Source organism: Macaca fascicularis, chromosome Y (assembly GCF_037993035.2).
Source record: "Macaca fascicularis isolate 582-1 chromosome Y, T2T-MFA8v1.1".
Taxonomy (NCBI): Eukaryota; Metazoa; Chordata; class Mammalia; order Primates; family Cercopithecidae; genus Macaca; species Macaca fascicularis.
In genome coordinates, this window is record NC_132903.1 from 47,100 (window position 1) to 292,500 (window position 245,401).

At 54.6% G+C, this 245,401-nt stretch overlaps 4 protein-coding genes, 12 long non-coding RNA genes and 1 pseudogene across 54 annotated transcripts; 6 read left to right on the top strand and 11 right to left on the bottom strand.

Annotated features, from left to right (window-relative positions):
* Positions 1 to 12,522: 12,522 nt before the first annotated feature.
* LOC141409487 (uncharacterized) lies at positions 12,523 to 22,480 on the bottom strand. Of its 2 annotated transcripts, none has more exons than XR_012430424.1 (3): positions 22,286 to 22,480; positions 18,091 to 18,217; positions 12,523 to 17,413 (listed from the first exon to the last, which is right to left on the bottom strand). It is a non-coding gene; the product is annotated as an uncharacterized lncRNA (long non-coding RNA). The 2 variants fall into 2 exon arrangements; XR_012430425.1 differs by lacking the exon at positions 22,286 to 22,480 and adding an exon at positions 22,049 to 22,145.
* A 7,185-nt stretch (positions 22,481 to 29,665) lies between these two features.
* LOC141409489 (uncharacterized) lies at positions 29,666 to 35,923 on the bottom strand. The gene is made up of 2 exons (XR_012430427.1): positions 35,251 to 35,923; positions 29,666 to 34,941 (listed from the first exon to the last, which is right to left on the bottom strand). It is a non-coding gene; the product is annotated as an uncharacterized lncRNA (long non-coding RNA).
* Positions 35,924 to 39,416: 3,493 nt separating this feature from the next.
* On the bottom strand, positions 39,417 to 46,105 carry LOC141409560 (uncharacterized). Its single transcript, XM_074030631.1, has 2 exons — positions 43,386 to 46,105; positions 39,417 to 42,147 (listed from the first exon to the last, which is right to left on the bottom strand). Exon 1 carries the CDS (start codon positions 46,103 to 46,105, stop codon positions 43,535 to 43,537), a length of 2,571 nt encoding a protein of 856 aa, XP_073886732.1. The 3' UTR covers positions 39,417 to 42,147; positions 43,386 to 43,534.
* Positions 46,106 to 49,566: 3,461 nt separating this feature from the next.
* LOC141409481 (uncharacterized) lies at positions 49,567 to 56,166 on the top strand. Its single transcript, XR_012430413.1, has 3 exons — positions 49,567 to 51,078; positions 53,529 to 54,970; positions 55,609 to 56,166. It is a non-coding gene; the product is annotated as an uncharacterized lncRNA (long non-coding RNA).
* On the bottom strand, positions 55,358 to 58,497 carry LOC141409483 (uncharacterized). Its single transcript, XR_012430415.1, has 2 exons — positions 57,480 to 58,497; positions 55,358 to 57,035 (listed from the first exon to the last, which is right to left on the bottom strand). It is a non-coding gene; the product is annotated as an uncharacterized lncRNA (long non-coding RNA).
* Positions 58,498 to 59,403: 906 nt separating this feature from the next.
* Positions 59,404 to 61,887, top strand: LOC141409488 (uncharacterized). The gene is made up of 2 exons (XR_012430426.1): positions 59,404 to 59,573; positions 61,426 to 61,887. It is a non-coding gene; the product is annotated as an uncharacterized lncRNA (long non-coding RNA).
* A 6,992-nt stretch (positions 61,888 to 68,879) lies between these two features.
* On the bottom strand, positions 68,880 to 73,239 carry LOC141409486 (uncharacterized). Its single transcript, XR_012430423.1, has 2 exons — positions 73,045 to 73,239; positions 68,880 to 69,007 (listed from the first exon to the last, which is right to left on the bottom strand). It is a non-coding gene; the product is annotated as an uncharacterized lncRNA (long non-coding RNA).
* Positions 73,240 to 73,319: 80 nt separating this feature from the next.
* Positions 73,320 to 92,937, top strand: LOC141409484 (uncharacterized). 4 transcript variants are annotated; one of them, XR_012430419.1, is made up of 7 exons: positions 73,320 to 74,115; positions 74,390 to 74,504; positions 74,850 to 74,982; positions 88,771 to 88,896; positions 89,340 to 89,498; positions 90,661 to 90,717; positions 92,365 to 92,937. It is a non-coding gene; the product is annotated as an uncharacterized lncRNA (long non-coding RNA). The 4 variants fall into 4 exon arrangements; XR_012430417.1 differs by having other exon boundaries at positions 89,280 to 89,498; positions 90,661 to 92,937; XR_012430418.1 differs by having other exon boundaries at positions 90,661 to 92,937.
* LOC141409491 (uncharacterized) lies at positions 81,964 to 88,840 on the bottom strand. The gene is made up of 2 exons (XR_012430429.1): positions 88,166 to 88,840; positions 81,964 to 87,857 (listed from the first exon to the last, which is right to left on the bottom strand). It is a non-coding gene; the product is annotated as an uncharacterized lncRNA (long non-coding RNA).
* Positions 92,333 to 96,544, bottom strand: LOC141409482 (uncharacterized). Its single transcript, XR_012430414.1, has 3 exons — positions 96,330 to 96,544; positions 94,616 to 95,057; positions 92,333 to 94,110 (listed from the first exon to the last, which is right to left on the bottom strand). It is a non-coding gene; the product is annotated as an uncharacterized lncRNA (long non-coding RNA).
* A 1,130-nt stretch (positions 96,545 to 97,674) lies between these two features.
* LOC102122539 (PI-PLC X domain-containing protein 1) lies at positions 97,675 to 156,058 on the top strand. Of its 21 annotated transcripts, none has more exons than XM_074030364.1 (14): positions 97,675 to 97,917; positions 99,838 to 100,005; positions 102,180 to 102,372; positions 103,781 to 103,875; positions 106,323 to 108,082; positions 108,693 to 108,912; positions 114,643 to 115,193; positions 133,083 to 133,230; positions 136,110 to 136,246; positions 136,989 to 137,117; positions 137,663 to 137,818; positions 138,979 to 139,162; positions 140,996 to 144,428; positions 145,287 to 156,058. In XM_074030364.1, the coding sequence occupies exons 8-13, from the start codon at positions 133,104 to 133,106 to the stop codon at positions 141,232 to 141,234; spliced, it is 972 nt and encodes a 323-aa protein (XP_073886465.1). In that variant the 5' UTR covers positions 97,675 to 97,917; positions 99,838 to 100,005; positions 102,180 to 102,372; positions 103,781 to 103,875; positions 106,323 to 108,082; positions 108,693 to 108,912; positions 114,643 to 115,193; positions 133,083 to 133,103; the 3' UTR covers positions 141,235 to 144,428; positions 145,287 to 156,058. The 21 variants fall into 21 exon arrangements, with proteins under 21 accessions (XP_073886465.1, XP_073886466.1, XP_065394331.2 ...); XM_074030365.1 differs by having other exon boundaries at positions 108,762 to 108,912; XM_065538259.2 differs by lacking the exons at positions 97,675 to 97,917; positions 99,838 to 100,005; positions 102,180 to 102,372; ... (2 more) ...; positions 108,693 to 108,912; positions 114,643 to 115,193 and adding exons at positions 117,992 to 118,030; positions 121,408 to 121,497; positions 129,882 to 129,999.
* On the bottom strand, positions 108,442 to 115,428 carry LOC141409490 (uncharacterized). Its single transcript, XR_012430428.1, has 2 exons — positions 114,967 to 115,428; positions 108,442 to 109,206 (listed from the first exon to the last, which is right to left on the bottom strand). It is a non-coding gene; the product is annotated as an uncharacterized lncRNA (long non-coding RNA).
* On the bottom strand, positions 136,241 to 137,797 carry LOC123570869 (uncharacterized). The gene is made up of 3 exons (XR_006695086.3): positions 137,674 to 137,797; positions 136,966 to 137,242; positions 136,241 to 136,786 (listed from the first exon to the last, which is right to left on the bottom strand). It is a non-coding gene; the product is annotated as an uncharacterized lncRNA (long non-coding RNA).
* On the bottom strand, positions 143,992 to 157,589 carry LOC102144817 (putative GTP-binding protein 6). Of its 6 annotated transcripts, none has more exons than XM_045383285.3 (10): positions 157,201 to 157,589; positions 155,436 to 155,573; positions 152,403 to 152,473; positions 152,081 to 152,211; positions 151,194 to 151,261; positions 149,583 to 149,741; positions 147,960 to 148,168; positions 146,017 to 146,165; positions 145,641 to 145,793; positions 143,992 to 144,388 (listed from the first exon to the last, which is right to left on the bottom strand). In XM_045383285.3, exons 1-10 carry the CDS (start codon positions 157,547 to 157,549, stop codon positions 144,265 to 144,267), a joined length of 1,551 nt encoding a protein of 516 aa, XP_045239220.3. In that variant the 5' UTR covers positions 157,550 to 157,589; the 3' UTR covers positions 143,992 to 144,264. The 6 variants fall into 6 exon arrangements, with proteins under 6 accessions (XP_045239220.3, XP_073886439.1, XP_065394330.2 ...); XM_074030338.1 differs by having other exon boundaries at positions 151,194 to 151,456; XM_065538258.2 differs by lacking the exon at positions 157,201 to 157,589 and adding an exon at positions 155,970 to 156,713.
* Positions 157,590 to 170,029: 12,440 nt separating this feature from the next.
* LOC102144074 (serine/threonine-protein phosphatase 2A regulatory subunit B'' subunit beta) lies at positions 170,030 to 208,458 on the bottom strand. Of its 8 annotated transcripts, none has more exons than XM_074030352.1 (14): positions 207,899 to 208,092; positions 191,980 to 192,057; positions 191,030 to 191,215; positions 178,677 to 178,780; positions 178,341 to 178,443; positions 178,110 to 178,184; positions 177,614 to 177,700; positions 177,059 to 177,215; positions 175,584 to 175,632; positions 175,041 to 175,130; positions 174,336 to 174,511; positions 172,658 to 172,776; positions 172,480 to 172,586; positions 170,030 to 170,308 (listed from the first exon to the last, which is right to left on the bottom strand). In XM_074030352.1, exons 3-14 carry the CDS (start codon positions 191,054 to 191,056, stop codon positions 170,158 to 170,160), a joined length of 1,245 nt encoding a protein of 414 aa, XP_073886453.1. In that variant the 5' UTR covers positions 191,057 to 191,215; positions 191,980 to 192,057; positions 207,899 to 208,092; the 3' UTR covers positions 170,030 to 170,157. The 8 variants fall into 8 exon arrangements, with proteins under 8 accessions (XP_073886453.1, XP_073886447.1, XP_073886449.1 ...); XM_074030346.1 differs by having other exon boundaries at positions 191,949 to 192,057; XM_074030348.1 differs by lacking the exon at positions 191,980 to 192,057 and adding an exon at positions 205,715 to 205,925.
* A 36-nt stretch (positions 208,459 to 208,494) lies between these two features.
* LOC141409485 (uncharacterized) lies at positions 208,495 to 220,942 on the top strand. 3 transcript variants are annotated; one of them, XR_012430420.1, is made up of 2 exons: positions 208,495 to 208,857; positions 220,863 to 220,942. It is a non-coding gene; the product is annotated as an uncharacterized lncRNA (long non-coding RNA). The 3 variants fall into 3 exon arrangements; XR_012430421.1 differs by lacking the exon at positions 220,863 to 220,942 and adding an exon at positions 209,931 to 210,171; XR_012430422.1 differs by lacking the exon at positions 220,863 to 220,942 and adding an exon at positions 209,931 to 210,171 and having other exon boundaries at positions 208,495 to 208,808.
* Positions 220,943 to 224,484: 3,542 nt separating this feature from the next.
* LOC141409480 (putative uncharacterized protein encoded by LINC00596) lies at positions 224,485 to 227,150 on the top strand (annotated as a pseudogene).
* Positions 227,151 to 245,401: the final 18,251 nt, after the last annotated feature.

A 245,401-nucleotide genomic window follows, 5' to 3' on the forward strand; every position in this document is an offset into this window, starting at 1 on the left:
GACTGTAGTTTTCTTCAGACTGTAAAAACCTTGGTGTGTGACAATACTGAACATTGCCTGAGCCCTGTGATACTGCAAAACAGTGATGGTTAAGACATTCCCCTTCCCCACAACTGCGCCCCCACTTTTACTGCAAGAAGCCCCTTCCCATGTGGCTTAGGCTGACTGGCGGGATGACCATTTACCGAGGACAAGACCAGGTACAGGCCTTCAAACCCCCCTTCTCTGCCTTATAAGTGATTAGCTAAACTGCCTGTTCCCACTGATCAATCTCTTCCCACCTTGAAATGGTTCTTCGTGGTGCAGTTGCGCCTAGGGGGATGGACTTGTCTTTGACTGTCGCCTTCCACAGAAGACAGTTAGGGTTGGCAGGAAAGAATTCTCTGCTACAGGTCTGCATTCCAGGCTGTTTCCAGAAGTGGGAATTCTGGTGCCCTGGAGTGTGGGAATGGATTTCTAGTGTCCCAGCTTCAGGTGGAGTTGAAATTGAGTGAGGCAACCCACCACACCCATCTGGAGCCAGGGACTAGAGCCATTTTTAAAGTGGCAGTTTCTCCATAAGAATACCCAAAAAATGCGCTCAGCACGTTTCTTTCTTTCTCATATGCATTTGGCCATCTAAAATGGGAATGGTGTTTTTTTGAAGCATGGATGTAGTTTTAAATTTTGAGTATTGTAAACCTTAATGTAGCTTCTTAAAATGTTTGCCTGATTCTCTGGAGATTTACTAAACCTTTGGAGTGGTAATAATGAGTTGATCTATATGACTTTGCTTTCTATGATGCAATGAAAGTACTCTAATTAAAACCTCTGCAGTTGGGTCAGCAGGCAATTGGCCAAAACAAATTCTGCTTTTTGGGTTTCTTTAACCAAACAAGGGAGTAGAGTGTAGGCTGAAGTGGCAAATTCATTTCAGAGCACGCCAGAGCCCTCAGTGATTGAGCAGCCTTCTCAGGTGAACGTGTAACGTGCCGTGAGTCTTGGCAAGCCTGGCTACTGATGTGTGCACCTGACACCATGGAGCCACACCTAGGAAGATGTGGTTTCTGTAAGAAGCTTTGGAAAACCAAAGTTCAACTTAATTATCCAACTTTGTTACAGAAACTGCTTTGACCAGATGGCCAAGGACCTGATTGTCTCATGGTTGAGACATGGTTATAAAATTGCCCTTACTTGGTGCCAATCAGTGTTGGTCCACAGTGATACTCCTCCAACCTCACTGAATAGTTTGGAGACTGATATGAGACTGTGAAAATCTCCTTAAGGTGAAAAGGGCTCTGGGGCACCCGGGAATATCCGCACACCTGTGGCCATTCCCCTATAAGGTGGAAAGGACGGCTGGGTCACGCGGGAGCATCAGCACACCCGTGGCCATCCTCTTTAAGACGGAAAGGGCTGCTGGGGTGCCCCACAATAGCTGCACACCCGCGGCCATTGTGGCTGTCCCCCTTTCTGCTCAGTCACCTCTGTGTTCCCACATTCAGGCTTTGGGACACTCATGAGCAGCTCGTCTCCTGGGCTGGTGAGGAAGGAGTGGGAGGTTGTTCTGAGGTTCTGTCACTGTCTGCCCTGTCATGAGCTGGGCAAGGCAGTGGCAGTGACCCTGGAGGAATCTGGTCAGTGAGGGCTCCGGCAGGAAGTGCTGAGGCTTGAGGTGACTCTGCCAGTCGTAACCAAATGTCTTCCCTCTTATTTCCATGATTCCTTCTAGTTCTGCACCTTGCACTGCAGAGTCTCTGTGTATCTATAAATACACATGAGTTATGATACAGGTGTCTCTTTCCCCTCTGTCTGCGGCTGGGCCCAGGGAGTGAAGTGCAAGACCCCCTTACTGCTGGATGCCCACCAGCACGAGGCACTGCCTGCCCTGCTGACGAATGCCTACAGCGAGTCCTGGAAGCCTCCTTCTGAGCACCTGGCCTGTTGACGGTGTATACGGGAGACAACGGAGCTCCCCTTGCCCCACCCTGAGCAGAGACTGGGGAGGCGGCGGCAGCACTGCCCCCGTGGTGCATCCTTGGTGCATGGAGGAAAGTCTGTTTAGCCGGGCGAGGTGGCGGGCGCCTGTAGTCCCAGCTACTCGGGAGGCTGAGGCAGGAGAATGGCGTAAGCCCGGGAGGCGGAGCTTGCAGTGAGCTGAGATCCGGCCACTGCACTCCAGCCTGGGCGACAGAGTGAGACTCTGTCTCAAAAAAAAAAAAAAAAAAAAAAAAAAAGAAAAAAAAAAAAAAAAAAACACAGCCCATCCTCTCAAAAGCAGGGTGACAACCACATTTACTTCTGGAATTATAAAAAAGGGCCTGTCTCTTTGAGAGAAGAACGTGGCATGTATGTGTGTACCTCCTTTTTTTTTTTTTTTTTGAGACAGTTTCCCTCTGTCACCCAGGCTGGAGTGCGGTGGTGAGATCTCAGCTCACTGCAAGCTCTGCCTCCCGGGTTCATGCAATTCTCCAGCCTCAGCCTCCCAAGTAGCTGGGACTACAGGCACCCGCCACCACGCCTGGCTAATTGTTTGTATTTTTAGTAGAGACGGGGTTTCACCGTGTTGGCCAGGATGATCTCGGTTTCCTGATCTCGTGATCTGTCCACTTCGGCCTCCCAAAGTGCTGGGATCATAGGTGTGAGCCACCGCGCTGGGCCGTATGTGTATACCTCTTTACAAGTCTTGCCCGATCTTTGCATTGAAAAATTATTGAAAACCTTAAGGATGTAACTGACAAGAACTTTATAGGTTTCTCCAAGTAAAAATTTGGAAAAGTTAAGTGAACCCATAATGTGTTTCATTTCTGAGTCCCACACTTGGATTTTTAAATGTGGGCAAAACATCTGTATGTTCTTCAGCCTGATTTCCGTGGAATCGTGAATGAAACGTGCTGAAGTTGCCGTGCGGATTTTGTTATGTGGCGGTGACAAGTGGGGCTGGTCATTAAACAACTGGAGGAACCCTGTCCTTTCTGTGCTCCTGTTGGACACTAGGCACGTGCTTGGGTGTTTTCTGTGTGTGTGGACAAGATGAGGACAGAATTTCCAGATTCACACGGTGGTATCTTCTCCCTTTTCTGTTAAAACGTGTCTTCTGCTGCTTCTACATAGACCAAGTGTTTCTTTCTCTCGCCTGTCTACATAAACGCTGTTTAACAAAAACCGTATTGTAGACATGTGAAGCTGAATTCCACATGATCAAGCAGATAGAGATGACTGAGTATACTGTTTTGTGGAAGGAAGGTTTAAAATGATTTTTAGCTTTTTCCCTGAAATAGGGAATATTTTTAACTTTTTCCCTGAGATAGGGAATAATGAAATGGGAAAATAATTAAATTTTCCCATATAATTGTTAGATTATATTTAATTATTAGATTATTCATGTATTGCAAGGGAAAAAGGAACTAGATCACCCCATGTACCCAAATGAAAATTTAAAGGGTATGGGCGAGTTCATTTGAACTCCTTTAATTTGTTTTTGTTTGTTTTTGACAGTCTCACTCTGTTTCTCAGGCTGGGTGCAGTAGTGCAGTGACAGCTCACTGCAACCCCAACCTTCTAGGCTCAAGTGATTCTCCTGCCTCAGCCTCCCCAACTGCTGGGATTTACAGGCGTTAACCACCACACACAGCTTATCACCTCTTGGAGACTAGATATGAGTTTGGGCATTCACTGAACTATATTTTGGTTAATTCTCAAAGTTTGTCACTGTTTATCTTTAATTTGCTAAAAATCTACATGTATTGTAAAATGCGTTACATTTCCTTAACATTCACAGATTCCCTGTTAGTGGGGCAGAGACGCAGAAGGGCAGAAGGCATTCGGACATCATCAGGTTTGCAGTTGAGTGCTTTCCCCGAACATACTGGAGCTCTGGGCTCTGTGGCCCCACGGGGTTCCTCTGTCCACTGAGGGGGCCAGGTTACCTGGAAGGTCCCTCCAGCCTCTGCAATTTTTCTCTTTTCAGGTTAACATCTCATTGTTGTCCTGGACAGCACTGCCTTTTGTTCACTGACCCACGAGTGAACAGCTGATCAGTGGCCAGTGCTGCTTCCTTCAGCTGGGAGGTGGTGATGTGATAACACTTCCGTGGAAATTGGTTCTTGGTGTATTAAGGGTTCAGTTGTATGTTTCTTTTTAATCTGCACCTCTGAATTGGTCTTTTGATTGCAAAGAGATTGCTTACTGGATTTGTTTCTGAATATTTGGTGGATAACAGGAGAACCTTGCTTATCTGTGTGTTCATTTAATGTGTTTTTGCCAGGCATTTATATGGGTGTGTTAGCCCTTAGCCCACTTTCTGTGTGTGGTGGAGTCATTGAAATCATTTATGTGAAGTCTCTCTTCTATTAAGGCCAGAGGACGTGGGGTGGTGTCTCCCTAAATGAGGGGGAAATGGCATTGTTCTGCCCTCCTCCCTGGGAACGCTGGTGTTTCCAGGTCTCTGAACTTGGCTCCCACACTGGGAGAGTGGCTGTGGCTTCTGGAGCCCATTTTGTGCGGGACTGACTTCTTCACTTGCTTTATTCCCCACCGTCTTTGTTGCTTTGTGACGCAGGGATGAGGGAGTTGGGCCCGGGGGCCTTGCCTGTGCCTGAAGGGCCCGATGCAGAAAACTCCTGGTGGGAAGGATGTTCCTTGAGGGCAGCTTTTGGAGTCTTTTCCTACTTTTAACTAAGAAGCATCACATGGTTCTATTCTGCTGGTGTGTTTCAAAATAATTGGTGTAGAGTTGCGAAGATGTCCGAGACACACATGATTCACTCCGGGCCAGTGCTGGGCATTGTGCTCAGATGCCTTCAGACCACATTCACATGCCAAAGATTCTTGCTTGGTTATTCTCAAACTTATGAGAATCTAAAACGCGAGCCACGGTATGGATTTTCTCTTGAGCCCCCATGACTTTGCCTTGTATTTTGGGCATGAATGACTTCATCAAGGGGAAAGAATTTGAGGAAGGAGCCTCTGAGGCTAGGAGGGGGTGGGAAGGGGTGGGGGGAAGAGGAGGGAAAAGGAGCTGTAGAGGGAGGAACCAGGCTGGGGCTGGGGCGTCTCCCCATGATGCTCCCCCACCCCTGGCGCGAGGCCCCAGGGACTGACTGATTTTCCCACAGGAAATGTGTATGATTGCCTGTCTGTTTTGTGGGCTGGCCATTTGGATTGAGGGAATGTCTGTGTTGTGATTCCTTATTGATTCGAAGGTTGGAAAGGTTTGTGCTCAATGCAGGGGTCTCTTGGTGCGATGGGAAATGTGATCGCAGCTGCCTTCTGGGTGGGGAGAGCCCTCGAGGCCCTCAGTGGTGGCCGGTGTCGGCCTTCGCCTCCCTGGGTGAGCTGCCCTCAGGGTGGGAAGGGAGGTCCTCGGTGGTGGCCGCTGTTGGCCTTCGCCTCCCTGGGTGAGTGCTGCTCCATCCCCGGCTCTCCGACTCCTTGCCTGGCACCTTCCTCGTTGGAGGCCGTGATCCATCAACTTTGTCCACGCGTGTCCTGCAGACTAGTGCTGACTGCAGGTTCAGGAGTGGTCAGAAGAGGCCAGAGGAGGCCCTCGTGATGCGAAGCTAAACGTTTAATGATGGCGCTGCTGAGTGCATGAGCCACGTCAGCCCAAGAGTCTGAGTAAGAGGAAACCGCGGGGTGGAGGGAAGACTGGACAGATGGGTGCTTTCCTCGGCCCCTGGAAGCACGGCCATGTCCACGCTCAGACCTCCTGGTTTCTCCCATATTTCCATCAATAGCAAGGGAAGGATATGGGGCACCCAGGGACCTCAGGGCTATAAGCTGTGTCCTCGCGTGGCCCCAGCTGTGGCCAGTGACGTTATTCTCTTTAACCTCAGGCTTATTTTCTATAAAAACACAAAGGGACAGAAGTAGTTCAAGGGCCTGTAAAGACTTACGTAATTGTTATAGGCCTACTTTTATGCTTTCTTATGTATTAAGAGCAAATCATGATACAAACTCATTTCTGTTTGAAGAAATCTTTACTGCTCTCATTTTTGTGGCAAGCAACATTGATTCTTTGCTTAGTGAGCGTTAGTGCCCTCCTGCCCAGTGCTGCTGCCTGGCGTGTCCTCGCACACACCTCTGTCCATTGGTCTCCGTTCACCTTTCCGCCTAGAATTGTAGGAGGGGCGCTGGGATCTTAGGGCTAGAAAGAAACCCTGAAGACCACTTTTAGGGGCGACTTTTAGTCAGGGCTTCCAGAGAGACAACCAGCCAGGTGTGCGTGTGTCTCCAGGGCGAGGCTTGCTGCAGGGGCTACAGAGTCCAAGAAGCCCCAGGACCCACAGCCTGCAAGCTATAGTCCTGAGAGGGTGTGGCTTGAAGACTTGAGAAGCGGAGGGTGCGGATCCCACCGTGGTCTGAGGAGCTGAGACCCAGAAGCACGGGCTGCAGAAGACAGATGTCACTGGCCCATCAGCCAGACAGGTGGAGTGAACCCAGTTTTCCCCGCCTTGCTGTTTTACTCGGGCCCTGGGTGGATAGGGTGGTGCCCCCCATGCCGGCGAGGATGGGTCTCCACTCAGTCCGGAGACAAACATGCATCTCACACAGAAATAATGCAGAACCAGCCATCTGGGCACCCCGGGCATGCTCAGGTTGATGCACAAAACCAATGCCGCGTGTGGCCCTGACATCTGCGTGTTCGCATCACTCCACACACATTGCTCAGTCATCACCTCGGTGAGTTTGTAAGCTCGTTGTGTGGTTCTGGGGCTCTTTGTCCCTGGTGATGACAGGCTCCCCACTGTCCCAGCTCAGGTATGGAAGGTGATGACACCAGCGGCTCCTTGTTTCTCAGACACCTGAGTGGGTGCTCTGTGCAGCCAGTTCAACCTGCAGCAGCATCTGTTTCCTATGCCGATTCCATTTGGAGTGTGTGCCTCCCTTCTGTTGAGGGTGCAGCCTTCTTGAAGGGAAGAACTGTGTCCTGTTCGCCTATATCTCTTGTGGTGTATCTCATGGCTGAATAAGTAGCTATAGGATACCTCGGTGGCTGAATTATAGGTTCATTGGAAGGAAAATTTTATACTTAGTTTTTCTTTCTCGGATGGAGTTTCACACTCAACGCCCAGGCTGAAGTGCAATGGCACGATCTTGGTTCATTGCAAACTCTCCCTCCCAGGTTCAAGTGATTCTCCTCCCTCAGCCTCCCAAGTAACTGGGGCTACAGGCGTCTGCCACCATGCCTGGCTAATTTTCGTATTTTCGTTAGAGAAGGGGTTTCACCATGTTGGCCAGGCTGGTCTTAAACTCTTGACCTCAGGTGATGCACCCACCTCGGCCACCCAAAGTGCTGGGATTACGGCCATGAGCCACCACACCCAAGAACTTAATACCATTTTTTTTTTTTAATCATAATGGGCTTGTTAAATGCTTACGTTAATGTTTATTTTTAAAAATGTTATCTGTGACCTTTCAGCTTTTCATAGCACTTCTCGTGTGAATATTTTAAAAAGGCCCTTTAGTCGTGGGGGAGAAGAGGTTATCCCTTTCAGCAGAGGGAGATGGAAGAACAGGCCCTGGTGGGTCTGAGCACAGGCAGTCACCCCAGCCTTGGTGCTTGCTTAGATCTATTCTCCGTTCACCGTAGCCGCATCCACTCTCATTGTCAGCTTAAAAATAAGCTTTTTCCTCTTTCTAATCGCAACAGTTAGTTTGTTAACCATCACGTTAAGGTACCGAGAATGATGGCTTTCAGGCCTCAGATATGACACAAGTAATAAATGCAGCTGACCCTGAACAACATGGGTTTTGAGCTTCGAAGGATCACTTATGTTAATTTTTTTTCCAACCAAACCCTTACTGAAAAAGCCTGGCTTTGTGGAGGGCCGACGTTTCCTACATGTGGTTCCATAGGGTGGCCGCGGAGTCCTGTGGATACGTAGATTTGGGTAAACTCGGGGGGTGTTCTGGAATCCATGTCCCTGTGTATACAGAGGGACAATTGCAGCTTTTTAGAAGTTTGTGTCCTGCCTTGTCCTAAAAAGGCTCCAAGGTGGATGCAAAATTATTTCATTCCTTTGGTTTTCTTGGTGGGATATTGATGTTTATTCTTTAGTGTCTAAAATCCTGAGTGAACAGAGTTACCGCTTCAGGAACAAAGCCAGTCTGGAAACACATATTGAGATATCCACCTTTTCTTCATGGTTTCACAAAAGGCCGTGATCATATTTTATTCAGTTGAACTGTAGGAAATTGCCAATATTTGCTGGTTTTGGCCTACAAAATGGCAAGTTCGTACGATATTAAAAACAAAGGCTTCCTGGATGGGGAAAATAGGAATCGGTAAGAACCTGAAGTTCTCTGTCATGGCCTCTGAGTCACAGGTAAATAAACCTGCGTGAGGGGGAGTTGGCTGTACAGTATTTTCCTTCTGTTTTGAGACTGTCAGAAAAAGGTAAGTTCCATTGCGTTGGGTCCCTTTGCCTCACCTTTGCTGCATAGGGGACTTGCCATTATACCTCTTGTTTCCAGTGCCCAGGAGGCTGATGCCACACAGAAGACCTGCAGGTCGGTGGATGTGAAACAGGCATCGGACACGCTGTGCACCTTGGGACGCATCTGAGAAGTACTTGCTTGCGGCAGGTCTGAGGTGAAGGCGTGTTCCATCTCCTCTCCCTTCTCTGGCTTTACAGGCATTTGAAGTTGGTCCTGGAAAGTGAAATTAGTTAATGCTGATTTAAGCTCCAGGTCAAAGCCGGGGGGCTGAAGAGACCCGCCCTTCACTAGGGGTGTGAAGCATTGGGCCCTCCCATCAGGAGGCAGCAGGGACTCGAGAAAGCCCCAAATGCCCTCCAGTTCCCTTATGTTGAAATTTTTGGTACTCGGCCATGCCGGGTTATTTTGGGAGGTAAGTGGGGGGTTCACATGGGGGTGTGCAGTATTCTTAGGTGTCAGGTGTGACAGTTGAATTTGTAGAAGCTGTGCAGATAGGAAAGGGTCTGGCAGGGAGTGCTGTTTACAGGGAGCAGATTTAACGCGAGGTCTGTGCTCTGCCTGGGTCTGTGTCTGACTGCTGTCTCCCAGTCTGCAACAGGACATTGACGTGACTTGGCGCCATCGTCCCACTCTGTGTAGACGTCTGAGGATCTGTGCACGGCTGCTCTATGAGAATGAGTTGTGATAATGAACTGAGAAACAGTGAACAAACCCTGAATTGGTTAGCACTGGTTCCACGGCCACTTCTGCCGTGGTTGGAGTCATTCATAATAAAGTGTGCTGGACTCCTATGCAGAGCTCTGAATTTCAGAGGCCCTTTAACTCGGCAGCTAACCAGCTGCTTCCTTCAGAAGACACTTGAGTCCTCTTTACCTGCCAGGGTGACCCTGGGAGTTTGAAGATGAGTGAGACAAGCCCTCCCTGTCTTATGGATTTTACTGTCCAGAGGGGAGACAGATGTGGATGGTGAAGGAGGCCCTATCAGAGGTCAGCGCACGTCAGTTTTGTTTCTTCAGCACTTGCTATGTTCAGGCGGTGCCCCGGGCCATGTGCAGAGCATCTGGGGACCCTGCCCATGGCATCCCAGGCACAGCTAGCATCTGCGCCATCTTCATACTTGGCCTGAGTTTTGGGGAAGTACCGAGGACGGCTTCTGCCTTTGCTGGAGAGAGTTGGAAGTCAGGGCAGCCCTCCACAAGGAGATGATCGCCAGCTGATTCCTCAAGAAAGGGAGGTGGTCTCCACATGGGCAGAGCAGGGCAGCATGCACAGACCTGGGTGTGGGTCTGGGGCATGTGCATCTGAGTGGGGTCTGCTGGGAGACAGCAGCGGTGAGGTGTGAAGGCAGTGGGAATTGACAGGATAAATTATCACTAAGGCGATGCTGGGAAAACATTAAATTGGGATTCTCTGGGGTAAACGTGGACTTAGGGTGACCCTGGCCGTGGGTGTTTTCAGGCTCTGAAGGCAGAGATTTAGGAAATTGGGGCAGAGCTGAGCCCCAGACGAGGATGAAGACCACCCTTGGGATGTTAAATGAGACAGGGGTGGAAACCCAGTGAATGTCGTGGGGTCAGTCCAGCAGGAAGGCAGCAGAGGAGACCGGTGTCCTCAAAGGCCCCGTGGGGCCTGCCTCTCAAAGTGCTGGGATTACAGGCATGAGCCACTGCTCCCTGCCGATACTTTTCAAATTTCTAAGTACTCTCTCTCATACCCAATCCCATAATTTTTTTTTAACCAGGTTTATGGCTATATTTTTTCCAAGGGAATCAGTTACCTGTTTGAATTGCAAATAACACCGTGTATAAAAACCGAAACTGCCAATTTGCATAGAAGTTTCCAAATATCCAGTTGGTTTGAGCCTTGCATTGCAGTGTCACTACCTGCTCTTAAATTTCTACACCATGTATAGATAGCGAGGCAGGGACGGCTCGCACATCTTCAGGTTTCGATTCTACTAACTTGGGCTATATTTTCATTTATTTTGGCACACCTGTGGGTGTGGCAAGCAATGCCTGGGCACTTATTTTGAAGCTTGTCCAATAACAGTTGGGAAGATTTTCATATTTTTGGAATTTTTATAGTAATTGTTATAATTTACAAAGAATTTAAAATTGTGTAGTCATTATTTTGCTTTTTTCTAGATATGCCCCGAAACAGGGCTGCTAACTATCATTCTACATCACAGGATTCAGAACAGTACCCTTTTGGAGCAGATGCCTGTAATCGAGGAATTCTGCCTAGTCAGTTCACTTGAAGTGTGTTTATAAGGTTTTCTTCATCCTAGTTGGCACCTGTGGCTATAGTTTGTTTTCACTGCTGAGGAATATTCCATGATGGAAACCGTAATTCATCTGTTTTTCATATCGGTGGACATTTGGATTATTTTGGGAGGGTGTGTATGTCTATTCAGCCTTCATTTTTTCAGGATTTTTTGTAGAAGATAATGTAACAGTGTAACATCCTCTGGTACGGAGCCAACACGAACCCTGATTACAGCCACACAGACTCACACACAGACTCTCAGGCCCATGCCGCCACTCCCGGCTACTTTTTGTCTTTTTAGTAGAGACGGGATTTCACCATGTTGGTCAGGCTGGTCTCAAACTCCTGACCTCCTGATCTGCCTGCCTCAGCCTCCCAAAGTGCTGGGATTACAGGCGTGAGCCACTGTGCCCAGCCCATTGTAATGGGTTCTATTTTGATTAATAAAGATGTGTTGCAGCCTAGTTATACAAATTTAAAATTCATGGTCCAAAACCACAATTACTTTTGCACCAACCTAATAATTTAAAATTAAAGAGGCCTTTATATTAGAGAACCCATGGATGATAAAATCATAAAGAATATTACAATCTCCATAACCCAGAAACTTGGTAACTTAGACCAACTGGATGAATTAAAAGACACAATCTATTAATACTAAAACACAGGACAAATAGGTAATCTATATATATTGATATCTATTAATAAAATGGAATCATTACCTAATAACCTTACAGAAAACTTATACCATAAATCTGACATTCTGTCATATTATTCTAACTGGTGGGATTCGGGGATTTCCATTTTGATAAGAACATAGGTGAGTCGCACACACCTAATTTTGGTGCTCATTGTTCAGAAAAGCCATGTCCACTATAGCATACTGCAGAGCAATGCGTTATGGAGAATTTAGGCAAGATAATATGATTTTCAGAGTTAAAGAAAGACAACCTGATTTATGTACAGTAATTCCTCATAATATCGTAGGGGATACCATATTTAAACTTTGGGGTATCCCCAGATATAATTCTTATTTGAGCCACATGAATTTCAGACACGGAGGCTTCCCAACTTTGGTGGCTTTCTATAAATGTGGAAGTTAATTCACAATCTATTTTGTGGAGGCATAAAATTCAATGAGCACTCATTTAACCTTTTATTTTAAATATTATTTTTGTAAACTTTGCATTTCCAATTAGTTGAAATTGTAAACCGGTTTCAGTTCTTATCCACTTTTTTTTTTTTTTTTTTCCCTGAGACGGAGTCTTGCCCTGTCACCCAGGCTGGAGTGCAGTGGCATTGTCTCGACTCACTGCAACCTCCGCCTCCCAGGTTCAAGCGATTCTCCTGTCTCAGCCTCCCAAGTAGCTGGGATTACAGGTGCCTGCCACCATGCCCGGCTAATTTTTGTATTTGTAGTAGAGATGGGGCTACCCCATGTTAGCCAGGCTGGTCTTAAACCCCTGACCTTGTGATCTGCCCACCTCAGCCTCCCAAAGTGCTCGGATTACAGGCTTGAGGCACCGCACCCGGTCTCTCCACTCTTTTTAGGTGGAGGGGAGTAAGGGTTTCTTGGAATTAGGAGGAACCCCCATGTACCCAACCCATTTGGGTAAATTTCTTCCTTCAGAGTTTTTCACATCAGCATCACCATTGTTAAAGGCCTCCCACATGGTAATAATTGTGCTATAGGGTTTTATAAACGTGAAGTTTATGTTTGGCTGAATGAACCTCCTTGCTGTGGCACAAGGGGGCCATAGGTGTTTTCACCAATTATGGAGCAGGTTCACTGTGCAATGGCTACCAACTTTTCTGAGTACAATGAGGCCAAATACATTCATAGATAAATTCCATGAAGTGAATTTATTACTTACAAATAGCAAACAAAAGACAACAGAAGTCTAGGATTCAATATGAACCACTACCACAAGATCAGGAAGGCTACCCAGAGCAGATGGATGCAGTTTTGACTATAAATGCTTCACTCGCACTACAACTGAGGGACCCCAGAAAGCAGCCCACATTGGGTTTTCTCCCAGGATGTGGTTTGCTGGACACAAGTGTTAAAGGCCATTCTGTTTCGAGCAGGGCCTATAACAGAGCCTGGGCTGTTCTGACCAATGTCACTTGATTATCAGGATATTGCCTTCCCAGCATATCATACAGTGATCTTGAGAACTACCAGTAAGAAGGGGAAGAAAATGGCCCTGCACCCTTAAAACTGAAGGATCAGGATATTTGCTGTGACAGAGGCACAGACAGTAGCGACAGTGTTCTTGTGAGCCATCTACTAGTTCTCTTAACCGGAGCGTGGCACCAGACCGCTTTTCTATTTCCTTTCAATGGAAACTATTTCGGAATATTTTGAATTTCTACATCTATAGAGTTGTGGCACATGATCACTGGCAGTGTGGACTCTCTGCATGGTTAAAGGAAAGAGTTCAGAAGCCCATCAACCCACATTGGAGGAGACCACCTAATCCTCCAGAGAGTGCCACTCCATCTTCCTGGGGTTAGCTCCACATGCAGTAAGGCCACTATAACTAAGGCCGTCAAGACTTGCAGTCCGAAGATGAGACTTTTGACATGCTGATAAGCAGCAGTGATAAGAAAAGCCCACACACTGGCCAGGAATTTTTCAATGAAAGCAGCCGAGACGCTTCTTCATATGCTTCGGTAGGGGCTAATATCAAACTATTTCTTCCCATTTTCTTTACTCAGCAGTGCCTGAACCATGAGGCACCATAGATGTATACCTCATCAGGAGGGTGTATGGTACAGCAGGAAGGGGAGCAGCAGCACAAGAAGCAAACAAGGCCACTACTTCTGCTTACATAATAACTATTGTCTTGGAGTATAAAATAGTTAATAATGTTCACATGGCTGCCCTCAGCATACAGAGATGGTGACCAGAGCAGATGCAGGGACTACAGAGATACAGCCTGATTCTTGCTAATTAGGACTTAAGTGCTGGCTTATGTGCTGTGCTTTTGTGTATTCATAAGCCAGGGCCTCAAAACTGCCTGCTCAGCACAGGCCAAAGGTCATGCTGGGGTGCAGTTAAACATTGATGTCTAGGAGATGAGAGCATTTTAGTGTGGGAGAAGATGACAACACCTGAAGACCACAAAACACTGTGCAGACCAAAGGGAACGCCCATCGTCAGCTCACGGTTCTGACCCAGGTGACTGCTGATGTGTTACGGAACAGTCAGCCCACAGCAGGTAGGTCAAGTTGAGCAGGTGTCCTGCATGAGGGCTGATCCATTCCATTCGTGTTGCCAATTGTTTCAATAGCATCTCATGCACCCCACTGGTGAGGAAGGAATTAGCACCCTACGTTTACTGGCACCGTTAAACACATAACATCTATTACTAAACAGATAAACCAGACATCAGTTATTAATTACATAGAGGAGAATGGTGTAAGCTCCCACAGGCTCAAACAGGGATTAACTTGAGCGCAGAGAGTGGTATAGCATTAAAAAAGTGAGGATATTCCTTTTCTTTTTTTTTTTTTTTTTTTGACACAGAATCTCGCTCTGTCACCCTTGGTGGAGTACAGTGGTATGATCTTGGCGCACTGCAAGCTCCGTCTCCCGGGTAAATTGTATGTATTTAGGAATTAATACCAACTCCTTATTAGCAAAAAATATCTTTACATCAAGAGTAGTTTTTCATTTAATAAATAGGTGGAATGTGTATAACGGACAAGGGATAATCAAAATTTGCCAAATGAGGCTAGTAAGATAATCCCAAGAATTCACAACCATTATTCACTGGTCCATTAATCACAGGACAATACATACAAATGAAACTTACCTGGCCGGGCGCAGTGGCTCATACCTGTAATCCCAGCACTTTGGGAGGCCGAGGCGGGCAAATCATGAGGTCAGGAGTTCAAGACCAGCCTAGCCAACATGGTGAAACCCTGCCTCTACTAAAAATACAAAGAATTAGCTGGATGTAGTGGCGGTCACCTGTAGTCCCAGCTACTGGGGAGGCTGAGGCAGGAGAATCGCTTAAACCCAGGGGGCGGAGGTTGCGGTGAGCCAAGATCCCACCACTGCACTCCAGCCTGGGCAACAGAGAGAGACTCCATCTCAAAAAGAAATAATAATGAAATAAAAAAATTAAACTTACCTACATATTAGAAAAACATCCAAATTCAACCATGAATCCAGCACATTATCAAATGAATGGACAAAAATTCTACCAACAAGCTGAAGAAAATATCTATGAAATTCAAGTACTACTGCTTAAAGAGCGTTTACAGAACTCTCACCTCAAGGTTTCCCTGCAAAACAAGGTGAAATGCATACTAGAGACTCTTTATGAATGGGCCACTGATAAAAACAATATACTTGTAACTTGTGTAACATTTCCTAGACTTTTTTCAAGCACTGCACGATAATTAATTTTCATCAGGCTTTCCAAATTAGAAAAGCTTCACTTATAGAACTTTTTTTTTTTTTTTTTTTTTTTTTTGAGACAGAGTCTTGCTCTGTCGCCCAGGCTGGAGCGCAGTGGCCGGATCTCGGCTCACTGCAAGCTCCGCCTCCCGGGTTTACGCCATTCTCCTGCCTCAGCCTCCCGAGTAGCTGGGACTACAGGCGCCCGCCACCTCGCCCGGCTAGTTTTTTGTATTTTTTAGTAGAGACGGGGTTTCACCGTGTTAGCCAGGATGGTCTCGATCTCCTGACCTCGTGATCCGCCCGTCTCGGCCTCCCAAAGTGCTGGGATTACAGGCTTGAGCCACCGCGCCCGGCCAGAACTTCTTTCCAGTGGGAGTTTTCACACAACTTTTCAAGTAAACGTTAAAACTGAAAATATTCTTGCAGTTTCTAAACTGTTAGAGTTTTAATCCTGTGTACGTTCTTGTATTTACAAGGTCCAGCCAGCTACAGTGTGCATTTTCATATGTCCTTGAGTGGGTATGAGAGAAATGAAACACTCAAACATTCTGGACATTCATAGGGTTTTTCTCAGGAATGAGCTGATGTCTTCAAATGGAACTAATACAACCGAAGGCCTTACCACAAATTTAAATTCAAAAGTCTTTTCTCCACTCTGAGCCCTCCCACATCTTCAGGAAAATCTGAAGGCTTGACCACATTTCCTACATTCTTAAGGTTTCTCTGCAGTGTGAGCTCTTTCATGTTTATGAGGGAATGGGAAAGAGTAAATGTTTGACCACATTCCTTATATTCAAGGGGCTTTATTTTTGAGATGGAGTCTCACTCTGTCGCCAGGCTGGAGTGCAGTGGCACAATCTCGGCTCCCTGCAACCTCCGCCTCCTGGGTTCAAGTGATTGTCCTGCCTCAGCCTCCTGAGTGGCTGGGATTACAAGCATATGCTACCACACCCAGCTATTTTTGTATTTTTAGTAGAGACGAGGTTTCACCATGTTGGCCAGGATGGTCTCCATCTCCTGACCTCGTGATCCGCATGCACAGGGGTTCCCCCAACCCCCCGTGGCCTTTTATGTCCTTGAAAAAGAACTAAGACAACTGAAATGTGCCGCCATGCCCAGCTAATTGTTTTCTTTGTTTTTGTTTTGAGACGGAGTCTGCCTCTGTCGCCCAAGCTGGAGCACAGTGCTGCGATCTCGGCTCACTGCAAGCTCCGCCTCCCGAGTTCACGCCATTCTCCTGCCTCAGCCTCCCAAGTAGCTGGCGTGAGCCACCGGGCCCGGCATTATTTTATTTTTTGTAGAGACAGGGTTTCACCACGATGCCCAAGTGGTTTCACATTCTTTTAATCCAGGCTGGTTATGAACTCCTGAACTCCTGGGCTCAAGCAATACACACACATTGGCCTCCCAAAGTGCTGGGATTATAGGCTGAGTCACTACACCCAACCTCTATATCATGACTTCTTTAGTGGCGAGTATCGTAAGTGGAACAAGTGTAGGCTTTACCGCATGTCTTACATTCATAGGGTTTTTCTCCAGTATGAATTCTTTCGTGGAGGTGAAGGGAACTGAGGTGACGGAAGGCTTGGTCACATTGTTTACATTCATAGGGTTTCTCTCCAGTATGAGTACTTCTATGGTTACAAAGGGAACTCAAACGACTAAAGGCTTTGCCACATTGTTTACATTCATAGGGTCTCTCTCCAGTATGAATGCTTCCATGGTCATGAAGGGAAGTGGAACAGCTGAAGGCTCTATCACATTTGGTACATCTTTCTCCAGTATGAGTCCTTTCATGCATCTTAAAAGAACAAGAAAATCTGTTTTCCCACATTCCTTACATTCGTAGGGTTTCTCTCCAGTGTGAGTTCGTCCATGTATTAGACAAGAACCGGAAACAGTGAATGCTTTACCACATTGTTTACATTTATAGGATTTTTCTCCTGTGTGAGTTCTCTGATGTCTTTCAACTGACTTGAGAAAATGAAAAGCTTTCCCACATATCGTACATTTATAACTGGATTTCCACTGTGCATTATCCTGTGTCTTCTAACACCCAGAACAGAAACGAAGAGTTTCCCACACTGTTCACATTTATATTGCTTCTCTCCATATGGTTTGTATCCTGAGTGAGCTAGGATGTGCCTGTTAAGGAGGGAATGATGTACAAAGACTTTTCCACAAATACTGCATTCACATTGTTTTAATCCAGTAGAAATGTTCTCATTCAGATCAAGATTTGGAATGAGGCTGACAACTTGTCCATACTGACTACCTTCTTTGCTTTCACGCAGTCTCTGTACCATATGATTTCTGTAAAAAAAAAATGACAAGTACATTATTGGTTGGTTTAATAACTTTCTACTCATTCATAAGTCTTCGACTTACACTGTTACCAATACCAGGGAAAATGCATTTTTGTTTTTTTTGTTTTTGTTTTTGTGCCATGACTGAATTACTTGAAAGTAAATGGGCTACTACTGAAAACACAGCTACCACCTGCATGGCTATGACCAAAATAGTAACATTCATATACACAATTTTGTAGTACTATTTTCATGTAAACTGTTTTCCAAACACTGACTGCTACACTGACGTACGTTACATTTTGGGTGAAATTTTTCTAAAAGGAAATGAATTTCAAGTGACTCTTATTTGCTTTGGTTGCTTGTTTTTAAATTCATGACATGCTAAGATTCCTTCAGAGGACTTTATTTCCTCTTCTCAGTGCAAATTATCTTGTATCTTTCCCATGTTTTTTGAAGTGATCTTCAATATTCTGGTCTTTCCGTTTTTTCCTAAAATGCAGATGCACAAAATTATGAATTATTTCAAAGTATAGAAACATTACTAGATTTCATGTTCATTGTACACAGTGCCCATGCCTGATTTATTCACCAAATCATTCACTTGCCCCATTCCCGATCACAAATAGCACTGATGATAGGGAAATACTTCTGTAATTAAGTGAAATGTGTTGTCATTCTCACCTACAGAAGCCAGGTTCCTGTAGGTTTCCTGCATCACTTCTCTGTAGAGATTCTTCTGAGAAGAATCTAGCAAAGCCCATTCCTACTGGGTAAAGTTCACAGCCACATCCTCAAAAGCCACGGAGTCCTAGAACATTCCACACATGTGGATAGAAGGAAGAGTGAGACTAAGAGCACTGGGAATCTATACTCAATCCATAAGCTGTTTACATGATTCTCAAATTTCCAAGCACTTATTTTATGACTTGATTTTCACAACTCTTACTCTGTTCACACATACTCCCTCCCACACAGCAGTACTAATGCTAGAATTAAACTATTCAAAAAGGCAACAGCAAAGTAGAAACACCCATCTCATTAGAGAATCCAGGGAGTAAGATGTGCTGCTAGGAGCTACCTTTTAACTTCACTTTGTACATTTCTAGTATCTGTCATACTAAAGTCCTACCTGATGTGCATAAGTGAGTTAATATTATCGGTCCTGAGACTACTTATTCTTAAAAATGCCTGCCCACAAAGTTCAATCTTTGTATTAGGAACTTACATTTTGGAAGGGATTCCACCAATCCAAGTAATAAGAATGACTCACTGCATCTAAATGGCTTATGCAATATATTTGCCCAAACTACTTCTGCTGAAGGCCTATTATTTTGTGTCACTGCAGTGGTGCTTAGGGAACCGGAAACAAAAAGAGTCTGAACACTAAGTGTTCAATGAGTTTCCTTGGTAGACAATATTTTACATGTGCTGTCACTTGTTAACAGGGAAGGTGAGCCCATTCCATGTGATTACACCAAGAGAATAGGCTTATTAAATTTAATTGAGTAGCAAATAAAACAATAACTGATATTTAACAATACTAATACAACAATTTCTCAAATTTCTATTGCACAATGTCAAGGCAGAAAAGAAAAGGAAATACCACACATGTTTTTTAAAATGACATGAATGTCACCACTTCCAGATGCCATTCCTATGAAAACACAAATTCCCAAATCAGGTGGTTTTAGGCAAGAAAAACTACTCTTTCATACATAGTAAAAATGACAACTCTGTAATGATTTTTAGTCATCTAAAAGAGTGATGGCTTGTCTAACTTCTAAGATTTTCAAACAAAAATATTCAGGACAGCACAGTGTTAGCAGACAGATGAGCAAGCAGACCAAGGGGAAAAGTCTTAATGACCCAGCATTTATATGGAAAGTTGAGGAATGATAGAGTAGGCACTGTAGAATAGAAAAAGAAATTACATGCACTTTAAAATATGAGGCAAACCAGGCTGGCATCTACTTGGGAAAATGCATTGCATTCTTCTCTATTCCATGAACAATAATCTTATTATATATTCAAATACAAAAGATAAAACTAGAACACTTTCAGAAGTCACAGGAAGATTTTTTTTTTGCGAAGGATTAGGCAGAATTTTTTTTATGTAAGAAAAAAGTGATAAAGGAACAAATATATTAAAATTTAGGGAATAAAAAGAAAATAGAGTGGGCCAGGCGTGGTGGCTCACGCCTGTAATCCCAGCACCTTGGGAGGCTGAGGCGGGGGATCACCTGAGGTCAGGAGGTTGAGACCAGCCTGGCCAACGTGGCAAAAATCCCATCTTTTTGTTGTTTGTTTTTGTTTATTGAGTCGGAGTCTCACATTGTCCCTTGGGCTGGGGTGCAGTGGCAAGATCTTGGCTCATTGCAACCTCCACCTCCCAGGTTCAAGCAATTCGCTTGCCTCAGCCTCCCAAGTAGTTGGGATTACAGGTGCCTGCCACCACGCTCAGCTAAGTTTTTTGTATTTTTTAGTAGAGACAGGGTTTCACCATGTGGGCCAGGCTGCTCTGGAACTCCTGACCTCGTGATCCGACCACCGTGACCTCCCAAAGGGCTGGGATTACAGGCATAAGCCACCGTGCCAGGCCTAAAACCCCCTGTTTACTAAAAATATGAAAATTAGCTGGGTGTGGTGGTGGGCACCTATAATCTCAGTTACTCGGGAGGCTGACACAGGAGAATCACTTGAACTCGGGAGGCGGAGGTTGCAGTAAGCAGAGATGGCGCCACTGCACTCCAGCCGGGCTACAGAGCAAGACAGCATCTCCAAAAAACAAAAAACAACACTCAGACACCCAGATAAGAGGATACACATGTGGCCACTGTCATAAATTCTTCACCAAGCTACAAGAGGGGAACTGACATTTTGGTGAATCTTTATAAATCATCAATTTATCTATCACACTTTTATTTCACCAGTAGCATTTACAAAGCTAAGTCCTACAATTCCATTTGAAATTACCCTTAAAAAGAACAGACCTTTAAAACTTACTACACTCACTCCGGGGAAGAAATAAATACGAATTTTTAGCAAATGAAATACATCATTTTACCTAGCCTCTTTGGAAATAGTATTTTTATCTTTCAAGCTGTACTGACAAAATGTATCATACAGTCAGTGAAAACCTGAAACTCAAATAAGCGGACAAGCCTTTTCAAGGTAACAAACTCAGGGAGAGGCAGTGCTGACTCCAACGCAGACCTTTCTAAGTGTCACGGCAGGCCATTCCATCCCTCAGGACACCCATCTTGTTCAGTACTCAATGACCACCTAGGAGGCACTGGCACTGCTCTTTGTCCTCCTGTGTGCCTTAAGTGCATTTTAATATTCAGGTTCTTGCACATCCTCTCTGGGGTGGGTTTTCCTTGTCCTTTGGGACGGTTTTTCTCTCTTCACAAGTCTGAGACAAGCTAGAGCGCAGAAATCATTTCTGCCTTTTCCTCTCAATATCAGCATCCAATTGGCAAACCATCAATGTGTCTTCGAGGAATAAAAACTCAGCCTGGAGGAATAATTTTAATGACCTAACATTGTAGGTCATGACATTACATTGTATTGTCCATTAATTTTAATGTCCTAAAATTTTAATGACCCTAAGGGGTCACCATTTTAGATGAAACTATACCAGGAGATTCCTCTAAGGCCAAGAGCATCCAGCTGCTCCCCTGAGAGACTCTACCCCCTACCTCAGGCTGTCCTTGGGGATGAGATGACCCCGGGGCTGATACTCACTAGACCCTCCAATACACATGGCCACTGTGGGTATCCTGGGTCATCCCCAGACAGTTCTAAAATGCCAGGACTAGGAAAAGACAGGCGAGTGGCTGAGGACACAACACCCTGTCAGGTTTTCACGGGGGGACCTCAACCTAAAGACATTTTGGTAATATGTCCACTTACGAAAGATGAAAAGAAGAGAGGCACAAAGATTTTTTTTACAGTAGAGTGTCATGATTTATTCTCCGCTTTCCTCTCATGTAAAATGTTTGGAAACAGAAAAATATTTTGGCCAAGGTGCCTCACGCCTGTAATCCCGGCGCTTTAGGAGGCCGAGGAGTGTGATCAGTTAAGGTCAGGAGTTCGAAACCAACCTAGCCAACATGGCGAAACCCTGTCTCTACTAAACATACAAAAATTAGCTGGACGTGGTGGCGCATATAAGCCCAGCTACTTGGGAGGCTGAGGCAGGAGAATCGCTTGAACCCGGGAGTCAGAGGTTGCAGTGAGCTGAGACTGCATCATTGCACTCCAGCCTGGCGACAGGGTGAGACTCCGTCTCAAAAAAAAAGAAAAAAGGAAAAATATATATATATATGTGGATATATGTGGATATATATGTATATATGTGTGTGTATATATATGTATGGTTTGCTTCCTCATTCACCTTATCAAAGACTCTCATTTACGCCCCTCCCCTGGACCCCAAACCACAAACCATGACTGCGGTACCCGTTTATGAATCGCGTTTGCTCAAACGCGCCGTTTAACGTTTTAACAAAGCCTCAGGTTAATTTTAGGGGGAGAAAGGTGGGACCGGAAGCTCCATGAACCACAGCCCCTCCCACGCTGGAATCCCGCACACCGAGTCGGGATCTCCCGGATCACCCTCCCGTGCTCACCGCACTACCTGGGTGGGGGAGGCGCGGGGTTCCCGAGAGGGCTCCGGCCGGCGGAAGTGGCGCCCGCAGGTACAGACAGGACGCAGGGGTCCCGCTGCCCGCGCCGCCCGGCCCTGCACAGAAGGGGACTGAGGTCCCGCTGCGCCCGGCGACTCGGTCCGCAGGTTCCGCAGCCGATGGCTGGTTCCAGCAGGTTTCAACCAGCCCTCTTCCCCACTTCCGGAAGCCAGGCGCAGTCCACTCACCGTTCCTCGGCTTCCCGGGTGTCCCGGCGTCAGCTAGGGATGTCCCAACACCCGCAGGTCACAGGGTGGCAGAGGCTGCTGCAGAGCCACCGGGGCTCCCAGAGCCAGGAAGTAGCAGCGGAGACTCACAGGAAGAGTCTACGGTGGCGAAGGCGAGACAAAGCGCCCGCCAGCCGGATCCCGGAAGCCGCCCTCTCCTTTCCGGCGGCGCGCCTGATTGACGGGCCCCCACTCCAGCGTCCCTGATTGTCTGGGGCTTCAGGCCCCGCCCCTTCAGGCCCTGAGTGACAGGAGATTGCGATCTCACGTGAGGCTGGATGAGGCCAGAATGACCGTTTTGGCCTAGCGGTTTATAGGGGGTGCGTCCTTCCTGCGCTGGGATCTGACCACTCAAGGAGCACATTCGCATTTAACCTTGTATACAAGATTATACCTATTTTGCGTAATAAGATATAAAATTGCAAGCAATATAATGGCAATTCTGTAACTGCCCAGTGGGTTCACCTTGCCCGCTACCTAGACAGAGCCGGTTTCTCAAGACGGGGGAATAGCAATAGAGAAGGAGTAATTCACGCAGAGTCGGCTGTGCGGGAGACCGGAGATTTGATTTTTATTTTATTTTATTTCATTTCATTTCATTTTATTATTTCTGAAACAGAGTCTTGCTCTGTCGCCCAGGCTGGAGTGCAGCCTCGGAGTTTTATGATTATTCAAATCAGTCTCCCTGAGCATTTGGGGAAAAGAGTATTTAGAAAGTTTATTTTGCCAAGGTTGGGGATGCTTGTGCATGACACAGCCTCAGGATGTCCTGATGACAGTTGCCCAAGGTGGTCAGAGCACAGCTTGGTTTTGTTGGAGATAAATGCTCAGAGACGCAAAGTGAAACCAGCACTTAAGCAAAAGTTTTCTCAGCAACGCAATTTACCTCTGCGGAAGCGTGCTGCTCGCATCAATCACAATCGCAAGAGCACACGGAACAAAGGAAAGCAGGGGTTTTTATTCCTAATGCAATCCCTACCTCTGGCATGGGCGGGGGCCAGACCTCAAGATCTAAACTGACCCAGTTGGCTATTTGTGAATACTTTCCCAAATAAGGAAGGAGGAAGGGAATCATGAGTTACAGGTGGGACGTGTGGTTTGAAAGGGAGAAATGGGTGCAGAGCAGGTAACCAAGGGAACAGATGTGAGTTATTGATTAGAACTGACGGGGGGAAGGTTGTTTACAGTAACTAAGGGCAAGGAGACATGGAGAACAAGAAAGTTGAGTTCGAGAACAAAACACAAGAATGTTAACTTGTCGAACCTCGGAAGAGAAACTGACTGTATCTGACGGTTTTACACATTTTAGGGAGACAGGAGACATCAATCAACATATGTAAGATGAACACTGGTTTGATCCGGTACAACCTGAAGCAAAAGTGGGTCAACTCGAAGCCAGGAAGGGGCTTCCAGGTCACAGGCAGGTGAGAGAGGAACGGTTGCATTCTTCTGAGTTTCTGATGAGCCTTTCCAAAGGAGGCAATAAGATATGCATTCTTCTTAGCCAGCAGCGGATGACTTTGAATAGAATGGGAGGCAGGTTTGCCCTAAGCAGTTCCCAGATTGATTTTTCCCTTTATCTTAGTGATTTGCGGGGCCCAAAATATTTTCCTTTCCAATTTCCCCCTTTTGTTTTAAAAATATTTTGGAGAAAGCATTTTAGAAGAAAATCAGTCTTTGGTGGCAGGTTTTGTCTGACTTCTCATGGAGTAACTGAGATTACAGGCGAGTGACACCACACCTAGCTATTTTTTTTTTTTTTTGGTAGAAACGGGGGTCTCCCTCGGTTGCCCAGGCTGTCTCTGGTGCCCAACGCAGGGTTCCCCATAATCTCTACAAATAATCCAGTGAAGGAACACCAGAGCGTGGAAAGCTGAGGACGACCGACAAAGGACTCTCGAGTAGGTTTTCACTTCAAGCTCTAGGGTAAGGAGGGCGCTCGGGGAATTCCAGGGAAACCTCGGGAAAATGTGGGTGGAGCTGAGAGTAAGTTCGCTAATTACTTACGCCTTGTGCAGCAGTTACTGCGCCGCGGAGGGGTAATTGTCAGTACCCAAAAATCTCACATCTTTGTTCCGTCTGGTAGACAAGTATTCTCCTTGGTTCCCGGAATATGGAATCATGAATGTAGAAGATTGGGACAAGGTGGGATCAGACTTAAAACGAGCACAACAAGAGGGCCGCGATATTCCCGTCTCTGCTTGGTCTGTGTGGTCTGCAATTAAAACAGCCCTGGAGCCCTTCCACACTGAGGAGGAGAAGGAGGATTTTCAGGATGACATAGCAAAGTTGAATAATCAGGAGTCTAATTATCAGCTAAGTGAACCATGACAGTCTCGTTTAAAAAAGGGCGAGAAACGGGAAGGCATGTATGCTAATCTCCAGAGACTTATAAAAGAAACTGTGCCACCTACTGCACCTTTAGGGGAAGGTCTGGAATGGCCACCCCCAGGCCAGCCTCGTGAATATTTGAAAGGGGAGCAATATCACAGGGTGGGTGTACACCCCGTGTGTTTTTGGAAGCAATGTCATTCTCTCTTCTTCTAGGTTTTCGGATTCATATCACAGGCAGGGTGTACACCCCTTGTTGTATTGGAGGGAGTCTCATCCTCTTTCAACCTGCATCTTTAGAACAATATCCCATGGGGGCTGTCCATCCCTTCAATATTGGTACTAATACCATCTTCTCCTTTCCTGGATATAAGAAACAGTATCACAGGAGGCGTGTACACCCCTTGCAATATTGGTAGTAATATCACCTCTCCTTTGTGGTTATTAAGGACAAAATCCCAGGGTGACTGAACGGTTCCTACTTTATTGGGAATAATATCCACTCACCTCCTGGATATCAGGAACCATATCACTGAAGAAGTGTCCACCCACTTCGATATTGTTAGCCATGTCATCTTCTTCCCGCCTGGATATTAGGAACGATACCCCGGGTTTGGGGGCTGTGTACACCCACTGTGATATCGAAAGTAAAATCAGCCTCTTTCCTGCTGGATATTAGGAACTCTATCACAGGTGTGTGTGCACCTTCTGGGATATTGGGAGTACTATGAGCCTCCACCCCACTGCATATTAGGAACAATATACAGGGGGCAGGGTGGTTACAGCCCCTGCGATATTGAGAGCAATATTCTTCTCTTTCCCCTGTACATTAGGGTCTACATCACCGGGGTCTGTACACCTTCTGCGATATTGGGATTAATGTTGTCCTCTCCCCTATTGAATGTCAAAAACAGTATCATAGAAGGGTGTACACCCCCTGCGATATGGCCAGTAATATCATCGTCTCTACCTTTGGATACTAGGAACAACATCACAGAGGGTGTGTACACTCCCCTGCGATATTGAGCGTAATGTTATCCTCTTTTCCCCTAGATATTAGGACTGATATCCCTGGTGGTGGGAGGTGGAGTACATTAAGAACAATATCACTGGGTGGGTGTACACACCCTGAGATATTGGGTGTAGTATCCTCCTCTCTTCCCTAGGATATTAAGAACAATATCACAGGAGGGGTGTACCTCTGCAGCCCCTGTGTTATTGGGAGCAATAGCATCTTCTCCCCCTCTCGATATAAGGAAAAATATCCCAAGGTGGGTGTACATCCCCTGCGATATTGGGCGTAATGTCTTCGTCTTCCAACGTGGATATTGGGCATAGTGTCATGGGGGGTGTAAGCTTTCTTCGATATTTGGAGCAATATCACCCTCTCCCCTCAGGATTGTAGGCAAAATATTGAAGTGGTTTTACAACTCGTGTGATATGGGCAGTAATATCATCCTCTCCCCACCTAGATGTTAGGAACTATATCACAGGCAGCTGTACACTTCTTTTTTTTTTTTTTTTTTTTGAGTCGGAGTCTAGCTCTGTTGCCCAGGCTGGAGTGCAGTGGTGGGATCTCGGCTCACTGCAAGCTCCGCCTCCCGGGTTTACGCCATTCTCCTGCCTCAGCCTCCCGAGTAGCTGGGACTACAGGCGCCCACCACCTCGCCCAGCTAGTTTTTTGTATTTTTTAGTAGAGACGCGGTTTCACCATGTTAGCCAGGATGGTCTCAATCTCCTGACCTCGTGATCCGCCCGTCTTGGCCTCCCAAAGTGCTGGGATGAGAGGCGTGAGCCACCGCGCCTGGCCTCGGCTGTACACTTCTTGTGATATTGGGAGTCATATCATCCTCTCCCATCATGGATATTCAGAACAATATTACAAAGGAGGTGTACACCCCCTGCCATATTGAGAGTAATATTATGCTCTCCCCTTCGGGATACTAAGAACAATACCGCAGGAGGTGTGTACAACCCCTGTAATATTGAGAGTAATATCATCCTCTCCCCCTGAATATAAGAAACAATATCACAGGAGGATGTACACCTCCTGTGATATTGGGAGTCATATCATTTTCTCTTTCTCTGGATATTCGGAACAATATCACAGTGGGTGTGTACACCCCCTACGATATTGCCACTAGTATCATCGTCTCCCTTCCAGGATATAAGGTATACACCCCTTCGTGATATTGGGGGTAATATCTTCCTCTCCCCCACTGGCTATTAGGAACAATGTCACAGAAGGGTGTACACCCCCTGCTCTATTGGGAGTGATATAGTCCTCTCCGTCCCTGGATATTAAGAACAATATCACTAGGGAGTGTACACCTCCTGCAATATTGAAACTAATATCATCCTCTCGCCTCCTGGATATTAGGAACCATATCACAGGGGTGGTGTACACCCCCTGCAAAATTGGAAGAAATGTCATCCTTTCCACCTTTGGATGTTAGGGACAATATCACGGGGGAGGACTACACCCTCTGTGATATTTGGAGTCCTATCATCCTCTCCCACTCAGGATATAAGGAACGAGATGACCGAAGGGTTGTACACCCACTGCGATAGTTTCAATAATGTCATCCTCTATCCCCTGGCTATTAGGAATAACATCATAGAGGGGTGTATACTTTCTTCGATATTGGGAGTAATATCCTCTCCCCACCGGATATCAGGAACAAGTCTATTAATTATTAATATTAATAAATATAAGAAAAATTAAGAGTAATCATCGATGTTAATAATCACAATAAAGATAGTAAAAATTAATACTGGTTAAAAATGTTAACGATTAGTATTAATAATTAATAGTAATATCACTGTTAATAATAAAATAATGATATCAGCAATAATGTTACTTAAATCAATACTAAGTGATGCTGGTAATAAAATAATAATTAATATTAAGAACTAATAATATTGTTAAACGTGATTAATGTTAATAATTAATTTTAAGTATGCATAATCATATATTTAAAATAATTATCCATAATTAATAAATGGATTACTATTAATTAATAGTATCATTGATAATTATTAAAATCGATCATTGATGTTTAATAATTAATTATATTATTACTCCTAATACCGCACGGGGTGTACACCTACCTGTGATGCTGTTCCTAATATCCAGGGACGGAGAGCATGATTTTAGTTTTAATATTGCAGTAGGTGTACACTCACCACGTGACACTGATCCTAATATAAACGGGGGTAGAGTATGACATGACTCCAAACATAGCAATGAATGGACAGCCACCCGGTGATACTGCTCCTAATATTCATGGAAAGTGTGTATTATATTACTCCCAATATCACAGGGAGGGCACAGCTCTTCTGCGATATTGTTCCTAGTATCCGGAGGGGGAGAGGATGATAATAATTCGCAGGCTGTGTTCACCCGCCCAGTGATATTGTAATTAATATCCTGGGAGGGAGAGGATGATATTACTCCCCGTCGAGCAGGAGGTGTACACCCAGCCTGGGATACTGTTCCAAATATCCATGGAGGGGAGCGGTTGATATTACTCCAAATATGGCAGGGGATGTACATCCACCCTGTGACATTCTTCTCAATATCTCAAGGCCGAGAGGCTGATATTACTCCCAGTATTGCAGACACTGTACACCCCCGTGTGATACTCTTCCTGATATCCCGAAGGGGAGAAGACAGTATTAATCCCCATATTGCAGGAGGTGAACACTCACTCTGTGATATCTTTCCGAATTTGCATGGGTAGAGAGGATAATATTCCCAATATTGCAGAAGATGTACACACCCCTTCCCCCTGTGATATTATCCTGAATATTCCAAGGCACAGAAGATGATGTTACTCCCAATATCGCAGAAAGTGTACACCCCCCAGGGATGTTGTTCCCATGATCCAAGAGGGGAGAGGATGATACGACTTTCAATATCGCAGGGGTGTACACGCCCCTGGTGATGCTGTTCCTAATTTCTACCTGGGAGAGGATGATATTACTCCCAATATCGCAGGGGTCATAAACACTCCTTTGATATTGTTCCTAATATTCAGGCGGGGAGAGGATGATATTCCTCCCTATATTGCAGAGGGTGTACACCCGTCTTTGATACTGTTCGTAATGTCTAGACGGGGAGATGATATTACTCTCAGAATCGTAAACACACTGTGTGTCCACCGTGGATCCTAATATCCAGGGAGGGAAATTACTCCCCAAGACGTGGGGGGTGTCCACCCCGCCTGTCACATTGTTTCCTATACCCAGGGAGGAGAGGATGATATCGCTACCAATATCGAAGAAGTGTACACGCCCCCTGTGATATGGTTCCTAATATCTTCGTTGGGAGAGGATGATATTACTCTCAATATCACAGGGGTTGTCCATCCCGCCTGAGATATTGTTCCTACTATCCAGAATAAGAGAGAATGATATTACTTCCAATAGTGCACGGCGTGTCCCCCGCCATGTGATATTGTTCTCAAGAGCTAAAGGAAGAGAAAAGAATATTATTCTTTGTACTGCAGGGGGTGTACAACCAACTGTGATATTGTGAGGCACGCCTTGTGAAAACAAGAAAAACTGGAATTTGATGAGACTCCAGTACCACCTGGGCAGCTCTGCCTTCCCCCACAGTCTCTCCAGCTCCCTTTTCTGTCCCGTGGGTGTAGGAGAACAGCTCTCCGCAGCAGGGTCCCACCCAGGGCTTCAGAGGACTTGATGGATTCACTCTTTCCTTCTGTTAGCAACACCAGGCACGGCTCTCTGCTGCGGATACTAACAAAACATTTTCTCTGTTTAATTTCTGAAAGGAATTTCTCTGGGATTTCCTGAACCATCAGGAGGGTCCCCGCATAAGAGATCATTTAAGCCACGGGGAGATCAACTTACATGAATTTTCAAAAGAAACAACTAATCAGTTGCTTGCATTTTCTGTTGTACTGTTACTCAGATCTGTTGATGAAGGTCTACTATCAGTTTTTAAGGTAATTTACAGGGAAGAAAATCATTAATTAGATTAACTCATTCAGCTATGAAAGGATATAGTTTATTTTTCAAATGTAATTAACTATTAATCATCTTTTAGTATATCTGAGTTACGGTATCCTCCATCAGAAAAAAAAGTGACTGGATTACACATAAGTTTATATTCTCTATCACAGATCAATCAATATTAATCTTAGCTAAAATAATTTAACTTGTTTCTTAAAAACACATTTGCTTTTGTATGTAACAGCAGCTAAGTATTGAAAATCAAAGAGCAAATTATAAAACAGGATTAACCAAATATTAGGAAATTTTTACAGATGTTTGCTGCATCGATGGGGTAGGATATTTGCATCATCAATAAACTAATTCTTTTATTATTTCAAAGTAAATAATTTAGGTTAGAATATTTGTTATTGACATTTTAATCTTTTTTCAGATTATACATTTGACAGTTATTTTTAAAATGTTTAAATGTTCAAAGAAAAATTACTAGAAATAGAAAAACTAAAGTGAAAAGTAACAGCCCTCAAGAATTCCATCTCCCAGAAATAACTACTGTTAATAATTAGGTAGTGTTGCTCATTTTTGCTATGAGTGTACCAAAGTGAGTTCGTAGGAAGGTACGTTGTGTTTCATAGCTAGCATTTTTCATTAACAGTGTGTTTTGGGCATCTTTGTTCTGCCTTATTCTTTTTGTCAGCTGTTTGATATTCCATTTTATCAATATGTTATTATTTACCTAAGCAGTCCTTCATTGATGGATGAGTTGTAATGTTCCTGATGTAGAAAATTCCTAATTATTATGCTGAAATGAACATCTTTGTTCATTTGGGCACTTATGTAAATACTCTTAAAAAGTAAAGTTCTAAGACAAAAGATATCAATAAGGTTTTTTAAATTCTTTTCTTTTATTTATTTATTTATTTTTTTTTTATGAGACAGGGTCTCGCTCTGTCGCCCAGGCTAGAGTGCAGTGGTGCAGTCATGGCTGATGATAGCCTCGACCTCCTGGGCTCAAGCCATCCTCTTGCCTCAGCCTCCCGAGTAGCTGGGACCACAGGCACGAGCTATCATATCCAGCCAAGATTATGTTTTTATTTTCATTCTTTTTTTATGTTTACTAGATGTTTACAATTATTTCATTAATTGCCTATTAATGTATTTTCTCCATTTATTTCAGTTTCATTTTTCCCACTGGTTCATTAGCCTTATTTGTATACATATTGCTTTGTTATTTGTTCATAGGTTTTGATTTTTCTTTTCTCTGGCTTCACATTTGGAGTCATTCTGAAAAGAATCTTTGCTTTTCAAAATTAAAAATATAAGTATACATTTTCTCTGGTACTTCTATTTTTTCTTTTTTCTTTTTTTTTTTTTTTTTTTTTTTGAGACAAAGTCTCACTCTCTCACCCAGGCTGGAGTGCAGTAGCACAATCTCAGCTCACTGCAACCTCTGCCTCCTGGGTTCGAGCAGTTCTCTGCCTCAGCCTCCCGAGTAGCTGGGATTACAGGTGCCTGCAACCACGCCCGGCTAGTTTTTTTGTATTTTTAATAGAGGTGGGGTATCATCATGTTGGTCAGACTGGTCTTGAACTCCTGACCTTATGATCCACCCGCCTCAGCCTCCCAAAGTGCTGGGATTACAGGCATGAGCCAACGTGCCCTACCTATTTTTTCTTTATTTTCCATTTACGTCTTTGGATCCAACTGGAATTTATTTCATCTTGAGAGTAAGGTACAGAGTCTAGCTTTACTTTAAAAAAAATTAATAGTTATTATTCTGTGTAAACTTGGACAAACATAAAACCCCAAAAACAAATAAGAACACCTCATGGATTGAGTTAGGGATAATTGACATTTTTCACAATATTGAAGCTTATTCAGGGACACAGTGTCTCCCTATCTTCATTCCTCAAGTCCTTCCATCTACGTGGCACCTCCAGCCTCCCAGGTGGCTGCTCAGGTTGGAAGCCTCAGATTCCTCTCCTCTCTTCATACTACGTCCTTGGAACAGGTTTTAGAAATATGTTCCACAGTCCGGGCACGGTGGCTCATGCCTGTAATCCCAGAATTTTGGGAGGTCAAGGCAGGTGGATCACCTGAGGTCAGAAGTTCGAGACCAGCCTGGCCAACATGGTGAAACCCTGTCTCTAATAAAAATACAAAAACTAGCTGGGCATGGTGGTGGGTGCCTGTAGTCTTGAGAATAGCTTGAACACGGAAAGCAGATGTTATAGTGAACCGAGATTGTGCCACTGCTTTCCAGCCTGAATGACAGAGCAAGACTCCGTCTCAAAAAATGTAAAAGAAAAAAAAAAAGAAATATGTTCCACATCTGCTTCTTCCTGTCCCTCCTGTGCCACCACCTGGCCATACCGCCTTGGTCCCTCCCTGGAATGTCGCTGGCACTGACTGGTCTGCCCACCGACTTCTGCGAGCCCTTCCCCTTGTCATAACACAGCAGCCAGACTGATCCTTCCCCAACATGTCATCCTCTCCTCAGAAGCCCTCAGATGGGTTCACGTCTTGGAACAGAAGCCAGGTGCTCTGCAGTGGCACACATACGCCGCTCTGCAGTGGGATATATATGCTGCTCTGCAGTGGCACACATACACTGCTCTGCAGTGGGATACGTAGGCTGCTCTGCAGTGGCACACATACGCCACTCTGCAGTGGGATACATACGCTGCTCTGCAGTGGCACACATATGCTGCGTGTGGGTCTGCCCTGTGGGGACATCACCCGTGCAGGCACATGTGTGTGCCTCCCGTGTTCCGCCCAGCACACTCCCTGGTGCACTCCAGGCTCTCACACATCTGAGTGAAGGGAAGGCCAGCACATTTCTTCCGAAGTTAACATCTAGCTACTTGAGTTGTTTGTTTTGTGCTTTTAAGAATTGTAGGTAGCAGGCCAAGTGCAATGGCTAACACCTGTAATCCCAGCACTTTGGGAGGCCGAGGCAGGTGGTTCACCTGAGGTCAGGAGTTCAAGACCAGTGTGGCCAAACGTGGTGAAACCCCGTCTCTAACAAAAATACAAAAAAAATAGCCAGACGTGGTGGTGGGTGCCTGTAATCCCAGCTACTCAGGAGGCTGAAGCTGCAGAATCACTTGAACCTGGGAGGCAGAGGTTGCAGTGAGCTGAGATCGCACACCAGTGCACTCCAGCCTGGGCAAAAAGAGTAAGACTCTGTCTCAAAAAAAAAAAAGAAAAAAAAAGAAAAAAGAAAAAAGAATTGTAGGTAGTTACAGATTTTTAAATTTGTCAACTATCAATTCACTGACTTTGTTTCTCATAGGTTTTAGTTGACTGACTTGGATTTTTAAGTTATGTGGTTATATCAGCTTCAAATAATGTAATTTTTATGCTTGTAAAAATATGTATGTGCTTAGCAATTAAATGATTATGTGATTTTTCTTTAGTTGTATTGTTTTTTAGTGTTTAAGTAACTATTTCCTAGTTAAATTTCCAATTGTTTGGAATCCTTTTTTTCTTATTCATCTCCAGTTTTGTGCACAGAGGGTGGGTGTGGCATTTGTGATCTATTATTGTTAATGGTATCCATTTAAAATCATTTTGTTGGCTGTGATTTCCTTGCGATGTGAAACCTATTTTAATGCAGCGTTTGCTTTTCTAGCTGCAAAAAATTGTTTGAAGAAAGATAATGAGAAATGGGGACTCGAATTGGCCTACAGTTCGATAGAAGAAAACTAAGTCTACCCAAACACGATAGTAGCCACTGTTTTCTCTAAACTAGGAAAAAGCAGCAGTAGAATTGTTGATTAGTCTTGAAGAAGGCTATAGTTCTCGCTGCTATCCGGTTTTTCAGCCTAAAAAACAGGTATGCCGAATGCAGGGTGCTGGGAGGGCTGTGTACGTCTCTGAAACCACCTGTCTTTTGCAGAGATGCTGGAAGGGTGCAGTTTGCCTGCTGAGTCAGACTTTGAGTTGGGCAGATCCAGCTTTCTATCCGGCGTGGCGTTTGCTGTGGCCCTGGCCTGGTTGCTCAGTCTTCTGAGCCTCAAGTTCCGTGTCTCGCAGTTGAAAGTAATGCAGTGCTGATGGCACTGAGGTTTTTAGTGTTAAATGGATGAGCACTGGGAAGTGTTTTTGCTGAATCCCCTGGCAGGCTTTTATTGCTGTAGGCAGTAACGCAGAGCTGGGAGCAGTTTTTATTTGTCAGTGGTGAGTAATGTCAGTTTTTCTTCTCCTACACGGACTAGCTTTTGTTAACTTACTGAAACAAACAATTTTTTAAGCATTTCTGCCAGGAAGTTCCAGTTTGGCAATCAGCGAAGGTGTTTTATTCTACATACGGGAGGATACAAGGGTAGTGCAAGGGGATGAAAAAGACAGTCCCCAAGAATATAAGCATCGTGACAGCTGTGCAGGTGAAAATTCATAAATGAGACTACCTTTAAAAGGAAGCTGTAAAATCAACACACAGCGGGTCAGGAGAGATTTGCAAAGGTGCTTTAAAGAAATGGTGCCTTGAGAAGTCGGAGGCCCCCTTGAGAATGCCTTCAGGAAAATACTGTCAGAAGGGGGTTGTCAGCAGTGAAGTTGGGAAAACAGCCTCCTGGAGGTGTGGCTTGGAGGCAGAGCATCGGGCTGCACTGGTCGGATGCCATTCCCCGTTGGCGCCGCAGATCAGCTTTACCAGTGGGGATGGCTGTGCTTTCCAAGTGCAAGCCCTTAGGAAGGTAGAGGTGGGCAGGTAGGGAGGAGGGAAGATTTAGGAAGGAAGAGGAGCTTCAAGAAGGCAGCCTTTGTCTTCCAACCAGAGCTGCTGAGGCTCCAGACCATCCTCTCCTGCGCCCCACGGTGGCTATTTGGGTCCTTACCACTTCCTGTCCCCCTCCTGGCATCTCACAGGTATTCAGGCAGCTTTGCATCCTGGGCTTCGGTTATTCCTGCTGTTGAGACCACTCACGCTCCGTGGTGTCAGCAGCCACGTTTGACTTGCTCATGTGCTAGTGGGTTAGAAATGGGGAGCATCTGCCGAGGGATCTGTCCTGTGGCCTGGCCTGGGTGTGGACGGCTGTGGTCCCCCAGGGCTTCGTGGATGTTGCGCCTGAGAAGACTGGAAGTTGGCCAGAGGCCTCATGGGGGTCCTGCAGGGACAGTCTCAAGGTGACAGCGGCTGCACCCTGAGCGCGGCCTGAACTGGAAAGGCACCTGCCCCTCTGACATGGCTTTGCATAACGTGCAGGATCTTCACACGTGCTGTGTTCTGCTGGTTCCAGGCCAGTCACCAGAGCTCGTGCAGATTTGGTGGGGTCCTCCCTCTCAATGGCAGGTGTCGAAAGAACCTGTGAATATGGTCATAGCCACCCCAGACGTTCACTCCCTACCAATCCCCTGGTGGTTTCCCCAGCCTTCCCCCATCTGTACTGAAGAACTGACACCCGCCCTCTGGTTTTAAAATGTTTAGAATTTGTCATAATTTTATAGATACGTATTTTCTAGAGAGTGATGTAACATCCATAACAATCTAAAAACAGATTTTCTAGGAAGTTACCGTGAAATCTACAAAGTCAATAAAACATTTCATCCCAGGTGCTAAGCTGTGAGGAGAGTATCAGGGTTTGGGCTCTGCTGCCTTTCCCCAAAGAACTCACTTGGGAAGCAGTCAGGTACGTGGCATCCTGGGGCCTGGCTGACCTCAAGCTTGTCTGGTACTGTTAGTTTCAGCAGCATTTCTTCTTTAGCGAGGCTGTTGGAAGATAAAAGGGGAAGGAGGAATTTCTGGGCCTTGGTGGCTGTGAGGAGCTGCAAGTGATGCTGAACGCGATCTTCCAGCTGGCCTGGGGCCCTGGTGGAGACTGAACATGGAACGAGAGGCAGGTTTTGTGGGTAGACAATGGCGTCCATGAGAACTACTGAGTAGGCAGAAAGAAAGATGGGTCTGAAGCTCAGGAGAGAAGTGGGGATGGAGGCATGCATTCTGGAATCGTAGACAACAGCAGACATACTTGTTCAGCAGGAGGAATATGCAGGTGGTTCATCGTCTCGTCATCAGACATCATTGGACTTTGCTTTTGGCATAGGGCATCGTTTCTTTCTCCACTGTCCCGTGATGGTGGCTTTTTACATTTTATATTTGGGGAAACTAAGATTCACAGTCAGGTTGCTGCTCAGTGAACCATTAACCATTATTGTGCATGGGCACTAATGTGGGCATTTTAATTGTCATGTATCTTTAAATATTTTCTATTTTTCAGATTAGAAGATAATTCTGAAACAAATGCCAGCCACTCTTTAATTACAAAAATGACGGATGAGCTGTATCACCATGTGCCTGAGAATCATTGTGTTCTAAAGGACTTGGATCATCTTCCTACTGAGACGTAAGTTCCAGGACATCCTGACAACTGTTGAAACATTGATTCTGCAGATTAGCATAGCAAACTTAGACATTTTCTATGTTTTAGATTTTATAAAGTAGTCTTAGAATCCCACTGTTACTACTCCAAGAGGAATTATGAGATCAGTTTTGACAATCTCTGTGCAAGCGTGGCACATCTGATGAGGCTGTGAATGTCACATTCTGTTTGCCACAATTCAGTGTATTTAATTAACACTTGCCGTATGTCACGGTTGTCCCTGCAGACCCACCAGTGATACGCAGCTAGTTCTGGCTCCCAGAAAGCCGCAGCCTTGCAGGTACAGAAGGAGAGTGAGGTACAGGTGAGGATCACAATGCCTGCTCCAAGTCTGGCTCTGTTTGCAGGTGGCCCCAGCTGCTCCGTGAGCTCTGCAGCACACGCTTTCCTACCCTCTTCTGTCCCAGGATTGTGCTGGAAGTGCTGGTTGTGCTCCAAAGCATCAGCAAGCAGTGTCACCACGTGTCTGGTCAGGTCACCATTGCCTCGGAGCTGAGACACAGGCAGTGGGTGGAGAGGATGCTGCGGTCTCGCCAGCGGCAGAACTACCTGCGTATGTGGAGTAGGTATGCGCTCACTTTCCTGTTTTGGAGGGGCACTGTGGGGCAGGAAGTTGTCACAGATGCAGTTCCAGTCCCCACTGAAGTCACACACAGTAGGCCCCTCACTGAACCCATCGACAGGTGTTGATATACTTGGAGTTCACAACTGAGAGTATGAACCCAACGTATCTGAGACAGGTCTCAATCCTTTTAGAAAGTTTACTTTCCCAGGGTTAAGGACGTGCTGTGACAGCCTCAGGAGATCCTGACAGCATGTGCCCCAGGTACTTGGGGCGCAGCTTGCTTTTATACATTTTTGTACATTTTAAGGAGACATAAGACATCAGTCAGTAGGTGTAAGGTGTACAACGGTTCCATCTGGAAAGGCAGGAAAACACAAAGGTGGGGGCCTTCCAGGTTATAGGTGGACAAGAGACAAAGGATTGCATTGTTTTGAGTCTTTTTTTTTTTTTTTTTTTTTTTGAGACGCAGTCTCTCCGGCCTCAGCCTTCTGAGTAGCTGGGACTACAGGCGCCCGCCACCGCGCCCGGCTAATTTTTTTGTATTTTTAGTAGAGGCGGGGTTTCACCGTGGTCTCGATCTCCTGACCTTGTGATCCGCCCGCCTCGGCCTCCCAAAGTGCTGGGATTACAAGCGTGAGCCACCGCGCCCGGCCTTGTTTTGAGTCTTTCATAAGCCTTTCGGTGAATACACAATTGACTTGTGAGTGGGGGTAGAGGAATAGTGACTTACTCCTTAGTGTGGCTCAGTGAAGCTGCATTTTACACAGGGCAGAGGAAGCAATCATATAGGTGTTTGTCTCAGGTGAGCTGAGGGATGACGCCCTGTCCCACCCCTAACCCTAACCCTGACCCAGACCCTGACCCTGGCCCTGACCCTGACCCTGACCCCGACCCCGACCCTGGCCCTGACCCTGACCCCAACCCTAACCCAACCCCCATCCTGACCCTAGCAACCCTAACCCCGACCCTGACCCTAACCCCGACCCTGACCATAACCCCTAACCCCGACCCTGACCGTAACCCCTAACCCCGATCCTGACCCTGACCCTAACTTCGACCCTGACCCTTAACCCCGACCCTAACCCTTAACCCCTGACCCCGACCCTGACCGTAACCCCTAACCCCGATCCTGACCCTGACCCTGACCCTAACCCAACACAACAGGAGCTCAAGATAGGAGGCAGAGGAGCCACACACGCCAAAGCACGATGGCCACAGCCGGTGAGTGAGCCCATCTCGGGCCCTGCCTCCGACGTTCTGCCCCCAGCCCTCCCTCCAGCAGCCTCCGCCCTGCAGCCACCTCCTGCCCAAAACAACGGGCTCCAGCCATCCACAGGCAGGCCCCACACCTGGACCAGGAAGAGCTGCCTCCTTCCGGATCCTCCCCCAGGGTCCCACCCAGCCTTCTGCTCAGAGCCCAGTCCTGTGAGGACACCTGGGTGGGAGGAGTAGGGAGAGGGAATCTGAGATGGGTGTGAGGCTCCTCAACCCCCAGGAAGTTCTGATCTTGTGGGAAGAGAAGGAGGATGTGTGGCTTAAGTAACAGAAGCTGCTATCACATGTGGGGCTTTAGGGACCCGGGACAGCCCCCTACGTGAGTTTCTGGTCTGAAACCCAGTTCCCCTGTGGGGATTTGGGGACCTGCATCTTCTATCTTTGAGATCTGCTGTCTCTGGGTCACACAAGTCCTTGTTCCAGTGCCTTGAGCTGCTCTGCTGATTGCCTTTTTGTACTGTTATTTATCTTATTGTTTTCATTGTTAGGTCCTGGTGCCAACATTTTGTAGACAAAGGTCTTTCTCAGCTAGGGAGTCCCGTCTCTGTCGCCCTGGTCCCTGTTGACCCAGTGCCTGGCAGGAGCCCCTTCTGTATCTTGAGATCTCACCACTCACCGTCCATCCAGCCCCAGCTCTGCCTGCAGCCCACCCACCCCTAGGACTCAGGCCTCCCCTCTCCACCAGTCTGCTCACCAGGCCGGGGGCACGTGGGAGGAGATATCATGGCAAAGTGAGCAGTCGTACCCCCAAAATCTGTGGTTGGTTTGCCATCACCACAGACACCCCAGGGTGGGGCTGTAGTTTGGGGATGGAGCTGAGCCCCGTCATGAGAGACCTTTCCCCAGCTATGGGTTCTCGGGCCACTGTGCCCTGAGTGCCTGGAAACTGGGTCTATGGCGACAGGGGGCTGGGGGCTGTGTCTGAGGCTGCCCCACCTGACTGGGGTATGCTCCTGGGCAGGTCGCCACCCCCACCCAAATGTTCAACTACAACGCTGGCTCCAGGAGGAACAATCGGGAGGCCAGGGCTGGAGAGGGAAGGGCTGTCACGGGACAGGAGGGGTGGCTGAGAGGCTCAGTCGGGGCAGTAGCTTGGAGACCTCATTGTTACCTGCCTGCAGCCCAGAAGCAGAGCGGGGGTTTGCGAAGTCAGTGTGCAGTGCCCGAGGCCACCAGAGGGGCTGGGCAGGGCAGACGGGTGCCCCGCTCTGCTCCTCCTCCTGCCTGTCCTCTCCTGCAAGTCAGTCCTTCCCACAGAACGAAGACCAGGCCCTACGCAGACAAGCGTGTCTGCAAAGCAAGGGCCAGTCAGGGGCGGAGAAAGAGGAGTTGGCCGTACACCACGTGGGCTCAGGGCATCAGGGCAAACCCGGGCATGGAGGCCACACTCAGCTTAAGCCTGTTCGGGTGCAGTTTGGGGTCTCCTGGCGTGGGGGCCCCGCGGTGCACACGGCCCATTCAGGACCATTCAGGCCGTGACAGCTGCGTGTGACAGGGGCCTGGGCCCAGGGCTGCGAGTGCTTTGTGTCTCATGGCTGTGATTGTCCTTCCAAATATGATATGATGACCAATGTCTTTTATTCTGTCGTTCAGAGTGAGTGAGTGATGTCGAGTTCACACAGAAAAAACAACAACAAAAACCAAGAGAACCTAGAACTGAAAATGCATCACAGCAACGAGTGAAGTAGGTAACACGCTTCATCATTTGCAGAAAGACTTAGAGTTGCAAACCTGCCTTTTGCGTTCTTCTGTAAAAAGCAGTGACATTCGCCCCTGAAGAAGCATCTTGGCCTTTTGGATGTACTCAGAGTGCTGGTGAAGAACTTAAAGATTGCTGGGAAGTGTTCTAGGTAACAGGGTTACAGGGTGTAAAGAACATACAGGAAAACCTGGTGGTTACAGTGGACACGTTCCAGGAAGCCCTTACTTGAGGTTTTCGAAGCTGTGGAATTGTTTGAGATTGGAGGAGGCGACGGAGGCTACAACGAGGTGGCTCCGGATACTAAGCTCTGAGCCAGTCTTGGCTCTGATTCTGACCGTGGCCTCTTTTGCCTCCCCCCAACCCTAAAACTGACACTAACCCTATTCCCTAACCCCTGCCTGGTACTCCTACCCACACCCTAAAAACCCCAAACCGAAAACCTATAAACCATGTGTCTTAGTCCATTTTCTGTTGCTGTAACAGAACACCACAGAGCAGATCATAAACCAAACGTATTTCTTCCAGTTCTAGCGGCTGGGAAGGACCAGAGCATCCCAGTCCCGTGAGGGCGGCACATGGTGGTGGGGGTGGGACGGCGTGTCCACTCATGGCACAGGAGGGGAGGGCGAGAGTGTGCGGGCGGGGAAGGGGAGGGAGAGCGTGTCCACTCATGGCGGGGGAGGGGAGGGCGACAGTGTGTGTGTCCACTCCAGTCTCTCTTCCTTGTCTCATAAAGCCACCAGTCCCAATACTGGGGACCCACCCTAATGACCGTATGTAATCCTAAGTATCTCCCAAAGGCCACATCTCCAATCAGCACGTGAATTTGGGGATTAAGTTGCCAACACATGGCCAGGCCCGGTGGCTCGTCCCTTTAATCCCAGCACTTTGAGAGACCGAGGGGGGGTGATCACCTGAGGTCAGGAGTTCAAGACCAGCCTGGCCAACATGGTGAAACCCCATCTCCACTAAAAATACAAAAATAAATAAATAGCCAGGAATGAGGCTGGTGCCTGTAATCCTCAGGAAGGAGACCACCAGTTCTCCTGCTGCCCTGCCCTTCCCCACCCCCACTTTCCTAGTTTATAAAACAAGGAAAAAGGGAGAAAGCAAAACGTTTAAAAAAAAATACAGAAGTAAGATAAATAGCTAAACGAACATGAGGCCACCACCCAGCCCTGGTGGTTGAAAATAATAATAATAATATTAACCCCTGACCTAACCTACTTGTGTTATCTGTAAATTCCAGACATCATATGAGGAAGCACCGTAAAACTCTCTGGTCTGTTATCTGATGCATGCAGCCCCCCGTCACGTTCCCCGCACTTGCTTAAGCTATCACAATGCTTTCACGTGAACCCCTTAGAGTCGTAAGCCCTTAAAAGCACCAGGAATTTCCTTTTTGGGGAGCTCAGCTCTTAAGATGCAAGTCTGTCGGTGCTCCTGGCCGAATACAGCCCTTCCTTCTTTAACCTGGTGTCTGAGGAATTTTGTCTCTGGCTTGTCCTGCTACAATGCCAGCCACTGGGAGGCTGAGGTACGAGAATGGCTTGAACCTGGGAGGCAGAGGCTGCAGTGAGCCGAGATCACGCTATTGCACTCCAGCCTGGGTGACAGATGCCAGGGCGAGACACCATCTCAAAAAAAAAAAAAGAACACAAAATTGCCAACACATGAAATCTGGAGAACACATTCCAACAACAGCACCGTACACATCTGTACGTACCTCACAAACCCTGTAAACATGTCGCATCTCACCGGAGACCAACCCCCGACCACAAAACCCAGACCTGGAATTTTCCCAGGACCAAACCCATCTATATTCTATAACCCCAAACCTCAAAGCCTAACCCTAACCCCAACCCCTACAGTTCAGGGCCCCCCGTCCCTGTGGTTCCAGCTAAAGACAACCTGCCCCCCTGTGGGTTTGCAGGCCCTTTGGTGGGGGTGGGAGCTGGGGGCCACACACAGCTCTCTGAGCCTGAGCCATTTGTTTACTTCCTTCCTTCCTTCCTCCCTCCCTCCCTCCCTCCCCTCCTTCCCTTCTTTTTTTTTTTTCAGCGTCTTGCTCTGTCACCCAGGCTGCAGTACACTGGCACGATCACAGCTAACTGCAGCCTCAGCCTCCCAAGCTCGTGATCTTCCCACCTCATCCTCCAGAGAAGGTGGGACCACAGGAGTGTGCCATCGCACCCAGCTGATTTTTCCATTTTTATTTTGTAGAGATAAGGCCTCCCGATATTGTCCAGGCTTTAAAGTATTTCTTGAAATTGAAGAGGATCTAGAAGTTCTGGCCTCCCGTCAATATCCCTTTCCAAGATGAAACGGAAAATCCTCTAATCAACCCCAGGACACCTTTTCCAGCTCTATTACCATTTCCTTTCGGCAGGCTAGAGTGAAGCTAGGCGAAGAACGGACCTACGTCTGCGCACGGGTGGCTTTGAACTCACTGAAATCTGTAAGAGACTTTTTAAAAATTTCCCACAATGAAAACGAAGTTCCCTCCAGTGAGCCTCGAGCACAGCCAGGGAAGGCAGCTCCTGGGCCACGCCAATGGCCAGGGATGGGAGAGTCTGAGGTGTCCATTCTCCTGTGGATGGGGTCACACGTCAGAACCGCACCACGAACCCCTTTTCTGCCCCTCGGGACCAGGCCGCCACGCCTTCCTTCCCCTCACCTTGACCCTCCCATTATGCCCCACCTGTCCGGATCACGAGGACAGATGGGAAACGGACCAAAAACAGAAACAGCCCTGTCCCTCTCATAAGTACCAGCCCCAGACCCCCTGCTCCACCCTCCGGACCACAGGGAGACCCCATGCAAAGCACACCCAGACCCCCGCTCCTCCGCTCGGGACCATCCCCAGACCCCCGCTCCTCTGCTCGGGGCCACCCCCAGACCCCCGCTCCTCCCCTCGGGACCACCCCCAGACCCCCGCTCCTCCCCTCGGGACCACCCCCAGACCCCCGCTTCTCCCCTCGGGACCACCCCCAGACCCCCGGCTCCTCCCCTCGGGACCACCCCCAGACCCCCGGCTCCTCCCCTCGGGACCACCCCCAGATCCCCGCTTCTCCCCTCGGGACCACCCCCAGACCCCCAGCTCCTCCCCTCGGGACCACCCCCAGACCCCCGGCTCCTCCCCTCGGGACCACCCCCAGACTCCCTGCTCCTCCCCTCGGGACCACCCCCAGACCCCCGCTTCTCCCCTCGGGACCACCCCCAGACCCCCGGCTCCTCCCCTCGGGACCACCCCCAGACCCCCCGCTTCTCCCCTCGGGACCACCCCCAGACCTCCAGCTCCTCCCCTCGGGACCACCCCCAGACCCCCCTCTTCTCCCCTCGGGACCACCCCCAGACCCCCAGCTCCTCCCCTCGGGACCACCCCCAGACCCCCGCTCCTCCCCACGGGACCACCCCCAGATCCCCGCTTCTCCCCTCGGGACCACCCCCAGACCCCCAGCTCCTCCCCTCGGGACCACCCCCAGATCCCCAGCTCCTCCCCTCGGGACCACCCCCAGACCCCCGGCTCCTCCCCTCGGGACCACCCCCAGACCCCCAGCTCCTCCCCTCGGGACCACCCCCAGACCCCCGGCTCCTCCCCTCGGGACCACCCCCAGACCCCCGGCTCCTCCCCTCGGGACCACCCCCAGATCCCCGCTTCTCCCCTCGGGACCACCCCCAGACTCCCAGCTCCTCCCCTCGGGACCACCCCCAGACCCCCGGCTCCTCCCCTCGGGACCACCCCCAGACCCCCGGCTCCTCCCCTCGGGACCACCCCCAGACCCCCGCTCCTCCCCACGGGACCACCCCCAGACCCCCGCTCCTCACCATCCGTCAGGCCGGGTAGCGGGGAGAGGCGTCTCGGGAGGGCTCAGGCCACTCTCCCAGAAGCGAAGGGAGGAAGACAGAGTCACGGGCCAAGCAGAAATCACCCGGGACTCACAGAGACAGCAGCACCGGAGAGGGACGGAGAAGGGCTACAGCAGGCAAAGGCCATGAGGCTTTCTGCAGCCGGCGTGCGGGGAAGGGAGCAGCCGGAGAGTGACGGAGAACGACGGAGAGTGACGAAGGTAGACGATGCCTGACGGAGAGTGACGGAGAGCGACGGAGAGTGACGAAGGTAGACGATGCCTGACGGAGAGTGACGGAGAGCGACGGAGAGCGACGGAGAGCGACGGAGAGTGGGGGAGTGACGAAGTTAGACGATGCCTGACGAAGAGTGACGGAGAGTGACGGAGAGTGACGGAGAGTGACGAAGTTAGACCATGCCTGACGAAGAGTGACGGAGAATGAACGGGGAGCGACGGAGAGTGACGGAGAGTGACAGAGAATGAACGGAGAGTGACGGAGAGTGACGAAGGTAGACGATGCCTGACGGAGAGTGACGGAGAATGAACGGGAAGCGACGGAGAGCGAAGGGGGGCGACGGAGAGTGACGGAGAGCGACGAAGGTAGACGATGCCTGAGGGAGAGTGACGGAGAGTGACGGAGAATGAACGGAGAGCGTCGGGGAGCGACGGGGAGCGAAGGGGAGCGACGCGGAGTGCCTGACAGAGAGTGACGGAGAGTGACGGGGAGCGACGGAGAGTGACGGAGAGTGACGGAGGTAGACGATGCCTGACGGAGAGTGACGGAGAATGAACGGAGAGCGACGGGGAGCTACGAGGAGTGAAGGGGAGCGACGGGGAGCGAGGGAGAGTGACGGGGAGTGACGAAGGTAGACGATGCCTGACGGAGAGTGACGGAGAATGAACGGGGAGCGAGGGAGAGTGACGGAGAGTGACGGAGGTAGACGATGCCTGATGAAGAGTGACGCAGAGTGACGGAGAATGAACGGGGAGCGAGGGAGAGTGACGGGGAGTGACGAAGGTAGACGATGCCTGACGGAGAGTGACGGAGAGTGACGGGGAGCGACGGAGAGCGACGGAGAGTGACGGAGGTAGACGATGCCTGACGGAGAGTGACGGAGAATGAACGGGGAGCGAAGGGGAGCGACGGAGAGTGACGGGGAGTGACGAAGGTAGACGATGCCTGATGAAGAGTGACGCAGAGTGACGGAGAATGAACGGGGAGCGACGGGGAGCAAAGGGGAGCGACGGAGAGTGACGGGGAGTGACGAAGGTAGACGATGCCTGACGGAGAGTGACGGAGAGTGACGGAGAGTGACGGGGAGTGACGGGGAGCGACGGGGAACGACGGAGAGTGACTAAGGTAGACGATGCCTGACGGAGAGTGACGCAGAATGGACGGGGAGCGACGGGGAGCGACGAAGGTAGACGATGCCTGACGGAGAGTGACGGAGAGTGACGGGGAGCGACGGAGAGCGACGGAGAGTGACGGAGGTAGACGATGCCTGATGAAGAGTGACGCAGAGTGACGGAGAATGAACGGGGAGCGACGGGGAGCGAAGGGGAGCGACGGAGAGTGACGGGGAGTGACGAAGGTAGACGATGCCTGACGGAGAGTGACGCAGAGTGACGGAGAATGAACGGGGAGCGACGGGGAGCGACGGAAAGCGACGAAGGTAGACGATGCCTGACGGAGAAGAGCCGAGCGGAGCTGAAGGGCGGCGGAGAGCGACGGAAAGTGGCGAGAATGGACGGACAGGGACCGGGACTGACGGATACTGACGAAGAGTCACGGAAATGATCCGAGGGCGACAAAGAGGAAGGCGAACTGGCGAGCTGAAGCAGGCCGAGCCTAATCGGAGATGACGGAAAGTGACGAAGAGGAACGAGGAGTAAAGAGGGGTGACGAAAAGAGCCGAAGCGGTTGAAGGCGAAGAGCTGAGTGAGGGAAGACCGCAGAGGTGAGCTGGCGCCCTGCGGCGGCCCGTCCCCGACTCGGCGGGACCCCGCGGAGTTCCCAGCCGGGCAGGACGCGAGCGAGGGAGGGCGTGGAGGGCCGTGGGTCCGCCTACCCTGAGGCCGCAGGGCTGGCACCGAGGTGACCGGGTGGGAGGCGCACCGCGGCCCCCTGGCGGCCTCTGCGCGGGGCCCAAGCCCGTGTTCTGCGTCCCTCTGCGGGCCTCGGCGCCCAGCCCGGCCCCTGACGCGCACCTGCGGCTCCAGCCAGCGCCCGGGCCCGCCAGGCTGAGGAGCGGCGGAGGCTCGCGGCCCCCGGACCCCAGGCCGCGTCCCCGGAGCCCGGCCGAGCCCGAGTGGGGCCCTCGTGCGGACCGAGAGGGCGGCGGAGGGGCCCACGGAGCCCGGCCCAGCCCGCACCGCGCCTGCTGCTGCCACCCGCGGCTGCCTTGGCCCAACCCCGTTCCCGCAGCGGCCCAGCCCCGGGGGGAGCCGGCCCGGGGACACCCGACCCTGCGCGAGCTGCGGGGCCTGGACGGGGCTGCGCGGCGGGGCGGGGCTGGCGCGCTCGCTCCTCTCCCTCCCTCTCTCCCGACGGCTCTGTTCCCTCCTGTGGCGCAGTGTACAGAACACGGAGTTGGCCATGCTGGCCTTCTTCAGGGCGCAGGTCGGTGGGACTCTGAGCACATTGGCGTGGTGCGCCCGGCACCACCGTCGGTCTGCAGAACGTTCGCATCTTTCCATGAACAGCTCTCCACTCCGCCTCCCCCAGCCCGTGACAACCTCCCTTCCACGTTTCGTCTCTCAGTTTGACCTGCTAGGTACTGAGATCTCCTAGGTACTGAGACTTCCTCGGTGCTGAGGTCTCCTCAGTGCTGAGATCTCCTAGGTACTGAGACTTCCTCGGTGCTGAGGTCTCCTCAGTGCTGAGACCTCCTAGGTACTGAGGTCTCGTAGGCACTGAGGTCTCCTAGGTCCTGAGACCTCCTCGGTACTGAGGTCGCCTTGGTGCTGGGACCTCCTAGGTCCTGAGCCCTCCTAGGTACTGAGACCTCCTAGGCACTGCGATCTCCTAGGTACTAAGACCTCGTCGGTACTGAGGTCGCCTCGGTGCTCAGACCTCCTAGGCACTGAGATCTCCTAGGTACTGAGACCTCCTCGGTGCTGAGGTCGCCTCGGTGCTAACACCTCCTAGGCACTGAGATCTCCTAGGTACTAAGACCTCCTCGGTGCTGAGGTTGCCTCAGTGCTGAGACCTCCTAGGTCCCGAGACCTTCTCGGTGCTGAGGTCGCCTTGGTGCTGAGACCTCCGAGGTACTGAGACCTCGTTGATACTGAGGTCGCCTCGGTGCTGAGACCTCCTAGGTACTGAGGTCTCGTAGGCACTGAGATCTCCTAGGTACTGAGACCTCCTCGGTGCTGAGGTCTCGTAGGCACTGAGATCTCCTAGGTGCTGAGACCTCCTAGGTACTGAGGTCTCGTAGGCACTGAGATCTCCTAGGTACTGAGACCTCCTCGGTGCTGAGGTCGCCTCGGTGCTGAGACCTAGGTACTGAGGTCTCCTAGGCACGGAGATCTCTTAGGTACTGAGACCTCGTTGATACTGAGGTCTCCTCAGTGCTGAGACCTCCTAGGCACTGAGATCTCCTAGGTACTGAGACCTCCTCCGTGTTGTGACCTCCTCGGTACTGAGGTCTCCTAGGTCCTGAGACCTTCTAGGTACTGAGACCTCCTCGGTGCTGAGGTCGCCTCGGTGTTGTGACCTCTTCGGTACTGAGGTCTCCTAGGTACTGAGACCTCGTCGGTGTTGTGACCTCCTCGGTACTGAGGTCTCCTAGGTCCTGAGACCTTCTAGGTACTGAGACCTCCTCGGTGCTGAGGTCGCCTCGGTGTTGTGACCTCCTAGGTACTGAGGTCTCCTAGGCAAGGAGATCTCTTAGGCACTGAGACCTCGTGGATACTGAGGTCGCCTCGGTACTGAGACTTTCCAGGTACTGAGGTCTCCTAGGCACTGAGGCCTTCCCCTGTCGGAGGTGGGAAACTACTGGGAGGTAGAGCAGAACCAACACCTTCCCCTGAGGGTGGTGGGCTGAGCCGTGTCTTCCTTTCTAGGGGTCTTCTATTCTGCCATCCATGAGAGACCCCCGTACTCTTCTGACGCATTCCCATGTTGCTGAAGACTCAGTGTCGTCTTTGTTACTGTGACGTTGTGTGTTCGCGGTGTGCTGCAGTATTCTGTTTTTCCAGCGTATCCAAGGAGACGTGTAGTGCCTAAGAGCGTGAGTGCTACAAAAAGGGTGGTTTGTTCCAACCCAAGCTTGACCATGACTGGTTCTCTCATATGGGTCAAGTTCCCTAAACTTCTCTGTGCCTCAGTTTCCTTGGCAGAAGAACAGGGACCGCCGGGCGCGGTGGCTCAAGCCTGTAATCCCAGCACTTTGGGAGGCCAAGACGGGCGGATCACGAGGTCAGGAGATCGAGACCATCCTGGCTAACACGGTGAAACCCCGTCTCTACTAAAAAATACAAAAAACTAGCCGGGCGAGGTGGCGGCGCCTGTAGTCCCAGCTACTCGGGAGGCTGAGGCAGGAGAATGGCGTAAACCGGGAGACGGAGCTTGCAGTGAGCTGAGATCGCGCCACTGCACTCCAGCCTGGGCCACAGAGCGAGACTCCGTCTCAAAAAAAAAAAAAAAAAAAAAAAGAATAGGGACAGTAAATGTACCCGTCTGTGTGAGTGTTCAGGGCTGGGCTTCACTGAAAACTACCTTCCCACAGTCCTGGAGGCTGAGGTCTGAGAACAAGGTGTCCTCAATCGGGCTGGTTCCTCCCGAAGCCCCTCTCCTCGGCTTGCGGACGCCATCTGGCCTGTGCTTATAGGGTCTTTTCACTGTGCCCAAGTATCCCTGGCATCTCTTCCCTCTCACGAGAACAGCAGGTTGCTTTAGGGCACACTCTGACAGCCTCGTGCTAACACTATGAGGCCAAGTACACTCACATTCTGAGGCACTGGGGTTAGGGCTTCAACATCTACTTCCGAGGCTGGGAGATGATAAATTCCTGTTGACGTACCCACCCGGCTTCTGGGCACTGGTTACAGAGCCCCAGGAAACCAGCCCACAGACACAGTGGTCCCTCCACTTGGCTCTGATCCAGAGTGAAGCCAGTGTGGACTGCCAGCCTTTGGGGAATATGAATGCCCGATGGGAAGGAATTCTTTGTACCGTATCGTTGCCTTCATGTAACTCTGAAGTTGTGTCAAAATAAACATTAATGAAAATTCTCAGCAAAAGTCATACATATTCTTGCCAGGGCGAGACACTAGCTCATGACTGTGTCGCTTCCTTTGTTTTGGGCTCAGTGTTATGAACTGGGTACAGGAACGCCTGCCGTTTACCTCGGGCCTCTCAAAAGCCCAGACAAGCACAGGCAACAAAAGCAAAAACAGACAGATGGTCCAACATTGAGGTTAAACATTTCTGCACGTGAAACAACAGTGTAAAAGAGGAAGGCCTCTTTGCCAGTGGAGACACAGGAAGGCCTCGGTCTCCTGCTGGTCCCTGGGCAATGGACCGTCTTGGTGTAAAACCCGATTGTATGTTCTATTTACTGCGATAGGAGAAAACCGCCTTAGGGCTGGAGGTGAGCTGTGCGTGCTAGTGGCAATGCTGCTCTTTAATGCACGAAAATGTTTGTGGGATGTTTGTATTTGCACATCAAAGCACAGCACCTTTCGTTAAACTTATTGATGACACAGAGATCTCTGTTCGCATGTTTTCCTGCTGACCCTCTCCCCACTGTTACCCTATTGTCCTGCCACATCCCCCTCTCCCCTCTCCGAGATGGTAAAGAGATAATGATCAATAAATACTGAGGCAACTCAGAGACCAGTGCGTCCTCCGTATGCTGAGCGCCCGTCCCCTGGGCCCACTTTTCTTTCTCTATACGTTGTCTCTGTGTCTCTTTCTTTTCTCAATCCCATCCCACCTGACGAGAAACGCCCACAGGTGTGGAGGGGCAGGCCACCCCTTCACATATAATGAAATAGGAATCAGCCCTAAAAAGGAAGGAATGGTGAGACAGGCTACCACACGGACTCACCTGCGGGTAACGAGATAAGCCAGACACAAAAGCGCTGTGTGACCCCACTCCTACGAGGTCTCTGGAGGACTCAAATCCATAGACACAGACAGTAGAATGGTGAGTGCCAGGGGCTGGGGGAGGGGGAATGGGGCGCCCTTGTTCGATGAGGACGGAGTTTCTGTTTCGTAAGATGAAGAAGTTGTAAATATGTGTTATACAACAATGCGTATATGATTAACACTGCTGAATTGTATCTTTAAAAATAGTTTAAAGGGGCCGGGCGCGGTGGCTTACGCCTGTCATCCCAGCACTTTGGGAGGCCGAGGCAGGTGGATCACAAGGTCAGGAGATCCAGACCGTCTTGGCCAACATGGTGAAACCCCGTCTCTACTAAAATACAAGAAAATTAGCCAGGCGTGGTGGCCTACGCCTGTAATCCCAGCTACTCGGGAGGCTGAGGCAGGGGAATCGCTTGAACCCGGGAGGCGGAGGTGGCAGTGAGCTGAGATCGCACCACTGCACTCCAGCCTGGGCAACAGAGCAAGACTCTGTCTAAAAAAAAAAAACAAACAAAAAACAAAAAAGTAGTCGGAAAGGTTAACTTTATATTATCTGGTTTTTACCTCCATTAAACAAAATAAAAGCTGAGTGTGGTAGCTTATCCCTGTAATCCCAGCACTTTGGGAGGCCAAAGCAGGATTACTCGAGCTCAGAAGTTTGAGACCAGCCTGGACAACATGGTGAGACCCCATCTCTTCTTAAAAAAAAAAAAAAAAAAAAAAAAATTATTTAATTAGCTGAGTGTGATGGTGTGCACCTATAATCCCCAGATACTCAGGAGGCTGAGGCAAGAGGATTGCTTGAGCCTAGGAGGTAGAGGCTGTGGTGAGCCCCGATGGCACCACCGCACTCCAGCCTGGGTGACGGAGTGAGACCCTGCCTCAAAAAAAGAAGATTAAATGAAGTAAAATTAAAATAAAAAGGCCAGGCTAATGATTTTTTTTATTAATAAATGTGGGAAGCTTAATTTAACATGATGTCAATAAACGTGATTATGGTTCCAAATTCGGGGTCCCTGGTGAGAGAAAAAGAATAAGATGGGGTCGGCCGCAGTGGCTCACGCCTGTCATCCCAGCACTGTGGGAGGCCAAGGTGGGCGGATCTCCTGACGTTGGGAGTTCGAGGCCAACCTGACCCACATGGAGAAACCCTGTCTCTAAAAATACAAAAAATTAGCTGGGCGTGGTGATGGGAGCCTATAATCCCAGCAACTGGGGAGGCTGAGGCAGGACAATAGCTTGAACCCGGGAGGAGGTGCTTGCAGTGAGCTGAGATCGCACCACTGCACTCCAGCCTGGGCAACAAGAGTGAAATGCCATGTCAAATAATAATAATAATAATAATAATAATAATAATAATAAATAAGGTAAAGTGCCTCAGGGTGAAGAATCTGGATACCGCTTGACTGAGGGCCACGTGGGGCCACTTCAGCTCTAGTTTCTGTGGTTTATGGCCTGTGGTGTCTTCCCTTCCCCGGCAGTTCTCGTGGGTGCTGTACTGAAACATTACAACGAGACGGCGTCCCTGCGAGGCTCCCGAGGGAGGGAGCAGGAAGATCCAGGCGGCATCTTGAAGGTACAGCGTGTTCACAAATCTCCCAGGCCACAAGCAAGGAGCCAGCCGGCTCTGAATTCTCCAGCACAGTCAGGGCGCAAGTCAAAGGGCTTCCGATCAGACCTAAAGAGATCCCGCAGGAAGTCCTGACGTTCACAGCAAGCAGGGCTCTGTGCGGGCCAACACGCCGCCCATGGGTGCTCTGGAAAATCACGTGAAGATGGTGCAACGGGGAGAGTTAGAGAGCCCTAAAAGCAAGTCTCAGGCCAGATTCTGCCACGTGCCTCGTTTGCAAACAAGCCCTAAAGATATCCCCAAAAGATATAGGACGTTATTTGGAAACAGGATACTTGCAGATGTAATCAAGCTGAGATGAGGTCATCCAGGAGTAGGGTAGGCTATAAATCCAATGCGTGGTGTCCTTACCGGAGAAGGGGAAAGACAGAAAACGCACAGAGAGCAGGCCACGTGGAGACAGAGGCAGGGACTGGAGGGAGGCAGCCACACGCCCAGGGACGCCTGGAGCCCCCAAGGAGCTGGGAGAGGCGGGAAGGAGCCTTCCCTAGAGCCTCGAGAGGGAGCACGGCCCTCTGACTTCTGCCCCCAGCACCGTGAGGATAAATATCTTTTAAGCCCTGTTTGCTGGAGCGGCCCCAGAAAATACACACACCCTTAGAGACCAGACTGGCAACATTTAGAGTCTGCATCGGGACCCCCGAAATCCTCAATCAGTGTGTGGTCCGAGGACGGCTGGAGAGCCACGTCTGGACCATCCCTGTGGCCGTGGCCTGAGCGCCCTGCACCTGAGCGCCGGCCTGCCCCGGGTCTGAAGCTTTCCAGCCTGTGCCTGCGGGGGTGGGAGGGGCTGGTGTCTCTCAGACAACCTCCTGATACTGGTGTAAACCAAACATAGAATTCTAAGCCCCTCAGCTGACTGAATGGACCCCCTTTCTGGCCAAGGGGATCCCAAAGGAACCTGAAAAGGTAGCTCAGGCTGTGACAGGAAGAGGGAGTCAGACAGGCCTCGTGATACCATCCTCCCTTTGGAACTCAGGCACAACTGACCAGCATTCGTGTGAAAACAGAGATCGTAACGTGGGCACAACGGACTCGCTGTAGCAATAAGATATCAAATTCCAACCGGACTCTAGTATTATAGAATGAGACCACCACTTCTCCTGTTGTCCTTCCCAGCTTTTCCCTGTCTCCCCTTTTCCCTACTTTATAAGACAGGAGAAGGGGGAGAAAGCAAAAAGTTGGAAAGAAACAGAAGATAGGCCGGGCGCAGTGGCTCAAGCCTGTAATCCCAGCACTTTGGGAGGCCGAGACGGGTGGATCACGAGGTCAGGAGTTCGAGACCATCCTGGCTAACATGGTGAAATTCTGTCTCTACTAAAAATACAAAAAACTAGCCGGGCGAGGTGGCGGGCACCTGTAGTCCCAGCTACTCGAGAGGCTGAGGCAGGAGAATGGCGTAAACCCGGGAGGTGGAGCTTGCAGTGAGCTGAGATCCGGCCACTGCACTCCAGTTTGGGCGACAGAGCGAGACTCCGTGTTAAAAAAAAAAAAAAAAAAAAAAAAGAAACAGAAAATAAATAGTTAGACGACCTTGGCGCCACCATCTGGCCCTGGCGGTTAAAATAATAATAATAATATTAACCCCTGACCAAAACTACTAGTGTTATCTGTAAATTCCCGACATTGTATGAGAAAGCACTGGAAAACTTTCTGTTCTGTTAGCTGATGCATGTATCCCCCGTCACATTTTCAATGCTTGCTTGATTTATCATGACCCTTTTACATGGATCCCTTAAAGTTGTAAGCCTTTAAAACGGCCACGTATTTCTTCTTCAGGGAGCTCGGCTCTTAAGACGCGAGTCTGCCGACGCTCCCGGCCGAATAAAAAAGCTCTTCCTTCTTTAATCCGGTGTCTGAGGAGTTTTGTCTGTGGCTCGTCCGGCTACAGTATAGCATCGCATGACAGACAGCAGGCGTTAAAATACGTCAAAGTCTTTCACCCCGAAACGTATTTCTTTCACGTACTTCAAAATGGCCCTCGAAGCCGTCTGTTGTGGGGGAAGTTTGCTTTCTAAAACTCCTCATCTAAACTCAAGCACTTCTTCATGCTGACGTCAAGTTTTCAGGCAAAGCTTAACTCTTTCAGCCAATTGCCAATTAGGGTGTCTTTAAAATCCACCGATGACTTAGAAGTCTCCACTTTGAGAGACGTCGTCTCGGGGCAGAACCAATATGCACCTTCCCTACACTAGTTTATGCCTCTGCTTATAACTTCTGTCTCCCCAGAACGTATAAAATCAGGCTGGAACCCAGCCAACCCGGGCACGTGTTCTCAGACCCTCCTGAGGCTCCCGAGGTTACTTCTACATTTGTCACGGGCCAGGGTCACTTGTACATTTGGCTCGGAGAAAACCTATTCAAATATTTTACAGTTTGGTTTTTTTTGTCAACAGTGGAGACTCCAATGTCACCATTCATGTTGCTCATTAAGAAGCCACGACTTACACCGTGAAAACCTGTCAGAGGCGTTGGAACAAGAGCGACTCCATCTTGAACGGGCCTGAGGGACTCCATCATGAACGGGGCCTGAGCGACTCCGTGATGAACGGGGCCCGGGGACTCCATCATGAACGGGGCCTGAGCGACTCCATCTTGAACGGGGCCTGAGTGACTCCATGATGAACAGGGCCCGAGCGACTCCATGATGAATGGGGCCTGAGTGACTCCATGATGAACGGGGCCTCAGCGACTCCATGATGAACGGGGCCCGGGCGACTCCATGATGAACGGGGCCTGAGTGACTCCATGATGAACGAGGCCTCAGCGACTCCATGATGAACGGGGCCCGGGCGACTCCATCTTGAACGTGGCCCGGGGACTCCATCTTGAACGGGTCCCGGGCGACTCCATGATGAACGGGGCCCGGGGACTCCATCTTGAACGGGGCCTGAGTGACTCCATCTTGAACGAGGCCTGAGTGACTCCATGATGAACAGGGCCCGGGCGACTCCATCTTGAACGGGGCCCGAGCGACTCCATCTTGAACGGGGCCTGAGTGACTCCATGATGAACGGGGCCTGAGTGACTCCATGATGAACGGCGCCTGAGCGACTCCATCTTGAATGGGGCTTGAGTGACTCCATGTTGACCGGGGCCTGCAGAGGGGACGTGCACGGACTGGGAGCCTCAGGGCCCGGCTCTGCAGCTCTGCAAAGTGCCCAACTGAGTGCCTTTCTGTGCAGCACAGTGTGGTGTAACCCGTGCCTGTATCTCGTTCCAGGATGTTCTCGTCGCCTCCACTGGATCCTCTGCTTTTTGCTTTTTTCTTTCTTTCTTTTTTTTGATCCCCTAGGCTGGAGTGCAGCAGTGTGATCTCAGCTCACTGCAGCCTCCCCCTCCTGGGTTCAAGCAATTCTCCTGCCTCAGTCTCCCGAGTAGCTGGGACGACAGGTGTGCACCACCACGCCTCCATAATTTTGTTTTTTTTTTTAAGTAGAAATGAGGTTTTGCCATGTCGGCCAGGCTGGTCTGGAACTCCTGACCTCAAGTGATCCGCCCTCCTCGGCCTCCCAAAGTGCTGGGATGACACGTGTGAGCCCCCGCGCCTGGCCAGGATCCCCTGCTTTTATGGGCTTCTGCCACGCCCCGTCTCCAGCCCCAGGCGAGCAGTGTCCTGTGCCCTGTGTGTAGCGACTCGTCCGTTCTGGACGTCTCGTGGCAACACAATCGCAGCACAGGTGGCTGTTGGTGTTTGGCGTCTCTCGCTGCCGTGGTGTCTACGAAGCCCCTCTGTGCTGTGGCAGGCCTCCGAGTTTCACACCTGACTATGGATGAAGCCTCTTCTCTGGTGTGGACAACTGCGTTTACTTGGTCCATGACTCCACTGCTGGCCCAGGTACCCTCCCGCGTGCGCCCTCCTGCGTTCGCCCTCCCGTGTGTCCTCCCGCGTGCCCTCCTGTGTGCATCCTCCTGTGTTCACCCTCCTGGGAGTGCCTCCTCCCGTGTGCACCCTCCCATGTGCGTCCTCCCGTGTGGATCCTCCCATGTGCGCCTGCCAAGTGTGCGTTCCCCCCATGTTCACCCTCCCAGGAGTGCGTCCTCCTGTGTGCCTCCTCCCGTGTGCGCCCTCCCGAGTGTGCGAGTGTGCGAGTGTGCGTCCTCCCGTGTTCACCCTCCCATGTGTGTTTCCCGTGCCGTGTGTGTCCTCATGCGTGCCCCGGGTGTGTTGGGGTCGGTGCCGGGGGTCGTGGAGAATGAAAGAACACACAAAAGATAAAGACACACAGAGAACATGGCGGCCGTCCTCAGAGCCTCCGCCTCACTTTATTTATATTTTATAAACTCCACGTCAGTAGAAGGAATGCAGTGCAAAACAAACTTTCTTTTCTCACATGTAACCTTTTACTCAGTTTTTTTGTTTTTATGCTCTTTTTTATCTGCCCGCCTTCTTGGCGCCTACGGGAGTTTATTAAAAGTTTAATTGGAGATACTGTCCTTAAGCCCTATCTATTTTTTAGTATACTGTTTTCAAAGGCCCCTGCACGGATGTTCTGAATTTGTTCATCTGTTCATCTCCTGGGGAGCTCCCGGTTGCTTCTGCAGCTCTGCTTGGATGATGCACCCGGCTGGTGTCCCGGGAACCGCCGCGGAGGTCCTGGAACGTCCCGCGTGGTGCCCACCGCTGAGGAACCTCGTTTGGTCTCCTGGGAGGGCTGCCTCTTCCCAGACTCTCGGCAGCACGGCTCTGCGGCAGGTCAGAGTTCAGCTGTGGAAAACGCTGGAGTTCTGTGCTGGGGCGGGGGATGTTGCAGGCAGGTGTCCTGTGAGCAGAGTGGGGGCCGCCAGGTCTCTGAGCAGCACCTGCTCCCCTGAGTGCCCCTGCCCTGAGCTTCCCGCTGGCCATGCCTGGTCTGGGGACACGAGGGTCCCAGGGTTCTCCCTGCAGACCTCCACCACTTCTCCCCAGAAGCCAGGGCCAGCCAGAGCATTCGAGGCTCCCTTTAGCCAGGGTCTCCTAGGGGCTCTGGGGATGGAATTTTGGCTGACCCTGTCTCAAAAAATAATAATAATAAAAATAAAAGTGAAACCTTGCATGAAGGAAGCTACTGTATCTCACCAACCAGAAGCCATGCATAGGTTTGTGGATCCATAAATGCGCCCTTGGAGGAAGCGTGTAGCTGGCGTGTTCACCCTACACATATGATAATTCCTACACCCGGGGTCAGCTGGGGTCAGCCCAGAGCAGCTACTGCCAGGTGCCCAGTGAGTGGCCCAGGTCCCCAGCCCCACGGCCTATCTGGAGACCAAGGTGGCTCCATCTGACAAGACATTTCCCACAGAAAATACCAAGATACACGAAGGCCAAACACATTTAAGAAATGACACCAGGCCGGGCGCGGTGGCTCAAGCCTGTCATCCCAGCACTTTGGGAGGCCGAGACGGGCGGATCACGAGGTCAGGAGATCGAGACCATCCTGGCGAACACGGTGAAACCCCGTCTCTACTAAAAAATACAAAAAACTAGCCGGGCGAGGAGGCGGGCGCCTGTAGTCCCAGCTACTCGGGAGGCTGAGGCAGGAGAATGGCGTAGACCCGGGAGGTGGAGCTTGCAGTGAGCTGAGATCCGGCCACTGCACTCCAGCCTGGGTGACAGAGCGAGACTCCGTCTCAAAAAAAAAAAAAAAAAAAAAAAAAAAAAAAAAAAATGACACCATCGGGGCATTCGGAACTGGGAGGGAGTACACTTCTGCTGTTTTAAGCTCTCGGTTTGCCGTTATCTGTTACAGCAGCCCGGGGACAAAGGCTGGTCTCCAACTCCTGACCTCGTGGGCCTTGACTGGGCCCATCTCTGAGGACCAGGAGGCGTCTGCACAGCGTCAGTGTCTGCAGCTCGGGCCGCCCAAGCGCCTGGGACCCTCCTTCTGGGTCCCCAATCTCAAAGCCTCTGCGACACCTGCAGCCTAGTATCCCGGCCCGCGGGATAGTCGAAGCAGGCCCTGGAGGAGGGGGTGGGAATTTGGGGAACAAGAGATATGAGAAATGGAGACAAGACAGTGCTCTGATGAAGTCTCTTTTAATGGCGGTAATGCAGTGCCTTATATACACTTGGAGGGAAAGGGGTTGGGCCAAGGCGAAAATGATCTCATAGTGGAGGCGTGGCCAGATAGGTATTGGTTTCTCTGGTCGAACGTCATGTTGCACCTGCGCTGTCAGGTAGTAATTTTCGCGGGCGCGGGAAAAATGGGTGAAGAAGAAGCAGGAAGAGCGCCATCTTTTATGAGGTATTAATACAGGGAAAAAAGGCAAAGATAGGGAGAAGGTGTGGGGTGGAAATGAATATAGCTCAGGTGTTTCCAATCGTCAGCCATCACTCGCCATGGCCGGGGCGTGCAGCTCCGGACAGCCTAGGACCCTCGGTCCCTCCACGCCTCCCTCGGGGCCCTCGACCCCAGGCAGCTCCCCAGGCAGCTCAACCACCAGACCCACACGCCACGGAGCCTCGGTCCCTCCATGCCCTGTGGAGCCTCGTAAAGCCACACACACTTGGGGAGCCTGTGTCTCCCCCACCCTACAGGACCTGGGTCCCATTACCCCCATGCCCCATGGAGCCTCTTCCACTCCTGTCCTACCCGCGGCCCACAGACTCTCTCTTCCACCCCTCACCCCCCACCCCCTTGCCCCACCGAGTCTCTGTTCCCCTCCATGGCCCACTGAGCTTGCATTGCCACACCTCCCATGCGCCACAGATCCTGTGTCCCCCGCCTACACCCCACAGACCCTGTTCCCCTCCATGCCCCCTGGAGCCTGCATTCCAAAGTGCTGGGCTTACAGGCGTGAGCCATCGCCAGGCTACTTTTTGGATTTTCAGTAGAGACGAGGTTTCGCCACGTGGGCCAGGCTGCTCTTGAACTCCTGACCTCAGGTGACCCACCTGTCTCCATCCCCTGAGGCGGGCAGGTGGACAGGAGGGTGGGGAGTCCCGGAGCTGGGATGCAGGAACCACAGGAGGCCCCGGCTGCTCGCTGCTGCCACCATGAGGCCAACGCCAGGTTATTGTATGAATCGAGCTGCTTTCGTCTGCTGTGAGATTTACCACAAGACAAAGCTTTAAAAAATACTTTGGCCGGGCGCGGTGGCTCACGCCTGTCATCCCAGAACTTTGGGAGGCCGAGGCGGGCGGATCACGAGGTCAGGAGATCGAGACCATCCTGGCGAACACGGTGAAACCCCATCTCTACTAAAAATAGAAAAAAACTAGCCGGGCGAGGTGGCGGGCGCCTGTAGTCCCAGCTACTCGGGAGGCTGAGGCCGGAGAATGGCGGGAACCCGGGAGGCGGAGCTTGCAGTGAGCTGAGATCCGGCCACTGCACTCCAGCCTGGGCGACAGAGCGAGACTCCGTCTCAAAAAAAAAAAAAAAAAAAAAATTAGCCGGGTGTGGCGGCAGGTGCCTGTCATCCCAGCTACTCCGGAGGCTGAGGCAGGAGAATCGCTTGAACCCGGGAGGCGGAAGCCGCAGTGAACTGAGATCGCACCACTGCACTCCAGTCCGAGAGACAGAATGAGACTAGGTCTCAAAAAAAAAAAAAAAAAAAAAAAATGAACAATAGGGTCTCGAGCCGCAGCTCATAAAGTCCAGGGATGGGCTTTGGGGTGACACTGTGTGTGGGTTTCCAAGCAGTTTTCTGGGGCACAGAACGTCTTGGGAATCAACAGGGAAAATGGTTCTGGGCAAGCTCCGGCCGTGATGTGGACCTGGGGTTCCGGGGGCCCTGTCTTCTGGGCCGGCCGGGCCCCTTGGCACCTGTGCCCTCTGGCGATGGACGTGCCCCGGCCTTGGCAAGGCGTCTCCGTTCTTCCCACCGCCGGCACGTGGAGCGCGGCCTGTGCCTGGGACGAGGACGCTGGAGGCTTCTGTGGAATCTGAGCCGCTCCCTTCCAAGGCCGGCACCTGCTGTCCTTTGACCTTGGGGTTCCTGCCCGAGCCACGGCTGTGACCTGGTGCCCCTCGGAGCTGGGTTTCCTTTATCCTCCTTGGTCTCCCTGTCACAGCCCCAGGGGCTCCCCTCTCGCCGGCTGCGTAGACAGAGGGATTTCTCACCACCACAGAGCTGCTATTGCAGCCGGCGTGTCCTTATTCCTCACCGGAGGGGAGTTTTCCGGGACAATTTGGTGGGTTAGGGGGTCAGAAAGTGGGCAGGGCTGATCGCCTGGGTCAGAGATGAGGTCACAGGGACTCAAAGCTGAGTCAGTTCCTGGGTGGCGGCCACAGACCAGAGGAGCCGGTTGGTCGTCTGCGTGGTACCAGCTGCCCCGTCCAGCGCGGGGACATATCTCAGCACGACCGTCGGTTTCACAAGACGGATGTCTCCCCAGGAGCAATTCGAGGACGGCCAGAGTCTTGGAGCCTTCAGCGGCCTGAGTCCGAATCCATCGTTTCCAATCCAGCGGCTAATTTGTTAGTCCTGTAAACACAGTCTCGTCCCCGGGCAAGAAGCAGGTTTGCTTTGGGAAAGGGACTATGATCGTCTTTGTTTCCAAGCTAAACGACTATAAAGCAAGTTCCTCCCAAAGACACTGTGGCCGACACCCTGGAGGGAGGAAGGACAGCTGGGAGGTTCGAAGCAAGACGGACTCAGTGAGGTTCAGACCCCTTCACTGTCCGGATGTGCTCACGTACGATTTTGGCGGGCCGGGCGCAGGGGCTCACGCCTGTCATCCCACCACTTCTGGGAGGCTGAGGGGGGTGGATCACAAGGTCAGGAGTTCAAGACCAGCCTAGCCAATGTGGCGAAAGCCCGTCTCTACTAAAAATACCAAAACTAGCCGAGGGTGATGGCAGGTGCCTGTGGTCCGAGCCACCCAGGAGGCTGAGACAGCAGAATGGCTTGAACCCGGGAGGCGGAGGTTGCAGTGAGCCGAGATCGCGCCACCGCACTCCAGCCTGGGGGACAGAACGAGACTCAGTCTCAAAAAAAATTGTTTTTGGCCTGGCGCGGTGGCTCAAGCCTGTAATCCCAGCACTTTGGGAGGCCGAGGCGGGCGGATCACGAGGTCAGGAGATCGAGACCATCCTGGCTAACACGGTGAAACCCCGTCTCTACTAAAAATACAAAATATTAGCCGGGCGTGGTGGCGGCGCCTGTAGTCCCAGCTACTCGGGAGGCTGAGGCAGGAGAATGGCGTGAACCCGGGAGGCGGAGCTTGCAGTGAGCTGAGATCCGGCCACTGCACTCCAGCCCGGGCTACAGAGCAAGACTCCGTCTCAAAAAAAAAAAAAAAAAAAAAAAAATTGTTTTTGCAAAAGCAGTTTCAAGCCCAGGGAGAACAGTCTTTTCCTGTGGGACCTGCCTGGACCGGCTCGCCAGCTCCCTCCCTGCAGGATGCCGGGGGGGGGGGGTCTCTGGGGGTTACCATGCAGGCCCCACCTGTTCCTGGGGGCTGCCTAGAGGGCCCCCACTCAGGGGCAGCCGAGGGCCTCAAAGGGGCAGCCGAGACGCCAGTTCCTGCTGGGGTCCGTTGAGGTTATCCGTAGTTAATTGTTATCTAAAAGGTGATGCAAGCTTGTTTTCAAAACGCAAACAGGCCGGTGAAGTGGCTCACGCCTGTCATCCCAGCACCTGGGGAGGCCGAGGTGTGGGGATGGCTTGAGCCCAGATTTAGAGACCAGCCCGGGCAACACAGCCAGGTCCCGTCTCTCCAACAAATAATCATTATAAATACATAAAAATAAAAACGCCCCAGTAAAGATGTTTATAAAGTAAAAAAAAAAAAAAAAAAAAAGGAAAAGAATCTCTTTTTTTTTTTTTTTTTTTTTTGAGACGGAGTCTCGCTCTGTGGCCCAGGCTGGAGTGCAGTGGCCGAATCTCAGCTCACTGCAAGCTCCGCCTCCCGGGTTCACGCCATTCTCCTGCCTCAGCCTCCCGAGTAGCTGGGACTACAGGCGCCCGCCACCTCACCCGGCTAGTTTTTTGTATTTTTTAGTAGAGACGGGGTTTCACCGTGTTAGCCAGGATGGTCTCGATCTCCTGACCTCGTGATCCGCCCGTCTCGGCCTCCCAAAGTGCTGGGATTACAGGCTTGAGCCACCGCGCCCGGCCAGGAAAAGAATCTCTTTTCTTACCTCCTCTATTCTTCAGAAAAGGGAACCTATTCATACCCAATACTTATTTTTAATCATTCAATTTGCAATTTAATCCCTGAATTTTGCATTCAGTTTGCATATTTAGTTTTAATCGTGCAATGTGAAATTATATAATGTCAACTTACCCGTTTCAAAGTGTGCACTGGAGTGGCGTTTAGCGCAATCACAATTTGGCAGGATTTTTATTTTTATTTTTATTCTTTTTTAGATAGCCTCTCTCTGTAACTCCATCACCCAGGCTGGAGTGCGGTGGTGCGATCTCGGCTCACCACAACCTCCACCTCCTGGATTCAAGCGATTCTGCTGCCTCAGCCTCCGGAGTAGCTGGGACTACAGGCGCCGCCACTACGCCCGGCTGATTTTTGTATTTTTAGTAGAGACAGGGTTTCACCATGTTGGCCAGGCTGGTCTCGAACTCCTGACCTCGTGATCCACCCGCCTCGGCCTCCCAAAGTGCTGGGATGACAGGTGTGAGCCCCCGCGCCTGGCCCTGCAACCTGTTTTATCAGCAGGATCTTTGGGACCTGTATCCGTGTCAACCTCTTATGTGGTCCTATGACTGGGAAGCCCAGGAAAGTAGCCCAAGAAGGAGCGGCTCCGGTTTGAACGCCTCTGACATTAGCAGCTACTGTTTGCACAAGCAAAAAAATAAAAGCAGCAGATTCTTTCATCAGGGTCCCGTTTGAAGTTTCTCTCTGGGTTATTGTAACTTCCTTTTCTTTTTTTTCTTTTCAGACAGTCTGGCTCTGTCACCCAGGCTGGAGTGCAATGGCGCGATCTCGGCTCACGGCAACCTCTGCCTCCCAGGTTCCCGCTATTCTCCTGCCTCAGCCTCCCGAGTACCTTGGACTACAGGTGCACGCTGCCTCGCCCAGTTTTTTTTTTTTTTTTTTTTTGTATTTTAGTACAGACGGGGTTTCACCATGTTGCCCAGGCTGGTCTCCAACTCCTGAACTAGGCTCAGTCCCAAAGTGCTGGGATTGCAGGCGTGAGCCACTGTGCCCAGCCCATTGTAATGGGTTCTATTTTGATTAATAAAGATGTGTTGCAGCCTAGTTATACAAATTTAAAATTCATGGTCCAAAACCACAATTACTTTTGCACCAACCTAATAATTTAAAATTAAAGAGGCCTTTATATTAGAGAACCCATGGATGATAAAATCATAAAGAATATTACAATCTCCATAACCCAGAAACTTGGTAACTTAGACCAACTGGATGAATTAAAAGACACAATCTATTAATACTAAAACACAGGACAAATAGGTAATCTATATATATATATATCTATTAATAAAATGGAATCATTACCTAATAACCTTACAGAAAACTTATACCATAAATCTGACATTCTGTCATGTTATTCTAACTGGTGGGATTCGGGGATTTCCATTTTGATAAGAACATAGGTGAGTCGCACACACTTAATTTTGGTGCTCATTGTTCAGAAAAGCCATGTCCACTATAGCATACTGCAGAGCAATGCGTTATGGAGAATTTAGGCAAGATAATATGATTTTCAGAGTTAAAGAAAGACAACCTGATTTATGTACAGTAATTCCTCATAATATCATAGGGGATACCATATTTAAACTTTGGGGTATCCCCAGATATAATTCTTATTTGAGCCACATGAATTTCAGACACGGAGGCTTCCCAACTTTGGTGGCTTTCTATAAATGTGGAAGTTAATTCACAATCTATTTTGTGGAGGCATAAAATTCAATGAGCACTCATTTAACCTTTTATTTTAAATATTATTTTTGTAAACTTTGCATTTCCAATTAGTTGAAATTGTAAACCGGTTTCAGTTCTTATCCACTTTTTTTTTTTTTTTTTTTTTTTTTTTTTTTTTTTTCCCTGAGACGGAGTCTTGCCCTGTCACCCAGGCTGGAGTGCAGTGGCATTGTCTCGACTCACTGCAACCTTCGCCTCCCAGGTTCAAGCGATTCTCCTGTCTCAGCCTCCCAAGTAGCTGGGATTACAGGTGCCTGCCACCATGCCCGGCTAATTTTTGTATTTGTAGTAGAGATGGGGCTACCCCATGTTAGCCAGGCTGGTCTTAAACCCCTGACCTTGTGATCTGCCCACCTCAGCCTCCCAAAGTGCTTGGATTACAGGCTTGAGGCACCGCACCCGGTCTCTCCACTCTTTTTAGGTGGAAGTGAGTAAGGGTTTCTTGGAATTAGGAGGAACTCCCATGTACCCAATCCATTTGGGTAAATTTCTTCCTTCAGAGTTTTTCACATCAGCATCACCATTGTTAAAGGCCTCCCACATGGTAATAATTGTGCTACAGGGTTTTACAAACATGAAGTCTATGTTTGGCTGAATGAACCTCCTTGCTGTGGCACAAGGGGGCCATAGGTGTTTTCACCAATTATGAAGCGGGTTCACTGTGCAATGGCTACCAACTTTTCTGAGTACAATGAGGCCAAATACATTCATAGATAAATTCCATGAAGTGAATTTATTACTTACAAATAGCAAACAAAAGACAACAGAAGTCTAGGATTCAATATGAACCACTACCACAAGATCAGGAAGGCTACCCAGAGCAGATGGATGCAGTTTTGACTATAAATGCTTCACTCGCACTACAACTGAGGGACCACAGAAAGCAGCCCACATTGGGTTTTCTCCCAGGATGTGGTTTGCTGGACACAAGTGTTAAAGGCCATTCTGTTTCGAGCAGGGCCTATAACAGAGCCTGGGCTGTTCTGACCAATGTCACTTGATTATCAGGATATTGCCTTCCCAGCATATCATACAGTGATCTTGAGAACTACCAGTAAGAAGGGGAAGAAAATGGCCCTGCACCCTTAAAACTGAAGGATCAGGATATTTGCTGTGACAGAGGCACAGACAGTAGCGACAGAGTGTTCTTGTGAGCCATCTACTAGTTCTCTTAACCGGAGCGTGGCAACAGACCGCTTTTCTATTTCCTTTCAATGGAAACTATTTCGGAATATTTTGAATTTCTACATCTATAGAGTTGTGGCACATGATCACTGGCAGTGTAGACTCTCTGCATGGTTAAAGGAAAGAGTTCAGAAGCCCATCAACCCACATTGGAGGAGACCCCACCTAATCCTCCAGAGAGTGTCACTCCATCTTCCTGGGGTTAGCTCCACATGCAGTAAGGCCACTATAACTAAGGCCGTCAAGACTTGCAGTCCGAAGTTGAGACTTTTGACATGCTGATAAGCAGCAGTGATAAGAAAAGCCCACACACTGGCCAGGAATTTTTCAATGAAAGCAGCCGAGACGCTTCTTCATATGCTTCGGTAGGGGCTAATATCAAACCATTTCTTCCCATTTTCTTTACTCAGCAGTGCCTGAACCATGAGGCACCATAGATGTATACCTCATCAGGAGGGTGTATGGTACAGCAGGAAGGGGAGCAGCAGCACAAGAAACAAACAAGGCCACTACTTCTGCTTACATAATAACTATTGTCTTGGAGTGTAAAATAATAATGTTCACATGGCTGCCCTCAGCATACAGAGATGGTGACCAGAGCAGATGCAGGGACTACAGAGATACAGCCTGATTCTTGCTAATTAGGACTTAAGTGTTGGCTTATGTGCTGTGCTTTTGTGTATTCATAAGCCAGGGCCTCAAAACTGCCTGCTCAGCACAGGCCAAAGGTCATGCTGGGGTGCAGTTAAACATTGATGTCTAGGAGATTAGAGTATTTTAGTATGGGAGAAGATGACAACACCTGAAGACCACAAAACACTGTGCAGGCCAAAGGGAACGCCCATCGTCAGCTCACGGTTCTGACCCAGGTGACTGCTGATGTGTTACGGAACAGTCAGCCCACAGCAGGTAGGTCAAGTTGAGCAGGTGTCCTGCATGAGGGCTGATCCATTCCATTCGTGTTGCCAATTGTTTCAATAGCATCTCATGCACCCCACTGGTGAGGAAGGAATTAGCACCCTACGTTTACTGGCACCGTTAAACACATAACATCTATTACTAAACAGATAAACCAGACATCAGTTATTAATTACATAGAGGAGAATGGTGTAAGCTCCCACAGGCTTAAACAGGGATTAACTTGAGCGCAGAGAGTGGTATAGCATTAAAAAAGTGAGGATATTCCTTTTCTTTTCTTTTTTTTTTTTTTTTTTGACACAGAATCTCGCTCTGTCACCCTTGGTGGAGTACAGTGGTATGATCTTGGCGCACTGCAAGCTCCGTAAATTGTATGTATTTAGGAATTAATACCAACTCCTTATTAGCAAAAAATATCTTTACATCAAGAGTAGTTTTTCATTTAATAAATAGGTGGAATGTGTATAACAGACAAGGGATAATCAAAATTTGCCAAATGAGGCTAGTAAGATAATCCCAAGAATTCACAACCATTATTCACTGGTCCATTAATCACAGGACAATACATACAAATGAAACTCACCTGGCCGGGCGCAGTGGCTCATACCTGTAATCCCAGCACTTTGGGAGGCCGAGGCGGGCAAATCATGAGGTCAGGAGTTCAAGACCAGCCTAGCCAACATGGTGAAACCCTGCCTCTACTAAAAATACAAAGAATTAGCTGGATGTAGTGGCGGGCACGTGTAGTCCCAGCTACTGGGGAGGCTGAGGCAGGAGAATCGCTTAAACCCAGGGGGCGGAGGTTGCGGTGAGCCAAGATCCCACCACTGCACTCCAGCCTGGGCAACAGAGTGAGACTCCATCTCAAAAAGAAATAATAATGAAATAAAAAAATTAAACTTACCTACATTATTAGAAAAACATCCAAATTCAACCATGAATCCAGCACATTATCAAATGAATAGACAAAAATTCTACCAACAAACTGAAGAAAATATTATCTATGAAATTCTAGTACTACTGCTTAAAGAGCATTTACAGAACTCTCACCTCAAGGTTTCCCTGCAAAACAAGGTGAAATGCATACTAGAGACTCTTTATGAATGGGCCACTGATAAAAACAATATACTTGTAACTTGTGTAACATTTCCTAGACTTTTTTCAAGCACTGCACGATAATTAATTTTCATCAGGCTTTCCAAATTAGAAAAGCTTCACTTATACAACTTCTTTCCAGTGGGAGTTTTCACACAACTTTTCAAGTAAATGTTAAAACTGAAAATATTCTTGCAGTTTCTAAACTGTTAGAGTTTTAATCCTGTGTACGTTCTTGTATTTACAAGGTCCAGCCAGCTACAGTGTGCATTTTCATATGTCCTTGAGTGGGTATGAGAGAAATGAAACACTCAAACATTCTGGACATTCATAGGGTTTTTCTCAGGAATGAGCTGATGTCTTCAAATGGAACTAATACAACCGAAGGCCTTACCACAAATTTAAATTCAAAAGCCTTTTCTCCACTCTGAGCCCTCCCACATCTTCAGGAAAATCTGAAGGCTTGACCACATTTCCTACATTCTTAAGGTTTCTCTGCAGTGTGAGCTCTTTCATGTTATGAGGGAATGGGAAAGAGTAAATGTTTTACCACATTCCTTATATTCAAGGGGCTTTATTTTTGAGGTGGAGTCTCACTCTGTCGCCAGGCTGGAGTGCAGTGGCACAATCTCGGCTCCCTGCAACCTCCGCCTCCTGGGTTCAAGTGATTGTCCTGCCTCAGCCTCCTGAGTAGCTGGGATTGCAAGCATATGCTACCACACCCAGCTATTTTTGTATTTTTAGTAGAGACGAGGTTTCACCATGTTGGCCAGGATGGTCTCCATCTCCTGACCTCGTGATCCGCATGCACAGGGGTTCCCCCAACCCCCCGTGGCCTTTTATGTCCTTGAAAAAGAACTAAGACAACTGAAATGTGCCACCATGCCCAGTTAATTATTTTCTTTGTTTTTGTTTTGAGACGGAGTCTGCCTCTGTCGCCCAAGCTGGAGCACAGTGCTGCGATCTCGGCTCACTGCAAGCTCCGCCTCCTGAGTTCACACCATTCTCCTGCCTCAGCCTCCCAAGTAGCTGGCGTGAGCCACCGGGCCCGGCATTATTTTATTTTTTGTAGAGACAGGGTTTCACCACGATGCCCAGGTGGTTTCACATTGTTTTAATCCAGGCTGGTTATGAACTCCTGGGCTCCCAAAGTGATGGGATTATAGGCTGAGTCACTACACCCAACCTCTATATCATGACTTCTTTAGTGGCGAGTATCATAAGTGGAACAAGTGTAGGCTTTACCGCATGTCTTACATTCATAGGGTTTTTCTCCAGTATGAATTCTTTCGTGGAGGTGAAGGGAACTGAGGTGACGGAAGGCTTGGTCACATTGTTTACATTCATAGGGTTTCTCTCCAGTATGAGTACTTCTATGGTTACAAAGGGAACTCAAACGACTAAAGGCTTTGCCACATTGTTTACATTCATAGGGTCTCCCTCCAGTATGAATGCTTCCATGGTCATGAAGGGAAGTGGAACAGCTGAAGGCTCTATCACATTTGGTACATCTTTCTCCAGTATTGAGTCCTTTCATGCATCTTAAAAGAACAAAATCTGTTTTCCCACATTCCTTACATTCGTAGGGTTTCTCTCCAGTGTGAGTTTGTCCATGTATTAGACAAGAACCGGAAACAGTGAATGCTTTACCACATTGTTTACATTTATAGGATTTTTCTCCTGTGTGAGTTCTCTGATGTCTTTCAACTGACTTGAGAAAATGAAAAGCTTTCCCACATATCGTACATTTATAACTGGATTTCCACTGTGCATTATCCTGTGTCTTCTAACACCCGGTACAGAAACGAAGAGTTTGCCACACTGTTCACATTTATATTGCTTCTCTCCATATGGTTTGTATCCTGAGTGAGCTAGGATGTGCCTATTAAGGAGGGAATGATGTACAAAGACTTTTCCACAAATACTTCATTCACATTGTTTTAATCCAGGAGAAATGTTCTCATTCAGATCAAGCTTTGGAATTTGGCTGACAACTGTCCATACTGACTACCGTCTTTGCTTTCATGCAGTCTCTGTACCATATGATTTCTGTAAAAAAAAAATGACAAGTACATTATTGGTTGGTTTAATAACTTTCTACTCATTCATAAGTCTTCGACTTACACTGCTACCAATACCAGGGAAAATGCATTTTTGTTTTTTTTGTTTTTGTTTTTGTGCCATGACTGAATTACTTGAAAGTAAATGGGCTACTACTGAAAACACAGCTACCACCTGCATGGCTATGACCAAAATAGTAACATTCATATACACAATTTTGTAGTACTATTTTCAAGTAAACTGTTTTCCAAACACTGACTGCTACACTGACGTACGTTACATTTTGGGTGAAATTTTTCTAAAAGGAAATGAATTTCAAGTGACTCTTATTTGCTTTGGTTGCTTGTTTTTAAATTCATGACATGCTAAGATTCCTTCAGAGGACTTTATTTCCTCTTCTCAATGCAAATTATCCTGTATCTTTCCCATGTTTTTTGAAGTGATCTTCAATATTCTGGTGTTTCCGTTTTTTCCTAAAATGCAGATGCACAAAATTATGAATTATTTCAAAGTATAGAAACATTACTAGATTTCATGTTCATTGTACACAGTGCCCATGCCTGATTTATTCACCAAATCATTCACTTGCCCCATTCCCGATCACAAATAGCACTGATGATAGGGAAATACTTCTGTAATTAAGTGAAATGTGTTGTCATTCTCACCTACAGAAGCCAGGTTCCTGTAGGTTTCCTGCATCACTTCTCTGTAGAGATTCTTCTGAGAAGAATCTAGCAAAGGCCATTCCTGCTGGGTAAAGTTCACAGCCACATCCTCAAAAGCCATGGAGTCCTAGAACATTCCACACATGTGGATAGAAGGAAGAGTGAGACTAAGAGCACTGGGAATCTATACTCAATCCATAAGCTGTTTACATGATTCTCAAATTTCCAAGCACTTATTTTATGACTTGATTTTCACAACTCTTACTCTGTTCACACATACTCCCTCCCACACAGCAGTACTAATGCTAGAATTAAACTATTCAAAAAGGCAACAGCAAAGTAGAAACACCCATCTCATTAGAGAATCCAGGGAGTAAGATGTGCTGCTAGGAGCTACCTTTTAACTTCACTTTGTACATTTCTAGTATCTGTCATACTAAAGTCCTACCTGATGTGCATAAGTGAGTTAATATTATCGGTCCTGAGACTACTTATTCTTAAAAATGCCTGCCCACAAAGCTCAATCTTTGTATTAGGAACTTACATTTTGGAAGGGATTCCACCAATCCAAGTAATAAGAATGACTCACTGCATCTAAATGGCTTATGCAATATATTTGCCCAAACTTCTTCTGCTGAAGGCCTATTATTTTGTGTCACTGCAGTGGTGCTTAGGGAACCGGAAACAAAAACAGAGTCTGAACACTAAGTGTTCAATGAGTTTCCCTGGTAGACAATATTTTACATGTGCTGTCACTTGTTAACAGGGAAGGTGAGCCCATTCCATGTGATTACACCAAGAGAATAGGCTTATTAAATTTAATTGAGTAGCAAATAAAACAATAACTGATATTTAACAATACTAATACAACAATTTTTCAAATTTCTATTGCACAATGTCAAGGCAGAAAAGGAAATACCACACATGTTTTTTAAAATGACATGAATGTCACCACTTCCAGATGCCATTCCTATGAAAACACAAATTCCCAAATCAGGTGGTTTTAGGCAAGAAAAACTACTCTTTCATACATAGTAAAAATGACAACTCTGTAATGATTTTTAGTCATCTAAAAGAGTGATGGCTTGTCTAACTTCTAAGATTTTCAAACAAAAATATTCAGGGCAACACAGTGTTAGCAGAGAGATGAGCAAGCAGACCAAGGGGAAAAGTCTTAATGACCCAGCATTTATATGGAAAGTTGAGGAATGATAGAGTAGGCACTGTAGAATAGAAAAAGAAATTACATGCACTTTAAAATATGAGGCAAACCAGGCTGGCATCTACTTGGGAAAATGCATTGCATTCTTCTCTATTCCATGAACAATAATCTTATTATATATTCAAATACAAAAGATAAAACTAGAACACTTTCAGAAGTCACAGGAAGATTTTTTTACGAAGGATTAGGCAGAATTTTTTTTATGTAAGAAAAAAGTGATAAAGGAACAAATATATTAAAATTTAGGGAATAAAAAGAAAATAGAGTGGGCCAGGCGTGGTGGCTCACTCCTGTAATCCCAGCACCTTGGGAGGCTGAGGCGGGGGATCACCTGAGGTCAGGAGGTTGAGACCAGCCTGGCCAACGTGGCAAAAATCCCATCTTTTTGTTGTTTATTTTTGTTTATTGAGTCGGAGTCTCACATTGTCCCTTGGGCTGGGGTGCAGTGGCAAGATCTTGGCTCATTGCAACCTCCACCTTCCAGGTTCAAGCAATTCTCTTGCCTCAGCCTCCCAAGTAGCTGGGATTACAGGTGCCTGCCACCACGCTCAGCTAAGTTTTTTGTATTTTTTAGTAGAGACAGGGTTTCACCATGTGGGCCAGGCTGCTCTGGAACTCCTGACCTCGTGATCCGACCACCGTGACCTCCCAAAGGGCTGGGATTACAGGCATAAGCCACCGTGCCAGGCCTAAAACCCTGTGTTTACTAAAAATATGAAAATTAGCTGGGTGTGGTGGTGGGCACCTATAATCTCAGTTACTCGGGAGGCTGACACAGGAGAATCACTTGAACTCGGGAGGCGGAGGTTGCAGTAAGCAGAGATGGCGCCACTGCACTCCAGCCGGGCTACAGAGCAAGACAGCATCTCCAAAAAACAACACTCAGACACACAGATAAGAGGATACACATGTGTCCACTGTCATAAATTCTTCACCAAGCTACAAGAGGGGAACTGACATTTTGGTGAATCTTTATAAATCATCAATTTGTCTATCACACTTTTATTTCACCAGTAGCATTTACAAAGCTAAGTCCTACAATTCCATTTGAAATTACCCTTAAAAAGAACAGACCTTTAAAACTTACTACACTCACTCCGGGGAAGAAATAAATACAAATTTTTAGCAAATGAAATACATCATTTTACCTAGCCTCTTTGGAAATGGTATTTTTATCTTTCAAGCTGTACTGACAAAATGTATCTTACAGTCAGTGAAAACCTGAAACTCAAATAAGCGGACAAGCCTTTTCAAGGTAACAAACTCGGGGAGAGGCAGTGCTGACTCCAACGCAGACCTTTCTAAGAGTCACGGCAGGCCATTCTATCCCTTAGGACACCCATCCTGTTTAGTAAAGTACTCAGTGACCACCTAGGAGGCACTGGCACTGCTCTTTGTCCTCCTGTGTGCCTTAAGTGCATTTTAATATTCAGGTTCTTGCGCATCCTCTCTGGGGTGGGTTTTCCTTGTCCTTTGGGACGGTTTTTCTCTCTTCACAAGTCTGAGACAAGCTAGAGAGCAGAAATCATTTCTCCCTTTTCCTCTCAATATCAGCATCCAATTGGCAAACCAATGTGTCTTCGAGGAATAAAAACTCAGCCTGGAGGAATAATTTTAATGACCTAACATTGTAGGTCATGACATTACATTGTATTGTCCATTAATTTTAATGTCCTAAAATTTTAATGACCCTAAGGGGTCACCATTTTAGATGAAACTATACCAGGAGATTCCTCTAAGGCCAAGAGCATCCAGCTGCTCCCCTGAGAGACTCTACCCCCTACCTCAGGCTGTCCTTGGAGATGAGATGACCCCGGGGCTGATACTCACTAGACCCTCCAATACACATGGCCACTGTGGGTATCCTGGGTCATCCCCAGACAGTTCTAAAATGCCAGGACTAGGAAAAGACAGGAGAGTGGCTGAGGACACAACACCCTGTAAAGTTTTCACGGCGGGACCTCAATCTAAAGACATTTTGGTAATATGTACACTTAGGAAAGATGAAAAGAGAGGCACAAATATTTTTTTTTTACAGTAGAGTGTCATGATTTATTCTCCGCTTTCCTCTCATGTAAAATGTTTGGAAACAAAAATATTTTGGTCAAGGTGCCTCACGCCTGTAATCCCGTCGCTTTAGGAGGCCGAGGAGTGTGATCAGTTAAGGTCAGGAGTTCGAAACCAACCTAGCCAACATGGCGAAACCCTGTCTCTACTAAACATACAAAAATTAGCTGGACGTGGTCGCGCCTATAAGCCCAGCTACTTGGGAGGCTGAGGCAGGAGAATCGCTTGAACCCGGGAGTCAGAGGTTGCAGTGAGCTGAGACTGCACCATTGCACTCCAGCCTGGCGACAGGGTGAGACTCCATCTCAAAAAAAAAGAATATATGTGTGGATATATGTGTATATATATGTATATATATGTGTGTGTATATATATGTATGGTTTGCTTCCTCATTCACCTTATCAAAGCCTCTCATTTACGCCCCTCCCGTGGACCCCAAACCACAAACCATGACTGCGGTACCCGTTTATGAATCGCGTTTGCTCAAACGCGCCGTTTAACGTTTTAACAAAGCCTCAGGTTAATTTTAGGGGGAGAAAGGTGGGACCGGAAGCCCATGAACCAGAGCTTCTCCCACGCTGGAATCCCGCACACCGAGTCGGGCTCTCCCGGATCACCCTCCCGTGGTCACCGCACTACCTGGGTGGGGGGGCGCGGGGTTCCGGAGAGGGCTCCGGCCGGCGGAAGTGGCGCCCGCAGGTACAGACAGGACGCGGGGGTCCCGCTGCCCGCGCCGCCCGGCCCTGCACAGAAGGTGACTGAGGCCCGGCTGCGCCCGGCGACTCGGTCCGCAGGTTCCGCAGCCCATGGCTGGTTCCAGCAGGTTTCAACCAGCCCTCTTCCCCACTTCCGGAAGCCAGGCGCAGTCCACTCACCGTTCCTCGGCTTCCCGGGTGTCCCGGCGTCAGCTAGGGATGTCCCAACACCCGCAGGTCACAGGGTGGCCGAGGCTGCTGCAGAGCCACCGGGCCTCCCAGAGCCAGGAAGTAGCAGCGGAGACTCACAGGAAGAGCCTACTGTGGCGAAGGCGAGACAAAGCGCCCGCCAGCCAGATCCCGGAAGCCGCCCTCTCCTTTCCGGCGGCGCGCCTGATTGACGGGCCCCCACTCCAGCGTCCCTGATTGTATGGGGCTTTAGGCCCCGCCCCCTCAGGCCCTGAGTGACAGGAGATTGCGATCTCACGTGAGGCTGGATGAGGCCAGAATGACCGTTTTGGCCTAGCGGTTTATAGGGGGTGCGTCCTTCCTGCGCTGGGATCTGACCAGGCAAGGAGCACATTCGCATTTAACCTTGTATACAAGATTATAGCTATTTTGCGTAATAAGATATAAAATTGCAAGCAATATAATGGCAATTCTGTAACTGCCCAGTGGGTTCACCTTGCCCGCTACCTAGACAGAGCCGGTTTCTCAAGACAGGGGGGAATAGCAATAGAGAAGGAGTAATTCACGCAGAGTCGGCTGTGCGGGAGACCGGAGATTTGATTTTTATTTTATTTTATTTCATTTTATTGTATTATTTCTGAAACAGAGTCTTGCTCTGTCGCCCAGGCTGGAGTGCACCCTCGGAGTTTTATGATTATTCAAATCAGTCTCCCTGAGCATTTGGGGAAAAGAGTATTTAGAAAGTTTATTTTGCCAAGGTTGGGGATGCTTGTGCATGACACAGCCTCAGGATGTCCTGATGACAGTTGCCCAAGGTGGTCAGAGCACAGCTTGGTTTTGTTGGAGATAAATGCTCGGTGACGCAAAGTGAAACCAGCACTTAAGCAAAAGTTTTCTCAGCAACGCAATTTACCTCTGCGGAAGCGTGCTGCTCGCATCAATCACAATCGCAAGAGCACACGGAACAAAGGAAAGCAGGGGTTTTTATTCCTAATGCAATCCCTACCTCTGGCATGGGCTGGGGCCAGACCTCAAGATCTAAACTGACCCCGTTGGCTATTTGTGAATACTTTCCCAAATAAGGAAGGGGGAAGGGAGTCGTGAGTTACAGGTGGGATGTGTGGTTTGAAAGGGAGAAATGGGTGCAGAGCAGGTAACCAAGGGAACAGATGTGAGTTATTGATTAGAACTGACGGGGGGAAGGTTGTTTACAGTAACTAAGGGCAAGGAGACAAGGAGAACAAGAAAGTTGAGTTCGAGAACAAAACACAAGAACGTTAACTTGTCGAACGTCGGAAGAGAAACTGACTGTATCTGACGGTTTTACACATTTTAGGGAGACAGGAGACATCAATCAACATATGTAAGATGAACACTGGTTTGATCCGGTACAACCTGAAGCAAAAGTGGGTCAACTCGAAGCCAGGAGGGGGCTTCCAGGTCACAGGCAGGTGAGAGAGGAACGGTTGCATTCTTCTGAGTTTCTGATGAGCCTTTCCACAGGAGGCAATAAGATATGCATTCTTCTCAGCGAGCAGCGGATGACTTTGAATAGAATGGGAGGCAGGTTTGCCCTAAGCAGTTCCCAGATTGATTTTTCCCTTTATCTTAGTGATTTGCGGGGCCCAAAATATTTTCCTTTCCAATTTCCCCCTTTTGTTTTAAAAATATTTTGGAGAAAGCATTTTAGAAGAAAATCAGTCTCTGGTGGCAGGTTTTGTCTGACTTCTCATGGAGTAACTGAGATTACAGGCGAGTGACACCACACCTAGCTATTTTTTTTTTTTTTTTGGTAGAAACGGGGGTCTCCCTCGGTTGCCCAGGCTGTCTCTGGTGCCCAACGCAGGGCTCCCCGTAATCTCTACAAATAATCCAGTGAAGGAACACCAGAGCGTGGAAAGCTGAGGACGACCGACAAAGGACTCTCGAGTAGGTTTTCACTTCAAGCTCTAGGGTAAGGAGGGCGCTCGGGGAATTCCAGGGAAACCTCGGGAAAATGTGGGTGGAGCTGAGAGTAAGTTCGCTAATTACTTACGCCTTGTGCAGCAGTTACTGCGCCGCGGAGGGGTAATTGTCAGTACCCAAAAATCTCACATCTTTGTTCTGCCTGGTAGACAAGTATTCTCCTTGGTTCCCGGAGTATGGAACCATGAATGTAGAAGATTGGGACAAGGTCGGATCAGACTTAAAACCAGCACAACAAGAGGGCCGCGATATTCCCGTCTCTGCTTGGCCTGTGTGGTCTGCAATTAAAACAGCCCTGGAGCCCTTCCACGCTGAGGAGGAGAAGGAGGATTTTCAGGATGACATAGGAAAGTTGAATAATCAGGAGTCTAATTATCAGCTAAGTGAACCATGACAGTCTCATTTAAAAAAGGGTGAGAAACGGGAAGGTATGTATGCTAATCTCCAGAGACTTATAAAAGAAACTGTGCCACCTACTGCGCCTTTAGGGGAAGGTCTGGAATGGCCACCCCCAGGCCAGCCTCGTGAATATTTGGAAGGGGAGCCTGAGACTGGCCTTGCCGCTCCTATTGTTGCAGGCCCCGCCAGTAACTATGGCGAAGGGAAGCTTCAGGCTTGTCCAACAGCCAATTAGGATGAGGGAATGATCTAGGCTTGCCCACCTGTCAGTTATGGTAGAGGAGTGCTGCGAGCGGGTCCAAATACAAATATGGCACAGGGACAATCCAGGCATCCATTCGCCAGGCACAAGAAATGGGGGATTTGAATGCTTGGCAGTTTCTGGTACTTATTTCACCAGCTGAGGATGCCAGAGAACTTACTCAAGCATGCTGGGAGCCATTTCCTTTTAAAATATTAAAAGACTTAAAGCAAGCAATTGGACAATATGGGCCAAATTCCCCTTATGTTCATTCCTTGTTACAATGTGTGGCTTATAACAGACGTTGAATACGTGTGGATTGGGAGGCATTAGCCCGATCCACCCTGTCCCCCTCTGAATTTCTCCAATTGAAAACCTGGTGGACGGATGAAGCAACAAATCAGGCAGAAATGCTCAAGCCCAACGTCCCGTTAATATCACACCTGATCAATTGCTTGGAATTGGACAGGCATGGAGTACTCTAAATCAACAGATGGTAATGGGTGATGAGGCTGTTGATCAGCTCAGAACTACATGCCTAAGAGCCTGGGAAAAAATTCACGACCCTGCTACTGCTTATCCTTCTTTTCACACATTTCAACAGGGTCCAAGGGAGCCTTATCCTGATTCTATCGCCCGTTTGCAGGATGCGGCTCAAAAGGCTATTTCCAATTCTCATGCCAAGAAAGTGATCGTTCAGCTGCTTGCTCATGAAAATGCTAATACAGAATGTCAGGCAGCAATTAGAACTATTAAGGGAATGACAGATCTAAATGAGGAAAAAACTTTAAGTGAATACATTAAAGCCTGCGATGGCATTGGGGGGCACTTATATAAGGCCAGCCTCCTTATATAAGGCCAGGGGGAGAGAGGGGGATGCTATTACTCCCCATATCATGGGGGGTTTCTCACCCCCTGCGATGTGGATTGTAACAGTGAGGGGGAGAGAGAGGATCGCTATTACTCCCCTTTACGATGTGGATCTTAATAATTATTCCCCCCTGAAATGTGTGTCCATTATTAGCAGTCTCTTTTGTTCATGATATTAGGAACAATTTCACAGGTTATGTGTACACAGCCTGCGATGGGAGAAAGATTACCATCCTCTGCACCTCCCGATATTAGGAACCATATCACACAATGGGTGTACACTTTTTCGGAGATTTGGGGTAATGTCTTCCTATTTTTCCCTGAATATTCAGAGACATATCACAGGGCGGCTGTACACCCACTACTCTCTTGGCAGGAACATCATACTTTACCTACTGGAAATTAGGAACAATATCACAGACTGGGTGTGAAGCCACTGTCATACTGGAAGTAATATCATGCTCTTCCCCCAAGTTATGAGGAACAATATCACAGGGGGGTTTGTACCTTCTCTGGTAGGGGTAGTAGTATCATCATCTCTTCCTTTAGATGACAGGAACAATATCACAGGGTGGGTGTACACCCCGTGTGTTTTCGGAAGCAATGTCATTCTCTCTTCTTCTAGGTTTTCAGATTCATATCACAGGCAGGGTGTACACCCCTTGTTGTATTGGAGGGAGTCTCATCCTCTTTCAACCTGCATCTTTAGAACAATATCCCATGGGGGCTGTCCATCCCTTCAATATTGGTACTAATACCATCTTCTCCTTTCCTGGATATAAGAAACAGTATCACAGGAGGCGTGTACACCCCTTGCAATATTGGTAGTAATATCACCTCTCCCTTGTGGTTATTAAGGACAAAATCCCAGGGTGACTGAACGGTTCCTACTTTATTGGGAATAATATCCACTCACCTCCTGGATATCAGGAACCATATCACTCAAGAAGTGTCCACCCACTTCGATATTGTTAGCCATGTCATCTTCTTCCCGCCTGGATATTAGGAACGATACCCCGGGTTTGGGGGCTGTGTACACCCACCGTGATATCAAAAGTAAAACCAGCCTCTTTCCCGCTGGATATTAGGAACTCTATCACAGGTGTGTGTGCACCTTCTGGGATATTGGGAGTACTATGAGCCTCCACCCCACTGCATATTAGGAACAATATACGGGGAGCAAGGTGGTTACAGCCCCTGGGATATTGAGAGCAATATTCTTCTCTTTCCCCTGTACATTAGGGTCTACATCACCGGGGTCTGTACACCTTCTGCGATATTGGGATTAATGTTGTCCTCTCCCCTATTGAATGTCAAAAACAGTATCATAGAAGGGTGTACACCCCCTGCGATATGGCCAGTAATATCATCGTCTCTACCTTTGGATACTAGGAACAACATCACAGAGGGTGTGTACACTCCCCTGCGATATTGAGCATAATGTTATCCTCTTTTCCCCTGGATATTAGGACTGATATCCCTGGTGGTGGGAGGTGGAGTACATTAAGAACAATATCACTGGGTGGGTGTACACACCCTGAGATATTGGGTGTAGTATCCTCCTCTCTTCCCTAGGATATTAAGAACAATATCACAGGAGGGGTGTACCTCTGCAGCCCCTGTGTTATTGGGAGCAATAGCATCTTCTCCCCCTCTCGATATAAGGAACAATATCCCAAGGTGGGTGTACATCCCCTGCGATATTGGGTGTAATGTCTTCGTCTTCCAACGTGGATATTGGGCATAGTGTCATGGGGGGTGTAAGCTTTCTTCGATATTTGGAGCAATATCACCCTCTCCCCTCAGGATTGTAGGCAAAATATTGAAGTGGTTTTACAATTTGTGTGATATGGGCAGTAATATCATCCTCTCCCCACCTAGATGTTAGGAACTATATCACAGGCAGCTGTACACTTCTTTTTTTTTTTTTTTTTTTTTTTTTTTTTTTTTTTTGAGACGGAGTCTAACTCTGTCGCCCAGGCTGGAGTGCAGTGGCGGGATCTCGGCTCACTGCAAGCTCCGCCTCCTGGGTTTACGCCATTCTCCTGCCTCAGCCTCCCGAGTAGCTGGGACTACAGGCGCCCACCACCTCGCCCAGCTAGTTTTTTGTATTTTTTAGTAGAGACGCGGTTTCACCGTGTTAGCCAGGATGGTCTCGATCTCTTGACCTCGTGATCCGCCCGTCTTGGCCTCCCAAAGTGCTGGGATGAGAGGCATGAGCCACCGCGCCCGGCCTCGGCTGTACACTTCTTGTGATATTGGGAGTCATATCATCCTCTCCCATCATGGATATTCAGAACAATATTACAAAGGAGGTGTACACCCCCTGCCATATTGAGAGTAATGTTATGCTCTCCCCTTCGGGATACTAAGAACAATACCGCAGGAGGTGTGTACAACTCCTGTGATATTGAGAGTAATATCATCCTCTCCCCCTGAATATAAGAAACAATATCACAGGAGGATGTACACCTCCTGTGATATTGGGAGTCATATCATTTTCTCTTTCTCTGGATATTCGGAACAATATCACAGTGGGTGTGTACACTCCCTACGATATTGCCACTAGTATCATCGTCTCCCTTCCAGGATATAAGGTATACACCCCCTTGTGATATTGGGGGTAATATCTTCCTCTCCCCCGCTGGCTATTAGGAACAATGTCACAGAAGGTTGTACACCCCCTGCTCTATTGGGAGTGATATAGTCCTCTCCATCCCTGGATATTAAGAACAATATCACTAGGGAGTGTACACCTCCTGCAATATTGAAACTAATATCATCCTCTCGCCTCCTGGATATTAGGAACCATATCGCAGGGGTGGTGTACACCCCCTGCGAAATTGGAAGAAATGTCATCCTTTCCACCTTTGGATGTTAGGGACAATATCACGGGGGAGGACTACGCCCTCTGCGATATTTGGAGTCCTATCATCCTCTCCCACTCAGGATATAAGGAACGAGATGACCGAAGGGTTGTACACCCACTGCGATAGTTTCAATAATGTCATCCTCTACCCCCTGGCTATTAGGAATAACATCATAGAGGGGTGTATACTTTCTTCGATATTGGGAGTAATATCCTCTCCCCACCAGATATCAGGAACAAGTCTATTAATTATTAATATTAATAAATATAAGAAAAATTAAGAGTAATCATCGATGTTAATAATCACAATAAAGATAGTAAAAATTAATACTGGTTAAAAATGTTAATGATTAGTATTAATAATTAATAGTAATATCACTGTTAATAATAAAATAATGATATCAGCAATAATGTTACTTAAATCAATACTAAGTGATGCTGGTAATAAAATAATAATTAATATTAAGAACTAATAATATTGTTAAACGTGATTAATGTTAATAATTAATTTTAAGTATGCATAATCATATATTTAAAATAATTATCCATAATTAATAAATGGATTCCTATTAATTAATAGTATCATTGATAATTATTAAAATCAATCATTGATGTTTAATAATTAATTATATTATTACTCCTAATACCACAGGGGGTGTACACCTACCTGTGATGCTGTTCCTAATATCCAGGGACGGAGAGCATGATTTTAGTTTTAATATCGCAGTAGGTTTACACTCACCACGTGACACTGATCCTAATATAAACGGGGGTAGAGTATCACATGACTCCAAACATAGCAATGAATGGACAGCCACCCGGTGATACTGCTCCTAATATTCATGGAAAGTGTGTATTATATTACTCCCAATATCACAGGGAGGGCACAGCTCTTCTGCGATATTGTTCCTAGTATCCGGAGGGGGAGAGGATGATAATAATTTGCAGGCTGTGTTCACCCGCCCAGTGATATTGTAATTAATATCCTGGGAGGGAGAGGATGATATTACTCCCCGTCGAGCAGGAGGCGTACACCCAGCCTGGGATACTGTTCCAAATATCCATGGAGGGGAGCGGTTGATATTACTCCAAATATGGCAGGGGATGTACATCCACCCTGTGACATTCTTCTCAATATCTCAAGGCCGAGAGGCTGATATTACTCCCAGTATCGCAGACACTGTACACCCCTGTGTGATAGTCTTCCTGATATCCCGAAGGGGAGAAGACGGTATTAATCCCCATACTGCAGGAGGTGAACACCCACTCTGTGATATCTTTCCGAATTTGCGCGGGTAGAGAGGATAATATTCCCAATATTGCAGAAGATGTACACGCCCCCTCCCCCTGTGATATTATCCTGAATATTCCAAGGCACAGAAGATGATGTTACTCCCAATATCACAGAAAGTGTACACCCCCCAGGGATGTTGTTCCCATGATCCAAGAGGGGAGAGGATGATACGACTTTCAATATCGCAGGGGTGTACACGCCCCTGGTGATGCTGTTCCTAATTTCTACCTGGGAGAGGATGATATTACTCCCAATATCGCAGGGGTCATAAACACTCCTTTGATATTGTTCCTAATATTCAGGCGGGGAGAGGATGATATTCCTCCCTATATTGCAGAGGGTGTACACCCGTCTTTGATACTGTTCGTAATGTCTAGACGGGGAGATGATATTACTCTCAGAATCGTAAACACACTGTGTGTCCACCGTGGATCCTAATATCCAGGGAGGGAAATTACTCCCCAAGACGTGGGGGGTGTCCACCCCGCCTGTCACATTGTTTCCTATACCCAGGGAGGAGAGGATGATATCGCTACCAATATCGAAGAAGTGTACACGCCCCCTGTGATATGGTTCCTAATATCTTCGTTGGGAGAGGATGATATTACTCTCAATATCACAGGGGTTGTCCATCCCGCCTGAGATATTGTTCCTACTATCCAGAAAAAGAGAGAATGATATTACTTCCAATAGTGCACGGCGTGTCCCCCGCCATGTGATATTGTTCTCAAGAGCTAAAGGAAGAGAAGAGAATAGTATTCTTTGTACTGCAGGGAGTGTACAACCAACTGCGATATTGTGAGGCACGCCTTGTGAAAACAAGAAAGACTGGAATTTGATGAGACTCCAGTACCACCTGGGCAGCTCTGCCTTCCCCCACAGTCTCTCCAGCTCCCTTTTCTGTCCCGTGGGTGTAGGAGAACAGCTCTCCCTAGCAGGGTCCCACCCAGGGCTTCAGAGGACTTGATGGATTCATTCTTTCCTTCTGTTAGCAACACCAGGCACGGCTCTCTGCTGCGGATACTAACAAAACATTTTCTCTGTTTAATTTCTGGAAGGAATTTCTCTGGGATTTCCTGAACCATCAGGAGGGTCCCCGCATAAGAGATCATTTAAGCCACGGGGAGATCAACTTACATGAATTTTCAAAAGAAACAACTAATCAGTTGCTTGCATTTTCTGTTGTACTGTTACTCAGATCTGTTGATGAAGGTCTACTATCAGTTTTTAAGGTAATTTACAGGGAAGAAAATCATTAATTAGATTAACTCATTCAGCTATGAAAGGATATAGTTTATTTTTCAAATGTAATTAACTATTAATCATCTTTTAGTATATCTGAGTTACGGTATCCTCCATCAGAAAAAAAAGTGACTGGATTACACATAAGTTTATATTCTCTATCACAGATCAATCAATATTAATCTTAGCTAAAATAATTTAACTTGTTTCTTAAAAACACATTTGCTTTTGTATGTAACAGCAGCTAAGTATTGAAAATCAAAGAGCAAATTATAAAACAGGATTAACCAAATATTAGGAAATTTTTACAGATGTTTGCTGTATCGATGGGGTAGGATATTTGCATCATCAATAAACTAATTCTTTTATTATTTCAAAGCAAATAATTTAGGTTAGAATATTTGTTATTGACATTTTAATCTTTTTTCAGATTATACATTTGACAGTTATTTTTAAAATGTTTAAATGTTCAAAGAAAAATTACTAGAAATAGAAAAACTAAAGTGAAAAGTAACAGCCCTCAAGAATTCCATCTCCCAGAAATAACTACTGTTAATAATTAGGCAGTGTTGCTCATTTTTGCTATGAGTGTACCAAAGTGAGTTCGTAGGAAGGTACGTTGTGTTTCATAGCTAGCATTTTTCATTAACAGTGTGTTTTGGGCATCTTTGTTCTGCCTTATTCTTTTTGTCAGCTGTTTGATATTCCATTTTATCAATATGTTATTATTTACCTAAGCAGTCCTTCATTGATGGATGAGTTGTAATGTTCCTGATGTAGAAAATTCCTAATTATTATGCTGAAATGAACATCTTTGTTCATTTGGGCACTTATGTAAATACTCTTAAAGTAAAGTTCTAAGACAAAAGATATCAATAAGGTTTTTTAAATTCTTTTCTTTTATTTATTTATTTATTTTTTTTTATGAGACAGGGTCTCGCTCTGTCGCCCAGGCTAGAGTGCAGTGGTGCAGTCGTGGCTGATGATAGCCTCGACCTCCTGGGCTCAAGCCATCCTCTTGCCTCAGCCTCCCGAGTAGCTGGGACCACAGGCACGAGCTATCATATCCAGCCAAGATTATGTTTTTATTTTCATTCTTTTTTTATGTTTACTAGATGTTTACAATTATTTCATTAATTGCCTATTAATGTATTTTCTCCATTTATTTCAGTTTCATTTTTCCCACTGGTTCATTAGCCTTATTTGTATACATATTGCTTTGTTATTTGTTCATAGGTTTTGATTTTTCTTTTCTCTGGCTTCACATTTGGAGTCATTCTGAAAAGAATCTTTGCTTTTCAAAATTAAAAATATAGGTATACATTTTCTCTGGTACTTCTATTTTTTCTTTTCTTTTCTTTTTTTTTTTTTTTTTTTGAGACAAAGTCTCACTCTCTCACCCAGGCTGGAGTGCAGTAGCACAATCTCAGCTCACTGCAACCTCTGCCTCCTGGGTTCGAGCAGTTCTCTGCCTCAGCCTCCCGAGTAGCTGGGATTACAGGTGCCTGCAACCACGCCCGGCTAGTTTTTTTGTATTTTTAATAGAGGTGGGGTATCATCATGTTGGTCAGACTGGTCTTGAACTCCTGACCTTATGTTCCACCCGCCTCAGCCTCCCAAAGTGCTGGGATTACAGGCATGAGCCAACGTGTCCTACCTATTTTTTCTTTATTTTCCATTTACGTCTTTGGATCCAACTGGAATTTATTTCATCTTGAGAGTAAGGTACAGAGTCTAGCTTTACTTTAAAAAAAATTAATAGTTATTATTCTGTGTAAACTTGGACAAACATAAAACCCCAAAAACAAATAAGAACACCTCATGGATTGAGTTAGGGATAATTGACATTTTTCACAATATTGAAGCTTATTCAGGGACACAGTATCTCCCTATCTTCATTCCTCAAGTCCTTCCATCTACGTGGCACCTCCAGCCTCCCAGGTGGCTGCTCAGGTTGGAAGCCTCAGATTCCTCTCCTCTCTTCATACTACGTCCTTGGAACAGGTTTTAGAAATATGTTCCACAGTCCGGGCACGGTGGCTCATGCCTGTAATCCCAGAACTTTGGGAGGTCAAGGCAGGTGGATCACCTGAGGTCAGAAGTTCGAGACCAGCCTGGCCAACATGGTGAAACCCTGTCTCTAATAAAAATACAAAAACTAGCTGGGCATGGTGGTGGGTGCCTGTAGTCTTGAGAATAGCTTGAACACGGAAAGCAGATGTTATAGTGAACCGAGATTGTGCCACTGCTTTCCAGCCTGAATGACAGAGCAAGACTCCGTCTCAAAAAATGTAAAAGAAAAAAAAAAGAAATATGTTCCACATCTGCTTCTTCCTGTCCCTCCTGTGCCACCACCTGGCCATACCGCCTTGGTCCCTCCCTGGAATGTCGCTGGCACTGACTGGTCTGCCCACCGACTTCTGCGAGCCCTTCCCCTTGTCATAACACAGCAGCCAGACTGATCCTTCCCCAACATGTCATCCTCTCCTCAGAAGCCCTCAGATGGGTTCACGTCTTGGAACAGAAGCCAGGTGCTCTGCAGTGGCACACATACGCCGCTCTGCAGTGGGATATATACGCTGCTCTGCAGTGGCACACATACACTGCTCTGCAGTGGGATATGTAGGCTGCTCTGCAGTGGCACACATACGCCGCTCTGCAGTGGGATACATACGCTGCTCTGCAGTGGCACACATATGCTGCGTGTGGGTCTGCCCTGTGGGGACATCACCCGTGCAGGCACATGTGTGTGCCTCCCGTGTTCCGCCCAGCACACTCCCTGGTGCACTCCAGGCTCTCACACATCTGAGTGAAGGGAAGGCCAGCACATTTCTTCCGTAGTTAACATCTAGCTACTTGAGTTGTTTGTTTTGTGCTTTTAAGAATTGTAGGTAGCGGGCCGAGTGCAGTGGCTAACACCTGTAATCCCAGCACTTTTTTTTTTTTTTTTTTTTTTTTTTTTTTGAGACGGAGTCTAGCTCTGTTGCCCAGGCTGGAGTGCAGTGGCCAGATCTCAGCTCACTGCAAGCTCCGCCTCCTGGGTTTACGCCATTCTCCTGGCTCAGCCTCCCGAGTAGCTGGGACTACAGGTGCCCGCCACCTCGCCCGGCTAGTTTTTTGTATTTTTTAGTAGAGACGGGGTTTCACCGTGTTAACCAGGATGGTCTCGATCTCCTGACCTTGTGATCCGCCCGTCTCGGCCTCCCAAAGTGCTGGGATTACAGGCTTGAGCCACCGCGCCCGGCCAATCCCAGCACTTTGGGAGGCCGAGGCAGGTGGTTCACCTGAGGTCAGGAGTTCAAGACCAGTGTGGCCAAACGTGGTGAAACCCCGTCTCTAATAAAAATACAAAAAAAATAGCCAGACGTGGTGGTGGGTGCCTGTAATCCCAGCTACTCAGGAGGCTGAAGCTGCAGAATCACTTGAACCTGGGAGGCAGAGGTTGCAGTGAGCTGAGATCGCACCAGTGCACTCCAGCCTGGGCAAAAAGAGTAAGACTCTGTCTCAAAAAAAAAAAAGAAAAAAAAAGAAAAAAGAAAAAAGAATTGTAGGTAGTTACAGATTTTTAAATTTGTCAACTATCAATTCACTGACTTTGTTTCTCATAGGTTTTAGTTGACTGACTTGGATTTTTAAGTTATGTGGTTATATCAGCTTCAAATAATGTAATTTTTATGCTTGTAAAAATATGTATGTGCTTAGCAATTAAATGATTATGTGATTTTTCTTTAGTTGTATTGTTTTTTAGTGTTTAAGTAACTATTTCCTAGTTAAATTTCCAATTGTTTGGAATCCTTTTTTTCTTATTCATCTCCAGTTTTGTGCACAGAGGGTGGGTGTGGCATTTGTGATCTATTATTGTTAATGGCCTCCATTTATTTGTTTGTTTGTTTGTTTTTTTTGAGACGGAGTCTCGCTCTGTCGCCCAGGCTGGAGTGCAGTGGCGCGATCTCGGCTCACTGCAAGCTCCGCCTCCTGGGTTTACGCCATTCTCCTGCCTCAGCCTCCTGAGTAGCTGGGACTACAGGCGCCCGCCACTGCGCCCGGCTAATTTTTTGTATTTTTAGTAGAGACGTGGTTTCACCGTGGTCTCGATCTCCTGACCTTGTGATCCGCCCGCCTCGGCCTCCCAAAGTGCTGGGATTACAGGCGTGAGCCACCGCGCCCGGCCATTGGCCTCCATTTAAAATCATTTTATTTGCTGTGATTTCCTTGCCATGTGAAACCTACTTTAGTGAAGGGTTTGCTTTTCTAGCTGCAAAAAATTATTTGAAGAAAGATAATGAGAAATGGGGACTCTAATTGGCCTACAGTTCAATAGAAGAAAACTAAGTCTACCCAAACACGATAGTAGCCACTGTTTTCTCTAAACTAGGAAAAAGCAGCAGTAGAATTGTTGATTAGTCTTGAAGAAGGTTCTCGCTGCCATCCGGTTTTTCAGCCTAAAAAACAGGTATGCCGAATGCAGGGTGCTGGGAGGGATGTGTACGTCTCTGAAACCACCTGTCTTTTGCAGAGATGCTGGAAGGGTGCAGTTTGACTGCTGAGTCAGACTTTGAGTTGGGCAGATCCAGCTTTCTAGCCAGCATGGTGCTTGCTGTGGCCCTGGCCTGGTTGCTTAGTCTTCTGAGCCTCAAGTTCCGTGTCTCGCTGTTGAAAGTAATGCAGTGCTGATGGCACTGAGGTTTTTAGTGCTAAATGGATGAGCACTGGGAAGTGTTTTTGCTGAATCCCCTGCCAGGCTTTTATTGCTGTAGGCAGTAACGCAGAGCTGGGAGCAGTTTTTATTTGTCAGTGGTGAGTAATGTCAGTTTTTCTTCTCCTACACGGACTAGCTTTTGTTAACTTACTGAAACAAACAATTTTTTAAGCATTTCTGCCAGGAAGTTCCAGTTTGGCAATCAGCGAAGGTGCTTTGTTCTACATACGGGAGGATACAAGGGTAGTGCAAGGGGATGAAAAAGACCGTCACCAAGAATATAAGCATCGTGACAGCTGTGCAGGTGAAAATTCATAAATGAGACTACCTCTAAAAGGAAGCTGTAAAATCAACACACAGCGGGTCAGGAGAGATTTGCAAAGGCGCTTTAAAGAAATGGTGCCTTGAGAAGTCGGAGGCCCCCTTGAGAATGCCTTAAGGAAAATACTGTCAGAAGGGGGTTGTCAGCAGTGAAGTTGGGAAAACAGCCTCCTGGAGGTGTGGCTTGGAGGCAGAGCATCGGGCTGCACTGGCCAGATGCCATTCCCCGTTGGCGCCGCAGATCAGCTTTACCAGTGGCGATGGCCGTGCTTTCCAAGTGCAAGCCCTTAGGAAGGTAGAGGTGGGCAGGTAGGGAGGAGGGAAGATTTAGGAAGGAAGAGGAGCTTCAAGAAGGCAGCCTTTGTCTTCCAACCAGAGCTGCTGAGGCTCCAGACCATCCTCTCCTGTGCCCCACAGTGGTTATTTGGGTCCTTACCACTTCCTGTCCCCCTCCTGGCATCTCACAGGTATTCAGGCAGCTTAGCATCCTGGGCTTCGGTTATTTCTGCTGTTGAGACCACTCACGCTCCGTGGTGTCAGCAGCCATGTTTGACTTGCTCATGTGCTAGTGGGTTAGAAATGGGGAGCATCTGCCGAGGGATCTGTCCTGTGGCCTGGCCTGGGTGTGGACGGCTGTGGTCCCCCAGGGCTTCGTGGATGTTGCGCCTGAGAAGACTGGAAGTTGGCCAGAGGCCTCATGGGGGTCCTGCAGGGACAGTCTCAAGGTGACAGCAGCTGCACCCCGAGCGCGGCCTGAACTGGAAAGGCACCTGCCCCTCTGACATGGCTTTGCATAACGTGCAGGATCTTCACACGTGCTGTGTTCTGCTGGTTCCAGGCCAGTCACCAGAGCTCGTGCAGATTTGGTGGGGTCCTCCCTCTCAATGGCAGGTGTCGAAAGAACCTGTGGATATGGTCATAGCCACCCCAGACGTTCACTCCCTACCAATCCCCTGGTGGTTTCCCCAGCCTTCCCCCATCTGTACTGAAGAACTGACACCGCCCTCTGGTTTTAAAATGTTTAGAATTTGTAATAATTTTATAGATACATATTTTCTAGAGAGTGATGTAACATCCATAACAATCTAAAAACAGATTTTCTAGGAAGTTACCGTGAAATCTACAAAGTCAATAAAACATTTCATCCCAGGTGCTGAGCTGTGAGGAGAGTATCAGGGTTTGGGCTCTGCTGCCTTTCCCCGAAGAACTCACTTGGGAAGCAGTCAGGTACGTGGCATCCTGGGGCCTGGCTGACATCAAGCTTGTCTGGTACTGTTAGTTTCAGCAGCACTTCTTCTTTAGCGAGGCTGTTGGAAGATAAAAGGGGAAGGAGGAATTTCTGGGCCTTGGTGGCTGTGAGGAGCTGCAAGTGATGCTGAACGCGATCTTCCAGCTGGCCTGGGGCCCTGGTGGAGACTGAACATGGAACGAGGGGCAGGTTTTGTGGGGGTAGACAATGGCGTCCATGAGAACTACTGAGTAGGCAGAAAGAAAGATGGGTCTGAAGCTCAGGAGAGAAGTGGGGATGGAGGCATGCATTCTGGAATCGTAGACAACAGCAGACATACTTGTTCAGCAGGAGGAATACGCAGGTGGTTCGTCGTCTCGTCATCAGTCATCATTGGACTTTGCTTTTGGCATAGGGCATCGTTTCTTTCTCCACTGTCCCGTGATGGTGGCTTTTTACATTTTATATTTGGGGAAACTAAGATTCACAGTCAGGTTGCTGCTCAGTGAACCATTAACCATTATTGTGCATGGGCACTAATGTGGGCACTTTAATTGTCATGTATCTTTAAATATTTTCTATTTTTCAGATTAGAAGATAATTCTGAAACAAATGCCAGCCACTCTTTAATTACAAAAATGACGGATGAGCTGTATCACCATGTGCCTGAGAATCATTGTGTTCTAAAGGACTTGGATCATCTTCCTACTGAGACGTAAGTTCCAGGACATCCTGACAACTGTTGAAACATTGATTCTGCAGATTAGCATAGCAAACTTAGACATTTTCTATGTTTTAGATTTTATAAAGTAGTCTTAGAATCCCACTGTTACTACTCCAAGAGGAATTATGAGATCAGTTTTGACAATCTCTGTGCAAGCGTGGCACATCTGATGAGGCTGTGAATGTCACATTCTGTTTGCCACAATTCAGTGTATTTAATTAACACTTGCCGTATGTCACGGTTGTCCCTGCAGACCCACCAGTGATACGCAGCTAGTTCTGGCTCCCAGAAAGCCGCAGCCTTGCAGGTACAGAAGGAGAGTGAGGTACAGGTGAGGATCACAATGCCTGCTCCAAGTCTGGCTCTGTTTGCAGGTGGCCCCAGCTGCTCCGTGAGCTCTGCAGCACACGCTTTCCTACCCTCTTCTGTCCCAGGATTGTGCTGGAAGTGCTGGTTGTGCTCCAAAGCATCAGCAAGCAGTGTCACCACGTGTCTGGTCAGGTCACCATTGCCTCGGAGCTGAGACACAGGCAGTGGGTGGAGAGGATGCTGCGGTCTCGCCAGCGGCAGAACTACCTGCGTATGTGGAGTAGGTATGCGCTCACTTTCCTGTTTTGGAGGGGCACTGTGGGGCAGGAAGTTGTCACAGATGCAGTTCCAGTCCCCACTGAAGTCACACACAGTAGGCCCCTCACTGAACCCATCGACAGGTGTTGATATACTTGGAGTTCACAACTGAGAGTATGAACCCAACGTATCTGAGACAGGTCTCAATCCTTTTAGAAAGTTTACTTTCCCAGGGTTAAGGACGTGCTGTGACAGCCTCAGGAGATCCTGACAGCATGTGCCCCAGGTACTTGGGGCGCAGCTTGCTTTTATACATTTTTGTACATTTTAAGGAGACATAAGACATCAGTCAGTAGGTGTAAGGTGTACAACGGTTCCATCTGGAAAGGCAGGAAAACACAAAGGTGGGGGCCTTCCAGGTTATAGGTGGACAAGAGACAAAGGATTGCATTGTTTTGAGTCTTTTTTTTTTTTTTTTTTTTTTGAGACGCAGTCTCTCCGGCCTCAGCCTTCTGAGTAGCTGGGACTACAGGCGCCCGCCACCGCGCCCGGCTAATTTTTTTGTATTTTTAGTAGAGGCGGGGTTTCACCGTGGTCTCGATCTCCTGACCTTGTGATCCGCCCGCCTCGGCCTCCCAAAGTGCTGGGATTACAAGCGTGAGCCACCGCGCCCGGCCTTGTTTTGAGTCTTTCATAAGCCTTTCGGTGAATACACAATTGACTTGTGAGTGGGGGTAGAGGAATAGTGACTTACTCCTTAGTGTGGCTCAGTGAAGCTGCATTTTACACAGGGCAGAGGAAGCAATCATATAGGTGTTTGTCTCAGGTGAGCTGAGGGATGACGCCCTGTCCCACCCCTAACCCTAACCCTGACCCAGACCCTGACCCTGGCCCTGACCCTGACCCTGACCCCGACCCCGACCCTGGCCCTGACCCTGACCCCAACCCTAACCCAACCCCCATCCTGACCCTAGCAACCCTAACCCCGACCCTGACCCTAACCCCGACCCTGACCATAACCCCTAACCCCGACCCTGACCGTAACCCCTAACCCCGATCCTGACCCTGACCCTAACTTCGACCCTGACCCTTAACCCCGACCCTAACCCTTAACCCCTGACCCCGACCCTGACCGTAACCCCTAACCCCGATCCTGACCCTGACCCTGACCCTAACCCAACACAACAGGAGCTCAAGATAGGAGGCAGAGGAGCCACACACGCCAAAGCACGATGGCCACAGCCGGTGAGTGAGCCCATCTCGGGCCCTGCCTCCGACGTTCTGCCCCCAGCCCTCCCTCCAGCAGCCTCCGCCCTGCAGCCACCTCCTGCCCAAAACAACGGGCTCCAGCCATCCACAGGCAGGCCCCACACCTGGACCAGGAAGAGCTGCCTCCTTCCGGATCCTCCCCCAGGGTCCCACCCAGCCTTCTGCTCAGAGCCCAGTCCTGTGAGGACACCTGGGTGGGAGGAGTAGGGAGAGGGAATCTGAGATGGGTGTGAGGCTCCTCAACCCCCAGGAAGTTCTGATCTTGTGGGAAGAGAAGGAGGATGTGTGGCTTAAGTAACAGAAGCTGCTATCACATGTGGGGCTTTAGGGACCCGGGACAGCCCCCTACGTGAGTTTCTGGTCTGAAACCCAGTTCCCCTGTGGGGATTTGGGGACCTGCATCTTCTATCTTTGAGATCTGCTGTCTCTGGGTCACACAAGTCCTTGTTCCAGTGCCTTGAGCTGCTCTGCTGATTGCCTTTTTGTACTGTTATTTATCTTATTGTTTTCATTGTTAGGTCCTGGTGCCAACATTTTGTAGACAAAGGTCTTTCTCAGCTAGGGAGTCCCGTCTCTGTCGCCCTGGTCCCTGTTGACCCAGTGCCTGGCAGGAGCCCCTTCTGTATCTTGAGATCTCACCACTCACCGTCCATCCAGCCCCAGCTCTGCCTGCAGCCCACCCACCCCTAGGACTCAGGCCTCCCCTCTCCACCAGTCTGCTCACCAGGCCGGGGGCACGTGGGAGGAGATATCATGGCAAAGTGAGCAGTCGTACCCCCAAAATCTGTGGTTGGTTTGCCATCACCACAGACACCCCAGGGTGGGGCTGTAGTTTGGGGATGGAGCTGAGCCCCGTCATGAGAGACCTTTCCCCAGCTATGGGTTCTCGGGCCACTGTGCCCTGAGTGCCTGGAAACTGGGTCTATGGCGACAGGGGGCTGGGGGCTGTGTCTGAGGCTGCCCCACCTGACTGGGGTATGCTCCTGGGCAGGTCGCCACCCCCACCCAAATGTTCAACTACAACGCTGGCTCCAGGAGGAACAATCGGGAGGCCAGGGCTGGAGAGGGAAGGGCTGTCACGGGACAGGAGGGGTGGCTGAGAGGCTCAGTCGGGGCAGTAGCTTGGAGACCTCATTGTTACCTGCCTGCAGCCCAGAAGCAGAGCGGGGGTTTGCGAAGTCAGTGTGCAGTGCCCGAGGCCACCAGAGGGGCTGGGCAGGGCAGACGGGTGCCCCGCTCTGCTCCTCCTCCTGCCTGTCCTCTCCTGCAAGTCAGTCCTTCCCACAGAACGAAGACCAGGCCCTACGCAGACAAGCGTGTCTGCAAAGCAAGGGCCAGTCAGGGGCGGAGAAAGAGGAGTTGGCCGTACACCACGTGGGCTCAGGGCATCAGGGCAAACCCGGGCATGGAGGCCACACTCAGCTTAAGCCTGTTCGGGTGCAGTTTGGGGTCTCCTGGCGTGGGGGCCCCGCGGTGCACACGGCCCATTCAGGACCATTCAGGCCGTGACAGCTGCGTGTGACAGGGGCCTGGGCCCAGGGCTGCGAGTGCTTTGTGTCTCATGGCTGTGATTGTCCTTCCAAATATGATATGATGACCAATGTCTTTTATTCTGTCGTTCAGAGTGAGTGAGTGATGTCGAGTTCACACAGAAAAAACAACAACAAAAACCAAGAGAACCTAGAACTGAAAATGCATCACAGCAACGAGTGAAGTAGGTAACACGCTTCATCATTTGCAGAAAGACTTAGAGTTGCAAACCTGCCTTTTGCGTTCTTCTGTAAAAAGCAGTGACATTCGCCCCTGAAGAAGCATCTTGGCCTTTTGGATGTACTCAGAGTGCTGGTGAAGAACTTAAAGATTGCTGGGAAGTGTTCTAGGTAACAGGGTTACAGGGTGTAAAGAACATACAGGAAAACCTGGTGGTTACAGTGGACACGTTCCAGGAAGCCCTTACTTGAGGTTTTCGAAGCTGTGGAATTGTTTGAGATTGGAGGAGGCGACGGAGGCTACAACGAGGTGGCTCCGGATACTAAGCTCTGAGCCAGTCTTGGCTCTGATTCTGACCGTGGCCTCTTTTGCCTCCCCCCAACCCTAAAACTGACACTAACCCTATTCCCTAACCCCTGCCTGGTACTCCTACCCACACCCTAAAAACCCCAAACCGAAAACCTATAAACCATGTGTCTTAGTCCATTTTCTGTTGCTGTAACAGAACACCACAGAGCAGATCATAAACCAAACGTATTTCTTCCAGTTCTAGCGGCTGGGAAGGACCAGAGCATCCCAGTCCCGTGAGGGCGGCACATGGTGGTGGGGGTGGGACGGCGTGTCCACTCATGGCACAGGAGGGGAGGGCGAGAGTGTGCGGGCGGGGAAGGGGAGGGAGAGCGTGTCCACTCATGGCGGGGGAGGGGAGGGCGACAGTGTGTGTGTCCACTCCAGTCTCTCTTCCTTGTCTCATAAAGCCACCAGTCCCAATACTGGGGACCCACCCTAATGACCGTATGTAATCCTAAGTATCTCCCAAAGGCCACATCTCCAATCAGCACGTGAATTTGGGGATTAAGTTGCCAACACATGGCCAGGCCCGGTGGCTCGTCCCTTTAATCCCAGCACTTTGAGAGACCGAGGGGGGGTGATCACCTGAGGTCAGGAGTTCAAGACCAGCCTGGCCAACATGGTGAAACCCCATCTCCACTAAAAATACAAAAATAAATAAATAGCCAGGAATGAGGCTGGTGCCTGTAATCCTCAGGAAGGAGACCACCAGTTCTCCTGCTGCCCTGCCCTTCCCCACCCCCACTTTCCTAGTTTATAAAACAAGGAAAAAGGGAGAAAGCAAAACGTTTAAAAAAAAATACAGAAGTAAGATAAATAGCTAAACGAACATGAGGCCACCACCCAGCCCTGGTGGTTGAAAATAATAATAATAATATTAACCCCTGACCTAACCTACTTGTGTTATCTGTAAATTCCAGACATCATATGAGGAAGCACCGTAAAACTCTCTGGTCTGTTATCTGATGCATGCAGCCCCCCGTCACGTTCCCCGCACTTGCTTAAGCTATCACAATGCTTTCACGTGAACCCCTTAGAGTCGTAAGCCCTTAAAAGCACCAGGAATTTCCTTTTTGGGGAGCTCAGCTCTTAAGATGCAAGTCTGTCAGTGCTCCTGGCCGAATACAGCCCTTCCTTCTTTAACCTGGTGTCTGAGGAATTTTGTCTCTGGCTTGTCCTGCTACAATGCCAGCCACTGGGAGGCTGAGGTACGAGAATGGCTTGAACCTGGGAGGCAGAGGCTGCAGTGAGCCGAGATCACGCTATTGCACTCCAGCCTGGGTGACAGATGCCAGGGCGAGACACCATCTCAAAAAAAAAAAAAGAACACAAAATTGCCAACACATGAAATCTGGAGAACACATTCCAACAACAGCACCGTACATATCTGTACATACCTCACAAACCCTGTAAACATGTCGCATCTCACTGGAGACCAACCCCCGACCACAAAACCCAGACCTGGAATTTTCCCAGGACCAAACCCATCTATATTCTATAACCCCAAACCTCAAAGCCTAACCCTAACCCCAACCCCTACAGTTCAGGGCCCCCCGTCCCTGTGGTTCCAGCTAAAGACAACCTGCCCCCCTGTGGGTTTGCAGGCCCTTTGGTGGGGGTGGGAGCTGGGGGCCACACACAGCTCTCTGAGCCTGAGCCATTTGTTTACTTCCTTCCTTCCTCTCTCCCTCCCTCCCTCCTTCCCTTTTTTTTTTTTTTTTTTCAGCGTCTTGCTCTGTCACCCAGGCTGCAGTACACTGGCACGATCACAGCTAACTGCAGCCTCAGCCTCCCAAGCTCGTGATCTTCCCACCTCATCCTCCAGAGAAGGTGGGACCACAGGAGTGTGCCATCGCACCCAGCTGATTTTTCCATTTTTATTTTGTAGAGATAAGGCCTCCCGATATTGTCCAGGCTTTAAAGTATTTCTTGAAATTGAAGAGGATCTAGAAGTTCTGGCCTCCCGTCAATATCCCTTTCCAAGATGAAACGGAAAATCCTCTAATCAACCCCAGGACACCTTTTCCAGCTCTATTACCATTTCCTTTCGGCAGGCTAGAGTGAAGCTAGGCGAAGAACGGACCTACGTCTGCGCACGGGCGGCTTTGAACTCACTGAGATCTGTAAGAGACTTTTTAAAAATTTCCCACAATGAAAACGAAGTTCCCTCCAGTGAGCCTCGAGCACAGCCAGGGAAGGCAGCTCCTGGGCCACGCCAATGGCCAGGGATGGGAGAGTCTGAGGTGTCCATTCTCCTGTGGATGGGGTCACACGTCAGAACCGCACCACGAACCCCTTTCCTGCCCCTCGGGACCAGGCCGCCACGCCTTTCTTCCCCTCACCTTGACCCTCCCATTATGCCCCACCTGTCCGGATCACGAGGACAGATGGGAAACGGACCAAAAACAGAAACAGCCCTGTCCCTCTCATAAGTACCAGCCCCAGACACCCTGCTCCACCCTCCGGACCACAGGGAGACCCCATGCAAAGCACACCCAGACCCCCGCTCCTCCGCTCGGGACCATCCCCAGACCCCCGCTCCTCCCCTTGGGACCACCCCCAGAACCCCCAGCTCCTTCCCTCGGGACCACCCCCAGAACCCCCAGCTCCTCCCCTCGGGACCACCCCCAGATCCCCGCTTCTCCCCTCGGGACCACCCCCAGACCCCCAGCTCCTCCCCTCGGGACCACCCCCAGATCCCCGCTTCTCCCCTCGGGACCACCCCCAGACTCCCTGCTCCTCCCCTCGGGACCACCCCCAGACCCCCGCTTCTCCCCTTGGGACCACCCCCAGATCCCCAGCTCCTCCCCTCGGGACCACCCCCAGACACCTGCTTCTCCCCTCTGGACCACCCCCAGACCCCCAGCTCCTCCCCTCGGGACCACCCCCAGACCCCCCGCTTCTCCCCTCGGGACCACCCCCAGACCCCCGCTCCTCCCCTCGGGACCACCCCCAGACCCCCCAGCTCCTCCCCTCGGGTCCACCCCCAGACCCCCAGCTCCTCCCCTCGGGACCACCCCCAGACCCCCCGCTTCTCCCCTCGGGACCACCCCCAGACCCCCGCTCCTCCCCTCGGGACCACCCCCAGACCCCCAGCTCCTCCCCTCGGGACCACCCCCAGACCCCCCAGCTCCTCCCCTCGGGACCACCCCCAGACCCCCAGCTCATCCCCTCGGGACCACCCCCAGACCCCCAGCTCCTCCCCTCGGGACCACCCCCAGACCCCCAGCTCCTCCCCTCGGGACCACCCCCAGACCCCCGCTTCTCCCCTCGGGACCACCCCCAGACCCCCAGCTCCTCCCCTCGGGACCACCCCCAGACCCCCGCTCCTCCCCACGGGACCACCCCCAGACCCCCGCTTCTCCCCTAGGGACCACCCCCAGACCCCCGCTCCTCCCCTCGGGACCACCCCCAGACCCCCGCTTCTCCCCTCGGGACCACCCCCAGACCCCCAGCTCCTCCCCTCGGGACCACCCCCAGACCCCCGCTCCTCCCCACGGGACCACCCCCAGACCCCCGCTCCTCACCATCCGTCAGGCCGGGTAGCGGGGAGAGGCGTCTCGGGAGGGGTCAGGCCACTCTCCCAGAAGCGAAGGGAGGAAGACAGAGTCACGGGCCGAGCAGAAATCACCCGGGACTCACAGAGACAGCAGCACCGGAGAGGGACGGAGAAGGGCTACAGCAGGCAAAGGCCATGAGGCTTTCTGCAGCCGGCGTGCGGGGAAGGGAGCAGCCGGAGAGTGACGGAGAGCGACGGAGAGTGACGAAGGTAGACGATGCCTGACGGAGAATGACGGAGAGTGACGGAGAATGAACGGAGAGTGACGGAGAGCGACGGAGAGTGACGAAGGTAGACGATGCCTGACGGAGAGTGACGGAGAGTGACGGAGAGTGACGAAGGTAGACGATGCCTGACGGAGAGCGACGGAGAGCGACGGAGAGTGAGGGGGAGTGACGAAGTTAGACGATGCCTGACGAAGAGTGACGGAGAGTGACGGAGAATGAACGGGGAGCGACGGAGAGTGACGGAGAGTGATGAAGTTAGACGATGCCTCACGAAGAGTGACGGAGAGTGACGGAGAATGAACGGGGAGCGACGGGGAGCGACGAAGGTAGACGATGCCTGACGGAGAGTGACAGAGAATGAACGGAGAGTGACGGAGAGTGACGAAGGTAGACGATGCCTGACGGAGAGTGACGTGGAGCGACGGAGAGTGACGGAGAGTGACGAAGGTAGACGATGCCTGAGGGAGAGTGACGGAGAATGAACGGAGAGTGACGGAGAGCGACAGGGAGCGACGGAGAGTGACGGAGAGTGACGGAGAATGAACGGAGAGCGACGGGGAGCTACGAGGAGTGAAGGGGAGCGACGGGGAGTGACGAAGGTAGACGATGCCTGACAGAGAGTGACGGAGAGCGACGGAGAGCGACGAAGGTAGACGATGCCTGACGGAGAGTGACGCAGAGTGACGGAGAATGAACGGGGAGCGACGGAGAGTGACGGGGAGTGACGAAGGTAGACGATGCCTGACGGAGAGTGACGCAGAATGAACGGGGAGCGACGGGGAGCGACGAAGGTAGACGATGCCTGACGGAGAGTGACGGAGAGTGCCGGAGAATGAACGGAGAGCGACGAGGACCGAAGGGGAGCGACGGGGAGCGACGGAGAGTGACGAAGGTAGACGATGCCTGACGGAGAGTGACGGAGAGTGACGGAGAATGAACGGACAGCGACGGGGAGCGACGGAGAGTGACGAAGGTAGACGATGCCTGACGGAGAGTGACGCAGAGTGACGGAGAATGGACGGGGAGCGACGGAAAGCGACGAAGGTAGACGATGCCTGACGGAGAAGAGCCGAGCGGAGCTGAAGGGCGGCGGAGAGCGACGGAAAGTGGCGAGAATGGACGGACAGGGACCGGGACTGACGGATACTGACGAAGAGTCACGGAAATGATCCGAGGGCGACAAAGAGGAAGGCGAACTGGCGAGCTGAAGCATGCCGAGCCTAATCGGAGATGACGGAAAGTGACGAAGAGGAACGAGGAGTAAAGAGGGGTGACGAAAAGAGCCGAAGCGGTTGAAGGCGAAGAGCTGAGTGAGGGAAGACCGCAGAGGTGAGCTGGTGCCCGGCGGCGGCCCGTCCGCGACTCGGCGGGACCCCGCGGAGTTCCCAGCCGGGCAGGACGCGAGCGAGGGAGGGCGTGGAGGGCCGTGGGTCCGCCTACCCTGAGGCCGCAGGGCTGGCACCGAGGTGACCGGGTGGGAGGCGCACCGCGGCCCCCTGGCGGCCTCTGCGCGGGGCCCAAGCCCGTGTTCTGCGCCCCTCTGCGGGCCTCGGCGCCCAGCCCGGCCCCAGACGCGCACCTGCGGCTCCAGCCAGCGCCCGGGCCCGCCAGGCTGAGGAGCGGCGGAGGCTCGCGGCCCCCGGACCCCAGGCCGCGTCCCCGGAGCCCGGCCGAGCCCGAGTGGGGCCCTCGTGCGGACCGAGAGGGCGGCGGAGGGGCCCACGGAGCCCGGCCCAGCCCGCACCGCGCCTGCTGCTGCCACCCGCGGCTGCCTTGGCCCAACCCCGTTCCCGCAGCGGCCCAGCCCCGGGGGGAGCCGGCCCGGGGACACCCGACCCTGCGCGAGCTGCGGGGCCTGGACGGGGCTGCGCGGCGGGGCGGGGCTGGCGCGCTCGCTCCTCTCCCTCCCTCTCTCCCGACGGCTCTGTTCCCTCCTGTGGCGCAGTGTACAGAACACGGAGTTGGCCATGCTGGCCTTCTTCAGGGCGCAGGTCGGTGGGACTCTGAGCACATTGGCGTGGTGCGCCCGGCACCACCGTCGGTCTGCAGAACGTTCGCATCTTTCCATGAACAGCTCTCCACTCCGCCTCCCCCAGCCCGTGACAACCTCCCTTCCACGTTTCGTCTCTCAGTTTGACCTGCTAGGTACTGAGATCTCCTAGGTACTGAGACTTCCTCGGTGCTGAGGTCTCCTCAGTGCTGAGACCTCCTAGGTACTGAGACTTCCTCGGTGCTGAGGTCTCCTCAGTGCTGAGACCTCCTAGGTACTGAGGTCCCGTAGGCACTGAGGTCTCCTAGGTCCTGAGACCTCCTCAGTACTGAGGTCGCCTTGGTGCTGGAACCTCCTAGGTCCTGAGCCCTCCTAGGTACTGAGACCTCCTAGGCACTGCGATCTCCTAGGTACTAAGACCTCGTCGGTACTGAGGTCGCCTCGGTGCTCAGACCTCCTAGGCACTGAGATCTCCTAGGTACTGAGACCTCCTCGGTGCTGAGGTCGCCTCGGTGCTAACACCTCCTAGGTACTGAGGTCTCCTAGGCACTGAGATCTCCTAGGTACTAAGGCCTCCTCGGTGCTGAGGTTGCCTCAGTGCTGAGACCTCCTAGGTCCCGAGACCTTCTAGGTACTGAGACCTCCTCGGTGCTGAGGTCGCCTTGGTGCTGAGACCTCCGAGGTACTGAGACCTCGTTGATACTGAGGTCGCCTCGGTGCTGAGACCTCCTAGGTACTGAGGTCTCGTAGGCACTGAGATCTCCTAGGTACTGAGACCTCCTCGGTGCTGAGGTCGCCTCGGTGCTGAGACCTAGGTACTGAGGTCTCCTAGGCACGGAGATCTCTTAGGTACTGAGACCTCGTTGATACTGAGGTCTCCTCAGTGCTGAGACCTCCTAGGTACTGAGGTCTCCTAGGCACTGAGATCTCCTAGGTACTGAGACCTCCTCGGTGTTGTGACCTCCTCGGTACTGAGGTCTCCTAGGTCCTGAGACCTTCTAGGTACTGAGACCTCCTCGGTGCTGAGGTCGCCTCGGTGTTGTGACCTCCTAGGTACTGAGGTCTCCTAGGCAAGGAGATCTCTTAGGCACTGAGACCTCGTGGATACTGAGGTCGCCTCGGTACTGAGACTTTCCAGGTACTGAGGTCTCCTAGGCACTGAGGCCTTCCCCTGTCGGAGGTGGGAAACTACTGGGAGGTAGAGCAGAACCAACACCTTCCCCTGAGGGTGGTGGGCTGAGCCGTGTCTTCCTTTCTAGGGGTCTTCTATTCATGCCATCCATGAGAGACCCCCGTACTCTTCTGAGGCATTCCCATGTTGCTGAAGACTCAGTGTCGTCTTTGTTACTGTGACGTTGCGTGTTCGCGGTGTGCTGCAGTATTCTGTTTTTCCAGCGTATCCAAGGAGACGTGTAGTGCCTAAGAGCGTGAGTGCTACAAAAAGGGTGGTTTGTTCCAACCCAAGCTTGACCATGACTGGTTCTCTCATATGGGTCAAGTTCCCTAAACTTCTCTGTGCCTCAGTTTCCTTGGCAGAAGAACAGGGACCGCCGGGCGCGGTGGCTCAAGCCTGTAATCCCAGCACTTTGGGAGGCCGAGACGGGCGGATCACGAGGTCAGGAGATCGAGACCATCCTGGCTAACACAGTGAAACCCCGTCTCTACTAAAAAATACAAAAAACTAGCCGGGCGAGGTGGCGGGCGCCTGTAGTCCCAGCTACTCGGGAGGCTGAGGCAGGAGAATGGCGTAAACCGGGAGACGGAGCTTGCAGTGAGCTGAGATCCGGCCACTGCACTCCAGCCTGGGCGACAGAGTAAGACTCCGTCTCAAAAAAAAAAAAAAAAAAAAAAAGAACAGGGACAGTAAATGTACCCGTCTGTGTGAGTGTTCAGGGCTGGGCTTCACTGAAAACTACCTTCCCACAGTCCTGGAGGCTGAGGTCTGAGAACAAGGTGTCCTCAGTCGGGCTGGTTCCTCCCGAAGCCCCTCTCCTCGGCTTGCGGACGCCATCTGGCCTGTGCTTATAGGGTCTTTTCACTGTGCCCAAGTATCCCTGGCATCTCTTCCCTCTCACGAGAACAGCAGGTTGCTTTAGGGCACACTCTGACAGCCTCGGGCTAACACTATGAGGCCAAGTACACTCACATTCTGAGGCACTGGGGTTAGGGCTTCAACATCTACTTCCGAGGCTGGGAGATGATAAATTCCTGTTGACGTACCCACCCGGCTTCTGGGCACTGGTTACAGAGCCCCAGGAAACCAGCCCACAGACACAGTGGTCCCTCCACTTGGCTCTGATCCAGAGTGAAGCCAGTGTGGACTGCCAGCCTTTGGGGAATATGAATGCCCGATGGGAAGGAATTCTTTGTACCGTATCGTTGCCTTCATGTAACTCTGAAGTTGTGTCAAAATAAACATTAATGAAAATTCTCAGCAAAAGTCATACATATTCTTGCCAGGGCGAGACACTAGCTCATGACTGTGCCGCTTCCTTTGTTTTGGGCTCAGTGTTATGAACTGGGTACAGGAACGCCTGCCGTTTACCTCGGGCCTCTCAAAAGCCCAGACAAGCACAGGCAACAAAAGCAAAAACAGACAGATGGTCCAACATTGAGGTTAAACATTTCTGCACGTGAAACAACAGTGTAAAAGAGGAAGGCCTCTTTGCCAGTGGAGACACAGGAAGGCCTCGGTCTCCTGCTGGTCCCTGGGCAATGGACCGTCTTGGTGTAAAACCCGATTGTATGTTCTATTTACTGCGATAGGAGAAAACCGCCTTAGGGCTGTATCCCGGCCCGCGGGATAGTCGAAGCAGGCCCTGGAGGAGGGGGTGGGAATTTGGGGAACAAGAGATACGAGAAATGGAGACAAGACAGTACTCTGATCAAGTCTCTCTTAATGGCGGTAATGCAGTGCCTTATATACACTTGGAGGGGAAGGGGTTGGGCCAGAGGCGGAGATGATCTCATCGCAGAGGGCGTGACCAAGTAGGTATTGGTTTCTCTGGTCGAACGTCATGTTGCACCTGCGCTGTCAGGTAGTAATTTTCGCGGGCGCGGGAAAAATGGGTGAAGAAGCAGCAGGAAGAGCGCCATCTTCTATGAGGTATTAATACAGGGAAAAAGGTAAATCTAGGGAGGAGGTAGAAGGTGGAAATGAATAGAGCTCAGGCGTTTTTAATCATCAGTTATTATTCGCTATGGCCAGGGCGTGCAGCTCCGGACAGGGCTGGAGGTGAGCTGTGCGTGCTAGTGGCAATGCTGCTCTTTAATGCACGAAAATGTTTGTGGGATGTTTGTATTTGCACATCAAAGCACAGCACCTTTCCTTAAACTTAATTGATGACACAGAGATCTCTGTTCGCATGTTTTCCTGCTGACCCTCTCCCCACTGTTACCCTATTGTCCTGCCACATCCCCCTCTCCCCTCTCCGAGATGGTAAAGAGATAATGATCAATAAATACTGAGGCAACTCAGAGACCAGTGCGTCCTCCGTATGCTGAGCGCCCGTCCCCTGGGCCCACTTTTCTTTCTCTATACGTTGTCTCTGTGTCTCTTTCTTTTCTCAATCCCATCCCACCTGACGAGAAATGCCCACAGGTGTGGAGGGGCAGGCCACCCCTTCACATATAATGAAATAGGAATCAGCCCTAAAAAGGAAGGAATGGTGAGACAGGCTACCACACGGACTCACCTACGGGTAACGAGATAAGCCAGACACAAAAGCGCTGTGTGACCCCACTCCTACGAGGTCTCTGGAGGACTCAAATCCATAGACACAGACAGTAGAATGGTGAGTGCCAGCGGCTGGGGGAGGGGGAATGGGGCGCCCTTGTTCGATGAGGACGGAGTTTCTGTTTCGTAAGATGAAGAAGTTGTAAATATCTGTTATACAACAATGCGTATATGATTAACACTGCTGAATTGTATCTTTAAAAATAGTTTAAAGGGGCCGGGCGCGGTGGCTTACGCCTGTCATCCCAGCACTTTGGGAGGCCGAGGCAGGTGGATCACAAGGTCAGGAGATCCAGACCGTCTTGGCCAACATGGTGAAACCCCGTCTCTACTAAAATACAAGAAAATTAGCCAGGCGTGGTGGCCTACGCCTGTAATCCCAGCTACTCGGGAGGCTGAGGCAGGGGAATCGCTTGAACCCGGGATGCGGAGGTTGCAGTGAGCTGAGATCGCACCACTGCACTCCAGCCTGGGCAACAGAGCAAGACTCTGTCTTAAAAAAAAAAAAAAAAAAAGTAGTCGGAAGGGTTAACTTTATATTATCTGGTTTTTACCTCCATTAAACAAAATAAAAGCTGAGTGTGGTAGCTTATCCCTGTAATCCCAGCACTTTGGGAGGCCAAAGCAGGATTACTCGAGCTCAGAAGTTTGAGACCAGCCTGGACAACATGGTGAGACCCCATCTCTGCTAAAAAAAAAAAAAAAAAAAAAAAAATTTATTTAATTAGCTGAGTGTGATGGTGTGCACCTATAATCCCCAGATACTCAGGAGGCTGAGGCAAGAGGATTGCTTGAGCCTAGGAGGTAGAGGCTGTGGTGAGCCCCGATGGCACCACCGCACTCCAGCCTGGGTGATGGAGTGAGACCCTGCCTCAAAAAAACAAGATTAAATGAAGTAAAATTAAAATAAAAAGGCCAGGCTAATGATTTTTTTTATTAATAAATGTGGGAAGCTTAATTTAACATGATGTCAATAAACGTGTCTATGGTTCCAAATTCGGGGTCCCTGGTGAGAGAAAAAGAATAAGATGGGGTCGGCCGCAGTGGCTCACGCCTGTCATCCCAGCACTGTGGGAGGCCAAGGTGGGCGGATCTCCTGACGTTGGGAGTTCGAGGCCAACCTGACCCACATGGAGAAACCCTGTCTCTAAAAATACAAAAAATTAGCTGGGCGTGGTGATGGGAGCCTATAATCCCAGCAACTGGGGAGGCTGAGGCAGGACAATAGCTTGAACCCGGGAGGAGGTGCTTGCAGTGAGCTGAGATCGCACCACTGCACTCCAGCCTGGGCAACAAGAGTGAAATGCCATGTCAAATAATAATAATAATAATAATAATAATAATAAATAAGGTAAAGTGCCTCAGGGTGAAGAATCTGGATACCGCTTGACTGAGGGCCACGTGGGGCCACTTCAGCTCTAGTTTCTGTGGTTTATGGCCTGTGGTGTCTTTCCCTTCCCCGGCAGTTCTCGTGGGTGCTGTACTGAAACATTACAACGAGACGGCGTCCCTGCGAGGCTCCCGAGGGAGGGAGCAGGAAGATCCAGGCGGCATCTTGAAGGTACAGCGTGTTCACAAATCTCCCAGGCCACAAGCAAGGAGCCAGCCGGCTCTGAATTCTCCAGCACAGTCAGGGCGCAAGTCAAAGGGCTTCCGATCAGACCTAAAGAGATCCCGCAGGAAGTCCTGACGTTCACAGCAAGCAGGGCTCTGTGCGGGCCAACACGCCGCCCATGGGTGCTCTGGAAAATCACGTGAAGATGGTGCAACGGGGAGAGTTAGAGAGCCCTAAAAGCAAGTCTCAGGCCAGATTCTGCCACGTGCCTCGTTTGCAAACAAGCCCTAAAGATATCCCCAAAAGATATAGGACGTTATTTGGAAACAGGATACTTGCAGATGTAATCAAGCTGAGATGAGGTCATCCAGGAGTAGGGTAGGCTATAAATCCAATGCGTGGTGTCCTTACCGGAGAAGGGGAAAGACAGAAAACGCACAGAGAGCAGGCCACGTGGAGACAGAGGCAGGGACTGGAGTGAGGCAGCCACACGCCCAGGGACGCCTGGAGCCCCCAAGGAGCTGGGAGAGGCGGGAAGGAGCCTTCCCTAGAGCCTCGAGAGGGAGCACGGCCCTCTGACTTCTGCCCCCAGCACCGTGAGGATAAATATCTTTTAAGCCCTGTTTGCTGGAGCGGCCCCAGAAAATACACACACCCTTAGAGACCAGACTGGCAACATTTAGAGTCTGCATCGGGACCCCCGAAATCCTCAATCAGTGTGTGGTCCGAGGACGGCTGGAGAGCCACGTCTGGACCATCCCTGTGGCCGTGGCCTGAGCGCCCTGCACCTGAGCGCTGGCCTGCCCCGGGTCTGATGCTTTCCAGCCTGTGCCTGCGGGGGTGGGAGGGGCTGGTGTCTCTCAGACAACCTCCTGATACCGGTGTAAACCAAACATAGAATTCTAAGCCCCTCAGCTGACTGAATGGACCCCCTTTCTGGCCAAGGGGATCCCAAAGGAACCTGAAAAGGTAGCTCAGGCTGTGACAGGAAGAGGGAGTCAGACAGGCCTCGTGATACCATCCTCCCTTTGGAACTCAGGCACAACTGACCAGCATTCGTGTGAAAACAGAGATCGTAACGTGGGCACAACGGACTCGCTGTAGCAATAAGATATCAAATTCCAACCGGACTCTAGTATTATAGAATTAGACCACCACTTCTCCTGTTGTCCTTCCCAGCTTTTCCCTGTCTCCCCTTTTCCCTACTTTATAAGACAGGAGAAGGGGGAGAAAGCAAAAAGTTGGAAAGAAACAGAAGATAGGCCGGGCGCAGTGGCTCAAGCCTGTAATCCCAGCACTTTGGGAGGCCGAGACGGGTGGATCACGAGGTCAGGAGATCGAGACCATCCTGGCTAACATGGTGAAACCCCGTCTCTACTAAAAAATACAAAAAAATTAGCCGGGCGAGGTGGCAGGTGCCTGTAGTCCCAGCTACTCGAGAGGCTGAGGCAGGAGAATGGCGTAAACCCGGGAGGTGGAGCTTGCAGTGAGCTGAGATCCGGCCACTGCCCTCCAGTTTGGGCGACAGAGCGAGACTCCGTATAAAAAAAAAAAAAAAAAAAAGAAACAGAAGATAAATAGTTAGACGACCTTGGCTTCACCATCTGGCCCTGGCGTTTAAAATAATAATAATAATATTAACCCCTGACCAAAACTACTAGTGTTATCTGTAAATTCCCGACATTGTATGAGAAAGCACTGGAAAACTTTCTGTTCTGTTAGCTGATGCATGTATCCCCCGTCACATTTTCAATGCTTGCTTGATTTATCATGACCCTTTTACATGGATCCCTTAAAGTTGTAAGCCTTTAAAACGGCCACGTATTTCTTCTTCAGGGAGCTCGGCTCTTAAGACGCGAGTCTGCCGACGCTCCCGGCCGAATAAAAAAGCTCTTCCTTCTTTAATCCGGTGTCTGAGGAGTTTTGTCTGTGGCTCGTCCGGCTACAGTATAGCATCGCATGACAGACAGCAGGCGTTAAAATACGTCAAAGTCTTTCACCCCGAAACGTATTTCTTTCACGTACTTCAAAATGGCCCTCGAAGCCGTCTGTTGTGGGGGAAGTTTGCTTTCTAAAACTCCTCATCTAAACTCAAGCATTTCTTCATGCTGACGTCAAGTTTTCAGGCAAAGCTTAACTCTTTCAGCCAATTGCCAATTAGGGTGTCTTTAAAATCCACCGATGACTTAGAAGTCTCCACTTTGAGAGACGTCGTCTCGGGGCAGAACCAATATGCACCTTCCCTACACTGGTTTATGCCTCTGCTTATAACTTCTGTCTCCCCAGAACGTATAAAATCAGGCTGGAACCCAGCCAACCCGGGCACGTGTTCTCAGACCCTCCTGAGGCTCCCAAGGTTACTTCTACATTTGTCACGGGCCAGGGTCACTTGTACATTTGGCTCGGAGAAAACCTATTCAAATATTTTACAGTTTGGTTTTTTTTGTCAACAGTGGAGACTCCAATGTCACCATTCATGTTGCTCATTAAGAAGCCACGACTTACACCGTGAAAACCTGTCAGAGGCGTTGGAACAAGAGCGACTCCATCTTGAACGGGCCTGAGGGACTCCATCATGAACGGGGCCTGAGCGACTCCATGATGAACGGGGCCCGGGGACTCCATCATGAACGGGGCCTGAGCGACTCCATGATGAACGGGGCCCGGGGACTCCATCTTGAACGGGGCCTGAGTGACTCCATGATGAACAGGGCCCGGGCGACTCCATGATGAATGGGGCCTGAGTGACTCCATGATGAACGGGGCCTCAGCGACTCCATGATGAACGGGGCCCGGGCGACTCCATGATGAACGGGGCCTGAGTGACTCCATGATGAACGGGGCCTCAGCGACTCCATGATGAACGGGGCCCGGGCGACTCCATCTTGAACGGGGCCTCAGCGACTCCATGATGAACGGGGCCCGGGCGACTCCATCTTGAACGTGGCCCGGGGACTCCATCTTGAACGGGTCCCGGGCGACTCCATGATGAACGGGGCCTGAGTGACTCCATCTTGAACGAGGCCTGAGTGACTCCATGATGAACAGGGCCCGGGCGACTCCATCTTGAACGGGGCCCGAGCGACTCCATCTTGAACGGGGCCTGAGTGACTCCATGATGAACGGGGCCTGAGTGACTCCATGATGAACGGCGCCTGAGCGACTCCATCTTGAACGGGGCTTGAGTGACTCCATGTTGAACGGGGCCCGGGCGACTCCATGATGAACGGGGCCCGGGGACTCCATCTTGAACGAGGCCTGAGTGACTCCATGATGAACAGGGCCCGGGCGACTCCATCTTGAACGGGGCCCGAGCGACTCCATCTTGAACGGGGCCTGAGTGACTCCATGATGAACGGGGCCTGAGTGACTCCATGATGAACGGCGCCTGAGCGACTCCATCTTGAACGGGGCTTGAGTGACTCCATGTTGAACGGGGCCCGGGCGACTCCATGTTGACCGGGGCCTGCAGAGGGGACGTGCACGGACTGGGAGCCTCAGGGCCCGGCTCTGCAGCTCTGCAAAGTGCCCAACTGAGTGCCTTTCTGTGCAGCACAGTGTGGTGTAACCCGTGCCTGTATCTCGTTCCAGGATGTTCTAGTCGCCTCCACTGGATCCTCTGCTTTTTGCTTTTTGCTTTCTTTCTTTCTTTCTTTTTTTTGATCGCCTAGGCTGGAGTGCAGCAGTGTGATCTCAGCTCACTGCAGCCTCCCCCTCCTGGGTTCAAGCAATTCTCCTGCCTCAGTCTCCCGAGTAGCTGGGACGACAGGTGTGCACCACCACGCCTCCATAATTTTGTTTTTTTTTTAAGTAGAAATGAGGTTTTGCCATGTCGGCCAGGCTGGTCTGGAACTCCTGACCTCAAGTGATCCGCCCTCCTCGGCCTCCCAAAGTGCTGGGATGACACGTGTGAGCCCCCGCGCCTGGCCAGGATCCTCTGCTTTTATGGGCCTCTGCCACGCCCCGTCTCCAGCCCCAGGCAAGCAGTGTCCTGTGCCCTGTGTGTAACGACTCGTCCGTTCTGGACGTCTCGTGGCAACACAATCGCAGCACAGGTGGCTGTTGGTGTTTGGCGTCTCTCGCTGCCGTGGTGTCTACGAAGCTCCTCTGTGCTGTGGCAGGCCTCCGAGTTTCACACCTGACTATGGATGAAGCCTATTCTCTGCTGTGGACAACTGCGTTTACTTGGTCCATGACTCCACTGCTGGCCCAGGTACCCTCCCGCGTGCGCCCTCCTGCGTTCGCCCTCCCGTGTGTCCTCCCGCGTGCCCTCCTGTGTGCATCCTCCTGTGTTCACCCTCCTGGGAGTGCCTCCTCCCGTGTGCGTCCTCCCGTGTGGATCCTCCCATGTGTGCCTGCCAAGTGTGCGTCCCCCCCATGTTCACCCTCCCAGGAGTGCGTCCTCCTGTGTGCGCCCTCCCGAGTGTGCGAGTGTGCGAGTGTGCGTCCTCCCGTGTTCACCCTCCCATGTGTGTTTCCCATGCCGTGTGTGTCCTCATGCGTGCCCCGGGTGTGTTGGGGTCTGTGCCGGGGGTGGTGGAGAATGAAAGAACACACAAAAGATAAAGACACACAGAGAACATGGGGGCCGTCCTCAGAGCCTCCGCCTCACTTTATTTATATTTTATAAACTCCACGTCAGTAGAAAGAATGCAGTGCAAAACAAACTTTCTTTTCTCACATGTAACCTTTTACTCAGTTTTTTTGTTTTTATGCTCTTTTTTATCTGCCCGCCTTCTTGGCGCCTACGGGAGTTTATTAAAAGTTTAATTGGAGATACTGTCCTTAAGCCCTATCTATTTTTTAGTATACTGTTTTCAAAGGCCCCTGCACGGATGTTCTGAATTTGTTCATCTGTTCATCTCCTGGGGAGCTCCCGGTTGCTTCTGCAGCTCTGCTTGGATGATGCACCCGGCTGGTGTCCCGGGAACCGCCGCGGAGGTCCTGGAACGTCCGGCGTGGTGCCCACCGCTGAGGAACCTCGTTTGGTCTCCGGGGAGGGCTGCCTCTTCCCAGACTCTCGGCAGCACGGCTCTGCGGCAGGTCAGAGTTCAGCTGTGGAAAAGGCTGGAGTTCTGTGCTGGGGCGGGGGATGTTGCAGGCAGGTGTCCTGTGAGCAGAGTGGGGGCCGCCAGGTCTCTGAGCAGCACCTGCTCCCCTGAGTGCCCCTGCCCTGAGCTTCCCGCTGGCCATGCCTGGTCTGGGGACACGAGGGTCCCAGGGTTCTCCCTGCAGACCTCCACCACTTCTCCCCAGAAGCCAGGGCCAGCCAGAGCATTCGAGGCTCCCTTTAGCCAGGGTCTCCTAGGGGCTCTGGGGATGGAATTTTGGCTGACCCTGTCTCAAAAAATAATAATAATAAAAATAAAAGTGAAACCTTGCATGAAGGAAGCTACTGTATCTCACCAACCAGAAGCCATGCATAGGTTTGTGGATCCATAAATGCGCCCTTGGAGGAAGCGTGTGGCTGGCGTGTTCACCCTACACATATGATAATTCCTACACCCGGGGTCAGCTGGGGTCAGCCCAGAGCAGCTACTGCCAGGTGCCCAGTGAGTGGCCCAGGTCCCCAGCCCCACGGCCTATCTGGAGACCAAGGTGGCTCCATCTGACAAGACATTTCCCACAGAAAATACCAAGATACACGAAGGCCAAACACATTTAAGAAATGACACCCGGCCGGGCGCGGTGGCTCAAGCCTGTAATCCCAGCACTTTGGGAGGCCGAGACGGGCGGATCACGAGGTCAGGAGATCGAGACCATCCTGGCTAACACAGTGAAACCCCGTCTCTACTAAAAATACAAAAACTTAGCCGGGCGTGGTGGCGGGCGCCTGTAGTCCCAGCTACCCGGGAGGCTGAGGCAGGAGAATGGCGTGAACCTGGGAGGCGGAGCTTGCAGTGAGCTGAGATCCGGCCACTGCACTCCAGCCTGGGCAACAGAGCGAGACTCAAAAAAAAAAAAAAAAAAAAAAAAAAAAAAAAAGAAATGACACCATCGGGGCATTCGGAACTGGGAGGGAGTACACTTCTGCTGTTTTAAGCTCTCGGTTTGCCGTATCTGTTACAGCAGCCCGGGGACAAAGGCTCGTCTCCAACTCCTGACCTCGTGGGCCTTGACTGAGCCCATCTCTGAGGACCAGGAGGCGTCTGCACAGCGTCAGTGTCTGCAGCTCGGGCCGCCCAAGCGCCTGGGACCCTCCTTCTGGGTCCCCAATCTCAAAGCCTCTGCGACACCTGCAGCCTAGGACCCTCGGTCCCTCCACGCCTCCCTCGGGGCCCTCGACCCCAGGCAGCTCCCCAGGCAGCTCCCCAGGCAGCTCAACCACCAGACCCACACGCCACGGAGCCTCGGTCCCTCCATGCCCTGTGGAGCCTCGTAAAGCCACACACACTTAGGGAGCCTGTGTCTCCCCCACCCTACAGGACCTGGGTCCCCTTACCCCCATGCCCCTTGGAGCCTCTTCCACTCCTGTCCTACCCACGGCCCACAGACTCTCTCTTCCACCCCTCACCCCCCACCCCCTTGCCCCACCGAGTCTCTGTTCCCCTCCATGGCCCACTGAGCTTGCATTGCCACACCTCCCATGCGCCACAGATCCTGTGTCCCCCGCCTACACCCCACAGACCCTGTTCCCCTCCATGCCCCCTGGAGCCTGCATTCCAAAGTGCTGGGCTTACAGGCGTGAGCCATCGCCAGGCTACGTTTTGGATTTTCAGTAGAGACGAGGTTTCGCCACGTGGGCCAGGCTGCTCTTGAACTCCTGACCTCAGGTGACCCACCTGTCTCCATCCCCTGAGGCGGGCAGGTGGACAGGAGGGTGGGGAGTCCGGGAGCTCGGATGCAGGAACCACAGGAGGCCCCGGCTGCTCGCTGCTGCCACCATGAGGCCAACGCCAGGTTATTGTATGAATCGAGCTGCTTTCGTCTGCTGTGAGATTTACCACAAGACAAAGCTTTAAAAAATACTTTGGCCGGGCGCGGTGGCTCACGCCTGTCATCCCAGCACTTTGAGAGGCTGAGGTGGGCAGATCACAAGGTCAGGAGTTTGAGACCAGCCTCGGCAACCTGGTGAAACCCCATCTCTACTAAAAATACAAAAATTAGGCCGGGCGCGGTGGCTCACGCCTGTCATCCCAGCACTTTGGGAGGCCGAGGCGGGCGGATCACAAGGTCAGGAGATCGAGACCATCCTGGCTAACACGGTGAAACCCCGTCTCTACTAAAAATAGAAAAAAACTAGCCGGGCGAGGTGGCGGGCGCCTGTGGTCCCAGCTACTCGGGAGGCTGAGGCAGGAGAATGGCGTGAACCCGGGAGGCGGAGCTTGCAGTGAGCCGAGATTGCGCCACTGCACTCCAGCCTGGGTGACAGAGCGAGACTCCGTCTCAAAAAAAAAAAAAAAAAAAAATTAGCCGGGTGTGGCGGCAGGTGCCTGTCATCCCAGCTACTCCGGAGGCTGAGGCAGGAGAATGGCTTGAACCCGGGAGGCGGAAGCCGCAGTGAACTGAGATTACAACACTGCACTCCAGTCCGAGAGATAGAATGAGACTAGGTCTCAAAAAAAAAAAAAAAAAAATGAACAATAGGGTCTCGAGCCGCAGCTCATGAAGTCCAGGGATGGGCTTTGGGGTGACACTGTGTGTGCGTTTCCAAGCAGCTTTCTGGGACACAGAACGTGTTGGGAATCAACAGGGAAAATGGTTCTGGGCAAGCTCCGGCCGTGATGTGGACCTGGGGTTCCGGGGCCCTGTCTTCTGGGCCGGCCGGGCCCCTTGGCACCTGTGCCCTCTGGCGATGGACGTGCCCCGGCCTTGGCAACGCGTCTCCGTTCTTCCCACCGCCGGCACGTGGAGCACGGCCTGTGCCTGGGACGAGGACGCTGGAGGCTTCTGTGGAATCTGAGCCGCTCCCTTCCAAGGCCGGCACCTGCTGTCCTTTGACCTTGGGGTTCCTGCCCGAGCCACGGCTGTGACCTGGTGCCCCCCGGAGCTGGGTTTCCTTTATCCTCCTTGGTTTCTCCTGTCACAGCCCCAGGGGCTCCCCTCTCGCCGGCTGCGTAGACAGAGGGATTTCTCACCACCACAGAGCTGCTATTGCAGCCGGCGTGTCCTTATTCCTCACCGGAGGGGAGTTTTCCGGGACAATTTGGTGGGTTAGGGGGTCAGAAAGTGGGCAGTGCTGATCGCCTGGGTCAGAGATGAGGTCACAGGGACTCAAAGCTGAGTCAGTTCCTGGGTGGCGGCCACAGACCAGAGGAGCCGGTTGGTACCAGCTGCCCCGTCCAGCGCGGGGACATATCTCAGCACGACCGTCGGTTTCACAAGAGGGATGTCTTCCCAGGAGCAATTCCAGGACGGCCAGAGTCTTGGAGCCTTCAGCGGCCTGAGTCCGAATCCATCGTTTCCAATCCAGCGGCTAATTTGTTAGTCCTGTAAACACAGTCTCGTCCCCGGGCAAGAAGCAGGTTTGCTTTGGGAAAGGGACTATGATCGTCTTTGTTTCCAAGCTAAACGACTATAAAGCAAGTTCCTCCCAAAGACACTGTGGCCGACACCCTGGAGGGAGGAAGGACAGCTGGGAGGTTCGAAGCAAGACGGACTCAGTGAGGTTCAGACCCCTTCACTGTCCGGATGTGCTCACGTACGATTTTGGCGGACCGGGCGCAGGGGCTCACGCCTGTCATCCCACCACTTCTGGGAGGCTGAGGGGGGTGGATCACAAGGTCAGGAGTTCAAGACCAGCCTAGCCAATGTGGCGAAAGCCCGTCTCTACTAAAAATACCAAAACTAGCCGAGTGTGATGGCAGGTGCCTGTGGTCCGAGCCACCCAGGAGGCTGAGACAGCAGAATGGCTTGAACCCGGGAGGCGGAGGTTGCAGTGAGCCGAGATCGCGCCACCGCCCTCCAGCCTGGGGGACAGAACGAGACTCAGTCTCAAAAAAAATTGTTTTTGGCCTGGCGCGGTGGCTCAAGCCTGTAATCCCAGCACTTTGGGAGGCCGAGACAGGCGGATCACGAGGTCAGGAGATCGAGACCATCCTGGCTAACACGGTGAAACCCCGTCTCTACTAAAAATACAAAATATTAGCCGGGCGAGGTGGCGGGCGCCTGTAGTCCCAGCTACTCCGGAGGCTGAGGCAGGAGAATGGCGTGAACCCGGGAGGCGGAGCTTGCAGTGAGCTGAGATCCGGCCACTGCACTCCAGCCCGGGCTACAGAGCAAGACTCCGTCTCAAAAAAAAAAAAAAAAAAAAAAAAAATTGTTTTTGCAAAAGCAGTTTCAAGCCCAGGGAGAACAGTCTTTTCCTGTGGGACCTGCCTGGACCGGCTCGCCAGCTCCCTCCCTGCAGGATGCCGGGGGGGGGGTCTCTGGGGGTTACCATGCAGGCCCCACCTGTTCCTGGGGGCTGCCTAGAGGGCCCCCACTCAGGGGCAGCCGAGGGCCTCAAAGGGGCAGCCGAGACGCCAGTTCCTGCTGGGGTCCGTTGAGGTTATCCGTAGTTAATTGTTATCTAAAAGGTGATGCAAGCTTGTTTTCAAAACGCAAACAGGCCGGTGAAGTGGCTCACGCCTGTCATCCCAGCACCTGGGGAGGCCGAGGTGTGGGGATGGCTTGAGCCCAGATTTAGAGACCAGCCCGGGCAACACAGCCAGGTCCCGTCTCTCCAACAAATAATCATTATAAATACATAAAAATAAAAATGCCCCAGTAAAGATGTTTATAAAGTAAAAAAAAAAAAAAAGGAAAAGAATCTCTTTTTTTTTTTTTTTTTTTGAGACGGAGTCTCGCTGTGTGGCCCAGGCTGGAGTGCAGTGGCCGGATCTCAGCTCACTGCAAGCTCCGCCTCCCGGGTTTACGCCATTCTCCGGCCTCAGCCTCCCGAGTAGCTGGGACTACAGGCGCCCGCCACCTCGCCCGGCTAGTTTTTGTATTTTTTAGTAGAGACGGGGTTTCACCGTGTTAGCCAGGGTGGTCTCGCTCTCCTGACCTCGTGATCCGCCCGTCTCGGCCTCCCAAAGTGCTGGGATTACAGGCTTGAGCCACCGCGCCCGGCCAATACTTATTTTTAATCATTCAATTTGCAATTTAATCCCTGAATTTTGCATTCAGTTTGCATATTTAGTTTTAATCGTGCAATGTGAAATTATATAATGTCAACTTACCCGTTTCAAAGTGTGCACTGGAGTGGCGTTTAGCGCAATCACAATTTGGCAGGATTTTTATTTTTATTTTTATTCTTTTTTAGATAGCCTCTCTCTGTAACTCCATCACCCAGGCTGGAGTGCGGTGGTGCGATCTCGGCTCACCACAACCTCCACCTCCTGGATTCAAGCGATTCTCCTGCCTCAGCCTCCGGAGTAGCTGGGACCACAGGCGCCGCCACTACGCCCGGCTGATTTTTGTATTTTTAGTAGAGACGGGGTTTCACCATGTTGGCCAGGCTGGTCTCGAACTCCTGACCTCGTGATCCACCCGCCTCGGCCTCCCAAAGTGCTGGGATGACAGGTGTGAGCCCCCGCCCCTGGCCCTGCAACCTGTTTTATCAGCAGAATCTTTGGGACCTGTATCCGTGTCAACCTCTTATGTGGTCCTATGACTGGGAAGCCCAGGAAAGTAGCCCAAGAAGGAGCGGCTCCGGTTTGAACGCCTCTGACATTAGCAGCTACTGTTTGCACAAGCAAAAAAATAAAAGCAGCAGATTCTTTCATCAGGGTCCCGTTTGAAGTTTCTCTCTGGGTTATTGTAACTTCCTTTTCTTTTTTTTCTTTTCAGACAGTCTCGCTCTGTCACCCAGGCTGGAGTGCAATGGCGCGATCTCGGCTCACGGCAACCTCTGCCTCCCAGGTTCCCGCTATTCTCCTGCCTCAGCCTCCCGAGTACCTTGGACTACAGGTGCACGCTGCCTCGCCCAGTTTTTTTTTTTTTTTTGTATTTTAGTACAGACGGGGTTTCACCATGTTGCCCAGGCTGGTCTCCAACTCCTGAACTAGGCTCAGTCCCAAAGTGCTGGGATTGCAGGCGTGAGCCACCGCGCCCGGCCTGGTGACGGTTTTAAAGAAGTCACAGCTCAGAACACAGCAGCTTCGGGAATCGCACCTGCGGATGAGTTCACGTGGCCTCTGGTCTCGGCTCACGCAGCTGTGCTCTGAGCCCGTCACGGCCCGGCCTGAGGCCCCGTGAGCCGCCGGCTGCCCGGTGCTGTTGGAAACCTGTGTCCAGGGCTCCCAGGTTTGTGCCTCTGTTCCCGGCGATGACCCACAGGGACCCTCTGTTGGTCACACTGCAGCCTCCCGGAAACCCTCCCTGCTCGCTCTAAACCACCGGTGAGAATTGCCGGAAACAGGATGGGATAACGCTCTGGGCCCAGTGAAGGTGGTGGCCGCGGGTCCGTCTCTGTCTCCTGCATTCCCGACCAGGACCCCATAAATCATCCAACCTTTCTTCTCTGCCTCGGGGGCGCCTTCAGGCCGCAGACCTGGGACTGGCAAATAATCAAAGCTTTATCTCCGTCTGGTGTCTCTCCTAGCGTGGGAGGGTTGCTCCCCATCCTGAATATTCGAAACTCAACCCCGCCTCATGTGATTTTCTAGTGGAGAAGAGAATTTTCCATTCCGGGAAGCACCTGGACCAAGGGCTTCCGTGCCCGGCCTTGGGAGGGGTTTGCAAACACCCCTTGCCGGGCACAAGGGCACGGTCAACAGGGAAGTCCCAGCAATTGACAGGGGCTCACTCTGGGCCCACTTCACTCAAGCACCATTCACAACCCTCGGCTCGCAGGAAAGAGGCAGCGCCGAGGCTCGGACCCCACGTCCCTCCACCCACATGATGTCCCCACCTGGTGTCCAGCCCACAACTGGCCGCCCAGGACACAGAGGGAGGAAGGGCCGGGCCCGGTGACTGTGTGAGGAGGCGTGGAAGCCGCCCTCCTGCTCCCTGTCACACCAGGGCACAGGTCATTTTGTGGCTCTCCCAGGGCTGTGGAAGGAGGCGGAGAACAGGTGGCTGGTGTCCCCGCAGGGCCTCAGTGAAGGGAGGAGGGAGGAGGGCGAAGGGGGAAAGAGGCAGAAGGGAGGAAACAGATGGGCCAAGAGGAAGCCGCAGGGGGCTGTGGGCAGAGACGGGGAGTCTCAGTGAAGAGAGGAAGGAGGAGGGAGAGGAGGGAGGAGAGGGGAGGAGGAGCAGGGGGAGGAGGGAGGAGAGGGGAGGAGCAGGGGGAGGACCGAGGAGAGGGGAGGAGGAGCAGGGGGAGGACGGCAAAGAGCGGAGGAGGAGCAGGGGAGGAGGGAGGAGAGGGGAGGAGGAGCAGGGGGAGGACGGAGGAGAGAGGAGGAGGAGCAGGAGAGGACGGAGGAGAGCGGAGGAGGAGCAGGGGGAGGAGGGAGGAGAGGGGAGGAGGAGCAGGGGGAGGACGGAGGAGAGGGGAGGAGGAGCAGGAGAGGACGGAGGAGAGGGGAGGAGGAGCAGGGGGAGGAGGGAGGAGAGGGGAGGAGGAGCAGGGGAGGACGGAGGAGAGGGAAGGAGGAGCAGGGGAGGACGGAGGAGAGGGGAGGAGGAGCAGGGGGAGGACGGAGGAGAGGGGGGAGGACGGCGAAGAGGGGAGGAGGAGCAGGGGGAGGACGGAGGAGAGGGGAGGAGGAGCAGGGGGAGGAGGGAGCAGAGGGGAGAAGAAGCAGGGGGAGGAGGGAGGAGACGGGAGGAGGAGCAGGGGAAGGACGGAGGAGAGAGGAGGAGGAGCAGGAGAGGACGGAGGAGCAGGGGGAGGAGGGAGGAGAGGGGAGGAGGAGCAGGCAGGAGGGCGGAGTGTGGGGAGCCCCCGGGGCCTGAGGCAGGATGGAAAGAGGCAGAGAGGCCGGTGGCCTGTGGCTCGGTGGCCGATCAGATGTCCCTGTGCCAGGACAGCAGCCGCCCCGAATATTCCGTGCACTCTCTGAGGCCCTGTCCGGGCGTCCAGCTTGGGGTGGGAGACAGCGGGGTGCGTGGGGAGCACCTGCAGAGTGGACGGGAAGCAGCTGGGCGGAGGCAGGAACGGGCCCCGGACAGACCCCTGACCCGGGCTCCTGGTTAGCCCCGGGGGAGAGATCCCAGGCGTGGGCAGCGCTGGGAGAACCCACTTCCACCCACGGAGGCGTCACAGGCTGCTCAGGACCCAGACGAGGCCCACGGGGGCCGGGAGAGGTGGGAACCTGCAGGGGACGACCCCGGTGGGTTTGCTGGCCAAGGCGCCCAGAGCCTGCAGGCCTCAGTCTGCCGGTCCCGTGCCTTGTCCGCGGGGCTCAGAGGACAGCACCTGTTCACCTCGACCTGGGGGCTCCGGGGGACCCACCGTGGCTGCGGCCAGTGCCCCGAGTGGGGCCCGTCCGTCAGAACCTCCATGTCCCCTGCAAGGGCCCCTCTGAACACAGCTTGGGGACGTCCTTGCTGTCTGCAAACCCCTGACTGGGGGACTCCGGGGTCACTGTTGGGTTCCCTGGGGGGATCTTCCTGCCCCCACTCCTGGTCTGTGAGGACCGGGGCCCCTGCCCTGACCCTGGGGGACTCCGGGGACACTGCTGGGTTCCCTGGGGGGATCTTCCTGCCCCCATTCCTGGTCTGTGAGGACCGGGGCCCCTGCCCTGACCCTGGGGGACTCCGGGGACACTGCTGGGTTCCCTGGGGGGATCTTCCTGCCCCCATTCCTGGTCTGTGAGGACCGGGGCCCCTGCCCTGACCCTGGGGGACTCCGGGGACACTGCTGGGTTCCCTGGGGGACCCCGGCCCCTGCCCCCACTCCTGGTCTGTGAGGACCGGGGCCTCTGCCCTGACCCTGGGGGACTCCGGGGACACTGCTGGGTTCCCTGGGGGGATCTTCCTGCCCCCACTCCTGGTCTGTGAGGACCGGGGCCCCTGCCCTGACCCTGGGGGACTCCGGGGACACTGCTGGGTTCCCTGGGGGACCCCGGCCCCTGCGCTGACCTGGGCATTGGGGTCCCCGTGTGAGTTCGGGGCGGAGTTCACTGCCCAGCCGGGTGGGGACAGACGCGTGGCGGGGCGGGACGTCCCTCCTCCTCCGGCAGGAATGTCCGTGCCAGCCAATGGCAGCGGCCGGGGTGTGTTTTAGGGACAGTCCCCCTTAGACACCGGCGGGAGCGGCCAGGAGCTCTGAGACTCGCGCGGCTGGAAGGTGAGTGTGTCCACCCCGTGCTGCTGATGCCGGTTCCCCTGCGGGGGACGTGGGGGCGGGGGACAGCGCCCGCTGCGGGCTGGGGATCGGGAACCCGCGTTTCCATCATTCAGGTTCCTTCTCCTCCTCCTCCCGGGAGCCTTAGCCGGGGGCACGGGCCGGGGGACGGTCGCCTGGGATCCGTGGCCTGTGACCCTCGCAGGCCCGGAATTGTCTGCTGGGCCAGAGCCAGTGTGGACACGGCCCGGGACGGTCAGGGAATGAGCCTGGGGGCCACGGCTTGCAGGACCGGTCGGACGTCCTCGCTCGGCCGCCGGGGCCTGGATGGGGACAGGTCGGGGCAGCTGGGACTGTGGGGACGGTGGACTGGGGGGGTTGCTGGGATCTGAGCACGCAGGTCCTTCCGTGGATTCACCCAGCAGCTATTCGCCCCGTGCGTGCGTTCCAGGTGCGGGTCACGGCCACTCACGCCTCTGGGACGTGAGCCTCCCCGAGGACTCAGCGGGCGGGAAGGTGTAGGTGTCTCACCTGGCTGGCGGGTCACCGGGCGGCTCGGCCCGTCCGTCATCTGTGCAGTCCCACGGCGACGGCGAAGGCCGCAGGGGGGAGAGGACCGGGGTGGAGGGGACCCGGGTGGTGGGGATCGGGGTGGAGGGGACCGCGGTGGAGGGGACCGGGGTGGAGGGGACCGGGGTGGAGGGGACCGGGGTGGAGGGGACCCGGGGTGGAGGGGACCGCGGTGGAGGGGACCGGGGTGGAGGGGACCGGGGTGGAGGGGACCCGGGGTGGAGGGGACCGGGGTGGAGGGGACCGCGGTGGAGGGGACCCGGGTGGAGAGGACCCGGGTGGAGGGGACCCGGGTGGAGGGGACCGGGGTGGAGGGGACCGCGGTGGAGGGGACCGGGGTGGAGGGGACCCGGGTGGAGGGGATCGGGGTGGGGGGGACCCGGGGTGGAGAGGACCCGGGTGGAGGGGACCCGGGTGGAGGGGACCGGGGTGGAGGGGACCGCGGTGGAGGGGACCGGGGTGGAGGGGACCCGGGTGGAGGGGACCCGGGTGGAGAGGACCAGGGTGGAGAGAACATCCCCCAGGAAGGGTCAGTGCTCTGCGGGGCAGCCTCAGACCCCGCTCCCATGTGCCATCTGGACGAGATGGCAGACGTGGCTGGGACTGGGGGCCGCCCGGGGACTCCTTCCTGTTCAACTTTGTCATGTGTGGGGAGGGGTCGGGGGATGTGGGGACAGGAGGGGACGCTCCTCAGTGGTCCGGGGACCTGGGATGTCTGGGGAGGGGTCGGGGGACGTGGGGACAGGAGGGGACGCTTCTCAGTGGTCCGGGGACCTGGGATGTCTGGGGAGGGGTCGGGGGACGTGGGGACAGGAGGGGACGCCCCTCAGTGGTCCGGGGACCTGGGGTGTGAGGACGGCATCTCTGACGGGAGGGGAGGGACTGTGACGGGAGGGGAGGAGGATGACCGGGAGGGGAGGAGGATGACCGGGAGGGGAGGAGGATGACCGGGAGGGGAGGAGGATGACCGGGAGGGGAGGAGGATGACCGGGAGGGGAGGAGGATGACCGCAGCCGGAGTTGGTGGAACCGTTCATGACACAGAGGATGTGACTGTTCACCTTTGGGTCTGGCCTATCTTGGGAGACACCAGCTTCCTCGAGTCTTCTGAACCAAAAAGTATGTGAGACAGGCCTCAGGACATTTCGAAAGTGTGTTTTGCTGGCCGGGCGCGGTGGCTCACACCTGTCATCCCAGCACTTTGGGAGGCCGAGGCGGGCGGATCACCTGAGGTCAGGAGTTCTAGACCAGCCTGGCCAACATGGTGAAACCCCGTCTCTACTAAAAATACAAAAATGAGCCGGTCGTGGTGGCAGGTGCCTGTCATCCCAGCTACTCAAGATGCTGAGACTGGAGAATCGCTTGAACCCGGGAGGCGGACGTTGCAGTGAGCCGAGATCTCGCCACTGCACTCCAGCCTGGTGACAGAGCGAGACTCCGTCCTAAAAACAAAAAACAAAAAAAGTGTTTTTTGCTGAGGTTGGGAACGAGCCTGTGACCCAGTCTGAGGAGGTCCTGACGCCCTGGGCCTCAGGTGGTCGAGGACAGCTTGGTTTTATGCCTTTTAAGGAGACGGCAGACCTGAATCAGAACGTGTAAGAGGAACCTGGGCTCTGTCAAGCGTGTCCGTGAGAACAGACCACCAAACAGGCTTCGTGGGAGCCATAAAAGCTGTTTATTCACTTGGGTGCCGGTGGGCTGAGTCCGAAAAGAGAGTCAGCAAAGGGGGAGATGGGGAAGGGGTGGGTTGATAGGACTTGGGGAGGTCATGGAAAACGACAGCCAAAGGTTCGGATCTAAAGGGGCGGCCGGCCCCTCCGCACCTGTGGGGGTTTCTGTGTGTCAGGTGCTGAGAAAAGAAATAAGACACAGAGACAAAGTATAGAGAAAGGGGACCGGCGCTGAGGGACTCCAGGCAGGCACCGGTCTCTGAGTTGCCTCAGTATTTATTGATCATTATCTCTTTACCATCTCGGAGAGGGGAGAGGGGGAAGTGGCGGGACAATAGGGTAACTGTGGGGAGAGGGTCAGCAGGAAAACATGTGAACAAAGATCTCTGTGTCATCAATAAGTTTAAAGAAAGGTGCTGTGCCTTGGCCTTGCACGGATACAAACATCTATACAAACATCTATACAAACATCTCGTATGCAAACATCTGGAATGCAAACATGAAACGGCAGCATTGCCACAAGCACACACAGCTCACCTCCAGCCCTAAGGTGGTTTTCTCCTATCTCAGTAAATAGAACGTACAGTCGGGTTTTACACCCAGACATTCCATTGCCCAGGGACCAGCAGGAGACCGAGGCCTTCCTGTGTCTCAACTGCCAAGAGGCCTTCCTCTTTTATTAATCCTCCCCAGCACAGACCCTTTATGGGTGTCAGTCTCTCCCTTCCCACGAGGCCATATCTCAGACTATCCCATGGGGAGAAACCTTGGACAATACCTGGCTTTCCCGGGCAGAGGTCCCTGCGGCCGGCCTTCCGCAGTGTTTGTGTCCCTGGGTACTCGAGATTAGAGAACGGTGATGACTTTTACCAAGCAGACTGCCGTCAAGCCCTTCTTTAACAAAGCACATCCTGCATAGCCCTAAATCCATTAAACCCTGAGTCAACACAGCACACATTCCTGCAAGCACAGGGAGCACACATTCCTGCAAGCACAGGGTTGGGGCTATAGGGTTACAGATGAACAGCATCTCAAGGCAGAAGAATTTCTGTGAGGACAGAACAAAATGGAGTCTCTTAAGTCTGTAGATACGGTAACAGTCTGATCCCTCTTTCTTTTCCCCACGGTTATTTATTGTTAGCAGAGGAAGGGGTTACAAGGTGCACGGTGGACAGCTCCTAAGACTCATTGTCGAGAAGACGAACGGCACACGGTCGATGGGTCAGCTAAGGTAGGGCAGGGACGAGTCACAATAGGAAAACGTGGTAATTTCAGTTACTCAGTGAAGGCAGGCACTGGCTGTTTTACTTCTGTGTCGTTCTTTGCTTTGACTGCTCCCGACTTCTCGGCTCCTGCAGGCCTCCGGGACGTGTACGTGCAGGTCAAGGGGGTGATAATGACTGAGGTTCGGCTCAGAGGCCTGACGGGTTAAATATGTGAAGGCAGGACAGCTCGACGGGCGGTGAGGCGGACTTCCAGGTCATAACTAGATTTTAAAATTTTTCTTTTTTTTTTTTTTTTTTTGAGACGGAGTCTCACGCTGTTGCCCAGGCTGGAGTGCAGTGGCGCGATCTCAGCTCACTGCAAGCTCCGCCTCCCGGGTTCACGCCATTCTCCTGCCTCAGCCTCCCGAGTAGCTGGGACTACAGGCGCCGCCACCTCGCCCGGCTAATTTTTTGTATTTTTAGTAGAGACGGGGTTTCACAGTGGTCTCGATCTCCTGACCTTGTGATCCGCCCACCTCAGCCTCCCAAAGTGCTGGGATGACAGGCTTGAGCCACCGCGCCCGGCCGATTTTAAAATTTTTCTGACTGGCAATTGGTTGAAAGAGCTCTTATTAGGCCGGGCGCCGTGGCTCAAGCCTGTCATCCCAGCACTTTGGGAGGCCGAGGCGGGCGGATCAGCTGAACTCGGGAGTTCGAGACCAGCCTGACCAACGCGGTGAGACCCACTCGCGACTAAAAATGTGAAAAATTAGCTGGGAATGGTGGCAGGGGCCTGTAATCCCACCGGTTCTGGAGGCTGAGGCAGGAGAATCACTTGAATCCAGGAGGCGGAGGCTGCAGTGAGCTGAGATCGTGCCACTGCATTCCAGCCTGGGCAACAGAGCAAGACCCTGTCGCTCCACATACACACACACACACACACGCACACACAGAGGAGTTATTCGTAGAAAGGAATATCTGCATTAAGATAAGAGGGTGTGGGCCAGGCGCGGTGGCTCAAGCCTGTAATCCCAGCACTTTGGGAGGCCGAGATGGGTGGATCACAAGGTCAGGAGATCGAGACCATCCTGGCTAACACGGTGAAACCCCGTCTCTACTAAAAATACAAAAAACTAGCCGGGCGCGGTGGCGGCGCCTGTAGTCCCAGCTACTCGGGAGGCTGAGGCAGGAGAATGGCGTAAACCCGGGAGGCGGAGCTTGCAGTGAGCTGAGATCCGGCCACTGCACTCCAGCCCGGGCGACAGAGCGAGACTCCGTCTCAAAAAAAAAAAAAAAAAAAAAAAAAGAGGGTGTGGAGATGAAGGTTTTTTGTGTTTGGATGGGAGTCTGGCTCTATCCCCCAGGCTGGAGTGCAGTGGCACCATCTCGGCTCGCTGCAACCTCCGCCTCCCGGGTTCAAGGGATTCTTCTGCCTCAGCCTCCCGAGTGGCTGGGATGACAGGCACCTGCCACACTCCTGGTTAACTTTTGTGTTTTTAGTAGAGACGGGGTTTCACCATGTTGGCCAGGCTGGTCTCGAACTCCTGACCTCAGGTGATCCACCTGCCTCAGCCTCCCAAAGTGTTCGGGATGACAGGCCTGAGCCACTGGGCCCCACCCAGACCTGCATTTTAACCTCCCCTCCACCCTGCGGCCCTGGGACCCTGGGCATCCGGAGGTTCACAGCGGCCCTCCTGGGCTGCTCCAGGCAGATCACTGCACGGCTGCAGAGAAGGGGCCAGCACCCTCCTGGGGACCCAGAGCCACAGCACAGGTGTGGTTGCTACTCTTGAAGAAAGAGCCTGAGGCTGAGCTGATAAATAATGGGTTCCTCCTCCTGGGCCCTGCAGGCTCTGGGGACCCTCCCTCTCTCCATCCCTCCCTCCCTCCCTCCCGCCCGCCCAGTCCTGGCAGCCGGGAAGGCCTGAGCTTATCAACTTAGCTGGGTCTGGGAGGAAGGGATTTTGGGAAGATGTAAATAAAAACAAAACCTGCAGCCAACTGGGAAGCCGTGCCTGAGAGTGGACGAGAAGGCAGCACGGGCAGCCGCCAGGAGCTGCAGACCCAAAGGATCTCGTCCTTTCTTGCGGCCCAGGGAGAGACCAGGCCTTTCATTCTGGGCTCAAGATCAACAATTCGAATTCCGAAGTCCCCCTGCGCCTGGGACCCAAGGTGGGTCTGCAGCTTCCGCTGAAGTTTGTCTCCTTTTCCCCAGGAGGCCTGGGCGTCTTCCCTTCCTCTGGGTCCCGTTTCTTTTATCTTTTCTTTTTTCTTTTTTCTTTTTTTTTTTTTTTTTGAGACGGAGTCTCGCTCTGTCGCCCAGGCTGGAGTGCAGTGGCGCGATCTCGGCTCACTGCAAGCTCCGCCTCCCGGGTTCACGCCATTCTCCTGCCTCAGCCTCCCGAGTAGCTGGGACTACAGGCGCCCGCCACCTCGCCCGGCTAGTTTTTTGTATTTTTTAGTAGAGACGGGGTTTCACCGGGTTAGCCAGGATGGTCTCGATCTCCCGACCTCGTGATCCGCCCGTCTCGGCCTCCCAAAGTGCTGGGATTACAGGCTTGAGCCACCGATATATTATATTTTAAATATATATTTATATTATATTTTATAATATAAATATTTTAAATATTTATAAATATATTTTATATATAAAATATATATTTATAGTATATTTTATATATAAAATATAAATTTATATATATATAAATTTATTTATATATATAAAAATATATATATTTATATTTTATATATAAAATATATATTTATATTTATATATATATAAATAAATATTTATATATATAAATATATATAAAATATATTTATATTATATTTTATATATAAAATATATATATTATATTTTATATATAAAATATATATTATTATATTTTATATGTAATAAATAGATATTTATATTATATTTTATATGTAACAAATAGATATTTATATATTTTATATGTAATAAATAGATATTTATATTATATTTTATATGTAATAAATATATATTTATATTTTATATGTAATAAATATATATTTATATTATATTTTATATGTAATAAATATATATTTATATTATATTTTACATATAAAATATATATTTATATTATATTTTACATATAAAATAAATATATATTTATATTATATATTTATATATCCGTTTTTTTGGGGGGCAGAGTCTTGCTGTGTCGCCCAGGCTGCAGTGCAGTGGTGATAGGCGCTGGTGGTGCAGGAACACCAGGTTCTTCCTCTCCAGTGGAATTAAATAAGGCCACACGGACACACGTGCAGTGGTTTTTAAGGAGCGCAGCGTTTAATAGGCAAGAAGGGAAGGGAGGGCCGGGCAGGTGGCTCAGGCCTGGGATCCCGGCACCGCGGAGGCGGCGGGGAGCCTAGATCGCGCCATTTCACTGCAGTCTGGGCAACCAGAGCGAAATTCCGTCTCAAAAAAAAAAAAAAAAAAAAAAGGCGACAAGGGGGAAAGGAAAAGGAAGTATCTCCCCGGACGGAGGCCGAGGGACCGGGGGCTCCAAAGCGGAGGGAGGAGGGAGGAGACCAGCCCGGGTAACGCGGCGCCTGGAGGAGGCGTGGCTGATTTGCATAGCGCTCAGCGGATTGGTCTGACCAGGCCTGTCATTCACGTAGCCCGCGAAAAACGTGGCCCGCCCAGCCCAGCCCCGTCATATGCAAATACAGGCGCCATGATGTTCTACGCGCCTGGCGGTGTGTGGGGGCGGCCGGGATGTCAGGAATGTGTGGGGGCGGCCGGGATGGCGGAACGTGTGGGGGCGGCCGGGATGTCAGGAATGTGTGGGGGCGGCCGGGATGGCGGTGTGTGGGGGCGGCCGGGATGGCGGAACGTGTGGGGGCGGCCGGGAGGGCGGGAACGTGTGGGGGCGGCCGGGAGGGCGGGAACGTGTGGGGGCGGCCATGATAGCGGAACGTGTGGGGGCGGCCGAGAGGGCGGGACCAGGTGGGGGAGGCCAGGATGTCAGGAACGTGTGGGGGCGGCCGGGATGTCAGGAATGTGTGGGGGCGGCCGGGATGGCGGGAACGTGTGGGGGCGGCCATGATGGCGGGTGTGTGGGGGCGGCCGGGATGGCGGGAACGTGTGGGGGCGGCCATGATGGCGGGTGTGTGGGGGCGGCCGGGATGGCGGGAACGTGTGGGGGCGGCCGGGAGGGCGGGAACGTGTGGGGGCGGCCATGATGGCGGGTGTGTGGGGGCGGCCGGGAGGGCGGGACCAGGTGGGGGCGGCCAGGATGGCGGGAACGTGTAGGGGCGGCCATGATGGCGGGTGTGTGGGGGTGGCCGGGAGGGCGGGAACGTGTGGGGGCGGCCATGATAGCGGAACGTGTGGGGGCGGCCGGGATGTCAGGCACAGGTGGGGGCGGCCATGATGGCGGGAACGTGTGGGGGCGGCCATGATGGCGGTATGTGGGGGCGGCCATGATGGCGGGAACGTGTGGGGGCGGCCGGGAGGGCGGGAACGTGTGGGGGCGGCCATGGTGGTGGTATGTGGGGGCGGCCGGGATGTCAGGCACAGGTGGGGGCGGCCATGATGGCGGAACGTGTGGGGGCGGCCGGGAGGTCAGGCACAGGTGGGGGCGGCCATTATGGCGGTATGTGGGGGCGGCCGGGAGGTCAGGCACAGGTGGGGGCGACGGCAAGACGGCAGCGGTGGGAATTGGCCTGTTGACGGCGCCCAGCTTTAATGGCTCGCATTTGCCTATTAAGGGTTGCCCAGCGGGGTCTGAGAGCCGGGGCTTTCACGCTAGACAAGAAACGTTTTTTGGAGCTGCAAAAACACTTTCCAAGGACCCCTTTTCCTCTCTTTCCCTCCTTTTTAAATTTTTTTTGGAGATGGGGGAGCTTCACTCTTGTTGCCCAGGCTGGAGGGCAGTGACCCCATCTCTGTGCACTGCAGCCTCCGCCTCCCGAGTTCAAGCGATTCTCCTGCTTCAGCCTCCCAATTAGCTGGGGTCACAGGCATGTGGCACCACGCCTGGCTAATTTTTTGTATTTTTAGTAGAGACGGGGTTTCATCATGTTGGTCAGGCTGGTCTTGAACCCCCAACCTCAGGTGATCCACCGGCCTCGTTCTCCAAAAGTGCTGGGAGTACAGGCGTCAGCCATCGCCCCCAGCCCCCTTTTCCTCTCCATCTGTCTAAAATAATGTCTTAATAACTCTTACCACAGTGGTGATATTTCGGCCCACTGCAACCTCCGCCTCCCGGGTTCAAGTGATTCTCCTGCCTCAGCCTCCCAAGTAGCTGGGATAACAGGTGCATGCCAGCACGCCTGGTTGATTTTTGTATTTTTAGTAGACACGGGGTTTCACCATGTTGGCCAGTGTGGTCTCGAACTCCTGACCTCAGGTGGTCCACGCACCTCGGCCTCCCAAAGTGCTGGGATGACAGGAGAGGGCCACCGCGCCCGGCCGGCCCCACAGTAATTTAATATGCAGCCCAGAATGGGGCTTTTTTCCCACCTAATGTGCAAGATTCTCAAGCTCCGTTTTCCAAGTTCACCTGCATTACAGATGCAGTTTTTTCTGTTCTGTGTGTGTGCACAGAAGGCCCAGGAGTTAATTTACTCGGTTAAGGATTAAAGTTATGAAGCAGGCCGGGCACGGACGCGCTCACACCTAGAATCCCAGCACTTTGAAAGGCTGAGATGAGAGGATCTCTTGAGTCCGGGAGTTCCAGACCAGACTGGGCAACATAGCAAGACCCCATCTTCCTTCCCTCCCTTTCTTCCCTTCCTTCCTTCCTTCCTTCCTTCCTTCCTTCCTTCCTTCCTTCCTTCCTTCCTTCCTTCCTTCCTTCCTTCCTTCTTTCCTTCCTTCCCTCCCTTCCCTCCCTTCCTTCCCTTCCTTCCCTTCCTTCCTTTCCTTCTTTCTTTCTTGACAGGGTCTCACTCAGTTGCCCAGGCTGGAGTGCAGTGGTGCAATCTCCGCTCACTGTAACCTCCACCTCCCAGAGGCTCAAGTGATTCTCCTGCCTCAGCCTCCCAAGTAGCTGGGACTACAGGCTATGTCACTACTGCCCAGCTAATTTTTTTTGTATTTTTAGTAGAGACGGGGTTTCAGCATGTTGGCCAAGCTAGTCTTGAACTCCTGACCTCAAATGTTCCACGCAACTCAGCCTCCCAAAGTGCTGGGATTATAGGCGTGGGTCACCCAGCATGACCTATTTATTTCTTGAGACAGCCTCACTCTGTCACTGAGGCTGGAGTGCAGTGGCGCCGTCTCGGCTCACCGCAACCTTTGCCTCCCGAGCTCAAGTGATTCTCCCGTGTCAGTCTCCTGAGCAGCTGGGATTATAGGCGTCTGCCCTCACGCCTGGCTAATTTTTGTATTTTTAGTAGAGATGGGGTTTCACCATCTTATCCAGGCTGGTCTTGAACTCCTGACCTCGTGATCCACCCGCCTCGGCCTCCCAAAGTGCTGGGATGACAGGCGTGAGCCACCGCGTCCGGCCTAAGATCCCCTATTTTTCAGGCCATTCCTCTGAGCTGTCAGGGCTTGTGCCCTCAGCGAGTCAGACTTTGACTTGAGCGTGATGTATCCAGGCGTTCATTCCAGTATCTTTCACTGCTGAGCGGGTTCGAGAAGAACAGGGTTAGGGCTCTTCCCAGCTTGGCTTAGTGAAGGAGAGAGATGACAGTTTTCACTAACACCAGATTTCCTGGGTGAGATAAAGGTGCTTTTATTTCCTGGGGCTGCCGTTCTGGTACTTGGGTTAATTTTTGTTGGAAGTGAGCTAGAGAGGTTACATGCTTACCCAGTTGAGAGGTTTTTCTGTCTGAAAACAAATCTCTGAGCACATTGATACGTTTTATCCTCTCCCAAGTGAAAAGCTTTGGTGAAGGATTTTACGAAACTCTGGCCGGGCACGGTGGCTCTCGCCTGTCATCCCAGCACTTTGGGAGGCCGAGGCGGGCGGATCACGAGGTCAGCAGATGGAGACCATCCTGGCTAACATGATGAGACCTCATCTCTACTAAAAAACAAACAAACAAACAAAAAACCCAAAAGATTAGCCAGGCATGGTGGCGGGCGCATCTACTCCCAACTACTCGGGAGGCTGAGGTGGGAGAATCGCTTAAACCCAGGGGGTGGAGGTTGCAGTGAGCCGAGATCACACCACTGCACTCCAGCCTGGGTGACAGAGTGAGACTCCGTCTCAAAAAACAAAAACAAAAACCAAAACCTTCATTGGCTGCAGCCTGGCAAATAGAGTTTGCCATCCTGACTGGAGCCCAACAGCTGACAAGCGTACCCCTGAGAAGGGGCTTTCTCTATTTCTGTAGTGGAATACTGAGGTTTAGTTTCTTTTATGGAGTCCTCCTGGATTAGAAGGGCTGGAAGTGTGTTACTGCCTTGAGGCTTCCTTGCCTTTGATTTGGCCGCCTGATCAGCTAATCTCTTTCCTTTGGGCTACTTTGTCTGTTCCCTTTTGATGTTACAATACATCCCTGCTGTCTCTCCTGGAAGAAAAACTGAGAATAATGACCTGCTAATTTCCTGGTGAGGTTATCTATCTGTCTATCTATGTGTCTGTCTGTCTATCTATCTATCTATCTATCCATCCATCTATCTATCTGTTATCTACCTATCTCCATCATCTATCTATCTATCTGTTATCTACCTATCTCCATCATCCATCTATCTATCTGTTATCTACCTATCTCCATCATCCATCTATCTATCTGTTATCTACCTATCTCCATCATCTATCTATCTATCTGTTATCTACCTATCTCCATCATCTATCTATCTATCTGTTATCTACCTATCTCCATCATCTATCTATCTATCTGTTATCTACCTATCTCCATCATCTATCTATCTATCTGTTATCTACCTATCTCCATCATCTATCTATCTATCTGTTATCTACCTATCTCCATCATCTATCTATCTATCTGTTATCTACCTATCTCCATCATCTATCTATCTATCTGTTATCTACCTATCTCCATCATCTATCTATCTATCCATCTATCTATCTATCTATCCATCTATCTATCTATCTATCCATCTATCTATCTATCTATCTATCTATCTATCTATCCATCTATCTATCTGTTATCTACCTATCTCCATCATCTATCTATCTATCTGTTATCTACCTATCTCCATCATCTATCTATCTATCTATCTATCTATCCATCTATCTATCTATCTATCTATCTATCCATCTATCTATCTGTTATCTACCTATCTCCATCATCTATCTATCTATCTTCTCTATCATCTCTATCTATATATATCTATGTGTCTATATATATCTCTCTCTTTATCATCTCTCTCTATATCTATATCTATCTCTCTATATCTATAGCTATCTCTCTATCTCTATCTGTCTGTCTGTCTATATTTTTGAGACAGAGTTTCACTCTTCTTGCCCAGGCTGCAGTGCAGTGGTGCAATCTCAGCTCACTGCAACCTCCATCTCCTGGGTTCAAGCGATTCTCCTGCCTCAGCCTGCTGAGTAGCTGGGATGACAGGCACCCGCCACCACGCCCAGGTAACTTTTGTATTTTTACTAGACACGGGGTTTCATCCCATTGGTCAGGCTGGTCTTGAACTCCCGACCTCAGGTGATCCTCCCGCCTCGGCCTCCCGAAGTGCTGGGATGACATGCGTGAGCCACCGCGCCCTACCTTCCTGGTGATATTTTATAGGAGATCCATTCGTGGTAAGAAGATGCTTTTCCTTCTGAATGGCAGCATGAGCATGGATAATCAGGAAAGCGTTCTAGGAATCAGCATCCATGTTAGCTACGTTTCCCTGGCGTAATTTAAGTGCTGTTATAAGAGCTATCAGCTAATTGAGCTCTTGAATCTCCGGAGAGTGACTGCTTATCTTGCTTTACTGGCTGCTGGCTAAGAGCTGTCCCTAGAGGGCAGTCGTCCTGGCACATTGTGTGCAGTGGAAACAGTTATTTCCTAGGCTTAACTTGGAGGCTTTTCATGACAGTAGAGCTGGCATGACAGTGGCTTGGAAACGTATGTAAATAGGTCCTCCTAACTACCACTCAGATTGAGAAAATGATTGGATTAGAGTTTTTCCTGAGATGCCCCTTATAGGAAGTGGGGAGGCCTGGAAGAGGGAGGAGAAAGGAGAGAGGACAAAGGAGGGAGGCCGGCTCTAGTGTTTAGAAGGAGGTCTGTTTTCCTTCCATTTCCGGAATCGCCCGGGGCCGTGTGCTGTGATGGCATTTGGAGCCACTGGAGCAGGGGGTTTGCACCCACTGACCTCCCACTCTGGGAGCAGTTCTGTCCCCACTGCTTTTCACCACAGGCTGGGCAGGAGCGAGGTGACTCTGTCTTGCTGCCCGGCCATTCCTTTTTTTTTTTTTTTTTTTTTGAGGCGGAGTCTCGCTCTGTCCCCCAGGCTGGAGTGCAGGGGCGCAATCTCAGCTCACTGCAAGCTCCGCCTCCCGGGTTCCCGCCATTCTCCTGCCTCAGCCTCCTGAGTAGCTGGGACTACAGGCGCCGCCACCTTGCTCGGCTAGTTTTTTGTAGTTTTTAGTAGAGACGGGGTTTCACCGTGTTAGCCAGGATGGTCTCGATCTCCTGACCTCGTGATCCGCCCGTCTCGGCCTCCCAAAGTGCTGGGATTACAGGCTTGAGCCACCGCGCCCAGCCATTCCTTTTTTTAAAATGTCCTGGCCTGCCACACTTTTAGCAACTACCGGATGCACCTGGGGAGATCTTGGAGTTTGCAAGCCTGCCAAGCTGTTGCTAGAGGCTTTGTCCTTCTCCTGAGGTTTCTCTTTTTCTTTTGTGCCTCCTCCTGGTGCCTATTATTATTATTGTTATTTATTTTTTTGAGACGGAGTCTTGCTCTGTCAGTAGGCTGGAGTGCAGTGACGTGATCTCGGCTCACTGCCACCTCCACGTCCCGGGTTTAAGCGATTCTCCTGCCTCAGCCTCCTGAATAGCTGGGATTACAGGCGTGTGCAACCACGCCTGGCTAATTTTTGTATTTTGACTAGAGACGGGGGTTTCACCATGTCGGTGAGGCTGGTCTCGAACTTGTGACCTCGTGATCCGCCCGCCTCGGCCTCCCAAAGTGCTGCCCGGCCACGAAGAGGATTTCTGTTCCCACTAGGGGACGCTGTTGCCTTAGAAATACCATGCACTGGCCGGGTGCGGTGGCTCATGCCTGTCATCTCAGCACTCTGGGAAGCTGAGGTGGGTGGATCACCTGAGGTCGGGAGTTCGAGACCAGCCTGACGAACATGGAGAAACCCCGTCTCTACTAAAAATACAAAAATTAGCCGGGCGTGGTGGCAGGTGCCTGTCATCCCAGCTACTCTAGAGTCTGAGGCAGAAGAATCGCTTGAACCCGGGAGGCGGAGGTTGCGGTGAGCTGAGATCGCGCCACTGCACTCCAGCCTGGGCAAAAAGAGCGAAACAACGTCTCAAAAAAAAAGAAAAAAAAAAGCGCCGGGCGCGGTGGCTCAAGCCTGTAATCCCAGCACTTTGGGAGGCCAAGACGGGCGGATCACGAGGTCAGGAGTTCGAGACCATCCTGGCTAACACGGTGAAACCCCGTCTCTACTAAAAAATACAAAAAACTAGCCGGGCGAGGTGGCGGGCGCCTGTAGTCCCGGCTACTCGGGAGGCTGAGGCAGGAGAATGGCGTGAACCCGGGAGGCGGAGCTTGCAGTGAGCTGAGATCCGGCCACTGCACTCCAGCCTGGGCGACACAGCGAGACTCCGTCTCAAAAAAAAAGAAAAAAAAAGAAAAAAAAGGAAATACCATGCACCTGCTAGAGAATTAGTACCAAGTAACTTTACTTAGGGGGAAAGGAGAGAACCGTATTCCTGGAAGCCTGAGCTGTATCCCTGGTCGACAGCATTTCCTGGTGTGGCCCAACAGGATTCCTTCCCTAGGCTGTAAAAATTCCCGTGCATTCGACAGAGAGACCGCGGATAGAGAAGGAAGGGAAGAAGGAAAGCTTTGCGGTAGGATAGCTGGACGACAACCCTGAGATTAAAGGACAGATCTGAGGGTGAGATTCTTCCCATCCTCACCGCTCTTGTGAATGAATTCCCGGCCAATGCACCAAACTGCTATGGCTCCGGTGACTGGAGGGACACCCGGGTCCTTGGTCTCGCGCCAGTTTAGATGACATGGCGTGGACACACGTGGAGTGGTTTTAAGGAACGGAGAATTTATTAGGCAACAAAGAAGGAAGGGAGAAGGCCAGGAGTGATGGCTCACGCCTGTCATCCCAGCACTTTGGGAGGCCGAGGCAGGTGGATCACGAGGTGCCTCAGCCTCCCGAGTAGCTGGGACTACAGGTCCCCGCCAGTACGCCTGGCTAATTTTTGTATCTTTAGTAGAGAGGGGGTTTCACCATGTTGGCCAGACTGGTCTTGAACTCCTGAGCTCGTGATCCGCCCGCCTCAGCCTCCCAAAGTGCTGGGATGACAGGCGTGAGCCACCGTTCCCGGCCCCTCTCTCCCCTTTCTCAGGAAGTCTGATCTCCACCCCACACTCTCCACCACCCCAGCCCCTCCCAGGGGAAGCCATGACCCCTGTGTAAGCAGCACAACTTTAACCATAAAAAATCTCTCTCCTCTTCTTCTTCCTCAGGTTGCCCAGGGTTCACCTCCGATGGGCGGGCAGGTGAGCACTTCCAGCAGCTTCTCCAACCTGCGCTGCAGAAATGCGAACGAGGACTGGATGTCGGCACTGTGTCCCCAGCTCTGGGATGTGCCTCTACACCACCTCTCCATCCCAGGTGAGGGTGGGGTGGGGTGGGGCGGGGGCTGTTACCTCTGCGTTCCCCAGTGGAGATGCTGGCTGTAGGAGCAATCCTGGGTGTGGGGAAATCCTGCAAATCACACTGACGTGCATACACATATGTACATAGGCATGGACATGCGCAGACATGGACACACAGAGGCATGCACACATGTACACACGTATGCACAGGCATCTATGCACACATGCACACGTGCACATATGCACACATACACACATATGCACACATACACACATTCACACATACGCACACACATATGCACACATACACACAGACACACACACACGTGCATACTGTGTTGGTCTGTTCTCACCCTGCGAAGAAAGACATGTCTGAGACTGGGTAATTTATAAAAGAAAGAGGTTTAATGGACTCACCATTCTACCTGGCTGGGGAGGCCTCACAGTCACGGCAGAAGGTGGATGAGGAGCAAAGTCACGGGTTACCTGGTGGCAGACGAGAGCGTATGCCGGGGAGCTCCCCTTTCTGAAACCATCAGATCTCAAGAGACTTCCTGTCATCGGAACAGCATGGGAAAGACCCACCCCAAGATTCAGTGACGTCCCACCAGGTCCCTCCCATGACACCTGGGAATTGTGGGAGCTACAGTTCAAGATGAGATTTGGGTGTGGACACCGCCAAACCATATCACATACACAGATGCACATAGACACATAGGCACACGTGCATGCACACACACGCATGCACACATGTGCACACACACGGAAACATACACATGCATGCACACACAACTACATATGCACTCAGGCACGTACACTCACATTCATGCACATACATGCACACACACATGCAGATACCCACACATGCACATGGAAACACAGATGCATGCGCACACATACACATAAATGCACACACATGCATACACCTATAAACACATACATGCACACACGTATGCACACATGCACGTACCCACACATATGCACATGGAAGCACACATACACACACATGGAGGCCCATGCAGGCACATGTATACATGCACATAAGCACACACATGTACACACACCTGTATACCTGGACAGAGGCTCACACATACTCATGCACACATGTCTACATGGATGTAGGCTCACACACATATGCATGCAGATGTGCAGATGTGTCCACACATACTTATGCATATTCATGAACACACACATGCACAGGTGCACCTACACATGCACACACGTGTATATCCATATGTAACGTTGCACATATGCACACACAGGTATCCATACACATACATGCATATGCGTCCACAAACATGTACATACATGCACATAGACACATATGCATACACGTATGTATAGACGCTTGCCCCTATGCACACGCACAGGTATATGTGCATGTACACATATACCTACACATGGACACATGTAGATAAGGCACATACACATGCACAATGTATACACATTTGTACTTATGCACACATATATGCACATGCACATATACAGATGTGTGTACACATGAGGCTATGTGTATATGTGTACATGTGTGCATATGAGTACATATACATGTATATCTTTGTATATGTATATACAGCTATGTGTATATGTGTATATGTACGTGTATGTATATATGTGTATATGTATGTATATATATGCGTATATGTGTATATGCGTATATATGTGTATGTGCATATGTGTATATATGTGTATATGTGTATATATGTATGTTGTATGTGCATGTGTATATATACATGTATACGTGTATATGTGTATATGTGTATATATATGTATGTGCATATGCGTATATGTGTGTGTATGTGTATATATGTGTATGTATATATGTGCATGTGTATATATACATGTATATGTGTATATACATATATACATATACATTTTCAGTTATATATATACAGATATATACATATCTGTATACACACAATATTTACGTTGATATTTAAATGTTATATTCATAAATGTATTTGTATACATTTAAATATACGTATCTTAACAACAACTACGTGTCATAGGCAGCAAATGCAAACGTCAGCCATCAGTCAGACTCCACAAAGATCTGTGTTTGTTGCGGCTCCCATGACAAGTGACCACACGTTAGGAGACGGCAAACAACAGAAATTAACTTTCTCCCAGTTCTAGGTATAGAAATCTGAAACAAGATATGGGCAGGACCACACTTCCTCCTGAGGCTCGAGGGGAGGGTCCTTCCTCCCTCTCTCAGCTCCTGGGGGCTCCAGGCATCCCTGGGCTTGTGGCCGCATCACTCCAGTCTCTGCCTCCGTCTCCACGTGGCCTCCTCTGGGTCTGTGTCTCCTAAGGACACCTGTCATTGCATTTAGGGCCCACCACAAAGCCAAGATGATTTCATTTTGAGAGCCTTCACTCAATTGCATGTGTAAAGACCCTATTTCCAAACAGGTTCTTGGGGGGGTTAAGGACTTGAACAGCTCTTTTGGTGATCACCACTCAGGTCATTTAAATTGTGTTCAGTTCCTTCTGGAGGCTCTAGGGGAGGATCCTTCCTGCCTCTCCTAGCTCTTGGGGGCTCCAGGCATCCCCTGGGCTTGTGGCCGTATCACTCCAGTCTGTGCCTCTGTCTCCACGTGGCCTCCTCCTCTGTGTCTGTGTCTCCTCCTCTGTCTCTTACATGGACACTTGTCACTGGATTTGGGGCCTGCCCTACTCCAGGATGATCTCATTTCAACCTCACAATATCTGCAGAGACCCGGTTTCCACACAGATCCCGTTCCCAGGTTCCAGGGGACATGAGTTTTGGGGGACGGCGTCCACCCCTCCCGCCATGCCTGTGCCCGTGCTGTGGGCGGGCGGCCGAGCACCTCACAGCAGGTGGCAGGGACGGGCCCGATGGTGACATGTCCGCGTGTGCTTTGCTCTCAGGGAGCCACGACACCATGACCTACTGCCTGAACAAGAAGTCCCCCATTTCGCACGAGGAGTCCCGGCTGCTGCAGCTGCTAAACAAGGCCTTCCCCTGTATCACGCGCCCCGTGGTGCTGAAATGGTCCGTCACCCAGGTAGGGTCTGAGTGGTGCCCTGTGGGCTCAGGAGGCAGATGGTGACTGTGGCTTTGCAGCAAAACGCAGCCCCTATCCCAGCCAGGGAGACAGGATGAAAACCAAAACCTGCTGTCCACCCAGAGCCCCCTTCCCAAAGGCAGAGGAGAGGGGAACACTGTTTTATTTGCTTATTTTATTTTAGTTTTCTTGAGACGGAGTCTCGCTCTGTCGCCCAGGCTGGAGTGCAGTGGCACAATCTCGGCTCACTGCAAGCTCCGCCTCCCGGGTTCACGCCATTCTCCTGCCTCAGCCTCCCGAGTAGCTGGGACTACAGGCGCCGCCACCACGCCCGGCTAATTTTTTGTGTTTTTAGTAGAGACGGGGTTTCACCATATTGGCCAGGATGGTGTCCATCTCCTGACCTCGTGATCCGCCCGCCTCGGCCTCCCAAAGTGCTGGGATGACAGGCGTGAGCCACCGTGTGCCCGGCCTGTCTCCTTCTTTCTGCCCCAACTGCAGCCCCTTCTGGTGACAGCTGGAAAGAGGGTGACTGGGGACCTGCAGGGACGTGGGTGAGACCCGTGTCAGGGCGGGGGCAGGTGGTCCCCGTGGCCGCAGAGCTCCCAGCACCAACAAACAGCTGTTGTTTCAACGTCCCCCTGGACAGCAGGACGTGTGGGTGGACAATCCCACAGCCCGTCCCTGAGCCCCCAGGCGCGGCGCTCAGCCAGGCCGACCTGACGGCAGCCTCTGTCCACAGGCGCTGGACGTCACGGAGCAGCTGGACGCCGGGGTGCGGTACCTGGACCTGCGGATCGCTCACATGCTGGAGGGCTCGGAGAAGAACCTGCACTTCGTCCACATGGTGTACACGACGGCCCTGGTGGAGGTGCGGCCGGGCTGAGGGGGACGCAACGGGGAGAGCTGGAGGTGGCCAAGCTCCCGTGGGGACGAAACGGCCACATGCAGATCTGGACAGGAGATGCTCGGCCTTTAATGGGATGGGGACGTCACCTGCAGACCCAGACAGGAGACGCTGACCCCTGGGAGTCCGTGACGGGGATTTCTTTGTTGCTTTTTTTTTTTTTTTTTTTGAGATGGAGTCTTGCTCTGTCGTCCAGGCTGGAGGGCAGTGGCACGATCTTGGCTCACTGCAACCTCCGCCTCCCGGGTTCAAGCAATTCTCCTGCCTCGGCCTCCCGAGTAGCTGGAATGACAGGCGTGTGCCACTGTGCCCCGCTAATTTTTCTATTTTTAGTCGAGATGGGGTTTCACTGTGTTGGCCAGGCTGGTCTCGAACTCCTGACCTCAGGTGATCCGCCCGCCTCTGCCTCCGCCTCCCAAAGTGCCGGGATGACAGGTGTCAGCCACCGTGCCCGGCCTTCCCCGTGTTAGAGTCATGCAGGACTCAGTCCGGCCCCCCGCCCTCCCCAGGACACACTCACGGAAATCTCGGAGTGGCTGGAGCGGCACCCGCGTGAGGTGGTCATCCTGGCCTGCAGGAACTTCGAGGGGCTGAGCGAGGACCTGCACGAGTACCTGGTCGCCTGCATCAAGAATATTTTCGGGGACATGCTGTGTCCTCGTGGGGTGAGGAGGGGGAAGGACGTCCCCACGTCTGTCCCGGGGCAGGGGGATCGTGACCCTCAGACTCCGTCTGCCACGCCCCAGGTGTGGGTGCTGCGATGATTCCTGTAGCAGGCGAAGCTGCTGAACGGGGCTCCCGGCTCTCCCACAGTGCGGGAGGGACCCTGGTGAGAACTGCTTCCCGTGACGGGTTTGGAAATGTGTGCAGTGCCAGCCGGGCGCGGTGGCTCACACCTGTCATCCCAGCAGTTTGGGAGGCCGAGACGGGCGGATCGTGAGATCAGAAGATCGAGACCATCCTGGCTAACACGGTGAAACCCCGTCTCTACTAAAAAATACAAAAAACTAGCCGGGCGAGGTGGCAGGTACCTGTCGTCCCAGCTACTCGGGAGGCTGAGGCCGGAGAATGGCTTGAACCCGGGAGGTGGAGGTTGCAGTGAGCCGAGATCGCACCATTGCACTCCAGCCTGGGCGACAGAGGGAGACTGTCTCAAAAAAAAAAAAAAAAGTATATATATACACACACACACACATACACACAGCATCTTCCTGGCTTCATGGAGCCCCCACCCCCGGTCAGCGTCCGTGTGGTTTCCCCAGGGGCCCAGGCAGCAGCCTCAGAACGGCAGAGACACGTGCCGGCCCCGTTCTGTACGCGGGGCCCCCCGTGTGCACATCTGTTCCTGGCTACAAATGTTCCTTTTAAAACATTTGTAAAGTAAAAGAAAAAATTTTTTTGATACTGAGTCTCGCTCTGTCTCTCAGGCTGGAGTGCAGTGGCGCGATCTCAGCTCACTGCAGCCTCCGCCTCCCGGGTTCGAACGATTCTCCTCCCTCAGCCTCCCGAGTCGCTGGGATGACAGGCGTACACCACCACGCCTGGCTAGTTTTTGTATCTTTAGTAGAGACGGAGTTCCACCACATCAGCCAGGCTGGTCTCAAACTCCTAACTTCAGCTGATCCACCCGCCTCGGCCTCCCAAAGTGCTGGGATGACAGGCCTGAGCCACCGCGCCCGGCCAGAATTTCACTTTCGGTTTATACTCATGTCGGGCCGTCCTCCCTCTCCGGCGTCCACACTTCTCGGCCTTCCTCTCTCGCGGGTGCCCCCCGTATCCCCGGCTCTCCTCTCTCCCCCGCACCCTTAACTCTGGTCCCTTGCAGGAGCTGCCGACGCTGCGGCAGCTGTGGTCCCGAGGACAGCAGGTCATCGTCTCCTACGAGGACGAGAGCTCCCTGGGCCGGCACTGCGAGCTGTGGCCAGGAATCCCCTACTGGTGGGGAAACACGGCGAAGACCGAGGCCCTCATCCGCTACCTGGAGACCATGAAGAGCTGCGGCCGCCCAGGTACCAGGGCGCGCCTGCTGGGGGTGGATTCCACACAGCCTCCTGGACGCCCTGCCGGAGGCCGGGTCCACGTGGACTGAAAACAATTTAAAAGGAATCCAGGAACTGGGCGTGGTTAAGCCTGCACCTGTAATCCCGGCACTTTGGGAGGCAGAGACGGGCGGATCACAAGGTCAGGAGATCGAGACCATCCTGGCGAACACGGTGAAACCCCGTCTCTACTAAAAATACAAAAAATGAGCCGGGCGAGGTGGCGGCACCTGTAGTCCCAGCTACTCGGAGGCTGAGGCGGGAGAATGGCAGGAACCCGGGAGGCGGAGGTTGCAGTGAGCCGAGATCGCACCACTGCACTCCAGCCTGGGCGACAGAGCCAGACTCCGTCTCAAAAAAAAAAAAAGCACCCAGGGAGAAAGCAGTCCACATACATTGGTAGGAGGAGGGATCAACAAGGTGTGGTCCATCCACGCTGTGGAATATTATGCAGCCATGAAAAGGAACGAGGCTCTGATGGGCATGAACCTTGAGGACATCACGCTCAGTGAGAGAAGCCAGACACAAAAGGCCACATAGTGTGTGAATCCGTTTACACAAAATGCCCAGAACAGGCCAATGCAGAGACAGAAAGAGGATGAGTGGTTGCCGGGGGCTGGGGGAGGGGAAATGAGGATGGACTGCTTCACGGAAACTGGGTCTCCCTTTTGGGGCGATGAGAATGTTCTGAAACTAGGGAGAGGTCGGAGTTGCACAATGTGAACGCACTATTTTTTTAGTTAATTCTTTTATAGAGAAGGGGTCTCACTGTGTTGCCCAGGCTGGTCTCAAACTCCTCGTGTCAGCTGGGCGTGGTGGCCCACACCTGTGATCCCAGCACTTTGGGAGGCCGAGGCGGGTGGATCACGAGGTCAGGAGATCGAGACCATCCTGGCTAACACGGTGAAACCCCGTCTCTACGAAAAATTAGCCGGGCGCGGTGGCGGGCGCCTGTAGTCCCAACTACTCGGGAGGCTGAGGCAGGAGAATGGCAGGAACCCGGGAGGCGGAGCTTGCAGTGAGCCGAGATCGCGCCCCTGCGCTCCAGCCCGGGTGATAGAGCGAGACTCTGTCTTGGAAAAAAAAAAAAAAGGTAACTTTCTAGTATGTGAATTTCACAATTTTTGTAAGAGAGCCACCGAGGGGCTGTGAGGTGCAGGCAGCACTGGCAGGAGCCCGAGGGCTGGAGGAAGGAAGGTCCTCCCTGAGGGGATGGTGGCAGGTGCGGCCGTCTCGGTCCTGCTGCATCCCACGGGGTCAACGTAAAACCCAGCTCACCGGCCGGGCAAAGGAGCAGCTTTTGTCAACTTGGTCTCTCGCCCTCACAGGTGAACCAGATTAGACTTCAGGAATGTCTCTTTTTTTTAAACAGAGTCTTGCTCTTGTCGCCCAGGCTGGAGTGGAGTGACGCGATCTCGGCTCACTGCAACCTCCGCCTCCCAGGTCCAAGCAATTCTCCTGCCTCAGCCTCCCGAGTAGCTGGGATGACAGGCACCTGCCAACATGCCTGGCTAATTCTGTATTTTTAGTAGAGATAAGGTTTCTCCATGTTGGTCAGGCTGGTCTCAAACTCCTGACCTCAGGTGATCTGCCTGCCTCTGCCTCCTAAAGCGCTGGGATGACAGGCGTGAGCCCCCACGCCCGGCCCCACCCACCACCGAAGTTCCCCTGATTTCCTTGTTGGATGTGATGCTTTCCAACTCGAATTCCTGAGATCTGAACGTCCAACCATGTGACTAGGGGGATCAACGGGCAGGTGAGGCACCTGACGGTGTAAACCCGTCCCCCACCGCCCTGTTGCAGGAGGGTTGTTCGTGGCCGGCACCAACCTCACGGAGAACCTGCAGTACGTCCTGGCGCACCCGTCCGAGTCCCTGGAGAAGATGACGCTGCCCAACCTTCCCCGGCTGAGCGCGTGGGTCCGAGAGCAGCACCCGGGGCCGGGCTCACGGTGCACCAACGTCATCGCGGGCGACTTCATCGGAGCGGACAGCTTTGTCGGGGACGTCATCGCTCTCAACCAGAAGCTGCTTTGGTGCTGACGTGGGGGTTCAGGACGCGGGGGCTGAAGTTTCACCCCCTACTTCCAAGTACCGTGACTTTGTTGGGGCCAAATATTGGGGATCATAGGACCGATAATATGTTTTCTTTTTCTTTCTTTTTTTTTTAAAATCGAGATGGGGTGGTCGGGCGCGGTGGCTCACGCCTGATCCCAGCACTTTGGGAGGCCGAGGCGGGCGGTTCACAGGTTCAAAAGTTCAAGACCAGCCTGGCCAACATGATGAAACCCCGTCTCTACTAAAAATACAAAAATTAACCGGACATAGTGGCAGGTGCCTGTAATCCCAGCTACTCGGGAGGCTGAGGCAGGAGAATCGCTTGAACCCGGGAGGCGGAGGTTGCAGTGAGCGGACATCCTGCCATTGCACTCCAGCCTGGGTCACAGAGTGAGACTTATTTCAAAAAAAAAAAAAGAAAATAGAGATGGGCTCTCGCTCTGTTGGCCTGGTTGCTCTGGAACTCCTGGCCTCAAGTGATCCTCCCACCTCAGCCTCCCAAAGTGCTGGGAGGACAGGCAGGAACCACCACGGCAGCCCGAAATATGTTTTTTTTTATTTCTGTATTCTCCTTGCTGTGGCGTCTGGGCCCCTTACAGACCCAGGGAAACACTGACCTCTCACAGCTCACTAATTACGAACAGGACAACAACCCACTTAGGGGCCAGCCTGCCTTGTGCAAGCCAGGCAGCCCCTCGGCTGCTCTCACACCAAAGCCTAGTATATGTATGTGTGTATATGTGTGTGTGCGCATATATGTGTGTGTATATAGTGTATGTGTGTATGTGTGTGTGTATATATAGTGTGTGTATATATGTGTGTATATGTGTGCGCATGTGTATATACATATATACGTGTGTATATGTGTGTGTGTATATATGTGTGTATATATGGTGTGTGTGTATATGTGTATATACATATATGTGTGTATATATGTGTGTGTGTGTGTATATATATATTTTTGAGACAGAGTTTCGCTCTTGTTGCCCAGGCTGGAGCGCAGTGGCACCACCTTGGTTCACTGCAACCTCCGCCTCCTAGGTTCAAACGATTCTCCTGCCTCAGCCTCCCGAGTAGCTGGGATTGTAGGCACACGCCACCACACCCAGCTAATTTTTGTATTTTTAGTAGAGACGGGGTTTCACCACGTTGGCCAGGCTGGTCTCGAACTCCTGACCTCAGGTGATCCGCCCACCTCAGCTTCCCAAAGTGCTGGGATGACAGACGCAGTCCTGGGGAGCACCCAACGGCTACGTCAGCCCCACGACTCTGCTGGATCAGGGCTCGGGAAGGGCCTGCGGAGACGCCAAAGTTGCAGGGAACCTCTCTGACTTCCACTGGCCCCAAATCCCCATCGGGAAACCCTGGGGTCTGTCGGGAGCGTTCCACACCACCCCCGAATTCATACAGATCGTTTCAGTCAACGAAGACAAAGTCAAGTTTGTGTATGACTTTGGTCACCACCAGTGCAGCCAACACAGCTTTGGTGGCTTTCAGGATGGCAGGCGGGAGGCGTCTTTAGAAAATGTTCATTCAGGCCGGGCGCGGTGGCTCATGCCTGTCATCCCAGCACTGTGGGAGGCCGAGGTGGGCGGATCACAAGGTCAGGAGTTCGAGACCAGCCCGGCCAACAGGGTGAAACCCCGTCTCTACTAAAACACAAAAATTAGCCAGGCATGGTGGCAGGTGTCTGTAGTTCACAGCTACTCAGGAGGCTGAGGCAGGAGAATCACTGGAACCTGGGAGGCAGAGGTTGCGATGAGCTGAGATCGCGCCACTGCACTCCAGCCTGGGTGACAGTCCGAGACTCCAAGTCAAAACAAAAAAAAAAAAGGAAAATTAATTCATAGGGCACGTTTTTCAGGTCAGAGGTTTTAAAAAATCAAGTTGTGAGGCTGAGTATGGTGGCCGGGCGCGGTGGCTCACGCCTGTCATCCCAGTACTTTGGGAGGCCGAGGCAGGCGAATCACAAGGTCAGGAGTTCAAGACCAGCCTGGCCAACGTGGTGAAATCCTGTCTCTACTAAAAACACAAAAAACTAGCTAGGTATGGTGACGCGCACCTGTAATCCCAGCTACTCAGGAGGCTGAGGCAGGAGAATCATTGGAACTCAGGAGGCGGAGGTTGCAGTGAGCCGAGATCGCACCACTGCACTTCAGCCTGGGCGACAGTCCAAGACTCTGTCTCCAAAAAAAAAAAAATGTTAATTCAGGCCGGGCGCGGTGGTTCACGCCTGTAATTCCAGCACTTTGGGAGGCCGAGGCGGGCGGATCACAAGGTCAAGAGTTCAAGACCAGCCTGGCCAACATGGTGAAACCCCATCTCTACTAAAAATACAAAAATTAGCCAGGCGTGGTGGCGGGCACCTGTCATCCCAGCTCCTCGGGAGGCTGAGGCAGGAGAATCGCTTGAACCCGGGAGGCGGAGGTTGCAGAGACCTGAGATCACACCACTGCACTCCAGCCTGCATGCAGGTGAAATTCTCCCTGCATCTGTTAGCGGACGGTCTGTGACACACGTCCTGGTCTGGTTTGAAGTTTCTTCTTTAATAAAACTGTTTTCTTTCCCTTCTACTTTTGTGGAACAGTTCTCTGTGCCGTCGGGAAACTTGATTTTTAGTCATTGCCCCGACGCCACCATGGGACATGAGACCGTGTGTGAACACAGACGGGCGGAGGGGCCATTCGGTGCCCACCAAGGGCCACGGCTCACGACAGGTGCAGGAGGAACTGGAAACGCTGCTGACAGAAGTCAGAACACAGGTTTAATGTCCTGCTACGGAAACATTCCGAGGGGAGCCAGTTCACGGCAGGCACCGAGGGCCCGCTGGAATCGTGTGGAGTGGACGCTCGGGCGAGACCCCGTTTGGGGCGCCGTGGCCGTGACACCAGCCTGCGCGTTCATCCCAGCAAATGGCTGGGAACGAGGCGGGCCCAGAGCCAGCGAGGGGGCACCCGGCTGTACCCGACACACAGCAGCAACGCCACAGCTCCCCAGCCCTCCGCGGGGGTCCGTTCATCCTGGAAAGAGCTTCCGGAATTTGCCGTAGGCCGAGTCGCTGATGATGACCGTCACATCGGCCGCCCCGTCCTCAGGGATCACGTCCACGTCCTGAACCGTGGCCTCCTTATACAGCCAGCTGGGGACAGACGCGGGTTGTACGGAAGCAAGCAGAACCCGTAAGTATTTGCTTAGTTTCACAGTAAATAATGATGCTAAAAAGAGCTTAGCCCAAACTATTCATTCATCAGACTGTTCTGTTTCCCTTCGTTTTTTTTTGTGAGACGGAGTCTCGCTCTGTCGCCCAGGCTGGAGTGCAGTGGCCGGATCTCAGCTCACTGCAACCTCCGCCTCCCGGGTTGACGCCATTCTCCTGCCTCAGCCTCCCGAGTAGCTGGGACTACAGGCGCCCGCCACCTCGCCCGGCTAGTTTTTGTATTTTTAGTAGAGACGGGGTTTCACCGTGTTAGCCAGGATGGTCTCGATCTCCTGACCTCGTGATCCACCCGTCTCGGCCTCCCAAAGTGCTGGGATTACAGGCTTGAGCCACCGTGCTCGTTTTTTTTTTAAGATGGGGTCTTGCTCTGTAGTCCAGGCTGGAGTGCAGTGGTGCGGTCATGGCTCACTGCAGCCTCAACCTCCTGGGCTCAAGCCATCCTCCCACCTCAGCCTCCCAAGTAGGTGGGACGACAGGTGTGCGCCTCCATCAGCTGCTTTGTTTTTTTGAGACAGAGTCTCCGTCTGTCGCCCAGGCTGCAGGGCAGTGATGCAATCTCAGCTCACTGCAACCTCGGCCTTCTGGGTTCCAGCAACTCTCCTGCCTCGGCCTCCTGAGCAGCTGGGACGAAAGGCGCCCGCCACCAGGTCTGGCTAAGTTTTGTATTTTTAGTGGAGACGGGGTTTCACCTAGTGGGCCAGGCCGGTTCCTCGAACTCCTGACCTCGGGTGATCGGCCTGCGCCAGCGTCAGCCTCCCGAAGTGTTGGGATTTTACAGGCGTGAGTCACCGCGCCTGGCGTAACTGTTTATTCTCTGTAGAGATGGGATCTCACTGTGCTGCCCAGGCTGGCCTCAAACTCCTCAGCTCCAGCAATCCTCCTGCCTTGGCCTCCCAAAGTCTTGGGGTTACAGGCCTGTGGCACTGCATCCAATTCGAGCTCCCTTGCTTATCGGTAGGGAGACCTACATCCCTCGATTGTCAGCACAGGTTAGGCACCTGTTGTATGCAGTCAGCAACATCCATTTGATGCAAACCCATTCATCGCGTCTGGACATCCTAAAGCTCTCGGGGGATCCCCCAGCTCTTTTCGTACCCACCGAAAGCCCACCTCAGAGGCAGAGACGGGCACATCCACAGCACCATCCCGTCTCCTGCCCCGGCAGGCCGCTCACCTGAGCTGGGCCCCGGCGAGCCTCACGCGGAGAGTGAGGATCTGTCTCCCGGTCGCCTTCAAAACGGCCGCATCGAGCTCAGCCTTCAGCTCCTGGAGCCCGTGGCCCAGCAGGGCAGACACGGGCACGGCGTTCGGTTCCGTGGGGCTGTACCTGCCGGGGTGGGGGTGCCACAGGCCCCGCTCAGCCTCAGGGCGGCCGGACGAAGTCAGGGTCCTGCCCAGGAGTCCGCTGCCCACGGGGTACAGCCTGGGGCCAACTCCCTGTGTCTCGGCTGCCACCGCTGCGGTTCACAGGAGGAGACGGGGCATCTCCCCACCCGGCCCCAGTGCATGCAGGGGAAGGAGACGCCTGCGGGCACCAGGGCCGCACTCACCCGGGCACGAGGTCCACCTTGTTGTGAACCTCCACCATGGAGTCCAGGAGCGGGGCGGGCAGCTGCAGGCTGTGCAGTGTGGACAGAACGCTGCGTTTCTGGAGCTCCACCTCGGGGTGGCTCACGTCCCGCACGTGCACGATGAGATCCTGCGGGCCGGGCCGCGCGGTCAGAGCTGCGAAGCTCCTGGTGTCCGACCCCAAGCTTGCAGACCGGCCCGGGAGAGGGGCTGGCACGAGCTCCCCACGACAGGCTGGGAGTGGGAGGTACCCCTATGTGCAGGCCGCTCGGACACCCCGGGACCGGCCTCTTCCACGCCACAGTCAGCAGCTCTGCACCCCCAGACCCGCGCACGAGGGGGTGCCGTGTATGACGACACCACCACCCGCCCACGCGGTGGGTCTTCAAAGCTTTGGGCAGCTTCATCCCCCTGTCAGATCTTTTGTCTTTATTTATTTATTTTTTTTTGAGACGGAGTCTCGCTCTGTGCCCCAGGCTGGAGTGCAGTGGCCGGATCTCGGCTCACTGCAAGCTCCGCCTCCCGGGTTCACGCCATTCTCCTGCCTCAGCCTCCCGAGTAGCTGGGACTACAGGTGCCGCCACCTCGCCCGGCTAGTTTTTTTTTGTATTTTTTTAGTAGAGACGGGGTTTCACCGAGTTAGCCAGGATGATCTCGATCTCCTGACCTCGTGATCCGCCCGTCTCGGCCTCCCAGAGTGCTGGGATTACAGGCTTGAGCCACCGCGCCCTGCCAAGATCTTTTGTCTTTAAAGGATGCTTTTTCTCGCATTTAAAACCTCTTACGGGCAGGTTCCTGATACAAAGTATGAAAAACGCAGGGAAAAAAACAACCGTGTCCACTTCTACCACGTATACGGCCGGGGTATCCACGTCTCCTTTCTGTTTGTTTAGATGCACTTAATACAAATAACGTTTTTCCTGCAACCCCAGCACTTTGGGAGGTGGCTTGAGGCAAGGAGTTGGAGACCGGCCTGGGCAACAGAGCGAGACGGTGTCTACACGAAGTACAAACGTGAGCCGGGCCTGGTTGTGGGCGCCTGTGGTCTCAGCTAGTTGGGAGGCTGAGGTGGGAGGATCGCTGGAGCTCAGGGGGTCGAGGCTTCCTGTTTGTACACGGGCTCACGGCGGCAAAAACACGGCCCTGAGTGTGGGTGAGGCTGGGGCCACCGCTCAGCCTCTGCCCCGGGGCATGGCTGGCTTCGGGGACACTCGGTCTGAGCCCCTGGAGGCACGTGTTGTTCTGGCCCCGAGTTCTGTGGGTATCTGAGCGCCGGGTCCCTGGCTGTGTGTTTCCGAACGCCCAGCCCTTCGCTGTGTGGGTGTCCGAGTGCCCGGCCCTTGGGCCGAGTGGGTGTCTGAGCGCCCGGCCCTTCGCTGTGTGGGTGTCCGAGTGCCCGGCCCTTGGGCCGAGTGGGTGTCCGAGAGTCCAGCTCCTAGACTGACTGGGTGTCCGAGCGCCTGGCCTGTGGCTGTGTGTGTGTCCAAGTGCCCCGCCCCTGGGCCGAGTGGGTGTCCGAGCGCCCGGCCCCTAGCTGACTGGGTGTTCGAGTGCCTGGCCTGTAGCTGTGTGTGTGTCCAAGTGCCCCGCCCCTGGGCCGAGTGGGTGTCCGAGCGCCCAGCCCCTGGCTGACTGGGTGTCCAAGCGCCCGGCCTGTAGCTGTGTGGGTGTCCGAGCGCCTGGCCCCTGGGCTGAGTGGGTGTCCGAGCGCCTGGCCCCTGGGCTGAGTGGGTGTCCGAGCGCCCGGCCTGTAGCTGTGTGGGTGTCCGAGCGCCTGGCCCCTGGCTGACTGGGTATCTGAGCGCCCGGCCCCTGGGCCGAGTGGTGTCCGAGCGCCCGGCCCCTGGCTGACTGGGTGTCCGAGCGCCCAGCCCTTCACTGTGTGGGTGTCTGAGCGCCAGGCCCCTGGCGTTCCCGCACTCACCGAGTGAGCCACGTCTTCCAGGGTGGCGGAGAAGGACTCGATGAGGCCGTGCGGCAGCTGGGAGAGGAAGCCGATGGTGTCCACGTACAGGACGGTCATGCGTGAGGGCAGCGCGCCCGCGTGGGCCGTGACGTCCAGCGTGGCAAACAGCTGGTCCCGCGGCCGGATGGCGGCATCGCCCGTCAGCGCCTTGATCAGCGTGGTCTTCCCTAGGAGGGCGTGGAGGTCGGGGAGCTGCAGAGACCCTCGCGTCCCAGCTCCCGGCGCGGCACCCGGGCCCTCCGAATGGAGACCACGGCACCCTCCTGGGTGGCCGCACCCCGGGCTACACGGCCCCCGAGCCCCTCGGGCACCCCCGGGCCGGACACGACGCGTGGGACGAAGCCGCCGTCGCCGCTCTCAGGGCGACGCAGCAGGGCCGCGGTGTGGACACAGGGCAGCTGGTGGTGCAGACGGTGTGTGTGTGAAGGCGTGGATGGGCGTGGGGTCGTCTGGGTAGATCTGGCAATGGCGTAGATGGTGGGATGGTAGAGAGGGGGTGGTGCTGCTGTGGCTGGGAGGACAGTGTAGACGGAAGGGGATGCTGTGGTGTAGACAGGTAGACTGTGTAGACGGGTGGTGGTATAGACGGGGCAGTGGTGATGGTGTAGACAGGAGGATGGTGTAGACAGGGGAGGTGATGGTGTAGACAGGAGGATGGTGTAGACAGGAGGACAGTGTAGACGGAGGGAACATTGTGGTGTAGACGGGTGGACTGTGTAGATGGGTGGTGGTATAGATGGAGCAGCGGTGACTGTGTAGACAGGAGGACGGTGTAGACGGAGGGAACATTGTGGTGTAGACAGGGTGGACTGTGTAGATGGGTGGTGGTATAGATGGGGTAGTGGTGATGGTGTAGACAGGAGGACGGTGTAGACGAAGGGAACGCTGTGGTGTAGACGGGTGGACTGTGTAGATGGGTGGTGGTATAGATGAGGCAGTGGTGATGGTGTAGACAGGAGGACAGTGTAGACGGAGGGAAGTTTGTGGTGTAGACAGGGTGGTAATGCTCTGGATAGTGGGACGGGGTAGATGAAGGGGACGCTGTGGTGTAGACGGGTGGACTGTGTAGACGGGGTGGTGGTATAGACGGGGCAGGGGTGATGGTGTAGACAGGAGGACGGTGTAGACGAAGGGAACGCTGTGGTGTAGACGGGTGGACTGTGTAGATGGGTAGTGGTATAGATGAGGCAGTGGTGATGGTGTAGACAGGAGGACCGTGTAGACGGAGGGAAGTTTGTGGTGTAGACGGGGCGGTAATGCTCTGGATAGGAGGACGGGGTAGACAAAGGGAACATTGTGGTGTAGACGGGTGGACTGTGTAGACGGTGGTGGTATAGATGGGGCAGTGCTGATGGTGTAGACAGGAGGACGGTGTAGACGGAGGGAAGCCTGTGGTGTAGACGGGGCGGTAATGCTCTGGATAGGAGGACGGAGTAGACGGCGTCCTCACCACAGCCCCGGTGAACCCCTCCAGAGAGACCACGGGGCGCCCCTCTCCTGGGCAAGTTCTCACGGCCGCTGGTGCACCCCACGTGGACACCGGGGCACCCTCCCTGGGCGCGTCCTCCCTGGGGTGCTCACCGCAGTTGGTGTACCCCACCACGGAGACCACGGGGAACTCCCGCCTCGTCCGCTGCTGCCGGAGGAGCTGCCTCTTCTTACGAAGCCTGTCCAGGGCCTTCCGGATCTTGGCCTCCTTCTCTCTCAGGAGACGCTGCTGCACCTGCATGAAGGACTCTCCTAAAAGCAGCCAAGACGGGGAGGTGTGAGCCACGCAAGAGCGGGGGGTGCCGCCGAGGGTCCGCGAGGGCCCGGGGCCTGCTCCTGCTCCGGCATCTGGGGGCCCGGCCGCCTTCCCCAGCAGCGGCCCGACGCTGCCCCGTTCCGTGAGAAAGGGCCGTGCTCGGCGGAACGGGATCTCGCCTCCGGGCGCATCCACCCTGTGAGGCCCACGAGGGCTTCCCGTGACTGGGGGAGAAAGGCAAGGCCCGAGCACTACGGAGGCCTCCGACCGGGGCCCGGCCCGGGACGTCACTGGGAGTGGGGCTCAGGGACGCCCCTTCACATCCGAAGTCCCAGAACCTGGGGATGGGACCTGATACCGAAATATGCTCTTTGTAGGATCTCAAGAGGCCATCCTAGGTTAGGGTAGGCCCTAAGGCAATGACCTGTGTCCTAAGAGGCAGAGACTGGAGTGATGCGGCCACAAGCCCAGGGACGCCGGGAGCCCCCAGGAGCTGGGAGAGGCAGAAGGAGCCTCCCCTAGATCCTCCGGTGGGAACTGGATACAATTGTAGTGGACGAAACTGAGGCCGTCCTGAAAGCTCTGTCCACATCCTAATTCCCGGTGAATGGGACCTTATTTGGAAATAGGGTGTTTGTCCTAAGAGAAGGATCCAGAGATGAGATGATCCTGGATTACGGCGGGCCCTGAATGCAATGGCAGGTGTCCCTGTAAGAGACAGAAGAGGAGACACAGACACAGAGGAGGAGGCCACGTGGAGACGGAGGCAGAGACTGGAGTGATGCGGCCACAAGCCCAGGGACGCCTGGAGCCCCCAGGAGCTGGGAGAGGCAGGAAGGATCCTCCCCTAGAACCTCCGGAGGAAACTGGATACAATTGTAGTGCATGGAACTGTGGTTCTCCTAAAAGCTCTGTCCACATCCTAATTCCCAGAACCGGTGAACGGGACCTTATTCGGAAATAGGGTGTTTGTCCTAAGTGAAGGATCTAGAAATGAGATGATCCTGGATTAGGATGGGCCATAAATGCAATGACAGGTGTCCTAAGAGACAGAAGAGGAGACACAGACACAGAGGAGGAGGCCACATGCAGACGGAGGCAGAGACTGCAGTGATGCGGCCACAAGCCCAGGGACACCTGGAGCCCCCGGGAGCTGGGAGAGGCAGGAAGGAGGCTCTGGAGGGAGCGCGGCCCTGTCCTCACCCTGATCTCAGACTTCTGGTCTCCAGGATGGGAGAGTATAGGTTTCTGCTGTTTAAATCCCCGGTTTGTGACTCCCTATTTGGGCAAAACCTCAAAGAACCACCATCATCTCCTATCTCCTCAAATGCCACCAGGAGACGAGCCCCCAGCCGGCCCCCACCCTGTCGGCATCTTCCAGGGCTGAGGGTGGCTGCCGCGGACGGACGACCGCATTCCCAGGACGCCCTGGGACGCGGCCGAGTTACCTGACCCCATGATGTAGCGTGAGCCGGCTCCCCGGTGCAGGTGGGCGACGTCCCGTTTCAGGTTCGACCTGGCGTGGGAACGAGACTGCCTCGCTCTCTGCGGACGCCGTCTCCCTCCCAGCAGAGGTCGAGGCGAAGATGAAGGGGGCACTGAGCTGGGGCCTCCGGGGGAAGGGAGGGGCTGGTGCTGGGGCCCCCGCTCTGCGTGTAGCTCAGACACTGTGACTAACGTGTGTCCCAGACCGAGGGGACCTCGCCGGGAGCTGGGGTGGGCGGTCGGGGAAAGCCAGCCCATCAGGCCCCGGACAGAGTGACCCCACGGCACTTTTTTTTTTTGAGACGGAGTCTCGCTCTGTCGCCCAGTCTGGAGGGCAGGGGCGCAATCTGGGCTCACTGCAAGCCCCGCCTCCCGGGTTCACGCCATTCTCCTGCCTCAGCCTCCCGAGTAGCTGGGACTACAGGCGCCCGCAACCGCGCCCGGCTAGTTTTTTGTATTTTTTTTTTTTTTTTTTTTTTTTGAGACGGAGTCTCGCTCTGTCGCCCAGGCTGGAGTGCTGTGGCCGGATCTCAGCTCACTGCAAGCTCCGCCTCCCGGGTTTGCGCCATTCTCCTGCCTCAGCCTCCCGAGTAGCTGGGACTACAGGCGCCCGCCCCTGCGCCCGGCTAATTTTTTGTATTTTTAGTAGAGACGGGGTTTCACCGTGTTCGCCAGGCTGGTCTCGATCTCCTGACCTCGTGATCCGCCCGCCTCGGCCTCCCAAAGTGCTGGGATTACAGGCGTGAGCCACCGCGCCCGGCCCCCCATGATGCTTTTCTTCCTCACGTACCCCCAGAACGACCTACAGGTGAGTACAGAACGGAGGGGCCCGGGTACCCCGTCACGATACCTGTGCAGCGGGATCTCCGCCAGGGCCACCTGAAGCCGGGCTTCCTTCGTGCGGGCGTTGCACCGGAAAATGTGCAGGACGACTGTGAAGCGGTCAAACACCTCCACGCCCCAGGCGGCTTCCAGTTCTTTCTACAAAAGGAGAGAGCGACTGAGGAGACACAGGGGAAGGCCAGGCGCTGGTGGCCAACCGCAGAGGAAGGAGGACGTCTGTCATTAACTCCACCGTGTCCCCATCTGTCCCCCGCCCGGCGGGACACTGTGGCGTCCACGCCGTCATCACGGGGAATACGGAACAAACAGCCAGCCACGTTCTGTGGTACCTTGGTCGGGGCTGCCATCCTCTCCACGTTCAGGAAGACGCACGTGATGTCCGGAGACCCGCGGATCTTTTCTAACAGAAAGAGGGGGTCCCGTCAGAGGCCGGCCGTCCAGGTCCCTGGACTGCGGGATGAGCCCGCGATGCCCTCTGGAGTGCCCAGGTCACAGGCGTCCCCAGGAGCACGGGACCCAGGATCCAGGAAGTCGGTGTGGGAGAGGGTGTGTCTCTAGGGCTGTGTGTCTCACACACATACACAAGCAGATGGTGAAGACATCCGGGCAGGGACACACACACAGTAAACACATCCCAACAGGGACACAGACACACACAGTAAACACATCCCAACAGGGACACACACACACACAGTAAACACATCCCAACAGGGACACAGACACACACAGTAAACACATCCCAACAGGGACAGACACACACAGTAAAAACATCCCAACAGGGACACACACACACAGTAAACACATCCCAACAGGGACACACACACACACAGTAAACACATCCCAACAGGGACACACACACACAGTAAACACATCCCAACAGGGACACACACACACAGTAAACACATCCCAACAGGGACACAGACACACACAGTAAACACATCCCAACAGGGACACACACACACACACACACAGTAAACACATCCCAACAGGGACACACACACACACACACACAGTAAACACATCCCAACAGGGACACAGACACGCACAGTAAACACATCCCAACAGGGACACACACACACACACACACAGTAAACACATCCCAACAGGGACACAGACACACAGTAAACACATCCCAACAGGGACACAGACACACACGGTAAACACATCCCAACAGGGACACAGACACACACGGTAAACACATCCCAACAGGGACACAGACACACACGGTAAACACATCCCAACAGGGACACACACACACACAGTAAACACAACCCAACAGGGACACAGACACACACAGACACACACACACAGTAAACACATCCCAACAGGGACACACACACACAGTAAACACATCCCAACAGGGACACAGACACGCACAGTAAACACATCCCAACAGGGACACACACACACACACACACAGTAAACACATCCCAACAGGGACACAGACACGCACAGTAAACACATCCCAACAGGGACACACACACACACACACACAGTAAACACATCCCAACAGGGACACAGACACGCACAGTAAACACATCCCAACAGGGACACACACACACACACAGTAAACACATCCCAACAGGGACACAGACACGCACAGTAAACACATCCCAACAGGGACACACACACACACACACACAGTAAACACATCCCAACAGGGACACAGACACACACAGTAAACACATCCCAACAGGGACACACACACACAGTAAACACATCCCAACAGGGACACAGACACGCACAGTAAACACATCCCAACAGGGACACACACACACACACACACAGTAAACACATCCCAACAGGGACACAGACACGCACAGTAAACACATCCCAACAGGGACACACACACACACACACACAGTAAACACATCCCAACAGGGACACACACACACAGTAAACACATCCCAACAGGGACACACACACACAGTAAACACATCCCAACAGGGACACAGACACACACAGTAAACACATCCCAACAGGGACACACACACACAGTAAACACATCCCAACAGGGACACACACACACACACACACAGTAAACACATCCCAACAGGGACACAGACACGCACAGTAAACACATCCCAACAGGGACACACACACACAGTAAACACATCCCAACAGGGACACAGACACACACAGTAAACACATCCCAACAGGGACACACACACACACACACACAGTAAACACATCCCAACAGGGACACAGACACGCACAGTAAACACATCCCAACAGGGACACACACACACAGTAAACACATCCCAACAGGGACACACACACACAGAGACACACACACAGAGTAAATACATCCCAACAGGGACAGACACTGACACACATGCAGAGACACAGACACACACAGACACACACACAGTAAACACATCCCAATAGGGACAGACACAGACACGCACACACACAGACACACACAGTAAACACATCCCAACAGGGACACAGACACACAGACACATATACAGAGACACACGCAGTAAACACATCCTGACGGACAGACACACACACACGGTGAGCACATTCTGACAAGGACACACAGACACACATGCACAGTGGACACAGCCGGTGGAACACACAGACACAGACACACACACACAGTGTGACACATCCCGACAGGGACACACACAGACACACATGCACAGTGGACACATCCCAGTGTGGACAGACACACAGATGGTGAACACATTCTGGTGAGACACACACACAGAAGTGGTGAACACATCCCGGCCGGGATGACATGCATCCGAGTCAGGCAGGGAAGCGGACCCCCATCTGGGCAAGTGACCCAGGGAAACCGACCCCCACCTGGGCAAGTGACCCAGGGAAACCGACCCCCACCTGGGCAAGTGACCCGGGGAAACCGACCCCCACCTGGGCAAGTGACCCAGGGAAGCGGACCCCCGACCTGGGCAAGTGAGTAGCATCTTCCCTACTCTGTACTATAAGCCGGACGGTCAAAAACCTGGGAAGCACAAGGATCCCGTGCAGGACCCCGGCCTTACAGACTGCACGGGGAGCCACCCAGCAGGAGGATTTGGCTGTCGGGGCTGCAGGAGCAGGTGGGGATACAGCCGGTCCACTGCCCACCCTGTTTGTTGGACTCTATAAACCGCCCCGACCTAACCTTTAGCAGTTTAACTCTCTCCAGGGCCGGCTGTGAGTCTCGACACAGGTGCGGCCTCGGCGTCCTCCGACTCCTACTGGTGTGTGCTCCCGGCTCACCCGGGCAGCCCAAGAGGCCGTTTCCCCCCGGGCCCAGCGAGACCCCCGTCCTTCAGTGCGTCTGGCTCGAATGTTCTCGGCAGCAGCGGACAGGAAAGGAGGTTTGGGGAAGGAGCAGGTGTGGACGGACCCACCTGTCAGGTGTTGGAAGTTTCCTTTGCCGAAGACGAGCTTCCTGTCCGGTGATTTGGTGGATACGACCATTGTCTGCACCACGGACCAGCCGTCCAGCGTGTGCACCAGCGCTGTGGCCTCCGCCACCTGCCACTCGGCTGCGAGGACACAAGGGCCAGCGTGAGAGATGCTTCCCTTTGGGGTAGGCCCGGGGCCCCCGTCCACACCTGCCCAGGGAGGCCTCCCCCTGTCCTTGAGACAATGTCCCCTGAGAACGCACCCCCAGCCGGCGTTTGTCCCCAGATACGACTCCGTGCCCCGTAGGTCCTCTAAGCAGGAATCTGACGGGGGAGGGACGCCGGAGCCACAGCGGGACACGAGGGCGACCCTGCCTTACGTGGAATTTGGGCTCCAGGAGGGCGCAGCAGGGAACCGGGGAGCTGGGGGTGCTCAGGGATTACTGAAGAACCGTGGGCAGGTTTTGGGAGGAGAGAGGCAAGAGGTCTGCGCAATGTTGTGAGCAGTTTGGGGCTTCCGCTGTTCCAAGAACTGACCATTTTGGAAAACACCCGTAGAGGAAAACCATTCATCGACCACAGGGGCTTCCAAGGGGAAAAAAATCAACGTTTTTGAGACTCTGGCACATGCAACGACGTATTCATTTGCATTTCCTCCTAGGGGAGTGGAGTGGGGTGGGGGGACTGGACACAGATTGGTCCGCTGGACACCCTCCCTCCCCTGACCCCAAACACGCCGCGCCTACCTCTAACCCAGGGGCAAGAGAAACGGGTCCCATCAGTGAGAACCAGCCCAGCCCAGCCCATGGGCTCCGCCCCACGGGCTCGACCTCACCCCATCAAACCCCATGGGCTCCATCCCACGGGCTCGACCCCACCCCATCCCGCCCCACGAGCTCCTCCCCACCCCACGTGCTCCTCCCCATAAGCTCCGCCCCCTCACTTTTACCCCATAGCCCCTCCCCCCGGAGCCCCGCCCACGCACCTCCACCTATGACAGCCTCCCCTCTTCCCCATAAGTCCCGCCCTTTCACCATAGGCTCCTCCCCCGAACCCCGCCCAGGTACCTCCACCTACGAGATCGTCCCCTCAGAGCCCTGCCCCGGCATCACCATCCAGGAGCTCCTCCCTTAAGAGCCCCGCCCCTCAATGCCACGCCCTTGCGTCTCCACCTATCAGATCCTCTCCTTAGAGCTTCGCCCCCTGAAGCCCCGCCCCTACGTCCCCACCTCAGATCTTCCCCTCAGAGCCTCGTCCTGCGTCTCCTCCTGTGATTCTCCCGAGCCCGCCCCCGAATCTCCGCCTATGAAATCCTCCCTGCAGGGCCACGCCCCTGCCTCCACCTATGAGATTGTCCCCACAGAACCCCGCCCCTGAATCTCCATCTAGGAGATCGTCCCCTCAGAGCCCCGCCCCTCAATGCCACGCCCTTGCATCTCCACCCATCAGATCCTCTCCTTAGAGCCTCGCCCCCTGAAGCCACGCCCCTAAGTCGCCAGCTGAGCTCTTCCCCTCAGAGCCTCGTCCTGCGTCTCCACCTATGAATCTCCCGGGCCCCGCCCTCGAATCGCCATTTGATTCTCCCGAGCCCCGCCCCCGAATCTCCACCTATGAAATCCTCCCTGCAGAGCCACGCCTCTGCGCCTCCACCTATGAGATTCTCCCCGGAGCCCCGCCCCTGAATCTCCACCAATGAGACTCTCCCCTCAGAGCCCCGCCCCCAGATCTGCAGCTCCCGTTTCTGTCCTGGAAGCCCCGCCGCGGTCACCTCGCGTCATCTGCGGCTTTCCCGGGCCCCACTTGACGTCAGGGTGAACCAGACACACGCGCTGGGTCCCCGCCGGCAGCAGAGGCTCTCCCTGCAGCAGCTCCTCCTCCGCGTTCTCGTCCGCATCTTCCGGCTCCTCCTCGTCGTCTTCCGCGCGGCTTCGGCCGCCGTCCGCCCGCAGACCCGGCCCTCCGCCCCATGGCCCCTCCAGATTCCCGGGGCCCCTGCGGCCGACAGCGGCGAGCGCGCGCGCGGGGCAGGACGGCGCGGCTGCCCTCGGAGCCGGGAGGCCGCGGCCCACGCGGGAGAGCCGCAGTCCCCGGCGTACGGCGGCCCGCAGGGCCCACATGGCGCGTCGGGCGGCTGAGCCGTGGGGCGGGGCTGCCCACAGGCCGATCTCGTCACGTGCTCGTGATTGGCGTGCGGCCGGGGCGGGCTCACCAGCGCCTCTCCTCGGCACAGGGCGTGTTCCTCATTGGTCATCCCGCGTCACGTGCTGGTGATTGGCGTGCGGCCGGGGCGGGCTCCCCAGTTCCACCCCCCTCAACACAGGGCGTGCTCCTCATTGGTCCTCCCGCGTCACGTGCTGGTGATTGGCGTGCGGCCGGGGCGGGCTCCCCAGTGCCACGCCCCAGCACAAGGCGTGCTCCTCATTGGTCATTCCGCGTCACGTGCTGGTGATTGGCGTGCGGTCGGGGCGGGCTCTGCAGCACGGGAGGGCTCCTCATTGGTCAACCCGCATCATGTGCTGGTGATTGGCATGCATCGCGGGCGGGGGAGGCGGGGCCGGGCCGCTTATCATTAGGCGTGGGCTGCTGCTGCCAGATCCCGGGCCCGGTGCAGCCGCCGGCCGTGTAGGCGCCAGGACCCCCAGCCCCGGCGGCGCTGCCCTCACCCGCCTCGTTCCCGCTCCCGTCCTACCCCGTTCCGCGCTGGGTAGAGTCCAAGTCTGATTGCGAGGGTGCGGAACGCCGCCTCGGGGGCTTGACTTCAATCTCCGGGGATCCCGAACGCCGCTACCGGGGTCCCCACGTCTGCCTTGGGGGCTCGAGTCCAGCCCTGGGGGTCCCGGACACCGCCCGGGGGTCTCTACGTCTGCTCTGGAGCCTGGAGTGCCGCCGTGGGGGTCCCGGACGCCGCCCAGGAGTCCCCACGTCTGCCCTGGGGGCATGAGTCCAGTCCTGGGGGTCCCGGACGCCACCCAGGGAGCCCCATGTCTGCTTTGGGGGCTCGAGTGCAGCCCTGGGGGTCCCGGACGCCGCCCGGGGGTCCTCACGTCTGCCTTGGAGACTGGCGTTCCCCCGTGGGAGTCCCAGACACCGCCCAGGTGGGTCCCCACGTCTGCCTTGGGGGCTGGAGACCTGCTCTGGGGGTCCCGGACGCCGCCCAGGAGTCCCCACCTCTGTTCTGGGGGCTGGAGACCTGCTCTGGGGGTCCCGGACGCCGCCCAGGAGTCCCCACCTCTGTTCTGGGGGCTGGAGACCTGCTCTGGGGGTCCCGGACGCCGCCCAGGAGTCCCCACCTCTGTTCTGGGGGCTGGAGACCTGCTCTGGGGGTCCCGGACGCCGCCCAGGAGTCCCCACCTCTGCTCTGGGGGCTGGAGACCTGCTCTGGGGGTCCCGGACGCCGCCCAGGAGTCCCCACCTCTGCTCTGGGGGCTGGAGACCTGCTCTGGGGGTCCCGGACGCCGCCCAGGAGTCCCCACCTCTGCTCTGGGGCTGGGGACCTGCTCTGGGGGGGTCCCCGGCGCCGCCCAGGTGGGTCCCCTCGTCTGCCTTGGGGGCTTGAGTCCAGCCCTGGGGGTCCCCCACATCTAGCCTTGGGGGCTTGGGTCCAGCCCCAGGCGTCCTGGACACCGCCCAGGAGTCCCCACGTCTGGCCGGGGGGCTGGAATCCTGTCCTGGGGGTCCCGGACGCCTCCCAGGGGTCCCCATGTCTGCCTTGGGCCTCGAGTCCAGCCGTGAGGGTTCCGAATGCTGCCTTGGAGGGTGGAGGTCCAGCTCTGAGGGTCCTGAAGTCTGCTTTGGGGCCTCGAGTCCATCCCAGGGGTCTCGGAGTCTACACTGGGGGCCTGGATGGGATCCAGCGGGTCTGAGTCCAGCCTCGGGAGCCCCTGCGGTGCAGCTGTGAGTGCGGCAGGGGCCTGGGAGATGCCAGGAGGATGCGAGCGGCGCCCCCCTGGGTCCAGGGGACGGTAAGAGTCAGCCGGTCCCAGAGAAGCTCCCCCACAAACTGTGACCTGTGGTGTGCAAAGCGTCCCGGAACCCCAGCCCTCACCAGCAGTGCTTGCATTTTTCAGGAGATCAGTTGCATTTGGCATGTTCCTTAAGCGTCTGCAGGAAGCTGTGGCCTTGGGATTTCAGGAGGGTTTGCTAAACCCCCCTCATTGTAGGATGGGGGTATCCCAGCTGCTAATTCCCTTCCTAACAGCCCTGCAGGGCTTGGATTAACGGTGCGAGAGGTGACATTTTCAGCCCGAAGTCCCTAGGAAGGACAGGTGGCTGTAGCCTGCGCATTTGTGTAAATTAACCTCCCCTTTTAGTTCTGTGAAAGGAGAACTCGATTCGTTTAAAGTCACCTGCGTGAAAGGGGCCCTTGATTAGCTTAAAAATCACCTGAATTAGCTTAAAATCGTGTGATCTCAATTGGCCTCTGAATCTTTACCACCTGCCCGCGTCCTGCAAGCTCCAGGCTACGTTTTAAGGGGGAATAACGGGGCTCGCGTCTCTGCGTTACTTTATGTGACCGTAGTTGTAAAACAGAATGAGGGAGATAGTGGGGACTGGGCAGAAGTGTCACCCCCATTTATGCGTTGGGAAGGAGGCTGAGGTGGGAGGATTGCTTGAGCCCAGGAGTTTGATACCAGCATGGGCAACATGGTAAGGCCCCTTATCTACAAAAAAAGAAAAAAAGAAAAAAAAGAAAAATTAGCCAGGCGTGGTGGTGGGTGCCTGTGGTCCCGGCTACTCGGGAGGCTGAGGTGGGAGGATCACTTGAGCCCAGGAGGTGGAGGCTGCGGTGAGCTCAGATTGCAGCACTGCACTCCAGCCTGGGTGACAGAGTTAAGACCCCACATCTCAAACAAGAAGCACCAAAAGGTGTCTGAGGTCAAGCACGGTGGCTCAAGCCTGTAATTCCAGCACTTTGGGAGGCCGAGGTGGGTGGATCACCTGAGGTCAGGAGTTCGAGACCTGCCTGAGCAACACAGAGAAATACCGACTCTACTAAATATGCAAAAATTAGCTGGGTGTGGTGGCAGGTGCCTGTAGTCCCAGCTACCCCCGAGGCTGAGGTAGGAGAATCGCTTGAACGTGGGAGGTGGAGGTTGCCGTGAGCTGAGATCGCGCCACTGCACTCCAGCCTGGGCGACAGAGCGAGACTTTGACTGGGGGGCGGTCGGGGGAGGCATTTGGAACCGTCGCCAAGCTGGGGATGGACCTAGGACAGTGGTGGGGGCCTCGGCAGGTGGAATCGTGATGTGCCCGGATGCGGTAAATAGGGTTTGCTATATGTGGCCCCAAGCGGGGGACGTAGACTATTGTTTTTTAACACCGCTGAACTCAGACTCGGAACCCAGGTTTGCCAGGGCAGCGCGGGACGGAGGCCTCTCCGGGGCTCCGTCTTCCCTGTTCATAGACTGCAAGATGCAATGAGAGTGTCCCCAGGTGGTCAAGTCAGGGACGTGTGTGTGTGTGTGTGTGTGTGTGTGTGTGTGTCTGTGTCTGTCTGTCAATCTCCTGGGCTCTGTCTTCCCTGTTAATAGACTGAGAGATGGAATGAGAGCTTTGAAGGTGCTGTGGGAGGAGCTCTGGGCATCCCCAGGTTGTGAAGTCAGGACGTGTGTGTGTGTGTGTGTATAGCCGACAATCTGGGCTCCATCTGTGTGTGTGTGTGTGTGTGTGTGTGTGTGTAGCCGACAATCTGCTGGGCTCCATCTTCCCTGTTAATAGACTGAGATGGAATGAGAGCGTCCCCCGGTGGACAGCTCAGGGACGTGTGTGTGTGTGTAGCCGTCAATCTGGGGTGTGTGTGTGTGTGTGTGTGTGTGTGTGTCTGTCAATCTCCTGGGCTCTGTCTTCCCTGTTAATAGACTGAGAGATGGAATGAGAGTGTCCCCCGGTGGACAGCTCAGGGACGTGTGTGTGTGTGTAGCCGTCAATCTGGGGGGGGGGTGTGTGTGTGTGTAGCCGTCAATCTCCTGGGCTCTGTCTTCCCTGTTAATAGACTGAGACACGGAATGAGAGCTTTGAAGGTGCTGTGGGAGGAATTCTGGGCGTCCCCAGGTGGACAGCTCAGGGACGTGTGTGTGTGTGTGTAGCTGTCAATCTCCTGGGCTCTGTCTTCCCTGTTAATAGGCTGAGACGGAATGAGAGCGTCCCCAGGTGGACAGCTCAGGGGCGTGCGTGTGTGTAGCCGTCAATCTGGGCTCTGTCTGTGTGCGTGTGCGTGTGCGTGTGTGTAGCCGACAATCTCCTGGGCTCCGTCTGCCCTGTTAATAGACTGAGACGGAATGAGAGCTTCAAAGGTGCTGTGGGAGGAGCTCTGGGCACCCCGAGGTGGTGAACTCGGGGAGGTGTGTGTAGCCATCGATATCCTTTAGGACCTGCTCTCTGTGCCCTCCGAGCTATCCAAGGGCGTCAGGAGGCTGAGCAGAACGGGTGTCCGTAAGCGAGTCCACGGACCACCACGCAGGCCCAGAGCCCGGCCAGGGGTCCGTGGGAGGGTGAGCCCTGCGGTCGGGGGGTGATGGCTCTGGGGGGTCGAGCTCTGGGACGAAGGGGACGAGCAGGTCCGGGGATGAGGGCTGCGTTGCAGACAGAGCTGGCTCGGGGCCTGGGCGCCACCTGGCGTCGACTCGGGCAGCTCACGCCTGAGCTGTGGCTCTTCCTGGTCTGATTTTGGGGACAAAAAGCCACAGGTGGCCGGGCGCGGTGGCTCGGGCCTGTCCTCCCAGCACCGTCGGAGGCCAACGCAGGAGGATTGCCTGAGCCCTGGGGTTCCAGACCAGCCTGGCCAACAGCGAGACCCTCTTCTCTGTAATAATTTTTTTTTTTTTTTTTTTTTTGGAGACAGAGTCCGACTGTGTCACCAGGCTGGAGTGCGGTGGTGCGATCTCAGCTCACTACAACCTCTGCCTCCCGGGTTCAAGCCATTCTCCTGCCTCAGCCTCCCGAGTAGCTGGGATGACAGGTGCACGCCACGATGGCCCAGCTAATGTTTGTAGTTTTAATAGAGACGGGGTTTCGCTATGTTGGCCAGGCTGGTCTTGAACTCCCAACCTCAGGTGATCTGCCCGTCTCAGCCTCTCAAAGTGCTGGGATGACAGACGTGAGCCACCGCGCCCGGCCCTGAGGTGAACATTGTTAAGATTTGGTTCTGGCCGGGCGCGGTGGCTCAAGCCTGTAATCCCAGCACTTTGGGAGGCCGAGACGGGCGGATCACGAGGTCAGGAGATCGAGACCATCCTGGCTAACACGGTGAAACCCCGTCTCTACTAAAAATACAAAAAACTAGCTGGGTGCGGTGGCGGCGCCTGTAGTCCCAGCTACTCGGGAGGCTGAGGCAGGAGAATGGCGTGAACCCGGGAGGCGGAGGTTGCAGTGAGCCAGTTTGTGTCACTGGGTTTAAGTGATTCTCCTGCCTCAGCCTCCAGAGTACCTGGGATGACAGGTGCCGCCACCACACCCGGCTAATTGTTTTGTTATTTTTAGTAGAGACGGGTTTTCTCCATGTTGGCCAGGCTGGTCTCGAACTCCCGACCTCAGGTGATCCGCCCGCCTCGGCCTCCCAAAGTGCTGAGATGACAGGCGTGAGCCACCGCGCCCGGCCTGAAAACTTTTTTTTTTTTTTTTTTTTTTTTTTTTTTTTTTTTTTAAGGCAGGATTTTGCTGTGTTGCCCACACTGGAGAGCAGTGGTGTGATCTCTGCTTACTTCAGCCTCTCCCACCCGGGCTCAAGCGATCCTCCCACCTCAGCCTCCTAAGTCGCTGGGACGACAGGCGTGCACCATCACACCTGGCTACTGTGTGATTTTTTGTTGTTTATTTTTTTTTCATGGAGACAGAGTCTCAGCCTGTGTTCCCCAGGCTGGTCTCAAACTCCTGGGCTCAAGCAGGTCTCCGCACGTGGCCTCGCAAACTGCTGGATTCCAGGCCTGAGACTGCACCCGGCCTGTCTTGTGACATTTTTAACTTAAAACCTACCGTAGGCCGGGCGCAGTGGCTCAAGCCTGTAATCCCAGCACTTTGGGAGGCCGAGACGGGCGGATCACGAGGTCAGGAGATGGAGACCATCCCGGCTAACACAGTGAAACCCCGTCTCTAGTAAGAAATACAAAAAATAGCCGGGCGAGGTGGCAGCGCCTGTAGTCCCAGCTACTCGGGAGGCTGAGGCAGGAGAATGGCGGGAACCCAGGGGGCGGAGCTTGCAGTGAGCTGAGATCGCGCCACTGCACTCCAGCCTGGGCGACAGAGCGAGACTCCGTCTCAAAAAAAAAAAAAAAAAAAAAAAAAACCTACCGTACACCAAGCGCAGTGGCTCATGCCTGGAATCCCAGCGCTTTGGAAGGCCAAGTGGGGAGGACCGCTGGAGCCCGGGAGTTCCAGACCAGCCTGGGCAACGTAGTGAGATCCCATCTCTTTAAAAAAATAAAAATGGGACAGGCTCCCACACGGACACCGACCGACCTTTGCAGTTCCGGGGGCCACGTCTCTCTGGAAAGGGTCCGTGTGGGCCTGTATGTTCTGTGCAAAGAGAATCGCTCCAGCCCAGAAGGTGGAGGCTGCGGTGAGCTGAGATTGTGTCAGAAAACAGCAAAAACCAAACCAAACCATAGGCTGAACGTGCTCTGGGCAAGCACCGTGTGGGCCGCCCAGAACGGGATGAGACGCGTGTCTCCGATCGAGTTTGATCCACGCGTCCGCCGGGCTCCTGAGAGCAGGTCGGGATGTGAGTGGCACCTGGGGGCGTGGGGGGGGACTAAGTCCTGGTCACCCCTGGTGCTTTTCGTAAGGAAACTGAGTCACAGCCCAGCTGTGGTCCTGCTGGTTGGAGCAGAGGCGGATCCGTACGGTGCAGACGCGATGGGAATTTTGGTTTTCATCGTTCATGAGAAGCTTTATTTATTTATTTATTTTTCTTTTTGAGACGGAGTCTCGCTGTGTCACCCAGGCTGGGCGCAGTGGTGCGATCTCGGCTCACTGCAACCTCCGCCTCCCGGGTTCAAGCGATTCTCCTGCCTCAGCCTCCCGAGTAGCTGGGATTCCAGGCACCTGCCACCACGTCCGGGCTAATTTTTGTATTTTTAGTAGAGACGGGGATTCACCACGTTGGACAGGCTGGTCTCCATCTCCTGACCTCAGGTGATCCACCCGCCTCGGCCTCCCAAAGTGCTGGGATGACAGGCGCCCGCCCGTGAGAAGCTTTAAGTCAGTGCAGTGGCACGTGGATGGTGCCGGGCCGCAGGCTTCAGGTTCCTTTTGATTCTGCAGGGACCGCCCCGCCATTCGGGGTCAGAAATACCTGTGTGTCAGGGGCAGGTGTGAGCCGTGTCCGTGTGCGTCCCGCGGTGGCTCACACCTGGAATCCCACTGCCTTGGGAGACCGAGTGGGGATGGGAGTTCAAGACCAGCCTCGGCAACATACTGATACCCCCATCTTTTTTTTTTTTTTTTTTTTGAGGCGGAGTCTCGCTCTGTCGCCCGGGCTGGAGTGCAGTGGCCGGATCTCGGCTCACTGCAAGCTCCGCCCCCCGGGTTCCCGCCATTCTCCTGCCTCAGCCTCCCGAGTAGCTGGGACTACAGGCGCCCGCCACCGCGCCCGGCTAGTTTTTTGTATTTTTTAGTAGAGACGGGGTTTCACCGTGTTAGCCAGGATGGTCTCGATCTCCTGACCTCGTGATCCGCCCGTCTCGGCCTCCCAAAGTGCTGGGATTACAGGCTTGAGCCACCGCGCCTGGCAACCCCCATCTCTTAAAAAAAAAAAATGAGCTGGACATGGGTCCTGTAGTCCCAGCTACTCGGGAGGCTGAGGTGGGAGGATGGCCGCCCGTCTCGGCCTCCCGAGTAGCTGGGGTGACAGGTGCCGCCACCATGTCCCTCTGATTGTAATTCTTCCTAGACGCGAGGTTTCTCCATGTGGCCCAGGCTGGGCTCAGACTCCTGAGCTCAGGGGATCCCCCCACATCGGCTTCCCGAGGCGCTGGGGGTCCAGGTGTGCAGACGGTTCTTCGTCTACACGCGTCTCTGGATTTCCTGCCACGGGGATACAAATAGACGCCCGCGGTGTGGGGACCTGGCTCCGCACCTGCACCTGCGTGTTTCCTGCACGGGCCCCAGAACCCTGGGACGGGGTCCCTGTGGTGTGACGAAGTCAGTGGCCCCTCGGTGAGGCTGGGGGATGGGAGGGGGCGGCATCCAGGCTGGGCCCCGAGGCCTGGCTCCCTCACCGTGTCCCCCTCACCGTGTCCCCCTCACCGTGTCCCTGAGGTCCCACAGGCTGGTGACAGGTGGCTGAAGGCCACGTTCCAGTCAGGGCGCCGGCCTCACGTGTGACCCTGGTTCGTCCCCTCTGTCCCCTCCCCACCCCCAGTCCGTGCCCCCCATTCCCCCCACCGTCCCCCCATACCCACCACCCCTCTCTCCCCCCTCCACTCCCCTCTGCCCGCCCACCCCTCCCCTCATGTCTCCCCACCCCCCTCCTGTCTCCCCACCCCCCTCCTGTCTCCCCACCCCTCTCTCCTCTCCCCACCGCTCCCCTCCTCTCTCCACGCCCCATCTCTCCCTTGAGTCCTTGGGTTTGGTCCTGGCCACACTCCTACCTGACTGGCCCCATCCTGTCCTTCAGGGCAGGGACAGCCGATGCCCTCCACCTCCCCCATCGCTTTTGTGCCTCCGCCCCCTCCCCACGTAGGCCCGGCGTCCCGTAGGCACCACAGCCTGGGGAGTCGGGGGCACCGCGGAGCCCTAAGCATCAGGGTAAGCCGTGGTGTTAAGAAGTCAGTGTGTCTCACAGTCCCAAAAGGTTGGGGTACCCCCCGGCCCTCATGTTCAGAGCACCCTACGGTCCCACAGGGTTGGGGTGCCCCATGGCCCTCATGTTCAGCGTACCCTACGGTATTAAAGTTGGGGTACCCCACAGCCATCATGTTCAGGGCACCCCACGGCTGTCATGTTTAGGGCACCCCACAGCCCTAATGTCCAGGGCACCCCCGGATGAGGGGAGGTCAGGAGGGTCAGTGCCCGGGTGGACGTCCTGTCACCCCACCCTGTGAGGCACGGCCCGTGTCCCTGACTCCGACGTTGGGGGAGGTGAGCACGGAGCAGGTTCCCGTGGCACATTATTTATTTATTTGAGACGGAGTCTCGCTCTGTCGCCCAGGCTGGAGCGCAGTGGTTCGATCTCGGCTCACTGCAACCTCCGCCTCCCGGGTTCAAGCGATTCTCCTGCCTCAGTTTCCCACGTAGCTGGAATTACAAGTGCCTTCCACCACACCTGGCCAATTTTTGTATTTTTAGTAGAGACGGTTTCACCGTGTTGGCCAACATGGTCTCGATCTCCTGACCTCAGGTGATCCACCCGCCTCGGCCTCCCAAAGTGCTGGGATGACGGGCGTGAGCCACCGCGCCCGGCCCCCATGGCATTGCTAGAGTCGCATGTGGCAGGTATGTTTGCTCGAGTTCCGGGTCAGCACCCCCGTGTGCACAGGTCGTGTGGCTGCTGCGCTGTGCCCGGCGGCTCCCACCTGTCATCCCAGCGTTTTGGGCGGCCGGGGTGGGATCACTTAAGCCCAGGACCAGCCTGGGAAGGAGACGGGGGGCCCAGTTTTCTATTAAAGGCCGGGTGCGGTGACTCACGCGTCATCCCAGCACTTTGGGAGGTCGAGGCGGGCAGATCACGAGGTCAGGAGTTCGAGACCAGCCTGGCCAACACGGTGAAACCCCGTGTCTACTAAAAATACAAAAATGAGCCGGGCGCGGTGGCACGGCCTGTAGTTCCAGCTACTCGGGAGGCCGAGGCAGGAAAATGCCGGAAACCCGGGAGGCGGAGGTTGCGGTGAGCCGAGATCACCTCACTGCACTCCAGCCTGGGCCACAGAGCGAGACTCCGCCTCACAGCAGACAAAAGAGGAGCAGCGTGGAGCCTGCCCGTTTGGAATCGCTGTGGCCAGGCGGCCGCTCCTCTAAGCCCCGCTTCCTGCCCTTGGTCCCCGAGTGTCCTGCGGGGTTTGTGTGAGTCCCTGGGGGCCGAGGCCCTGGCGGGGAGGACGGGGGCCTCCGTGTCCCCCCCGTGTCCCCCCCGTGAGCTGCCGGCTGTAGGTACCGCTGAGGCCCGCCTTGCTTGCGGGGCAGGGGTCTGTGTGCTGGGGTTTGAGGGACGGGCCCGGGAGGCCTGTTGTGGGAGGGCTGTGGGGGGCTTGTCCGAGCGGGACCTGCTGTGCCTGCACCTCTGGGGTCTCCCTTCCCGACGGGGCCTCGCCCCCTCCTCTGGCTGCTCCCCGAGGTCAGGCCGGGCCGCGCTGGGGAAACGGGGCGGCTGTGTCCCCGCAGAGGGGCTGTTGTCTGGGGCACGGGTGGGCAGGACCCCCTCGCGGCGGCGGCCCGGGCTGCTGTGGGACCCGATGCCGGCGTGGAGAGAACTACGCCCTGGTGAGGACACGGCCGGCGAGCGGCAGCCCCCGGCGGACACGTCCTGGGGCCCGGGGTGCGGTCGGGTGCTGTCCCCGGAGACCAGAACGGCGGCTGCCCAGGCTCCGGGTGGCGTGTGTGGTGCGGAGGCCGAGCCTGGGGGAAGCTGTGGCTTCTACGGAGAGTGCCGGGGTTCGGGCATCGCTGCCCTGCCGGGGTCGGCCCGCGGGTCACGGGGAGCTGGGTTCGAGGCCTCCCTGCTCCCCCCCCAGGGCCGTGTCTCCTCCGACAACTGCTGGGCGCAGCTGGTCCGGCTCCGTCCAGTTCCTGCGTCTGATGCCCCCCGTTCTCCCCCAACGCCCCGTCTCCCTCTTCTCCGTCTCAGCTGTCCAGGCCCCGTCCCCCGCCCCAGGCTGGGCCCCTCGTTCTGGGGAGCCCCCGCGTTCCCAGGCCCGTCCCTGCCGCCCCTGGGGACGGCGCTCTGGGGGCCGCTCTGGCGCCAATGCTGGGAGCCTGGGGTGCCCCCGTGGACGCGCTGGGATCTGACACGAAGGGACCCTCCGAGGGAGGGGCCGGCTGAGTCCCTGCTGGGGGATCTCCAGGGGTGACGGCCGTCAACCGCAGGGCGCCCGGGACGGCCATTCCCGGGGGGGTGGGGATGCCACAGGCGCCCCCGCCGAGCCCTGGAACGTCCTGGCCCCTGTCCTGGAGGGACGCCGGCCGCTGGCCACTGTCAGGGTGACCCGGGTGCTTGTTTTGTGGGGACCCCCGGCCCCCCGCACGTGGGCTGTCAGGGGAACGGACCCTTAGACCAAGTGGGGGCCGGACGGCTGGGCTCTGGGTCTCCCCACCGCGCCGCTGTCCGCGGGGACCCCCACTTCCCCGGCCGAGGCTGAGCGTGCACGGCCGGCCCTGGTGTGGCCCAGGGCATCGGGGCCGTGGCTGGGGGAGGAGGGGGCGCTTGGGGGATGCGGTGAGTACGGGGGTGTCGGCGGCTGTGCGGGGGCCTCACCAGGGACGTGGGTGGGGGACGCTGTTCCTTTCACGGCCCCAGGGAGCCCTCTGATGTCTCAGCCTTGAACCCCCAGCCTTCAACCCCCCATTGGGGGCCTCCTCCCGTCAGCGTGGGAGGTGGAGGGTTCCGGTGAGAGGTGAACCCCCCGCTTTGGCCCCCTCAGTCCCATGACCATGGCCGTGGGGGGCCCTGAGAGGGTGGGGGGCGGACTTGCCCGCCCAGACGGGCTCCCCCAGGCCGTGGCTCCCGGTGCCATTTCCCTGCGGCGGCCACCGTCGGACCCTCCTGCCCGGCACCTGTCCTGTTGTTGGGGGGCCCTGACGCTTCGCAGACCCAGGTGGGGGCGTCCCCCGGGAAATCCGGGGACACCTGGAGACACTGAGGACACGTTTGGGGCAGCGGCCGTTCCCCAGGAGGTGCTGCCACGTCCCCCCCCCCGCCCCCAGCCTCCGTCGCCGTCTCTCCTCGGGGTCGCAGGGACCGCCTGTGCGTCCAGCTCCTTCACAGCCAGGGCTGCGGTGGGTGAACGGGGCGTGTGCGCAGCTCTCGGGGTGCTCCCGCCCCGCCCGCCTGTTCCCGGCCGTGTGGCCACGTCCCTGTCCGGGGGGAACATTTTGTCGTGTGCGAGGAACGGGGGTCGTCCCGTGGTCACCACCCGTGACCCTCCCTGGCCTGTGGAAGGAGCAGAGCTGGGCCTGGGCTCAGGCGTGTCGGGCGTCCCTGGAGGGCTCGTGGTCCTCCCTGCACTCAGGGTTGTGCCCGGCGGGGCCTCCGAACCCCCTGGTTCAGGCCCCGACTCGACGCCGGCTCCTTCCTTCCGGGGTCGTTGGCGGCCTTGGCTCCCGGGCTGGGAGGGACCGGCCGAGCCCGCGACTGAAAATCCTCCCAACGTTCGTTCAAAGACGCAAGCGCGATCGCCAGCAACGCTCTTGTCCATTTACACAGAACGTGCAGGCTGCGGCGGAGGCTCCTGTCCGGGGCGGGGGACGTGCCCGGGAGCCCCGGGTCACAGCTTGGACCTTTCCAGAGAGACGAGGCCCCCGGAACGGCGAGGCCGGCGGGTGTCCGTGTGGGCGCCTGTCCCAGTCCCGAGCGGCCCTCGCGTGTCCCCCGGGCGGGGTCACCAGGCCCCAGAGCCCGAGGCCGGTCCAGCCGCGAACCCACGGCGGGAATTCACAGCACATGCTTCTGTGAATAAATAAAAATTTACCATTCCGTACAAACGCACTCGCTTTCCACAACAGACAAGAGTTTTTACACAAGCCGCGGTGGCCGCGGCCCGTGCGGAGGGGCCCGAGGTGGGGTCCCCGGTCGGCCTCACAGCGGCTCCAGGTCCTCGTCCCCGCACGCGTACTCGTACAGGTCCACGGCGCCCAGGGGCGAGGGCGCCTCGAAGAACGGCCTCTGGGCCAGCGGGGACCGCAGGGCACTGAGCTTCTGCTCCACAGGGCTGAGCTCGGCCTCGAACCTGCAACGAGGGGGTGGTGAAGGCGGGGCCGGCGGCGCAGAGCCAGGCCCTGGAGACGGCGCGTGGTTTCCGGGACACGCAGGCCGCCCGGGCCCAGCCTCCAGCACCAGAACGTCCCCTGAGCCAGCAACAGGCTCCACGAACGCGCCCGGGGCGTGGCCTGCGGGGCAGGTGGAAACCCGCAGAGCGAGACTCTGTCTGAAATAAATAAAACCAGGCCCCCACGGGGTCACTGGTGAATTCTACCAGACACTGAGGGAAGACGTCACGGGTGCCGCACACAAACTCCTCCAGAAACTAAGGGGAGAGCAGACTGCCCCCCGTTCCATGCGCCAGCATCACCCTGATATCCGAGCCAGACCAAGACATCCCAGGAAAAGCCACAGGCCGGGCTCGGTGGCTCAGGCCTGCACTCCCAGCGCTGTGGGGGGGAGGCGGGAGGATCGCCCGAGGTCAGGAGTTTGAGACCAGCCCAGGCAACATAGCGAGACTCTGTCTCTAGAAAACAAAAAAATTAGCCGGGCGCTGGGAGACACTCCTGTAGTAATTAGCCGGGCGCAGGGGGACACCGCTGTAATCCGAGGTGCTCGGGAGGCCGAGGGTGGGGAAGTGCTGTGATGACAGCGCTGCCCCCGCCCCGGTGACAGAGCAAGACCGTGTCTCAAAAAAAATTTATAAACTACTCCAGATAATCCTTGCAAAGAGAGTCCAACCCTATATAAGGATAAAATGAGTAAGATCCATGCGGGGAACACACGGCTGGCTGAAGACGTCCAGGTGTCACTCACCGGACGGACGGACGGATGGACAGACAGAGGAACAGGGAGCGAAAGCCTCTGAGACACGCAGCCCCGTGTGGGAAAACCTCCGCCCACCAGGAAGAGGCCAGAGCACCCCCCAGTGACCGCCGGGGGAGGGGAGACGCCCCCAGGACCGGGCACCGGGACGCACACAAACCCGCACCGCTCAGTCAGGCTGGACGTGGTCGGCCCCGGACCCCACCCAGCAGCGTCCAGGCCGCGCAGCGGGCAAGAGAAACCAAGAGACGGCCACGCGGGGGTGAAAAGGAAGACAAGACACGGACCCACTGACGGACACGGGCCGTCCGCGCAGAAAGCCGCAGAGAACCGCCAGAGCCTTCAGATCTCCCAAGTGTGTTGCGTCAAGTTGCAAAACACAAGGTCAACCAGTCGTATTTCCAGGGCCGCCAACGAACCGGCGGAACCGGGAATCTTAAAAGTACCGTTTACACCCCCAAAGTGGGGCGGGGGACAGTGGGCTGGTCCCGCCCCGCATCCCCGCGCCCCCCTCACCTCCTCACTGTGCCCCGCGCCCCCTCACTGTGCCCCGCACCCCCTCACCACCTCACTGTGCCCCGCACCCCCTCACCTCCTCACTGTGCCCCTCACCCCCTCACCACCTCACTGTGCCCCGCGCCCCCTCACTGTGCCCCGCACCCCCTCACCACCTCACTGTGCCCCGCACCCCCTCACCTCCTCACTGTGCCCCGCGCCCCCTCACCACCTCACTGTGCCCCGCGCCCCCTCACTGTGCCCCGCACCCCCCTCACCACCTCACTGTGCCCCGCACCCCCTCACCTCCTCACTGTGCCCCGCGCCCCCTCACTGTGCCCCGCACCCCCTCACCTCCTCACTGTGCCCCGCGCCCCCTCACTGTGCCCCGCACCCCCTCACCTCCTCACTGTGCCCCGCACCCCCCCACTGTGCCCCGCGCTCCCTCACTGTCCCCCAAGTCCCCGCACCCCCCTCACTGTGCCCCGCGCCCCCTCACCTCCTCACTGTGCCCCGCGCCCCCTCACTGTGCCCCGCACCCCCTCACCTCCTCACTGTGCCCCGCGCCCCCTCACCACCTCACTGTGCCCCGCGCCCCCTCACTGTGCCCCGCACCCCCCTCACCACCTCACTGTGCCCCGCACCCCCTCACCTCCTCACTGTGCCCCGCGCCCCCGCACCTCCCTCACTGTGCCCCGCGCCCCCGCACCCCCCTCACTGTGCCCCGCGCCCCCGCACCTCCGTCACTGTGCCCCGCGCCCCCTCACCTCCTCACTGTGCCCCGTGCCCCCTCACCGTCCACCTCACTGTGCCCCGCACCCCCTCACTGTGCCCCGCGCCCCCCTCACTGTCCCCCGCGCCCCCCGGCCGCGCGCTCACCCGTCCTCCCAGGGCTCCCCCGCCGTCTCCTCGGCCACCAGGATGTCGTACTCCTCGGCCGCGTACTTCTCCCAGTCCGAGAGCTCGGGGCCGCTGCCGTCACTGTCCTGGGGGAAGCGCACGCGTCACGTCACGCACCCGCCCGGCGCGGCCCCGCCCGCGCGCCCCCCGCACTCACCCTGAGCAGCGAGATCTGCTCCTTCTGCTCGTGGTCCAGGTACTTCTCGATGTTGAAGAAGGTGTCGAAGAACACGCCGGCCAGCTTGCAGCGCTTCAGGTCCCGCAGCGTGATCCTCCCTGCGGGGAGGGGACGTGTCCCAGGCGTGAGCCCGGCCTCACCTTCGGGCCGGCTGTGGGCTGTGCGGCGCGCGCCTCGGGTCACACGCGCGTAAGGACGCGGCCCGAGGCTCCGGGCTCTCCCGCCACGGGTCTGACGGGACAGGCGGACACGCGCGTGGTTCTGGGCGGGGACTGAGGTGTGGAGGCCGCGGTGCGGAGGCGGCTCGGGCCACCTGTGCCCCGAGGACGCAGGGACGGGGACGTGGTGCAGGCGCCCCTGGATGTGAAATGACAGAGCCCGGGGCTCCCCACGCAGGCCGTGGCCAGAGGGTGTCCCAGGGACACTGAGCACCAGGAGGGCCCCAGCCAGGGAGAGGGACGGCTGCAGGGCGGTGCCCGGGCCTCGGAGCCATTTCCAAAGTGAAAGTCCCAGAGCTGGAGTCTGAGATGCAGAAGGAAGCCGAGCAGCGTGGACGCTCCCCTTTGCCTCAGTGGCCCTGGGAAACGGCCGCTCCTACTCTGAGTTGGTGACGAGGCCCAGCACCGCAGGTGTCCGGTCTCACTGCGCAAGAACCTCCTACTCAGGACCTCCCGCACCGGGGGCCGGGCCGGGAGGAGCTGGGACGATGGGTGGCAGAACAGGGTTGAGGGGAGGAGACGGGGGGTGAGAGGGGAGGAGGCAGAGGGGTGAGGGGAGGAGACGGGGGGTGAGGGGAGGAGGCAGAGGGGTGAGGGGAGGAGACGGGGGGGTTAGAGGGGAGGAGACAGGGGTGAGGGGAGGAGACAGGGGTGAGGGGAGGAGGCAGAGGGGTGAGAGGGGAGGAGACGGGGTGAGAGGGGAGGAGACGGGGTGAGAGGGGAGGAGACAGGGGTGAGAGGGGAGGAGGCAGAGGGGTGAGGGGAGGAGGCAAAGGGGTGAGAGGGGAGGAGACGGGGTGAGAGGGGAGGAGACGGGTGAGAGGGGAGGAGACAGGGGTGAGGGGAGGAGACAGAGGGGTGAGGGGAGGAGACAGGGGTGAGGGGAGGAGACAGAGGGGTGAGGGGAGGAGACAGAGGGGAGAGGAGACGGGGGGTGGTTAGAGGAGGAGACGGGTGAGTGGAGGAGACAGAGGGGTGAGGGGAGGAGACGGGGAGAGAGGGGAGGAGACAGAGGGGAGTGAGGGGAGGAAACGGGATGAGAGAAGAGGAGACAGGGGTGAGGGGAGGAGATGGGGTGAGAGCGGAGGAGACGGGGGGGGTTAGAGGAGGAGACAGGGGTGAGGGGAGGAGACGGGGAGAGAGGGTTGGACCCCACCCTGTGTGGCATCAGCACAAACGTGGCAACTGGTCCCTCAGCCGGTGCCGACGTCCCCAGTGAGCCCCGGCCTGGGTTCTCCAGGCCACCCTCGGGGGTGTCGACGCCCGAGTAGGAGGTTCTTGCGCCGTGAGACCGGACACCTGCGGTGCTGGGCCTCGTCACCAACTCAGAGTAGGAGCGGCCGTTTCCCAGGGTCCCTCACCCTGGGCCGTCCTCTCTCCCGTCTGTCCCGTCCTCTCGCCCACCCGTCCCCTCACCCTGGGCCCTCCCGGGGCGTCACCTTCGCTCCTCGGCTTGACCAGGTCCAGCATCTGGCAGAGGCAGTCCTGGAAGGGCAGGGCCTCGATGGCCATGCTGTCCAGCCTCCGGCACTGCTCCTCGTAGAAGTACTCGAGCTCGAACATGGACAGGGCGCCGTCCCCGTCCAGGTCCATGCAGCGGAACCAGTACTCGATGCTGTGGCACAGCGAGCTCTGTCGGCCCCGCCCCGGACCCTCCCAGCCCGTGCCCTGCGGCCCCGGGGGCAGCCTCCCAAACAGACGTGCACGCATCCGCCCGTGCCCTGCAGCCCCCCTGCCAGACGTGCGCGCATCCGCCCGTGCCCTGCAGCCCCCCACCAGACGTGCACGCATCTGCCCGTGCCCTGCAGCCCTCCACCAGACGTGCACGCATCCGCCCGTGCCCTGCAGCCCCCCACCAGACGTGCACGCATCCGCCCGTGCCCTGCAGCCCCCCACCAGACGTGCACGCATCTGCCCGTGCCCTGCAGCCCTCCACCAGGCGTGCACGCATCCGCCCGTGCCCTGCAGCCCTCCACCAGGCGTGCACGCATCCGCCCGTGCCCTGCAGCCCCCACCAGACGTGCGCGCATCCGCCCGTGCCCTGCAGCCCCCACCAGACGTGCGCGCATCCGCCTGGGGACACACGTCACACGGGCGGCTCCCGGCCCTGCACTGAACAAACCCGCACCGCGGCAGGAACCCACCTGGTCGGCGTTTTCTTGTCTTCCTCAGAGATCAAAAACCAGACAAAGTCTGCGTAGCTGATCTTCCCTTCCTTCTGCGCTTTTCTGCCTCTAGACCCCAGGCGAGGATGGAGAGACGAAGATGGTGTCACGGAGAGACTCCCGGGCGTGGAGCCCCTGCCCATGACCGGGGGCGAGAGGGGCCCCCGGCCCAGCCCTCCTCCTGCCCCTCCAGGGAGGACGTGGAGGCCCCGTGGCCAGAGGGCGTTCCCGAGATCCAGGTGGGGTCAGGAGTGCACCTGCACCACGGCCACGGCCGCCTGGACGCCGGCAACGTCCCCTTCCCGGGGCTCGCTCAGGCCCAGCGCCCGACGAGGACCCCTGACCTGGGGCACGGGCCGCCCCTTCCTCAGACCTCACATGACAGAGTGTCGTGCCCCCCACTAGGCTTTCGGGTGACACAGACACGTGTCCCCCTCCCCACGGCCAGTCGCTGTGGGAACTCGACAAGCTCGTGTCAGGCAAGGAGGAGCCGGGTCCTCGTGGGGCCTGAGCCGCACGTACCGCGTGACTGCTCCCGAGAAGATCCTGTCGATCATCTTGGTGGAAATGGCTGGAAAGGAAGGGGGTTGATGGGCAGCCCGCACCGCGCCTCGGCCCCGATGTCACGACCCCCCCGAGCCGAGCCTGGACGGCGCAAGGACCGAAATGCCCACAGGCGGCCCCGGGGCCCCTGCACAGGCCCCTCCCGGGTGCAGCCACCCCTGCCCTTCGAGCGGACCAGGGGCGCACGAAGCTGACCGTGGTTCATTAAAGGGCGGAACCTTCAGGCCTCACAGGTTACGCTTCCAGACGCAGAGTGAGGGAGGCCTCAGTGCCATCCCGAAAACAAACACGTTTCAGCCCAAACTCCGCTAACAAGAGGCAAGAGCGGAGGCACCGACGCCGTCAGCTCCGGCCCACGAGGTCCCGCAGCCCGGGCGGCCATCCCTGCGGTCACCCGTGTCCCCGGCACGCAGGGGGCCAAGACGCCCCCGCTTCCGGCCGCCGTGTGTGAGAAACAGCCCAGCGCGGCCGCACCTGGCATCGCCCGGCCGCACAGGCCATGCTGCCCGGAGACCCAGGGTGGGCACCAGCGCAACAGGGAAAGCCGGGGCGGGCCCGGGGTTCCCAGGGACAGCGAACGCCTGGTTCGGGGCTGATTCCCCGCGGTGAAGCGCTGGCTCGGGCCACACGGGCGGCTGTGCCGAGCTGGGCTCTCCTCGCGGCTACGTGTGGGGTCCAGGGCGCAGGTGGCTCCCTGAACCGGGCACAGGACAAATCCAGGCAATGCTACGTCTGCTCGGGGGCGCGTCCCACGCACGCAGGACGGGGGTCTACGGCGGCCGCGTGGCCCAGGAGCAGCCCCGGGAGACCCGGACGGGCGGAGCTCACATTCCGGGCACCAGGCACGCGAGTCGGCTGCGCGCAACAGATGCCACCGTCACTGGGAAATACTCTTGGCTTTTTTGGGCGGGGGGAAGCAGACTTCAAGGAACCCTTTAGAAAACTCCAGCCGCACAGGCCACAGGCAGGCTCTCGTCCCTGGAAGCTGCACGACTATTACAGGAGCCGGGTGAGGACACCGGGGAGGCGCCGCCTCCCGCGGAGGGATCTGACCGCCCTCTAAGCCCGCGCTCCACCCAGTCGGGGACTGGATGGAAACTGCTCCCGGCCTTGGGGGCTGGAACCTGGAGCTGAGGGACGCGGCTGGTCTGCACGCCCTTGCTCGGGTGTTAACAATGAAGCCGCGCGGGACTGCAGGCCCTCGGGCCGGGTGCGGCTGTCTGAGCCTCAGGACCAGCGGCCCACACGGACCCTGCAGACGCCCGGGGGAGGACGCCTGGTGCAGAGGCGCACGCAGGGACCCAGACACGCGGGGACCCAGACACGGAGCGGGGAGTGGGGGAGGAGAGGCAGCTGCAGACCCGGGACGCCCTGAGAGAAGAAGGGTCTGCTCGGTGTCCCCGCGCCGCGCCCGCCCCTCTGCCCCTGCGCACCGTGGTCATTGTGCCGCGCCAGGTCGTGCGCGTCGATGAGCAGGTCGTGGTCCGTGTCCAGCTCCCAGAACTTGCAGTAGATGACGTAGAAGTGCTCGTAGGAGAAGAATTCGGTCAGCTGGTTGATGTCCGCCTCCTCCTCCAGCAGCGCCACATTCTGCCAAAGGACCCAGGCGGCCTGAGCGCGGGGCCTCTGGGGGGACGCCCCAAGTCCGGGTGGCTGCGGGCGGGGGCAGGGAAGGCGGGGTCGCTCCGAGTGGGGGCAGCTCTGCGGTGGGGGGAGCTCCAGCGCGGGGGCGGCTCCCTAGGCGGGCGTGGGGGTGGGGGGCAGCTCTCAGGGAATGAGGGCTCGGCTCTCCCTGGTGCCCAGTACGGCCCCCCCCACTTCGCAGATCAACCATGGACCCCCAAGTGCAGGCGGCGCTCACAGGCCTGGGGGTGGGCAGGGAGCGTGGGGGAGGTGGGGATGGGGTGGGAGTGCGGGGGAGGGGAAAAGAGGGGGGAGGAAAGGAGGGGGAGGGAGGGACGGGAGGACAGGGCGGGCGCGCCGCGCACCTGCAGGAAGGAGCTCCTCCGCAGCTCGGCGCAGGTGATCCTGCCGGACCAGGACCGGTTCACGGTGTAGAAGATCCGCTGGATGACCTGCGGGGGCGCCGTCAGTGCGCTGGGTGCGCGAACCCCCGAGCCTCGCCCCGCACGGAGACCCGGCGCCGGGGAGAGGGGCGCGGCCTTGGTCTCAGCCGCACCAGGCTCGCCAGGGCCGGACGGGCGGGGCCAGCGCGGCGGGAAGGGCCCTGCGGGAGGCGCCGCCCCAGGCCAAGCAAAGCGGGGAGGGTCTGGCCGGGGACGCCCCGGAGCTACGCGGGCCCAGGACAGGTGGGAAAGGGGCGCGGCCACCCCGGAAAGCCAGAGTCCCCCCAACGCCGGGCTCCCGGGCACGGCAGACACGTTCCCAGGAAACAGCCGCCTCCTCCCGAAGCTCAAGACCCCGGACCCCGCCCGCCCCGGAACCGCCCCCGGGCTCACCCCGGCCCCTCCGCTGGGGACCCACCGTGGTGATGTAGCGCGAGTGGAACTCGGACGCCTCCTTCAGGAACGACAGCCCCGGGTGCGTGTTCACCACGTCCTGCGGGTGGGAAGAATGAGGCGTGCGGTGTAGACGCTGGCCCTCCCGCGAGGGGTGAGGCGTGCAGTGTAGACGCCGGCCCTCCCGTGGAGTGTGCGGTGTAGACACCGGCCCCCCGTGAAGGGTGAGGCGTGCCGTGTAGACACCGGCTCTCACCTGCAGGAAGGGGACGAAGTCGTCCTGCACCAGGTAGTTGCAGCCAGGGCTCATGAGCAGATGGACGAACTTGGCCGCGTCGTCGTGGCAGTTGTGGAGGATTCTGGAAGGACAGGATGACTGCGCGCCACCCTCACAGGCGGGGGGGTTTCGACCCCGCAGACACAGGGTGGAACAACAGGGCAGGCCGCCACGCACGACCCCGGCAGGCCTGCGCCCACGCGCGGGTTTCTCCTCTCACGGTGGCAGCCGTAGGGGGCACCTGTCCTGACGCCAGGGGGACCCGGGGACGCCTCCGCCCTCCCGACACGGCCCCGTGCCCGGCCCGGGACTCACTTTCTCCACATGGCGACGAACTTGTGGACGGACACGGAGCCCGTGCGCTCCCCGCCGGCGCCACAGAAGAGCGGTCCCTTCCAGTAGAGGGGGCAGCCGCAGGCCTGGGGCAGAGAGGGCAGGAGGGGGCGGTCAGCGGGGCCCGGACGCCTGCGCTCCTGCTGCGCTCCTGCTGCGCTCCTGCCGCGCTCCTGGCGCCTGACCACCGCTGCCTGGAGACCCTCTGATGCGGCCAGACGCAGCACACTCAGCCAGGCACGTCTGGGTATCTGCAAACTCAATGTGGCTTTCGCTCCGGCCTTGGAACCGAGTCAGGAGAGCTGAGCCCTGGAGTGCCGGGCACGCAGTCCCCCGACCAGAGACCACACGCGGACACTGTAACCAGAGGCGGCTGCGTCCCCAGTGTCTGCAAACCAAGCGGCGCAGACTAAGAACCAGTATGTGCGGGAAGAAATGGCCCCGTCAGCCAGGCAAGTGGTGAGTCCCACAGCGACGGAAACGTCTCATGGAACGTGTGGGACAGGCCTGCAGCAGAGCCCATGGCAGGTTAAATACAGCCTTAAATACACACGCGAGGAAGGAAAGTTTAACATCAGTCGTCTGCACTTCTACCTCAAAGTCACACACACACGGCAGACATGGAAGGAAAAACAGTCAACAGAGAAAATCAGGAAAATCAAAACTTGATGATTTGAAAGATTCTTAACAATTAATTAACCCTGCTGGGCGCGGTGGCTCAGGCCTGTCATCCCAGCAGTTTCAGAGGCTGAGGTGGGCGGATCACAAGGTCAGGAGTTCGAGACCAGCCTGGCCAAGATGGTGCAACCCCGTCTCTCCTAAAAATACAAAAATTATCTGGGCGTGGTGGTGGCGGGCGCCTGTAATCCCAGTTACTCAGGACGCTGAGGCAGGAGAATCGCGTGAACCCGGAAGGTGATAGAGACTGTCTGAAAAAAATAAAAACAAATCACACACACTGTCTACAAAGCAAACTACAGAGCACGGCGGGGTGAAATCAAAGACGACCTAAACGTGGTAACATGGACCTCACTGCACTGCTGAGTTTACAGGCTGCAATTTCTTCCAGACGATTCTGCTGACCCACAGAATCCACACAATCCCCACCCACAGAGTCCACGCAGCCCCCAGCCACAGAGTCCACGGAGCCCCCACCCACAGAGTCCACGCAGCCCCCACCCACAGAGTCCACGCAGCCCCCACCCAGGGTCCACGCAGCCCCCACCCAGGGTCCACGCAGCCCCCACCCACAGAGTCCACACAGCCCCCACCCACAGAGTCCACACAGCCCCCACCCAGGGTCCACACAGCCCCCACCCACAGAGTCCACGCAGCCCCCACCCAGGGTCCACGCAGCCCCCACCCACGGAGTCCACGCAGCCCCCACCCACGGAGTCCACGGAGCCCCCACCCACGGAGTCCACGGAGCCCCCACCCACGGAGTCCACACCCACAGAGTCCACGGAGCCCCCACCCAGGGGCCACGCAGCCCCCACCCACAGAGTCCACGCAGCCCCCACCCACAGAGTCCACGCAGCCCCCACCCAGGGTCCACGCAGCCCCCACCCAGGGTCCACGCAGCCCCCACCCACAGAGTCCACACAGCCCCCACCCACAGAGTCCACACAGCCCCCACCCACAGAGTCCACACAGCCCCCACCCAGGGTCCACACAGCCCCCACCCACAGAGTCCACGCAGCCCCCACCCAGGGTCCACGCAGCCCCCACCCACGGAGTCCACGCAGCCCCCACCCACGGAGTCCACGCAGCCCCCACCCAGGGTCCACGCAGCCCCCACCTACATGCACCAAGGGCTTGTTGTTTTGGGGTGTGCAGTATACACTGACAGGCTCGCATGAAAACTTATAAGGGAACACAAAAGAACTTCCAGGGGACCACGTTGATGGATGTAAGAGTCTCCCTCAGCCACTGGTGGGCTAAGGGAGCAAGGGAAGGAAGTGAGCTGGGACAGAGCAAACCCACTTCACACACACTGAATACCGGGGGATCCCAGCCCGAGGGTGAAAGGCCAGACAGCAGCCCTCCTGGAAGGAAACGAGAGGCTCTGCCGTGGCCAGGGTTTCTTGAACGGGGCACACGTGCACCCCCTGAAGGAAGAGAGTGGCCAGCTGCCCCGCCCCGGCTCGGGACTCCGGCTCAGCGCCCGGCACGGTGAACAGAATGACAGGAGAAGCCACCGAGAAAGAGGCCCAAACACGACAGAGCCCGGACGTGCACTGCCCTCCAGAGAGGGGCGCACGACGGCCGGCAGACAAGGGGGAGCGCGCCCGGCACTGGCGCTGGTGAGGGCAGGGTTCACGGGGCACGGAGCGGTGCCAACACGAGCACGAGACGCGGCTGAGTCAGAAAGGACTGAAGATGCCAGGTCGGGCAAGGCTGCCAGGCAGCCGGGTGTCCGCGTTGCTGGGAGAACCGGGACGCCGCACAGCTGCCGGGAAAGTTGACCACAGGGGGGCTGAGCATAAGCCCCGAGGCCCGGCCGGGGCATCCGTCTCCCAGAAGCATGAGGCCCGAGGCCCGGCCGGGGCATCCGTCCTCCCAGAAGCACACCAGCGGGAAGACGGCCGATGCCCGTGACAGCCGCACGGATGCGGACGCCGGCTGCCTGATGCACGGTGCCCCGGGGAGAGAAGCCTGATGCCAGAGCAGGGGCTGGAGGAATAAACTGACGGCAGCGTCGCCCGGACAGGTGCGGGGCGGGAGTGACCACAGGGGGCGTGGGGGGACTTGGAGGGGCTGCACGCCACAGCACGGCGCGCAGTGCGGCGACGGGAAAAGATGCTATCCGGCTGGTGCACCTGTGGATGACGCGAAGGCAGCCGTGTGGAGCGGAGGGGCCGGGCCCTGCAGGACGCACAGGCACGTGCCGGCTCCCGTGACGAGGATCCCGAGGGAGCTCAGCCCTGGCCACCTGGGAAGGGTGCTGTGGTGCAGCGGGAGGGAACGAGCTGGGTGCCGGGCACTGGGCCCTTGGGCTGGTGCTGGTCTCACGCTTCTGACCTCATCAGGCCGTTCTGGCTCACGGGCCATGCAGATTTCAGACCCCAAGCACTCAACACCCAGGAATGTGGGGATGTGTCAGCCTTCGCATTTGTGCTCCTCATGGTGTGCAAGACACACCGTAATGACCTGGTGGCACGGACGGAGCATCAGATGTATCCAGTCCTACCGGCTGGCGCCCAGTCTACCCGGTCCTACAGGCTACAGTCAGATCTACCCGGTCCTACAGGCTAGTGTCAGATCTACCCAGTCCTACAGGCTAGTGTCAGATCTACCCAGTCCTGCAGGCTACAGTCAGATCTACCCAGTCCTGCAGGCTACAGTCAGATCTACGCAGTCCTGCAGGCTAGAGTCAGATCCATGCAATCCTACAGGCTAGAGTCAGATCCATGCAATCCTACAGGTTACAGTCAGATCCATCCAGTCCTACAGGCTACAGTCAGATCTACCCAGTCCTGCAGGCTACAGTCAGATCTACCCGGTCCTGCAGGCTAGAGTCAGATCTACCCGGTCCTGCAGGCTACAGTCAGATCTACCCGGTCCTACAGGCTACAGTCGGATCTACCCGGTCCTGCAGGCTACAGTCAGATCTACCCGGTCCTGCAGGCTACAGTCGGATCTACCCGGTCCTGCAGGCTACAGTCGGATCTACCCGGTCCTGCAGGCTACAGTCAGATCTACCCGGTCCTACAGGCTAGTGTCAGATCTCCCCAGTCCTACAGGCTAGTGTCAGATCTCCCCAGTCCTGCAGGCTACAGCCAGATCTCCCCAGTCCTGCAGGCTACAGCCAGATCTACCCAGTCCTGCAGGCTACAGTCAGATCTACCCAATCCTGCAGGCTACAGTCAGATCTACCCAGTCCTGCAGGCTACAGCCAGATCTACCCAGTCCTGCAGGCTACAGCCAGATCTCCCCAGTCCTGCAGGCTACAGCCAGATCTCCCCAGTCCTGCAGGCTACAGCCAGATCTACCCAGTCCTGCAGGCTGAGTCAGATCTACCCGGTCCTGCAGGCTACAGTCAGATCTACCCGGTCCTGCAGGCTAGAGTCAGATCTACCCAGTCCTGCAGGCTACAGTCAGATCTACCCAGTCCTGCAGGCTACAGCCAGATCTACCCAGTCCTGCAGGCTACAGCCAGATCTCCCCAGTCCTGCAGGCTACAGCCAGATCTACCCAGTCCTGCAGGCTACAGCCAGATCTACCCAGTCCTGCAGGCTGAGTCAGATCTACCCGGTCCTGCAGGCTACAGTCAGATCTACCCGGTCCTGCAGGCTAGAGTCAGATCTACCCAGTCCTGCAGGCTACAGTCAGATCTACCCAGTCCTGCAGGCTACAGTCAGATCTACCCAGTCCTGCAGGCTACAGTCAGATCTACCCAGTCCTGCAGGCTACAGTCAGACCTACCCGGTCCTACAGGCTAGAGTCAGATCCATGCAATCCTACAGGCTACAGTCAGATCCATCCAGTCCTACAGGCTAGAGTCAGATCGACCCAGTCCTACAGGCTAGAGTCAGATCGACCCAGTCCTGCAGGCTACAGTCAGATCTACCCAGTCCTGCAGGCTACAGTCAGATCTACCCAGTCCTACAGGCTACAGTCAGATCTACCCGGTCCTACAGGCTACAGTCAGATCTACCCGGTCCTGCAGGCTACAGTCAGATCTACCCAGTCCTGCAGGCTACAGTCAGATCTACCCAGTCCTACAGACTAGTGTCAGATCTACCCGGTCCTGCAGGCTACAGTCAGATCTACCCGGTCCTACAGGCTACAGTCAGATCTACCCGGTCCTACAGGCTACAGTCAGATCTACCCAGTCCTACAGGCTAGCATCAGATCTACGCAGTCCTACAGGCTAGAGTCAGATCTACCCAGTCCTACAGGCTAGAGTCAGATCTACCCGGTCCTGCAGGCTACAGTCAGATCTACCCGGTCCTACAGGCTAGTGTCAGATCTACCCAGTCCTACAGGCTAGTGTCAGATCTACCCAGTCCTGCAGGCTACAGTCAGATCTCCCCAGTCCTGCAGGCTACAGCCAGATCTACCCGGTCCTGCAGGCTACAGTCAGATCTACCCGGTCCTGCAGGCTACAGTCAGATCTACCCGGTCCTACAGGCTACAGTCAGATCTACCCGGTCCTGCAGGCTACAGTCAGACCTACCCAGTCCTGCAGGCTACAGTCAGATCTACCCAGTCCTGCAGGCTGAGTCAGATCTACCCGGTCCTGCAGGCTGGCTACACGGTGATCCTTTTTTTTTTCCTGAGTCATGGTCTTGCTGTTGCCCAGGCTGGAGCGCAGTGTGTGATCCCAGCTCAGTGCAGTCTCAACCTCACGGGCTCAAGCCATCCTCCCACCCTAGCCTCCCAAGTAGCTGGGACCACAGGTGCGTGCCACCACGCGTGGCTATTTTTTTTTTTTTTGTAGAGTGAAGTCTATGTTGCCCAGGCTGGTCTGGAACCCTTGGCCTCAAGCCATCCTCCCGCCTCGGCCTCCCAAAGTGCTGGGACTGCAGGCCTGACACCACAGCCAGAGACAGCTGCATCCCCGGCGTCTGGGTGATGAGAACTGAGCATGGGAGTGAGTGCTGGGCACACAGTCCCCCCACCACACCAAACCCGAAAATTACCTCCAAACTAATTAGCTCACAATTTAAAAAAATCCCGAAGTAAATGGAGACAATCAACTCCAAAATGCAAAAGACACAAAGGAAAGGAGTTTATCCTAAATGTTACAAAATCCTTATCTGAAAGGGAGTAACACACCAGATAACCTGATTCGACTCTCAAAGTCTTTTCTCTCAAAGTCTTTTCGGGATCCACACACAGAAAGACCAACTCCGGGTGGGGCCAGGCCGAGCCGCGGCATGCCCACCGCACAGCCAGGACGGGGATCGAGGCCGCCAGCCCCGACAGTCCCTTCCGACCCTCCGCACCCCAGCGCGGCGACAGCCCCCAGGCCTCCTGCCTGGGGCTCCGGTTCACCTTTTCCAGGCCACGGCAGTAGGACCTGGAGCTTCTAGGCCTGGCTTCCCTCGCTCAGCGCCCGCGTGAAGGAGTCCGGCACGCTGCTCCGTGTGGATCGTCGGCCCGTGTACGGCTGCATCCTATTCCATTCCATTACGGCTCTGGTGATTGCACAGCAGGTCCCTAAGCACGAAGCACACCGGCCCCGAGGCCACATGATGGTGCTGCTGCGGCAGGGGCACCGCGAGGAGGACCACGACCCGGGCGTCTGCACTCGCACGGGGCACGCTGACACCGACCGACGGGTCTGAGGGGAGACAGGAGGACGCCACGGCCACGGCTCGCGAGTTCAGCACGACTTCCTCGGCCGGTGCCAGGACAAGGGGAACATGTGCAGACACGGAAAGATGCCAGCAAATGACATCGTGGAGCCGGATGAGTCCTCAGGGTCACATGAAGCCGGGCTGGACTTTGGCTCGGAGCCCCCACCCCAATCTCATGGGGCACCGCGATCCTGAGTGTTGCAGCGGGGTCTGCTGGGGGCTGACTGGGTCATGGGGGTGGACGCTCTGTCGCCCAGGCTGGAGTACAGTGGCACCATCTCGGCTCACTGCAACCGCCACCTCCCGGGTTCAAGTGAGACTCTGTCTCTCAAAAACAATCACACACACAAGAAACAGACAGCCTGTGTCTATGGAAACAATTCACGCTGTCATTAAAAACCTTCCCACAGAGAAAACTCCGTCCCAAATCCCTCACTGATGAGTTCCAGCAAACACTCACATAAAATAACACCCAGTGTAAACAAACGGCTCCAGAAAAAGTGAATTCTAAGGGACATTTCCCAAGCAGCTCCCCGAGGCCCGCATCCCCCCAGACCAAGCCATGACAAGAAAAGGAGACCACAGGCCAGGCCTTCACGAGCGCAGACACAACCCCTGCAAGGCCAGGCCATCTGCACCCAACACAGAGGAGAAGTGTGACACCGTGTGCTGGACCAGGGACCGGCGCTCTCACCCCACGACCGGGGCTCACCCCAAGACCGGGGCTCACCCAAATACCGGGACTCACCCCAAAGACCAGGGCTCACCCCAAGACCGGGGCTCACCCAAATACCAGGACTCACCCCGAAGACCAGGGCTCACCCAAATACCGGGGCTCACCCCAAAGACCAGGGCTTACCCCAAGACCAGGGCTCACCCCAAGACCGGGGCTCACCCCAAGACCGGGGCTCACCCAAATACCGGGGCTCACCCCAAAGACCAGGGCTTACCCCAAGACCAGGGCTCACCCCAAGACCGGGGCTCACCCCAAGACCGGGGCTCACCCAAATACCGGGGCTCACCCCAAAGACCAGGGCTCACCCCAAAGACCAGGGCTCACCCCAAAGACCAGGGCTCACCCCAAGACCGGGGCTCACCCAAATACCGGGACTCACCCAAATACCGGGACTCACCCAAATACCGGGGCTCACCCCAAAGATCAGGGCTCACCCCAAGACCGGGGCTCACCCCAAGACCGGGGCTCACCCAAATACCAGGTCTCACCCCAAGACCGGGGCTCACCCCAAGACCGGGGCTCACCCAAATACCGGGGCTCACCCAAATACCAGGACTCACCCCAAGACCAGGACTCACCCCAAGACCAGGGCTCACCCAAAGACCGGGACTCACCCCAAAGACCGGGGCTCACCCAAAGACCGGGACTCACCCCAAAGACCAGGGCTCACCCCAAGACCGGGGCTCACCCCAAGACCGGGGCTCACCCCAAGACCGGGGCTCACCCAAAGACCGGGACTCACCCCAAAGACCGGGGCTCACCCAAATACCAGGACTCACCCCAAAGACCGGGGCTCACCCCAAGACCGGGACTCACCCCAAGACCGGGGCTCACCCCAAGACCGGGGCTCACCCCAAGACCGGCGTTGCCTTCACACTCATGTCCGTCAGGTCAAGACCAGTTCTTCACGACCCAGACCCTGCCGGGCCTGGCAATGCACAGCTAATGCACACGAGAGGCGTGACCCGCTGCAGTGGACCAGGGACCGGGGCTGCCTTGATACTCAGATGTCAGTCAGGGCCATTCACCTTTTACAGGACCAAAGGAAACCCCCTCAATACACACAGAAATACACGTCTAAGAATTCATGTCTAGAATACCAGACAAACTTCAAGGCACATTTGTAATTTTATAAAGTAAAACTGAGGCCAGGCATGGTGGCTCATGCCCGTCATCGTCCCAGCACTTTGAGAGGCTGAGACAAGAGGGCCCTTGCAGCCCAGGAGTTCCAGACCAGCCTGGGCAACAGAGCGGAACCCTGTCTCTACGAAAAAAAAAAAAAAAAAATCAGCCAGGTGTGGTGGCAGGTGCCAGGGGTCCCGGCTACTCGGGAGGGCTGAGGTGGGTGGATCACTTGAGCCCAGGAGGTCGAGGCTGCAGTGAGCTGACGAGTGAGTTAAACTTGGTCAGAAGATGCGGAGCCCCCATATAAAAAGCAACAGTGCTTCTCGCCACTCGCCATCGACCATCGTGTTAAAGTAAAAAAACGCCACGTACAGCGTCAGCAGAAGTGGGAAATGCTTGGGTATCGACGTGATGAACCGCGAACAGGACCAAACACGACGAGGCGTCCCGACGGAAACGAAAGACGCCTGAATAAGGGAGAGCTGGACCGTGTTCCCGAGACGGAAGCCTCAAGACGGTCGAGGTTCTTCCAAGTTAACCTGGAGTCAACGGGATGCCAGCGCCATCCCAGCAGCTGCTGTAGCCATGGAGAGGACGGCTCTGACATTCACACGGTGGGAACGGGAAACGGTGCGGCCGCTCGGGGCGACGGCGTGCAGGTTCCCCAGAAAGCCGGCAGTGGGACTGCACACGCGCACGGAATGCCACGCGATGCGGCCCTCACTCGCTCGCTCACTCACTCGCTCACTGACGGAGAACACGCCGTGGGCCGTGACTCAGGCCCTCACTCGCTCACTGACGGAGGACACGCCATGGGCCGTGACTCAGGCCCTCACTCGCTCACTGACGGAGAGAATGCGAAACAACACGGGCCTCACGCAGGGAAACCTGAGGATATGCCAGCGACACCCGGGCTACACGTTCGTCCCCTGGTCCGGGGCCCGGCTCACAGAAAACCGTCCCAAAGGCACACGACGGAGACGGGGACGGACGCCCGCACGTGGCGGTGAGCTGGGCGCCACCCAGATAGGCTCAGCGGCCTTGGGGGGAGCGGAACTTGGCCTGCGGCCCCCGCACATGCGGGACACTCACGGGGTTCTGCTGCCACAGCGCAGGTGCATTAAGTCACGAAAGCACAGCCCCTGCCGGCCTCTGCCCACAGTCACCGTGGGGGCCCGAGCACCACGCGCTCTGCCTGCCGGGGCCGGGCCGGTGCGTGTACGAACAGCCGGTGTGTGCACGGACAGCAGGGCCTGTGGAGGTGTCCCTCGGACTCCCAGCGGTGCAGACACTGCAAGCAAGAGAACTTCAGTCTCAGAGCTCTCCCCGTCCCGCTGGGTCACACCCAGCTCACCCTGCTTCTCGGGGGCATCGAAGACCATGAGAAAACTTGCTTTTTCCCACCAAACGTGACACCCGGCCAACGGGCCAAGTTCTTTCAAGTCTGGAAGCCTCACCACCTTCGACGGCCACCAAGGCCGCCGCCGCCGCGCCTGAAGTGAGGTCACGCGGAAAGCTGCGTCCCGGGAGGAAAACGACACGGAGCGTGCACGTGAGAACCAGGCGCCGTGGCGGGGAAGCCCCGAGGGGAACGTGTGGGTCACGTGCAGGAACCTCACCGCGCTGCGTGAGTGGCTTGGTAGGACGCGAAGGGGACACAGCACGCGAGCCGCAGAAGAGGCGACCGACCCGGCCGGCGGCGTGCACCCTGCGTGGGGGGCTGGGCAGACTCGGCGAGGGCGAGTCCTCGACATAACCGAGGCTGTGCTGAAAAGGATGAAGCCGTCCCAGGTGCAAGCAAAGAGACTCTTCCCCGTGAAGCAACTCTCAGCGACATCCCACAGCCTCAAGAGCACGGAGGATAACACACTGGAAGCCGAGACACACGTGGAGAGTCGAGCGAGCCTGCCAGGGCGGGCAGTGGGTGCCCACTCCACACCGGACATGGAGACGGCACGGCTGTCACTACTTCTGTGGCACGTTTTTACCGAGACATGAAACAATTCTTAACGTGTGTGGTGTTTTAAATTACAGCATGCTAGGTAAATATTAGCTGTTTTCATTCACTCCACGTTTGCAACCAACTGTAAGAAAGTTTCTAATATTTCAACAAAAGCAACTACAGAATGACCCTAATTTTCCTTGTAAGATGGCTTTGCAGCTTATCTGGTCCTTACACGGCCCCACGCTGCCATGCAGGACGCCGCCACCTCTACAGATACGGACTTAGTAAGAACAAATACCCAAGTGTAAAACAGCATGCTAATTTTTCTCTCAGAAATGCAGGATGTATGCATGTTCATCCTCATACACACGTTCGCGTGTACTTGCTCATATTAAAAGCTAAAACGACAATAAGAGGGTAAACTAAAGCTACGGGAACTCTTACCTCGGGGGGAGAAACAGCACAGACAGGGACGGAACCTGGACTTACCTAACTGTGTCTGCTTTGTTAGCGTTCACTTTGGAACCACAGAGGTTTTTACGTATTTATAAAACAAGACTTTGTAAAATACTTTAAAAGGACAGTCTCTAATAGAGAAAAGGGGGACACTTCCCAACGTGTTCTTTCAGACCCGTATTTCTCTAAAACCAAAACCAGACAAAGGACTCACAAGAAAACTCTCAAGCAGTGTGTTCTCTGTGAATCCAGTTGCAAAAATTACTGGAATCCAGCAACATATGAAAGACACGAGACACACCGACCACATGGAATTTATGCTAGGAATGCAAGGTTGGTTTAACATCCCAAAACCCACTCATTTAATAGACTGTATTCATAGGTTAAAAATACAAAAACCGGCCAGGCACGGTGGCTCACACCTCAATCCCAGCACTTTGGTGGCTCACACCTCTATCCCAGCACTTTGGTGGCTCACACCTCTATCCCAGCACTTTGGTGGCTCACACCTCAATCCCAGCACTTTGGTGGCTTACACCTCTATCCCAGCACTTTGGGAGGCCGAGGCAGGTGGATCACTTGAAGTCAGGAGTTCCTGAATCAGCCTGGCCAATATGGTGAAACTCCATCTCTACTAAAAATATAAAAATTAGCCAGGCGTGGTGGTACACACCTGTAGTCCCAGCTACTTGGGAGGCCAAGGCAGGAGAATCGCTTGAACCCGGAAGGTGGAGGTTGCAGTGAGCCGAGAGGGCACCATTGCACTCCAGCCTGGGCAACAGAGCAAGATTCTGCCTCAAAACAAACAAGCAAACTGAAAAAACAAAAACCTGCCCACTCCTGAGGACCGCCTTCACAGCTGCAGAGCTGGAGAGGGCTGGGGAGCAGGGGTCTCGCCCCGAGGGGCTCACGAGTACCGTGCACTAAGGCTCTGGGCTCTGACCTGGAGGGGTGGGAGCATCTGCCTTCCGGCGACTCCACCTGGAGGACGGGACGCTGGAGAGGTGGGCCCGGGTCCCTGGAAACACAATCGCCCACCAGGGGTCCAGACACACGTCCCTGGAGTGAGCCTTGCCTTGGTAACGCACAGACACTAAACCGAGCGTGCCCGATCTGCGGACGTCCACGCAGGCAGCCTGGAAAGCAGGCAGCTGAGAAGGAAAGCAGGCGGCAAATGACGAACATGGCGCCGCAGCACTCAGGGTGAGTCCAGAAATGGGCCCTCGGGGCCACTGCCGGGGGACAGGGGTCCACAGCCGCCCAGCCTGGGACGGCGGCTCCTCGGACAGAAAGGGGCACGGCCAGGAGGGTGCTGAACGGCCTCCGGACGAGAATGCAGACGGAATTCCCACTTGAGTTTCAGATGCTTAAGAATTCACTCAGCAGCGACCAGACAGCAAACCTCAGGCCACAACTGTAACCTCAGAGGAAACCTGGGCCACTCCCGCACACGTGACACGCACCCGCCTCGGCCGCTGGCCTCACTCATGCCCGTGTGACACACACCCACCTCGGCCACTCCAGCCTCTCCACCTCACCCTCACACGCCGGTGGCACCTGCCTCGGCCGCCCCACCTCACTCTCACGCGTGTGACATGCACCTGCCTCGGCCGCCCCACCTCACTCTCACGCGTGTGACACGCACCTGCCCCGGCCGCCCCACCTCACTCTCACGCGTGTGACACGCACCTGCCCCGGCCGCCCCGCCTCACCCTCTCACACCCGCAGTACCACCTCGGCTGCTCCACGTCACACGGGGGACACGCACCTTGGCCACCAGGCCCATGTCGTCCATGGTGGCTCTCTCGTGGGGGAGGCGGGCGAAGGTGCTCTCGATCTTGCTGATGGCGGCATCCACGTTGAGCGAGTCCTGCGGGCGTCCTCTGGGGAAGTAGAAGGTCGGAATGCTTTGGCTGCTGGCCGGGGGCAGACGCTCTTCTTTCCGCGTCTGAACCTGAAGAGTGACGGACAGCGCTCGGTTACAACCCGGGAGCATCGAACGCCTTCTCCACCCGGACAACACGAGGGGCCTCTCCGGGGCCGACGGTGCCGAGGCCACCTGACCCCGGCCGGGAGAGGACACGCTGCAGTCCCTGTCGGGGACCACACGGGTACTGCACTGCAGGGGCCACCTCCGCCCAGGAGGACACACGACGCTGCCACGGACCCCACGCTGGGTGGCTGCTCTGCACCACTGAGCCCCCGCCACACCCCACAGGGCCCCGGGGACACGGGCAGCTGCGTGCCCCAGGCGCCTGAGAGCCCAGCCAGGACCCACTCCCGATTCCCAGGGGCCACAGCACGGACCCCACCACACCCGGCAGGGCCCCGGGGACACGGGCAGCCGCACCCCAGACGTCTGAGAGCCCAGCCAGGACCCACTCCCGACTCCCATGGGCCACAGCACGGACCCCACCACACCCGGCAGGGCCCCGGGGACACGGGCAGCCGCACCCCAGGCGTCTGAGGGCTCAGATGTGGGAGGCCCAGGTGCCGTCCACAGGCAGCCCTGCCCCTGGAGCCCGGGCGACTCACGTCCGGAGAGGCACAGGCAGGGCAGGCAACCGCACAGCCAGGCGAAGGGGCCGACCGCCAGGTACTGCTGTGGACACGCCTCAGCCCCTCACCCAGCCCCTCGCCCGCGCCCACGGGCTCTTGGCCCCACTCAGCATCAGCTCTCCCCTCACCCAGTACGTCCACAGGCCCCGGAACACGCACTCAAAAGTCTCCTGCTTCAGTCTCTACACAGCCCGCGAGGTGGACGTGTGATCTCATCCCGTGATGCTGAAACACCGCCTGAAACGGTTAACGGCGTCAGCGACCGCACTGCGTCCTGCTCCACCAACCGCCCAGGGGACGGGCCGTGTCCTTCTCCACCATGACTACTGAGGGGAAGGGCTGTGTCCTCCTCCACCAACTACCCAGGGGACGGGCCGTGTCCTCCTCCACCAACTACCCAGGGGACGGGCCGTGTCCTCCTCCACCAACTACCCAGGGGACGGGCCGTGTCCTCCTCCACCAACTACCCAGGGGACGGGCCGTGTCCTCCTCCACCAACTACCCAGGGGACAGGCTGTGTCCTCCTCCTCCACCAACTACCCAGGGGACGGGCCGTGTCCTCCTCCTCCACCAACTACCCAGGGGACGGGCTGTGTCCTCCTCCTCCACCAACTACCCAGGGGACGGGCTGTGTCCTCCTCCATCAACTACCCAGGGGACGGGCCGTGTCCTCCTCCACCAACTACCCAGGGGACGGGCCGTGTCCTCCTCCTCCATCAACTACCCAGGGGACAGGCCGTGTCCTCCTCCTCCACCAACTACCCAGGGGACGGGCCGTGTCCTCCTCCATCAACTACCCAGGGGACGGGCCGTGTCCTCCTCCTCCACCAACTACCCAGGGGACGGGCCGTGTCCTCCTCCACCAACTACCCAGGGGACGGGCTGTGTCCTCCTCCACCAACTACCCAGGGGACGGGCTGTGTCCTCCTCCACCAACTACCCAGGGGACGGGCTGTGTCCTCCCCCACCAACTACCCAGGGGACGGGCCGTGTCCTCCTCCCCCACCAACTACCCAGGGGACGGGCCGTGTCCTCCTCCTCCACCAACTACCCAGGGGACAGGCCGTGTCCTCCTCCACCAAGTGCCACAGAGGAGGGGTCCCGGGAGGAAGCCGGGGAGGAGGGTCCGATGGACCACAGCTCAGGGCCTTTGCAGCCACAATCCTGACTGCCGGCATCAATCCAGGCCTGGGTCGCAGCTCCAGTGTCCTCACAGAGAACACAGCCCACCCTGCTACTCCCACAGGACCCTCACCCCACGTCACAAGGGTCCCACACACAGCGCCCAACTGTCCCCACCCTGCTGTCTCCACAGGGCCCTCACCCCAGGTGAGACTCCGCTGCTTTACTCTGATCCCCATCTAGGAGGAGGGAGGCCGCCTCCGTGACCTGGGGCGGAGCAGGCTTCCCTCAGCAGGTGCCGACCGAGCGCTCCTTCAGCAGAGCTTTACCTTCCCGTGTGATTCAGAACGTGAGCTCTGTGCCTGGGGCAGGAGGTCCCTGCACCTCCCCGGGCCCACGGCGCACCTCCCCGGGCCCACGGCGCACCTCCCCGGGCCCACGGCGCACCTCCCCGGGCCCACGGCGCACCTCCCCGGGTCCACGGCGCACCTCCCCGGGCCCACGGCGCACCTCCCCGGGCCCACGGCCCACCTCCCCGGAACCACGGCGCACCTCCCCGTGTCCACGGCACACCTCCCCGAGCCCACGACGTGTCCCCACAGCGACGTCCTCCCATCTCCCTCCCGCCTCCTGCAGCGGGGGCCCCACCGTGGAGCCTGCGGCTCTTCCCCTCCATCACGCTGGGTTCACACCGCTCTGCTATCTGGGGTACGGAACTGACCCCGCGAATATTCTGCAGCGGGGGCTCTCGGGCTCCCGATTTTGGCAACAGAATGATGACCTGGACACACAAACCAACCTCCCTGCTGGAAACCGCCAGGAACCCCGGACGGTGTGTTTCACAAGCGTCTTCCAGACGGCACCGCAGGCTGGCAGGAAAGGAGGACGCCTCAGGCCACGGCTGCCTGGAAGGAGGAGCCCAGGGAAGGCCGTGGAGCCTGAACAGGCTCTGCCTGCAGAAGCGTGGGCCGAGCGCGCTCACCCGAAATCGCTCAGTCTTGCAGGGCTCTGGGGAAGACGAGGCAAAACCCAGGGTCCTCGGGGGAAGCCGCCCTAAGTGCGGCGCCCAGAACACGGCACCTGCGGTGGGAAGAAGAACTCCAAGGACGTCCCCAGCGCGCCTCCGGCCCCGGGAAGCAAAGGATCAGCCTTCACCTGGAGCTGCCTGTAGGAGCTGCGCAGGGCGGAGCTCTCCCCCGAGAACTTACAGCGACAGCCGACTCTCCGGCAGGTTTGTAAACCAAACCTACCTCACCAGGACGGTGCGCAAACCCTCAAACCGTCCGGGCACAGTGGCTCGTGCCTGCAATCCTGGCGCTTTGGGAGGCTGAGGGGGGCAGGATGCCTGAGCTGAGGAGTTCGAGACCAGTCTGGGCAACACGGCAAAATTTCACCTCTACTAAAAAAAAAAAAAAAAAAAATAGAAAAAATTAGCTGGGTTTGGTGGCAGGTGCCTGTAATCCCAGCTACTTGGGAGGCTGAGGCAGGAGAATCGCTCCAACCCAGGAGGTGGAGCTTGCAGTGAGCTGAGATCTGGCCACTGTACTCCAGCCCGGGTGACAGAGCGAGACTCTGTCTTAAAACAAAAAACAGAAAATTAACCAGGTGTGGTGGCGGGCACCCGTCATCCCAGCTACTTGAGGGGCTGAGGCAGGAGAATCGCTTAAACCCGGGAGGCAGAGGGTGCGGTGAGCTGAGATCGCGCCACTGCACTCCAGCCCGGGTGACAGAGCGAGACTCCGTCTCAAAAAAAAAAAAAAAAAAAAAAAAAAAAAAGAGATGAACACGTAGACACGTTTAGAGCAGAACGTACAGACTATACACACCATTAACAGACCATTCACATGCCGTTAACAGACACCGTGTGACGCAAAAGCTGAGCAAAAGCAGCCCGGAGAAGCCAAGAGCTCCCAAAGCGAAGGTCGGAATTGAAAGAAGGGATGAAGGGCGGTAACGAGTGGGAAAACCTGGGCACGCTGACCACAGAAATCAGTGATAACAACGTACGTTCAATTCTTAAAAAAAAAAACTCAAAACAACAGCGTGTCAGTGAAATGGTGACAGGATGAGTGTGTGCCTGTTTGTGAGTTGGAGGAAAAGATATTGATTAATATTGGGCTTTGAAATAGTTAGTTGACATTCCTTTTTTTTTTTTTTTTCCTTTAAAGAGACGGGGGTCTCGCTATGTTGCCCAGGCTGGTCTTGAACTCCTGGCCTCCAGCGATTCTCCTGCCTCAGCCTCCCAAGGCGCTGGGATCACAGGGGTGAGGCACCGTGCCCGGCCAGCCGCCGATTCTGTGGGATAAACAGTGAGCTCGTAGAAAGCGTGTACCCCAAACGAGAGAAGAGGTGACGGAGCTGAAAAACAGCGGGCGCCTGTAGTCCCAGCTACTCAGGAGGCTGAGGCAGGAGAATGGCGTGAACCCGGGAGGCGGAGCTTGCAGTGAGCTGAGATCCGGCCACTGCACTCCAGCCTGGGCGACAGAGCGAGACTCCGTCTCAAAACAAAAAACAAAAAACAGCGGGAGACAGGGATGCAGGATGAGACGTACGAGTCCATCACACGGACGAGCAGACGACATGGACATCAATGAACCAAGTGTTCCGGTTACAAGGCAAAGATCTGGCTGCAGAAAGAAAACAGCACTTGTGTATACGGGACACACAGGAGACAGAAGGACACAGGAGACACACGTGGCTTAAGGACCCAGAGGCTGCACATTGTTTTGAGGTGGAAAAAGACAGAGCAGGCAGACAGTAAAGCTGGCGTCGCCGTACTAACATCCACGAAGTGACACGAGGCGATGGACAGACCCGGAGACGGACAGGCCACCGCAGAACGCTGAAGAGGTCGGTCACGGGAGGACAGGATGACGCTAACTTTATCCGTGCCTGACAACGCAGCCTTGGCACCGATCGAGTAAACACCACTGGGCACAAACTCAGCACGCCAGGAAAGGAAGAGAACACCCACCCTGGGCACCGACACGGGGAAGGCCGGGACCCCCACCCTGGGCACCGACATGGGGAAGGCCGGGACCCCCACCCTGGGCACCGACACGGAGAAGGCCGGGATCCCCACCCTGGGCACCGACATGGGGAAGGCCGGGACCCCCGCCCTGGGCACCGACACGGGGAAGGCCGGGACCCCCACCCTGGGCACCGACACGGAGAAGGCCGGGACCCCCACCCTGGGCACCGACATGGGGAAGGCCGGGATCCCCACCCTGGGCACCGACACGGAGAAGGCCGGGACCCCCACCCTGGGCACCGACACGGGGAAGGCCGGGATCCCCACCCTGGGCACCGACATGGGGAAGGCCGGGACCCCCGCCCTGGGCACCGACATGGAGAAGGCCGGGACCCCCACCCTGGGCACCGACAGGGGGAAGCTGGGGCCCCCACCCTGGGCACCGACATGGGGAAGGCCGGGACCCCCACCCTGGGCACCGACGCGGGGAAGGCCGGGACCCCCACCCTGGGCACCGACACGGGGAAGGCCGGGACCCCCACCCTGGGCACCGACATGGGGAAGGCCGGGACCCCCACCCTGGGCACCGACGCGGGGAAGGCCGGGACCCCCACCCTGGGCACCGACACGGGGAAGGCCGGGACCCCCACCCTGGGCACCGACAGGGGGAAGCTGGGGCCCCCACCCTGGGCACCAACAGACGAGAGACGGAACAACAAACAGCACAGCCACCCATGCAGGCTCGGGATTTACAAGTTTAATCTCACGGACAGAAATAGACTCGGCCCCAGCACAGCTGCAGGGCACACATTCTTTTCAACACGCACAGCGCACTTGAGAACTGGCCGCCTCTCGGGCCGAGCAGCAGGTCTCAGTGGACTGTGAAGGAATCACAGGGACTGCGGCCCTGCCCCGAGCGTAGCCGGGGAGGCCGGGCATCCACGGTAAACACACAAGGAGCAAAAACAGCTGCCGGGGTGTGGAAGAAGAATTCTAAAGTCAGCTGCCTCTTCGTTAAACAGTTCAGACGAACCAGAGGGGCCTCGGGCGGCCCAGCCACCCACTTTAAATCCTCCTCCACACGTGGACTTTACAAAGTGCTTCGTCAAGCGCCCGCCACCCGAAACACACCGATCAAGGCGAGGCCCTGCCTCCCGACAAGCTATTTCTGTTGAGGGCACGGAGACGGCAGTTCCCTGACTCGTCACAATTTCAGTAGCCACAGATGTGTGTCGCCCTCCCACAGCACACCCACAGTGTTGCAAAACACGTCCATATACGACCAAACACAAAGGCTGAGCCTAACACCGATATGCCGCCTGTTGCAGAAACAGAAATTCAAGCGCTTGATGAGTGCAGGTGAATTTCCCGAGAACACAGGCCACGTGCAACTGTCACACGTCCTCTGGCGACACCAGCCGCGGGCGGGACCCCCGCGTGTGCAGAGGGTGCGCACAGCAGGCCGGGCGCGGTGACCAGCAGGAAGGACCCTCGCCCCAACCCCAGCGGCACCAGACACCACGGTCAAGGCCACAGAGGAGGTGCCGGGGCAGTAGGGGGGCGGCGGAAGGCACGCTCAGTAGAGGCTGCAACGCACAGCCGTGTCCCCAGGAGCCCCCAGCCTGCAGCGCGAGGCGGAAGCACGGGAGGCTGTGGGATGGGAGGAGGGGTTCGGCCGGGACCCACACTCATGGACTCCAGCCGAGCCCCTCGCCCACCCAGATGGCGGCCACCCCCTGGAAGGCAGGGCCCGCTGCAAGCTCTGAGCATTCTTCTCCGCCCAGCACTCGACTGCCAGGGACCCTCTGCAAGGGCTGGTAGAGCGCTGCCAGCTACACGTGCAAACCACACGCCGGACGGCTAAACACGGAGTCAAAAACGTCGGTGTTTACACAGAGGAGCCGAACACGGAGGCGAGACAGTCAGGCCCCGCGTGTGGGTTTAAAAATCCCCTCTCTAGCAAAGACGGAGAACTGCTGTGGAGGGATCAACACGGAAACGCAGGAGGTCCTCCAGGTGTCTGAGTCGGCCAGAGCTCACGGGGCTAACGTTCACTCAGACACACGACCGCGGCCGAGCCACGGGGCCTCGACGGACGCCGAGAGACACTGGGGGTGCCCTGCACCCACCCCTGCAGCCCAGGCGCCGGCACCTGCACCCACCCCTGCGGCCCAGGCGCCGGCACCTGCACCCGCCCCTGCGGCCCAGGCGCCGGCACCTGCACGCACGGCTGCAGTGAGGTGTGAGTCTCCACAGAGCTCGGAAGGCTGGGCTGGGGACGTGGGGGTCATTCTGTCCACCAGCCGGGGGGGACGGTGGATGCCGGGCACCACAGCGAGGGGAGGATCTGGCCCCTCCCTGCGTCCACAAGCCCCTGGCGGATACTCCTGAGCCTGGTCTTGTGTGTGGGTATTCCCGCCCGGGCTTCTGTTTCCTGTTAACCCCCCTCGCTGCGCTGCGGCTCCCTGCCAGGTGGGGAACCCGCTCTACCTTCTCCCTGCCACTGCCCAGGGAGCGGCATCCTGGGCGGCATCCTGGCCAGACTAAAGGCTGCAAGGGTTCTAGCGACCACGGGCCCTGGGAGGGGAACAGCACGTGCTCTGGCGGTGAGAGCAGGTGCGTCGGGGATGCCCAGAGCCCAGGCTGCCACCACGCCGAAGTCGGCTGCAACCACAGCGGGGCTGCCGCGTCGGGCACGGCGCTTTCAGCCGTGGACGGTGCTGTGCAGGGTCTGTGCGTCCGCCCGAAGGACCCCGTGGGGACGCTGGACAGTGTCTGTGTGACCAGGACCGGTGAAGAGGAGCATCTGTGTGTGAACCAGTGTGTGGGGAGCGGGAGGGTCACTCCCCAGGCAGGGAGGGCCAGGCTGGGGCAGCACAGCTGTCCTGGGCTGGGAACAAGGTCTGAGCGGTCCTGCTGTTGCCCGGGGACAGAAGGCCCGAGAATCCCTGGGCACAGGCGCAGGCAGAGTGGCTCCAGCAAGAGGAGCTTGGCCAGGCAGCTGCATGGCCACGCTCCAGGTACACGCTGGGTCCTACAGTGAGAGCGTGTGCCGTGTAACACGCGGTCGTCACACGGGGCTGCCCGGACCCACGGCGAGAGTACGTGTAACACGCTGTCGTCACACAGGCGCCTCCCGGGACCCACGGCGAGAGTACGTGTAACACGCTGTCGTCACAAGGGGCTCCCCGGACCCACGGCGTGAACGCATGCTGTTCCCCTCCCAAGGCCGGCGGTCGCTGACCCCCCCAAACCGGGTTTGGTTTGGCAAGGATGCCGGTGACTGGGAAGTGGGCAGTGACCGGGAGGAGGAGGAGCCGGGGTTGACCAGCCGGGCAGGGAGCATCCGCCAGGGGGTTTGCAGGAACAGAAGCCCAGGCGGGACGTCTGCACATTCGGAAGAACAAGCTCAGGAGCACCCACCGGAGGCTCGTGGCTGCAGAGTCTACGTTAGCCGCGGAAGGCTGTGCCTGTCACGGGACCCCTGAGACAGCACCGTGCTGCCCAGCCTGCAGCGTCCCAGGGCGGAGGCGCGGCCCCCAGACACGTCCAGTGGCTCCAACACCGATGCTCCCCGACAACCCTCCTGAGGGTGTGTCCAACTGGGGGGACCTGACAGAGCCCACGCTCACGCGGGGAGTGAAAGCAGCCAGGAAACGCCCGCTTGTCTCCCAGCACCGCCCCCACACATACCCCAAAATAAGCCCGTGATTCCTCCACCACCCCTCAGACAGCACGCATTTCACACAACGTCTGTCCTCACTCCCTGAAAACGTGGAAACCGATTCTCTGTAAAACGGAACAAACTTCTGTAAACGGAATTCACGGTTTCCCAAAAAGTGACTTGTTAAAAACAAACAGTCCTGCCAAAACGACGCAGACTGTGGGGGAACGGGCTCTGCCTCCTGGAGGTGGACGCTCAGGTGCATCGTCACCCCAGCCCCCCGCAGAAGGGCTGCTTCATCCAGCCACGGGCGAGCTCATCACCTGACTCTGCAACCAGCAAACACGCACCTGCCACCGTCTAACGCAAATCCCGCACGGGGCTGATTCTCACTCTCAGGGTCTGCAGGTTAAGACCATTGTAACAAAACCAGCCTCGCCCTTATCCACTTACAGGCAAAATGTCAAAACCTGGAAGACAGAGGTCAGACAAATACTCTGAAGGAGTGTAAAAGCTGATGTGATCTGAGAGAAAAAATTTCAATTAAAGTATCAACAGAAAGAAGTGGGTCTCCCTCCCCCTTGTGGTTCAACTTGAGGTTTAGGCCACCAGTTCCAGACTCCTGGAACCAAGTGTGAAAAGTGGGTCTGATGGACCCCGTGGGTGTGAGGCACCCGCCATGCACACCCTGCCTGGATGAGACTCGGATCAGATTCGGCCACAGCCAAACCCTAAGTTCTCCAATTATATCGGGGCTGTCCCGGGAAGACTTACACGTTTAAACCACATGGTACTCGTAAAACTAACTTATACAATATACACGGCGTGCACACACAAATGTTACTTCCCTGAGCACTAATGAGAACTGAGATTAAATTTCAAAGCCGGCTGGGGCGGAGGCTCACGCCCCCAATCCCAGATCCAGGTGGGTGGATCACCTGAGGTCAAGAGTTCAAGACCAGCCTGGCCAACATGATGAAAGCCCGTCTCTACCACAAACGCAAAAACTAGCTGGGCCTGGTGGCAGGTGCCTGTCATCCCAGCTATTCGGGAGGCTGAGGCAGGAGAATCACTTGAACCCGGGAGGCGGAGGTTGCAGTGAGCCGAGATGGCGCCGCTGCACTCCAGCCTGGGCGACAGAGAGACAACGTGTCAACATAAATAAATAATAAATAAAAGTAAAAATAAATAAATTTCAAAGCCAGCAAGTGACTGACTGAAACCACGCAGCATAAATAGCACGGTATGTGAGCGATATCTCAACCGACTCTTTTAAAGCAGTTAGCCAGTGGGAAGGAACGCGGGGCATTGCAGTCACGCCGGGGAAGGTGCACCCGCCCGACGCCTTGACAAAGGGTGAAGGAGTTTCCCGGGGTTTGTTACCAGCGGCGCAAGGTGTTATTTAAATTAAAAATCTGCCTGCAGCGATGCCTCCCAGGCACTGACGGTTCTCACCCCCGCTCCCCCCTGCCTTGGTGGATCCCAGCGAGGCGCGCACTCACAGCCAAAACTCCCGGGAAAGAAGCGGGGGCTCTTTCCAAAACCCGGGTTTGCTAACAAGCTTGGCACAGCTTCCCAACGAGCAGCACCCGGTTTTCGGCGGCGTGTGCGGCCCGAGCGGGTCCCCCCGCGCCCGCGACTGGTGCTGAAAATCTGGGGTTCGGGCCCCGCCACGCGACAGCGGGTGCACGGCCAGCAGCGGCGAGGGGGGCCCGCGCGGGGCCGGGAGGCCTCGCCCGGTGTGGGGCAGCCGCGGGGCGCGCGGGGCTGACCTGCTGGAAGGCCTTCAGCCGCTTCTTGAACCGCGAGGGCAGCACGAAGTCGCAGCCGCGGGCCAGCGAGGCCAGCTCCTGGCGCAGGTCGGGGTCCTGGCGCAGCGAGCGCTCGCGGAGCCGCATGCCGTCGGCGCGCAGGGCTCTCCGCGGGCCGGGCCGGGCGCTGCGCTCTCGGGGCAGGGCCGGGCCGGGGCCGGCGGGGCGCTGCAGGCGGGGCCCGGGCTCAGCGCGCTCCATGCGTCGCCCGCCAGGCGCTCTGGGGCCGGGGCCCGCGCCGCGCGCATTCCTCTGGCTGAGGAGGGCTCATGGCGCCGGGGGTGGCGGCGGCCGCCCCTCCCGACCCGCGACTGTGCAGACCCGGCCGCCCCCGGCGCTGCTCTCCTCTCCTCCTTCTCCGCTCCCTGCACTGCCCTCCGCTCCCCCCGGTCCTCTCCTCTCCTCTCCCCGTTCGCTCCGGGCTGGGCCGTCCCGCAGGGCAGGGGGCGCTTTCTGCGCGGTCACGTGGCTCGCCCTGGAGCGCGCACCACAGGTCTCCGAGAGGAGAGCCCGGGCGGAGCGCGCACCAACAGGTCCCCGAGAGGAGAGCCTGGGGACCCAGTCGAAGGCGCTCCCCCCGAGAAATAGGGTCCCCCCCCGGCCCATGACAACACCAGAGCTGGCTGCAGGCTCGGTGCCCGCTCCGGCCCGCCCCTCCAGAGCCCAGGGCGCGCCAGGTGCAGCTGCGCCTCCACAAACACACGCACGGCAGGCCCCGGGAGCCCCAGCATCAGGGCACGCCTGCATCTCCGCCCCTCCCCAAACTTGAAGAGTTTCTAGAATCCAGCTAAGCTGCAGTGGGCATCCAGGATCTCGTCTTCTCCGCCGCTGCTCACTGTGGTAACTGCACTGGCTTGCGACCGTATTCAGAACAAGAAAAGAGGGGCGGTGGAAAAGGGGGACGGGCCACGTTAACCGAGGATGAGCTGAGCTTCCGGGGCCTGCACCGTCATCCCACCGGGAGGGAGACAGGACACCTGCGGGCTGACGGTCAGAAACTGGCCACATCCCGGGTCCCCGATCAGGAAGGTCCTGCGTGACCGCCTGTGCCCGTTACAGTCAATGAACCTCCCTGGACGGGTCATTATCACCCCGAGGCAACAGCGTGCACGGGGCTCTCCCGCTGCCGCACACTCTGTTGAGTCTGCAGAAACGCAGAATGACACGGATCTACCACTGTGCGGTCATGCAGAGAAGCCCCTGCCCCGAAAAACGTCGTGTGGCACCGACGCACCCCTCCCTCCCTCCTAACCCCTGATCTGTTTCCTGTCTCCATCGTTTTCCTTTTCCCGAGTGTCCTAGACTTGGAACCAGCAGTCTGCAGCCATCTCAGACTGGCCTCTTCTCCTGCAACCTTCCACACCACCTCTCACGCCCACCGCAGCTCCCCACCCTCAACGCCCCTTCCCACTCCTCTTAGGGGGACGCCCCTCTCCACGTCCTTCTCTTCCACCTCTCTCCCTTCTCCAGCCGTCCCTGCATCCCTCCATCCTTCTCATTTCCCTACTGTCCTTGAGGATTCAGAAGTCGGCCTCTGACCCCCTCTAAGTCTCCAAACAGAAGCTTAAAGACAGCCCCAGAGGCAGTGTGCTCAAACCACCAGGAGACGATTTAAATAAGTGCGCCCAGTCCTCCACGATGTGGGGTGCAAACTCACAGGGCAGAGGCGCCGCCCAGTCCCCCACGATGCGGGGCGCAAACTCACAGGGCACAGGGCAGAGGCGCCACCCAGTCCCCCACGATGCGGGGCGCAAACTCACAGGGCAGAGGCGCAGCCCAGTCCCCCACGATGCGGGGCGCAAACTCACAGGGCACAGGGCAGAGGCGCCACCCAGTCCCCCACGATGCGGGGCGCAAACTCACAGGGCAGAGGCGCAGCCCAGTCCCCCACGATGCGGGGCGCAAACTCACAGGGCACAGGGCAGAGGCGCAGCCCAGTCCCCCACGATGTGGGGTGCAAACTCACAGGGCAGAGGCGCCGCCCAGTCCCCCACGATGCGGGGCGCAAACTCACAGGGCAGAGGCGCCGCCCAGTCCCCCACGATGCGGGGCGCAGACTCACAGGGCACAGGGCAGAGGCGCCACCCAGTCCCCCACGATGCGGGGCGCAAACTCACAGGGCACTGGGCAGAGGCGCCACCCAGTCCCCCACGATGCGGGGCGCAGACTCACAGAGCAGAGGTGCCGCCCGTTGAGTTCAGACCAGCACCACACACAGACGGCCTCCCAAACGCAGCTGGGGGAACCAGATTAGGAGCCAACCTCCTACGATCTCCCTCCGAAACTCAAAGATCAAACCCAAAATGCGGGGGCAGCCAGCCCATGGAGGTGCGATCCTCACGCTCAGGCCACGCGCCCCGTCCTGTCACGCCGGGTGACACACGCCCCTGCGGACTTTACTGCCACGTTTCCTCTTTCCGTACAAGGCTTTTGGAACACGGCCGGGCGCGGTGGCTCACACCTGTCATCCCAGCACTTTGGGAGGCCGAGGCGGGCGGATCACCTGAGGTCAGGAGTTCAAGACCAGCCTGGCCAACATGGTGAAACCCCGTCTCTACTAAAAATACAAAAATTAACCAGGTGTAGTGGCGGGCACCTGTAGTCCCAGCTGCCTGGGAGGCTGAGGCAGGAGAATCATCTGAACTGCAGCAGGTGGAGGTTACAGGGAGCTGAGACTGTGACATTGCACCACAGCCTGGGAGACAAGAGCGAAACTCCACCTCAAAAAAAAAAAAAAAAAAAAAAGGCAGGTCATCGACATGAAGTTCTTACTTCCCCTTGTAACAACTTACTTTAAAGGTGCATTTAGGGTGCCCCCAGCAGAAGCACCCTGGCTTGCATCATCAGCCCATCGATACTGGCATTTCCTTTCCTTTTCTTTTTTTTTTTTTTTTAGAGACAGGGTCTCACTTTGTTGCCCCGGCGGGAGTGCAGTGGCACAGACATAGCTCACTGCAGCCTCGAACTCCTGGGACCCTCCTGCCTCAGCCTCACAAGCAGCTGGGACTTCAGGCATGAACCACCATGCCTGGCTGATTTTATTATTTTATAGACACGGGGGAGTCTCGCTATGTTGCCCAGGCTGGGCGCAAACTCCTGGCCTCAAGTGATCCTCCCTCCTTGGCCTCCCAAAGTGCTGGGATTCAGCCACCGCACCCGGCCAACGCTCACATTTTCTAATTTGTACGACGGGTCTCTCTTCCCTAGAGATGGGAGGGAGCCATTGCAAGCACCGCTTTCAAACACACAGTGCAATCTCTCTGCTCAGGAGCGGTGAAGGTGCAGATAACGTAAAACAGCCACGGCAGCGCTGGTTACATCCGCTTTGAAAGTGCCACGTAATGTTTTCACAACGGACATGCCTTCCCTTTCACCTTTGCCTGGGGAGTTCAACGGACCTAGAACAAACCCTCCCGACAGCTCATACCCAATCTTGGACCTGTGTGGGTGAGAAAAAGCTGTTTCATTTATGAAAATCTTTTCCGCATCCCTTTTGTCCCAATGAACAGACACATCCTTCTAAGTTATTCACTTCTGAAGTAAGCCACGGGTCCCAAACAGGAAGACACGTTTAAAGCAAACCTGAGGTCCCAGACAAGCTCAGTCACGGCCGCCACGCCATGATCCACACGCATCCTTCCTTCTGCTTCTCTCGTTAGACCACTCCAGTCACTCAACACGACCTGAACATCTTACCCTTTTTCTTTTTTTTTTCTTTTTTTTGAGACAGAGTCTCTCTCTGTTGTCCAGGCTGGGGTGCAGTGGTGTAATGTCGGCTCACTGTAACCTCTGCCTCCCGGGTTCAAGTGATTCTCCTACCTCAGCCTCCTGAGTAGCTGGGATTACAGGCACGCACCACCATGCCTGGCTCATTTTTGTATTTTTGGTGCAGATGGGGTTTCACCGTGTTGGCCAGGCTGGTCTTGAACTCCTGACCTCAGGTGATCCACCCGCCTAAGCCTCCCAAAGTGCTAGGATTACAGGCATGAGCGACTGTGCCTGGTCTCATTTTCACACTCTGTCCGTCATCCCTCCTGGAGCGGCCTCCCTTGGTCCTGCCCCCCCATACCCAATAAACTCAGTGCATTTCCCAAGTCCCGCTACTCACTTCCTCCTCAAAACTTTCTCCAGGAGAGAAACGACCTCTCCCTGCTGTGAACACCTTCGGAACTTAATTTCCTCTTGTTAGAGGCTTGTTGCCCGATGTACAGAATGTATCATCTTTTCCCATGCACCCAGACGGCCTTGTTTGCACAGACCTGACCTTCTGTCGATATTCCCAGCCGTAGGAGAATTCATGCAAAGTCACAACATTCAAGCATTTACCTTAGTGTCTGGCTGTCATTCAACACGTTTAACGACAAAATGGCAGCTCATCGGCAACCGGGAGAGCACATTGGGCCGGAGCTCAAGAGATGCGTCCTGGGGCCCTGAGTCCCCTCCTGGATCGGGATCGGGAGGGCCTGAGCCAGGCGGTCTCCAAGCTGCCTCCATTTCTGGTTCACGTTTTCATCCACACGTACTTTTGGAAAACGTTCTAGATCGATCAGAACACGTCGGACAACCACCAGGAATTTAGAACCCAAGGAGCTCACCTCGGATTGCCACCCACCTCTCCCTCAGCAAGTAGAGGCTGGACCATTGGGGCTGGAAAACTATGGTGCTACATAAATAATCACTGCGTGACATGCTTATTAGTGCTGCTGATGGGAGGCTAGTGTTGAGCTGAAAAAATTTCAAATGGTATAAACAAGTTCCAAGGGAACATTCTGAGTATTTCAGGCTTCCGTCATATTCTCGGGCCACAAGACGCACCAGCCATATGTATGTCTAAAACATCTGGAAGCAATGTTTTATTGCTTTAAACTGCATAGTATAAAACGACAGGAAGCATTTTTAAAAATACACTGCTGTCGGCGGGCACATCCCAGCACCCTGGGAGGCCGATGTGGGCAGATCACGAGGTCAAGAGATTGAGATCATCCTAACAAGGTGAAATCCCATCTCTACCTAAAATACAAAAAAATAGCCAGGTTTGGTGGCGGTGGGCGCCTGTAGTCCCAGCTACTCGGGAAGCTGAGGCAGAATGGCGTAAACCCGGGAGGCGGAGCTTGCAGTGAGCCCAGATGGTGCCACTGAACTCCAGCCTGGGCGACAGAGCAAGACTCCGTCTCAAAAAAAAAAAAAAAGAGAGACTGATTGCAGTCACTTTATCCTGATAACCACCTACCACGGACTGGTTCTGGCAGGTTTAGAGGGGCTGCAAACTTGCTTCACCTTTTGACCTGGGGGGGCCTAACTATACTGCCTTTAAATGTTAAGTCTCCACTGCAATATCAACTTGGGAGTAGGTAACATGCATATTTGTTCAACACCCATGTGTCAGGACTCCCTTGGTGAAAATCCATAGCGCTTCCTGTAACTTCTTGCATACATACACTTGGCCAACCCACTGAGCATAAATTCCTGTCTCATCTTTTCTTCCCCCCAAGTGCTTGCTTTTAGTTTAGTTTTGTTTTGTTTTTTCCGAGATGGAGTCTTGCTCTGTTGCCCAGGCTAGAGTGCAGCCTCAGCCTCCCAGCTTCTAGTGATTCTCCTGCCTCAGCCTCCCGGCTTAGCTGAGATTACAAGCACATTAGCCGGAGGCTGTGCGTCTCACCTGCAGTGAATAATCACCTTCTGTGAAATAAATGACGTTTAAGAAATACAGTACTCTGGGTAACACAGCAAGACCTCCTGTCTAAAAACAAAAACAAACAAAAAAACACAAAAATTAGCCTGGCGTGATGGTGCAGGCCTGTAATCCCAGCTACTGGGGAGGCTGAGGCAGGAAGTCCAGCTGTTTGTGCCACTGCACACTCCAGTCTAGGAGACAGAACAAGACCCTATCTCCAAAAAAATTTCAAATAAACAAAAAAGGGGCCGGGCGCCGTGGCTCGCGTCTGTCATCCCAGCACTTCGGGCGGCCGACGCGGGCGGATCACTTGAGGTCAGGAGTTCGAGACCAGCCTGGCCAATATGGTGAAACCCCGTCTCTAGTAAAAATACAAAAATGAGCCGGACGTCGTGGCAGGTGCCTGTCATCCCAGCTCCTCGGGAGGCTGAGGCAGGAGAATCGCTTGAACCCGGGAGGCGGAGGTTGCGGTGAGCCGAGATCGGGCCATCAGCCCGGGCGACAGAGCAAGACCCCGTCTCACGATAAAATTAAATTAAATTAAAATAAAATAAAGAGAATGGAATAGAATAGCATCAAATAAAGAGGAAGAAAGCCTTTGTACCTTTATAAATTGTGTGATATTTAGGTTGACAACTGTCAATGACGGAATGTTCAGCAGGTGCAACTTTCTGTGTGTGTGTGTGGGGGGGGGGCGGGTCGGGGCGGGGAACAGACTCAATATGAAACCGTTTTGGGGTCTGACGCTCTCCCACCTGCCTCCACCGCGCAGCCACGCGCCCGCTAAGCTTCCAGAGCCACCTGCGCAGGTGTTAGCAGAAGGAAGAGTCACTTACTACTCTCGTCCCTGCGGATCTACGGGTGCCTCGAGCGTGGGGCGCGTTCCTGGGGCTGGAGGCGGCGCCCAGGGGCAGCGCGGGGCCCGGGCCGGGGGTTGCCGCGAGGTCGAGCCCGCCGGGTCTGGGGGCGGCGAGCGGGGCCGCGGGCCAGACCCCGGGCAGCTCCCCGTCCCCCGCGGTCGGCGGGTCCCGCCCGGGCGCCTTGATCCGGCGCAGGCAGTCCTGCAGCATCCGCTGCGTGCTGGCCTCGCTGAGCCAGTACAGGAACAGCTCGTCCACCTTCATCTTCAGCACCGGCTGCAGGACCTTGCCGGGCGGCATGGCGGGGGCTGGGCCCGGGGCGCCCCGGAACGCCCGCACCCCGCCCCGGGGGCTTCGGTCCGGCCCGGACGGACCCGGGGGATGCGAGCCCCGCCTGCTGAGGGGGCGCGGCGCAGGGAACGAGGCCCGCGCCTCGGGAACTGCGCAGACTCGCGGGGTTCGGGGAGACCGAGGACGGGGCGCGGTCCGGCCCGCGCCGCTCAGGGCAGCTTCAAAACGGGCGCGCCCCAAACAACGGCGCCCGCGTTCACGTCACTGCGCCGCGTCATCGCGACGACGTCATCACCGGGCGACGCCGCCGCTGGCCCCCGCGCGCACCGCGGCCCTCGGAGCCTTTGCAGGAGGCTTTGGTGGGGCCAAGCGGCTGCGGTCAGGACGGAGGAGGGGCTGTGGCGGCCGTCCCGCCCGAGCCCTTTCTGCGTTTAGGAATTTAAGAGGTGCGGCCCATGGCGGCGAGGCGGCCTTAGAGCGGCGGAGATGCGAGCATGCGCAATGCGTCCCTGCCAGAGCGAGGGGAGGGGCAGCCTCCGCATGGAGCATGCGCCGTGCGTAGCGGTGGAGGCGCTTCGTTCGGGAGGCCGGTCGGGTGAGCATGCGCAGTGCCTGCCCGCGGGGCGCGAGGCAGAGGCTGGAAGGTGTGTGAGCGGGCGGGGCTGGGGGACGGGAGTGCGCCTGCGCAGTGGGAGGCACCGGGAACGAGCGAGCATGCGGGGTGCGCGCCCGCCGAGCTCGGGAGCGAGCGTGCGGCCTGCGGGAGCGCGCGGGGGAAAAATAAATGCAACTTTTCAATATAACGGGCTCCGTGGGACCCAAAGGGCCCCGTTTCTGTTAGCTTTGCTTATCAGACAGTAAAGACAGGTTGGAGGCGTTGGACCCCTGTAAACGTTGGAGTGCTGGGATGAGCGTCCACTGCTTTGAAAATTGCAAAAATCGTCTACGTCCGGGGATGTGACGTTAGTTCTTTAAATAACTTGACCCAGGGGTTGTGTGTGTTTGTGCTTTCAGCAGTGTCCATCAAGACATTGCATTATCCTCTCTCTGGCACACATGCACCTCTTTCCTTTACGTCTTACTCCCCCCCCCTTTTATTCATGTTTTTATCAAAATAGGGTTTCAGCTGGGTTTGCACCCTTTTAGAGTAAATTCAAGGTCTTTTATGAGCCAGGGTCTCCTACTTCTGAGCTGCATCAATCCAGCTAGACTCAATAAGTAACTCTTTTTTGGAGTTTTACGTATTTATTTATTGAGATGGAGCCTCGCTCTGTTGCCCGGGCTGGAGTGCAATGGTGAGATCTCGGCTCACTGCAGCCTCTGCCTCCTGGGTTCAAGGGATCCTCCTGCCTCAGCCTCCTGAGCAGCTGGGATTACAGGCGCCCGTCACCACGCTTGGCTAATTTTTTGTATTTTTGGTAGAGACGGGGTTTCACCATGTCGGACAGGCTGGTCTCGCACTCCTGACCTCAAATGATCCACACGCCTCGGCCTCCCAAAGTGCTGGGATTACAGGCGTGAGCTACCACGCCCGGCCTAAGTAACTCTTTTCGTTCGTTTGAGACAGGGTTTTGGTCTGTCACCCAAGCTGCGGTCTTAGCTCAGTGCAGCCTTGATCTCCCGGCTCAAGCAATCCTCCAACCTCAGCCTTCCAAGCAGCTGGGACAACAGGCACACGCCACCATGCCTGGCTAATTTTTAATTTTGTTGTTGATAGGGAGAAGGTCTGGCTCTGTTGCCCAAGCTGGTCTCACACTCCTGGCCTCAAGCCCTCCTCCTGCCTTTGCTTCTGTCTTGGCCTCCTGGGATTCCAGGCGTGAGCCACCGCGCCCGGCGTCAGTCACTCATCAACGACGGTTTTGTGTTGCGTCCGTCCTGATTTCAATTTCAGGTTGTGTTCCATGACCGGACATAAAAATCCGAGCGCTCTTGGTCAGAAGAGCCGCATCACGCAGGAATTCTGTGAACTTATTTTGACTAACCGGGAAGCACACGTGTGTGTGTGTGTGTGTGTGCGCGACGCCGTGATTTCTACGGGGAAGTGGATATATTAATACAGATCTCTGTTTAGAGTGTGTCTCCTACACAGGCATCTTTTCAAAGAACAAACGTGGTGTTCACTGAGTCCCTGTGTGAGGCATCACTGCGGTTGTGAGGGGAAAGGATTCCTTTCAACGCTAGCACAAGAGAGCTTTATCTGCCAGGGTCCTGGGGCGCAGCGGCGAGGCCCAGGGCCAACAGGACAGAAATAAACTCAGGGCAGAAACAGAATGTTTCTTCAGTGTGCGCTGGGGCCTCGGCGCAGGCTCCGCTGTGGGAGAACAAAGAGGTGCTGTCGGGCCCCCAGGCTGGCAGGGCGTGAGGTGTGCAGAGCTTGCTGGCATGTGGCCAGCTCCAGTTATCCAAGCTGCCCTACAGCAGGATGGACGCCCTGCCCGTTTGGGTCTGTCCGTCTTGCAGGGCTGCTGGGTGGCCAGCGGAATCATCCTGGGGAGACAACGGTGACGGCAGGCCGGGTGCAATGGCTCACGCCTGTCATCCCAGCACTTTGGGAGGCCGAGGCAGGAGGATTGTTTGAACCCAGGAGGTCAAGACCAGCCTGGGCAACATGGCAAGACCCCATCTCTAGAGAAAATGTAAAAAAGTTAGCTGGACATCGTCGTGTGCACCTGTGGTCCCAGCTACTCGGGAGGCTGAGGTGCGAAGATCGATTGAGCCTGGGAGGTTGAGGATTCGGTGAACCGAGATCTCACCACCGCTTTCCAGCCTAGGCAGGAGTGAAAGACCCTGTCCTTAAAAGCATTAATTTTTAAAAAGCAACCAGACGTGGTGGCTCACACCTGTCATCCCAGCACTTTGGGAGGCCGAGGTGCCGGGGGAACGCCTGAGGTCAGGAGTTCGAGGCCAGCCTGACCAACAGGGTGAAACCCCGTATCTACAAAAATTACTTGGGCATGATGGCGGGTGCTCGTCATCCTGGCTACTTGGGAGGCTGAGGCGGGAGAATCGCTTGAACCCGGGAGGCGGAGGTTGCGGTGAGCCGGCATCGTGCCACTGCAGTCCAGCCTGGGCGACAGAGCGAGACTCCATCTGAAAAAAATAAGTAAAAATAAAATAAAAAGCGAGAACGGGGAGGGAAGAGTAGAGAGGAAGATCCCGGAGCTTCCTTGGGGGGTGAGGAAGGTGGGAGCCACGACGGTTGTAGAGGGAGAGCAGCTCCTCCCTTCACCCACCTGAGCCTGGGTCTCCTGTGTGGCCACAGCCTCTGCAGCCCACAGGGCCCCACGTTGTGAGGTTCACACACCTGCAGCTGCTCAGAAGTGCAAACTCACCCCCTGCATGACGTGCTCTGGATATCAGTCGGCCTTCGCACCGCAGCCCTGGGTGGTTGATCGGACGCTAAAGCTCCAGACCTGGAGATGCCCCAGAGGAAGCGCCTGGCAGGTGTAGGATCTCCCTGGTCCTGGGCTGGCCCAAAGCTCCCAGCTAGGCGTATGCAGTGAGAGGTCAAACAGGGATCAAGTTTATATCTGCTGCTTGCATTCCGCATGATGACTTAAAAAAAGGAAAAAGAAAGAAAGAAAGAAATCCTGGCCGGGCGCGGTGGCTCACGCCTGTCATCCCAGCACTTTGGGAGGCCGAGGCGGGCGGATCACGAGGTCTGGAGAGCGAGACCAGCCTGGCCAACACGGTGAAACCCCGTCTCTACTAAAGATACAAATGTCAGCCAGGCATGGTAGCAGATGCCGGTCATCCCAGCTACTCGGGAGGCTGAGGCAGGAGAATCGCTTGAACCCGGGAGACTGAGATTGCAGTGAGCCGAGATCGCGCCATTGCAGTCCAGTCTGGGCGACAGAGCGGGACTCTGTCTCAAAAATAAAACAAAACAAACAGAAATAATCTCTGTTTCTGTCAGTTGACTCCAAAGCAGCCACAAATGCATGTAAGTTTGATGTAAAGTCAGTTTTCTCTCAAAGTAGCTATGAGTTTTGTGTGAAGGTTCTTTTATTTTTCTCTGTTTTTTATTTTTTATTTTGGAGACAGAGTCTCGCTCTGTCGCCCAGGCTGGAGTGCAGTGGCGCGATCTCAGCTCAATCCAATTTCTGCCTCCCAGGTTCCCGCCATTCTCCTGCCTCAGCCTCCCCACTAGCTGGGACCACAGGCGCCGCCACCTCGCCCGGCTAATTTTTTATATTTTTAGTAGAGACGGGGTTTCACCGTGTTAGCCAGGATGGTCTCGATCTCCTGACCTCGTGATCCGCCCGCCTCGGCCTCCCAAAGTGCTGGGATGACAGGCGTGAGCCACCGCGCCCGGCCTTTATTTATTTATTTTTGAGACAGGGTCTTGCTCTGTCTGTCGCCCAGGCCGGAGTGCAGTGGTGTGATCATAGTTCTCTGTAGCCTCAACCTCCCAGGCTCAAGCAACCCTCCCACCTCACCCTCCAAGTGGCTGGGACCACAGGTATGTGCCACCACACCTGGCTAATTTTTGCATCTTTTTGTAGAGGTGGGCGTCTTGCTTTGTTGCCCAGGCTTGTCTCAAACTCCTGACCCCAAGCGATCCTTCTGCCTTGGCCTCCCAGAGTGCTGTGGTCACACCTGTAATCCCAGCACTTTGGGAGGCCGAGGTGGGCGGATCACAAGGTCAGGAGTTCGAGACCAGCCTGGCCAATATGGTGAAACCCCGTCTGTATTAAAAATGCAAAAATTAGGCCGGGCGCGGCGGCTCACGCCTGTAATCCCAGCACTTTGGGAGGCCGAGGCAGGCGGATCACAAGGTCAGGAGATCGAGACCAGCCTGGCTAACACAATGAAACCCCGTCTCTACTAAAAAAAATACAAAAAACTAGCCGGGCGAGGTGGTGGGCGCTTGTAGTCCCAGCTACTCGGGAGGCTGAGGCAGGAGAATGGCGTGAACCCGGGAGGCGGAGCTTGCAGTGAGCCGAGATCGCGCCACTGCACTCCAGCCCGGGCGACAGAGCGAGACTCTGTCTCAGGAAAAAGAAAAAAAAAAATGCAAAAATTAGCCGGATGTGGTGGCGGGCACCTGTAATCCCAGGTACCCGGGACGCTGAGGCAGGAGAATGGCTTGAACCCGGTGGGGGCGGAGGTTGCAGTGAGCCGAGATGGCGCCACCGCACTCCGGCCTGGGCGACAGAGCGAGACTCCCTCCAAAAAAAAAAAAAAAAAAACCGTAACTGTGTCGGGAAGAGGCCAGGCACTCTGACGGATGCCTCCTGCCAAACCTGCGAAAGGCAGGACGGAAAGGGTGCTGTGTGTCAGGGTTCCCAGGGACGTGAGCAAGCTGTGGGGCTTTTCATGAGCTCCCTGGAGAGACCGTGCCCGTGAAGGTACATTCCTGCCTCTTCGTAACTGCTTCAGGCGGTGTCCTCATCCATCTTCCAGAAACCAGGAACCCTTCACACGAGCCCCCGCTTTTGTCCCGAGCGGCCTCCGCCGCCACTTGCTTGGCAAAATAAAAGGTAAGTGGGAAAAGGCCCGATTTCCGTTTTCATCTCTAATTGAATTCTCTGCTGGCCTGTCGGTCCCCCACGGCCGTGTGTCAGGTTTTGACGACGAGGAAAAGAAACTCTGTGTTTTGATAATACGATCTTCAGCAAAACCTTCAACTCAGTTTCCTCTCCCCGGAGACGGTGTATCTTCTAGGGTTGAATGAAATCCCTTATTCACAGGGAACACGTTCCAATTTAGTCGGAATATTCAGCGTGCCGCCGCGGCCGCGGTGATGGATGGCGTGTGGAAATACCACGGCTCCAGCCATCAGACGTCCGCTACTGGAAGAAATAATGAAACCCATTCAGTATTCTATCGGGGGCCGAAATGTGCCTTGCATGGCGAGGGCCCCGGCCTTCTCTGATTCCCTTACTCATCACATCTCCGTTTAAAAGGAGAAAAAGAAAAACGTCGTGTGGTCACCAATGAAGAATTAATGGAAGCGAGACCGGGCGACGGATGCGGGGCCGAGGGCCAGAGGCGGCCGCCACGTGCCGCTGTTTACATGAAGTCGCGGAGATTCCAGGGACCGGTGAGGTGGCCTTGTCAGAAGCTGCTGGGCCGGGTGCACCTGACAACGATCGCCTAAGATGAATTTAGAAAAGGGGAAGATTAAATCTTTGGAGGTGATGGAGGATCAGAAGCCCATCCCGACCGACACGGCCGTCGCCAGCCTGTAAGATGAGGCTTGTGACTTCCAGGGTGCGGACGGGGCTCAGAGCCGGGGGTGGGACCGTGTCAAGCCTGGGAATCGGCGGCCAGAAATGAAAAGACTGTGAGCCTGGGACGAGTGGACCCAGATTCTCGGTGGCTTTTTATCATATTCTAGGAGACTTTTGGGAGGAAATGTTTGCAAAGGACCCGCAGACGGCATTTTCTTTTCTCTCTCTCTCTCTCTCTTTTTTTTTCTTTTTTTTTTTTTTTTTTTGAGACGTAGTTTTTGCTCTGTCGCCCAGGCTGGAGTGTAATGATGCAATCTCAGCTCACCGCAAACGCCGCCTCCCGGGTTCAAGCGATTCTCCTGCCTCAGCCTCCCGAGTAGCTGGGATTACAGGCACCTGCCACCACGCCCGGCTAATTTTTGTATTTTTAGTGGAGACGGGGTTTCGCCATGTTGGCCAGGCTGGTCTCGAACTGCTGACCTCAAGGGAACTGTCCGCCTCGGCCTCTCAAAGTGCTGGGATGACAGGTGTGAGCCACCGCCCACGGCCTGGCTTCTTATTTGGAAATAGCGTCCTTGCAGATGTGATTAACTGAAGGACCTGGAGATGAGATCGTCCTGGAGTGGGACGGGTCCTGAATCCAATGACGGGCATCCTTCTGAGACACAGAAGAGGAGACACAGACACAGAGGAGGAGGCCACGTGGAGACGGAGGCAGAGACTGGAGTGATGCGGCCACAAGCCCAGGGACGCCTGGAGTCCCCGGGAGCTGGGAGAGGCAGGAAGGATCCTCCCCTAGAGCCTCCAGAAACAACCAGACACAATTGCAGTGGGTTGGGATGGTGACCTCAAAAGATCTGTCCATGTCCTAACCCGTAGACTTGTGAATAGAACCTCATTTAGAAATAAGGTCTCTGCAGGTGTCATTCAGTTGAGTATCTTGAGATGAGATCACCCTGGATTAGCTCAGCTCTAAATGGAATGACAGGTGTCCTTTTAAGAGACAGAAGAGGAGACACAGACACAGAGGAGGAGGCCACGTGGAGACGGAGGCAGAGACTGGAGTGATGCGGCCACAAGCCCAGGGACGCCTGGAGCCCCCAGGAGCTGGGAGAGGCAGGAAGGAGCCTCCCCTAGAGCCTCTAGAGGAAACTGGGTCCAATTGTAATGGGTTGAAGAGCAGACCCTGAAAAGATATGTCCGTATACTAGAGCCCAGAACCTGCAATGAGATGTTATTTGGAAATAACGAATTTTGCAGATGTAATGAGTTAAGGATCTGGAGATGACATCGTCCTGGATTAGGCTGGGCCCTAAATGCAATGGCAGGTGTCCTTGTAAGAGACAGAAGAGGAGACACAGACACAGAGGAGGAGGCCACGTGGAGACGGAGGCAGAGACTGGAGTGATGCGGCCACAAGCCCAGGGACGCCTGGAGCCCCCAGGAGCTGGGAGAGGCAGGAAGGATCCTCCCCTAGAGGCTCTGGAAGGAGTGTGACCCTGAGACACCTTCATCTCAGACTCATAATACGTCCAGGACAAGGACAGGATGGATTCCTGATGTTTTAAGCTGCCGTTGTGTGGTCACTTTACTCCCTGGCAACCCCCCTGTCACTGCAACAGCGAATGCACTGGGTGTGAGCAGAAAATCCGGACGTGGTCGGAGGGACTTGCTGAGAAGCGGCCGGAGGAGGCTGCCCCAGACACCACGGCCGTCTCCGCCTGCCCCCGCCCCCCGCACACACACACCCTCCAGGACTGAGGAGGCCGTGGGCTCGCTGGGCGGGCACCATCTGCCGTCTTTGTCTTCCGAAGGAGCCTGTGTGGAAGGGACGCCTCCGGGGAGAACAGCTGCCGTCCGGGAGCCGTTCCGGTTATTTTCAGGCCTCCTCTTCGTGCCCCAGAGGTCAGGGAGCAGCAGATTTCAGGAAGCCTCGGCCACGCGCTGCGTTAGTGCTGCCGTGACTTTCTGGTTCCAGAATCCCAGGAATGCGATTCACTCTTAATCCCCACCTTCAAGGCTCTGTCAGGCATTTCCGTGCAGAAACACACTTTTTTTTTTTTTGAGACAGAGTTTCGCTCTGTCCCCCAGGCTGGAGTGCAGTGGTGCAAGCTCGGCTCACTGCAAGCTCCGCCTCCCGGGTTCAAGCGATTCTCCTGCCTCAGCCTCCCCAGTTGCTGGGATTCCAGGCGCCCACCAGCACACCCAGCTAATTTTTTGTATTCTTTCTAGAGATGGGGTTTCGGCCGGGCGCGGTGGCTCACGCCTGTCATCCCAGCACTTTGGGAGGCCGAGACGGGGGGATCACAAGGTCAGGAGATCGAGACCATCCTGGCTAACACGGTGAAACCCCGTCTCTACTAAAAAATACAAAAAAAAATTAGCCGGGCATGATGGTGGGCGCCTGTAATCCCAGCTACTCGGGAGGCTGAGGCAGGAGAATGGCGTGAACCCGGGAGGCGGAGCTTGCAGTGAGCTGAGATCCGGGCACTGCCCTCCAGCCTGGGTGACAGAGCGAGACTCCGTCTCAAAAAAAAAAAGATGGGGTTTCATTTCATGTCTATGCTATTTCCAAATAGGGTCCCACGCCAGGGCCGGTGGCTCACACCTATAGCGTTGGCCAGGCTGGTCTCGAACTCCTGACTTCAGGTCACCCGCCCGCCTCGGCCTCCCAAAATGCCAGGATGACAGGCCTGAGCCACCGCCCCCGGCCAGAAACGCACGATTTTATGCACCTTATTTGGAAATAGTGTAGAGATGATGAGACCCCATCTCTACAGAGAATACAAAAAATTAGCCAGGCGTGGTGCTGGGTGCCTGGAATCCCAGCTACTGGGCATAGCCACAGTGGCAGATGGGATACAGTGGATGTTGGTGGTGAGGAGAAGGTCGTGCCCTTCTCGAAGCGTTTGTGGCGTTGGGACCAGTTTGAACACAGCACCTTGAGTGGCAGAGACAGGACGTCCCCCAAATCCCACGTCCCCCGCAGTTGTTGGTGAGACAAATGCGTCAAGATAGGCCTTGGTCTCCAGTTTGAGAACTCTTCTAACCACGGGGCACATGGTAGAGTCAGAACTGGGTTTACAGAAAGTGGGTTATCAATTCCAGATTCCTTTCTGACTCACTTTGATTTTATTTATTAGTATTATTTTTTGAGACGGAGTCTTGCTCTGTCGCCCGGGCTGGAGTGCAGTGGCCGGATCTCAGCTCACTGCAAGCTCCGGCTCCCGGGTTCACGCCATTCTCCTGCCTCAGCCTCCCGAGTAGCTGGGACTACAGGCGCCCACCACCTCGCCCGGCTAGTTTTTTGTATTTTTAGTAGAGATGGGGTTTCACCGTGTTCGCCAGGATGGTCTCGATCTCCTGACCTCGTGATCCGCCCGTCTCGGCCTCCCAAAGTGCTGGGATTACAGGCGTGAGCCACCGCGCTCGGCCCATTTTATTTTATTTTTTATTTTTATTGAGACAGAATCACGCTGTGTCTCCCAGGCTGCAGTGCAATGACGTGATCTCAGCTCACTGCAACCTCCGCCTCCTGGCTCAGGCGATTCTCCTGCCTCAGTCTCCTGAGTAGCTGGGATTACAGGTGCCCACCACCACGCCCGGCTAATTTTTGTATTTTTAGTAAAGACGGGGTTTCACTATGTTAGTCAGACAGGGACAGCTCAAAGGCGAGACACGGACCGAGGGACAAAGCCAGGGCCTCGGCAGGAAGGGCGGGATGAGAGCCACGCACCTGGAATTGGGGTGACTGATGTGGGCACCAGGAAACAGCATGAGGAGGACCTCTCAGCTCCCAAGAGAAGCATGTTCATGACGTGCTTTTAGATGAGGAAAGGCAACCTGCAAGACAAGCGTATCGTGTGCTGCCTTTAACATAAGTACGTGTGGCCGGGCGCGGTGGCTCAAGCCTGTAATCCCAGCACTTTGGGAGGCCGAGGCGGGCGGATCACGAGTTCAGGAGATCGAGACCATCCTGGCTAACACGGTGAAACCCCGTCTCTATTAAAATACAAAAAAAACTAGCCGGGCGAGGTGGCGGCGCCTGTAGTCCCAGCTACTCGGGAGGCTGAGGCAGGAGAATGGCGTGAACCCGGGAGGCGGAGCTTGCAGTGAGCTGAGATCCGGCCACTGCACTCCAGCCTGGGCGACAGAGCGAGACTCCGTCTCAAAAAAAAAAAAAAAAAAAAAAGGATAAGTACGTGTGTGTCACATGTTTACGGAGCCGGTGCAGTGCGTTAAGTATATTTTACAATTGTTATAGATTATATAACTTATACATAGTATAATGATATATCTCATATAATGATATAATACGTAATATGCAATACGTAATCTATTAGCCATCTATTTCATAACCTACATACACGTTCCACGTATGTAAGGTGTATACATATTGCAGCAATATAGCGTATTATATGTTGGATAGAATACTGTTATGTATATATACGTTACGTAGGGTAATAATATTGTAGTATTGTCACACCTGTCATCCCAGCTCTTTGGGAGGCTGAGGTGGGCGGGTCATGAGGTCCAGAGTTAGAGACCAGCCTGGCGAACATAGTGAAACCCCATGTCTACTAAAAGTGCAAAAATTAGCCGGGCGAGGTGACGGGCACCTGTAGTCCCAGCTACTCAGGAGGCTGAGGCAGGAGAATGGCGTGAACCCGGGAGGCGGAGGTTGCGGTGAGCTGAGATCCGGCTACTACACTCCAGCCTGGGCGACAGAGCGAGACTCCGTCTGAAAAAAAAAAAAAAACGCAAAAATTAGCCGGGCGTGGTGTCGGGCGCCTGTAATCCCAGCTACCTGGAGGCTGAGGCGGGAGAATTGCTTGAACCCGGGAGGCGGAGGTTGCAGTGAGCCGAGATCGCACCATTGCACTCCAGCCTGGGAAACAGTGAGACTCCATCTCTAACAAAAAAAAAAAAAATAGAATTTTGCTGATGTCTGCCCCGGCCAACATGGAGAAACGCCGTCTCTACTAAAAATACAAAAATTAGCCGGGTGTGGTGGCAGGTGCCTGTCATCCCAGCTACTCGGGAGGCTGAGGCAGGAGAATGGCGGGAACCCGGGAGGCGGAGGTTGCAGTGAGCCGAGATCACGCCACTGTTCTCCAGCCGGGGGACAGAGTGAAACTCAGTTGTTTCAGTGCAGGACCAAATAATTGAGAGCAGCCTGGGCAACAGAGTAAGAGCTAGGTCGCTAGAAAAAAAAAATTTAAGAATTATCCAGGTGTGGTGCCGTGCGCCTGTAGTCCCCGCTACTCAGGAGGCTGAGGTGGGAGGATCGCTTGAGCCTAGGAGGTCGAGGCTGCCGTGAGCTGTGATCGCACCACTGCACTCCGGCCTGGGCAACAGACCAAGACCTCGTCTCCAAAAGAAAAGAAAAAAAAAAGGTGCCAATTCAAAGAGCTTTAATGAAGGTCTCAATGTACTTGTCTAGTGTATGTGCATGTTTCTGGACTCAAACGCCAAGTTTTGGCCACCGTGGGTGGGAGATCATTTGGCAACAATCATGTAATAATGTCCCAAGGTGATACACCCTGGATCTCAGAGAAATCAAAATGTAACCATTTCAGAGGTTTTTTTGTTTCTTTGTCTCAAAGAAAAAATCCTGTCGGCATCAAACTTTTCTTTATTTTTTTCAGCTGAGGTCTTGCTCTGTTGCCCAGGTTCAACCCCGCGGGCTCCACTGAGTCTCCCGTGTCAGCCTCCTGAGTTGCTGGGACTACAGGTGTATGCCGTCATGCCGGGCTAATTTTAATTTTTTTTTTTTTTTTTTTTGGAGAGATGAGGGTCTTGCTATATTGTCCAGGCTGGTTTCGAACTCCTGGCCTCAAACGATGCTCCCATATCGGCCTCCTGAGTGGTTGGGACTATGGGCGTGAGCCACCATCCTCGGCTAATTTTATTTTTAAATTTTTCGTAGAGGCTCTTGCCTGTAATTCCAGCACTTTGGGAGGCCGAGGCTGGTGGATTGCGTGAGCCCAGGAGTTCCAGACCAGCCCTTGCCCGTATGGCAAAACCTCATCTCTACTAAAAAATACAAAAAAAAAAAAATTAGCCAAGTTTGATGATGTGCACCTGTAATCCCAGCTACTTGGGAGACTGAGGCAGGAGAATTGCTTGAACCTGGGAGGCGAAGGTTGCAGTGAGATGAAATTGTGCCATTGCACTCCAGCCTGGGTGTCAGAGCGAGACTCCGTCTGAAAAAAAAAAAAATGCAAAAATTAGCCGGGCGTGGTGTCGGGCGCCTGTAATCCCAGCTACCTGGAGGCTGAGGTGGGAGAATTGCTTGAACCCGGGAGGCGGAGGTTGCAGTGAGCTAAGATGGTGCCACTGCACTCCAGCCTGGTCAACAAAGTGAGAGTTTGTCTCAGAAAAACAGAATACAACACATTGCATATTATATAAACGTATAATTCAGTATTATATACTATAAGACAATATGAGTTATATTTACTATATTACAGGTGCTGTTCGGCTTATGACGGGTGACATTCTGATACACTCATCCTGAGTTGAAAAATATCCGAATCCAAAATGTGCATTTTTTTTTTTTTTTTTTTTTTTTGAGACGGAGTCTCGCTCTGTCGCCCAGGCTGGAGTGCAGTGGCACGATCTCGGCTCGCTGCAAGCTCCGCTTCTCGGGTTCACACCATTCTCCTGCCTCAGCCTCCTGAGCAGCTGGGACTACAGGCACCCGCCATGGTGCCCGGCTAATTTTTTTTTTGTATTTTTAATAGAGACGGGGTTTCACTGTGGTCTCGATCTCCTGACCTTGTGATCCGCCCGCCTCGGCCTCCCAAAGTGCTGGGATTACAGGCGTGAGCCACCGCGCCCGGCCAAAATGTGCATTTCTACAAAAAACAAAAAACCATTATCCAGACGTGGTGTTCTCTGCCTGTGGTCCCAGCAGCTTGGGAGGCCGTGCTACGTGGATCACCTGAGGTCAGGAGTTCGAGACCGGTCTGGCCAACATGGTGAAACCCCATCTCTATGAAAAATACAAAATTTAGCCGGGTGTGGTGGCAGGTGCCTCCAATCCCAGCTACTCGGGAGGCTGAGGCAGGAGAATCGCTTGAACCCGGGAGGCGGAGATTGCAGTGAGCCGAGATCCACTGCACTCCAGCCTGGGCGACAACGAGACTGTCTAAAAAAATAAAAATAAAAAAATCAATGCTCTGTGAAAATAGAGCTGGGGGACCACGGACCCGCTAGGCACAGAGTCTCAAGCCTCCTAGAGGAAGATAGAAAAGGGTTTTTCTTTTAGATCCGCGAGATTTAAATAAGAATGGAGAGAGCACCCAGGAAAGCACAGCTGTGGCTCTGCCGCTCTGCAAAGCCAGCTGGGCAGCCCCGCCAGGAATTCCGAGGGCCGAAAGGGGCCGTGTCCGCTCCCCCATCCTGGAAATAGTCTCAGAGTCTGGGTGGGCGCCGGGGACGAGCTTTCAACAGCTCTCCTGGCCCCAACATTCCGTCCACACATTCCACGACCAGGACAGCCGCCCCCTGCCAGGGATTCACCGGGGGTCACGCCGCGCGGCAGGAATGCACGCGCCCGATTTAGACATCCCGCTTGGCATCTGCGGTCAGGGCGGCTTGCAGAGGCCCGGGGCGGTTGGATGCCGGAGATGCTGGAGCTCTGAGGTCTGCAGGAGGAATTTTGCTTTTCCGCTGGGCTGGTCGGGGAGGAAGGAAGCTGGGGAGAAGCCGGGAGCCCCACAGCCTCCACAGTGCCTGCCCTTCCAAAAGACGAGCCAGGCCCCCTCGTAGCCAGCATGACCTCAGGCCTGGGGAATGTGCCACCTTCCGAATGAGAAGGGCGCTGGGTGCCACCCGCGGGGAACCTTGACACAGCGTCTCCCTCCTTCCTCCAGGGCCCACGGCCGAGCTCGGTGCTGCCGGAGACCTCGGGGGGTGGGGTGTGGGGTGCAGAGCAGAGGAGAACCCCAATCCCCGGGACTTAGGTCTTTTTCTCTGCAGAAGGAGGACTTGTGTGGTTGCCACCCGGAGGCCCTTGTCTGTGCGGCTCAGCCGTGTTTAGGTCTCCGTTGCTGGGTGATAACGGGGGACACACAAACAGAGCTCGGTCAGCCGGGGCCGGGGCAGGAGCAGGTGCAGCTGGACTGCAGGGCAAGGGCCGGCTGCTGCCCACAGTCATGCTGAGAAGCATGTCACACCCATTGCAGGGGAAATGGCTCCTTTTATTTTTTATTTATTTGATGATGATGATTCTTGTTTTTGAGACCGAGTTTCGCTCTTGTCGCCCAGGCTGGAGTGCAGTGGTGCAGTCTCAGCTCACCACAACCTCAGTCTCCTGGGTTCGAGTGATTCTCCTGCCTCAGCCTCCTGAGTAGCTGGAATTCCAGGCACCTGCCACCACGCCCAGCCAATTTTTATTTTGTTTTGTTTTGTTTTTTGAGAGGGAGTCTTGCTCTGTGGCCCAGGCTGGAGTGCAGTGGTGCGATCTCAGCTCACTGCAACCTCCGCCTCCCGGGTTCAAGCAATTCTCCTGCCTCAGCCTCCTGAGTAGCTGGGGTGACAGGTGCCCACACCATGCCTGGCTAATTTTTGTATTTTTAGTGGAGACGGGGTCTCGACGTGTTGGCCACGCTGGTCTCGAACTCCTGACCTCAGGTGATCCACCAGCCTCGGCCTCCCAAAGTGCTGGGGTTTCAGGCGTGAGCCACCGCGCCCGGCCTATTTTAAAAATTATTTTATTATTATTAGTTTTGAGACAGAGTTTCGCTCCTGATGTCCAGGTTGGAGTGCGGTGGTGCCATCTCGGCTCACTGCAACCTCCGCTCCCGGGTTCAAGCGATTCTCCTGCCTCAGCCTCCTGAGTAGCTGGGATGACAGGTGCGCGCCACCTCGCCCGGCTAATTTTTGTATTTTTAGTAGAGACGGGGTTTCACCGTGTTAGCCAGGATGGTCTCCATCTCCTGACCTCGTGATCTGCCCGCCTCGGCCTCCCAAAGTGCTGGGATGACAGGCTTGAGCCACTGCGCCTGGCCCTGTTTTATTTTTTATTTTTTTTTGCAAGGAAGGAATGAGGGGATTTATGGAGAACGGAAGGACATTGCACAGCGTGGGAGCAGCCCGAGCAGAGGAGCTCAAAGACTGAAGGGATGGGCTTTTAAAGACGTTTAATTAAAAGGAATTAAATTTCCCTTATGACATTTAGAAAAAAAAAAAAAAAGTCCAAATGGTACAAAACAGTCAGCTTGCTTTGTGCCTGGGCCGCGGCGTCCGGAACATCATTAGAATAGAACCGGAAGCGTGTCTGGATTTTAACGTTCACCCTCCGAGCTGCAGAATTCTCATTAGCCGCAGATGAAAGATGAAAGAGAGATGAGAGAAGTCACCAATTTTCTCTAATTATTTAGCAATTAACCATCCGAGCACCCCAGGTGGCGTGGACTCACGCGGGTCTTCAACCAAATACCTGCTTCTGGAGTTGCCCTGACTGGCCGTCTGAAATTCATGATAAAAAATGGATGAAGGCCTGGTTTTCACATTGTGGCCGATGAATGCTGTCCCAGTCTTGTTCTCCTGTCCGTTTACCGCGGTACGTAACACGGGCAGAACCTAGAATTCACCTTTTGCGACATTTTTTGTTTGTTTGTTTCTTTGTTTTTGAGACGGAGTCTCGCTCTGTGGCCCAGGCTGGAGTGCAGTGGCCGGATCTCAGCTCACCGCAACCTCCGCCTCCCGGGTTCACGCCATTCTCCTGTCTCAGCCTCCTGAGTAGCTGGGACCACAGGCGCCGCCACCTCGCCCGGCTAGTTTTTTGTATTTTCAGTAGAGACGGGGTTTCACCGTGTTAGCCAGGCTGGTCTCGATCTCCTGACTTCCTGATCCACCCACCTCAGCCTCCCAAAGTGCTGGGATTACAGGCGTGAGCCGCTGCGCCCGGCCAAGAATTAGTATTATGTTTAGCGCAAAATTAGAAATGCCTATATATATATATAATATATGTTAGAATAAATTATTAATTTATTATTATAAATTATTAATTAATAATTTTAATTAGGACACTCCCAAGTCTCAGTCTGTTTAGTAAATACTTTTGTTTTCTTTTTTTAAGACTTGAGTTTCACTCTCGTTACCCAGGCTGGAGTACAGTGGTGTGATCTCGGCTCACCTCAACCTCCGCCTCCCGGGTTCAAGCGATTCTCCTGCCTCAGCCTCCCGAGTAGCTGGGATGACAGGTGCCTGCCACCACACCTGGCTAATTTTGTATTTTTTTAGTAGAGACGGGGTTTCTCCATGTTGGCCAGGCTGGTCTCAAACTCCCGACCTCAGGTGATCCACCCGCCTCGGCCTCCCAAAGTGCTGGGATGACAGGCGTGAGCCATTGAGCCCGGCCGGTAAACATTATTAATTTATTCCTTTTTTTTTTCTCTGAGACAGAGTCTCTGTCACCCAGGCTGGAGTGCAGTGGCCCAATCTCTGGTCACTGCAACCTCCGCCTCCCGGGTTCAAGCGATTCTCCTGCCTCAGCCTCCCGAGTAGCTGGGACTCCAGGCATGAGCCGCCACCACGCCCAGCTAATTTTTGTGTTTTTAGTAGACACAGGGTTTCGCCGTCTCTACCAGACGCGAGGCTGGTCTTGAACTCCCGACCTCAAGCAATCCACCCGCCTCGGCTTCCCAAAGTGCTGGGATTCCAAAGGGTGTGTGAGCCCCCCGCACCCGGCCTAGCGTGTTCCTGTAACCGTAACATCTCCGGGCGAGGATCTCTGACAACGGGTCCGCCCGGACAGCACGTGGCCTGATCTGAAGCCGGGCTGGAGACACGGTCTGGACCCCACGCTCCTGCCCAGGGCCGCCTCCAGCAGGATCCCGCCCCTGGGAGCCGTGCAAACATCATAAATCCTGCTAATTGCCACGTTCCCCGCGGCCGGAATCCGTGGTCTGTCTACAGTGGCCTCACAGTCTCCAGCCAAGAGTTTCAATCTTCGCTTCTGGACAAATATTACCGAGAAACGTCCGCACAGCCCGGGCGCCCGGCTCCCACATCACAGGGTCTGCGTCTCAGAAACCCACTTGTGTTTGCCGGGAGCCAACGTCAGGCCACAGCAGCGGACGCCCGGACGGGCTAATCCCTCCCACCGCCTTCCAGGCCACCTCACCACACAGGACGCTCCGGGCTTCCCGTAAGAACGGCCGTGCCTGTGACCTGCGGGTGGGGTCACCTCCCCAGCGTGCTTGCCAAGTGAGGCAGGGTGTGGTTTACCTGGGGCTGCTCACCTGGGGCCCACCTGCGTGAGGGGGTCCTGCCCACAGCTGTGCCACGGAATAGAATAATCAGGGCATTGCGTGGCAGCACCTGCTCCCTGACCCAGCCCGAGGCGCCGCGCCCACCGCAGGACGGAGGACACCTTCTACCCTCCTGTCTCACCCGCTCTGCCCACGGGTGTCCCCACAAAACGGGGTCCGTGCGGCGCTGGGATTGGTCACCGTAGCATATCCTCCTGACAAAGACAGGAGCATATCCTCCTGACAGAGACAGAAAGAAACCGGCGGTTCGATTTTAAAAATTAAAAAAAAAAAAAGGGCTCCCATCTGCTGCTGGCAAATGAAAGGCAATACAGGCTCCTGGCAGAAAATTCTGGAACGCGATAAAGGAAAAAAATAAATGAGTTCGAGAAAACTTTGAGAAGCGTCACGGCACAAACAGCCTCGGTCTCTAGAGAACGGTTGGGAATATACACGTTCTGGCTCGTCTCCCCGCGGAACTTTTATTTTATTTTATTTTTTTGAGATGGAGCCTCGCTCTGTCGCCCAGGCTGGAGGGCGGTGGCCCGATCTCGGCTCACTGCAGCCTCCGCCTCCCGGTTCAAGTGATTCTCCTGCCTCAGCCTCCTGAGTAGCTGGGATGACAGGCACCTGCCACCACGCCCGGCTAATTTTTGTATTTTTAGCACAGACGGGGTTTCACCGTGTTGGCCAGGCTGGTCTCGAACTCCTGACCTCAGGTGATCCGCCCACCTCGGCCTCCCAAAGTGCTGGGATGACAGGCGTGAGCCACTGCGCCCGGCCCCTCTATTTTTCTTATGAGCAGCTCCCTCCCTTCCCCTCCTCTCCCCTCTCCTCTTTTGAGAGGGCGTCTGTCTTACTCTGTTGCCCAGGCTGGAGTGCAGTGGTGTGATCTCGGCTCACTGCAACCTCCGCCTCCCAGTTCAAGTGATTCTCCTGCCTCAGCCTCATGAGTAGCTGGAATGACAGGCGCCCGCCACCACGCCCGGCTAATTTTTGTATTTTTAGTAGAGACGGGGTTTCTCCATGTTGGCCGGGCTGGTCTCGAACTCCTGACCTCAGGTGATCCACCTGCCTCGGCCTCCCAAAGTGCTGGGATGACAGGCGTGAGCCACCGTGCTTCTCTTGCTGTCTAAATTTTGTTTTGGGCCGGGCGCAGTAGCTCACACCCGCAATCCCAGCACTTTGGGAGGCCGAGGCACGAGGATCTCCAGAGACCAGGAGTCTGAGTGTCCCCCAGCCTGGGTCACATAACGAGACCATGTCTCTAAAAATAATAAAAGATACATTAGCTGGGCCTAGTGACGTGGGTGCCTGTCGCCCCCCCGGCTCCTGAGGAGGCTGAGGCAGGAGGATCACTTTAGCCCAGGAGCTGGAGGCCGGCATGAGCCATGATCTCACCACCGGACTCCAGCCCAGGTGACAGAGCAAGATACCACCTCAAAAATAATAAAAACAAGGCTGGACACGGCGGCTCGCACCTGTCATCCCGGCACTTTGGGAGGCCGAGGCGGGTGGATCACCTGAGGTCAGGAGTTTGAGACCAGCCCGACCAACATGGTGAAACCCCGTCTCTACTAAAAATACAAAACAGCCGGGCGTGGTGGCCGGCATCTGTCATCCCAGCTCCTCGGGAGGCTGAGGCAGGAGAATCACTTGAACCCGAGAGGTGGAGGTTGAGGTGAGCTGACGTAGAGCCACTGCATTCCAGCCTAGGCGGCAAGAGCAAAACTGTATCTCCATCCATCCATCAATCAATAAAATACAATAAAAAAATAAAAAATAAAGATATCAGGATGGATGCGGTGGCTCACGCCTGTCATCCCAGCACTTTGGGAGGCCGAGGCGGGCGGATCACCTGAGGTCGGGAGTTTGAGACCAGCCCGACCAACATGGTGAAACCCCGTCTCTACTGAAAATACAAAATTAGTCGGGCGTGGGGGCAGGTGCCTGTCGTCCCAGCTACTCGGGAGGCTGAGGCAGGAGAATCACTGGAACCCGGGAGGCCGAGGTTGCCGTGAGCCGAGATCCGGCCACCGCACTCCAGCCTGGGCGACAGAGCAAGACTCTGTCTCAAAAAATAACATAGGAAAAAAAAAGATAATAAAAGCCATTGTTTTCATGCTGCAGACACAGCCCACAGGCCACAGGGCATCGGCGTCTTGTGAGGGGTTACAGGGAACGTCTAAGGGAGACACAGGCTGGCCCAGCTGCCTCCCACCCTTCCTGGCCGGGCGTCCTGAGCCAAGTGCCTCAGTGGGAGAAAATCTTCACTCTGAAAACTCTCAGAGCCGCCACCTGCTCCCCGCTCCCGTCTGCCCTGGTTCTCGGGCCCCAGAGCCCGCCCTGTCCAGACCTCCCAGGCCCTGTGGGGAATCCCGATAAACGGGGACGGCGTTCACGGCAGGTCCCTCCCCTGCCTCATGTATTTCGCCACCTGGATAAAATGAGTGTTTTCACAGCTGCCGTTCATTTTTAGTTTTTGACCCCGAGGAAGGAACGAAGCAGTTCGAGGCACCTGCGGCCGGGTTGGGGCGAGGCAGCGGGATTTCGGGACGGGGACGGCGGGGAGGTTCCGGGGGAGCCACACCACGTAGGTGGCGGCCGGCTCCGGCCTGGAGGCCGCGACGTTGCTGAAAGATTTATCACCTGCTCAGCCTCGGAGACGGGGAAGAAAAACACAGACTGGAAATGGTTCTGGCTGACGGACGGACCCCCGGGGAACCGTCCCCAAATACCCCTTTTCTTTCTCCGTTCGGTGACTGCCCGGGCTGAGCTGGGCCTCGTGGATGCTCGTTGAGTGTCCACGGAGCCCGGGATGCTGTGCCGGGTGCCGCGTGGGTGAGGGGGTGACTGTGAGGTTCCCTCGTCTCTAGTGGAGAGATCGGGAGAGTAGACAAAGAAAATAGTATCGAACTGCTGCCTGTGATGAAGGTTTGCTAGTCTCGCTCTGTCCCCCAGGCTGGAGTGCGGTGGTGCGATCTCAGCTCACTGCAGCCTCCGCCTCCCGGGTTCAAGTGATTCTCCTGCCTCAGCCTCCCGAGTAGCTGGGACGACACGCACCTGCCACCACGCCCGGCTCATTTTTGTATATTTATTAGAGATGGGGTTTTACCATGTTGGCCGGGCTGGTTTCGAACTCCTGACCTCAGGTGATCCACCCGCCTCGGCCTTCTTTCCTCCCTTCCTTCCTTCTTCCTTCCTTCCTTCCTTCTTCCGTCCTTCCTTCTTCCTTCCTTCCTTCTTCCTTCCTTCTTTCCTTCCTTCCTTCTTCCGTCCTTCCTTATTTCCTTCCTTCTTCCTTCCTTCCTTCCTTCCTTCCTTCTTCCGTCCTTCCTTCTTCCTTCCTTCTTCCTTCCTTCCTTCCTCCTTCCTTCCTTCCTTCCTTCTTCCTTCCTTCCTTCTTCCCTTCCTTCCTTCCTTCTTCCTTCCTTCTTCCTTCTTCCTTCCTTCCTTCCTTCTTCCCTTCCTTCCTTCTTCCTTCCTTCCTTCTTCCTTCCTTCTTCCTTCCTTCTTCCTTCCTTCCTTCTTCCTTCCTTCTTCCTTCCTTCCTTCCTCCCTCCCTCCCTCCTTCCTTCCTTCCTTCTTTCTTCCTTCCTTCTTCTTTCCTTCTTCCTTCCTTCTTCCTTCCTTCCTTCCTCCTTCCCTCCCTCCCTCCCTCCTTCCTTCCTTCCTTCTTCCTTCCTTCCTTCCTTCTTTCTTCCTTCCTTCTTCCTTCCTTCTTCCTTCCTTCCTTCTTCCTTCCTTCCTTCCTTCTTTCTTCCTTCCTTCTTCTTTCCTTCTTCCTTCCTTCTTCCTTCCTTCCTTCCTCCTTCCCTCCCTCCCTCCCTCCTTCCTTCCTTCCTTCCTTTGTTTCTGCCGTGTGCTCTTCTTTTCTATTCATTTATTTTTAAGACAGGGTCTCGTTCTGTCCCCCAGGCCGGAGTGCAGTGGCGCGATCTCGGCTCACTGCAGCCTCCGCCTCCCGGGTTCAAGTGATCCTCCCGCCTCAGCCTCCCGAGCCGCTGGGACCACCGGCCTGGACCCCCACAGCCGGCCGATTTTCTCATGTTCTGTAGACATGACGCCTTTGCTGTGTTGCCCAGGCTGGGGTTGGATTCCTGGGCTCGAGGCCTCCTCCCGCTCTGGTCTCCCAACGTGCTGGGACGACAGGTGCGAGCCACCGCGTCCGGCTAACAGGTCTTTTGTGGGAGACACATAATTCTAAACCTAGAAAATTGTCTCTTTCTCTCTTTCTCAGTCTCCGTCTCCCTCCACACACACAGACACACACACACCCCCCTCGTATGTATAGATGCATTTGTATAGGTGTAGAGGTATTTGTGCATATATCCGTATATAGGATATAGATGTGTATTTAAACCATTATGATATGACTTTGATGGCTGATGATATTTCAGTGAATATTTTTCTCCTCTCTCCACACACACACACACACACACACACTCTCACACTTTGTAAGTATAGATGCATTTATATAGGGGTAGATGTATGTGTGCATCTATATAGATGATCAATATGGATATTTAAACCATTAGAAGATGATTTTGAGGTCGATAATATTTCAGTGAATATTTCTCCTCTCTCCACACACACACACACACACACACACACACACACACACTTTGTAAGTATATATGCATTTATTTAGGGGTAGATGTATGTGTGCATCTATATAGATGATCAATATGGATATTTAAACCATTAGAAGATGATTTTGAGGTCGATAATATTTCAGTGAATATTTCTCGTCTCCACACACTCACACACACACACACACACACACAGACACACACACTTTGTAAGTATATATGCATTTATTTAGGTGTAGAGGTATCTGTGCATCTATCCATATATATGATAAATATGGATATTTAAACTCTTAGAAGACGATTTTGATGGCTGATATTTCAGTATCTCTCGTCTCTCTCTCTACACTCACTCACACACCCCTCGTATGTATATGTGCGTTTATGTAGCGGTAGAGGTGTTTGTGCACGGATAGATATAGATGAGATATCTATGTGTATATTTAAACCATTAGAAGATGATTTTGAGGTCGATACTATTTCAGTGAATATTTCTCTCTCCACACACACACACACTCACACCTCGTCTGTATATATGTAATTATATAGCTGCAGAGGTATTTGTGCATCTATAGATATAGATGATAAATGTGGATATTTAAACCATTAGATGATTTTGATGGCGATGATATTTCAGTGAGTATTTCTCCTCTCTCTCCACCCACACTCACTCACACCTTGTCTGTATAGACGCATTCCTACAGCTGTAGAGGTGTCTGTGCATGGATAGATACACGTGACGTACCTCTGTGTATTTAAACCATGAGAAGATTTGAATGGCTTCGACTATTTCAGTGAATATCTCTTAAAAATAACGACCGCCCACGGCCCTGATGAAAAGCGACGGTTCCCTCAACACAGCACGGACCCCCCAGAGACGGGACGGACCCCCCAGAGATGGGACGGACCCCCCAGAGACGGGACGGACCCCCCAGAGATGGGACGGACCCCCCAGAGAGAGGAGGGACCCCCCAGAGACGGGACGGACCCCCCAGAGATGGGACGGACCCCCCAGAGAGAGGAGGGACCCCCCAGAGATGGGACGGACCCCCCAGAGATGGGACGGACCCCCCAGAGAGAGGAGGGACCCCCCAGAGATGGGACGGACCCCCCAGAGAGAGGAGGGACCCCCCAGAGAGAGGACGGACACCCCAGAGAGAGGAGGGACCCCCCAGAGACGGGACGGACCCCCCAGAGATGGGACCGACCCCCCAGAGACGGGACGGACCCCCCAGAGATGGGACGGACCCCCCAGAGAGAGGAGGGACCCCCCAGAGACGGGACGGACCCCCCAGAGATGGGACGGACCCCCCAGAGAGAGGAGGGACCCCCCAGAGATGGGACGGACCCCCCAGAGACGGGACGGACCCCCCAGAGAGAGGAGGGACCCCCCAGAGATGGGACGGACCCCCCAGAGACGGGACGGACCCCCCAGAGACGGGACGGACCCCCCAGAGATGGGACGGACCCCCCAGAGAGAGGAGGGACCCCCCAGAGACGGGACGGACCCCCAGAGATGGGACGGATCCCCAGAGACGGGACGGACACCCCCAGAGAGAGGACGGACCCCCAGAGATGGGACGGACCCCCCAGAGAGAGGACGGACCCCCCAGAGAGAGGACGGACCCCCCAGAGAGAGGACGGACCCCCCAGAGACGGGACGGACCCCCCAGAGACGGGACGGACCCCCCAGAGACGGGACGGACCCCCAGAAACAGGACGGACCCCCCAGAGACGGGACGGACCCCCCAGAGACGGGACGGACCCCCCAGAGACGGGACGGACCCCCAGAGACGGGACGGACACCCCCAGAGAGAGGACGGACCCCCAGAGATGGGACGGACCCCCCAGAGAGAGGACGGACCCCCCAGAGAGAGGACGGACCCCCCAGAGACGGGACGGACCCCCCAGAGAGAGGACGGACCCCCCAGAGACGGGACGGACCCCCCAGAGACGGGACGGACGCCCCAGAGAGAGGACGGACCCCCCAGAGACGGGACGGACCCCCCAGAGACGGGACGGACCCCCCAGAGACGGGACGGACCCCCCAGAGAGAGGACGGACCCCCCAGAGACGGGACGGACACCCCAGAGAGAGGACGGACCCCCCAGAGACGGGACGGACCCCCCAGAGACGGGACGGACCCCCCAGAGAGAGGACGGACCCCCCAGAGACGGGACGGACGCCCCAGAGAGAGGACGGACCCCCCAGAGACGGGACGGACCCCCCAGAGACGGGACGGACACCCCAGAGAGAGGAGGGACCCCCCAGAGAGAGGACGGACACCCCAGAGATGGGACGGACCCCCCCAGAGAGAGGACGGACCCCCCAGAGATGGGACGGACCCCCCAGAGACGGGACGGACCCCCCAGAGACATGACGGACGCCCCAGCCCCGCGTCTTTCGTTGCGTCGTTTCCCGCCGGCCACACGATGGCGACGTGTCACCTACGGAAACGGTGGACGCGCGTCGGGGCCTTCGCCGCGTTTTCAACCCTGAACGGCCCCCACCCCGGGGGTCCCCCGCTGCGCACGCCGGGGCCTCCTTCCCGCCTCCCGGGCTGGCCTTCGGGTCCCTCCATTCACCCCAAACCGGAATCGAGCCCCTTCCCTCCCCCAGCTGCCACCCCCCGAGCCGTCCACACCCGCAACCAGCTCATTCCCAACGGCCGGGGCGGTGCCACCCGCCTTGGCTCCGTTTCGGACGCTCCCGTGGCAAAGCAAACGCTGTGGCGATGACCGATCTGTAGCCCGGGAGGTGAACACCAGCCACGTTCCCGGGAGCACCGTCTCCTCAGCCCCCCGTTCTCTCCCACACGCCCCCCGTTCCGAGGACGGAAAAACGGCTTCTCCCACCTGGGCCTGAATCTGGGCAGAAAACGGAGACTCCGCCAGTCCCGGCTCTGCCTGCAAACCCGGCCGTCCCTTGTGGGTTTCTTAAAAAACTGGATTGATTGATGTTAGTTTTTGGTTTGTGTTTTTTCCAGACAGAGTCTCCGTCTGTCATCCAGGCTGGAGCACGGGGGGGGGGGGGCGATCTCGGCTCAGGGCAGCCCCCGTCTCCTGTGGCCTCAGGGGATCCTCCCGCCTCAGCCTCCCGAGGAGCTGGGACCACAGGCACCTGCCACCACGCCCGGCTCTTTTATTTTGTATTTTTCTAGAGATGGGGTTTCCCTATCTTGCCCGGGCTGGTCTTGAACTCCTGACCTCAGGTGATCCACCCGCCTCAGCCTCCCAAGTAGCTGGGACCACAGGCACCTGCCACCACACCCAGCTCATTTATCTTGTGCTTTTTGTACAGACGGGGGTTCACCACATTGCCTGGGCTGGTCTCAAACTCCTGACCTCAAGTGATCCACCCGCCTCAGCCTCCTGAGTAGCTGGGACCACAGGCACCTGCCACCACGCCCAGCTCTTTTATTTTGTATTTTTCTAGAGACGGGGTTTCACCACGTTGCCCGGGCTGGTCTTGAACTCCTGACCTCAGGTGATCCACCCACCTCAGCCTCCCAAGCACCTGCCACCACACCCAACCCATTCTTTTTTTTTTTTTTTTTTTTTTTTTTTTGTATTTTTTGTACAGACGGGGGTTCACCACGTTGCCTGGGCTGGTCTTGAACTCCTGACCTCAGGTGATCCGCCCATGTCAGCCTCCCAAGCACCTGCCACCGCACCCAACTCATTTTTTTGGTGCTTTTTGTACAGATGGGGGTTCACCACGTTGCCTGGGCTGGTCTTGAACACCTAATTTCAGGTGATCCTCCTGCCTCAGCCTCCTGAGTAGCTGGAACCACAGGCACCTGCCACCACACTGAACTATTTCTTTTGTATTTTTTGGTAGAGATGGGGGTTCACCACGTTGCCTGGGCTGCTCTTGAACACCTAACCTCAGGTGATCCTCCCGCCTCAGCCTCCTGAGTAGCTGGGACCACAGGCACCTGCCACCGCACCCGGCTCTTTTTTTTTGTATTTTTTGTAGACACGGGGTTTCACTATCTTGCCCGGGCTGGTCTTGAACTCCTGACCTCAGGTGATCCTCTTGCCTCAGGCTCCCAAGCACCTGCCACCACACCCAACTCATTTTTTTTTTTTTTTTGGTATTTTTTGTACAGATGGGGGTTCACCACGTTGCCTGGGCTGGTCTTGAACTCCTAACCTCAAGTGATCCACCTGCGTCAGCCTCCTGAGTAGCTGGGACCACAGGCACCTGCCACCACACCGAACTAATTTTTTTGTATTTTTTTTGTAGAGACAGGGGTTCACCACGTTGCCTGGGCTAGTCTTGAACTCCTGACCTCAGGTGATCCTCCCGCCTCAGCCTCCTGAGTAGCTGGGACCACAGGCACCTGCCACCGCACTGAACTATTTCTTTTGTATTTTTTGGTAGAGATGGGGGTTCACCACGTTGCCTGGGCTGCTCTTGAACTCCTGACCTCAGGTGATCCTCCCGCCTCAGCCTCCTGAGTAGCTGGAACCACAGGCACCTGCCACCACACCCAGCTCATTTATCTTGTGCTTTTTGTATAGACGGGGGTTCACCACGTTGCCTGGGCTGGTCTCAAACTCCTGACCTCAAGTGATCCACCCGCCTCAGCCTCCTGAGTAGCTGGGACCACAGGCACCTGCCACCACGCCCAGCTCTTTTATTTTGTATTTTTGTAGAGACGGGGGTTCACCACGTTGCCTGGGCTGGTCTTGAACTCCTGACCTCAGGTGATCTGCCCATGTCAGCCTCCCAAGCACCTGCCACCGCACCCAACTCATTTTTTTGGTGCTTTTGTACAGACGGGGGTTCACCACGTTGCCTGGGCTGGTCTTGAACTCCTGACCTCAGGTGATCCTCCCGCCTCAGCCTCCTGAGTAGCTGGGACCACAGGCACCTGCCACCGCACCCGGCTCTTTTTTTTGTATTTTTTGTAGACACGGGGTTTCACTATCTTGCCCGGGCTGGTCTTGAACTCCTGACCTCAGGTGATCCTCTTGCCTCAGGCTCCCAAGCACCTGCCACCACACCCAACTCATTTTTTTTTTTTTGGTATTTTTTGTACAGACAGGGGTTCACCACGTTGCCTGGGCTGGTCTTGAACTCCTAACCTCAAGTGATCCACCTGCGTCAGCCTCCTGAGTTGCTGGGACCACAGGCACCTGCCACCACACCGAACTAATTTTTTTGTATTTTTTTTGTAGAGACGGGGGTTCACCACGTTGCCTGGGCTGGTCTCGAACTCCTGGGATCCAGCCGTCCACCACCTCGGCCTCCCAACGTGCCGGGACGACAGGTGTGAACCCCCGCACCTCGGGTCTATGTTTTGTTTGTTTGTTTTTGTTTTTGTAGAAATCGTTTCAGTGGCCACAAAAGTTCCCCAAAAATCGTTCCCGTCATTCTCCCTGAGAATAACAATCCTTGTGGGCGCGCAGGACGCCGTGCTGCTGACCTGAACGGTCTCCACTCTCCGTGTACGTGGCTCCGTGTCTGGACATGTTCGAGTCCAGCATCTTGCTCTGTTGTTGTTGATTTGATCTCAGCTCACAGCAGCCTCCACCTCCTGGGCTCAAGCCATTCACCTGCCTCAGCCTCCCGAGGAGGTGGGACCACAGGTGCCGCCACCGTGCCTGGCTCACTTTTAAACTTTTGTAGAGATGGGATCTCACTGTGTTGTCCAGGCGGGTCTTGAACTCTTAACCTCAAGAAATCCTCCCGCCTCAGCCTTCCAGAGTGTTGCAATGACGGGCATGAGCCACTGTGCCTGGCCTATTTTTTATTGCTGTTGTTTTTGTAGAAATCATTTAAGAAGAGGCCGGGCGCGGTGGCTCACGTCTGTCATCCCAGCACTTTGGGAGGCCGAGGCGGGTGAATCACGAGGTCAGGAGATAGAGACCAGCCTGGTCAACACGGTGAAACCCCTTGTCTACTAAAAATACAAAAAATTAGCTGGACGTGGTGGTGGGTGCCTGTAGTCCCAGCTACTCGGGAGGCTGAGGCAGGAGAATGGCTTGAACCCGGGAGGCGGAGCTTGCAGTGAGCCCAGATCGCGCCACCGCACTCCAGCCTGGGCGACAGAGCCAGACTCTGTCTCAAACAAAAGAAATCCTTTAAGAAGTGTCAGCAAAACCCCACAAAAACCCTGTAATTGTCTCTTCAATTCGCTCTTTGTGGGCCCAAAAGCACATCCCGATCTGGACGTGAACGTTTTTCTGTTTTTAAACTGAGACAGAGTCTCACTCTGTGGCCCGATCCAGAGACAGAGACAGGAGGGCCGATCCAGAGACGGGACGGACACTTCAGAGACAAGACGGCCACCCCAGAGACAGGACGGCCACCCCAGAGTCTCCGTGATGAGGCCGTCCTGGACACTGTAGGGTGTTGAGTCTCCGTGATGAGGCTGTCCTGGGCCCTGTACGGTGTTGAGTCTGAGTCTCTGTGATGGGACCATCCCGGACACTGTAGGGTGAGTCTGAGTCTCTGTGATGGGACCGTCCTGGACACTGTAGGGTGTTGAGTCTGAGTCTCTGTGATGGGACCGTCCTGGGCTCTGTAGGGTGTTGAGTCTGAGTCTCTGTGATGGGACCGTCCTGGACACTGTAGGGTGTTGAGTCTCTGTGATGGGACCGTCCTGGACACTGTAGGGTGTTGAGTCTCTGTGATGGGACCGTCCTGGGCCCTGTAGGGTGTTGAGTCTGAGTCTCTGTGATGGGACCATCCCGGACACTGTAGGGTGTTGAGTCTGAGTCTCTGTGATGAGGCCGTCCTGGACACTGTAGGGTGTTGAGTCTCCGTGATGAGGCCATCCTGGGCACTGTAGGGTGTTGAGTCTCTGTGATGGGACCGTCCTGGACACTGTAGGGTGTTGAGTCTCTGTGATGGGACCGTCCTGGACACTGTAGGGTGTTGAGTCTGAGTCTCCGTGATGAGGCCGTCCTGGGCTCTGTAGGGTGTTGAGTCTGAGTCTCTGTGATGAGGCCGTCCTGGGCTCTGTAGGGTATTGAGTCTGAGTCTCTGTGATGGGACCGTTCTGGGCACTGTAGGGTGTTGAGTCTGAGTCTCTGTGATGGGACCGTCCTGGGCACTGTAGGGTGTTGAGTCTGAGTCTCTGTGATGAGGCCGTCCTGGGCTCTGTAGGGTATTGAGTCTGAGTCTCTGTGATGGGACCGTCCTGGGCACTGTAGGGTGTTGAGTCTCTGTGATGGGACCGTCCTGGACAGTGTAGGGTGTTGAGTCTCTGTGATGGGACCATCCTGGACACTGTAGGGTGTTGAGTCTGAGTCTCTGTGATGGGACCGTCCTGGGCACTGTAGGGTATTGAGTCTGAGTCTCTGTGATGGGACCGTCCTGGGCACTGTAGGGTGTTGAGTCTCTGTGATGGGACCGTCCTGGGCTCTGTAGGGTGTTGAGTCTGAGTCTCTGTGATGGGACCATCCTGGGCTCTGTAGGGTGTTGAGTCTGAGTCTCTGTGATGGGACCGTCCTGGACACTGTAGGGTGTTGAGTCTCTGTGATGGGACCGTCCTGGGCACTGTAGGGTGTTGAGTCTGAGTCTCTGTGATGGGACCGTCCTGCGCTCTGTAGGGTGTTGAGTCTCTGTGATGGGACCATCCTGGGCACTGTAGGGTGTTGAGTCTGAGTCTCTGTGATGAGGCCGTCCTGGGCACTGTAGGGTGTTGAGTCTGAGTCTCTGTGATGGGACCGTCCTGCGCTCTGTAGGGTGTTGAGTCTCTGTGATGGGACCGTCCTGGACACTGTAGGGTGTTGAGTCTCTGTGATGGGACCGTCCTGGACACTGTAGGGTGTTGAGTCTGAGTCTCTGTGATGGGACCGTCCTGGACACTGTAGGGTGTTGAGTCTCTGTGATGGGACCATCCTGGGCACTGTAGGGTGTTGAGTCTCTGTGATGGGACCGTCCTGGGCTCTGTAGGGTGTTGAGTCTGAGTCTCTGTGATGGGACCGTCCTGCGCTCTGTAGGGTGTTGAGTCTCTGTGATGGGACCGTCCTGGACACTGTAGGGTGTTGAGTCTCTGTGATGGGACCGTCCTGGACACTGTAGGGTGTTGAGTCTCTGTGATGGGACCGTCCTGGACACTGTAGGGTGTTGAGTGTGAGTCTCTGTGATGAGGCCGTCCTGGGCCCTGTAGGTGCTGACTCTCTGTCATGGGGCCGTCCTGGGTGGTGGAAGGTGCTGATCCACGTCCGTGGGCTCCACCCAGCAGATGCCAGATGCACCCCCCAGTTGTGACACCCAAACCTGTCCCCTGATGTTGCTGAGTGTGTCCGGGGAGGGGACCTGGATCTTCCCTGGCTGAGAACTACACAGGTGCAGATGAGCTCACACCGGCTTCTCCAAGCAGCTCACTCCGAAATCCTATGTTGTTTTTTTTTCTTGAGACGGAGTCTCGCTCTGTCACCCAGGCTGGAGTGCAGTGGGCGGATCTCAGCTCACTGCAACCTCCGCCTCCCGGGTTCACGCCATTCTCCTGCCTCAGCCTCCCGAGTAGCTGGGACTACAGGCACCCGCCACCGCGCCCGGCTAGTTTTTTGTATTTTTAGTAGAGACGGGGTTTCCTGCCTTCCTTCCTTCCCTTCCTTCTTTCCCTCCTTCCTTCCTTCCTTCCTTCGTTCCTTCCTTCCCTTCCTTCTTTCCCTCCTTCCTTCCTTCCTTCCTTCGTTCCTTCCTTCCCTTCCTTCTTTCCTTCCTTCCTTCCTTCCTTCTCTTCCTTCCTTCTCTTCCTTCCTTCCTTGTTTCCCTCCTTCCTTCCTTCCTTCTTTCCTTCCTTCCTTTTCTCCTTCCTTCCTTCTCTTCCTTCCTTCCTTGTTTCCTTCCTTCCTTTTCTCCTTCCTTCCTTCCTTCTCTTCCTTCCTTCCTTCCCTTCCCTTCCTTCCTTCCTTCCTTCTCTTCCTTCCTTCCTTCCTTCCCTTCCTTCCTTTTTTCCTTCCTTCTTTCCTTCCTTCCTTCCTTCTCTTCCTTCCTTTTTTCCTTCCTTCCTTCCTTCCTTCCCTTCCTTCCTTTTTTCCTTCCTTCTCTTCCTTCCTTCCTTCTCTTCCTTCCTTCCTTCCTTCACTTCCTTCCTTCTTTCCTTCCCTCCTTCCTTCTCTTCCTTCCTTCCTTCCTTCCTTCCTTCCTTCCGTTCCTTCTTCCTTCCTTCCCTCCTTCCTTCCTTCCGTTCCTTCTTCCCTCTGTCCCCTTCCACCCTCCTTCCCTCCCTTCCTCCGTCCTTCGTTCCCGCCAAAGAGCTCTTCCATTCCTAACTCCCAGAACCTGCGAATGGACCCTCATTCGGAAATGGGGTCTTTCCGGAGACAATTAGGTGAAGGATCTCAAGGTGAAACCATCTTGCTGTTGGGGTGGGTCCTAAACGCAATGGCAGGTGTCCTTCGAGGAGACAGAAGAGGAGACACAGACACCGAGGAGGAGGCCACGTGGACACGGAGGCAGAGACTGGAGTGATGCGGCCACAAGCCCAGGGACGCCGGGAGCCCCCGGGAGCTGGGAGAGGCAGGAACGATCCTCCCCTAAGGCCCTAGAAGAAACCCAATAAAATTGTTTTAGGTTGAACTATCGTCTCCCCCAAAAGTCATGTCTACATCCTAACTCCCTGAGCCCGTGAGTGGGACCTTATTCAGACATAAGGTCTTTAGAGAAGGAACTAAGTCAAGGATTTTGAGATGAGATCATTCTGGAGTAGGGTGAGTCCCAAACCCAATGGCAGGTGTCCCTGTAAGACACAGAAGAGGAGACACAGACACAGAGGAGGAGGCCACGTGGAGACGGAGGCAGAGACTGGAGTGATGCGGCCACAAGCCCAGGGATGCCTGGAGCCCCCGGGAGCTGGGAGACGCAGGAAGGAGCCTCCCCTAGAGCCTCCAGAGGGAAGTGGATACAATTGTAGTGCATGGAACTGTGGTTCTCCTAAAAGCTCTGTCCACATCCTAATTCCCAGAACCTGTGAATGGGACCTTATTTGGAAATAAGGTGTTTGTAATAAGGATCCAGAGATGACGTGATCCTGGCGTACGATGGGCCCTAAATGCAATGACAGGTGTCCTTGTAAGAGACAGAAGAGGAGACACAGACACAGGGGAGGAGGCCACGTGGAGACGGAGGCAGAGACTGGAGTGATGTGGCCACAAGCCCAGGGACACCTGGAGACCCCAGGAGCTGGGAGAGGCAGGAAGGATCCTCCCCTAGAGCCTCCCGAGGGATCCCCGTCCTCACACACCTGCCCCTCAGGTTTCTGTTCTCCACCCCTGGGAGATGACGTAGATGGTTTTCACCCCGTCTGTTTGTGGCTTTGCCCCCCTAGAAACCCAGATTTCCTGAAACAAGCCAAACCTGCAGCCAATGAACGTGACCGTGTCTCCCGCCGGCGGACGCTACGGTGATCCGTGGGTGGGGGGTTCCCGGGGGCCCTGACACTCCCAGATGGCGAAGAAGAAAATAAGTTTCCAAACGGTGAGAAGGTCCTAATTGAAGTGAACATAAAAGCCGGTGACGCCGTGTTAATTGGTCCGTCTCCGGCATCATTCGGGCCTGGGAGACGAGGTCCCCGGGCCCCTCGCCGGAGTGTGGAGACTCACATCTTTAATGCAGCGATCTTTGTATTAATCACCTCCGGATCGGTTCGCTGCGATGGGGACGCGCTCTCTTGTGCAGTGACGGGCGTATCTCGTCGGCCTGAAGATAAATAAATGAACTGGGGGAAGGAAAAAAAAGGAAAAAAACGCTTCCTTTGCCAGGATAGGGACAGACGTCGGGGCTGGTTGTGGGTGGCTGGTGCCGGGATGGGCAGGACTGTGGCCCCAGGTCCCAGGTCTGGGTGAGGCCCCAGGAAAAGGAAAAATTCACTTCTTATGACATATCTTAGTCCATCTCAGGCTATGGTCACAGAATACCATAGACTGGGCGGCTTATAAACAACAGACATTGATTCTCCCACAGTCCTGGAGGCTGGAGGTCTGAGATCCAGGTGTGGGCAGGGCTGGTTCCTCCTGAGGCCTCTCTCCTGGGCTTGGAGACGCCGTCTTCTCCCTGTGTCCTCACAGGGTCGTCCCTCTGTGTGTGTCTGTGTCCTCATCTCCTCCTCTTATGGGATGTCTTAGTCCATCTCAGGCTGCTATCACAGAACACCATAGACTGGGTGGATTGTAAACAACGGACATTGATTCTCCCCCAGTCCTGGAGGCTGGAGGTCCGAGATCCAGGTGTGGGCAGGGCTGGTTCCTCCTGAGGCCTCTCTCCTGGGCTTGGAGACGCCGTCTTCTCCCTGTGTCCTCACAGCCTCGTCCCTCTGTGTGTGTCTGTGTCCTCATCTCCTCTCCTCTTATGAGGACCCCAATGCTTTTGGATCAGGGCCCACCCCAGTGACCTCATTTTCCCCGAATGTCCTCGTTAAAGACCCCGTTTTCAAACACGGTCACATCCTGAGGGTCTGGGGTTAGCGCGTCCACCTGTGCATTTGTAAGGCACCGAACTCAGCCCATCACCAAAGGCATGAGAATGAAATAATGAGCTTCGGGGACGTGGGGGAAGAGGGTGGAGGGGGCGAGAGGGTGCAAGGCGGGTGAGGGGGGAAAAGACGGCTCGAGATTCACGGACAGTGTGCGCTGCTCAGGGGACAGGTGCGCCCAAATCTCAGCAATCGCCAGTGAAGAACTCACGGAACCAAACACCACCTGTTCCCCAGTAAACTATGGAAATAAAAAATAAAACTAAAAGGCACCTGGAAGGAAAAAAAAAAAAACTGAGTCCGTTACGGGCAGTTGTTAAGGCTTTTCTTTGGACTGAAGGGTTAAAATGCAAGCAGCCGCCGGGCGCGGTGGCTCACGTCTGTCATCCCAGCACTTTGGGAGGCTGAGGCGGGAGGATCACCTGAGGTCGGGAGTTCGAGACCAGCCTGGCCAACACGGTGAAATCCCGTCTCTACTAAAATACAAAAACCAGCCGGGCGAGGTGGCGGCGCCTGTAATCCCAGCTACTCGGGAGGCTGAGGCAGGAGAATGGCGTGAACCCGGGAGGCGGAGCTTGCAGTGAGCCGAGATCCGGCCACCGCACTCCAGCCTGGGCGACAGAGCAAGACTCCGTCTCAGAAAAAAAAATGCAAACAGCAGCCCTTTGGGGGCCGCCAGACGCAGCCCCCATCTCAGCCCCTTGTTTCTCTGGGCTGTGGAAACTGGAGCATCGAATCTGTGGCCGTTAGAAGCAGGTGTAGCCTCTTTTCTCCCAGCAGTGAGGCTGAGAGAGGGTGACCAGGCCGCCGGGGAAGACGCTGTGGTGGGGGCTTGTCTGCGATGGGCTGACAGAAGCCCCCAGGGGTGACAGCTCCCAGGCCAAGAAGGAAGGGACGCCTGGGCGGGCCTCCCTGGGTATATTCGCCCCCTGGAAGCTCACGGTCTCCCTGGGCCACGGTGGGCAGCCGTCAGGAAGGGGCGACGGATGGAGTGTGAGACCAGCCTGGGCAACGTAGCCAGACCCCATCTCTACAGCAAACACAAAACAATAGCTGGATACGGTGGCTCACACCTGCAATTCCAGCCTGTAATCCCAGCACTTCGGGAGGCTGTGGTGGGAGGATGGTTTGAGGCCGGGAGTTCAAGACCAGCCTGGGCAACATAGCCAGACCCCGTGTCTACAGCAAATACAAAAGAATAGCTGGATACGGTGGCTCACACCTGCAATTCCAGCCTGTAATCCCAGCACTTTGGGAGAATTGCTTCAGGCCAGGAGTTCAAGCCCAGCCTGGGCAACATAGCCCGATCCCGTCTCTGCAGCAAATACAAAACAATAGCTGGATACAGTGGTTCACACCTGCAATCCCAGCACTTTGGGAGGTTGGCTTGAGGCCGGGAGTTCGAGACCAGCCTGGGCAACATAGCCAGACCCCATCTCTACAGCAAAAAAAAAAAAAAAAAAAAAAAAAAGCCAGATATGGTGACTCACACCTGCAATTCCAGCCTGTAATCCCAGCACTTTGGGAGAATTGCTTCAGGCCAGGAGTTCAAGCCCAGCCTGGGCAACATAGCCAGATCCCGTCTCTGCAGCAAATACAAAACAATAGCTGGATACGGTAGTTCAGCCCTGCAATCCCAGCACTTTGGGAGGTTGGCTTGAGGCCGGGAGTTCGAGACCAGCCTGGGCAACGTAGCCAGACCCCATCTCTACAGCAAAAAAAAAAAAGCCAGATATGGTGACTCACACCTGCAATCCAGCCTGTAATCCCAGCACTTCGGGAGGCTGTGGTGGGAGGGTCACTTGAGGCCGGGAGTTCAGGACCAGCCTGGACAACATAGCCAGACCCCGTCTCTACAGCCAATACAAAAAAAAAATAGCTGGATACGGTGACTCACACCTGCAATCTCGTGAGCCTTGAATTCTAGCTCGGGTGCCCTCATGATCCCTCGTTAGTATTTGGCAGCGTGGGGCCCGCCTGGCGTGGGCTCCGGGTGCAGCTGCCGGTGTGATGGGAGGTGATGTGGAGGGCGACGTGCAGGCGTTGGTGAGGCCTGGACGTGAGGAATGATTCCCGTGGCCGCTGCAGCCGGTCCCTTCCAAAGCCGACGCGGACAACGTGCTCAGGGCAGCCATGGCGAGGGGCGTCCGGACGGTGCCCGGGATCCTGCCGTGGCCCACGAGGGCGGCCGGACTCCCGTCTGCAGCGGGCAGGGCTGGTATTTCCCAGCCTCTACAGGTGCCGAATTGGGCCGACGGAGTGTCCGGAGTCCACCCTGGGCCACCGGCTCCTCAGGACCACACACAGCCGGGCTTTGTTTCAATGAGGTTCGGCGAGACACACAGACCTGAACGTGATGGTCGTGGAGGAATACGCGTTTTTTGGTTTCTTTGTTTTTATTTATTTATTTTTTTTGAGACGGAGTCTCGCTGCGTCGTCCAGGCCGGAGGGCAGTGGCCGGATCTCGGCTCACGGCAACCTCCGCCTCCCGGGTTCAAGCCGTTCTCCTGCCTCAGCCTCCCGAGTAGCTGGGACTACAGGCGCCGCCACCTCGCCCGGCTAGTTTTTTTAAGTGATTTTTTTTTTTTTTTTTGGTAGAGATGGGGTCTTACTATGTCTTCCAGGCCGAAGTTCAGCAGTATCGTCATAGCTTATCCAGCCGCGAAATCCCGGGCTCAAGCGATCCTCCCACCTCAGCCTCCTAAAGTGCTAGGATTGTGCGTGGGAGCCACGGCCCTCCCCCAACGTATCTGTAAACGTACCTAAGGCATCAATCCAGACACGGTTCTGGAAATACAAGCCTCACCCTTACGAAGCTGTTTCCGTGGGTGTAACAAATTGCCATTCGCAGACTGGCTGAAAAAGAAACGGCGGCTCACTCCTGTAATCCTAGGACTTAGGGAGGCTGAGGCTGGAGGATGGCGTGAACCCGGGAGGCGGAGGTTGCAGTGAGCCCAGATTTTGCACTCCAGCCTGGGGGACAAGAGTGAAACGTCATCTCAAAATAAATGAATAAATAAAAATAAATAAATAAATAAAATAAAAATAAATACATAAAAAATAAAACCTTCGTTTTGTCCTGAGTTGAAACTGAACGGCCTTGCAGATACGTGTGAAAACCCAGACCTTGGCCATGACCTTGAGCAGGAGGAGGTAAATGACTCCCAGAGGCTCAGCGTTCCAATAATGGAACACTAGGCATCAATGGGTTTAAGCCCGCTATGCGTTTAGCAGTGATACGGGAAGGACAGGACCCCTTCATGGAGAAAAATAGCACATTGGTTTTGTTTTCTGTTTTCCTTTTTTGAGATGGAGTCTCGCTCTGTCGCCCAGGCCGGAGTGCAATGGTACAATCTCGGCTCACTGCAACCTCCGCCTCCCGGGTTCAAGCGATTCTCCTGCCTCAGCCTCCTGAGTAGCTGGGGTTGCAGGTGCGCGCCGCACCTGTGCCCCGTGCTGGTCAGGCTGGTCTCGAACTCCTGACCTCACGTGATCTGCCCACGTCAGGCTCCCAAAGTTCTGGGATTACAGGCGTGAACCACCGCACCTGGCCACAAACACCTGCTTTCAAATATACTGAGTCTTTCAGCTCAGGAGGTCAGAAATGGCCAAAGGCGGCAGGGTTGGTGGCTCACGCCTGCACTCCTGCAATCCCAGCATTTTGAGAAGCCAAGGTGGGAGGATCGCTTGAGGCCAGGAGTTTAAGACCAGCCTGGGCAACA

What these genes read in the sequence shown, in the direction of transcription:
- LOC141409560 (XM_074030631.1), bottom strand. Translation starts at nt 46,105, where the DNA reads ATGGAAAGATGCGAACGTTCTGCAGACCGACGGTGGTGCCGGGCGCAC.
- LOC102122539 (XM_065538259.2), top strand. Translation starts at nt 129,973, where the DNA reads ATGACAGGCACCCGCCACCACGCCCAG. An exon ending in TGAAATGGTCCGTCACCCAG is followed by an intron (nt 136,247 to 136,988) that starts GTAGGGTCTGAG and finishes CTCTGTCCACAG; the next exon opens with GCGCTGGACGTCACGGAGCA. An exon ending in GAAGAGCTGCGGCCGCCCAG is followed by an intron (nt 139,163 to 140,995) that starts GTACCAGGGCGC and finishes GCCCTGTTGCAG; the next exon opens with GAGGGTTGTTCGTGGCCGGC.
- LOC102144817 (XM_074030338.1), bottom strand. Translation starts at nt 157,549, where the DNA reads ATGTGGGCCCTGCGGGCCGCCGTACGCCGGGGACTGCGGCTCTCCCGC. An exon ending in AAAGCCGCAGATGACGCGAG is followed by an intron (nt 155,574 to 157,200) that starts GTGACCGCGGCG and finishes GTGTCCTCGCAG; the next exon opens with CCGAGTGGCAGGTGGCGGAG. An exon ending in TGGAAGACGTGGCTCACTCG is followed by an intron (nt 146,166 to 147,959) that starts GTGAGTGCGGGA and finishes CCCGGCCCGCAG; the next exon opens with GATCTCATCGTGCACGTGCG.
- LOC102144074 (XM_074030343.1), bottom strand. Translation starts at nt 208,222, where the DNA reads ATGCCGCCCGGCAAGGTCCTGCAGCCGGTGCTGAAGATGAAGGTGGAC. An exon ending in GATCCGCAGGGACGAGAGTA is followed by an intron (nt 191,216 to 207,898) that starts GTAAGTGACTCT and finishes GTCACTCTTCAG; the next exon opens with GTTCAGACGCGGAAAGAAGA. An exon ending in AGCAGATCTCGCTGCTCAGG is followed by an intron (nt 172,587 to 172,657) that starts GTGAGTGCGGGG and finishes CGCTTCCCCCAG; the next exon opens with GACAGTGACGGCAGCGGCCC.